This window comes from Odontesthes bonariensis, chromosome 16, assembly GCF_027942865.1.
Source record: "Odontesthes bonariensis isolate fOdoBon6 chromosome 16, fOdoBon6.hap1, whole genome shotgun sequence".
NCBI classification, from domain to species: domain Eukaryota; kingdom Metazoa; phylum Chordata; class Actinopteri; order Atheriniformes; family Atherinopsidae; genus Odontesthes; species Odontesthes bonariensis.
Genome location: NC_134521.1, coordinates 2329464 through 2583440, shown reverse-complemented (window position 1 = coordinate 2583440; position 253977 = coordinate 2329464). Strand labels below are relative to the sequence as shown.

The 253977-nt window shown below is 39.2% G+C and overlaps 4 protein-coding genes across 4 annotated transcripts; 2 read left to right on the top strand and 2 right to left on the bottom strand.

The window, feature by feature from the left end:
* Positions 1 to 18992: 18992 nt before the first annotated feature.
* On the top strand, positions 18993 to 24076 carry ponzr2 (plac8 onzin related protein 2). The gene is made up of 4 exons (XM_075487307.1): positions 18993 to 19091; positions 19674 to 19787; positions 21934 to 22091; positions 23665 to 24076. The coding sequence occupies exons 2-4, from the start codon at positions 19682 to 19684 to the stop codon at positions 23785 to 23787; spliced, it is 387 nt and encodes a 128-aa protein (XP_075343422.1). The 5' UTR covers positions 18993 to 19091; positions 19674 to 19681; the 3' UTR covers positions 23788 to 24076.
* Positions 24077 to 125882: 101806 nt separating this feature from the next.
* Positions 125883 to 129260, top strand: LOC142401622 (heart- and neural crest derivatives-expressed protein 1-like). Its single transcript, XM_075487091.1, has 2 exons — positions 125883 to 126706; positions 127632 to 129260. Exons 1-2 carry the CDS (start codon positions 126227 to 126229, stop codon positions 127725 to 127727), a joined length of 576 nt encoding a protein of 191 aa, XP_075343206.1. The 5' UTR covers positions 125883 to 126226; the 3' UTR covers positions 127728 to 129260.
* Positions 129261 to 134421: 5161 nt separating this feature from the next.
* On the bottom strand, positions 134422 to 159096 carry sap30l (sap30-like). The gene is made up of 4 exons (XM_075487306.1): positions 158346 to 159096; positions 146543 to 146665; positions 146189 to 146287; positions 134422 to 136219 (listed from the first exon to the last, which is right to left on the bottom strand). Exons 1-4 carry the CDS (start codon positions 158529 to 158531, stop codon positions 136091 to 136093), a joined length of 537 nt encoding a protein of 178 aa, XP_075343421.1. The 5' UTR covers positions 158532 to 159096; the 3' UTR covers positions 134422 to 136090.
* Positions 159097 to 177267: 18171 nt separating this feature from the next.
* On the bottom strand, positions 177268 to 248044 carry galnt10 (UDP-N-acetyl-alpha-D-galactosamine:polypeptide N-acetylgalactosaminyltransferase 10 (GalNAc-T10)). The gene is made up of 12 exons (XM_075487305.1): positions 247739 to 248044; positions 218119 to 218212; positions 215941 to 216079; positions 210631 to 210797; positions 197943 to 198128; positions 195224 to 195407; positions 193647 to 193764; positions 192802 to 192909; positions 191199 to 191420; positions 190802 to 190918; positions 189359 to 189508; positions 177268 to 186881 (listed from the first exon to the last, which is right to left on the bottom strand). The coding sequence occupies exons 1-12, from the start codon at positions 247895 to 247897 to the stop codon at positions 186717 to 186719; spliced, it is 1809 nt and encodes a 602-aa protein (XP_075343420.1). The 5' UTR covers positions 247898 to 248044; the 3' UTR covers positions 177268 to 186716.
* Between the last annotated feature and the right edge of the window lie 5933 nt (positions 248045 to 253977).

Genomic DNA, 253977 nt, shown 5'->3' with positions numbered 1-253977 from the left:
TATCTGTATTTTTAATGTTACTGTTCATGTCCTAAAGATTACAAATTGATTATGGTTGAAGTTTCATATTCAAACAAGTTGCATGCCATGAATTTGCGCAATTCAACAATTTTCTAGCCTGAGTCGAATAATGTGACCCGTGAGGGTTCCTTGTTATAATTTTTGTGATCCAACTGAACTCTGCTTTGTCAATTCAAAATGAGCACCAACAAGTTGTGTATCATCTTGTATAAAATGTGGCTGTTGTGCTGTCTTCTGTGTTAAGATGGCAAAACCAGGTATAAACTAGGGTTTTTATTTGAACAATGCAGATTGGTCAGTGTTACTTTTAAGACTTGTTAATGCTTGGCGTAGAAATGCAAAATGGGCAATTGCCGGAAGGTAAGTTGAGTCCAGCTGGAGAACATAAATATGTTACTTTTAGGCAGATTAAGAGATACTGTAACCAGAAATATTTTGTTATTCAAACTGTTATAACTGCAACAGTACATTAACAGACTGACAGGCTTTTTATTTAGAGGCAAATTGAAGAGCTTTGATTAAACGTGGGAGGAAATAACATTTAAACACGCAACCATGCAATGCAGATGAACAAAGAGTAACTACAGCAATGTTTTTGGCCAATAAACCCGAAGTATTTCCTATGCAGTTGTAACAAAAACCTCTGACTACAACCTTTTGTGGAGACTGAGCTCATTCAGTCTTACACCAATGTCTGTCTTGATGGTGAGCGATTTTACACGACGGGTATTAAACGTTTGTAAAGAAGTTTGATCTTTTTGGGTGTCACCTGCTGCGATGGAAGATGCTTTCTTTTATTTTTTTGAACCTCTGAGTAAGCTGTTCTTTGGCAAAGTGAAGAACGGTGTGACATAAGAGGTCTTTAGCAGCTTAATTATGGGATGTTCTGGGTTAGCTGAGCATTAAGACCATCACTGGATACAGACTGAAGAATATAATATATATTATATATGGTAAATGTACCAAAAATTTACTGAATACAGAAGGAATTTCCATTTTTCATATACTGGAAAATATCTGCAAAGATATATATGTAAGTATGTCATGAAATATATATTCATAACAATACATATTCAGCTGCACTGAAAAAAATAACTCATAAGATTTACTTAAAAAGCCTTTGTAAGTATTTGCACTCAGATGATTTAAGTAATATTTAATGCTGCAATGTCAATTAAATTTTACTTACCATAAAACACAGTTTTGAAGATATTAAGTAACATTTACTTAATTACATCTAAGTTTTCATTTATATTTATTTAAACAAATGAAGTAAAGTCTACTTGTTTTTCATAGGCAGGAACATCATTTTACTCAAAATGTTAAGTAAATGTTATATATCTGTAGTATTTGCTGTTATGAAGTAACTTAGTAGATTTTAACGATACACTTTCAGAGTAAAGTTTATGTAGTATTTCTAGCTTTATGTACATATAACTATTAAACATTTAAATTGTATGAGGAAACCTAAGTAAAACTTACTTAGAAATTATGACAGTTACTCTAATAGAGTTTACTTCACTTTTTGCAGTGTGGTTGGTATTAAAAAGAGGTCCAGTCAGTCATACCTGATGGTTACTTTGAAGTACTGACTCAATGTGTCGCCATAAAAATGAGTGAACCTGACTTTAATCTCACTGACTAAACTTGGACATCTTTCTCAGTCTATTTTCTACTTGTGCCACCCTACAAATAACAAATAATAATTTAAAAAATGATAATGAGTGGTAGGAAACCTGCATGCTTTGTTCTGCCAATTCATGACAAAGTCATCAAGTAACTTGTAAGGTGTAGAATATAGAAACGTTAGGCCAGCCTCTCTGCTTTTTAATAATATCACTGATCCAAACATGCATTCTTAAATGTATGAATTAAAAACTGAACTTAAACTGGTGTCAGATCTGTGCAATAAATAGTTGATGTTAGTGCACCTACACACAATACTCACAAAAGATTTTCATAGGAGACATAGTTGTGTTTTGTTACTGTATTTTAAATATAATGTATTTTATATATTATATATTATTTAAATTTATATTATATATTATAAATTTAATATATTTAAATATTTAATATTATTATATGTATTTTATGTATATTATATATATATATATATATATATATATAATATATATATATATAATGCTGTTCTTATTTTGATGATGCTGAAATGATAGGTTTCCTATCTAATATTTTGACTTTCATTATCCCATTTAGAAAAGAAAAAAGGAAACAAGTCAGCTTGACATGCTGCACCAGAAATGAATTTGCTCATTGTACCTATCACTGCCTCAAATGTTAAATGAAAATGTTATAGAAATCAGTAATTAGGGACCGAGCAGTGAAACTGCAAGGACTCTTTCTTTCTTATTCTTTGCAAAAGGTGCTCGCAAACTCTTGAAATTTTGTGAGCGCCACTTGCCAGTTGACGACATGAAAGAATCTAAACTTTATATTTTTGGGAGTTGCTCATTGACTCTGTAGCGCCCCCTACGATGCTTAAGAAGGTGCCACAGCGTGCCAAAAGGTGCTACAGGGTGCCAAAAGGTGCTACAGGGTGCCAAAAGGTGCTACAGGGTGCCAAAAGGTGCCACAGGGTGCCAAAAGGTGCCGCAGGGTGCCACAGGCTGCCACAGGGTGCCACAGGGTGCCAAAAGGTGCCGCAGGGTGCCGCAGGGTGCCGCAGGGTGCCAAAAGGTGCTACAGGGTGCCAAAAGGTGCTACAGGGTGCCAAAAGGTGCCACAGGGTGCCAAAAGGTGCTACAGGGTGCCAAAAGGTGCCACAGGGTGCCAAAAGGTGCTACAGGGTGCCAAAAGGTGCCACAGGGTGCCAAAAGGTGCCGCAGGGTGCCACAGGCTGCCACAGGGTGCCACAGGGTGCCACAGGGTGCCAAAAGGTGCCGCAGGGTGCCGCAGGGTGCCAAAAGGTGCTACAGGGTGCCAAAAGGTGCCACAGGGTGCCAAAAGGTGCCTCAGGGTGCCAAAAGGTGCCACAGGGTGCCAAAAGGTGCCGCAGGGTGCCACAGGCTGCCACAGGGTGCCACAGGGTGCCAAAAGGTGCTACAGGGTGCCAAAAGGTGCCGCAGGGTGCCAAAAGGTGCCACAGGGTGCCAAAAGGTGCCGCAGGGTGCCACAGGCTGCCACAGGGTGCCACAGGGTGCCAAAAGGTGCTACAGGGTGCCAAAAGGTGCCGCAGGGTGCCAAAAGGTGCCACAGGGTGCCAAAAGGTGCCGCAGGGTGCCACAGGCTGCCACAGGGTGCCACAGGGTGCCAAAAGGTGCCGCAGGGTGCTACAGGGTGCCAAAAGGTGCTACAGGGTGCCAAAAGGTGCTACAGGGTGCCAAAAGGTGCCACAGGGTGCCAAAAGGTGCCGCAGGGTGCCACAGGCTGCCACAGGGTGCCACAGGGTGCCAAAAGGTGCCGCAGGGTGCCGCAGGGTGCCAAAAGGTGCCACAGGCTGCCACAGGGTGCCACAGGGTGCCACAGGGTGCCACAGGGTGCCACAAGGTGCCAAAAGGTGCCTCAGGGTGCCAAAAGGTGCCACAGGCTGCCACAGGGTGCCACAGGGTGCCAAAAGGTGCCACAGGGTGCCACAGGGTGCCACAGGGTGCCAAAAGGTGCCACAGGGTCCCACAGGGTGCCAAAGAGAAAAGCCTGCTACCACTGTTTGTTGACGCTGATCATCCACAGACGGATTGTCATTATCGAAGTATCGTTATTAGCTTTAGCCTTGTACTCAGTACTTTTACATGATGGTATTGTATGTCAACTTCCTCTTCTGGATGGAGTCAACAAGAGACCACAGTGATGGGTTTCTCCGTTTCAAACACTTCCCTGTTACACATCAGATGTAGCTGGACAGGTTGCTCTCCACACCAACAAAGCTCAAAATAACTTTTTTTCCAACCACATGATGGAAGACTCTAAAGAAAATCTAAACAAAGTAACCGAGAGGACACAGGGAATCGTTTCCTTCTTTGGGTGAGACTTTGTCTTTTGCAGAATTGTCTTCAGATCTTCTCGTGGCCTTCGTGGAGTTTTTGTATTCGCTGAGTTGCTTTGCCTCTCAGCTATTTGTTTTCCTGCTCATTGAATCTTTGGTCTGTGGGTTCACCAATGTAAAATCTATTTTTCCTAATGAAACAGTTGAAAATTAAGTCCAAAATCATTAGATCACTGTAGAGGCTCTGACCCTTAGACGATACAGGACTAAAGCAAAGGCACTTCTGTTGGCAGCTGGCATGGGGTGCCCGTGGGTAAATGTGTCATTTAATCTGGATTTGTCTTCATTTACCTGAATCTGTAAGGAATAGGGTTGCAAAGGGGCGGAAAGTTTCCGGTAAATTTCCATGGGAAGTTAAGCTTGGGAATTTTGGATATATTCCATATTGGAAACTTTCCATGGGAATGATGGGAATTATGGGAACTAATGGGAATATATTATATCCAAGCATAAATATGAACAGAAGTCATAAGAAAACATCCATACAAAATGTTTTCAACAGATATTTCAACAGATTTATTTGTAAATAGAGTAGAACACGTTCTAATTACTTGTTTCATGGATGAACAAAAACAGGAGTGTTGGGTTCAATATTACCCATCCCCTAACCCCCCCCATCCAAAAATCTCCACAAAGTCCCATTAAACATGCAAATCTTCCTTCAAGCAATCCTCTGCATTTTTGCTCAGTCAAATGGGAATTGATAAGATTTTTACGATTCCAATTCCATTTTCGATTCTGCTTAACGATTCGGTTCTTTGTCGGTTCCCTTATCGATTCTCATTTGGAGAAAAAGGACAACAAACCGGTCGATTAGCATCAACTTTCTTTAGTTTAGAAGTAACACGAGAAGCTGGAGGTAGAGGTGAACTGGGGGTAGCACCACCAGCCTCTGGCTCTGAGCCAGTCAGGCTCTGTCTCTCATGATTTCATCTAAATGTAATGCCTGAGAAGGCATTCATTTAACCTTAACCGTTACTAACAGCAGCTTTTACAATGAGGCAAATGGTGCTAACATGATAGGCAGTGTTTGTTAGTTAGTTACCTGCAGTGTTAGCCGAGGACATGCTAACGTTGCTAACGTTGCTGGGTTGAGATTCACCAACGTTAGTCCGGAGCAGATCGAAAACGCGACATTCATTCATAGTTATTGCATGTTGGTAGTATTTCCTCCCTTTGGTGAAATATTCACTTTGCAAGTTGCCCTGTTGTCGTCTTTTTTAGGGATGTGTAACCAAACTTTCGAGCGTTTGTACCGCTTGGGCGCCATGTTTACTGTTGGCTGCTGGCTGCGCTGGACTCGCCACGCAACGTTGCGTGGTGACGTCATTCGCGCCCACTGGAATCGATAAGGGAATCGTTTGCAAAATTGCCAAACGATTATTGAAACACTGGGAACCGGTTCTCAATAAGAACCGGTTTTCGATTCCCATCTCTAGTCAATAGACTCTTCCTGGGCCTCATCAACATCCAACTCAGTGTCACTTTCCAGCCTGGTTGAGGACGGCTCTGTGTCCGGCTCAAAGAGCCTTTAGGTTTGCGCGAATGCCAACCAGCTTTTCCACTCTCACATTTGTGAGCCTGTTGCCAACCTTTGTGTGGGCGTTGCCAAACGGTGACCAGTTGCGCTCGGAGGCGGCTGATGATGGCGGCTACAGGTGCAAGGGCCTCAGATTCAAGTCAGGATTATGCTAAAATATACTTTCCTAAACTATATTTAAGTTCCCTAGAAGAGCCAACCTTCAATTTTGAAAATTCCCAGTTTATTCCCATAAATTCCCTTAAATTCCCATGGAAAGTTTCCGTCTTTGAAAATTCAGAGAATTTTGCAACCCTAAGGAAGTGGGGGCCTTTGTGGGCACATTCAGGATATAGCTTTGAATTATTTAATGGGGAAACACTAAAAATGTTCCATGGCACCCAGTTTGTTCCTTTATAGATAATGAAATAATTTTCATAAAGACAAGTTGTTGTGAGGAATGATTCTCTTAAAAGTGCTGTTCCTAAATGCATCCAGTCATGGGCGTCGCACCCGTGGGGGTGTTTCGACACGCCCACTTTTACAGCAAGATGATTCCCCCCCCCCACATTTTCCAAAGGTAAACCCGTTTGCCCACCCTGATAGTGCACCAACATACAAAATGGAGCGCACCTCATCCCCCTTACGCTGCACGAAAAGGCATTGGTCAAACTGAGCGGACATTCACCCAATCACAGACTGTTGTCCGCGACCCGGCCGCCGGCCCGCGAAATGTGATATTACGTCAGAGACAAACTATATTGTGAGACTTCTGTTACTCACCGATGGCTGGCAGTGAATAAAATTGACAAGAGAATAGAGAGAAGAAGGAGGCAGAGATGCCAAAAAGGAAGAGGCAGCAGAAAATTGACATCTTTTGCAAGTCAAGTTGTCATGTACCGGTAAGTGAATGCAGAGGAATCCGGCTCTACGACCCCTAAAATCAACACCATCTCTCTGTCGGTGGCCAAATGACCAAATAAAGTTTTCACAAATCATAAAATGTGTTTTAAAGACTCTGTACCCTCTTTAGAATAATTCCATCCAGATTTGAGCAGTGTAGCTATTGTAGTTTCCATACAGGACCTAGTTTAGGGCGATCAAAATTCAGTAAAATGGCCCTGTTCTGCATTTTTACAAATCAGAGAAAGGTTTTACAAATCCCAAACAAGGTTTTAATGAATCTGTAGCCTTTTTAGAATAATTCCATCCAGATTTGAACAGTGTAGCTATTGTAGTTTCCATACAGGACCTAGTTTAGGGCGATCAAAATGCAAAAAATGCAGTAGAATGGCCCTTTATGCCCATCCGAATCGGATGCCAGCTTCAGTGTCGTGTCTATGGGCTTGATGTGGTGCTCATGTGCCCCCCCTGGAACACCCCCACATTTAAAATTACTGCTCCAGCCCTGGATCCAGTCATATAAGCACTTATATGAAACTACAGTATGAAACTGAGTAACAGATCAGGTTGTGATGCTTATTTTTACATTGGTCATAAAAACTCACATGTGAAGAAATGCTGGCTGTGAGACAGAAACTCTCCGTCATTTAGGTCCAATACAGAGGTACACATTTTCAGCAGAATTCTGGTCAATGGACTCATAATATTCCTCACAGGATTTTACTCGAGAAGTGAAAAGAAGCAGCTTCAAAGTTTTATTATAGAATGGACACATAATTACGGTTTACTATTACATTATAGTAGACCAACAGAACCATCATGTATCATTATCACTGATCCATGTCAAATATATTGTTCCTCTGAAAAAAGATTTGCATGGCAGGAAGCAGATATTTGAATGTTTAAAGAAAGATGTTTGCTTATTGATCTGCCACAATATGCCAGCCTCTATGCATATATACCTCCTTTCTAGAGCAAAGTATGCAACAAACTGGCAAGAAATAGTAGTGTGTATGCTTCCAAGCGAATGACTGATTAAATGAAGTCATGTTATCTCCAAGATGTCAAAAACAAGCTGAGGTGAAAGTCTCTGTGAAAACATGAACTCAGTTTTTGGGCTTATAAAGTTGTCGAACCTAAATCTGATTAGCTGAAGCACACCCAGATCAGTTTGATTTATGATTTATGTTACAAAGTTGTTGATACGAAAAAGGCGTTATGGGGCCAGCTGACTCGAAATAGAAATTAAAGTGGCCAAAATTCTTTCAAGTCTTTGGTAAGAACTTATTTCAAACGCCAACATGTATGTTTTGTTATGTGAAATGTATGTAACTGTTAACAAAGTGAGATGACAGAATATTTCATCGACTTCTTTTTAAACCAGTTGACCAGTAGAAATGAACTCTTTCAATAAAAGAATAACAAAAATAAAAAAAAATTGTGGAGCAGTTTTTGTCATTGATGCAATATATTTCCATACACATAAAGATATATAGATATATCGCCATATATGGTCCATGCATATATGGTGATATATTTAAAATAAATGCCCTAATTTCCCATATATGGAAATATATGATTTGATATATATAAATTGAATATATTTTCCTCTCATAAGGGCCAGTGTGCCTCCTGGATTAAAAAAATATGGGACATCTACCAGATGGAGCAAATTACATCCTCATTAAGACTTTAGAAACCTATTTTTATTAAACAATGGAAACCTGTTATAGCTCTGCTAATACAATAAGTGTACAGCATAAGACTTCTGCTTAGGTACTAAATACATTCACACCACCAGTCATTTGATACCTAGAGGGGATCTTTTCTTTTCTTTTTCCTCTCTTTCCTCCCTTCTTCTTTCTCTCCTTCCTTTAAAAAAATCATTTATTTTTTCTACTTGTATTATTTCTTTGTCTTTCCCTTTCAAATCATCACTACTACAGAGTCAGGACTAAACAAGCTGAGGCTGCGTTTCACTTTTATGCCCCTAACATCTGGAACAGCCTTCCAGAAGATGTGAGACAGGCCTCAACTCTGACAGTGTTTAAATCCAGGCTGAAAACAGTTCTGTTTAGCTGTGCATATGACACCTGAAAGTATTTTATCTGCACTCTTTGCTTTTTAATTAGTTAATTATTGATAATTTTTAATGGGTTTTTAAATTTGTATTTTTTTAATTTTTTAATTATTATTATTTTTTTTATTCTTATTTTTTTAATTTTTAAATTTCTAATGATTTCCTTCTTGTGATTTTATGTAGCTTTGAATTGCCTTGTGTATGAATTGTGCTCTATAAATAAAATTGCCCTGCCAACTATTAAAATGATCATTATTATTTTTTCTTCTAAATTATGTTCAGTTATTTATCTTGATTTAATTTTCACTTCATATCTGTGTAATTGGTCCTATGTTTTATTAGTTTTCATTTATTGAACTACTATATTTAACTGATTTTGCTGAGATGACGTGCAGCTGTAAACATGTACATGAAGGGAAATTTGACTCGTCATGTTACCATTGTGGAAAAAATGAATAAAAATTAAGTTGTAAAAAAAAAACAAGGGTCAGTGTGCATGTGGCATACATGGAACCTCATTCCTATCATTTAAGGAGCACCCTTAAAGTTTTGAAAGTCTTTTATCAATCAGAGCTACATCTCAGCTATTACTGGAAGTAACGGCGCCTTCATCCTTTTAGGTCGTGTGCACGTAATGTGACGGCCAGGTGACCAGACACCCGCCACACCTGTGTGATGAGCCTGTCTTTTAGCTGAGAACGCCTCGTCGCCATTTGCTTCGTCTGCATGTTTTTCAGAGGCCGTCTTTTTGTCCTCTGCTCTGTTCCTGTTCACAACCACGAATCGTGCGGTCCTGGGGTGAGACAGGTGACCTGCAGAGTGGTCATAAAATGAACGCTGGCATTTTGTTGTCGTCTTCCCTTCTTTCAGCCATCCCCCGCGGAGAAGCCGAGCCGCCGTGAGGACAGAATCCGTGTGTCTGTGCTGCTTCTCCATGTGGTCCGGCCTCATTGTACCCCGGCCAGGAGGGGCGTTTTCTGGCTTACTGCCCTCCATCCTCCCGCTGTACATCCGCCTCTGCTGGGTGTGAAAGCACTGCAGATCACAATAAAACAAAAAACAACAACAAAGTTTTACATTTCAGTTGCTGATAAGTTGCAATGAGAGATGTTTTGATATATGATCCGTATGTCAAAAAACGAACCAAACGTCCTGACTCATTTATCCCGATAAAGTCATTTAAATGTTTTTATAATTCACGGGTCAAAAATGACCCATAAGACAATCTTTGTACCCTAGTGGTGTACAGCCCACATGGAAACATAAACAAAAATAAAGTGTGACTTTTTCTAATGATGGGGTCCCTTTAGGAAAAGTCATAACATTTCCAGTTGGAAAAAGATAGTTTAAGGTATTTTTTCTACAGCTAAACATGGTAGTGGCTCACTTTAACAACAGGAGGGTTAAAGCTGCATTGACTATAATACACAGTGACTTCATAACATCTGCACTTTCCTCAGCTAATTGAAGCATTTTAATGCCTTTGAATTGATATGTTTCTGTCTAAGAAAGTTTTTTTTAAAAACTGCTGTTAGCTGTGTTGGCTAACTTCCTCATGAATGATGGATTTTAACCCCTTATTGTTGCATATATGCTACAAACCGTTCCAACCAGCTGAGATAGCATCTTTATTCCCCCAATGCCGGTTAGTCCATATTCACTACGGACCTAGGAACCTTTATATAAATAAATATGTTTAAAAAAAAGGGTGAATAAAAAAACATTGTTTTTTCACTGTTATATTACTGTGTTGTTGTTATCTTATTATTGACCATTATGCCTGGTGTTGCAAATAAGCAACATACCAAAATTTCTATTTATTTTTTGTGCAAAAGTGAAATTAATAATCTCAGCATTATTTACCATCTACTTAAAGGCTAAAAGACACACAAAACATTTTTATATATACAGCTATATAAATTCAGGCGTTTAAGGGGTTAAACAGCAGAAACAAGTTCACTGTTTTTTTTCCCTTTCAATATAATTAATTCAGAAGTAATTACTTCACATTTATATAATAGCAATAATAAACCTTTATTATGTAAAAGAAAACTGAGAAAACAAGAAAACTGTTGGTCCAACTGACAGTTGGTTTGTGGTAAAAAAAAAAAAGTGTAATCCTGAAAACTGGTGATTGTCTTTTTGTATTGTGTAACAAAAAATACATGATAAAATATGTATTGAATTGAGTTGAATAGATAAATAACAGGTGGTTTCATCATACAGAATAGATTTTGGATTTAAAACTCAATTAAGTTGCTTTATTTTGGGGCTTTGGTTGGGCGGGGCATTTAAACACAGTGTTAAGGGTTAAAGATGGCTGCTGCTGCATCAGTGTTTTCTTTAATCATTCAGCAGGGGGAGGCAGAGCTGCGGTTACAGTGCTTCCACAGCAATGACAGAAAGTTTGCTTTACTAGACAGCAGAAAACATCAAAAAAGCGGTGAGGGGGGTTCTAAAACATTGCAGACGACTCAGAAAAGAGGCTTAATGTTGAAAATACCGCAGTTCCCCTTTAAGATTCAGTAAGAACTCGAGCTTCTTAAGTAAAATTAAACATTTTATTAACGTAATACATGAATTATGGGGGAAGAGTAAGTTTTACTTAGGTTTCCTCATACAATTTAAATGTTTAATAGTTGTATGTACATAAAGCTAGAAATACTACATAAACTTTACTCTGAAAGTGTATCGTTAAAATCTACTGAGTTACTTCATAACAGCAAATACTACAGATATATCAAATTTACTTAAAATTTAGAGTAAAATGATGTTCCTACCTATGAAAAACAAGTAGACTTTACTTAATTTGTTTAAATAAATATAACTCAAAACTTAGATGTAATTAAGTAAATGTTACTTAATATCTTCAAAACTGTTATGTTTTATGGTGAGTAAAATTTACTTGATATTGCAGCATTAAATATTACTTAAATCATCTGAGTGCAAATACTTACAAAGGCTTTTTAAGTAAATCTTATGAGTTGTTTTTTTCAGTGTATATCTACATATTTTCTACACACTTTAAACAATAAAACAAATTGTTAACTATAACAATAACTAGCCGTAAACTGTGGCTGCAGACTGAGAACGTACCAGGTTCCACGTGCAGATCCTCTCTTTGTTTGCCGCTCTTCCTCTGCTCAGCACTCACGGCTTCACTTCATATTTATGCCTTTTCAGTCTCCCCCTCTACCTCACCCCTCCCTCCTCTTTTTAACTCAAACTCTCACCATCTCTTTACGTGCTTCTCACATGTTCTGCATTTCATACGCTGACTATATCAGCTGTGTTGTGTTGCCATAGTAACAACTTGTCACTAACTCATTTTGGTCAAATCTTCCTTAAAACTCTGAAAGCAAATTGAGCAATCTTGTACAACCATGTGGAGGAAATACTTCAATTTAGTCTCTTTTCTAAACTAATACTTAACCCCCCCCCCCCCCCCCCAAGAAAAAAATAGCCTGTCTTAGGAATGAGTAACAGATGTTTTTCTTTCTTTCTTTTTTCTCCCTAAGCAGATGGCTGTATGACTGCGTTTGTAAGCCAAAGTCCTTCCCAGTCTTAGCACAACTAGATAATAAAGTACAAAAGAAGAATATTGAATAGCTTCCTCTAAAGGGAAAGTGTAGGCCAAAGTTTTGGTGTCAGCTGTACCACATGTGAACGTTAGAAAGAACTACCCCATGATCAGTTTACACTTTTTGCCTTTTTAGTGCACACAAGATGCAAAAAGAACTAGCTGCAGTCTTTTTTTGCATAAGCAAACTTGTCTTTATTGTATATCAGAAAGTACATGTGCAAAGTACATATTCTTGTTTTCAGAACTTCATTGGCTGTGTCAGTTCTAATTTACAGCAGTTCAGCGTATACATGGCAAAGGGTGGTTGACTTTTGTAGCCAGTGGGCATGACATGGAATGACATTTTAAATCCAAAATCTATTTTGTGTGATGAAACCACCTGTTATTTATCTATTCAACTCAATTCAATACATTTTTTATCATGTACTTTTTGTTACACAATACAAAAAGACAATCAGCAGTTTTCAGGATTACACTTTTTTTTTTTTTTTACCACAAAGCAACTGTCAGCTGGACCAACAGTTTTCTTGTTTTCTCAGTTTTCTTTTACATAATAAAGGTTAATTATTGCTATTAGTGATGTAGCTCTGATTGATAAAAGACTTTCAAAACTGCCTGTACAAGGGTGCTCCTTAAATTATAGGAACGAGGTTCCATGTATGCCAAAAATATGTTCACATGCACACTGACCCTTATGAAAGGAAAATATATTCAAATTGTATCAAATCATATATTTCCATTTATGGGAAATTAGGGCATATATTTTAAATATATCGCCATATATGCATGGACCATATATGGCGATATATATCTATATATCTTTATGTGTATGGAAATATATTGCATCAATGACCAAAACTGCTCCACAATTTTGCATGTTATTCTTTTATTGAAAGTGTTCATTTCTCAAGTCAACTGGTTTAAAAAGAAATCGATTAAATATTCTGTCATCTCACTTTGTTAACAGTTACATACATTTCACATAACAAAACATTTATAAGTTGGCGTTTGAAATAAGTTTTTACCAAAGACTTGAAAGAATTTTGGCCACTTTAATTTCTATTTCGAGTCAGCTGGCCCCATAATGCCTTTTTCGGATCGACAACTTTTTAACACAAATCATAAATCAAACTGATCTGGGTGTGCTTCAGTTAACTGTAAACCCTAGTTATCCTTTATTCACATCTGAGCCAAATGAATGAGATAAAACTCTACTGTAGCAGCAGAAGCGTCTTATAAATCAATAATCTATACTTCTTGCATCCACCACCTTTTGTGAAACACAATTCTATTTAAAAACAACCTAACGTATGTTAATTAGCTGTAACATTTCATACCTTTGTAACGTGTGCACAGTGTGGTGTTGGATCGTCTTGTTGAAAAATGTTTGGGCATCCGTGGAAAAGTTGTGACCTTGAAGGCAGAATATAATGATCTAATTTTAATTCATGATTTTTCACAACTTTTTCTGATTTTGGGTCACCAAATAATTGTGCAATCTTCCTCTGTACTCATTTGAGTTGCTGCTGAACTCATTGACTGGTGACACACTTTTCAGATTTCAGATAGCCAGCAGCAGTTCATGTTGACGGGGGGGTTGGACTGTAACCTCTGAAGGTCTGCAGGGTTCCAGTTCCACTTTTCTGTCGGCTCTGATGAAATATTTGCTGCAGAGTTCATCGAGTTTATCTGCTGGAGATGCAGCAAGAGAACTGTTGGACATCTGGCATGTGTGTGTGTGTGTGTGTGTGTGTGTGATGAGGGAACTCATGCAATGCATTAAAAAGGTTCATGCCATCACTGTCTCCATTAACAATTTAACATAAGAGTTGGAACACTTGCATTGATGACATCTCAAACTGTGGAAATTGCGAGCTTTGATATCTTTTCATTGCTTTCTCACAGCTTTTAATTTCCAGATCCACAACAACACTGGAAAAAATGCCCCTCCAAAAATAAGTAAAAAAACAACAAATAAAAGACGTTTTTGCTTGAAATAAGCAAAAAAATCTGCCAATGGAACTAGTGAAAATCAAGATTTCTTGAAATAAAATGTGATATTTGGGACTTTTGAGATAAAAGTGATCTTGAAATTAGCTTAAAAACCTCTTCAAATGAAAAAAAAAAGCTTGTTTCATGTGAAATTTAACTCAAAACAATTTGTTTTCAAGACTTTTTCATTTAACAAGATATTCCAGATGTATTGTATTAAAACAAGTCCCTATATCTGGCTGAAATGGTGCTTGTTCGGCAGTTGTGTCTTATATTAAGTGTAATGAGATACTCAATGAGACAAATAAACTTGGTAAGATTTAGATTTTTTCCAGTGAAGCTGCTTTGAGGAGACCATACACTGGAAAAAATCAAAGTTTTACCAAGTATATATGTCTCACTTCTAGTCAAATTATCTCATTACACTTAATATCAGACACAACTGCCTAACAAGCACCATTTCAGCCAGATATAGGGACTTGTTTGAAGATCTGGAATATCTTGTTAAATGAAAAAGTCTTGAAAACAAATTGTTTTGAGTCGGATTTCATATAAAAACAAGCTTTTTTAAAGCTAATTTCAAGATTACTTTTATCTCAAAAGTCCCAAATATCACATTTTATTTCAAGAAATCTTGACAAGCCGATTTTCACTAGTTCCATTGGCAGATTTTTTTGCTTATTTCAAGCAAAAACATCTTTTATTTGTTGTTTTTTTACTTATTTTTGGAGGGGTATTTTTTCCAGTGTATTTGTTGAGTTTTACCGCAGCATTTCAAGATGATGAAGTTGTGTTCAAAAGAATTCTAAGAGTGCACAAACTTTTGAAAAAAGACTCATCTGCACTTTCTTACTCGGAGGCTAGGGGTTGTATTTATTGTCTTTCTAAAATAGAATCATACGCGATACGTAATCTGTCAGGGCGTGCCCTGGAGCTTCAGATCAAACTGTATGTATCCAGTAAATTAGTCAACAATGCTTGCTTCATATTCTTTGTAGGGTGGAATGATCTAAGTAATCTTCATTAAAATTCATTAAAATGGAGTGTTTTCCCTCCACCATGCAGCTGTGCATATGACACCTGAAAGTATTTTATCTGCACTCTTCACTTTTAAATGAATTAATTAATGATTATTTTTAATGTTTTTTATTTATTTAATTTTTTAAAAATATTTATTATAATTTTTAAAAATGTTATTTTATTTATTCATTTAATTTTATTTTTTAATGATTTGATTTCCTTCTTGTGATTTTATGTAGCTGTGAAGCACTTTGACTTGCCTTGTGTACGAATTGTGCTCTATAAATAAAATTGCCTTGCCTTTTCCAGCTTTAACGCATTCTTTTTAGAAAATTATTTCAAGCTTCATGAAGTGGAACTTTTATTTGATCAATGATCTAATCAGGTGAACACACACTTGCTGGCTGAGAGTTACACTTTTCATTAAGTGGAACGCAGCAGTCTGATAAATGACTAAATGTGGTTGGCAGCTCTTGTGTGAGAAAATGTCAGGGAGGAGCAAAGAATATGAAAAATGAATCCTAATCAGTCAGAATAAGGCGATTTTTTTTTGTAGTTTTCAGCCCCTTAACGCCTATGCAGTCATTATAACCACTTCCATAATACTGAGAAGGTCCTTTTCATGGTGTCGAAAAACAGCTCCAACCAGTCAGTCGCAGAGGGTGTCCTGCAGCGTCTTAAATGGGATGTTAGCAATGGATCCTTTGAGCCCTGTGAGTGGTGGGGTGGGGTCTTTGTGGAGCCAAGATTATATCTCATTTTGTTGAGAGGACCTTAAGGCTCTTAACGCCTATTGTTGCATATATGCTACAAACCGTTTGACTCTATCAACCAGCTGAGATAGCATCTTTATTCCCCCAATGCCGGTTAGTCCATATTCACTACGGACCTAGGAACCTTTATATAAATAAATATGTAAAAAAAAAAAGGGTGAATAAAAAACATGGTTTTTTCACTGTTATATTACTGTGTTGTTGTTATCTTATTATTGACCATTATGCCTGGTGTTGCAAATAAGCAACATACTATTGATTTTTTGTGCAAAAGTGAAATTAATAATCTCAAAAAAATAAATAAAAATACTGTAGATTTGTACATAGCGAATGTTTATTCACTATTTTTAATTTTTTTATATTTATTTCATTCTATTTGCTTGTTTTTACTACTTTAATTGTTTTAATATATTTACTGTATGCTATCTATCTATCTATCTATCTATCTATCTATCTATCTATCTATCTATCTATCTATCTGTCTATCTATCTATCTATCTATCTATCTATCTATCTATCTATCTATCTGTCTATCTATCTATCTATCTATCTATCTATCTATCTATCTATCCATCCATCCATCCATCCACCTATCTGTCTATCTATCTATCTATCTATCTATCTATCTATCTGTCTGTCTGTCTGTCTGTCTGTCTGTCTGTCTGTCTGTCTGTCTGTCTGTCTGTCTGTCTGTCCGTCCGTCCGTCCGTCCGTCCGTCCGTCCGTCCGTCCGTCCGTCCGTCCGTCCGTCCGTCCGTCCATCCATCCATCCATCCATCCATCCATCCATCTATCTATCTATCTATTATTTACTATCTACTTAAAGGCTAAAACACACACAAAACATTTTTTTATATACAGCTATATAAATTCAGGCGTTAAGGGGTTAATATGTTGTGCTTCCAGACGTTGCACATACATTAAAGTCCAAAGAACCCTAACCCAGTTTTTAAATTGAGGTCAGCTATTTGAAATAGTTTGACCAAATCACGTGATCACTGGACTCTGAAAGCGAGTGCTCACATGTTTACCAGAAGCAACGCTTCGCTTTTCTCTGGATTAAAGTGCACAGCTGGAGAGTGAGTCATGAAAGGCTCAATCTGGGTCAGTCTGCCTGGTTCCTGCTGGCTCATACTGAGGCCAGCTGTGCAGGTCAAAGGTAGTGGGAAAGCTCCGTAGCGCAGGCTTTATCAGCAGAAGCCACATTAAGTGCTGACAGTACTGTAACAGCACCCCTCACTATTTCTACGTCTCCTGCCAATTTGCAGGATAGAGTTGGCAGCAGTCTTACATTTTTCAACAGTAGCCCAACAACTGTAAAAATGAAGTTTGCGGCTGAACATGTTGGTCTGATCGACCCCCCCCCCCCCTGCTTTCAGTCACGTTAAAGGATAACTGCGGTATTTTCCACATTAAGCCTCTTTTCTGAGTCGTCTGCAATGTTTTAGAACCCCCCTCACCGCTTTTTTGATGTTTACTGCTGTCTCCGGTATTTGCCTAATTTTGATTCTTCTCAACCTGCTTCAGAACGGCAAGTCATGTGCATGTCCAAAAAGGTCCGTAAAAGCACCATAAACGTCCGTTTTCAAAATCATCAACTCACCGGAGTGGTTACTGGTGTGCACTGGTAATCCATATCAAATTTCGTGTCGAAAAGTTGCTTCTGTCGTGTTTTATTTGACATTTTGTCCTGGATGTTCGTTGATATTACTCCGCCACCGCTAAGAAAATAGTGCGAGCATGAACGAGCTGCCAAATAAAACAAAATAAATAAATAAAAGCGTGTGACGCTCTGCCACTAGGCCACGCCCCCTGAACTCGGCTTCAGGTGACACGGGTCACCCTGACACGCCAAGCGTTCACATTGCTCGACGCGGGTCAAAGTGGCAATTTGGACCCGCTAAGGTAGCGGGTCGCAGTGTGAAAGGGGCTGCTGATTGTCTTATGGGTCATTTTTGACCCGTGAATTATAAAAACATTTAAACAGCAGAAAAAAGTTCACCGTTTTTTTTCCCTTTCAATATAATTAATTCAGAAGTAATTACTTCACATTTATATAACAGCAATAATAAACCTTTATTATGTAAAAGAAAACTGAGAAAACAAGAAAACTGTTGGTCCAACTGACAGTTGGTTTGTGGTAAAAAAAAAAAAAAAAAGTGTAATCCTGAAAACTGCTGATTGTCTTTTTGTATTGTGTAACAAAAAATACATGATAAAAATGTATTGAATTGAGTTGAATAGATAAATAACAGGTGGTTTCATCATACAAAATAGATTTTGGAGTTAAAATTCAATTAAGTTGCTTTATTTTGGGGCTTTGGTAGGGCGGGGCATTTTTTACCCGTAGGACAAAGGGAGTAAACACAATGTTAAGACCGCACAAAGGGTTATATAATGATTTATAATGATTTAAAATTCACCACAGAGTGTACTGCTTTATTTAGCTGCTTTAAAGCTTTATTCTTCGATATTCACTCCCTTTCTCGTTCACACTCCAGCGTATTTACCTTCCTCAGACCATGCCGTATTGTCAGGCCCCGACCAGAAATCATCTTTCTAAAAGTACCAGGCAACAATCTTCACAACTGAAATGGTCATATATGTATTAGTTGTTCATACCCTTAAATATGACTCGTAATTCTGTCCTGTAAAATACTGTCCCTACAAGGAAAAATATCTCATATGAGCACGTCCACATTAGAGCTGACATCACTGACAAGTTTATCAATTAGTGATGGGAAGTTCGGCTCCCAAACGACTCCTTATTTAGGATCTTTTGTAGCCTATATTTTACCTTAACTTTGCAAAAAAAAGGGGGGCGGTAACAATGAACTAAAGGGCAGATAGATGTCAGTTCTAACTCATTCTAGTTAAAACACAAACTCCCCTGGTAAGTATAGCATTCAAACTACACTTTGGATGCTACAGTTTACATCACATGAAAGCAGATACACTTCATTTTTTGTCATGCCTGTGTTGTCTTGTGGTCGCACCCTCGGTTTTGATCTGCTGACAGTAAGAATGAAAAGCTCTTTGTTGGAAACAAAGGACATACCGGTTCAACCTGTGTTGAACCGGTATGTCCACGTTGTTTCCCTCAAGTGATGTGCTGGCAGCTATAAAATGACTGAAGGAGTGATTTTCCAGTGCTGAAAGAGGATCAACACGGACGTCTCTTCCCGTCAAACACAAAGGTGAGGCACCTGTATTTGTTCATTAAGATTTTTTTTGTTGTGTTTAGCTAGATAAGATGAGTGTAAGGAGGACATTAATACATAAATCATTGTACAAGATAAATACATACACTGGAAATATCCTTTTCACAGAGGAAACAACACGTAAAGATGAAGATTTTGTTGATTCTCAACATTTTGTTTTGTTTATTTCCGTCAAACCTAAAAATTTTAAGAAATATATTCACACAGTATATATTCATATGTATATAATCACAAATACACAATTACAAATGCGTGTTTGAGATGATTGAAAAGGCATTAGTTTCTGTTGCCCACACTTTTTATATTGAATACTCTTTATATTGATTATCGGGTGTCGATTAAATAAAGAATAAACATAAAAAACGGGGTGAAAACAAGCCTATTTACAACATTTTACAATTCTATATTCTCTAAAGGCGGGCATCTCTAATCAGTTAATGTACTTGATAGATTCCCTGAAATGCTTTTATCATTTTCTCTAAACTTTTTCCAGTTTTGTTTATAAAGTTATAGATGAGGCTTTGGGTTTGATTTAAGATCGTACTGCTCTTCCTTTAGAGTTCATCATGACTACTAAAATGGTAGTCACTCAGCCCCAGCCCGTGATGGAAGCTCGAGACTCTGACGAGTGGGGATCTGGGATCTGTGACTGCTTTGAAGATATCCCGCAGTGTGAGTGTTTGAGCTTCTGTCATATTACATCCATGTACTGTTGATGATGTACTGTTCAGTGTGTTATAAAGTATTTATCCACTTCCTTTGAAAGAGGCAATTTATAATCCCAACCAGAGAAAGGTTAAACCCCTCTCAGAGTAAATCCCTGTTTATTCAGTTTTTATTTAATCTAATTTAATATAAATGATATTAAAGATTAGAAATACTTGGCTTGGTAGAGTACAGAGGATTAGTTTTCCCTTAACCTGAATTTAGCCTGAAACTTTATCTTGACAGTTCTGGAATTTTTTCCGGGAAAGACTTGACTTGTGGAAGGAAACAACTCTTACCATGATTTCCTCATAGCTTTCTATCTTAAAGGTGCCATGGCTTGAAAATAAATGGAGGCTTTTATATATTTTTATAGGCTTTAGTGGTCCCCTAATACTGTATCTGAGTTTTTTTTCCCCCAAAATTCTGCCTTGGTGCAGAATTACAGCCAGTCCCAAAAACGAGCTTTCCTTAGGACCCTCAGAATGAGCCGTTTAGGGTCTGCAGCTTTAAATGCAAATTAGGAGGAGAAAGGCAGGGCAAAGCGGAGGGTGGGGGTGTGGTACCATGCGTAAATGTTTTGTGAATCGCTTTGTCACGGCAGCCCTATGCCGTAAAACTAGCGAAACCTGTTGAAATGAGCTTACTTTGACAATATGACGAACTAGTTAGTGAACAACTCTCCTAACACAGTCAAACATCAAGCAAGTGCTACACAAGACACAGCAAAAAAGGCGTGCGTGAAGGGCAAAGCAGGAGTGAGGATTTAGACATTCTCATCTGATTGCTCTGGTTTGCAAAGATGCACGTAGCGCTAGCGCTGGAACCATGAATGGATCATTATCCTGATGAAACGCACTGAATTTGCGGATTCATTGTTCTTCAGGAAGCTTGAAGTCGGGGGTTTTGGTCTAAAATGAGCGAGCTAACCATCTCATGGGCATGCAAACACCTCCCACAGCCCAGTTGATGCTATTAGCTGCATAGCTAACGATACAGACACTTGCTTGTGGTAACAAGCTATGTAGCTATACTGCACATACAGGAAAGCAACACAATTATAGAGCGTTAAATTACTTACTTGTCCGAGGTCTGTAGTTGGGCCAAAGAGAGTTGGTACTGATCCAGGGTTCATTTTCAGACGTCCGGCAAGGCCAGCTCGGTATTGGCCCAAGTTCTGGAAACATTCATCGGTGAAATGTTTGGCGCACACACACACAAATCTCTTCAGTTCTGTCGTCACTTTCCCAGAAAAAACTAAATCTGTCCACTGGCTCTTTAGAGGTTCTGATGCAGGAGCTCTAAACAGATTTTTTACATCCATGTACAGAGCAATGAGCTGGCCAAAGAGCTGTGGGGGGGGGAAGGCAGTTTGGGCATAGCCATATATGGGCTCTGGGAGGATACAACCTCCACGTCATAAGAGGCGGCTTTTAGTGATGGGAAGTTCGGCTCTTTCGACTCCCGATCGGCTCTTTATTTAGGATCTTTTGTAGCCTATATTTTACCTTTGAAATCCTGGTTTATGTGTTGAAAACCCTTTTGCTTTCAGTGTTTTTATGAGAGACCTTATAATTGCCTAATTCTTTGCATTTATTCTGTGACAAAACCACTTTTACATTTGTTTATTTCAATTAAACTTTTTTATTGGACAAATGAACCAAAAAATTTCAAACAAATCCACAGAACAGAACCAAAACCAGAACCAAACGCCTTAATTGTCACGTGAATACCGCATGCTGGTCGCCATGCTGGCCAATCATAACAAAGCTCTGTGTAACCAGAGCTGGGACTGAGCACTGAAAGTGAAAACGAGGCAGCAAATGGAAAAAAACTTGGAGTCGGCTCTCACTTGATGCGAGCCGGCTCTTCTGATTCACTACAAAGAGCCGGCTCTCAGAGCCGATGCGCATGACCCATCACTAGCAACAATTTTTTCAAGGAAAGACTTGACTTGTAGAAGGAAACAACTCTTTCCATGATTTCCTCATAGCTTTCTATCTTAAAGCAACATAGACTGTGGGAATTTACAGCAGTGTATCTCTGTATCTGTATAGCTCTACTTCTTCTTGTCCCGTCTCTAATTTTTTGTCTGTGTTTGTTCTTGCTGAAGGCTGCTTTGCCTTCTGGTGCTGTCCCTGCTTTGCCTGTTTCACTTCCAGAGACTACGGCGAGCCTCTTTGTCTCCCCTTGCTGGAAATCTTTAGCGGCTTGATCCCAGCCATCACCATGTCCATGAGGGTCTCCATGCGACAGCGCTATGGCATCAGAGTAAGACTTCAAAGACTCCTTATCTTAATCTAAATAAATCATTAATTCACCTGAAAATGTTGTTTTGACAAGATCCACTGTCAGTTGCCAAAAACCCAGATAATATATATGTGTGTAAAATATACACTATACTGCCAAAAGTATTCGCTCATCTGCCTTTACACGCATATGAATTTAAGTGACATCCCATTCTTAATCCATAGGGTTTAACCCTCCTGTTGTCCTGCGGGTCCAAAGTGAGCCACTACCATGTTTAGCTGCAGAAAAAACACCTTAAACTATCTTTTTCCAACTGGAAATGTTCTGACTTTTCCTAAAGGGACCCCATCATTAGAAAAAGTCACACTTTATTTTTGTTTATGTCTCCATGTGGGCTGCACACCACTAGGGTACAAAGATTGTCTTATGGGTCATTTTTGACCCGTGAATTATAAAAACATTTAAACACCAGAAAAAAGTTCACTGTTTTTTTCCCCTTTCAATATAATTAATTCAGAAGTAATTACTTCACATTTATATAATAGCAATAATAAACCTTTATTATGTAAAAGAAAACTGAGAAAACAAGAAAACTGTTGGTCCAACTGACAGTTGGTTTGTGGTAAAAAAAAAAAAAAAGTGTAATCCTGAAAACTGGTGATTGTCTTTTTGTATTGTGTAACAAAAAATACATGATAAAAAATGTATTGAATTGAGTTGAATAGATAAATAACAGGTGGTTTCATCATACAAAATAGATTTTGGATTTAAAATTCAATTAAGGCTGCGGCTACACGAAAACGTTTTTCACTGTAAACGATACTTTTTCTTATCGTTTCGCTGTCGCGGCCACACGGAGCCGGCGTTCCCACTACCCCAAAACGATAGTTTTTGAGAACGGGTTCCAGAGTGGGAAAGTTTGAAAACGGCCTCGTTTCGTTTCCATTGTTACAGCTAAAACGTTTTTGCGTCAGTCAAACGTTGACGCTGTGAGCCAATTTTAACACTTCTCTATTGTCTCACAGCGTGGCGTGACACAGCGGCGTGCGTACTGCATCGTTTCATCGTTTTCATCCGTTTTTGTCTGGACCTGAGTCTTTACAGCAGCGCGTTGCCGTGTGGTCGCAAGAATTTTCGTACCCGTTTTAAAAAAAAACCTCGTTTCGTTTTCGTGTAGCCGTAGCCTAAGTTGCTTTTGACCCCCAAGACAACAGGGGGTTAATAGCAAGGAAATTTCCCATTCTTTCACAAATGTTTGTAGAAGCAGTCTGAGGTGCTTAAATTTATACCTCTGTTGCCACGGAAGTGATTGGAACACCTGAATTTAATTATTCGGATGGGTGAGTGAATACTTTTGGCAATATAGTGTATGTCGATGAACGACAACAACGCCCAAACCTCACATTCAGATCATTAAAAGTAGCATGTTGAATCACTTTAAACCCAAAAATGTTAAAATAGAAAAACTGACTAATAAAAGAGTATTGTTGAAACCTCTTTCCAACAATGATTTAGCAGTTTTTTTTAGCAATTCATATATTGCTTTTAGCCAACTGTTAACTGTTAACCTGACATTTCACATTTTCCTCCGTAGGGCTCTATGTGTATGGACTGTGTGTACTCAACCTTCTGTGCAGGTTGCACTTGGTGTCAAATGTCCAGAGAGATTAAGAGAAGAAAGATCGCAATCGTCATGGTCAGTGCCAAAAACACATGACCTCAATCTGAACAGCAGTCTGGAACCCCATCTGGAACCCCATTACTGAGTGGATCTATCTATCTATCTATCTATCTATCTATCTATCTATCTATCTATCTATCTATCTATCTATCTATCTATCCAAGTTTGTCTTCTGTGAGATATTTCATGTAGAGACAATACAGTAATTCAAGTAAAAATGCAATGTTGATCTTTTCTTTTTAAGTATTTGTACAGACACTCTTAAGAGAAACTTCATCGGCAAACAATTGAAAATCAATAAATATGAATGTAATGTACAAACCAATTATGTATAAGTTTGTGTGTTTGAGTATAAAATGTCAAATATTTCAAATGCTGAGGCTGAAAAATCAGAATTCTATCTGAATTGGTGCCAGTAACATGGTTTTAAAAGTTGCAATAATTCTTCCTTTGACCACTTTGTGTTTTTGTATTAAGGAGACCAGCTACTGTGGCTTGGAAAGTGAAATATTTTAAAATTTTGCTTGATAAAAAATTTTAACTGCTCATCTGGGGCCTCATGTAGAAAGACTTGTGTGGATTTCCTACTGAAACATGGCGTACGCTCAAAGCCAAACGCCCTCCAACGCTGTCCTCCGGCATAAGCAGCAAATGTAAGAGGAGTGGTCCGACATTAAGGTGGAGGTGAAGAAGAAGTGGTCCCACATTAAGGTGGAGGGGAAGAAGAAGTGGTCCCACATTAAGGTGGAGGGGAAGAAGAAGTGGTCCCACATTAAGGTGGAGGGGAAGAAGAAGTGGTCCCACATTAAGGTGGAGGGGAAGAAGAAGTGGTCCCACATTAAGGTGGAGGGGAAGAAGAAGTGGTCCCACATTAAGGTGGAGGGGAAGAAGAAGTGGTCCCACATTAAGGTGGAGGTGAAGAAGAAGTGGTCCCACATTAAGGTGGATGTGAAGAAGAAGTGGTCCCACACTAAGGTGGAGGTGAAGAAGAAGTGGTCCCACATTAAGGTGGAGGGGAAGAAGAAGTGGTCCCACATTAAGGTGGAGGTGAAGAAGAAGTGGTCCCACATTAAGGTGGAGGGGAAGAAGAAGTGGTCCCACATTAAGGTGGAGGTGAAGAAGAAGTGGTCCCACATTAAGGTGGAGGTGAAGAAGAAGTGGTCCCACATTATCAAATCAAATCAAATTTATTTATATAGCACATTTCATGTACAAACAATTCAAAGTGCTTTACATAAAATAAAAGCATTGCAGCAGGGAGTGGAAGAAGCATTAAAATACATAAAAGAATATAAAGAGAAACAAATAAAATCATTTAAATGAATTTAAAAACAAGCAACAGTCTAGATAAGTTAAAAGATACCATGCAGATTTCATGCATAGAATAGAATATAATAGAATAGAATATAAAAATACTTTATTCATCCCCCAATGGGGGAAATTCAAATTAGTCAAGTAGCTAAATTTTTTTTTAAATATTTACAAAGATTGTATTAACAACAATAAAACAACAATAATAATAACAATTCTAGTAAAAAAATACTACAACGAACTAATAATAATAATAAATGACGAAATAAACAAATAAATAAAAATCAATCAATCATTTTGAGAAGAACTCAGCAGTCCCTGTTAAAAAGCCTCATGGCTGTGGGAACAAAGGACCTCCTGAAGCTCTCAGTCCTGCAGCTGCTCCTCTGTCCTGCAGCATGCTGTGGAGGGGATGTTTATTATTCTCCATCACAGAATCTAACTTCCTCCTCATCCGTTTCTCCACCACAGCACAGAGAGGGTCCAGCCTTCTGCCTACAACAGAACCAGCCAGTTTCACCAGTTTGTCCAGGCGCCTACAGCTTCTGTCTGTAGTGCAACTCCCCCAGCAGACAGCAGCATAGAACAGTGCACTCTCAGTGATCGTGTGATAAAACATGCACATCATATCACTGCAGACACTGGAGGACCTGAGCCGTCTCAGGAAGAAGAGACGCTCTGGCCCCTCCTGTACACTGCGTCCATGTTGGCAGACCACTCCAGTTTATTATCCAAATTATTAAGGCAGACATCCCAAGTTCCAAAAACTCATTTCAGGGAGATGCTTATCGATATTAATTTACGCTTAATTTAATTTGCCTATTTATCAACATATTAAATTGGGGATTTTTCAAAAGGCTTAGACAGGCTGGATATAGATAGTTAGATATAGGCTTACAATTTAGTAACTAAATGTGTATTGATACTTCAAATAAGTCTTTGATACGTTTTGCTTTATTTTATAACAGCATTTAACCAAAAGAAATAAAATGCAGATGGCACGTTCAACTTAGCCTACCTCCACATGTCTTTTGCAGTTTCTCAGTCGCTTTGGTACAATTCTCGAATCATCCTCGCCATTTGCAAAATAGTACGCCATTTCTCAAAACTATTTGGACAAATAGCAAAACACCATGGATGACCTGCAAAAGCCACTCTCTTGCTCAAAATCCTTAATTCATCTCTCAAAACTAAATATCTGTCAATGAACATGTCAGTGCCATCAGAATGTCAAGTCCTAAGACAGTCAAATTGCTTAGTCATGTTGTCAATATAACAGTGTACTCTGGAGGGATGTTCTGATGTAAACTATGGCTTAGTTTTGATGAAAATTATTGTAATTTACACCTTAGTGTATGTGTGAGATTGATTACAAGACACAAGATTCACAATTAACCTTTTACTGTTTGTAATTTGTACAAAAAAGAAAAGACAGCACTGCATAGCACAAAGAAAAAGTAGAAATGTGAACCTACAATCTAGTAAGGGAAAACTGTACATACAGTGCTGTAGGAATTACAGTGCAGACAGTCTTCCTAGACCTGTTGACGTTCCTGTCTGTTGGGCCACATATTCTCATCCATGTCACATTGAATATTATCTCTTGCGATGCAGCGTGGAAAGAATCTTCTTGAGTGTCTTATCCAGCCTCTGCAGGCATCTGCTGTGATGTCCTCACACGCCGCATCCATGGCAGCCAGAAGGGTAATTTGTGTATGTGGCTGGCGATCATACACTTTCCAACGCCACGCAGAGAAAAACTCTTCAATGGGGTTAAGGAATGGGGAGTAGGGTGGGAGGAACTCCATCAGCATCCTATTGTGAGCTGCAAACCATTGCCTGACGATGTTTGAGCGATGGAAGCTGACATTGTCACAAATTACCACATGCTTTGGCAAGTCATCTCCAATCTGACCTCTCATGTTCAGGGATGAGATCCCTGTAAAGAGCGTCTAAAAAGGTGACTAGACGCTCTGTGTTATATGGACCAATAAGGGGAATATGCGTTAGCACACCATTTTCTGAGATGGCAGCACCCATTGTTATGTTCCCGCCCCGTTGGCCTGGCACATCAACTGTCGTTCTGTGCCCGATGATATTTCGCCCCCGCCTTCTGCGTTTTGTGAGGTTGAAGCCAGCCTCATCCATGTAGATGAAGCTGTGCGGTGGCTCGCTTGCTTCCAGTTCCATTATACGCTATATCCAGAATACACAAAATTAGTTTTATGAGTTACATGCATTTTCATTTTGATAAGGTTACATCAAATGTATACAGCACATATTGCATCTTCTTTTCTACAGCCATAGCAAATGTGTAAAGGTCACACTTACTGTACTGTATATCACTATGCAATGTTGTACTGTTTACTGTGAAGTACGGCTACTGAATGCTCATACAGGTTTTACCTGTACATAATGGTAGCGCAGCTCCTTCACTCTTTCAAAGGGAACAGTGTACAGCTGTTTCATATGCATTTGGTGTCTTTTCAGTACCCTGTCAATTGTTGAGATGCTGACTGGATGTTTGCAAAGATGTTGTTGTCCTCTATGATGGCACTCTGTATCTCCCTAAGTCTTATGGCATTGTTCTCTATAACCATGGTGCAAATGGCCTCCTGATCAGGTGTGAAAAGGGGCCCTCTGCCACCCCTATGAAGTTGTCTTGCAGTCCTATGTGGAAACAATATAGCAATGCAAAACACAAAATTGAGTAAGATAAAATGTCACTGTATGAAGTATACTTACTTATATTGTAATGTGGAATACTGTTACATTGTATGAAGCATTACAGAACAGTGCCTGTTGTTGGATTACATACTGTACCTGTTCTCGACGAAAAGTCTGAACGATTGAGGACACAGTTGTTCTGCCAACATTTGGCTGCACCCTTCGACCAGCCTCTGCCATTGTAAGCCCATGATTGAGAACATGGTCCACAAGGGCGGCTCTGATCTCATCTGGAACGCGAATATGTCCTCGGCCTCTTCTGCCTCTTCCTCTGTTCTGCCTCCCAACTCCTCCGCCACGCAACCTCACTCCTCTTCCTCTTCCTCTTCCTCTTGGTTGTTGGCCCCGTCTAATTCCTTCCATTGTCAGACATTGAAACATTGTGTTGTGCTCCAGCTATATATATATATATATTTGTCAGTTGATTGGTCGTTAGAGAAAGTCAACATTCACCTGGGAGCAATTTACCAATTCAGGACAGATTTTGAACAAAAGTCTAATGGAAATGTATAGAAATATGCTTGACATATTATGACAACTTGTTCAACCATTTTGCATGTAAAGACCTATACGATGAACTAATGCCTTAATGTTGTGGGGGGTGAGACTATTCAACAGAGACCTGTACAATACATTTTGATCAACATGACAGAAGCAATTGATAATGTAGGAAACAGCAGAGAATTGTACATAATCATGTGCATGGATGTGCCAAAGCATTGGCAACTTGCTGAAAGAAATGAGAAACTGCTTGTTTGATGTGCACAAGTGACACAATGATGTGACAATTGAACACGTAGTTTTGAGAATTGCAACTCTGATCTGAGAATTGTCCAAAAGCGACTGAGAAAAACTGTAATAATAATAATATAATATGACCAGCAGAGGGCGACACTGTCTCGTCTATAAGCTTCATGGTTTAGGTCATTGTAGGTCACACAAGATCAGACTGATGCCTCTCAGTGTCCTGTCATGTCTCACATTATGAGTCCATTATCTAGGAATGCAACATTAAAACCACCAACAAACCAACAACATGATGTAGGTTAGTGCAGAGAACCCTTAATCTGTTTTACTTTTATCAGCAATGAGGGTGTGAAATACAGGGAGAGAGTTCTCACTTTTGTAGCTTCTTTCATCACTCTTTTTTTTTCTTAATAATATACATGAGGTTTCCAGGAATTAATTATTTTGAAGTTTTGATCACTCTTGTGTTCCCTTTAATTTTCGGGAAAACGCCAGAATAAAGCAAATAATGTGAACGGTGCCATTTAATATGGCAAATTTGTAAAAAAAATTCAGGTAAACGTCATTTCTAAAAGATTTTCCAACAATATTTTAATCTTATATTAAAATATTGTTGGAAAATCTTATATATATATATTTATATTAATAAATGCCAAATTGAAACCAAGATAAACCCACAATAACTTTTGAAAATATAATTTCTCAGAATAAAGGAGAATAAAAGAAGAAGATAAAGAATGAAAATGTATCTACTGAAATGAATATATCCTTTCTTAATCAACAAATCAAATTTATATGGCGCTACATTATGGCGACTGTATGCAGTTTGAAGACAAAAGGACTAATGCGCACTGAAAACAGCCGAATAAAGAAAATGGAAAATGCTTCAGGAAAAAAGCAATACATCTTTTTTTCCCTCATCATTGTATATGAACAGAAAATTATACAGCTCGTTTGACAATCCCAACAAATATATTCAACACTGCACAACAATTTCCATTGCTGCACTTTCTTTTGTCAGACCTCTGCATCATGATAGAAAAACCTGCATGAAATTTAAGAAAAAAAAAATTAAATATGTAAATCCATGGCAAAAGATTCAATCATAAACCATAATTTGGTCTTAATAAGAGAAAAATAAATGACATAGCTCACAGTGTTGACCTAATAAATCTAGCCAATTGCAATGTCGTGAGTAATGATGGATTTTCTTTTTTCTGGCCTGACTTTTAGTGAGTTATTTTTTCTTCTTCTTTTATTTCATACTTTACCGTTAAAGCCAACAAAAGTTTCTATTATTCCATTTAGTTTTTTTGTTTAAGCCAAATGCTAAATGGGATTGCATGTATCCTGAAGTCGTTAACACTGAAGCTCCAGACAGTCTTTTTGTCTCTTTAAACATTTTTGTGGCTTTTCAATTAGACTTAAAGCCTGCCCACATACCTTCAAGGGAAGCTGCTTCTTGTCAAAAATGGAAAGGAGCTCTCCGTCACGTTGCCTCTCCTGCACCAAAACCAGCAGGCGGACAGAGTCTGAGAATAACTGGTACAAACAGCGGCGGCTTTTGCAGCCAAAGAGCCAGATATATAAAGACAGATAAATCATAACGGAGCTAAAGGGAAGTGAATGCTGTTTTTTGATTGATCAGTTTGCCATTTCGGCATTTATTTAGCATCTCAACCAGTGATTTTATCCCTTTTGACTTCATTCAATAAACTAAAAGATTCCTTCAGCTTTATTCACACAAATCAGCAAATCGCAGGGTTGTGGTGAGATTTTGGATTTGTACTGCTTTGATTTCACAATTGGAACTCAGAACCACAGACACCCAGTGGGGCTTTGAGTTTGCCGCGATGTTTATTGCAACAAATGCTAAAAATCCACTCAATTAAAGAAACAAATTAGCTTTCAGCATATAAAAGATGCTATCTTTTATTTGACTTAATCTTGCAAAAAAAAAGAGAAAGATTTAGCATTCTGGGTAATGGGAAATGCCAGTAAAATGCCAAAGTTTGGACTATGTCATTTTTGAAAAAGTAGAAAAAATTAGATATTTAAGTAGAAGAAACTTGAGCAAATTTTACAGTAAATGGCAAACACTTATGGACTTTTTTGCGACAATATAACCCCCCCTCCCCCTTCTTTCTTCTTTTTTTTTCTATTATTTATGTAATTCATCTGTTATGTTTATGCGGACAGTTTAATCATCTTGTCATAAATCCTTTTTCATTGTATAGTCTATTTGGCCTTTTTTTTTTTTTTTCTGCAATCGTTTGTTCTTAAATCATAAAAATATAATCTAAATCTAAGGGTGTATACAGACATGTTTAATGACCACAACATTGTATACCGCTATATGTAAGTGCCTCTGTTACTCTGTATACACATCAATAAAAAATATTAAACAAAAAAAAAGCCAAAGTTTTAACCCCTTAACGCCTGAATTTATATAGCTGTATATATAAAAAATGTTTTAGCCTTTAAGTAGATGGTAAATAATGCTGAGATTATTAATTTCACTTTTGCACAAAAAATAAATAGAAATTTTGGTATGTTGCTTATTTGCAACACCAGGCATAATGCTCAATAATAAGATAACAACAACACAGTAATATAACAGTGAAAAAACAATGTTTTTTTATTCACCCTTTTTTTTTTTTTTACATATTTATTTATATAAAGGTTCCTAGGTCCGTAGTGAATATGGACTAACCGGCATTGGGGGAATAAAGATGCTATCTCAGCTGGTTGATTGAGTCCAACGGTTTGTAGCATATATGCGACAATAGGCGTTAAAGGGTTAAATTGCTCTCAAATGCAACCTTAGAAGACTAGACACTTATCAATCAATCATTGATGTTCAACACTATGCCTCGCATAGAAAGTTCAGGATACGCTCACTTTGATGGTGTTTAGAAATTAATTTACCTCGACTTCACATCTGTAATGTGGGGTCACCTGTTACATTTAATATAGGCGGTATAGAAGGTTTAACCCAACGCTAAACTGCTATTGTGCCATTTTCAAACTGCCAGTGGAGATTAAACTTTCACCAAATGGAGACATTTTTAAATCCAGGTTAAATACATTTCTTCAGACAAAAAATGTTGAGCTACTTGACTAATTTGAATTTCCCCCATTAGGGGATGAATAAAGTATTTTTCTAGTCTATTCAATTCTATGCATGAAATCTGCACGATATCTTTAAACTTATCTGGACTGTTGCTTGTTTTTAAATTCATTTAAATAATTTTATTTGTTTCTCTTTATATTCTTTTATGTATTTTTAATGCTTCTTACACTCCCTGCTGCAATGCTTTTATCTTATGTGAACCACTTTGAATTGTTTGTACATGAAATGTGCTATATAAATAAATTTGATTTGATTTGATTTTGATTTTGTCAAATTTTGTTAAATATTTTGTCAAATTACTTTCAATAAACTTCCCCACTTTTTTTTTTACCTCACTTTGTGTTTCAGCGAAAGCAAATCCTCCTCCACTGCTGGCAAACTTGGCTCTGGTGTTCACTGTAAATTGCTCAGTGGGTTCTTTTTAATGGGATTATAATGACAGTTATGGTTTTCAAGAATTGATGTTTGTGACTTTTATGAGGTGTGAGCTAAGGGGCGGGTCCAGGCGGCTCATAAAGGCTGCAGGAATGTTAATTGGTCAAGGCCACTGCTGCCCTCTTTGTTCTGCTCTCTCATACTGGGCTTCTGTTGTGCCTGTTAAAGGCAAAATAACTGATTTAAAATCTGTGACTTTCACTCCACACCACCTCCATGTCCTACTGCACACACACAAATATACAACTAATCCCACCTCCAACTCCCCCTCATTCATCCCATCTCATTCTTTCCTCTGTGTTTTCCCTTCCCACTCCTGAGGAAAATGGAGCCCTTTGCCGTTCTCATTTCCTCCACGTTGCTTAATCAGGTGGTTAGCAGTCCCCTTCCTGCTGGGTTTGATCCAGTGTTGGGGGAGTAATTTTATCACAGTCCTTTTTTTTTCCTTCTTCTGAGGCCACACGGACAGCTGCAGTTCAGACAAAACAGAATTTCTGTCAGACTCTCAGACGCTTTCTTATTTAAAAAGGTTGAATAAATGAGACAAATTCTAACAAAACTGAGGACAAAAATGTCCATTATTTTTGCCATGCATGGTTTCTAGCCTTAGAAAGCTTATTTTTTTATTTTACTTTGTGAGACCTGGACTTATTTTCATGTTTCATTGTCGTCTCTTATTCAGATCCAGTGTTGGGAGTAACGGCGTTTAAATATATTTTCCAGTAACAGAGTAATCTAATTAATTACTTTTCCCATCGTTACAACGCCGTTATCGTTACTGAGAATATAAAGTGGCGCGTTACTACACTTTGGTTGTAGGCTTTGGGCTACACATCAGCTGCCTGGAGAGAGCAGGGGTGGGGATGATGACACCGTTACAAATGCGATGATGATTGGCTGTGTGGGCGGATGCCCTGCTCACACTGTCTCACTGCACGCGCTGACGACTAAACACACACGAGACAGTGACAATGGCGACGAGCCAGGGAAGTTCAAAGGTAGCGTTCTCTAATTCGAAGTACTGGCACTACTTCTCACTCGTGGAGATAAAAGGCAACAATGTGTATGTAACATGCACGCTATGCCCAGGGAAAAAAACTTTATCCACGTCTGCCTCAAGTAACTCAAATCTAATGAAGCACCTCACATCAACCCATGTGAATATGAAGCACTTGTTGCTTCTGCAGCTAGCTAACCCAACCCCAAGCCCAAATGCAGCTAGCTAACCCAACCCCAAGCCCAAAGGCAGCTACCTAACCCAACCCCAAGCCCAAATGCAGCTAGCTAACCCAACCCCAAGCCCAAAGGCAGCTACCTAACCCAACCCCAAGCCCAAAGGCAGCTAGCTAACCCAACCCCAACCCCAAAGGCAGCTAGCTTACCCAACCCCAAGCCCAAAGGCAGCTAGCTAACCCAACCCCAAGCCCAAAGGCAGCTGCTAACCCAACCCCAAAGGCAGCTAGCTAACCCAACCCGAAGCCCAAAGGCAGCTAGCTAACCCAACCCCAAGCCCAAAGGCAGCTGCTAACCCAACCCCAAAGGCAGCTAGCTAACCCAACCCCAGGCCCAAAGGCAGCTAGCTAACCCAACCCCAAGCCCAAATGCAGCTAACTAACCCAACCCCAGGCCCAAATGCAGCTAGCTAACCCAACCCCAAGCCCAAATGCAGCTAGCTAACCCAACCCCAAGCCCAAATGCAGCTAGCTAACCCAACCCCAAGCCCAAAGGCAGCTAGCTAACCCAACCCCAAGCCCAAAGGCAGCTAGCTAACCCAACCCCAAGCCCAAAGGCAGCTGCTAACCCAACCCCAAAGGCAGCTAGCTAACCCAACCCCAGGCCCAAAGGCAGCTAGCTAACCCAACCCCAAGCCCAAAGGCAGCTAGCTAACCCAACCCCAAGCCCAAAGGCAGCTAGCTAACCCAACCCCAGGCCCAAATGCAGCTAGCGTGACCCCCAGCGAAAGAGGTGGAGCCACTCGAAAACAAACAACACTCCATTTTATATTCAATATTTATGTTTTTATTTCTATGCATCATATGGCAGGCTGCAATCTATTGAGTTCAAATAAATACCGAATATTCTAAATTACTGTATATAGTGTTTTTATTCTTCAATCAGTTAATATAAACATATTTGATATTAAAGATGTTATAGAACGTAACAGCGTTAAAGTGACCCGCCCTACCAAAGCCCCAAAATAAAGCAACTTAATTGAATTTTAAATCCAAAATCTATTTTGTATGATGAAACCACCTGTTATTTATCTATTCAACTCAATTCAATACATTTTTTTTATCAGGTATCTTTTGTTACACAATACAAAAAGACAATAACCAGTTTTCAGGATTACACTTTTTTTTTTACCACAAACCAACTGTCAGTTGGACCAACAGTTTTCTTGTTTTCTCAGTTTTCTTTTACATAATAAAGGTTTATTATTGCTATTATATAAATGTGAAGTAATTACTTCTGAATTAATCATATTGAAAGGGAAAAAAAAACAGTGAACTTTTTTCTGCTGTTTAAATGTTTTTATAATTCACGGGTCAAAAATGACCCATAAGACAATCTTTGTACCCTAGTGGTGTACAGCCCACATGGAAACATAAACAAAAATAAAGTGTGACTTTTTCTAATGATGGGGTCCCTTTAGGAAAAGTCATAACATTTCAAGTTGGAAAAAGATAGTTTAAGGTATTTTTTCTACAGCTAAACATGGTGGTGGCTCACTTTAACAACAGGAGGGTTAAAGGTCACAAGATGTCGCAGTCACTATGAAATGTGAATATTGGTTGTTACCCAAGCAGCCTATGGGGGTTACACAGTCTTGTTGTTATCTGTCTCTTTGGTTAAAAACAAAAAGGTGGAAAAACGATAAGCCTCGGCTCTACTTAATTAATGAACGCCGTGTGGGCGGGGCCTGTGATGAACGCCAGGGGTCACGAGATGGATTTGAACCTGGACGAGCTGAAATCTGCCCGAAGCTGCCCGTGTGTCATCCTGTCTGTTCCGAGGTTTCCACCATGACGGATAGAGACGCAGTCTATCTGCCAGTCTTTCCATAATTTCCTGGGGAAGTGTTCCTTTTAAAAGACAAGCTTGGAGTTGCCGGGGAGTGAGCTGATAAGGGCTCAGGTTAAGATGAGGCGGGAGGGGGGGAGGTGTACTTTGACGTGCTATCAGACGATGGGCCTCTGAGCAAACAAACAGCCCTGACCTCTGAAAACAACTGCAGCAGCAGGGAGCAGCTGATAGGGAGAGACGGATAGGTAGAGGTTGGTAATGTGTGTGTGTGTGTGTGTGTGTGTGTGTTAAATGAGTTGGGAACAGGGGCCAAAGGTGCTCGCAGGGCAGGAATTATCTGAATGTCTCCATGTCTTTTAAAATGTGTGAGTAAATTTATGTGTCAGTGGTAGTTTTCTTTCTTGGTTGAGTTGCTATCTTTAGACCCTAAAATGATCTGCAGATGTCGTGTTGCGTTACATCTACACGATTTTGCATTAAAACTAGTATTTTTTTACATTTACAATCAAATTAGTCGCCTAATATCATTAAGTAATGATGAAAAGAGTTATCTCAATGATTATAGTGTTGGTTAAAATTAAGAGTGGGACTGTTTTCTTGTAGATAGATAGATAGATTCAAGGTTCAAGATGTATTGTCATTTGTACAGAGAGACACTGGGTCATACTGTACATTGAAATTCTTGGTGACGAGGCGTCGCCAAAAGCATTAAATAAATTGAGATGGGTGAATGAAAACCAAGGAAGAAGATAAAGTAGAAAAATTGTGCATAAAACAAAAAAATAAAAATAGATAGATAGATAAATACTTTATTCATCCCAATTTGGGAAATTATTGTGTTGCAACAGCATACAGAAAAACAAGCAAATAGAATGAAAATAGAGAATAAACATCAGCTATAAACAAATCCACAGTGTGAAGAGTAGTACTCGTGCATCTCATAACCTCAGTCTATCCGTGACTCGTGCTTTATTTCCATAGCTCACTGTTGTGCAGGTTATTGCAATTCACAAGACTTTACATGGTTAAGAGTTAAAGAGTTTAAAAGAAAATGATAAAGTAATTTTATCCTGTGCCTAGAAAGCATTTGAAAAGCAGTAACATCCGCTTCTGATAGCTTCCAAGCTATAAACCTACACATCCAGCAGAGAATTTCCTAAAAAAAAACAAAAACTAGGGTTAGAAAACAAACATGGTTGGGGCAACAAAACATGCTTTTTCCAACATTTTTTTATTTTTTAATCTTCACATTCAGTTATTCTCGCATCCACAAGAGGTTGCACATAAGTCAAAACGTAATTACTGATCGTATCTGCCTACATAACGGACAGGATGTGGATAGGTTTTGGGAGGATGAATCAAACATATTGTCATAGCAAATGTGATCAGATGCCTGTCACAGAGTGTGGCTTTCAGAGAACTTATAAGGAGGCAGAAATTTAACAAGAGCTTTCAGTTTACTGTGATTTAAATAGAAAGAGGGGCCACCTGCTGGTACAACCCTGAACAATAATTCTTTAAAGACAACATATCGCACAGATTCTGCCATATAGGCAAGGCAAGTTTATCTGTGCGGCACAATTCAACTACAGGGCGATTCAAAGTGCTTTACAGAGACATTAAAACAGTAGAAATAAAAAGCATGATTTAAATTTTAAACAAAAAAGAAAGAAATAAGAACAATAGATAGATTCAGGAGTTAAAATGTGATTAAGTTTTGAAACTCAAGCTTCAGATTTGGAGCTTAAACACACATTGTTTCAGCTGATCTGAGGCTTTCTGGGAGTTTGCTCCAGACATGTGGAGCATAGAAGCTGAATGCAGCTCCTCCATGTCTGGTTCTGACTCTGGGAACTGATAAAAGACCGGATCCAGATGAGCTGAGGGGTCTGGAAGGTTCATACTGGGTCAGGAGGTCCCTGATGCATTCTGGTCCTGGACCATTCAGAGCTTTATAGACCAGCATCAGAACTTTGAGGTCTATCCTCTGATGGACAGGCAGCCGGTGTAAAGACCTCAGAGCTGGACTGATGGGGTCCACTTCTTTGGTCTCAGTGAGGACTCGAGCAGCAGAGTTCTGACTGAGCTGCAGTTTTTAGGTAGACCCGTAAAGATGCTGTTACAGTAACCAAGCCTACTGAAGATGAATGTATAGACTAGTTCATTTAACCTCGATATATTGTTAAGGTGATAGTAGGCTGACTTTGTTACTGTCCTAATGTGTTTTTCCAATTTTAGGTCTGAGTCCATCACTACACCCAGATTTCTGGCCTGGTTGGTGGTTTCTAGGTGTAGAGATTGAAGTTCTGTGGTGATCTGTAATCGTTTCTCTTTGGTTCCAAAGACAATTACCTCAGTTTTGTTTTTGTTTAGTTGGAGAAAGTTGTGGCACATCCAGTCATTAATCTCCTCAATGCATTTACCAAGAGCCTGTACAGGGCCTCGGTCTCCTGGTGACATTGTAATATATACCTGCGTGTCATCTGCATAGCTGTGGTAGTTTATTTTGTTGTTTCTTATAACGGAGTGTCTATTTGCACCCCTGGTACAAATAGCCTTGGCCACACAGCTGAGCTATTCACACCTCGTGACGTAACACCAAAATAAAAGCTGCTGGCTTGCACAAAAAAACATGGCGGACATCCGTTTTTTCATCATCAGAAAGTGAAGAATACTGCTTGGTTTCGGCACTAATATCTGTTCCAATTAAAAACTAGATGGAAACTTTGTGTTTTATGTTCATAATCGATGTTCAGTGAACACATTACAACCGTCAGTTTGTGAGTTTTTAGAAATTTCGCGATCATGACGTTCAGCCATATTAACTATAAAGTTACCTGCACACCGCAGATATGTTATAGGATCAACTAGCGTAGTGGTAAGCGATTTGGGTAAAGATGCAGGAGTCCCGGGTTCGATTCTTGCCCGATGCGTTTTGGCAGTGAGAAGTGATAGTGCGCATACCAACGTCTCTGCAGAGAAGGCGCGCAATTTGAAAAACAATTCAGTTCTCAAACGGAAGTTTTGATTGTAACAATTAGCTAGTGCACCAGGGTGTAAATAGCACACTTTGCTATAAATAGCATACATTATTCTGAATGTCTATTAGCACCCCTGGTACAATAGCCTTAAGGCTGATTCTTACTCGGCGCGACCTCACTCATACTAGCTGGTCGCAAATGGCGCAAACGGTCACGTGTCCCAAAATTCCGCCACGCCCCCCGTCGCAAGCTAGAAAATCCTCGCGCGGCGCAAGGGCGCGCACACAACTTTTTTTCTGACTTCACGCGCGCTCAACCGGAAACAGCTGACCAAGAAAAAGAAAAAATGAACACTGCAGAGACCGCGGTGACCGAGAGGGTGCGCCTCTACAAACATCTGTACGGCACGTCTATGAAGTCACACTGGGACAACGTTTGACAAAGTTCGTCTTGTTGCAAAGGACGAACATTCCACCTTCTCTTCTGTTTTTGCCACAGCCGCTTAGCTCTGAGATACATATACAGTTCTACACCCAGAGTAAATTCATTCCGCATCAGATGTGCCAGCCTCTGCTGACGTGACACCACAGGTGGCATTGTGTATGCTTTCTTCGTGTGCTTTTCAGCTTGTTTCCTCAACAGTGACGCCCGCTGGTCTGGAGAGAACTGCAAATGTGACGCATTCTCGGCGCAAACTGCGCTTATGAGCTGAAGGAACTGTGAAGGGGCTGGCGCTTTCGATGACGTCATTAATGGTTCTCGAGCCAGAACAGTTGCGCGTTTGCGCCGAGTATGAATCAGCCTTTACACTATTCACACCACAGATCTATAAAGAAGGTTCTTTATAGATCTGTGATTCCTCACACCCCGTGAATTACCACCAAAAAAACCTTGCTCGTGACCACAAAGGCCATTGCGGACATTCGTTTTTTCTTCATCCGAAAGCGAAGAATTCTGATGGCACTAATATCTTTTTAACTTGAAATATAGATGTCTTTCTTAACTGTTAGCTGAGGACATCTCTGGCCTAATGGATGTAATCGTCATACGACGTAATCGTCATACGGGAGACAGTGGTTCAACTAGCTATCATTTCATGCTAAATCACCTCTCCCATTTTTTGTTAAGCTTAAAGTTATGATTGTTAGCTATATAACCAAAGCAACCATGAAACAAAACTTAACATGACAGATTGGTTGAGGAATTGAAATCTTTCTCATCATGACAAGGCGCAGTTCTGAGTAGAAAGCTTCTACATGGTCATGTAAAAAATGTCTTATAATAAGTAGATCATAGCTCTGTAAATGAGAATGAAAGAGGCATTTCCATTGCAGATTTTGCATTAAAATTGAATTATGTGATCAATATGCCAGTGTAAATGCACAGGGGTGTAAATAGCATTTTGTACCAGAGGGGGTATTACAGTAATGGAACACATCGCCATGTGCACCGGGGTACGAATTGCATTCACTTCTATTTGCACCAGGGAACAATCAGCATACAGTGCTGATTGTACCAGGGGTGCAAATAGCCTTACCCTTTTAATAATCTGTGCCAGTGGGAGCATATAGATTATATGTTTCTGATTTAATAATCGTAGTAACAATTGATAGATTGGCAATTAATCATTTAGTAGTTTTCCAATCCCTACCTTTTAAAGGCAGTTTCCACAGTTTTTTTCATACTCTGGATGGATGGAAATCTTCTTTTCAGCACTTGGAAAAAGTGAAATTCGAGCGACTTCCACCCACATTCTAAATGTTTACGCCAATAACAAATGAAATTTTTTCTTCTGGTTGTTGACAGTATTTTTAGATTTATGCAGATTGATTTCATAAAATAGCAAATGATCAACACACCAAAACCTCTTTCTTGCAGCCTGATGTAATGAAATACCGTATTTTTAACACACTAAGTCATGTTGTGCCTAATAACTAAAAATTGTAGGTGTTTTTGTTTGTTTACTCGGAGGCGCAGTGACAGAATGACAACGTCCCCTGTACTCTATCTGGGCATGAAACATTTGGTGAATCATTTTTATTATGTAAAAAGCAAGGAAAATTAATAAATGTATAAATAACATGTAAAAGTGTGTCCAAAGTGGCATGTTATTTAGGCAAGGCATCTTTATTTATATAGCGCATTTCGTACCACAGGCAACTCGATGTGCATTTAGACCAGCATACTACATACTACATACTACATACTTGCAAACTGCATACTTCCATTCTGCAAACGGCATACTCATCGATCAGACAGTATGCAGAGCGTTTACCCACAATGCATTTCGCTCCTGCCCGAGCCGAAATCAGCCGGCCTGAAGCTGATTTCCGTTAAGCTCTAAACTCTGTAAACTTTAGCAACATTTGAAACATTTTCAGGTGAGAAAGTAGTCGTTTAGATCCCCAACGTGTTGAAAACCTGACAATACCGGCTATTTACAATTTTGTTCCCACGAATTCAGCGCTACTAAAGCTAGCCGCAGTGAGCAACGCACTTCCGGTTATTTTCACAAAATAAAATGCCCGTTGCCTTTTATCATACGGAAAGCCATTACCATACAATTGGTGCTTTTGTTTTGAAAACAGGAAGTGAACCTACCCTCGTTGTAGCTAGCTTGAAACTGCCGTTTTGACAGGAAATGACGATCGGCGACGTCACGTTACGTTGCATCTTGGGTAGTTTGAGTATGAGTAGTAACCTCATGATGAATACCCAACATTTCAGAGAATCTAGAATGCATCCGGGAACTTCTCGCTTACTCAAACTCACTTACTAACTCAAAAAGTTAGTAGGAGTAGTAGGAGAAGTATGCGGTTTCGAACACAGCCAAGGTCTTAACCAGTTCAGTTGATTGAATGGAACAAGTCAGCTGTGCTGCTGCAGGGTTAGAACAAAAACCTGCAGCAGCACCGGCCCTTTCACGCATCAGTTTGAGACCCCTGATTTAGACACTCATTTATGGGGTTTAGATATCCAAACTCTTCATTATGAAAACAAGTATAATTGTCAGCACAGATTTCTCAAGAACTACCATCCATCCATCCATTTTTTTTTATACCCGCTGAATCCGTCGGTCGGGTTGCGGGGGGGCTGGAGCCTATCCCAGCGGTCATCGGGCGAGAGTTTTTCAAGAACTTTAAACGCGGAATTATCAAATGTTAAGATTTATGTTCAACTTAGATTGATTTAATTTGCATATTCGAACATTACATTTTTGGAAACCTGCAATTTGAAAAATAATTGTGTATTATTATAATATAAGCACACAACTCGGAAAGTTTCATGGTGATGTCTACAAGTTTAGAATTTTATCTTGCTTGCCTCAAGTATCTTAGAAATTAACCATAAAAATAAAGGAAATGTGAGAGAGAATGCATTTCTTTTCTTTTTTTTTTTACATTTCTTACACTGATGAACATGATATCTTTTTGATAGGTTTTGATATGTCATAAAATATTTCAAACCAGTCAAGTGGTCACACATGCAACAACAGAACAGGTTATTACCTCCCTCCCAAATAAGTCACAGCCTTAACAGAAACGTAAAGCATCTTTTTTATTTTCTGATACATTTCTAATTATGACCAAGGCAGGTCTGAGTAACTAAACCTGTGAGATTAAGTTAAAGCAGGATAATCTATTTTGATACAAGAAACTAACTGTTCAGAGCTGGGATGCATATGTAACGACCTCCAGTAACCTGCAGTAAGTTTTTCTAACTGATTGTTCTTGGATTCTTCTCTGATCACTCAGACAGAAAACAACATTGTGTTCAAAACATACTTAGAGAATAGGAAGTACTTTGTGTCAATAGGTAACTTTACATCCGAGCACACAAGAGTCACATGTGGAGTTCCCCAAGGTTCCATCCTGGGACCTCTTCTGTTTAACATCTACATGCTCCCACTGGCACAGATTATTAAAAATAAAATATAAAAAATAAAAAAATAAACTACCATTGCTATGCAGATGACACGCAGATATATATTACAATGTCACCAGGAGGCCGAGGCCCTGTACAGGCTCTTGGTAAATGCATTGAGGAGATTAATGACTGGATGTGCCACAACTTTCTCCAGCTAAACAAAAACAAAACTGAGGTAATTGTCTTTGGAGCCAAAGAGAAATGATTACAGGTCCCCACAGAACTTCAATCTCTACACCTAGAAACCACCAACCAGGCCAGAAATCTGGGTGTAGTGATGGACTCAGACCTAAATTTGGAAAAACACATTAAGGCAGTAACAAAGTCAGCCTACTATCACCTTAAGAATATATCAAGGTTAAAGGATCTGATGTGTCAGCAGGACCTGGAAAAACTGGTCTATACATTCATCTTCAGTCGGCTTGATTACTGTAACAGCATCTTTACAGGTCTACCTAAAAACTGCAGCTCAGTCAGAACTCTGCTGCTCGAGTCCTCACTGAGACCAAAGAAGTGGAGCACATCAGTCCAGCTCTGAGGGCTTTACACCGGCTGCCTGTCCATCAGAGGATAGACCTTAAAGTTCTGATGCTGCTCCATAAAGCTCTGAATGGTCCAGGACCAGAATGCATCAGTGACCTCCTGACCCAGTATGAACCTTCCAGACCCCTCAGCTCATCTGGATCCGGTCTTCTATCAGTTCCCAGAGTCAGAACCAGACATGGAGGAGCTGCATTCAGCTTCTATGCTCCACATGTCTGGAACAAACTCCCAGAAAGCCTCAGATCAGCTGAAACACTCAGTGTGTGTAAGACACACCTATTTTCAGCTGCGTTTGAATAAAGCTCCAAACTTAATCACATTTTAACTTCTGATTTTATCTGATTTTATCTATTGTTCTTATTTCTTTCTCTTTTGTTTAAAATTTAAATCATGCTTTTTATTTCTACTGTTTTAATGTCTCTGTAAAGCACTTTGAATCGCCCTGTAGTTGAATTGTGCTGTACAGATAAACTTGCCTTGCCTTAAAATATATAAAAACTAACAACAAACATAGATGAAAATGTGCTGTTTAAAGTGGTATTGAGAAGAATGGCAGTTTAGAAACAGACTTCAAATTCTTGCACAGGTGACAATCATTTTTCAAGGAATTTTAGAAGTAGTCAATTAAAGATAGGAGAACCATACTGTCGGCACATACCTTCTGCATGACATCTTATCATGCCTGGATTGAAATTGATTCATCCCATTAATGGCCTGTTCGTGTGTGCATTTATGCATTTGTCTGTGACACATCTGGACAAATGAGAAAAGAGAGAACCGGGGGGCGTAGCAGCAGAGGGGAGTTCAGTGGAGAGAGGGGAGGGTCAGCTAAATCTTTGATTACTGAACCCTGTCATTCAAATAGCAGGACACGGCTTCACAAGACTTAAGACCACAAAACATACCACTGCAACACAGTTAATACTGATCACAGTTTTTATCAAATTTCTTCTTATGTACCTTTGTGTTTTTTGTGAAGAAATCATGGTAGTGTTGTTCAGTCTTAAAAAAAAAGAAAAAAAGCCAAACGGTTTGTTCTCTAGTTTTTCATTATCTGACCTATCCAGCAAAAAGTTAATATAACTTAAATTTCCTGATTTTTGTACAAATTCAATTCAATTCAAAGACCTCTTTGTTACTTATCATTGAGATTATTTATTATCTTTAATCTGTCATTTTATAATATAATATAATATAAAATATAATATAACATAAACTGACATTTATATTTAATCTGGGCCTCTGAGTGGTTGAAAGTGGTTGCAAACCTGAATCTTGCAGTGATGGAACATCTGCATTATTCATCAGATTTAGTTGGAGTTTAATGGAGCCTCAGTGGGCTTTTTATGTGTCTTCTTTGTCCACTAGCAGGCAGTAGTGGGAGGTAAACTAATGCCAGGCTCTGCTAAAGAGGATCTGTACTGTTATTAGCCTTGATATATGGCTCCTGCAAACAGCCTTTTTTCCAGATCCATAACTCTTGTGTTGATATCCACTATCCTCTGTTGTTTTGGACAAAAGCATTTAGCCTTAGAGACAAAAGTATTGTTTTTTAAATTGAAATTTTCACACATTTTTCTCGAGCTGTACATGTATTGAATAATATTATGAACAATGACGAGAACGTAGATCCATATTTAACAGAGCGATCACTCTTAGTGAAGAACAAAATGTTTTTTTTCATTACTTTACTGAGTTTTGATTGTTTAGACTCCTTCATTGCTTCATAATCAATAATTTGACAATAAACGCAAATCAATTTTCCACAAATTGGGTTTATAATAAAACCCAAAACAAGCATTTTAACATCTAGGGAGATGACTTTAGTCATGTGAGTATGATATCCTTAGTGTTCTCCACTGTTTGTGGACATCTTTAGATTAATGTCTGTTAGGGTAACAGTGGCAGTCACAAAGAATTTAAACTGTCCAGAGCTGCAAGGGTGACTAAACTAACGTTGTTCTGTCTGATAGCGCCAAAAATTTACAAAAATAAAAATATTCCTTTTAGCATTACACAAGTGAGCACTTTGGTATATTATTATTATTATTTTTTTTTAATTTTGATTCTTGCAAATTTTGTTTGAACCTATTTTAACATCTTTAAATCCAAACAAATAAACCCTTCTTAACAAAAATAGATAAAACATATTCACATCATTGATCAATATTTGTATTTTAGAACCTAATTCATTCATCATAAAGAAATTAAGTCCCAAGTCCAGGACTTTTAGTCCTTTTGATTTCAAAACAAGTCTGTCTGCATTTCAGCAAATGTAATGTAACATTTGAATTTTACAAAATTTAGACATTTTGAGTTTTCTGGTTATGTTAATAGAATAAAGTTGCAGTGCTTTGAAAGAATTGTGCAACTACTGTAGCTTGTTGTATGTTATTGAATTTCAGTCTTCACACTTAGGAAGAAAGTTCTTTCAAGTCAAGTGACAAAGAAACGAGAGGTATGTGTGTTAATATTAAGGCTGTGTTTCATAACTAGAGTCTGACTCAAGGCCAGGTTGGATCCATATGAAGTTGCACAATGCCTACGCTAATTATATAAGAACTTTTTCAAACTGCATACTGAGCATTTATTGAGGCTGAACAGTAAAATCTTTGATCCAGATTTAAAACTTACATGAAAAATATGTAAAAATGATCGTACAAATCCACCTTTTCATGTAACCCTGCTCTGCTAACAAACAGACAAACAAACCAAATTAATATTCCTGGGTGTAAATATTCAAGCAGAAGAAAAATGTTTATAAATCTCTCACAATGTAACAAGTGCAACAAGAATATGATGCATAAATATGTGTGTGTTTGACTTAATCTCTGCTTAAACTATCTTTTTCCAACTTGAAATGTTATGACTTTTCCTAAAGGGACCCCATCATTAGAAAAAGTCACACTTTATTTTTGTTTATGTTTCCATGTGGGCTGTACACCACTAGGGTACAAAGATTGTCTTATGGGTCATTTTTGACCCGTGAATTATAAAAACATTTAAACAGCAGAAAAAAGTTCACTGTTTTTTTCCCTTTCAATATAATTAATTCAGAAGTAATTACTTCACATTTATATAATAGCAATAATAAACCTTTATTATGTTAAAGAAAACTGAGAAAACAAGAAAACTGTTGGTCCAACTGACAGTTGGTTTGTGGTAAAAAAAAAAAGTGTAATCCTGAAAACTGGTGATTGTCTTTTTGTATTGTGTAACAAAAAATAAATGATAAAAAATGTATTGAATTGAGTTGAATAGATAAATAACAGGTGGTTTCATCATACAAAATAGATTTTGGAGTTAAAATTCAATTAAGTTCCTTTATTTTGGGGCTTTGGTAGGGCGGCTCATTTTTGACCCGTAGGATAAAGGAGAGTAAACACAATGTTAACAAAGGGTTAATAACTTGGTTAATAACTAATATTAAGTGTTAATTTCTATATTTATACACCATAAGCTAGATTTCTATATTTTTATATTTATATTTATTGTTGTTGCATGCTGATTTTATCTTATCTTTTATTATATTTGGACATCCAGTGCGGGCAACAAAGCAAAGAATTTCATTGTACAGGGAAACACGTTTCTAACTGCACATATGATAATAAACCTTTGAATCTTGAATCTTAATAACTTGACATATAAGGACCCTGATAGACAAATCAGAAATTCAGAATCCCTGCTGTATTTTTTTCAGTGAAAAGCACATGGAACATTCACATGTGCAGCCCAGGTATAGAGTATAAACAGCGCTCAATCACTGCTGTTTAAGGAAATGGTTTGTTGTTGTTCCCTCTTAATTTGAAATGTGTCACTTCCTGGTGGATGAAAAAAAATCAAAAAAGCAAACTTACAATGGTTCCAGGAGAACTTCTCCCTGCTGCGTCGGTGCTGTTTTTAAACATGTTGGATATTTTTCTGCAGCGCAGTCCTCCAATGATCCACAACTTAGGGCCCAAAACCCCACTGGCCCCCACCTCCACCCTCACCTCCACCTCCAACCCCCAAACCTAGACTCTTTGTCACCGTGGTGATTGCTAGACTAAACAGCATGCAATATTCACCAGATCCCCATCCCGCTGGATCATTAAAAACATTAAGACGATACAAAAGGAAACAAAACTCGTGACCCCGCCCCACCCATGTGTCGCCCTGGCCTCCTAACACTCTCTATTTTAAGTGCGCGATTACATGGATGTGCAATTACACACACACACACACACACACACACACTCGTGCACACACACACCCACACACAGACAGACTGAAGCCTATATTCTTAACATTCTTTGGCCAGTAAACAAATGGACCGGACAGATGCATCACCCCTGACAGACAGACAGATTCTGCAGGGCTGGGAATGTTTACACGGTCCCGTCGCCCTCTGAGGCCTCATCTAGAGCTGGGATGGACTCAAAGCGTCGAAAAGAGAAAAAACACAAAGACACAATGTTCATCCAAGTCACACAGCTGAACTGATATTGCATCTGATAACACAAGGAAGGAACTGCGAAATCTAAAATCTGCTTTACGCCGAGTTCAGCGTTTCGTTAGCAAAAAGAGAAGCAAATGTTCAATCAACGAGTCCCATTCATAAACCGACTGAACGAACAGAACAACCCATGTTTATCACTCTTTGTACAAAAGGACCCTGAATGTCTGATGCAATATCATATTTACCAAACAGGTTTTTTTCTAAATAAAACTTGAAAGATTTTTTTTGTTAAGTATTTTATCTGCACTCTTCACTTTTAAATTAATTAATTAATGATTATTGTTATGTTTTTTTTTATTTCTAATTATTATTATTATTTCTTGTTATTATTCATATTATTATTGTTTTATTTATTATTATTATTGTTTTATTTATTTTATTTTTTTAATGATTTTATTGCCTTCTTGTGATTTTATGTAGCTGTGAAGCACTTTGAATTGCCTTGTGTACTAATTGTGCTCTATAAATAAAATTGCCTTGCCTTGCCTTAATGCTAAATGGACTGTACTTGTATAGCGCTTTTCCAGTCTAACTGACCACCAAGCTACATTCACCCATTCCCACACACTCCAGAATTACCCTTCAAAAGGATGTAACAACTGCAGTATATTTCATTGGTATTTTTTAATCTGCTTGAAACGATTCATGATCATCAGCTCATCCTTTTATCCAGACACAAACTTACAGTAGTGGCTTCAAATCACTGGACTAGAAAATGAGGGCTGTCAGTTGATGTAAAATATCGAAATTGTCCACAAGTAACTCACAATTACTTGTGGAATAATACAATCTTTCCATATATATTTTAAATGTACCTTAAAAAGGATATTATTTAATACTCTTATCAACATAGGAGCAGAAAATTATGCTTGCTTAATGAAGTGAAGTGAAGTGAAATTTATTTATATCGCACTTTTCAGCAACAAGGCGATCCAAAGTGCTTTACAACACAAAAACATACAGAACATCAATCAGGTCATTTTAGCTAATAGTAAGATTGGTATAACTATAACAGAGCAAAAGTAAATTTAGCTAATAGTAAGATTGGTATAACTATAACAGAGCAAAAGTAAATTTAGCTAATAGTAAGATTGGTATAACTATAACTTAGCAAAAGTAAATTTAGCTAATAGTAGGATTGGTATAACTATAACAGAGCAAAAGTAAAGTTAGCTAATAGTAAGACTGGTATAACTATAACATAGCAAAAGTAAATTTAGCTAATAGTAAGATTGGTATAACTATAACAGAGCAAAAGTAAATTTAGCTAACAGTAAGATTGGTATAACTATAACAGAGCAAAAGTAAATTTAGCTAACAGTAGGACTGGTATAACTATAACTTAGCAAAAGTAAATTTAGCTAATAGTAGGATTGGTATAACTATAACAGAGCAAAAGTAAAGTTAGCTAATAGTAAGATTGGTATAACTACAACGGAGCAAAAGTAAATTTAGCTAATAGTAAGATTGGTATAACTATAACACAGCAAAAGTAAATTTAGCTAATAGTAAGATTGGTATAACTATTACAGAGCAAAAGTAAATTTAGCTGATAGTAAGATTGGTATAGCTATAACAGAGCAAAAGTAAATTTAGCTAATAGTAAGATTGGTATAACTATAACAGAGCAAAAGTAAATTTAGCTAATAGTAGGATTGGTATAACTATAACAGAGCCAAAGTAAATTTAGCTAATAGTAAGATTGGTATCACTATAACAGAGCAAAAGTAAATTTAGCTAACAGTAGGATTGGTATAACTATAACTTAGCGAAAGTAAATTTAGCTAATAGTAGGATTGGTATAACTATAACAGAGCAAAAGTAAAGTTAGCTAACAGTAAGATAGGTATAACTATAACAGAGCAAAAGTAAATTTAGCTAATAGTAGGATTGGTATAACTATAACGGAGCAAAAGTAAATTTAGCTAATAGTAGGATTGGTATAACTATAACAGAGCAAAAGTAAATTTAGCTAACAGTAAGATTGGTATAACTGTAACAGAGCAAAAGTAAAGTTAGCTAATAGTAAGATTGGTATAACTATAACAGAACAAAAGTAAATTTAGCTAATAGTAAGATTGGTATAGCTATAACAGAGCAAAAGTAAATTTAGCTAACAGTAAGATTGGTATTACTATAACGGAGCAAAAGTAAATTTAGCTAATAGTAGGATTGGTATAACTATAACGGAGCAAAAGTAAATTTAGCTAATAGTAAGATTGGTATAACTATAACAGAGCAAAAGTAAATTTAGCTAACAGTAAGATAGGTATAACTATAACAGAGCAAAAGTAAATTTAGCTAATAGTAGGATTGGTATAACTATAACGGAGCAAAAGTAAATTTAGCTAATAGTAGGATTGGTATAACTATAACAGAGCAAAAGTAAATTTAGCTAACAGTAAGATTGGTATAACTGTAACAGAGCAAAAGTAAAGTTAGCTAATAGTAAGATTGGTATAACTATAACAGAGCAAAAGTAAATTTAGCTAATAGTAAGATTGGTATAACTATAACAGAGCATAAGTAAATTGAGCTAATAGTAGGATTGGTATAACTATAACAGAGCAAAAGTAAATTGAGCTAATAGTAGGATTGGTATAACTATAACAGAGCAAAAGTAAATTTAGCTAATAGTAAGATTGGTATAACTATAACAGAGCAAAAGTAAAGTTAGCTAACAGTAAGATTGGTATAACTATAACAGAGCAAAAGTAAAGTTAGCTAACAGTAAGATTGGTATAACTATAACGGAGCAAAAGTAAATTTAGCTAACAGTAAGATTGGTATAACTATAACAGAGCAAAAGTAAAGTTAGCTAACAGTAAGATTGGTGTAACTATAACAGAGCAAAAGTAAATTGAGCTAATAGTAGGATTGGTATAACTATAACAGAGCAAAAGTAAATTTAGCTAATAGTAGGATTGGTATAACCACAGCCATTATAACAAACAGCCTTGCCACTCTCTATTAAGCCCCATTGTACCGGCTTTTTGGCTGCAGTTCCACCAGAATTCCACTGGGGGCATCGGTGGAGACCAGAATGAATGGGGCCCAATGGAGCTAGATGCTACAAATGGTCAGTTTCACCTAAGTCTCCTCAAGAGCGCTCAGATTTAAATGTAGTTTCTGAGAGCTCAACATGGGTTTCAAGTAAAAAATCTACTGAACGAGTACATATATCCCTTTGATTTCTTCTAGGTTGGCTTCTTGTTGTCCACCACGCGCTAGCATTGTGCTAATGACAGCGCTCGACCAGAATTACGACCAGAGGCACCGCTTGACGGCTGGCTCCATACCAAGCGACAACAGAATTAAGATGGACTTTTTCCGCTTATGTTACCACAGCCTAAGAATCTGTGATGTTACCACAGATTCTCTCTTACTACAGCTCTTCCTTGAAAACGCTGCTGCCTTTGAGACCAACAACAAGCAGGATTGTTGCCGTAAAGCGGCATCTCCGGTCGTAAGCTATGTATGACGTCATATACACTTCAAATCCTTTTTTTAAGCAAATGAGTGGCTCTAAAAATCTAAAACTCAGCCAGGGGTATTTTCTAAACATCTTCTTTCGAAAACAACATTCGAATTACTAGAGAAAAAATTCTATCTTGAGATAAGGGCACGAAAGGGCGTATAGCTCCATTCATTCTGGTCTCCAAAATTGAGCGCCCCACGTGGAAAAAGGGTGGAACTGCAACCAAAATCGCCTCGTTGGAAACCGGAAATGCACCGTGAGTGGCGTATCTGTACTATTATAGAATCTGTGGTATAACTATAACAGAGCAAAAGTAAATTTAGCTAATAGTAGGATTGGTATAACTATAACAGGTAATTTGAGTACACTAACAAAAGCTAACAAACATGGATAAACTTTCCTCTAAGAGGAAGCATTTAAAAAGCCGTTTGATGGTCTATAAATTAATTGGAACTTGGATAAAAAAACTTTCATCTGAGAGGAAATATTAAGGTTTATACAGTGGTAATAGGTCTTAATAGACTATTTCAATAATGCGAATATATATATTTATTCCTGCATCAATTTAAAACAAATTGTCCTGACAAATACTGTTCAGAACATTCTTACATTAATGTATCCATCGATTTGTTCAGGCGTCTCATTGTAAACTGCTCAGCGTGTGCCTTTGGTGAGGGAGAGTGAGGATCTCTGTACCAGCGGTGTGTTTAGCTAGCAAGTGACATTAAAGATTTGACGTACTTGCTACTATGGAGCAGGCCAGAGGTCAGATTCATGGAATGTAAAAAAACAAAAACAAATTAGAGGCATTACAACTCATTTTCATCTTGAAATAACCTTCAAAGTTAATTTCTGAATCGGTAATCCTTTTCACACTGTCTGTTGTTGAGCGTTTGTTTTCTATGTGTAACTAGGTAGGATGGGGGTCAAAGTTGATGCACCAATGATGCGCCTCTGAGCTGGAAGTGGTCACAGAGCTGAATTGGTGTGTCTGGGCCTTGCAGGATATGATACTGCTGTCACTCAGCTGAATGTGTGCTGCAAGTTTCCTGATGTAGTGTGATATGAATGGTGGTATGAATTATGAAAGGGGCAACAGTGGTGCCTTAACCCTGTTGTCTTGCGGGTCAAAAGTGACCCACTACCATGTTTAGCTGTAGAAAAATACCTTAACCTTGTAGCACCCACAGTTGCACATATGCAACAAGCTTTTTGTTTATTTACATTATTTATTTACATTATATTTTTATTTATATTTTTATTTACATTACATTATTTGATTTTTTAAATTTACATACATTATTTACATTCATGTGTAATATATATTTTTTACATTACATTTTTATTTACATTATATATTTTTTACATTACATTTTTATTTACATTATATATTTTTTACATTACATTTTTATTTACATTCCATTTTTTGCATTTTATATGTGCTTCACTTTTTCACAACAAAGATCTGTGAAATCTGTTTGGTTTGTTGTTGAATGGAAAGTTTATGATGGTTGCGTTCCGCACTTTGTATTAAGAATGTTCAATAAAGGTTTGTTATATACATTTTATTGTGGCAGCAGCAGTTACTGGTGAACTTTCACTTTACCTTTTTTGCCAAACGATCTGCAGAGAATGACTTGGTTTTGTGAACAAAATTAATCAGGAAAGCCCACAGATGCAAATATGCAACACTGCCTAAAATCATCAAAAATAGCCCAATTCCAAAAATTCCAAAAATATTGGTTTATTCCCACCCAAAAAGATGCAAGAAGAGCCAAAATGATGGGAAATTGAACTGGAAAATGAACTGGGCCCTACCATGTAGAACTGGTAGTTCTACATGAACTACATGATCTACATGTTTCTCTATTTTAATTTTTATTCTATTTCTATTGTATTTCTATTGTATTTATTCTCTTTGCTTGTTAAATGTACGCTGCTGCTGCAACACAATAATTTCCCTAATTGGGATGAATAAAGTACTTATCTATCTATCTATCTATCTATCTATCTATCTATCTATCTATCTATCTATCTATCTATCTATCTATCTATCTATCTATCTATCTATCTATCAACTGGATCAAGAACAGTTATTATAATAAAATGGCCTCGTCAAGTTAAAACTATGGTTTGACTTAGCTGTATATGGAAACATACTGAGTGAAGACCAAACCTTTTCACTTTCCAAAACAAGACAAAACTCAAATTAAATGGTTTTTTGGGGGGGTTTGTTGTTTTTTTTGCAGTAGGAAGGTAGTGAGACATTTCAGCGTTTTGTGGTGGACTTGGTGGGCCACTTCAAAATGCTTCAAAACGGATAGTTTTGATCCCCCTCTCTGAATGAGATAAGATAAAATAACCCTTAACTGACTGCCACTGGAAAAAAAACAACATATGGACTCTTGTATCCTAAAAGAACTTTCTTTCCCTTTTTCTTTGCCACACGTTAAAAAAAAAGTGGAAGAAAAAAAATCTATCGTGAGACATAAATGAAAGATTTCAGGAACTGAGTTGACCCTAAGCCAAAAAAACTTTTCTTTGTTCTTTGGGCTGCGTTTTTTTAAATGAGTCATGTGACTGAATGAGAAACAGCCAGCAGACATGTTGGAGTCCCAATGGCCCGGATACGAATGAGCTGACTGCATTCTACCTAGACTCCACATCAGTCAAAAAGATATACGCCACTTCCTCCATGCACACATGCTCAGAAAAAAGCCCCCCATCCCCATCTCCATCAGTCAAGTCCTGCGGCCGATGAACTTCCATCGTCTCCAAGGTTGATAACAAGCCTCTTAAGCTTGGCGGCTAATCAAGCTCAAAGGAGGGAGAGAAGGAGAGATAGTGGAGGAGAACAAGAAGTCTGCCTGTGGACACAGAGATGTCTCTCTCCCTCTCTTTCCTCTTCATTTTCAATTTTCCCTTATCTTCCTCCCTCCACAGGGGGAGGTGGAGGGAGGTCTAATAGCTTATGAGAAGGGGGAGGGTGGGGGGCCTCCTGACTCTGCCCAGTCTTTCTACATACCAGTCATTCACTTTAACTAGTGGGAGAAAAAAACAGAAATGTCTACATTAATCATCCAGGGTCACACAGCTTCCATGTTTCCACAAATTACAGAGACAGAGCGCCAAGAAAAAGACAGAAAAATGAAAAAAAAACCGATGACAATGTGTCTCAGACAGCAGCCTCCTCTTTCATGTCTGTTCCATCAGACAAACAACATGAAACTGAAATAAACAGAAACGACTGGACACTACTGCAGCTGAAACTCTCTCTACAGACTTCCTTGATCCGGTGGCATAAAATGCCACTTGGCATGAAAATATAAGTTTAGATTTTGACAGTCTTGAGTTTTATTTCATATCATTTTCTTTTTCAAAGTTTAAGCTGTTTAGAAATATATATCATGGTCTGTTCTGCAAATGCAAAACGTACAGATCTGGATCTTAAGATGGTTGAAAAAGATATTTGAGAATTATCTGTTCTATTTCTGATGTGGTTCTACGGAAGAATATTAGGGCCAGGCATAAGAAAAAATATTTATATTTTTCCTGTCGAGAATAAAGTCCACATGTTGAGATTAAAGTCGAATTTTCGAAAGAAAAGTCAACTCCTCTGGTGCATCATCTAATTACTTTATTGTCGACATTTCGACTTTATTCTCGACAGGCAAAATATTATTATTTTTTCTTATGCCTGGTCCTAATACTCTTCCGTAGGTTTCTAATGGTTTGATACCACAGTTGTTTTTTTTGGTTTCACTTGAAATTTCCTGTTCTTTCACACGTCTGTATTTTCTGACCTATCACTTCTGTATTTTTTTAACATTCCCCCTATCCAAGTGCCCATGATTCTGAAATTCTGAAAAATAACTGAAGTCTCTACCCCATTCCTATGGCCGTTAAAAGAAACCAACAAAGTTATCTAAAACTGCTAAAGCTAGCTAAGTAAACTAGTAGAGAATGAATGCTGCTGCTGAAGGGATATGTTTGGGGTGAGGAAATCATCATAAATATACTTGTTTTTAAGACTGGCATGGTATTTTCAGTTGATTACCATTACAATATCCATATTACCATTATTTTCCCATTTCTAATCACTAAAATCAGTGTTACTTAACACAGATAATGATGAGTAGCTTCGAAGTCTGTTGGTAACTGTTGGTAACTGTTGGTGTCTGTTGGTAGACGTCGGTTGGTTGTTTCAAAGTCATTCAAATTACTAAGATCATGTGCGTGTGTGTAAGTGTGCCATGATGCTAAAATATCCAGTATGTCTTACGGAGTTTTGAAAATAGGCTAAAATTCTATTGAGGTTCTGAGCCTGTTGATCGCCAACTAGGCCTAGCAGTGAAATCATCCCAGATCCAATGATTTTGGTTGGATTTTCCCTTTGGCCCTTTTCAGTAACGAAGTACAATGCTGTACTTGGCAGGTCTAGACTTACCTGATCTGGGATCATGCAGCTTTACTTTTTTCACCACAAAAAAAGTCTTCACTTGAGGAAACTCATTTAAGTGCATTCAATAAGTTAAGAGGAAAACAAGAGCCGACAAAAAGAAGATCCACTGTGCTGCTTTGACTCCTGGAATACAAAAATATTCTACTGTGTAGTTCAAAAGGTTGTCGTTGACAAAAAACATTTATGGGCAGCATTATTCTCTATGTAATAACCACACCTTTTAGTGGGATTAGTTCTTTTAGCTTTTCTTTATAAAACCATTACAATCAGGAGAGCTTAATGCACTGTAACTAAAATAAATAATTAACTTAAAAGAAAAGAAAACGGAAAAAAAGCATCTAAATGGAAATACAATTGGCTTATATTTAATGTAATAGCAACAACATATCCCAACAATTTGGGACTGTGGCAACATTAGGCTGGAAAAGGATTTACATTAATTTTATTCATTCATTAATTTCTTTATCTATTTATTGATTTACTTACATTTTAGACAGCGTCCCAACTTTTTTTGGAATTGTGGTTGTAAGCACAGATAATTAATCACTCATTCACAGACCATCTATTCTGACAATTCCACCTCGCAGTTTGATATTCAATTATTCATATAATTGCAAATATCTTTAGAGATATCTTAATCATGTGAATTAAGACGTGAAATCAAATTAATTTTAAGCTTGAACTAATTTACCCACAACGCTGACGAGGAGCAAACTTTTAAAAGTCACAAAGTATTGGAAACAAGTGTGTTCAACTCCAGTCCATCATGTTTTTGGTAACAATGTTTCCTTAACGTGCATAGAAACAAAAAAAAACAATAAACAAAAAAAAAACACCATGGATCGTGAAAGAACAGCATGTGTTTACTTACGCTGCAGTAGAATGAGCTATTACAGCCAAAGCAAAGTATTGGAAAAACTCAATTTGACCAGATATTTAGCACTTAATGACAGGAAACAATGTTCCTACTTGGCAATTTTACACTTTGCAATTGAAACCTAATGCCAGTGTGGTGAAGCTGGGTGGACATGTAGCATGCTTTGACTTAATGCAAACTGGACTCTAAAACGTTTTTTATGATTTTTTTCTTCAAATTTTGCACTGGTTTTTTCTTCTCTGACCTTAATTAAGTCAATTAATAGATTTCAGAGCAGCTGTAGCTCACAAGAAGAGCAGTTGTTTGCCAATTGGAAGGTCAGCAGTTCAACTCCTGGCTTCCTCAGATCACGTGTCGATATGTCCTGGGGCAACAGTCCCAAGTTGCCTCCATTGGAGTGTAAAGGCAAAAAAAAAGCCTGTAACATTGTATAGATAGATGTACAGTGTATGTGTGAATATAGCTTGTGATGTAAATACGCATTGAGTGGTCAATTTGGCAAGAAATGTGCTATACAAGTATAGCACATTTAGGGTTACAGCATCTTCTGATTCGGACACTCTTGTCTGACAACAGCGTTTGAATCGATCACATTCGTGTTATTAAGAACACACCAACTAATTTCTTGAATCCTTTGTTTGAGCTATTGGTTCCTGATACAATCGTTTTAATTTAAGGCAGATTTATGGTTGCAAAGGTTCTATCCATTGGTGCTCTCCCCACACAGTGTGATGGATTGTCTGAAACCAGTGCCGAGGCTTTGAGGATGAACTGGTATGCTCTCCTTAAAAAGTCAACAGCACATTTATCCTCCACTTAATTAATCTTAACTCTGAATTTAAAAAAAAAAAAAAAAACTGCCCAGTATACCCAACTGAAACTAAAGACCACTCTCCATTTTCCTCACATACATGACAAGACAAGGCAACAAGGTTTAGCCAAGAGTCCACTGTTAATGTGAAAACGTGCCTGTTATTTAGGTCAAATATGTAAAGAACCTGACACTATCTCTGTCACTCGGTCATTTCTTTCCCACAAATCTCTCACCTAATCTCTTTTCCATGCTGTGATACCTCCTCCTTCTCTGTCCAGGCCTTGTCATCTTTCTGTCTCACATCACCTCCTCTGACGTCATCCTTGTCAGGCTTTTCAAGCCTCTCTTCTCTTCTCTTGCTTTCCCAGTAATCATTTTTTCCTACAACCAGGAAAAAGAAGTGATGAAGTAGAAATCAGAAGGCAACCGGAACAACAGTAATGACTGCACATGTCTGAGCACAGTCACCTAGGCTTGTTTCAGCAGGCTGGAAGTGTTTGGTTCCAACAAGCCTGATTCACTCAAGGTTTTGAGAAAACCATTTTTTGTTTTCTGGCTCAAATCTTTTTATTGAGAAAAAGAAACAAGAGTAGTGACAATGACTTATCGGTAAGGTTACATAAGATTTATCTTTTTTTTTTTTTCTTTTTTTTTAAACACACAGAACACCCCCCACCCACCCACCCACCCCGACTGGACCAAAATAATAATAAGAATGATAAGAAGGTTTTAGTAACGGGTAACTATAAATAGATACACCTGCATAAAATTAAGACACAAATAAATTAACAGGATTTCAATGAGGAATAGCATGACTACAGAGCTCTGCATGAGATGAAGATTACTGATGTATGACAGAAGAGGTTCCCAGACTGAGCCTCTTATTGCAAATTTAATCTTCTCCAAATGTAAAAATAACACAACATCTTTTAGCCATTGTGCTGCAGTGGGTGGGATATTTGATTTCCAATTAAGTAATATTAGTCTTCACGCAAGCAAAGAAACAAATGCTGTGATGTTGAGTTGCTTCTTAGTCAAGCTAATTTCCTCATTTGGTACACCGAATAATGCAATCATTGCACAAGGTTGTAAAGCAACTCCAAGGACATTAGACAGTACATCAAATATGGCCGACCAGTACCCAGATAGCTTATGGCAAGACCAAAACATATGTGTCAGATCTGCCACACCAGCATGACATCTGATACAACTGCTATCGACATTTGGATAAAAGGAGAATATTTTTGCTCTTTTCCAATGTAGGCGATGTACCACCTTAAACTTAATCAGACTCAGTCTTGCACAGGAGGTGCTAGTATTCACTCTATTCAAAACTGCAGTCCAAAGCTTTTCTGAGATTTCAGTTCCAAGTTCCTTCTCCCAGCCAGATCTGATCCTGTCCATCTTGGCATTGTCCATTGACATGATCTTTGTGTACGAAAGTGCTGTAAAACCCTTCAGCCAAAAGGGAACTTCCAAAATCTCATCTGCAAGTGACCTACTGGGAAGGTTAGGAAACTGTGGGCTATGGCTCTTAGCAAAGTGACAGGTTTGAAAGTAGCTAAATAGGTCCTTAGGATCAGTCTCTCTAAGTCTGGTTTAGACACTATTCCTTTGATTCTGGCAAGGTTTTTTAGATGGGAAAAAGCTGCTGATGTTACAGATTTAATGTGGCTGTTAAAGTTCAGGTCTGAGTCCAATATTACCCCGAGATTTCTAACTTGATAATTAGGTTTTAGAGAGAGAGTCTCAAGGTGACTGATAACACTTTCTCTTTGTTTCTGTGGGCCACAGACAATGATTTCAGTTTTGTCTGAGTTTAGCTGGAGGAAATTGTTTTGCATCCACACACTGATCTGTTCCATGCAGCGACACAGTGTATCTACAGGCCCGTGTTCTCCTGCCGTCAGTGACACGTAGATCTGAGAGTCATCTGCATAGTGGTGGTAGGACACATTATAGCTGCGTATTAGCTGGCTTAGAGGAAGCATGTACAGATTGAACAATACGGGTCCCAGGATTGACCCCTGGGGAACCCCACAGGTCATAGCCATTTGGTCTGAGACACAGTTACCAATTTCAACAAAATATTTCCTGTCCTCCAGATAGGACTTGAAGCAGTTTAAAGCACGACCAGAGATTCCCACCCAGTCTTCTAACCTCTGTAATAAGGTTGCATGGTCAACTATGTCAAAGGCAGCACTGAACCAAACTACAAAACCAAACTCCAAAAAGTCCCCTAGAATCAGTTTGTGTGGTCTTAACATTGTGTTTACTCCCCTTGTCCTACGGGTCAAAAATGACCCGCCCTACCAAAGCCCCAAAATAAAGCAACTTAATTGAATTTTAAATCCAAAATCTATTTTGTATGATGAAACCACCTGTTATTAATCTATTCAACTCAATTCAATACATATTTTATCATGTATTTTTTGTTACACAATACAAAAAGACAATCACCAGTTTTCAGGATTACACTTTTTTTTTTTTTTTTACCACAAACCAACTGTCAGTTGGACCAACAGTTTTCTTGTTTTCTCAGTTTTCTTTTACATAATAAAGGTTTATTATTGCTATTATATAAATGTGAAGTAATTACTTCTGAATTAATTATATTGAAAGGGAAAAAAAACAGTGAACTTTTTTCTGCTGTTTAAATGTTTTTATAATTCACGGGTCAAAAATGACCCATAAGACAATCTTTGTACCCTAGTGGTGTACAGCCCACATGGAAACATGAACAAAAATAAAGTGTGACTTTTTCTAATGATGGGGTCCCTTTAGGAAAAGTCATAACATTTCAAGTTGGAAAAAGATAGTTTAAGGTATTTTTTCTACAGCTAAACATGGTAACGGGTCACTTTTGACCTGCAAGACAACAGGAGGGTTAAAGCAAAATAAGAGTTGAAGAGTCTTGGTGCAAGAAAGTGGCCTGGCATCAGAAGAGGGGAAATAGAAGTGAAGTGCACTGTTAAGAGTGTGTGTTGAAAAGAGAAACGCACACAGTCCTCTACCTCTCTATCAGCCCCCCCTAACCCACCACCATGGTTCCCTTATGTCACTCCTGCAGTGCAGATAAGGCTGAACAGGGCCGTCACTGTTCTCACGCACACACACAACCTGGAACTGATTCAGCAGGAGGAATGTATGGATTATTCTATCAGTCCATCAATTACAGTTCTATTATGCTTTTGATTGGAGCGTAATCAGATCTCTGTTTAAAAATATGGGCGCAGTTGCCCTCAAGATGCACTTAGAGAGGACTGTAGTTTGATTGTTCAAACCACCAGTGACCACATGAGCTGCAAGCAGTAAATATTATGAGACCCCAGTTTATGCCAACATGCAGTAACAAGTGGTCATTTCTTTAAAAAATATATATATTGTATGAAATTAACTATTAACTGATTATATTTTATACAATATTTATTTTCATTTCATTTATTTTTTGTCTCATGGAATTGACGTTCATGTGTTTTAGAATTTTATTTTAGACAACTTTGTTGTTGCTTGGTTTGGGTTCAAATCAAATCAAATCAAATTTATTTATATAGCACATTTCATGTACAAACAATTCAAAGTGCTTCACATAAAATAAAAGCATCGCAGCAGGGAGTGGAAGAAGCATTAAAATACATAAAAGAATATAAAGAGAAACAAATAAAATCATTTAAATGAATAACAGTCCAGATAAGTTCAAAGATAGCGTGCAGATTTCATGCAGAGACACATGAGAACAGAAATGTTTTTAACCTGGATTTAAAAATGCCTACATTTGGTGAAAGTTTAATCTCCACTGGCAGTTTAACACCTTTTCCAGCAAAGGTCGTTCAAGGTTATGTACCACATATTGTGTTTGGACAGAAATAGACGATCATTTGGGGATGTTTTGGGATTTAAATCTCTTTTTTCAATATTTCACCAGAGACTTTCCCAAGAGTTCAAAGCATACTCCTAGAGAAAAATTATTATGAGTTATATTAAGAGTTATTCTGCCATGGTTTACTAGTTATGAGCTTCTTTTTTTTTTCTAGATATTTTAAATGTACATTTACTTTGTCTTTCCTTACAAGTTTTATTTCCAGAAAAATTGAGAAATGTTTTAAGATACGATTTTTTTTTTATCAATTTGATCCCTTATTTAACAAGGACAAATTACAAAGAACAGATTTTAAGTATTTTCATTTAACAACATCATTATATTTAGAAAATACAAACAAATTTGATACTTGATGCAAAAAAAACAAAAGTTGTGAGAGAGCCAAAGGAAGACAGAAATGTATAATATACAAACAAACAACATTCTGAAAGATTTTATAATCAGCAGATTAATTGGTCAAAAGTGAGGAGTGGGTTTAAATGGATGAGTCATGGCTCACCACTTTGTGACAAACCCAAGGCTCGAGAAGGCTCGTGGAAACTAGATATAGACATACAAGCGATGAACAGAACCACAGAGAACAACCGAGAAGACAGCAATGACAAGGACCTGACGATAAACACTGAAAACCAAGGAGGGATGGCTGATCAGTAGGGATGGGAATTGATGAGATTTTTACGATTCCAATTCCATTTTCGATTCTGCTTAACGATTCGGTTCTTTGTCGGTTCCCTTATCGATTCTCATTTGGAGAAAAAGGACAACAAACCGCTCGATTAGCATCAACTTTGTTTAGTTTAGAAGTAACACGAGTCATGACCTCACAAACCCAACAACGGTGAGGTCCACATTGGTCTATCCTGGCCTGGGTAATTTAACTCTTCCTGCTCTGGTGAAAGGAGAAGCTGGAGGTAGAGGTGAACTGGGGGTAGTACCACCAGCCTCTGGCTCTGAGCCAGTCAGGCTCTGTCTCTCATGATTTCATCTAAATGTAATGCCTGAGAAGGCATTCATTTAACCTTAACTGTTACTAACAGCAGTTTTTACAATGAGGCAAATGGTGCTAACATGATAGGCAGTGTTTGTTAGTTACCTGCAGTGTTAGCCGAGGACATGCTAACCTTGCTAACATTGCTGGGTTCAGATTCACCGACGTTAGTCCGGAGCAGATCGAAAACGCGACATTCATTCATAGTTATTGCATGTTGGTAGTATTTCCTCCCTTTGGTGAAATATTCACTTTGCAAGTTACCCTGTTGTCGTCTTTTTTAGGGATGTGTAACCAAACTTTCGAGCGTTTGTACCGCTTGGGCGCCATGCTTACTGTTGGCTGCTGGCTGCGCCGGACTCACCACGCAACGTTGCGTGGTGACGTCATTCGCGCCCAGTGGAATCGATACGGGAATCGTTTGCAAAATCGCCAAACGATTCCAAGGAATTGAAACACTGGGAACCGGTTCTCAACAAGAACCGGTTCTCGATTCCCATCCCTAAGCGTGAGAGAGAGTAACAGTGAGGATCTGGCAAAGAGTGAAGGAAACCGGGAGTTTGAATGGAGGAGGGTGATTGGTGAATGAGTGCAGTATGGAGTATTCGAACACGGTGAAGGGACTGGAGCTGATGATTTTATTGAAGAGAGACCGAGGAAAACAAGTGAGGAAGTGACGGAACCTAAACAGGAAACGGAATGGAAAAACAATATCAAAACAACACGGATCATGACAGAGGAACTTAACTTTAAGATTAGGCTGAAAACTTTCCTTTTTATAAAGTTTATAGTTAGGGATGGCTCAGTTTTTTAAAAATTAATTTAATTAATTACTTTTAAATTAATTAATTGACGATTATTTTTAATGGGTTTTTTATTTTTTATTTCTTTTTAATGATTTTATTGCCTTCTTGTGATTTTATGTAGCTGTAAAGCACTTTGAATTACCTTGTGTACGAATTGTGCTCTATAAATAAACTTGCCTTGCCTCAGTTGACTCTGAAACATCCCAAAATTAAGCTGCTATAGTTCTAGACTGCTGGATGGCCTCCTATGATACTCCATTTCTCACTTTTCTCTCTTTTTTCCCCCTTTTTATTTCCTCATATGACATTATGGAAATTTTGCATTATTGTTATCATTAACTTGTGTTTTTCTTTCTTAGCAGCTATCCTTTGAATGGTGTTTGTTTTCCCCTCTTTTCTGTCTTCTCAAACCCCAGATGGTGAAGGCAGATGGCCGCCCTTCCTGGTTCTGGTTCTATCGGAGGCTTTTTCCCTGTTAAATGGGAGTCGTTTCCCTCCAAAGCCTCAGGCACGCTCTGGACTGGAGATTGGACCAAATATAATTTTCGGTGCAATCTGTTGGTTTCATTACCTCAGAAATTTTTTTTTTAATTGACTTTGTATGTATGAATTGGACTCATTTTTAATTTAACCCCTTAACGCCTGAATTTATATAGCTGTATATAAAAAAATGTTTTGTGTGTGTTTCAGCCTTTAAGTAGATGGTAAATAATGCTGAGATTATTCATTTCACTTTTGCACAAAAAATAAATAGAAATTTTGGTATGTTGCAAATTTTGCGACAACAGGCATAATGGTCAATAATAAGATAACAACAACACAGTAATATAACAGTGAAAAAACAATGTTTTTTTATTCACCCTTTTTTTTTACATATTTATTTATATAAAGGTTCCTAGGTCCGTAGTGAATATGGACTAACCGGCATTGGGGGAATAAAGATGCTATCTCAGCTGGTTGATTGAGTTAAACGGTTTGTAGCATATATGCCACAATAGGCGTTTAGGGGTTTTTAATTGGATGTGATGGGATTATGATTACAATGAATTTGACTCTAATTGGCTTGAATTGGACTGTGTTATTGAAGTGCCTTGAGGTGACATTTGTTGTGATTTGGTGCTATATATGAATAATTGAATAATTGATTTGAACAGACACAGATTCTTATTGCAAAACACTTAGTATCCTTTATTAATAAATTATTAAAAAGTGTAATTCAAAGAAACGGGTAACGTAAATCAATGGTAACCATGACTTTATTACACCCTTTTAAATTTTGTTAGACAATAGACAAAGTAGCCTATATATTAAAGTTTTTGCTGCATTTTAGAAACTTTTGATTAAAGTATATTCAGGTAACCCTTAAAGCTCTTAGCTAGCCATGGATGTTTTTGCACAAGTGATACGCAGGTTCAGGCTTAACTCAAAAATAATTCCTGAGAAATTCTCAAGCTTCAGAAAGCAGTTTGTCAGATGATATTTATGCTTCAACATCAGAACAACGCAGAGCCTTGTTATAGAGCCATCCTACTCCAACATAAAAACAAAGTGCAAAAAACACATGTTTTGGTAACTCCTGTTTTTAATAGTATTTTTTTTTTACGTCCATTCCAATGGACGCCACGACAAAATGGGCGTAAAATGTCATAAAAAGGAAAATAATGCTGAGTTTTTCCACATAGTAACCAATCAGGTATGACCTAAACATCTGGAACTGGATGTTTGCATGGTTTTGAGTCTGTGCACAGTTTTGAACGTGCACATGAACTTGATGGTGTATCACAGAGTGGGCGGGGAACAGCAGTGAGGTCATCACCAGGAAAACCTGCAGCCTGCAAGAAGATACAGAAAAGATGCAATCTGACATATGATCACAATAGATGTGTGACTGTAGATAAGATTACCTGAAAAATCTGTTTTCCCTTCAGTAAACTGTATGAAAATGAAAAACTTCCAGGTATGTTCTTTCTTTACATACTGACACTAAACATGTGAGTGTTAGCTGAACCCGCCCAACTTAATCATATGAATTAATGATATGATATATATTCAAAATAACTTCAAATATTATCACTTGTAACTTACACTTATACTGAGAGCAAATTTATTTGGCCAGCATGAACATAAATTGATATTTTTGATTGAAAATGGACACTTCCTCTTCCCTCTCTGCTCGTCTTCTCTGATGTCCGTCACTCTCTCAGAGCTCAAAGTCATGAAATGATTGTGATTGGATAATCAGGATCCAGTCAGTAACATGCACTGCTGGCATCATTAAATTATTTATAGTATTTATTGGTTTAGAGACAGAAATATGTCGTGTCCATTCCAACGCAGGGTCTGAAGGGGTAAACACATATTTTCAGTTTCACTTTGAGTTGGTAGTGACTGCCATAGATATGTATAGAATGGCTAGATGTCTCGTCCGCGTTGCTGGGCAACGGAGTGGAACGTCCGCAGATGGCCGCCATCTTACCACAGGCAGCCGCCATCTTACCACAGGCAGCCGCCATCTTACCACAGGCAGCTCTCTCGTTGTGTTGATGGTGACACGTTCAAACATTTAAGATATAACTTGCTTAATTCTCAAACATTTAGGTTATTATAAACATCAAAGTAGTAAGCTAATTATCACACTACAGACGAAGTCCATATTTATTTTTTTAACTAAAAACAGAAATATTTCACGTTTATTTGCCCCATGACTCAACTTTATTTATCCCTTGGGATGACTCCCTCAGGGAAATTCAAGTCCCCGGTAGCTCCAAACACACACATAGGATCCCTATAAATCTAAAATACAGTATAATATAGAATAATTAATATAACATATAATTAAAATATAATTAATATAGAATAATCTAAAGCAAAGTGTAAAAAAGAATATAGGCTATACAAGATATACAAAGTAAAGAGAGTTAAATAAAATAAGTTATAGCACTATGGTTGAGTTATTGCCCATTTTGCACTACACTTGTGTTAATTACACATTGTATGCACATAGTCTGACCATAAATAGATAAGATGTTGCACAGTAGTGACGTGAATTATTGCACAGATGACCGAATAAATAAAATATGGCACAGGGTCTTTTAGTATGTAAAACAGTGTAAAATGGTGGAGATTTCTGCGAGATGAGAGTAATAGCGTCAGAGCAGATCACTTACCGTAACTATGGTTACCTCAGGTTTGACTGTGTCCCGGACATCTCACCCTGTGGTAAGATGGCCGACTTCTGCTGACGTTCTAAACTCAGACGTAACACATCTAGCCATTCTATACACATCTATGGTGACTGTCTTTATTATCAGAAGCACAGAGTCACAGGAGAGAACAGCAGATACTCTTTTTTGGAGCCTTTCTAATGAATCTGCCATTAGAAATGCCTGAAAATTCATCGGACTTTTCCAGATAACCCCAACTGAAGCAGGTTTCGTCCTGGCCTGTGTATGGTGGTTACACTGGAAAAAAATCAAAGTCTTACTAAGTATATTTGTCTCGTTTCTAGTCCAAATATTTCATTACACTTAATATAAGACACAACTGCCTAACAAGTACTATTTCAGCCAGATATAGGGACTTGTTTTAATGCAATACATCTGGAATATCTTGTTAAATGAAAAAGTCTTGAAAACAAATTGTTTTGAGTCATATTTCACATGAAACAAGCTTTTTTTGACATTTGAAGAGGTTTTTAAGCTAATTTAAAGATCACTTTTATCTCAAAAGTCCCAAATATCACATTTTATTTCAAGAAATCTTGACAAGCCGATTTTCACTAGTTCCATTGGCAGATTTTTTTGCTTATTTCAAGCAAAAACGTCTTTTATTTGTTGTTTTTTTACTTATTTTTGGAGGGGCATTTTTTCCAGTGTAGCACCGTGACCTCAGAAAAAAATTGGGATGAGAGAAATTAGGCATGGAAAACCAAGAAAGTATGTAAAAAAAAAAGGGACGAGAGCAATAAAACGGATAAAAAGAGAGAGCGAGGACTCTCAGAGGATGCACATAAAAGGGTGAAGGTTCAGGACACTCCTCACTCATTTATTTAGTTTCCATCCTTAAACATAAACTGATAATAAGTCACCCGGCGGAGGCTTTTGGATCTGCTTCCAGCCGTGTTACAGTAAAGGATTATGGGTCATTAAAAAGAGGAACTGGATCAAAACAATGTGCTGCGATGAAAAATGGAGACGCTTGCCAAAGAACAGTGTAGCAGTCAAAGCGAAACTCGGTGTACTTCCGTGAGCAGCTTTCCAGAATCAGTCTTGGACGCTCCAACGGCCGGCCGAACCGTCGTATGTTACCCATGATTCCTTGGGTGCCATCACCAGTTTCTTGCGTTGTAAACGTCAGCGGTGGAGGGGTCGGGGGGCAGGGTGTTAAATCCTCCAGACATTGAACCCTGCAAGAGAAACATTTTTCTTTTCAGCTTCACCTTGTGCTGAAAAGTAAATGTTTACGCGAGCGACGATAAACACTCTTAAATTATCTTCACATGCCCTGAGCGCACACCTTATGGAGTTAAGGACAAATTCTGAGAAATTAAAGTTGTCCCTTGCTGTATCTGCGGATATTTAAGAGCTGAGGTGTGTGTGTGTGTTTAATTTAAACTAAGAACATAGTTTTCAAAGCAAATTCAGTTTAAGGTCATAACTGGCAGCGTCCCAAACTGCCGTTCCTGTTTCTTTTTCTGATTGTGTCAAGATATCAGCGGGAGTCCACTCATCTTTCAGCCTGTGTACTATGCATCCTTAATCCTGGCAGCAACAGTTACAGCTGTGGAAAATGGGGGAAAAAAAGAAGCACACTTGTGGGAAATGTTATCTGTCTGATGCATAATGGAAACAAATGCCTTAGCTTGGGATGTAAACAGGGATTAGGGTTATTATTTAACAGTATATTCCCTTTGACTTCACCAAACCCAAACAAATCATTAATGTAATCACAGTTTTCCAGTAGGCCGAAGCTGTGTGGCCGGGAGGTTACACGCCACAGTCAGAGATGAAGCACCATTGTGCAGATTAAGAATCTTATTTTGGTCACACAAGTTTCCACAAACAGGAGGTCTGATCTGATGGTTATATTAAGGTAAACATTTTCATAATTGGGGTAAAGCTTGTTGGATGTTTTTTTTTTTCTTTATAAAGCATGCAGAGTTACATCTAGGGAAATGAAAGATTGGTACCTATCAGAATGACAAACCAGTGACTGGCATCATTACAGTTTCCAGCTACAATTGTACCTACGGATTCAGTTTCAAAAAGTAGTTTGAAAAGGTCATTTTGATCTCAAGACATGGAGGACAGAGATGATACAGTAACTGTAATGCTTAATATTTTCTAGTTACATATTCATCATTATAAGTGTGGTGGTTAATCCCAGCTTGGGCTTTTCTGTATGCGTGGGTTCTCTGCAGGTATGTTAGGACAAGCAACCAGTCCATGTTGTACATCATATTTGTATTAATACAAACCATCTGGTCAAAAGTGAGCCACTACCATGTTTAGCTGTAGAAAAAATAGCTTAAACTATCTTTTTCCAACTTGAAATGTTCTGACTTTTCCTAAAGGGACCCCATCATTAGAAAAAGTCAAACTTTATGTTTGTTTATGTTTCCATGTGGGCTGTACACCACTAGGGTACAAAGATTGTCTTATGGGTCATTTTTGACCCGTGAATTATAAAAACATTTAAACACCAGAAAAAAGTTCACAGTTTTTTTCCTTTCAATATCAATAATTCAGAAGTAATTACTTCACATTTATATAATAGCAATAATAAACCTTTATTATGTAAAAGAAAACTGAGAAAACAAGAAAACTGTTGGTCCAACTGACAGTTGGTTTGTGGTAAAAAAAAAAAGTGTAATCCTGAAAACTGGTGATTGTCTTTTTGTATTGTGTAACAAAAAATACATGATAACAAATGTATTGAATTGAGTTGAATAGATAAATAACAGGTGGTTTCATCATACAAAATAGATTTTGGATTTAAAATTCAATTAAGTTGCTTTATTTTGGGGCTTTGGTAGGGCGGGTCACTTTTGACCCGTAGGACAAGGAGAGTAAACACAATGTTAAGACCACACAAAGGGTTTACTAAACAACTTCAACACAGACACTATCCAATGCTCGGATGAGTATTTGATACAGGTTTCATCAACAGACATCTTATTATGTCACATGACAGAAAATTAAACCAAACCAGCTGCTTATGAGTTACGATTATGTTCATCTCAGTTTTGTTATAATTCTAATATCATAATCTTTTGCATTCCTTAAAGATCACCATCTTCCCTCTTGAAACAATCACCTATGCCAAATCAAATCTACACAACTGGCTCTTTGTAATACATCCATCCATTTTCTATAGCCGCTGAATCTGTCGGTCGGGTCGCGGGGGGGCTGGAGCCTATCCCAGCGGTCAATGGGCGAGAGGCGGGTACACCCAGGACAGGCCGCCAGTCCATCACAGGGCGCTCTTTGTAATACTTTAGTCAAATTAAAACTGTGTGTAAAGAGTAAAAGAGCAACATTTTTGGAAGTTGTAACTAAGTCAAGTCTGTTCTTTTCAGGTGACGAAACACCAGAAAACATTTCTTTATGTATTGGTCAGTGGGTTAGAAGAAAAGTGTGCCAATCTTTTATAAGATGTTTAACATAATGTGTGTTTTAAGGTTAAATCTATTTGTTCATCTTTAACCCATATCTAAACCTTGTAGCACCCAAGCATATGAATAATCATTGAAAAAAATCATTTTGGCTCTTCTTGCCTCTTTTTGGGTGGGAATAAACCAATATTTTTGGAATTGGGCTATTTTTGATCATTTTAGGCAATGTTGCATATTTGCATCTGTGGGCTTTCCTGATTAATTTTGTTCACAAAACCAAGTCATTCTCCGCAGATCGTTTGGCAAAAAAGGTAAAGTGAAAGTTCACCAGTAACTGCTGCTACCACAATAAAATGTATATAATAAACCTTTATTGAACATTCTTAATACAAAGTGCGGAACGCAACCATCATAAACTTCCCATTCAACAACAAATCAAACAGATTTCACAGATCTTTGCTGTGAAAAAGTGAAGCACATATAAAATGCAAAAAATGTAATGTAAATAAAAATCTAATGTAAATAAAAACGTACACATTAATTTAAATAATGTAATGTAAATAAATAAATGTAATAATGTAATGTAAATAAAAAATATAATGTAAATAAATAAAAAGCTTGTTGCATGTGTGCAACTGTGGGTGCTACAAGGATACATTATTAAAAAACTTTTAAAACTTTAGTTTTTTTTTTTTTTCAAACCTAGCTGTGGAGCCGTTCCCTCTGATTGTCTTCACTTTGCAAATAGCACAAACGAGGAAACATTAATAATGCGTTTGGCAGTCCTGTTTAATGGGAAGTACAGGGCACAGCCATGCCTCCCCCCCCATGCCCCCCCACCTCCCAGCTCTCCCTTAGTATCTCTGAGCTCCCAGGAAGCTGCTGGGCTTGGCTGGAGCCAGAGTTCTGCCCCATCCATCATCCTTATCAGGGAGAGTCTGGCTGTACTGAGGAGAGGAGAAGAAAACCGAGGAGTAAAAGAAAAGTGGAGAAGATGGAGATCAGGTTTGGGTTTTAAAATAAAAAGTCTGGATTCTTTTTACTGAATTAAATAAAAAAGGCAAAAATAAGTGAAAGGATGATGTCACGCCCCAACTTATCACAGCCTTCATGGTGCATACGAGTTGGTGGAGGTTGGGTGGTGATAAGCCCCGATACATACGACAATAGGCCCCATCCAGCCACATCAAAGAGCTCATTTAGATTTGGGATTTTGGGTAGGTTCAGGGGTCTATATAAGCATGACTGGGAGGGGGTGCAGTTACAGTTGCTCATCAAAGCCTCAGCAGCAGCAGCAGTCTGTCTGTCCCTGCAACCAGACCAGTTCAGAACATCTTTTACAGCTCCATTTCAAATAAACAAAACACAGCAAGCAATGCAAAGACAGAGCAGAGGAATGTCCAAACCCGCTGCTTTCGTCCTGATAAAGAGTTTATGGTGGGAGCAGATGGAGCTGCTAGTTACTGCCACGGAGAAAGAGCCATAACTGTCAGCATGTCCTCAGATGTTCTGGGGAGCATTACACAGACTGGGGACACTTTCACTACCGAAGCACTGGCTGAAGATGCTTTGGCTACATTTAACGTCCACTGGACCATAACTGAGATAAACCAGGTTACACATTTAGTGCTATCTTAGTTTTCTTTTACATGTGACCAAAAGTGTCAAGTGCAATTACAAACGCATGCAACCAACACGTTATTATCATTCTTTTATTTATAAAACAGTGCAGAAAAAAAGGTTTATGTGGTTGTTTTTTTAGAATTTTGTATAACCACTGATTCTGTTGATCATATCTATTAGTGCTTACATACACTTTTAATGTTGAATGTTTTTATGGCTGGATGTGTGTCAGGGGCGTGGCTACGGGTGGGCTGGGGGGGACTGGGGGGGGGAGGAACAAGTCCTGCCCCCCTGAGAAATGCCCTGCCCATCCAAAGAAAACTGGCCAGAAAAAAGGCCACGATTTATTATTTTTATCTCTGTTTGTGTCTTGTATTGATAGAATAAATGCAGGTGGTGATTTTAAAAAAGCATATATCTGCAAAGTTTATAGCTTTATTTATTTATTTTTTTGTTATCGTGTTTTCCCCCCCTCCGTAACCTTAACCCCTTGCTGCTGAAAAAAAAAGGTGATTTTCACATTTTCGGATGTTTTTGTTGTATATAATGATCTGAAATGTAGACTTAATTCAATTCAATTCAATTCAATTCAAAATACTTTATTTATCCCAGAGGGAAATTAAATGTTGATGTAGCTCAATTAAATCAAAGAGTTATTATAGATGCTGATGGCTGTGGGCAGGAAAGATTTCCTGTAGCGGTCCGTTTTGCATCCAAACTGAAGAAGCCTTTGACTGAAGAGACTCTGTTTTCTGATAACAGTCTCATGGAGAGGATGTTCAGGGTTGTCCATAATTCTCTTGATTTTATGCAAAATCCTTCTTTGCATTATTGTCTCCAGAGGTTCCACAGTCGTCCCCAGAACAGAACCAGCCTTCCTTATCAGGGTGTTGAGTCTTTTTAGGTCCCTGGTTCTGATGCTGCTGCCCCAACAGATGACGCAAGAGGAAATGACGCTCTCAACAACAGACTTGTAGAAGATCTGCAACATCTTGTTGCAAACCTTGAAGGACCTTAGCTTCCTCAAGAAGTACAGTCTGCTCTGTCCTTTCTTGTAGATGGCTTCACTGTTGTGTCTCCAGTCCAGTCTGTTGTCCACATGAACACCAAGGTATTTATATTCCTCAACCACCTCCACTTCTTCTCCCATGATGGAAACAGGGTTTGATCTGACCCTGTTTCTCCTGAAATCTACAATCATCTCCTTTGTTTTGTTAACATTCAAGATGAGATGATTGTTCCCACACCATGCCACAAAGCGGTCCACCAGCTCTCTGTACTCAGCTTCTTGTCCATCTCTGATACACCCGACAACTGCAGAGTCATCTGAATATTTCTGTAGATGACAGGAGTCTGACTTGTACTGGAAGTCTGAAGTGTACAGAGTGAAAAGGAATGGTGAGAGTACAGTCCCCTGTGGTGCTCCTGTGCTGCTGATCACCTGGTTAGACACACAATTCTTCAGTCTGACAAACTGTGGTCTGTTTGTCAGGTAGTCATTAATCCAGGTGATTGTTGAGGCCTCCACCTGAGTCTTCTGGAGTTTCAGACTAAGCAGATCAGGCTGGATTGTGTTAAATGCACTGGAGAAATCAAAGAACATGATCCTCACAGTGCTGCCTGCTTTATCCAGATGACAGTGGGTTTGTTGAAGCAGGTGTATGATATTTAGTATTTAATTTAATTAATGAAGGTAATAAAAAGCTGGAGTTGGCTGGATGTCTTGCCCCAAGTATCTACTTGAATTTAAACCCTCAATGGAGAATTCCACACTGTTAACAAAATTGACGGTCATGATTTATGCTAGTGTAACCATATTTAGGCCCGAGCAGCTAAGCACTGCAAAGGCCTATTGTATCTGCAGGATTTTCTTATCCGCACGGAAACGCAAATGGGGGGGCCTAAACGTATTCGAAAACTCACCAAACTTTACCCAAAATTGTCCCCCGCGTGAAACTGCATGATTTTAAGGGAGTCGAAAGTGGGCGTCGCCAAACTGCTCTACAGCGCCACCTAACGTGAGATAGCCCGAACCGTACATCGTAGAGATCTGAAACTCGGTATGTATGTAGATCAACTCAAATCAAGAACAAAAGTCTCTTGGAGGTATGCATTAAAACGTACAAGGAGGCGGCCATTTTGGGTCAAAGGGCAAATTTTGGCCATTTTTCATATTTACACACCTCGTAGAAAAATTTTCACGCCCTAGGGATTTTGAGCTACGGACTTCATCTTTGGTCGGTATGCAGTTAAGGGATGGGGGAACAAAAGTTATCAGAAATCTTGAGTTTTTGAGCATGTTTAGGGGGCTTGGCCAAGCGGCGAACTTGGCGTACTCGCCAGTGTAAACGAAACGCTATAACTTTCACGTAAAAAGTTAAATCTGCACCAAACTTGGTATGAGTCATCCATGTTGGATGCATGTCAATCCTATGTGGTCATATGCTGACGTCATCTAAGCCCCGCCCCCTTAGAACAGGAAGTCCCTTTTTTACTTGGAAAGCTCCATCTCTGGCCCCCTTCACCTAATCAACATGATCTTGTGTCAGAATACAGATAACAAGTTGGTCTCACTTGCTTTAAAGCACCAACAGTTTTCAGTTGAAGGCGTGGCTATGGCGGCTTGGCGAAGTCAGACATCACGCCGTTACCATACGTTTGGCTCTAAATTCTACAGTTTTGAGCCGAGATGCACCAAACTCACTGGGATCGATCCTAATCCGCCCCCCAACAGGTGTGCGGTCCAATATTTGATGGGCGTGGCCTAATGCCTCCACAGCGCCCCCTAGAAACTCTAAAAACATCAGCCCCAAGCCATGCTTTCACCGACAATCATGAAACTCAGCACACCTGTGCGTCTTGTCAGGACCTACAAAATAGTGTGGGCGTGGCAGAATGGCACATTCCAATCCCTCGCCGTTTGCATACGTTCAGCTCTAAATCTCACATGCATCATCCGATTTGCAGCAAACTAGGTAAGAATGACATTTGTTCACATCTAAAGAGCCCAATAGGATTATATTGGAGTGTGACTCCAGTGCGCCCCCTATATCAAGTAAACAGCTATATCTCCCTGAGACATCATCCGATCTGCACCATATTTTTTGTGCATCATAACGGAGCAGCGCTTGACACGTTGGCGTAGGTACATTTCTGCCGTCACTAAAAGCCCCGCCCCCACAAAACAGGAAGTGACGTTAACTCCCGTCTGGAAGGTGAGATATCGCTCCAACTTTGAACACGTGCCACTGGTGTCGTACTGTCGTGGACTGAAGGCGATTTCGGAGATTCGTCGCGCGCTCCGCCTGGTGGACGGGTGCGGGAGACGCGTGCCGGCGTGCCGGCGGTCGCGAGGCCGGAGCTGCGCTTGGCTGCGAGGGCCGATATCACTGCTTGCAGTTTTAATTCATTATTATTATTTTAATTATTATTATTATCATGCTTGAAGTTGTAGTCGTGGTTTTCCACCGATTTTTTTTCAGGTATTATATTCTGCCCCCCCAGTTGAGCTAACTGCCCCCCCACACACGCCATTCTGCTCACACCTCTGTGTATGGACGAGCTACGGGGCAACTGAACTTCCAGAAGGGGATAAATAAAGTTATCCATCTCCAAACAAATTTTTTTCAGATTATCAAATTTCTTTCTACGACTAGATAACATAATTGTATTATTTATGGGCTGTTTGTGAACTTTTTTATTTATTGGTCAAGAATCTCAAGTTCTTTTATCTCAAGTTTACATAAATTTCCCATTAGTCACAGTTTTGCTGATTTATGTAAATCAATATCAGTGCTGCAGACTCACATAACAGCTTAGTGTCAGGTCGGGCTCTTCTTGTCTTTTCCTGAGTCCTCTAAAATTGCTCCTATTATCATTCCTTAACCCCGTCATTTTTTCCAAATTAGATGTAGGAAAAGACAATATTTTTGACTGTTCTTCCAAATCCAAGATATAACAGATCCAAGTTTGTATGGATTATCATTTGAAACAGTAAAACGAGTGAAAAAAATATTGGAGACTTACTGAAAACAGAGTAGATGCCATACATTTTAGGACGACGTATGCTAAATTTGAATCAGACTTTCTATCAGCAAAGCAACATGAAAAATCGGATTTTTGGTATTCTCAATGGAGATTTACACTTAAATCTCAGTGGTGACGTGCAGAAATATGGTTCACTAAAACATAATCCTGGCATTTGTTACAGAAAAACATGCTGTAAAACTCAAAATGCTTACATACAATAGGTCATTTGTATAAAGATGAACAGTTTTATAGACTGACCACTGTTCATGCATGATAATATCATCACACTCTAACAAACTGATGAAGGATAATCACCAGTAGAATTGTGGATGTATATCTACAGTAGTGAAACCATTTTGGGTTAATGTTGTTAGTATGGTAGTGAGTATTTAATTCCTCTCACTCTCTGAGTCTTAGGGGACAAAATAACAAATACAAATACAACAATGTGCATCTTCTGTTATTATAGAAGACGTAAAATAATCAGCCACTGAATTTATCTGAACTAGTTAAAAACTTTCTGCTTTATTTGCAAATCATTAACCTTGGTACATGTATGTATGTGTGTGTAAGTATATATATATATATATATATATATATATATATATATATACGTACAGGGGTTAGACAATGAAACTGAAACACCTGTCATTTTACTGTGGGAGGTTTCACGGCTGAATTGGACCAGCCTGGTGGCCAATCTTCATTAATTGCACATTGCACCAGTAAGAGCAGAGTGTGAAGGTTCAGTTAGCACGGTAAGAGCACAGTTTTGCTCAAAATATTGCAATGCACACAACATTATGGGTGACATACCAGAGTTCAAAAGAGGACAAATTGTTGGTGCACGTCTTGCTGGCGCATCTGTGACCAAGACAGCAAGTCTTTGTGATGTATCAAGAGCCACGGTATCCATGGTAACGTCAGCACACCACCCAGACTGTTGCATGCCCAGAGTGAAGCACGGGGGGGGGGGATCAGTGATGGTTTGGGCTGCCATATCATGGCGTTCCCTCGGCCCAATACTTGTGCTAGATGGGCGCGTCACTGCCAAGGACCACCGAACCATTCTGGAGGACCATGTGCATCCAATGGTTCAAACATTGTATCCTGAAGGCGGTGCCGTGTGTCAGGATGACAATGCACCGATACACACAGCCAGACTGGTGAAAGATTGGTCTGATGAACATGAAAGTGAAGTTGAACATCTCCCATGGCCTGCACAGTCACCAGATTAAATATTATTGAGCCACTTTGGGGTGTTTTGGAGCAGCGAGTCAGGAAACGTTTCCCTCCACCAGCATCACGTAGTGACCTGGCCACTATCCTGCAAGAAGAACGGCTTAAAATCGCTCTGACCACTGTGCAGGACTTTTATATGTCATTCCCAAGACGAACTGACGCTGTATTGGCCGCAGAAGGAGGCCCTACACCATACTGATAAATAATTGTGGTCTAAAACCAGGTGTTTCAGTTTCATTGTCTCACCCCTGTATATATATATATTCCAATCACTTCCATGGCCACAGACGTCTAAATTCAAGCACCTAGTCATGCAGACTTAAACTTTTGAATACACATGTCCAACTGTTCAATGTTTCAGTACTTTTTACACAAGTTGCTGTTCTGTCCATCCATTTTCTATACCCGCTGAATCCGTCGGTTGGGTCACGGGGGGGCTGGAGCCTATCGGTAGGCGTCCACTATTCCGGCACGTCAAGCCGTATCCAACGCATTCAATTCATTTTCAATTAAATCCGGCCGATCGTTGTCGCCGTGCTCGCAAAGCATGCTGCTGGGATTCCGGCACGGCGAGCGGCGGACCTGCGGCACGTCAAAAAGTTGGGTTCGGCCGGACTTTATGCAAATTTGCCACGGCAGACGGAGTGCGTTATCCAATGACAGTAGATCATGTGTTCTCCTGTGTCGCAGCAGCAGCACAGCAGCTCTCCTCGCTCGCAGATCCGGATCCATGGTACAATATGAAATAATGTTCCATTGCTGACGATTTATACACATTAATTTCCCTCCAAAACTCAAATTTTTAGAGGGAGAAACTTCGGTTGGTTAAAATCACAAGTTATTTACTTTCCCCCGGAGCCATACACGCCCCACACTCCCACTGTAGTAGCAACACGGCGACAACTAGGCATCCAATCCGGCGAGTTACGTTGACGTGCCGGAATAGTGGACGCCTAGCCTATCCCAGCGGTCATTGGGCGAGAGGCGGGTACACCCTGGACAGGCCGCCAGTCCATCACAGGGCCACACAGAGACAAACGAGACAAACAACCATACACGCTCACACTCACTCCTAAGGACAATTTTACAGACACCAGTTAACCTAACATGCATGTTTTTGGACAGTGAGAGGAAGCCGGAGTACCCGGAGAGAACATGCAAACTCCACTCAGAAAGGCCCCAGCCGGGACTTAAGATTCTAGCATGGTTGCCGCGTCTGCGAGCGCGAGCGGTGTTGATGACGTCACGAGTTCGTGCCCGCTATATATAGTGGCGCAAGTCGATGCGCCAGTAGTTGCAATCTTCTCCGTCACAGAGGTGGCGCTGCTACGGGAAGGTTAGCGCTACTCTACAACCACGAAATGGGAGAAGAAAACAATGAAGAGCCGGAACACTGCCATTAATGATGCTGCTGCAGTATTCGGACCATTTCAATTTTTTAATTCAGTTAAAAGAGGTGAAGCTCTGAAGCCCCCGGCATCACCACTCAGCATTTGTTTCTTTGCTTGCGCGAAGACTAATATTATTCAATTGGAAATCAAATATCCCACCCACTGCAGCACAATGGCTAAAAGATGTTTTGTTATTTTTACATTTGGAGAAGATTAAATTTGCAATAAGAGGCTCAGTCTGGGAACCTCTTCTGTCATACTTTAGTAATCTTCAAGAACTTCCAACACACTGACAGACTAAGCTGGAAGATGTCAGTAGTCTTTGGAGTCTTGTGGCTTGAGCCCGCACTACAGCACACTTGGCCCGGCATGCAGAGCTCTGTCCCTTGTAATCTTTTTGGGGGTCTTATGGAGTTATTGTCCCTAATATAGTTGAAGCATATTCATTTTTGTTTGTATTTTGTAGTCCATATTTGTTTTGTAAGCCAAAATGTTCTTTTTCTTTTTACCTATTTTCTTTTCTCTTGAAATATTTTTTGTAGCAGTTTAGTCAGTTTGGAAGTAAACAACTAATACTTATAGTGATTTGAATCTTATTACTAAAAAGATTCAAATTTTTACAATCTTTAGCTGACAGACAAGCAAATTGGGGACCTATGGCAAATGGTTAACCAAAGCAGACAAAAAATATCCTTAAGGTAAAGCAGAAAAACTGCATTTGATGTTTTTGTTTTTTTCTCAAAGCAGACACCATGAACCCCTCCTCACAATGCCAGAGGGAATCACAAACACATTTATCTTGATGATCACAAAAAACAAGAGCAATCCATCTCGGTGAAGATGAATGGGCTTCTCCAGAGCTGGAAACATAATAAAAGTGGCTCTCTAATGGTATATAGTTGTATTAAGGCCTGCTTATAAGAGCCATGAGGCCATTGTCAGAGCAGCAGGGAAATACAGCATCATTACAGCTCAGTACGGCCGTGGATCAACCTCTGATAACATTAAAGCAAAGCTTCCTTTGTGTGGCGGCGGTCTGCTCTCCACCACTGTAACTGGTTTTGGCGTGAGCCAGACTAGCAGCAGCTTTGAAGCTGCAGCACTTTGCAGCAGCAGAGGCTCAGCTGATGTGGCTGAGCCGGGCAGCTGACAGGATGAGTGTGTGCTGTTTGAAGTGGAGGTGCTGCTCTCTGCATGATGCAATTAAAGATCGGTTCAGAACATGTGAGGATTTATGCCTTTCAGACCCAATGTGACACACGCCCTGCTTTCACCTTTCAGGCTTGTTGCAACGTGTTGCAATCATTATATTCAAGACACATGAACAATGATTGTAAAAAAAATTATTTTTGTTTGTATTTCAGTTGAAGCCTTAAATATGACTAAAATCTTGATTGAAACCAGAAAACAAATTTATTGGGTAGATGGTAAATTGAGCACTCAGCTCATCTTACACTGGAAAAAATCTAAATCTTACCAAGTATATTTGTCTAATTGAGTATTTTATTACACTTAATATAAGACATAATTGCCTAACAAGTACTATTTCAGCCAGATATAGAGACTTGTCTTGAAAACATCATGTTTTGAGTCATATTTCACATGAAACAAGCTTTTTTTTTAATTTGAAGAGGTTTTTAAGCTAATTTTAAGATCACTTTTAACTCAAAAGTCCTAAATATCACATTTTATTTCAAGAAATCTTGACAAGCCGATTTTCACTTGTTCCATTGGCAGATTTTTTTGATTATTTCAAGCAAAAACGTCTTTTATTTGTTGTTTTTTTACTTACTTTTGGAGGGGCATTTTTTCCAGTGTATCCTTTATAAACAAGAAAAAAAAGGGTTCAAATTAAAGTAAACAACTTGCCATATTTGGCATGTGAGCATAAGTGTTAGAATTAAGTCCTAAATTACTTTCACACACTTTGCTCTACAGAAATGGCCAAAAATCATTCCCTAATATGTTCTACAATAAAGCGTCATTAAAATGTAATTTCCAGATTGTGAATTCAAGTTAAAGCACTTGATCAAATTTACTACAAAGTTCTAAAAAACACATCGTGAAACGTGATGATTTCTCTTTTTTAATTCTAAAAATGCGCAAATGTAAAGGGAACATAAACAGCAAAATATAGGAATATTTACAAGAGTGTAACAAATTCTGTTAGTTGAATTTTTCAAGACTTGATTTACTTTTCCAGTTCCACTTCTATATGGGTTTGTTCTGCGGAAATCGTCAACATTATCTATGAAAGCTTACATGCTAACGGTAGTGTGCAGTGTGCAGAGAAAGAAAATCTCTTTGTTAGTCCCATATTAAATTTGACTCCCATTGAGCGAAAACACCTTGACTCAACCATGACTAAGGAGCTACAGTGTGCCTGTGTAAACTGAGAGCACACCAGTTCAAATCAAACTGAACCATATATTTTAGCTGAATGTTTCGTGTTAAACTATTCGTATGGGTCATTTAGATGTAATGGGCATCAGTATTTATTTTAGAGACAGCTAAAGAGCCTCTAGAAGTTGTAGAGAAGACTTTAGCAAGTGGAATGACCTTGACGTCATCAACTGGGTAAAGGAAATATCCACAACTTTACCTATGGAGAAGATAACTTACATTATAAAAAGGGAAAATATCACTATTTCAAAACATTTGGGGTCCTTTTATAGAATATATGGAGAGAGTAGATTTAAGTAATGTGGGTAACGAAGACGAAGAGGCGTAGTTGTTGGTAGTCCTTTCTGTGATCTATTTTCTTTTGATATTTGATTTTTGTTTTATTCTGTATGGATGGTACATCTGAATCTGTATTTTTTAACCATATAGGTACAAAAGCGAAATAATATGGACTTATTCTTGACAAGATAGAGAAACGTTTATTGTTCTGGTTGTTGTTGTTGTTTCTTTTCTTTTTGTTTTTTGTTTTTGTTTTTTTATACTTGTACTAAGTGTTGCTCTATATTATCTCATAAATATCTGACTTGCAAGGAAGGACAATTTGAATGTTGGACAATAACTTTGCCCCTGATGTCTCCTTGGATATGAGAGCGCTCTTATTTCTGAATATATGTGTGTTTTGGAAACATGTTGAAAACTCAATAAAGATAATGTTGGGAAAAAAAGGGTGTTTCAGTAATGTGTTGTGTTATTGAAGGAACCTATGTTGGTCTCACATCGCACAAAAGCCTGTGGTTGAAAGCGCAGCATTTAGCTGCTCTGTCCTTTTTTCTTCTTATAATGTCTTTGTGGCTTCTTGAATGAGATACTTCGGATGATATCAGCTTATATGAGTCGGATTTCCCTCCTGCCACTCGAAAGGTCGGTATTATATAGGAGCCTGTTATGACCTGTTGTGAGGGGTATAAATAAATGACTTATGACCAATTTATTTGGAAGAATTGTTGTTTTAACCCTTTGTGTGGTCTTAACATTGTGTTTACTCTCCTTTGTCCTACGGGTCAAATACCCGCCCTACCAAAGCCCCAAAATAAAGCAACTTAAAGTGATACTCCGGAGTAGATTCAACCCAGGGTCATTTGAACCGTGATATCCAGCCACGTAGCCCACCCGCAGTTTTTTCGATATTGGCTGAACATCAGCTGAGTTACTGAGTTACAAGGGTTAATGGATCCTGGTCCGTATCTCCAAAATTACCACACTAAAATCACATGCCATGACACCAAACTTCTACAGTAGTACAAATATGGTCTGTACTCACAAAGCGATGCATTTGGAAGTTTGTACATAGTCCAGGAGTTTATTATTATCAACACAAGCCTGATAGCTTCTCTGCTGCTAAAGCTGCGTCGACGTCACTTCCTTGATCTGGGAGCTTCAAAGTAAGATGAGGGTTGATCTACTACTGTAGACAACAAAGTATATGCTATATTCTACATGATTTTTTTATGAATTTTTATGTTGTAGAGTTGTGAATTTATTTTAATAATGGAGAAATTGAGCAGCCTTGCTTTGTTGTCTACAGTAGTAGATCAACCCTCATCTTACTTTGAAGCTCCCAGATCAAGGAAGTGACGTCGATGCAGCTTTAGCAGCAGAGAAGCTATCAGGCTTGTGTTGATAATAATAAACTCCTGGACTATTTTCAAACTTCCAAATGCATCGTTTGGTGAGTACAGACCATATTTGTACTACTGTAGAAGTTTGGTGTCATGGCATGTGATTTTAGTGTGGTAATTTTGGAGATACTGCCAGGATCCATTAACCCTTGTACGAAGCTATTCGGGATAACTCAGTAACTCAGCTGATGTTCAGCCAATATCGAAAAAACTGCGGGTGGGCTACTTGGCTGGATGTCACGGTTCAAATGACCCCAGGTTGAATCTACTCCGGAGTATCACTTTAATTGAATTTTAAATCCAAAATCTATTTTGTATGATGAAACCACCTGTTATTTATCTATTCAACTCAATTCAATACATTTTTTATCATGTATTTTTTGTTACACAATACAAAAAGACAATCACCAGTTTTCAGGATTACACTTTTTTTTTTTTTTTGGTCAGTTGGACCAACAGTTTTCTTGTTTTCTCAGTTTTCTTTTACATAATAAAGGTTTATTATTGCTATTATATAAATGTGAAGTAATTACTTCTGAATTAATTATATTGAAAGAGAAAAAAAACAGTGAACTTTTTTCTGCTGTTTAAATGTTTTTATAATTCACGGGTCAAAAATGATCCATAAGACAATCTTTGTACCCTAGTGGTGTACAGCCCACATGGAAACATTAACAAACATAAAGTTTGACTTTTTCTAATGATGGGGTCCCTTTAGGAAAAGTCATAACATTTCAAGTTGGAAAAAGATAGTTTAAGGTATTTTTTCTACAGCTAAACATGGTGGTGGGTCACTTTTGACCCGCAAGACAACAGGAGGGTTAAGATAGATAAGTCCTGTCCGCCAACAGTCGAAAGGAGTCTCTGAGTTCCTGCAACTTCCGCTTCTTCTAACTTCTTCAGACTTTAACTACATCCTCCCATATCAAGTCAAATAGTTCTGATGGAGCCGAGCCAATGCAGATAAGAAGAGCCAGGCTCACCCCTGAGGAGAGATTGAGGCGAATCAAAGCAAATAAATACATTTATTGCAGCCAAAAGGATCACTTCTGCCTGTTGTGGGCAAAAGATTGTGCCCATCAGTAAAAGCAGGTATACCAGTGGACGGTTCCATCTTGGAAGTAGACGTTTCAGACTCTGGAGTGAGGCAACGAAGGTAAACTTCTTCCGTACACCTTCTACTCTCGACAGCTAACCCCTACTTAAATTATTATTTGAAGGACGAAGGCTGGCAGGTTGAAAGGTTCTGAATTATATTATGAATTCCACCACACACAGATTTCCTTGTCTAAGATTTAAAAGTTTTTTAGTTGCATTACCTTCACGAAGAGGGTGATTAATCCTCTGAAACTCCTCCAGAAAGGCTGTGAACGAGTAAGATTCAATGGAGTTAGATTTAAAAGAACGCTTGAGCACAGGCCAGAGCTTTGCCTTTCATTAGATAGGATAGGATATTTGGAGGAATCATTAGGAAAGGAACGACGGCTCGAGAACGCTGGAGTAAGAAACCACCCCAACTACCTATCTCACCAGAAAAAGGTTCTATTTAAATTACATGACCTATTTAAGAATGGGTAGCAACAAGACACATTGTGTTGAAAGTGCAAACTTTAAACTATATACCAGTTTTGTTTTGATATCATAAATTAGATTCATGATAAATAATTTGGGCCATGCTTTTTCCTGAATATTGTTATCATGTTTAATGTGTGTTTGGTGCAAGAAGAAAGGGTACGAATGGGCTATTCTAAGGAAAGTGCTTGCTAAAAAATCTAACTTTTTCCTACTCGGATTTCAGGTTTTTTGTGTGACTTTAGGTTCAATGTGTTGATACACTATGTCAAAATGAAAAAAAATAGCTGTAAATTCACATGTGAGGTTGTGCTGAAAACAGTGTGTCAAACAAACAGTGTTAATTTCGTCAACCAGGACGATGACGAAGATATTCGCCCCTTTTTCCCGTGACGATGACGAGACGATGGCGCACAAAATTGCTTCCAGAAAATAAAAATATGACGAGAATAAAAAATGATTTTCGTTAACGAGACTAAGACGAGACGAAATTTACAAGCCATGGACGAATGGACATTAAAAAATGTAATTGTTTATAATTAATTTGTAATTTGTAACTGTTAATATAAGTGTTTCTTGAACTTCATAGAAGATTACGCGCTGTTGCCCTGTTTGTCCCTGCACGGCGCCTGTCCCACAGTGCCTCGCGCGGCTCAATCAGAAGTAGTTCAGTGAGTCGAGTTCAGTTGAGTTTAGGCCCTTCCCATATCATGTAACGTAGCCGGTAGCTAGCTATAACGTAGCGGGTAGCTAGCTATAACGTAGCCGGTAGCTAGATATAACGTAGCCGGTAGCTAGCTATAACGTAGCCGGTAGCTAACTATAACGTAGCCGGTAGCTAGCTATAACGTAGCCGGTAGCTAACTATAACGTAGCCGGTAGCTAGCTATAACGTAGCCGGTAGCTAGCTATAACGTAGCCGGTAGCTAACTATAACGTAGCCGGTAGCTAGCTATAACGTAGCCGGTAGCTAACTATAACGTAGCCGGTAGCTAGCTATAACGTAGCCGGTAGCTAGCTATAACATAGCCGGTAGCTAGCTATAACTTAACCGTAGCTTGTTCAACTTTGCAGTCCAGTCATGGCGTCGGGCTCAGATACCGGTGTACGGTTTGTTGGAGCTGGGCGACAAAAAACGCCTGGACGTATGGAGCCATTTCCTTTACAACGCAAAGGACAACAAAACAACCTGCAGAGAAGGTTTATTCTGTACAGTGTGATATATGTTAAAAAGAGAAGCAGTGTGTGGAGAAGTTCTATTATGTACAGTGTTGACTAAAATGACTAAAATATGACTAAGACTAAAATTGATTTTCGACATTGTGACTAAGACTAAGATTAAATTAAAAAAAAGCTGACGAAATTAACACTGCAAACAAAGCAAGTTAAACAGCTTTTATGGTGAAATTTAAAGGTAAAAATTAAAAGTAGTGAAAAATGGCCCGTTATAACCTTGACCCCTGAGGGTTAAGCAAGAAGACAATGAGAGGGACACTGAGATCATGTTCTTCCACTGCTGCTTCAACATCATATCCATGTTTAAGTTTTTGTAGGAAACGTTTAACAAAAACGACGAATGTTTCCAGAACTTATTCAGAGTCAGCATCAGTGCAAAGGACAATGACCTCTGTGTCCCCACAGGGAGCTTTGGGTTTCATTTTCAAAAGGAAATTAGTGCAAGTGTGAATGATCATTTTTTATTTGATTACTATTCTGTGTGAGTCTGGTCCTTATTAGAAACACAAACCATAGGATCCAATGAGTACAGGAAACGTTCATGATCCTCCTCAAATATGATCCGGCACAGATTATATTCTGGTCAGGGCTTGGTAATACTGTATATATACTTGAAGACAAAAATAATCCAGACATGATCAGCACTTGGAAGTATAATAATAGTGCATGTCTGCCATCCAGAGCACAGCGGTCCTGCGTGCTCAGTGCCGCTCATTGTTCTCATGAAGGGCAAAGCTCAGAGGTCTCTGACAGATACGCACATGTAATTGGAAGCGTCTGGCACTGCGTGTCAGGCTACGGCCTCAGTGCTTCTGTCTACACGTACAGCAAGATGCCGACCTGTACACACACTTAAAGTCGAGTCACAGTATATCATGACCCAATGTCACGGGTTTGCTTTTACACTGATCTATTGGCTGTGGGAGACTGTGGGAGAAGGAAGGCTCATCACGTTTGGTCGTGTTGCAGTAAAAGACAGAGAAACCAAAAAAATGTGGAACCAAACAAAAACATGGTGGTGTGTGAGGTTTCAGATTTTACAATTTTTATATAGAACTTTAACCAATATGAACAGAATAAGATGGATTTTTCTGTCTCTCTCTTTTCTTTTTTTCTTACAAAACAACAAATATGCTCTTTGGCCCGCCAGAGCTGGAGTCCATCTGCAGGACAAGCAGCTCACTGGAGAGACATCTGGCAGCATCAAATAACCTGGCCAGCCTGCGGATATGAAACACAGACAGAAGCTAGCCGGTTAGCAGCACCTAAACTTTCAATCACAAGATTTGGTTATGATTACGGACAAAGGCAAGGCAAGTTTATTTATAGAGCACAATGAGTACACAAGACAATTCAAAGTGCTTTACAGCTACATAAAATCACAAGAAGGCAATAAAATCATTAAAAAGAAAAAAAAAGAAATAAATAATAATTAAAAAAATAAAAATAATAATAATAATAATAAAAATGTTTAAAAAAATGTAAAAACCCATTAAAAATAATCATTAATTAATTAATTTAAAAGTGAAGAGTGCAGATAAAATAATTTCAGTTGTCATATGCACAGCTAAATCAGAATCAGAATCAGAAAAAAACTTTATTTATCCCCGAAGGGCAATTAGAAGGGCGAAGAGCGGTCCATTAAAAGAAGAACAAGAAAATGGAATCATAAAGAAAATAAAACACAGAAGGGGGTGACAAAAAAAAAAGTAAAAAAAATAAAATATATATATATATATATATGTATATATATATATATATATATATATATATAATGAAATAAAATAAAATAAAATATTTAGCAAATAAATAAAATAAGGCGTCGATTATATTAAAATGACAATGTAATTAAAGTGACAATAAAACTGTTTTCAGCCTGGATTTAAACATTGTCAGAGTTGAGGCCTGTCTCACATCTTCTGGAAGACTGTTCCAGATTTTAGGAGCATAAAACTGAAACGCAGCCTCAGCTTGTTTAGTCCTGACTCTGGGCCCCAGCAGGAGACCCCTCCCTGAGGCAGGAGACCCCTCCCTGGGGCTCTCAGAGCCCGAGGTGGTTCATATGGCTCTAACATGTCAGAGATGTACTTTGACCATGAAGAGACTTGTACACGAGCAGAGCTGTTTTAAAGTCTATTCTCTGAGCGACAGGAAGCCAGTGCAGAGACCTGAGCATTATCAAACCAAACTGCTTGATAATGCATTGAACATCAATAATATCACGATTGAAGTCAGGAATTGACTGGTGAAAACCGATAGAAAACAGTACTGATTTTCAGGTGGAAATAGAAAGCAAATGACAACATTCTGTTGAAATATTTGATGATTTTGCATTTATTATGATTGATTTCTCCGGCACTGGGACAACTGCAGTTTCTGTGTTGAACAGAATTTGGTCCCGTAGAGCATGCCCCTCCAAAAATAAGTAAAAAAACAACAAACAAAAGACGTTTTTTTGCTTGAAATAAGCAAAAAAAAAAATCTGCCAATGGAACTAGTGAAAATCGGCTTGTCAAGATTTCTTGAAATAAAATGTGATATTTAGGACTTTTGAGTTAAAAGTGTTCTTGAAATTAGCCTAAAAACCTCTTCAAATGTAAAAAAAAAAAAAGCTTGTTTCATGTGATTTGTGACTCAAAACAATTTGTTTTCAAGACTTTTTCACATAACAAGATATTCCAGATGTATTGTATTAAAACAAGTCCCTATATCTGGCTGAAATAGTATTTGTTAAGCAATTATGTCTTATATAAAGTGTAATGAGTTACTCAATGAGACAAATATACTTGGTAAGATTTAGATTTTTTCCAGTGTAGTTGCAAAATATGGAGGAAGACCTCAAATTTATATTAGATTTTCAAGACAACAAAGTAAAGAGATTAAAAGTATTTTTCATTCAGGTGGATAAGAAGGTCTCTAATGTCAATGCTGAAAAAACAGACCCAGTTTCACCATGAAATTTGTTTCAGTGGAGACAAAGTTAGGTCCCGTACACATGAATGTATTTTGAACTTTTTGGTAAATGCCTCGCAGGGTTTAGATTTTCACTGACTCAACACTGGCCAAAATAGCACTGGTGCTAACCTTGCTAACGGTACTTTTTACATTCTTGCACATTAATGTTAGAGTAACAATCAGACTATAATGAGGAAAAGAAGCATCGAGAAATTTTTCTTTAGCATGAAAAACAGAAAGTAACAGTCCAGAGACACAGAATTCAACACCAACCTCACTGTTTTTGGACCTCAGTCAAACCTCGAGTTGGTGGAACAACTTCTGCAACAAGGTCGTTTTCACTAAAGAGCAGCAAGAAAACAACAAGTTTCACCTGTGGATTGAAAGGCAGAAAACTTCATGAAATTATCTGTCAATCCTTTCTAAAAAAAAACAAGAAGAAGAAGAAGCTGTATGTGCACTGTGTCTGTGCGTTTTTATGTTAACAGTTTTTTTATGTAAACGGTTCTGTACGGGCATAATCTTAGACAGTATACACAAACTGTAATGTATAAAACAATGTCTGACATCAACACTGGAAAAAAATCAAAGTCTTACCAAGTATATTTGTCTCATTTCTAGTTAAAATATCTCATTACACTTAATATCAGACACAACTGCCTAACAAGCTCTATTTCAGCCAGATATAGGGACTTGTTTTAATACAATACATCTGGAATATCTTGTTAAGTGAAAAAGTCTTGAAAACAAATTGTTTTGAGTCACATATCATATGAAACAAGCTTTTTTTTCATATGAAGAGGTTTTTAAGCTAATTTCAAGATCACTTTTAACTCAAAAGTCCTAAATATCACATTTTATTATAGACAAGCCGATTTTCACTAGTTCCATTGGCAGATTTTTTTTTGCTTATTTCAAGCAGCATTGAATATTACTTAAATCATTTGAGTGCAAATACTTACAAAGGGTTTTTTAAGTAAATCTTATGAGTTGTTTTTTTCAGTGCAAAATTAATTTATCCAGGCTACCACCTTAGTTATCTCCGGGGGAAATCATCCAGGACAGAAGCAGTTCTCGCCTTGAGTTGCTGAGCCACACATTTCATAAGAGACAGTCTTATTTTGCTTTGATACAGATATAGAATTACTCTTTGGCTGAAATCCCAAGCATCAGTTTGGATTGTAGTAGCATAAGGTCGCTGATAGGGAAGCAGGACCAAGCAACATATGACACAAGCGAAATGAACCATAAATCCCATCCAGAGCTCAGTGAAAATGAGAAACAATGAGTGGCTGGAGTGAATGGCCAGATGTGTAGCCGTGCTGCTGAGGAGCAAGACAGATTTATGGCCTCTTCTATAATGAGGTAACATCCTTTTCACTCATAAGACTTTTAAGAACTATTTCATTGGCTCCCACATGCAAGAAAAAGCAATTTCGTTGTAGGTGATATAAAGATGCAATGGGGAAAGATGAGAGAGAGAACTTAAACATGAAAGTAAAATTCAGCCTCGTCCTCATGACATCACTGAAGCAACCGGAGCAAAAAAAGTTGTGGGAGTGAAAGGGAGGATGAGAAACCAGAGTAACAGCAACATAAACAGTGTGAAAATGATTAATAATTTTTGGTTGTGAATGGAATTATTTGCAGTTCTTATCTCTGAAACTGGTGGGAAAATACTAAATTTCAGAGTTGTTAGGAAACGCACATGTGTAAAAACCTTGTAAAGATACTCAAGTAAAGTATTTGTTTTAATAAAGGGTTCACACTAAGTTACCCTTCTAAAATTAATTTACTGCACAGTGTGAGATTAGCTTCTGGAGTCAGTGGCCAGTGTGTCATTACTTCTGGTGTTGTGAGCGGATAAAAAAAACCTGAAACGTTGTTGGATTGTAACTTATTGTGTTTGGCCTGTTCATGAAATGAAAGTCTAAACATGATTGGTCGGCACAATTCAAATGGACACCAGCGACAGTTTACAGTTAAGTGCAAATCAGCAATCTTCCAAACACCATGAGTAGGGATGGGAATCGAAAACCGGTTCTTGTTGAGAACCGGTTCCCAGTGTTTCAATTCCTTGGAATCGTTTGGCGATTTTGCAAACGATTCCCTTATCGATTCCAGTGGGCGCGAATGACGTCACCACGCAACGTTGCGTGGCGAGTCCAGTGCAGCCAGCAGTCAACAGTAAACATGGCGCCCAAGCGGTACAAACGCTCGAAAGTTTGGTTACACATCCCTAAAAAAGACGACAACAGGGCAACTTGCAAAGTGAATATTTCACCAAAGGGAGGAAATACTACCAACATGCAATAACTATGAATGAATGGCTGTGTTAAAAACCGCATACTTCTCCTACTCCTACTAACTTTAACTTATTTTAAGTTCCCGGATGCATACTAGATTCGCCGAAATGTTGGGTATGCATCATGAGGTTACTACTCATACTCAAACTACCCAAGATGCAACGTAACGTGACGTCGCCGGTCGTCATTTCCTGTCAAAACGGCAGTTTCAAGCTAGCTACAACGAGGGTAGGGTCACTTCCTGTTTTCAAAACAAAAGCACCAATTGTATGGTAATGGCTTTCCCTATGATAAAAGACAACGGGTATTTTATTTTGTGAAAATAACCGGAAGTGCGTTGCTCACTGCGGCTAGCTTTAGTAGCGCCGAATTTGTGGGAACAAAATTGTAAACAGCCGGTATTTTGTCAGGTTTTCAACACGTTGGGGATCTAAACGACTACTTTCTCACCTGAAAATGTTTCAAATGTTGCTAAAGTTGACAGAGTTTAGAGCTTAAGAGAAATCAGCTTCAGGCCGGCTGATTTCGACTCGGGCAGGAGCCAAATGCATTGTGGGTAAACGCTCTGCATACTGTCTGATCGATCAGTATGTAGTATGAAGTATGTAGTAGGCGGTTTCGAACACAGCCAATGTCGCGTTGGTGAATCTGAACCCAGCAGCAGCAGCAACGTTAGCAACGTTAGCATGTCCTCGGCTAACACTGCAGGTAACTAACTAACTAACAAACACTGCCTATCATGTTAGCACCATTAGCCTGATTGTAAAAGCTGCTGTTAGTAACGGTTAAGGTTAAATGAATGCCTTCTCAGGCATTACATTTAGATGAAATCATGAGAGACAGAGCCTGACTGGCTCAGAGCCAGAGGCTGGTGGTACTACCCCCAGTTCACCTCTACCTCCAGCTTCTCCTTTCACCAGAGCAGGAAGAGTTAAATTACCCAGGCCAGGATAGACCAATGTGGACCTCACCGTTGTTGGGTTTGTGAGGTCATGACTCGTGTTACTTCTAAACTAAACAAAGTTGATGCTAATCGACCGGTTTGTTGTCCTTTTTCTCCAAATGAGAATCGATAAGGGAACCGACAAACAACCGAATCGTTAAGCAGAATCGAAAATGGAATTGGAATCGTAAAAATCTTATCAATTCCATCCCTACAACCATGAGTACACATCTTGAAGTCGCTATTGATAGAATTAGTTCATAATCATTATTTGTGTGATATTTTGTTTAAATTGGTGGCTAATCCAGGGATCACCCTGGATATAATGTCTATGGTCGTACCTCGGGTCGCCAACCGTCCCTTGAAAAACGGAATCGTCCCGTATTTAGAAACAACAGCACCTTTCCCGTATTGAGCTGAAAACGGACGCATTAATAATTATTATTTATTATTAATAATAATAATAAATAATAATTAGCAATCCCGTATAACTGTGAGAGTCTAAAAATAGTGAGTATCATGCCAATTGAAATGAATAACAGGGCTTTATATGAAAATGTACGGTAAACTTTTTCCCAGGCCCTGTCCTGCTCTGTGACCAATGAACTGACAGCATATTCACACCAGAGAATACGCTCATCCCATTGGTCGAGGAGTTACTGAGAGGATAGCGGAAGACAACAAAGCAGCACACATGGCCTTTATGCAGATGCCGACACTACTTTAAGCAGTGGGAGACTCCAATACTTGAGTCAAAGTATTGATACTCATGGTCAAATCTTACTCAACTACAAGTAAAAGTCGCTCAAAATTTTACTCAAGTTAAAGTACTGAAGAACTTACTTTTAAAAGTACAAACTACATTTTCTAATATCAGAACATTGCTGTATTGTTTTCTGAATGCTTTTACAGAACCATGTAACTCTGAAACCCATTAATGATGAACTGACATGTAGACTTTTTGCACCACTCTGCTACAAAATAACAACAACACGGCAGCTCTGAGCTAACAGTGCAATAGTACTTTTACTCAAACAGGGGGAAAACATTTTTTCATTCATTCGTCTTAAAGTGATAGTTCGGAGTAGATTCACCCTGGGGTCATTTGAACCGTGATATCCAGCCAAGTAGCCCACCCGAAGTTTTTCCGATATTGGCTGAACATCAGCTGAGTTACCCCGAATAGCTTTAATTAGCTTAGCGCTAATGGACCCTGGCAGTATCTCCAAAATTACCACACTAAAATCACATGCCATGACACCAAACTTCTACAGTAGTACAAATATGGTCTGTACTCACAAAGCGATGCATTTGGAAGTTTGAAAATAGTCCAGGAGTTTATTATTATCAACACAAGCCTGATAGCTTCTCTGCAGCTAAAGCTGCGTCGACGTCACTTCCTTGATCTGGGATGAGCCCGTAAAAGTCCTCATTTTGTCAAAAAGTATCCATTTTGTCAATGCACATGTATATTTTATGAATAAGACCGATGCTTTCACTTACAAATGAAAAATGAATGTATGAATGTAAGCTTCTCTTTTTTCTTCCAGTCACGCTCCGACAGCTACACGGAGCTGTTTCCTCTCTAAGCTGTGACATTATGTGAACAAACTCCTGCTCTCAGTATCAACTCTTATCAAACCAAAGCCCCCACTTTAAAAAAAAAAATACCCAGGGGTGATTAGGGCTCCACGACAGGTTTGGTTGTATAAAAAAGGGCCTCAACTTGTTTTTGCTGAGGAGGTGGGCAGCCATTTATGAGCTGCTAACATGAATGAAACAAGGGTATAAAAAGGTAACAGAGGATTTGTGTGCCTGCACTTGAGGTCTTTGGTCTGAAACACTCGTGCAGATTGTGTTTGGGTCCTTCTGCTCGTTATAGATCCTCTCCTTCCTTTCAATAGCAGAAAAGAACCCTGCAAGGATGAGAAAACGCACCAGCAGTTTCATGAATGGGCACAGGACCACCCTTTAAATAAATCTGGGAGGGTAAAAAAACAAGGTGGGCAAGTCCTGTTGATCCAAACCATGTCTGAGAGCGACAAAAGCTAAAATTGAATTTCCGTGCAAGTGATGTAATCCTTTGGCCCGGGTCACACCGAGATGTTATTATCTTAATTTGGGGTTCATTAATCGCCGGTAGAACTGGCTGATGACAAGGTTTCCACCTTGTCCCAGCTGCACGGAGCTGCCAGCTGATTTAGGACGGCTCCCTGCCTCGGTATGTAAACCATTTGCAGCAGGAATGTATAAGCAAGCCATAAAAATAGGATTTGGCCTGAGACATACAAGACAGATCGCGCTGTAAAACAACACACCCCATCTCCACCGCAGCCTTTAGGGGGGTTGCCAACTTGTTTTGGGGATGTGGCGGGGTGCTTATTGGTTGGATTTCAAGCAAAGTGAAGCTCACAGGTTTAGAGTTTGGGCCTCAAGTGACATGCTGAAGATATGAGGAGGAAAAGGGGGGGGATGTTTAAAACTGAGAATGAATTATAAGCCCCAGAATGTTGTAATCCTCCTCACAAATAAACGATACATAATGTACGACTCTCACGAGAGGGCTTACAGGGAGAAGAAGCTTTCACATACATGCAGGCCTTCACATCAGCGCACACATACACGCAAAGTGTTTCAAAAAAAGAGACCAGAGAAGAGGTACGAGTGGTGAATCTGAGCCAGTACCTGTTTATTATAAGATCAAGGCATAATCCGGAGTGACATAAGGCACAGCAGCTTCTGGGGAGATATTGACAGCATGATATTTGATAGCAGTTCTGCTTACTGCTTATTACATCCATCAGCTTTAATCGTGTTTAAAACGCAAATAAGTGAAACCAAAGGAGGAACAATGTATAAACTGAAAACAAAAATGAAGAGAGTTTCAACACTGCAGAAGTACAGAAGAGTATTAGGGCCAGGCATAAGAAAAAATATTTATATTTTGCCTGTCGAGATTAAAGTCGACATGTCGAGAATAAACGAGATTAAGACATTTCAACTTTATTCTCGACATGTCGACTTTATTCTCAACAGGCAAAATATAAATATTTTTTCTTATGCCTGGCCCTAATACTCTTCCGTAGTAGAAGAACCTCAGTAATCTGCCTCCCTTTGACCCTCAAACATCAGCCAATGACTGGAAAACAATGCAATTTGTGCTCCAATTGATCTCAAATTCAGGGAGTTGTGCACAGGTCCCATTTGTACGGAAGAATATTAGGGCCAGATATGAGAAAAAATATTTATATTTTGCCTGTCGAGAATAAAGTCGACATGTCAAGAATAAAGTCGAAATGTCGAAAATAAAGTTTTCGACTTTATTATCGACATGTTGACTTTAATCTTGACAGGCGAAATGTTATTATTTTTTCTTATGCCTGGCCCTAATACTCTTCCGTACATTTGTGTCTGCAGGAGAATGTTTAAAAAGCAGTGACTTACATCCTAAACAATCTTTGGCCTATGTTTTTTTACATTTAAGGAGTAAAAACTTTGCCCGTCATAGATTTCTTCAGCAGTTTTCTTTATAAATCAGATTACGCAGGTATGTATTGGTAATTGCAAACGTGATGAATAAGTTCCTGTGATATTACTGTGGAGTCAAAGAGGAGATTAAATCAAATGATCCACTTAATTATTGTGGCTGAACAACATCCACAACCTTTTGTTGGAAAGGATTTCCTCACAGGGATAGAGCAACACTTTCATGTAATTTCCGGCATATATTTTAATCTGATGACTGTTAACTATATAAATCTTAATTTCCGGGCAACATCCTATCCACATAAGAAATTAAAAACACAAGATCTTAACATCTTCTTAGTTTAACTGCCAGATATGTCATTAATCTGCTTTATCTGGATAGAAAAAGACTGTTTTAATAGATAGATTATATCATATTATTTATTCAAGTTAATTTGATTCCCTTTTAGAAGAAAAGAGTTAAATAACTGGCCTACATTTTTACGGTTAAATTTCTGTAATTTATTTTTCATATCATATTGCTATATTTTGGATTACTCTGTACGATAGTGGTATAACATAAACAATTTATCTTACACAATGTTACTTTATTTACGTGTGAAAGCTAATTAAAACATGTATATATAAAATAGTAAGACATTGAAAACCGTTAAAGATTTAACTGCAACTTAGTTATTATTAAATTAAGACACTGATGTAAATCCACCATAAATTATTAAGAACTATTCTTGAAAGACAGTTTTCAGCTCTCAGATGTATAATTACATGTACATCAAAATAGTAATAATTCAATTAGAGTACAAAAAAACGTTTAAAAGCCCTGTGCTTGAATTTATTTGCTCGTTTTGTAGCACTAGGAAGGGAAAGAAAGTGCCTTAACTCAGTAAAACAGTTCAAAAACAAAGCAACAAAACGGCTGAACTGGATAACCTGACAGGGTCAAAGGTCGAGTTTAGATTTTAAAGTGCAGCAGGCTGATGCACAGTACAGGTTTGCATACATGAAAACTGGATCATTCATCATATTGTTGAACTTCTTGTTGACATAGTTCAAGATTTAAATTTAAGTCTTTCTAACAACATCAGAGATCCCAGACTCTGCACAGTATATATCTTTCTTATCTTTATTAAGAGCAAACAATAAAGAAACTGTTATAATTCATTTGAATAAGTTAGTTCTGTTGTCGACTTGTATTTTTTAACTTATTTTATAATAATAATATTTAGTCTCCATTCATTCACTGACATCCTTTTAAGGCGAGACACGGCGGGCAAAAACAGTGATTTTTCATGCAGTGGTCAATTTTTAGATTTTGGGCCAGTCTACTCCTTCAATATGTGTTATTTCAAAACATAAATTAAAATGTTTATTTCATCACATTTTGTTTAATTGCAGCAGAACGTTTCGCCCAAATTTACCAAAATGAATTCCCCTATTTAAATCTTTAAATGCCGTTTTCTCAAAATCAGTTTTTTGTATTTTTTCAGTATCAATATCTCAGCCTATGGAGCACCTACTAACACCAAACTTTCCAGTTATACACTTAGCAGTATTGTGAAGATATTAATTGAAGGATTTGTTGATAAATCATTCCTGGCCTGATTTATGTGACATTATATAAAAAAAATGGCGAAAATTGATGTTTTTTTAGGCTATGGGCAGTATATTTTGATTTCCTAGGAAATGAAAGCAGATATCCTGAAATCCCTCTGTAATTTACTTTACGTTTTGTGTGTAAACAAAATGAAAAAAGAATTTTGCACCTGGCTTTATCATATGTTCAGATCTATCTTCTGGAAATATATGCAAATGTGCGCATATTTAATGAGACAATGCCTCATTTGCATAATTAAACATACACATTTCTAAAACTTGTAATACACTTTCTTTTCATACTTGTATAAGTAATCAACTGAGGAAGTTTCATGGTGATATCTATTATTTTAAAATATTACCCTATTCACCTGTAGTGTCTCGCCTTAATATACACATCCGCCTCAGAGTCACTGCATTTCACTGCCAGCTTGACTCAAAGCTCTGTTGGTGCTGAAAGGTACCACAGCCCTATTATATTAATTATTTTAAACTATTAATTATATTCAAAACCATGTCAAACTAACAACTTCTCACATGTTGTGTATTTGGATGGTTTAAGGCACGATTTAATTTCAAGATGTGACCTAAAGTCTAAAGTCACATCAGGTTCATGGAAGAAATGCACGTCAAAGTTTGGTTAGAAACGGGCCTGAGACATCGCATGCTGTTCATGCATTTCAGGACAATAAGATTAGATTTCAGGGACGTTATTAATGTTCAACCAGAGAAAAATGATTTCATTTTCTTTCCTTTCTCTGAGATGAACTTCTTCCACTGAAGTCTTGAGGTTTGCTCATTTCTGAAGATTCTGATCTGAAAGATTGTTTAAAAAGAAAAGAGAGGTACGAACAAAGAATGATTTTCTCTAGGATGATTGAACATCTGCAAATAAATCTTTATCAAAAAAATTCTTATCAAAACTTTTGTGGCAGTCACTTTAATTCTAGTTTGAAGAGGATTGGGGAAACTCTGTCTTAAACCACTTTCTGAAATCCCTTCCTTAGATAACAATGACTTCAAGCCAGAAAATCATTGGGAACTCTGTGTTTGTCGTCCTTTTCCCCCTGTAATGTATAATGCTATTTCTTGTCCTTCTCCTAATTTGTAGACGCTAATAATGACCTGTGGTCAAACTACAATCTAAGTTTGGATATTTTTTGTTTGTCTGTTAAATTGAGAAAAGTTTAGGTCTATTGTTTTCTTATTTTCTTCATTGTTTGCAATATGATTTGTTATTTTGTGCTGTAATGTACGAGGTGACTTTGTGAATCCCCCACTGGTGTTTGTCTGTGTTAGAGACAAAGCTCCTCGTGATTCCTGGAGTGTTCTCCTGACACTGGAGTGACTAAAGAGAATTTGAAAAAAATGATACTGAAAGGATCTGTCATCCATTAAATGGTTTTTCATATACTCTGTCTCAGAGTAAAATCTGAAATAGGCATGAAACAAAAGCTACATTTGTGCTCATGGAAAACGAATTGTGCATTTTTTTTTCTTCTCACGTGACTTTCAAATTAATGTACCTCAGCGGGTGATTTATTTTCGTGTCTAAACCATTTTTTGTGTTTTATTGATGCCAAAAACAGGTGATTGAAATTGTGAGAGTCTATTTGAAGCATGCAAACAGGTCATTCAGAAAGGATTGCATAACAACAGAAGTGATTGAAACTAAGTGAGTACGATGGAATTTTTGTAAAAATCTTAAAGTGAAATGAACAAAGTTTTTCTTACAGTATAATCTACTGAATGCAATCAATTCAGTTTATTTTCAGAGAGCATATCTAGGGGTAACAGAGACAAAAGTGGTCAATTTGATCATCTGCTTAGGTTTGTTTCATGTATATATATATATATTTATATATATATATATAAAAATTCATGTATAGATTTATATATATATATATGTACATATGGTTTTATGTCTGAATGTAACCATGTAGTTTTAGATGCCTAAACGTGAGCAAACGAAGAGTAAAGCTCATGTAAATAGCAGGTAAAAATAAAAATGTAAGATTTGAAACAAACCTGAGCCTGTGGTCAGATTGTTCACTCGCTCATCCACACCATCGTCAGAGCTGTCTCAGTTACACTAGATATGCTCTCTGAAAATAAACTGAATTGATTGCTTTCAGTTGATTGTACTGTAAGAAAAATTAAGTTAACTTCTGTCACTGTGCCATCGTTTGTGAATGACCTTGCAAAAAGCAAACATCTGTAGTTGAAATGATAGTGTAGGGTTCTTTGAATAAATCAATGTTCATCTCTCGTTTAAGAGTATTAGAATTGGACGTTACAGATAAATTCAATTCAACTTTTTTTCACATGTCACAAAATCCCAACAAATGTCACCTCAGGGTACTTCAAAGATACAGTCCAATTCAAGCCGATTGAAATCCAATGAAATGAAATACAATCATAAGCCAATCAATTCCAATTCAATAAATGCCAAATTAGTTTGATTCATACAAAGCATTGTGAATTTTCCAATTATAAAAGATATTCACAAATATGCCATTGAATTAGTATGAAAGGGATTAATTTGGTTTACATACAAATTTAATTAACTTAATTAGTTTTTAACTGCGATTAAATGCGATTTGGATGGGGAACATGTTTTGGACACCATGTTTATCCAGTGGTCTTAATTGAATAATTTTTTTCTACTGCTGTAAACTTTTACTCAGTAATAATTTACCTTAACATCTGTTTTTTTTTTTTTTTTTTAATCCATTTTCAATTTTTAAAACAAATATCTGGATGCTTAAATTTTTCTAACATGCATCCCTAAACATAAAGAGTCAAAAAATCAAAATGTTCAGTTGGACCAAGCAAACAAATGTCTGTATTTAAACATTTGCTGCAAAAAGTATAAAGAATATGAAGGACATAATGGTCTTCCCTATTAAAATACACAAATGAACTTCATTAGAAGGAGTTCAGAGCTGAAGTTTTTCTGTGTGGTGAGTTTAAATGTCCCATCATGAAGCAACAGACAGAGATCAGGTCAATCCGTGCAGACGTTCTTTCTCTTTCTTTCTTTTTCCAATTTAAACTGATCCGTCATCATGTTGGTGGCTTTAACCCTCCTGTTGTCTTGCAGGTCAAAAGTGAGCCACTACCATGTTTAGCTGTAGAAAAAATACCTTAAACTATCTTTTTCCAACTTGAAATGTTATGACTTTTCCTAAAGGGACCCCATCATTAGAAAAAGTCACACTTTATTTTTGTTTATGTTTCCATGTGGGCTGTACACCACTAGGGTACAAAGATTGTCTTATGGGTCATTTTTGACCCGTGAATTATAAAAACATTTAAACACCAGAAAAAAGTTCACTGTTTTTTTCCCTTTAAATATCAATAATTCAGAAGTAATTACTTCACATTTATATAATAGCAATAATAAACCTTTATTATGGAAAAGAAAACTGAGAAAACAAGTAAACTGTTGGTCCAACTGACAGTTGGTTTGTGGTAAAAAAAAAAAAAAAAAGTGTAATCCTGAAAACTGGTGATTGTCTTTTTGTATTGTGTAACAAAAAATACATGATAAAAAATGTATTGAATTGAGTTGAATAGATAAATAACAGGTGGTTTCATCACACAAAATAGATTTTGGATTTAAAATTAAATTAAGTTGCTTTATTTTGGGGCTTTGGTAGGGCGGCTCATTTAGGAGTAAACACAATGTTAAGACCGCCCAATGCTAATGATAAAACTCCTCAGAAGTCAAAATGGTAGCTTCAACCAAACACTGACGTCACTCATCTGGGAGTCACGGACAGAAAGACGGCGGACGCCACAATTGAACAAAAAAACTCTTTGCCTTAATGAACTGCTCCCTCTCTTCCCAGCAGCGTTCATAATTTTTTGTCTCTGCTATTTAGATTGAGAATAACCGCTTCTATAATTCGTTCAACTCGGTGGCAGGCAGCACAAATGCCCTCTCATGCAAATGAGGTAAATGTGTACACCGAATTACAGGTTGTCATTCCGCATAACACAAAGGCGAGCCAGACGATGCACAGAGGCAATCACGCAGACAGGCCAGCATGGTCCAAAATAAGAAGAGAGCTGAATGAAATTCTGCACACAGCAAAGATGATTTCTTACTCTCTGCGGCTGCTGTTTTGATTGGATTACAGCGCAGATCTGTTTTGCAGGGGATAGATCAAAATGCTGTTATCACTGCAGAAAACCGATGAGGATTTGGGGAGCAGGACTCGCCTCCCACAATGATTTGAGTAACAGTAATATACATTCAGAATCTCACCCCGGTGTTCAATGACTGCTCTTATTTCTATTCTTCCCGTGTTGTTGTGTACATGGAGTCTAATGCAAGGCAGAGGTCATATGTTAGGAGCCCTGCCATAAAATAAAGCCCAAGGGGCAAAGGGGGAAGGAGAAGAAAGCCGACAGAGTAGCAGAAGGAGGAGGGGTGGCGGCGGCAGAAGAGGCGTCTGTTTTTCTTCAGGAGCGAAGCTACAGAGCGAAGTCGACATGGAAAAGCCGGGGAATGGGAAAATGGTGCAGAGAGTGGCGGAATTGCGCCTCAATCCAGGCTTTCAAAAACCCTGTGTGCAAGTTTGGCCAGACTGAAGCCCATTAGATTCCCTCCTGCCGGCTCAGTTCATCAGGCTCGCACCGTGAGAGCATCAGTGCAACAGGTTTAGCTAAAAGTTAAATGCTCTGCTAGCTCTTCACTCCAATTCTTACATCTGAGTTCTTCTAGTTTGTTGGTTTTTATCATATTTTGTCTTTATGCACTAAAGATCTCACAGGAAGCAAAGTCGTGCCCTGTGAGCGCAGACACATGAAAACAAAAGGCCCTCACATTGTTGTAATGTCTCCCCCAGAGTGAAAAAGACGTAAAACGACCAACCAAACAATCAGCCTTTGTAGTTTGTGTCTATAGCTGTGTTTGGGTCATCATTTAGTTTCTCTTTGTTTCTCTTTTTTTTGGTTTTGATACATATTTTTTCTTCCTTCTCTTTGGAGTTGTTAGCATTTAATGTTGGCCGTACTGCATGTCCTTGTAGCCATCCTACCTCTGTGTGTGTCTTTGTGTTTCCACAGTAGACTCATACCTGCTCAGGATCAAATCAAAATCAAATCAAATTTATTTATATAGCACATTTCATGTACAAACAGTTCAAAGTGCTTTACATAAAATAAAAGCATTGCAGCAGGGAGTGGAAGAAGCATTAAAAATACATAAAAGAATATAAAGAGAAACAAATAAAATCATTTAAATGAATTTAAAAACAAGCAACAGTCCAGATAAGTTCAAAGATATCGTGCAGATTTCATGCATAGACACATGAGAACAGAAATGTTTTTAACCTGGATTTAAAAATGTCTCCATTTGGTGAAAGTTTAATCTCCACTGGCAGTTTGTTCCACTTGTTAGCAGCATAACAGCTAAATGCTGCTTCTCCATGTTTAGTCTGGACTCTGGACTGGACCAGCTGACCTGAGTCCTTGGATCTAAGAGCTCTGCTGGGTTTTATAGGATGGGAGATTTAGTTGGTTTCATGATGAACTGGGTTTTAATTGGCTTAATTTGGACTGAATCTCTGAAGTTCCTTAAGATGACATGTTGTTGTGATTTGATGCTAAATAAATAAACAGATGTGAATAGAATTAAGTTAAATTTTCAATATTCTCTCATTTTACCTATTTAACATTTCTTTGTAGCTATTGGCATTTCATCTGGTCATTGTACATCTCCTTGTAAGGTCATTTTTAGGTCATATTGGCTCTTGTTTAACATCTCTTTGAGGTCATTTACTGTCACATTTTTGGTCATTAAGTATTACATTTAGGTACTTATGTGTTAAATTTAGTTTGTTTTTAACCTTTTCATATTAGTAAACAGTTTTGGTTTGATGTCAGCATGGTCTTGGGGGTGTTTCGGGGGAAAGAGTGTGTTCACTGGCACCAACCAGGCTTAGCCCAGATTGACCCCGAGCCTCTCATCGCTCTTTTCCCACAGGAGGACTGATCTGGGCAGCCACAAAGCACTCATGGTCAGATTTACGTGCCAGCCGCAGAATTCTCAGGTAATTTATGTCCTCTGTGTAATTTAAAGTAGTAATGATTACATTTAACCAGTGTTTTCTCTGTATTGTTTTCATTGCAAAACATACTGCACAGATTGAATATCAAACCTGGACAAAAATCCTGTATTCTTGAAGCAGCAAAAATGTTCTGTTAGGAATTAATAGAATTAATAACTGGCAGAAGCATGGTTACACCTACACCAATCCATTTTATTTCAGTTTATTTATATAGCGCCAAATGACAACAAATGTCATCTCAAGGCACTCAGAGTCCAATTCATTGTAATCATTATCTTAGCAAATCCAATTCCTTTAATTAAAAATAAGTCCATTTCCTACATACAAAGTCAATTCAGAAACAATTTCCTAGCAAAGGAAATGCACCGAAATCCCACGTCCTGAGCGTGCATGAGGCGACTGTGGAGAGAAACGACTTCCTGTTAACAGGGAGGAACATCTGGCAGAACCAGAACCAGGAAGGGTGGCCATCCGCCTCCACCAGCTGGGGTTTGAGAGGACAGAAAAGAGGGGACAACAAACACTGTAACACCATTCAAAGGATACCTGCTGAGAAAGAGAAACACAAGTTAATGACCACAATAATGTAAAATGTGCATAATGTCACATGAGGAAATAAAAGGGGGAAAAATGAGAGCAAAGTGAGGAAAGGTACTTTATCAAAAAGGAAAGCTTTAAGCCTAGTCTTAAAGTAAGAGAGGGCGTCTGCTTCCCGGACATATTCTGGCAGCTGGTTCCACAGAGAGGGGCCTGATAACTGAAGGCTCAGCCTCCCAAACTGGCAGCTGGTTCTGCATTTTTACAAATCAGAGAAAGGTTTCACAAATCCCAAACAAGGTTTTAATGAATCTATAGCCTCTTTAAAATAATTCCATCCAGATTTGAGCAGTCTAACTATTGTTTCCATACAGGACCTAGTTTAGGGCAATTAAAATGCAAAAAAATGCAGTGAAATGGCCCTTTATGCCCATCCATTTAATTCGCGAATCGGATGCCAGCTTCAGTGTCGTGTCTGTGGGCTTGATGTGGCGCTCATGTGCCCCCCCTGTAACACCCCCACATTTAAAATCACTGCTCCACAGCATAGACATACACTATATTGCCAAAAAATATTCACTCACCTATCCAAATAATTAAATTCAGGTGTTCCAATCACTTCCATGGCAACAGGTGTATAAATTCAAGCAACAATTTCTATATGTAGACAATAAACTGAGTGCTTCATTTGATTGCAGCAATACGTCAACACATCTGCCATACCGGCAAGACGGGCTGTTTAAGATTATCAAATCTGTTATTGGTTGTATTTTTAATTTATTTTTATTTAATGTAATGTAATTTTTTTAAAGCCAGTTTTGTTTATATATTTAAGAGTTTATGGTTAAAAAGTCTCAATAACTTGAGATGCTCAACAGAAGGTTAATCAATGTTTCAAGTAAGTGAAATGCATGTTATTTGGCACTTTAAAGGGATTGTTCGCCTCTTTTGACATGAAGCTGTATGACATCCCATATCAGCAGCATCATTTCTGAACATCTTCTTACCCCCTGCTGCGTCCTGTGAGCAGAGTTCCAGCCTCGTTTTGGTGTTGATGAAGGTAGTCCGGCTGGTTTGCTGGGGTCTCGAAAATAAAGCGTTTTGATTCTCAAAACAATATGCGTTCAAAAGAGTAATACATTTGCATCACAAAATCGTTCTCCAGGAAAAAGTCAGACCTCACAATCGCTTGGTGCCATTTTTGCCTCCCTTCATATCATTAGCCCCTTTCACACTGAGGAAGAACCCGCTTTTAATTCGCGAATTTAGCGTGTCCGCTGTTCCTTTCACACTGACGATCTGGGCTGCCGCGTCAACTCGACTCGCCTTTCGACCCACGTCGGACCCTAGTCTTTTTGCCGAGCCGAGTTTGGTGTGAAAGCAATTGACGCGGGATGGACGTGGGCGTGGCGTGAGGAGTTTAAAAGACCGAATGGACAGCTGATTCAGAACAACAGCGACAGGTGAGGACAAGTTTCATTTCAAGTTCTACTCTGCAAGTTCGAGACATTTTGCAAGATGGCCAACTGGGGAGACAAGGAGGTATTCTCCGCATATGTCCTTCGGCGGCATCCCACGTTGTGACCATCCACACCCCGTAAAATAACATCTCCGTGAACTGCATATACACTTGCGTGACCGAACAAACAGCCGGCAACAAAAACAAGTCCTCAAGGTGTCCCGCCATCGTTGGTTTGAAACATTTGATGCAGACAGGTGTATTTAGGCCTACCTCCGACGCATGGGTTGTGCCTACGTCATTGTACACGCCCAGCATTTTATGTGTTTTGTGTGACGCTCTGCCACTAGGCAACGCCCCCTGAACTCGGCTTCAGGCGACACGGGTCACCAACACGCCAAGCGTTCAGATTGCTCGACGCGGGATGAAGTGGCAATTTGGACACGCGATGGTAGCGGGTCTCAGTGTGAAAACAGCTATAGCGCACAGCCACCTAGCGATAGCCGCACCTGTTACGGTGTTTGCTCTCGGTCTGCACTTCGGTCTACACAACCCGTAGGGATACGAAGGAACACCTGTTCCTCTTCTGTCTTCATCAAGACACAGTGTTAAGGAGCTGCAGGAGCAACCAGCCTTTGCCAGATTGTCTCACTTCACTGGTGGTAACTAGGCTGACTCCTGTGTTCCATAGTGTAATGACCCGTTCCAACACAGAATGGACCCAGAAAGACACAACCCAAGGAGAAGGTAGAACAGTCTTTATTTTAAGGAACAAACTCAGGGAGTAACTGCTCAGCCCAGGGAAACCTTGTCCACTGTGCAAAGCTAGGGTGGAGCCTGAGAACAGGTGAGGTGAAGCAGGGCACAAACAGCTAAATCCTCTTGGCGACGGGAGGAGTGAGACAGTCCAGAAGCCGACTTCCTAAATCCAGAATCCAGAATCCAAAATCCAGGTTTCCAATCCGTAATGCAAGATCCTAAAAGACCGGGTCAAAAAACAGTCCAGGTCAAAAACAAGCAGGCCGGAGAATTATGCTGAGAAACACTGCAGACAATCTGGCAGGGAACTGGAGAGAAACTGAAAGCTATATAGGCTGCAGACCAGGTGCAAACAGTCAGGAGATCAGGCAGAAGATACATGATGCAATCAGAGTCAGTTGGGAAAACAGATTACGGCTCAAACCATGACACATTGGCTGTGTTCGAAACCGCCTACTACATACTACCTACTACATACTACCTACTACATACTCATTCGATCAGACAGTATGCGGAGCGTTTACCCACAATGCATTTGGCTCCTGCCCGAGCCGAAATCAGCCGGCCTGAAGCTGATTTCCCTTAAGCTCTAAACTCTGTAAACTTTAGCAACATTTGAAACATTTTCAGGTGAGAAAGTAGTCGTTTAGATCCCCAACGTGTTGAAAACCTGACAAAATACCGGCTGTTTACCATTTTGTTCCCACGAATTCGGCGCTACTAAAGCTAGCCGCAGTGAGCAACGCACTTCCTGTTATTTTCACAAAATAAAATACCCGTTGCCTTTTATCATAGGGAAAGCCATTACCATACAATTGGTGCTTTTGTTTTGAAAACAGGAAGTGAACTTACCCTCGTTGTAGCTAGCTTGAAACTGCCGTTTTGACAGGAAATGACGATCGGCGACGTCACGTTACGTTGCATCTTGGGTAGTTTGAGTATGAGTAGTAACCTCATGATGCATACCCAACATTTAGGAGAATCTAGTATGCATCCGGGAACTTAAAAAAAGTTAAAGTTAGTATGAGTAGTAGGAGAAGTAGGCAGTTTTGAACACAGCTACAGAGAGTTATCTTTGAGTACTTATCTCACTTTCCTGTCCTACTCGGTGCCTTTACATTTTCAGGCATTCATTTCTTTACAATATGAAAGAAATTAATGCCTTTCAAACTGTAAATAAATGTGATAAAAACACATGACAGGAACATAGGAGATGAAATTGAGATCTGGAAGACCAAGAAAACTTTTGATGAGAAAAATAGTTAGGCTTACTGGGAATGCAAATAAATAAATAAACAGGTGTTTTGCAACCACAGGTGAAAAAATACGACTTTTATGGGTGAGTCATGAAATGAAAACAATCTTCAAATTTAAATTCAGCACTTTTAAAATAAACCATTACATTAACCTGATGCTTTATAGAAAAAAAGGTAATTGACTGGTTAGGTTCAAATAATCTTCTCTGTGGCAGTAAACTATAGTATTTGGATAGGAAAAAATGGTTGCATATTATCATTAAATAATCAGAATGACCATTAGTGACTTTATAACACATGTAACATGTTGCATTACAATTCTTATTATCTGTTGCATCTATTTTTCTTTTTCAAAAGTCTAAAGAAAACGTTGGAGCTCCCAAAAGTGATGTATGTAGAAATGAGGTGCAAGTGTTGAAATGCAGAAAAACCTATGACAAGTGGTATTAATTATAATGATAATTCTAAATAATGGCCCGCCTCTAAGAAGCTGTCATAGTAAAGAAGGTCTCTGCCTCTATTTGAGGTATACATGGAGTACACCTATGTGCAGGAACCTGGAAAACTTTATTTTATCATTTTCAGTGACAGACAGAGATGGCATCCATCCATCCATTTTCTATACCTGCTGAATCTGTCGGTCGGTTCGTGGGGGGGCTGGAGCCTATCCCAGCAGTCAATAAATAAAATAAATAAATAAAAATTTGCTTTTGCAGTTTTATTTTAGATCTTAAAGAATAAATCAAAATTGATATATCAGAATTTTAAAAAATGGGCAACAAAAAATAAACTAAACAAAATTGGCGTAATCCATAATGGACTACATCTACAGTAGAGGCTTTGTAGAGACTTTGTCATAACCCTAACATTCTCAATCTTTCTGAAACTGTGTTTTTCCCCATCTTGTATGGGGAAAACAGGAAACAGTTTTCCTTGATTCCTGTTTTATTTTTATTGAGCTTGTTTAACACCAGCTCCTCAGTTGCTGATTGACTCACCTGCCACTTATTCTGTCATTAGTTTCCCTTGTAAATAGACTCCTGGTTTTCTGTTGTCCTTGTCGGATCTCTCCGTGTATCATGCTCCAACTTCATTGTTTCCTGTGTGTTTTTCAGTTTGTATTTTCCCAGTGTTCTGTTCTTTTGAGAAAATTAAAACTCCAAGTACATCAGCCAGCTGCACTTCGGCCGGCTATTCCGCAGTTTTGAAACAGTGAAAGAAGATTTGTTGTTATACCTTTTGTAAAACAGGTCATCTTTTTCCACAACTATTCACAGTAAATGGAAACCTCTTACTAATTACTTTCAAATATAATTTCTTGTATGGCAGACACCTCTAGGTGTTGGTGTTTTCCCAAAATGATGTCAGAATCTGTACAGTACATACATTTATCTTTTATAAGACCAAGTTGATAAAACAGTTGTGAGACCAGCTGCCTATAGCACATGTTGGATGAAGCAGGACTGCAGTGCAGAGTAATATACTTTGACACAAACTTAAAGATTTGTCCCGTATTTTTTTTTTTTTTATGAGATTTAGAAAAACTTATTCGCCTATACAAGTTAAGCTGTGTAGACACTTTCCACTTTTTTACCTGAAAGATGACCGACTTCAAAGAATCACTGAGATCTGAGGCTGTGGTTCCACACAGGTGGTCTCCTATCGCACTGAGTGAGGTTCCTTTAAGGCTATTATTGCATAAGGCTATCGTTTTGTGACCACAAAATGCCTGAAGTAAATTCTGACATTGTAAGAAACTCAGGAAAATGAATGTAGCATGAAATGGCCTGCTGATCTGACAAAGCTGTATAAGAACAGAACAAACCCAAACTCCAAATAACAGTTTCAATTTAAATGTCTGTCAAATCAGCTGTGTCAGTTGTTGTGCCTTGTTTGGATGACGTGTCCTATTGCTGTTACCCTGCCTGCAGCAAGTGAGGCGTTACCATGTCTACCAGTGATGGCGCGTTACTGTAATCCGATTACTTTTTTCAAAACAAGTAACAATTGCAAAAACAGTAATTACATTACTCTTAATTACTCTTAGACATTACTCTTAGTGGCGAATTTGGAGGTAGGCATAAAAATCTTTGGATGAGAGGCCAAATTTAGTTTGAAGTTGGGTTATTACATCATCGTGTTATTACTGTCAAATAAATCAGCTATTATTTTGATACCTTTTTTGTGCCAGTTTCCAAATACTGCTTCATTAATAATAATATTATTAATGAAAGACCCCCATTCCTGCGACCCGTCCAACCGGCCGCCCAACAGGGAGGGGGGGATGTCACTCTTGCCTGCATTCAAAACTTGAGAGCCCTGTAGCCTACGACATAATGGTTATTACGCTTATTATTTAAATCTATATGATGGAATATGCAGAAAGAATAGAATTAGGCTGAAAGGTCTATTACTTTATAGCGTACTCACTCAGGTTGTGCATCATGTTTTTGAAAAGTAACTATGTAAAGTAATCAGTAAAGTAACTGGATTACTTTCTTAGATAGGTAATCAGTAACTAATTACTATTTCCAAGTAACTTGACCAACACTGCAGTCTACACACATCACACATGACATTGTTCCCATGTTAAATAGAGACATGTCACACAGTGTGTCTTACAATAGGTTTTAAGATCGTGAAAGCCGACCTCAATATCCATTTTTAGACCAAATGTTGTGCAACATACATACAGCTATGAGCTCTAAGCAGCTCCGTAAGGTTGATTCAGAGTTCTTTATGTAAAACCATAATGTACCATGCACATAGAGGAATTACTTTCTGAAACATTTTTGTCTTAAACTAACAAATGTGCTATTTTTCCCTACTTCCCTTCATTAAGTCTGCTTCCGTCCATTTGTGAAGTGAATTTGAAGCAATCTTTTGAAATGTCATGTGTCAAGTAGAACACATAATAAATACATTTTCATAAACTGATAAGGAACAAATAAACAACTGTAAGTTGTGTTGGGTCATTAGAAGGTGATCATAATAAGCATAGCTATAATATAATAGAAGTTTTCAGGAATTATTTTGTACTGGGTACATTTTGGTTATTCTTTCATGTCACCAAGCAGCTGATTTACTCTTTTTTTTTTTAGGTTATGTTTTTTAAAGAAGGAGCCTAAAATAAATAAATAGAAAATGTATGTATGTATGAATATATAACAAAAGTCCAGTCACCACCTCGCCCTGAGACGGCATCTCACACCTGATACTGTAAAGGTCATTCCATCAGCCAACAACAGGCTATGCTTTTGATAAGCATCCAATCAGAGCTCACGCTGCCGTGATAAGCGACCAATCTGAGTGTGAGAGCTTGTTAGTGCATTCCACGGGCTGATCTGACACTATCATAAGGCCTGATGCCAGCTGGGACACAGAGCTGAGAAGCTATTTTAGGGTCATTACAGTTGGGAAAGAGTTTCAACACAGCCGAGAGAAATAACCCTCAAAACCACGATGAGCTACTGTAACCCTTACTTTCCTTTTGCTCAAATCTAAACATTATGCGTTGACAGTGAAAATACATGGAAAGCTTTATATATTAGCACTTTATGCAGATCTATGTTCAACAGTTTCCATAAACAATTATTTTTCTCAGAGTTTGTGAGTCTGGTTGTGGTTGAAGTTAAAACTTCTGCCGGATTTGGCGTAAACAAAACAAAGCAATTTTTGACAAGAAACTTTGGCCCCATCCACACGTAGCCGGGTATCTGCTAAAACGAATATATTTTTCTACGTTTGGACCCTTCATCCACATGAAAACGCATCATAAACGAATATTTTTAAAAACTCCGGGCAAAGTGAAGACTTTTGAAAACTCCGTTCATGCATTTGCGTGTAGACAGAGATAACCAGAGTTTTGCGTTTTCGAACATCACAATATGCGCCAAAACAACAACAAATCTGCTCTGACGTCAAACGTGCGACCTTTGTTTACTGAAGAAGCATGGATGCCTTGAGAACTGTGGTGGTTATTATTGTGCAGGCGCTGTTTACTGCCTTGATTTTACACGCCCAAGTCGTACTCCCAGAGGAATGGCGTGACAATTTCCGCATGTCCCGGTCCTCACTGCTGTCGCTGTCGGAATTATTACGTCCTCATATCGAGGGGCAGTCCACTGTCATGCGATCACCTGTCAGTGTGCTCAAAAAAGTTGCGTGCACACTTTATTATTTAGCTGACGAGGGCAGATTACGCAAAACAGCAAATGCATTTGGGTTGTCAAGACAGGTGGTCTCAAACATTGTCAGTGATTGAAAAAGCAGATGTTCGGTTATGTGTGGAAGGTTTTTTTTTCGAAAACGAGGTAATGTGGATACAAATTATTTTATAAACGGATGGGGGGGAAATATTCGGTTTTAAAAATACTCGGCTACGTGTGTACATAGCCAAAATCTGCAGTTAGTGAGTTTATTAGAGTTTTTTTTTTTTTTTAGATTGACAACTGCTGCTCTTGCCATACTGGGATTGATCTAAATGAAATCAATAGAAACTAGAAAGCTGCAAGCAGCTGTATGCGGGGCCGAGTGTGCGCACGTTGGGGCATGCGCTGGACGTCGTAGTCGCGCAGCTCTGCCCACACGCACGATACCCTCTGCGTACGTACGAGCACATAATAACCCCAATGCGGAGGGGTTTTTGAACATTTCTAGGGGGCGCCACTGAGCCATTTAGCTCCGCCCACACACGATACCCTTTACATATGTACGAGGTCGTCAGGGTGGACGTGTGTGCCAAGTTTCATGACTTTGCGATGACGATAAGGCTTTCAAACCACAAACGCCATCACACGATTTTCACCGCCTGGCCACGCCCACACCGTTCAGAGATTGAAAAAGTTTCTCCATGATTTTCCCCCCCCATGTCTTAAGAGTAACCTGGCCAAGTTTGAAGCTTGTAGCATTAAATATGTAGGAGGAGTTCGATCAAATGCAAGGTGTGAGAACAAAAAGACGTTTCCAACCACCAGCAGGTGGCGCTATAGGTGGATGTCACTATGATAATATGTACGTGTTCAGGCTGGGTCCAGCATTCACCGTATGAAGTTTGGGACAGATTGGATAATGTATGTGGGAGTTATAAGCGACTTCATTTTTTGTGGCGAGTGATGGCCTTTAAGTTTTGAAAAAGTTTCCCCATGATTTTTTCCCCCCATGTCTTAAGAGTAACCTGGCCAAGTTTGAAGTCTGTAGCATAAAATCTGTAGGACGAGTTCGATCTTATGCAAGGCGTGGAATCGGTCAAAAATGGCACGAAAACGCACTTTCCATCCAAAATGGCCGCCTTCCTGTGGACGTGGGACCATGGCGGCATGAGACTCTTTTGTGCGTCTGGGCATGATGAATGAGTGTACCGAATTTTGTCGTCCCACATGAAACTAACCCCAATGCGGGGACCATTTTTAAGCATCGTAGGGGGCGCTACAGAGTCAATGAGCGACTCCCAAAAATATAAAGTTTAGATTCTTTCATGTCGTCGACTGGCAGGTGGTGCTCGCAAAATTTAAAGCGTTTTCGAGCATCTTTTGTAAAGAATAGGAAAGTATAATCCTTACAGATACATTAGGGTCCTTGCAGTTTAATGCTGGCATTCAAAATGACCTTTTGAACAACTGCAGAAAGATGTTTCTTTCTATTTTTCTTTATATTCTCCTACTACTTTATGGGAATTTATGGAGTTTATCTTTAAGTGCCATTTCATGAAAGTGGACGAAAAGTCAGTGAACACTAGCCTGGGAATTCCCATGCTGCTTTGCGTCCGATTTCATTCACACTGCAAAGTCAGCCTGGAAACCACCGCCCTTATTTTTGCCTGAGTTAGGGAACCAATCACAGAACGGGGGGGGGGGGGCGGGGGGCAGCAAGACGATGACGACGTCTATGCGCGACACCGAAGCTTGTAGAGTGTTAATCCAACATGGCAGCGGACACAACATTACCGTTCAATGCAGCCTTAGAAAGTGTTTTAAGTAGCTTAGAGCGCAAGTTTACTTTAAAAAAAAGAGCAACGTTTGGCGTTGAAAGATTTCTTCCTCGTCGAATTTCTGTCGCTCTACATACGTCATCTGGTATAAGTGATACAATTGGCTATGAATCGCGCGCAAAGCAGCATGGGAAGAACCAGACGCCATTTGATAGACATTCGTAGCGCCCAATAAACGGCTCTAGGCATTCGTAAACCACGCCTCAAATACGAGAAAATGCACACCTAGTTCCCAGACCACCATCTCATCCAGATGTGGACGCGTCAGCCAGGCTAAATGAACACCTCAAAAGTTCAAAACCACCAAAAACCAACCCTGCATGTTAAAGCTGATACAGCTTGCTCCTGCCCAAATCTAATATGTGAGAATATTTGTTTATACGGGGTCATATTTGAACCATATTTTTTCTCACACTACTGCCCAAAACCATTGTGTTTTAAACCATTTTGTTCAGAAAAAGCTCGCCTCTGCTCTCCACCTTCAGAATGTAACATTTGATAAACACACCTCCTCACAGCAGCGCCGACATTTTTAACCTGGGTGGCCTCAGCGGGGGAAATGAAGCTCTCGCCCTGATGTTTAACTCCTAACGTCACCTCTCCCCAAAGCTCCTTCCAGGTAGAAACTAATGGGCGACTCCACATCTGTGGCCCATTCACCGTTTTAATGAGCTAGAGAGCGAGGCGGAGAGAGCCGAGTATGAATGGACAAGCATGGACTTTAACTAGCTGCCTCTGCCATTTAGAGCCTGTGGGGCAATTATGCTAGCAAGAACAATGACCTCAACACAACTACAGAGTGTTGATATACACAATGTTCTTCACACGGCTTCATGGGATACATTTTTTTATTTACATTTTATGATAGAGGAGTAAAAACGACTAAAGTTTGTCTTGAAATTAGACGAAAACTTCAAAAACGCAACTTGATAGATGAGAAATACAACCTACGATAAGCTCTAAGTGTTCAGAAAGGGGTGAGTTACCTGAATGCACAAAATGAGTGAAAATTATTTTCAGAAAAGATTTTTTGTCATTAAGATTATTAAGGCGAGACACTACAGGTGAATAGGGTAATATTTTAAGATAATAGATATCACCATGAAACTTCCTCAGTTGATTACTTATACAAGTATGAAAAAAAAATGTATTACAAGTTTTAGAAAAGTGTATGTTTAAGTATGCAAATTAGGCATTATCTCATTAAATATGCGCACATTTGCATATATTTCCGGAAGATAGATCTGAACATATGATAAAGCCAGGTGCAAAATTCTCTTTTCATTTTGTTTACACACAAAGTGAAAAGAAAATTACAGAGGGATTTCAGGATATCTGCTTTCAGTTCCTAGGAAATCAAAATATACTGTCCATAGCCTAAAAAACATCAATTTTCGCCATATTTTTTTATTATAATGTCACATAAATCAGGCCAGGAATGATTTATCAACAAATCCTTCTATAAATATCTTCAGAATACTGCTAAGTGTATAACTGGAAAGTTTGGTGTTAGTAGGTGCTCCATAGGCTGAGATATTGATACTGGAAAAATACAAAAAACTGATTTTGAGAAAACGGCATTTAAAGATTTAAATAGGGGAATTCATTTTGGTCAATTTGGGCGAAACGTACTGCCGCTATTAAACAAAATGTGATGAAATAAACATTTTAATTTATGTTTTGAAATAACACATATTGAAGGAGTAGACTGGCCCAAAATCTAAAAATTGACCACTGCATGAAAAATCACTGTTTTTGCCCGCCGTGTCTCGCCTTAAAGAAGAGGGGAGTGTATATGATCTAAAAAATAAAAGCCTTCAGAACAAAGTCACATTCATGACATAGTGCTCTTTCTTTCTGGTTCTAGCTATGTGTGCCCTTTCAATCTGTTCACTCGAGTGTTTCAGCAAACGTTTGGATCCATGAACCATCTCCACCTCAGGATTTCTCAGGGTCAATCCTTTTGCTGATGTTTTGACTGTCAGCCTTAGGGAAACCCTCTGGGGTCGTCTGACACAGAGCAGCCTCGCTGTTAAATGTGCTGCTGTGAAATCATTAGAGCCCGACCTGATGGTGGTCCATGAGCCGAGAGCTTAGGACCAAACCTGCATTAACCCTCCTGTTGTCAAAAGTGAGCCACTACCATGTTTAGCTGTAGAAAAAATGTAAAACTTTACCTGTTGAAGATTGAGATTAACTGTTTGCTTAGGATAAAGTTACATGTTAGTGTTCTCCAAACTTTATGCTAGTTTGCCAACAGGCCAACAGGGCATGAACTAGTTCTAGATTAATATTTACAGCTCACATAGCTGGATCACATGGCAAATTACCGCAAGTATTTGCTTCACTAGCAAAATAAAGTCCATGTTCCACTGGTCCCACTTAATCAAAAACCCACTTCCATCTTGTTTTTTAATATAATGGAACAGTTTTTAACCCTCCTGTTGTCTTGCGGGTCTAAAGTGAGCCACTACCATGTTTAGCTGTAGAAAAAATACCTTAAACTATCTTTTTCCAACTTGAAATGTTATGACTTTTCCTAAAGGGACCCCATCATTAGAAAAAGTCAAACTTTATTTTTGTTTATGTTTCCATGTGGGCTGTACACCACTAGGGTACAAAGATTGTCTTATGGGTCATTTTTGACCCGTGAATTATAAAAACATTTAAACAGCAGAAAAAAGTTCACTGTTTTTTTCCCTTTCAATATAATTAATTCAGAAGTAATTACTTCACATTTATATAACAGCAATAATAAACCTTTATTATGTAAAAGAAAACTGAGAAAACAAGAAAACTGTTGGTCCAACTGACAGTTGGTTTGTGGTAAAAAAAAAAAAGTGTAATCCTGAAAACTGGTGATTGTCTTTTTGTATTGTGTAACAAAAAATACATGATAAAAAATGTATTGAATTGAGTTGAATAGATAAATAACAGGTGGTTTCATCATACAAAATAGATTTTGGATTTAAAATTCAATTAAGTTGCTTTATTTTGGGGCTTTGGTAGGGCGGGTCATTTCTGACCCGTAGGACAAAGGGAGTAAACACAATGTTAAGATGTTAAGGGTTACAGAATTAGGAAAACTTAAATTGGTCTTAAAAAAATTGTTCAATTTACTTGATCAAATAAAGAAGTATCACAGAAAGGGTTGGTGTTGGACATCGTGTCGGTTTTTGTCCCTTCCACTCATCAGCGTCACCTTTCTGCACCACATTCCAGCCATCCTGCTCTTATCTTTATTGGCTGAAGACGGGCAGAATTACCGCAGTTAGAGGACAGTTTCTAAGGCTTCGAGTCGCAAATGACCAGACAACAGACACGCATGGAGACGGCAATCACTTATCAATAGAGATGACAGAAGAGAATAAAATGCATGAGACCAGGAGAGAGCAGCTTCAGACATGTGGAGAACTTTCTTCCCTGATAATGAAACAGGCCTGAGACTGGTAAAAGTAAATAATCTGGTCAGGATTCCCAAAATGACAAACAGTAAAATATCATGGCTTTAACCCCTTAACGCCTATTGTCGCATATATGCTACAAACTGTTTGACTCATTCAACGAGCTGAGATAGCATCTTTATTCCCCCAATGCTGGTTAGTCCATATTCACTACGGACCTAGGAACCTTTATATAAATAAATATGTAAAAAAAAAAGGGTGAATAAAAAAACATTGTTTTTTCACTGTTATATTACTGTGTTGTTGTTATCTTATTATTGACCATTATGCCTGGTGTTGCAAATAAGCAACATACCAAAATTTCTATTTATTTTTTGTGCAAAAGTGAAATTAATAATCTCAGCATTATTTACCATCTACTTAAAGGCTAAAACATTTTTTTATATACAGCTATATAAATTCAGGCGTTAAGGGGTTAACTTTAGTTTGTTGCAACATGAGAGGAGTCAGCTGAAAGAATAGTTTGTAAGTTTGTACTGCAACATTAAACCTGCTATCTAAGAGATGTTCTGTTGCAGGAAACAGAGCAGGGTGACTTTTTCAATTCATTTCAAATTCATCGAACCACCATCTTCCACCAAAATAACTCGACAAACACACCTGTTCATGGTAAATCAAACAAATCACAGACGTGAGTGTTTTACAGAGTTGTGTAAGCAGTACAGTCAGTTAAATATCATAAATAACTTGAGCAGCAAGATCGTATTTCAGAAAAAAAACAGCTGTACCAAAGTTTCATTCACATCAGGAGAGGGATTCCAGCAGGGATGTTATCTCATCTCTTTCACTGACCAGATAGATGGAATATAATCTGTACAGATTCATAGAGTTTTATAGGAAAGGCCGGATTTGAATGATTAAACACACACAGTTAAAACTTGTAGAAAAGAAGACGTGCAATAGATGACAAGTTGAAGTGAGCCGAGGGGAAACGGCTGTTAATGAGGTTTTGTTTAACAAGACAGAAAAGGAGGGCTTAGTTCATGTGAAGTATTCCTGACAGTAAATTTGAAATGGTCTGTTCACCCAAACTACATTAAACACAAGATATTAAAACAATATCTATTTAAAAGGGTCAGTAGTTTATACAATCAGGTCTTATCCAAGAAAAATAAGTTATCGCCAACTTGTCAACAGTGTGTTTTCATTTGGGATAAAACACTTCCGATGTGCACTATTCTATTAATGTGAAACTTTAGCAAGTGTCATTGTTTTTTTTTTGTCTTAATTAGTTAAAACATATAAAGATGGAAGCAAATATATTTTCATTCATTTTCATGAATAATTTCAACAAACTAAACCTTTATACTTGATTTAAAATCGATTGAAAAGATGTGGGTTTTACTGAACATTTTTATAATGTCAGATGAGCTCTGACCTCAAGCAGCCTTGCATTTGTGCGAGGAATTTATCAATTTCACAAAAATTGCACACTGTCCCATTCCAGCCACACACAGTTTCTGGAGTTTCCTCTCCCATCAGCCACTGGACCTCTGACCAACTCCTTTACTGCCATGCTATGACCCACTGTGCCCACATTTCCCAGAATAAGAAGAAGCCGCCATGATTAATTGCACTGTGAGTGACTGTGAGTTTAATTAGCTTTGTATGTCAGCATCGATGTACACCAGAGGTGGAGATATATATATTTATATATATATATGTATATATTTATACATATATATATATATATATATGTATACACTGAAGTCTATTATGGTAACAGTCATAATGTCTACCTTGTATTTTTTAAGATTCAGTAAGAACTAGAGCTTCTTAAGTAAAATTAAACATTTTATTAACGTAATACATGAATTATGAGGGAAGAGTAAGTTTTACTCAGGTTTCCTCATACAATTTAAATGTTTAATAGTTGTATGTACATAAACCTAGAAATACTACATAAACTTTACTCTGAAAGTGTATCGTTAAAATCTACTGAGTTACTTCATAACAGCAAATACTACAGATATATAACATTTACTTAAAATTTTGAGTAAAATGATGTTCCTGCCTATGAAAAACAAGTAGACTTTACTTCATTTGTTTAAATAAATATAACTTAGAACTTAGATGTAATTAAGTAAATGTTACTTAATATTTTCAAAACTGTTGTGTTTTATGGTGAGTAAAATTTACTTGATATTGCAGCATTAAATATTACTGAAATCATTTGAGTGCAAATACTTACAAAGAGTTTTTTAAGTAAATCTTATGAGTTGTTTTTTTTTCAGTGTGTATACATGGTGAGACCCTTAGAAAGATAAACACTTTGGGCTGTGCATGCTCTGCCTGGCTAAGCTAGCACGGTTTTGAATCAGAGGAGAATATTTGTTTGGAAATGTAGAGTTTAGGCTAAGCACTCTGAAGAGGAGGGAAGCAGTGTCTATTGAAAAATCTGCAGGATGACACAAACAATCATGAGGAGAATTCATAACAGGGCCAATATGGCTCCTTATGACCTATTTTGGATGCTTCCCTGGCAAAGCATGCAGCAGGAAAAGAAATTATTGGAGCCTGGTGGGACTGAAAGCAAAGTATGAAGAGACTATTACTGCTGCCCGGGTCTTTCAGCACCACCAGTGATAGCTAGTAAAAAAAAAAAGGAAGAGATCAACAACAGGGAAGGCTCTGGTTAAAGTGTTTGAGGGAAAGTGATGCACTGAGGAAGAATGGGGGGAGAAGAGGAAGAAGTGAGGGAGAAAGTGATATAGAGAAATGAGGAGAAATGAGTAAGAGGGGGTGGATGTATAAGCAGTGTTGTATTTCATCTCTGTGTAGTGGACGTCTTAATCAACAGTGTCAGGTTTTCTTTCTGGAGGCTGTATGGTGTTTTTCATGCTGACAGCGGAGGTAACATGCAAACAGGACGCAGAGGAGGAAGCGTCTTCATTCTGATGTAAAAATGTGCACATGTGTCATTCAGTTATATATCAAAATGTGCACATGTGTCATTCAGTTATATATAAAAATGTGCACATGTGTCATTCAGTTATATATCAAAATGTGCACATGTGTCATTCAGTTATATATCTAAATATGCATATGTGTCATTCAGTTATATATCAAAATGTGCACATGTGTCATTCAGTTATATATCAAAATGTGCACATGTGTCATTCAGTTATATATCAAAATGTGCACATGTGTCATTCAGTTATATATCAAAATTTGCACATGTGTCATTCAGTTATATATCAAAATGTGCACATGTGTCATTCAGTTATATATCAAAATATGCACATGTGTCATTCAGTTATATATCAAAATGTGCACATGTGTCATTCAGTTATATATCAAAATGTGCACATGTGTCATTCAGTTATATATCAAAATGTGCACATGTGTCATTCAGTTATATATCAAAATGTGCACATGTGTCATTCAGTTATATATCTAAATATGCATATGTGTCATTCAGTTATATATCAAAATGTGCACATGTGTCATTCAGTTATATATCAAAATGTGCACATGTGTCATTCAGTTATATATCAAAATGTGCACGTGTCATTCAGTTATATATCAAAATATGCATATATGTCATTCATTTATATAAAAAAATGTGCACATGTGTCATTCAGTTATATATCAAAATGTGCACATGTGTCATTCAGTTATATATCAAAATGTGCACATGTGTCATTCAGTTATATAACAAAATGTGCACATGTGTCATTCAGTTATATATAAATTTGCACATGTGTCATTCAGTTATATATCAAAATATGCATATATGTCATTCATTTATATAAAAAATGTGCACATGTGTCATTCAGCTATATTTCAAAATGTGCACGTGTCATTCAGTTATTTATCAAAATGTGCACATGTGTCATTCAGCTATATTTCAAAATGTGGACGTGTCATTCAGTTATTTATCAAAATGTGCACATGTGTCATTCAGTTATATATCAAAATGTGCACATGTGTCATTCAGTTATATATAAAAATGTGCACATGTGTCATTCAGTTATATATCAAAATATAAATTTATTGCATTCATTTATATATAAAAATGTGCACGTGTCATTCAGCTATATTTCAAAATGTGCACGTGTCATTCAGTTATATATCAAAATGTGCACATGTGTCATTCAGTTATATATCAAAATGTGCACATGTGTCATTCAGTTATATATCAAAATGTACACGTGTCATTCAGTTATATATCAAAATGTGCATTTGTGTCATTCAGTTATATATCAAAATATGCACATGTGTCATTCAGTTATATATCAAAATGTACACGTGTCATTCAGTTATATATCAAAATGTGCATTTGTGTCATTCAGTTATATATCAAAATGTGCACATGTGTCATTCAGTTATATATCAAAATGTGCACATGTGTCATTCAGTTATATATCAAAATGTGCATATGTGTCATTCAGTTATATATCAAAATGTGCACATGTGTCATTCAGTTATATATCAAAATATGCACATGTGTCATTCAGTTATATATCAAAATGTACACGTGTCATTCAGTTATATATCAAAATGTGCACATGTGTCATTCAGTTATATATCAAAATGTGCACATGTGTCATTCAGTTATATATCAAAATGTGCATATGTGTCATTCAGTTATATATCAAAATGTGCACATGTGTCATTCAGTTAAATATCAAAATGTACACGTGTCATTCAGTTATATATCAAAATTTGAACATGTGTCATTCAGTTATATATAAAACTGTGCACGTGTCATTCAGTTATATATCAAAATGTGCACGTCATTCAGTTATATATCAAAATGTTTATATATGTCATTCAGTTATATATCAAAATGTACATGTGTCATTCAGTTATATATCAAAATGTGCATTTGTGTCATTCAGTTATATATCAAAATATGCACATGTGTCATTCAGTTATATATCAAAATGTACACGTGTCATTCAGTTATATATCAAAATGTGCATTTGTGTCATTCAGTTAAATATCAAAATGTGCACATGTGTCATTCAGTTATATATCAAAATGTACACGTGTCATTCAGTTATATATCAAAATGTGCATTTGTGTCATTCAGTTAAATATCAAAATGTGCACATGTGTCATTCAGTTATATATCAAAATGTGCACATGTGTCATTCAGTTATATATCAAAATGTGCATTTGTGTCATTCAGTTATATATCAAAATGTGCATTTGTGTCATTCAGTTATATATCAAAATGTGCATTTGTGTCATTCAGTTAAATATCAAAATGTGCATTTGTGTCATTCAGTTAAATATCAAAATGTGCACATGTGTCATTCAGTTATATATCAAAATGTACACGTGTCATTCAGTTATATATCAAAATGTGCATTTGTGTCATTCAGTTAAATATCAAAATGTGCACATGTGTCATTCAGTTATATATCAAAATGTGCACATGTGTCATTCAGTTATATATCAAAATGTGCACATGTGTCATTCAGTTATATATCAAAATGTGCATTTGTGTCATTCAGTTATATATCAAAATGTGCATTTGTGTCATTCAGTTATATATCAAAATGTGCATTTGTGTCATTCAGTTAAATATCAAAATGTGCATATGTGTCATTCAGTTATATATCAAAATATGCATATATGTAATTCAGTTATGTATCAAAATGTACACGTGTCATTCAGTTATATATCAAAATGTGCATTTGTGTCATTCAGTTATATATCAAAATATGCACATGTGTCATTCAGTTATATATCAAAATGTACACGTGTCATTCAGTTATATATCAAAATGTGCACATGTGTCATTCAGTTATATATCAAAATGTGCACATGTGTCATTCAGTTATATATCAAAATGTGCACATGTCATTCAGTTATATATCAAAATGTTTATATATGTCATTCAGTTTTATATCAAAATGTACATGTGTCATTCAGTTATATATCAAAATGTGCATTTGTGTCATTCAGTTATATATCAAAATGTGCATTTGTGTCATTCAGTTATATATCAAAATATGCACATGTGTCATTCAGTTATATATCAAAATGTGCATTTGTGTCATTCAGTTATATATCAAAATATGCACATGTGTCATTCAGTTATATATCAAAATGTGCACATGTGTCATTCAATTATATATCAAAATGTGCACATGTGTCATTCAGTTATATATTAAAATATGCACATGTGTCATTCAGTTATATATCAAAATATGCACATGTGTCATTCAGTTATATATCAAAATGTGCACATGTGTCATTCAGTTATACATCAAAATGTGCACATGTGTCATTCAGTTATATATCAAAATGTGCACATGTCATTCAGTTATATATCAAAATGTTTATATATGTCATTCAGTTTTATATCAAAATGTACATGTGTCATTCAGTTATATATCAAAATGTGCATTTGTGTCATTCAGTTATATATCAAAATATGCACATGTGTCATTCAGTTATATATCAAAATGTGCATTTGTGTCATTCAGTTATATATCAAAATGTGCACATGTGTCATTCAGTTATATATCAAAATGTGCATATATTGCATTCAGTTATGTATCAAAATGTGCACATGTGTCATTCAGTTATATATCAAAATGTGCATTTGTGTCATTCAGTTATATATCAAAATATGCACATGTGTTATTCAGTTATATATAAAAAGGTGCATATGTGTCATTCAGTTATATATCAAAATGTGCACATGTGTCATTCAGTTATATATCAAAATGTGCACGTGTCATTCAGTTAGATATGCACGTGTCATTCAGCTATATTTCAAAATGTGCACGTGTCATTCAGTTATATATCAAAATGTGCACGTGTCATTCAGTTATATATGCACGTGTCATTCAGCTATATTTCAAAATGTGCACGTGTCATTCAGTTATATATCAAAATGTGCACGTGTCATTCAGTTATATATGCACGTGTCATTCAGCTATATTTCAAAATGTGCACGTGTCATTCAGTTATATATCAAAATGTGCACGTGTCATTCAGTTATATATCAAAATGTGCACGTGTCATTCAGTTATATATCAAAATGTGCACATGTGTCATTCAATTATTTATAAAACTGTGCACGTGTCATTCAGTTATATATCAAAATGTGCACGTGTCATTCAGTTATATATCAATATGTGCACATGTGTCATTCAGTTATATATCAAAATATGCATGTGTCATTCAGTTATATATCAAAATGTGCACATGTGTCATTCAGTTATATATCAAAATGTGCACATGTGTCATTCAGTTATATATTAAAATATGCACATGTGTCATTCAGTTATATATCAAAATGTGCACGTGTCATTCAGTTATATATCAAAATATGCACGTGTCATTCAGTTATATATCAAAATGTGCACGTGTCATTCAGTTATATGTCAAAATGTGCACATGTTTCATTCAGTTATATATCAAAATATGCACATGTGTTATTCAGTTATATATCAAAATGTGCACATGTGTCATTCAGTTATATATTAAAATATGCACACGTGTCATTCAGTTATATATCAAAATGTGCACGTGTCATTCAGTTATATATCAAAATGTACACATGTGTTATTCAGTTATATATCAAAATGTGCACATGTGTCATTCAGTTATATATCAAAATGTACACATGTGTTATTCAGTTATATATCAAAATATGCACATGTGTCATTCAGTTATATATCAAAATGTGCACGTGTTATTCAGTTATATATCAAAATGTGCACATGTGTCATTCAGTTATATATTAAAATATGCACATGTGTCATTCAGTTATATATTAAAATATGCACATGTGTCATTCAGTTATATATTAAAATATGCACATGTGTCATTCAGTTATATATCAAAATATGCACATGTGTCATTCAGTTATATATAAAACTGTGCACGTGTCATTCAGTTATATATCAAAATATGCACATGTGTCATTCAGTTATATATCAAAATGTACACGTGTCATTCAGTTATATATCCAAATGTACACATGTGTCATTCAGTTATATATCAAAATGTACACGTGTCATTCAGTTATATATCAAAATGTGCACGTGTCATTCAGTTATATATCCAAATGTACACGTGTCATTCAGTTATATATCAAAATGTGCACATGTGTCATTCAGTTATATATAAAACTGTGCACGTGTCATTCAGTTATACATCAAAATGTGCATTTGTGTACTGTGAGATAACATTGTGGAGACATGCGAGATGCACGAATTTTTTTTTTAAATTATTATTTGTGCAGCTGGTATTTTTACAACTCATCTCATTAAATCTAAAATCTGAAAACAACTTACAATTATGTACATTTTAATTCTGGATACTTTGATAATGTACTTTTAACGGTCGAGTCACACAGTGACATCACTATCAACCTGTAGGAACTATTTGTAGAGTTAGTTTTTGTTTTATGGTTCTAGTTGTAAATTTAATTATCTAATTATGAGTAACTTTATTTGATTAATGTCAGTGCTTACTTTAGATTAGATTTTTTGCTAATATTCTTTGTTAGCTATTTGTTTAGAATATTTAGCTATTGTATTTTGTTTTATTGTTTGGAAATAAATAATCAGAAAAACGCAAGAATTCATTTTTTGGACATTCATCTTCTTTTGCCTGCGTTAAACCACACCCCCCATGGTGCATCAGTGGTCTTTTGATTTGGTTTGGTTTAAGTTTAATTTGTTTTTTTATGGGAAAATGGCCACTACACAACCTATTCTGTGAGCACAATAACGCGGCATACACAAACACAATGAAGACTGATCGATTCAGTTCAAATAAATGTATTAAAACGTACAAATTCTGCAGTCTACATCCTTTAGATCCTCAACAAAAACTCCACATTTAATTACATATCCGCTCTAACTTATCTATATCTTGTTTATTCTGCCTTTTTAATTTAATCATTTTGCACTTTTTTAATGACCTTTTTGGATATTTAATGTTTTTCAACATGTTTTTGTCTCGTTCTCTATCTATCGTTATATGTTTCTTTCTTTTCTTTCTTTTCACTCTTTTTTAAAAAGCTTTTATTGTTACTATGATGGCACTAAGCAGACTATTGTGGTAAGAAAGTGAAAGATTAGGTGATTTTAAAAATGGCCCACGACTCGGTCATATGTCTCACTACTAAATTTGGTTATGTTGTCAGGTCGCGTAAAAGTAGAAAAAGGAACCAACCTTAGGATGTTAAAATTGAGAGTAAAATTCCCCGTGCAGACTTCTGCACTTTGGTGTGAAATACGGGACACGAAGTTGTGACGGATGATTATTTATTGTAACACTGGTGGAAGGTAAAAATATGCTGCAAACTGCGGTGCTGTAAACAGTGAGTGGTCCAGGAGAGCTTTTATGGAATACATGCACTCCTGCTGCGGGGTGACACCGCCTGATTTATGGCTGTATTTAGATAAGACACCACCGTAAATGGTTTCTAAATAGCGTCAAGGTCGTGTAATGTAATGGGATAATGTTTTGTAGACGATGGCGATAAGATGATGTGTTTAGTGTGTGAGGAGTTGTGGGGGAACTGAAGCGGAGATGAAGCCGCTGCAGGCCTCTGCTGTGGCCGCGGGACTGAGCCGGCTCATCAGCCGGGTCATTTACGCTCCTCAGAGCGGAATATATAATCATATACAGGCTTATTAACCCTGATAATAAGGTTTCAATTCAGCTATTTCACCCACAGAACGGCCATTATACGTGCAGTGGCCATTTGTCCATAAAAAAAAAAAATTAAACTTAAACCAAACCAAAAGACCACTGATGCACCATGGGGGATGTGGTTTAATGCAGGCAAAAGAAGATGAATGTCCAAAAAATGAATTCTTGCGTTTTTCTGATTATTTATTTCCAAACAATAAAACAAACAAAAGAACAAAGAAAACCTGCTGCTCTCTCCTTTTTCCCTGGTAAAAAAACAATGGCCCACCCAGGTGCATGCTGGGACTCCAGGTGCCCAGTGTGACCCAATTAGCAAAAAAATTCTAAACAAATAACTAACAAAGAATATTAGCAAAAAAAAAAAAATAATAATAATCTAATCTAAATAAAGCTCTGAAATTAATCAAATAAAATTACTCATAATTAGCTAAATTAAATGTACAACTAGAACCAAAAAAACAGAAACTAACTCTACAAATAGCTACAATACGTGAAAGAAAACGTGCAGAGTTGAATGGTGAAACATACAGAAATGATATGTAATATGTAATTATGTAATAGTGAGTTATATGTAAGTAACAACGTGCAAAATTAGGATTAAGCGCGTGTGTGCGATGCTGAACCGAAACAAAAGATCAATCATCAAAAAAAAAAAAATCAGTTATACCCACAACAGCACCGAGACGTGGAAAATGGCATGTTTTTCAAATCTAAAGGACCATAAATAAGACCCTAAGTTATTATGAATGGCAACAGTCTTAAATCCACTCTGAGATACTTTCGCTGAAAACTTGTTATTATTTTAAATACATGTGCGCACTTCCAAAATTAAAAAAGTTAATGTTTTAATTTAAAACCTCCGCTGCATCCATTAATGTCCCACCCGTCCAGAGTTAGCAACTGAATAGATGTTTTGGGGTTTTTTTCTACCAACAGGACCTAGTGAGACGGATTTATCATTTCTGTCAGGATGGCACGAACAGGTCGGTGCGTAAAATCTACCCAAAAGGGAAATAATTCCAGTCTGATAAAAAAAAACCCCACAAAAATAAAACTCTTTCTTCTCAAATGATTATGCAGATCTATGAACTTCCAGCACTCAGCATCACAGAGTTTAAACTATATTTACTCCTTGCGTAGTGTGGATATTATGGCGCTACGGCGCATGTTGTCACAATCCTCTCCGGACTCCCCTCCCATTGTGGGCGCCCTCCTCCATTGGCTGCCTCCTCTCCACGCTGACATCCAAATCATATAAACCTGGGGCCTTACACCTTCACCAGGGTCAAATTTCTTGGGCAAAGCAGTACAGCCTCTTCAGGAAAAGATCCCAACAGCCAAACACAAGTGGAGTCCAGCGCAGCGCCGAGCTTTCTTCCCCGGGATTATAACCTTTCTGACGGCCTAAAGTCGCTTTCATCGCGCCGACCATGTGAAAACCAGCGGTTCGTTTGGTTTGACTTTTGAATAAATCCAAGGGACTTCGTATTTCCGTGGTGAATGCCTTCTGTCGGCTCCGGATCCCCGAGCAGAGATCGTTTTGGGGGCAGCAGAAGAAGAGATTGACCGAGAGAAAGCGCGACCACCCGGCTCAGGATGAACCTCATCGGGGGCTACCAGCATCACCACCACCTGATGCACGAGCCTTTCCCGTTCGTGCAGCGGTGTCACCAGGACGCGCCCTACTTCCAGAGCTGGGTCGTGAACCACGGCGAGGTGCCCCCGGATTTCCAGATCCAGTCGCCCTACCCGGCCGCGGAGCTGGGGGCCCCCGGAGGGACGCACGACGCTCGGCTGGAGGGGCTCCAGGCGGGGATGGGGAAAAGGAGAGCGTCGGGGCCGAAAAAGGAGCGCCGGAGGACGGAGAGCATCAACACGGCTTTCGCGGAGCTCAGGGAGTGCATCCCCAACGTGCCGGCCGACACCAAACTGTCCAAAATCAAGACTTTGCGCCTGGCCACCAGTTACATCGCATATCTGATGGACGTGCTGGCCAAAGACTCCGGGGAAACGGAGGGCTTTAAGGCCGAAATTAAGAAATTTGAAAACCGGGATTTGAAAAGGAAACGGGAGCTGGTGAGTTTGCTGTTGGAGCCTGAAGCTTTATATAAAATATAATATCATAAAATGATTCTAAAATGTTTTTCTGCGGCCTTACAGAGTCAGGGTGGAAATATCTGAAGGCGTCTTAATGCTTCAGGGGGGCTTGAATGGTTGAATTAATCAGACAAAAATTCAAACTATCAAAATGATCATTTATGGACATAATATTATTTTCACGTTTATCGCCCCAGCTTCCCGATCCTTTCGGAATTAGATACAACAGAAACGTTTTAGTTATTCCAGCAGATCCACAGACTGCGCGGCCCACTGTAGGCCTGTTTATGAGCAACTATAACAAGCTTATAGCGTTCATCACGGAACCCACAGGGCTGCAATCGTAGTGTCTTTATAGTGTTTATCAACCTTTTTCAGTCAAAATAACCATTTTAACGCACAGCAAAACTGTTTTCCCCATACCTATCCTTATTTACTGATTGATTATTAGATTATAGGCTACTAGTAACGTCCTAATGAGATGTTATCCTTACATATATCTATATAAAAGCAAAGGTCCAGAGTTATTTGATATGCATTCATTAGTTTTCTACATCCAACACAGAGACAAACAACACGCTCACTATCCTAAACCATGTTTAAGACAAACAAGGACATGTTCCGCGTGCACATCAGGTTTTAAACTGTTTTATTCACTATGTTATAGTTGCAACCATTTTTAGACAATATATCTTGAAAATGACTTCCTTTCTATTTATAGTTTGTGGAAAAGGGTCCAAGTGCAGCAGAGGACATAATTACGCAAAACAGCTCTGCGCATATCAGAGATTATGAGTTATTAGAGGCGCTGAAGTGGTGCAAGAAAGTGAGCTTAAGTGAACAAACTTAGACGGAAGTCTCTGATGTGATGTCTCTGGTGTTTTTGGCACCCCTCTTCCCACAGAGCGACGGCCTGCAGGAGTCCTTAGGAGCGGAGAAAAAGGTGAAGGGTCGGACCGGGTGGCCGCAGCAGGTCTGGGCTCTGGAGCTCAACCAGTGACTCCCCCTGCTCAGAAACTCTGGAGTCAAAGATGATTTAAAAACAAACACAAACACGCGAAATAATAAAATATTTAAAAAATAAAATAAAAATAAAAAATGTCTGAGGCTGAACACCCCACTGTGCGCGCGCATAGTGGCGTGCGCAAAAAGACGGGATTAAGGACACCGTGGACAGGTGAAGGAGCCCCGACATGGACACTGATATTCCTCTTAATACACAAACCTGACTGTAGCTGTTATATATTTGTGGTATTTTTCTGCTTTTTTCTGTTTCCATTCCGGCAGCACTGTAAAGCAGATGTTGCCATGGCGAAAAAAAAACATCTGTCTCCCGAAAAAACGTGTTTATCTGGCCCCGCGTGGTATTGTTTTCCACCTCTGAGCAAAGGCTTTATGGGATTTATTACCATTATTTCAGTCAGTAAGTAGAATGCTGCGGCATCATTTTTATCATCTCAAAACTGTATTTCCCTGAGGTTGATTGGTATGACTTTTTTTTTGTCCAATTAGAAACATGTTAAAACGCTCAGCTAACTTCCTCGAGTTGCCACCGTGTAAGTTTGCATATATATATATATATATATATATATATATATATAATACATATATGTAACTATATATATATAGTTATCTAGGCTATATGTTACTATATATATATATATATATATATATATATATATATATATATATATACATACATATATAAATATATATAGCCTATATATAGTTACATAGATGTATTATATATATATATATATATGCAACTTACACGTGGCAACTCGATATATATATATATATATATAGAGAGAGAGATGTATATATATCTAGATACATATACATATGTCTATATACACATATATATATATATATATATATATATATAGACAGAGAGAGAGAGAGACATATGTATATAAATATATATACATATATCTATATATATATATATACATACACACATATATATATATATATATATGTATATATAGACAGTCATGTCAATCTGGACGTAGCGTTTTCTTTATCGTAAAAATAATTGAAATGTTTAATTAGTCATTTTCTCAGTTGTAACTTGAAAACATAGTAATTTAAAGTCTGGTATCTGAGTTTAGATTTAAGCCTGCAGGCTTATTTATTATGTCTTGTTTTGTGATACAATATTAAATAAAGTAAATATACATCGTGGCCAAATAAGAAAAACATATTTTTTAAAAGGAGACACGTTTATTACTCTGAATTTGTCTTATTAGACGTTCCCCTTTATGGCGCAACTCAAAGCGTTTCGCAACGAAGTTTTTCAACTCTACAGACTGTTTTTGAAGTTTCTTTTTTTGAAGATTATTGCATTTTCTGAATCTACCTCAACACTTTAAATGTCACTGTCCGCTGGGAGAAGAGTGAGACGCCGAATGTTGAGTTAACGCAACTTTCACTCCGACGCAAAGAAGGAGAGGAAAGGGTTTGTGTTGATGGAAATGTGTATTAGATGTGAAGTTCTATATGATTTCGTAAATAAATTAATTATTTTAAGAAACGTGAGTTGTGGTGGTTTTTGGCTAAATAAATAATTTGAGATGATCACTGTCCGGTGAACGTTTTCTCACTTCTGAGGATTATTTTATGTTTGCGCGTTTTGAAGGGAGCCACAGTTAACCTCATTTAAAACCTAGTTTCATTAGTCTAAGGAATCACTTAAATCGATGACACTTAATTCATATTTTCAAACAATTTAATGGCAGTGATGATGAACATTTTAATTGATATCGATTATTTCTTAAAACTTTACAGAAATTAAATTTTGTTTTCTAATAATTTCTTCAGTTCTTCTTTTCTATTTTTTTTGTAAATTTTCTTTATAATCCAGTAAAATTAAGTTAGTGTCCCTCTATTTATCCATTAATACAATTTGAAAGATATTCTCTATTAAAACTAATTTCCCGTTTGATCCTGCATACCATTTTATTAAAGTAATGAACTTCTTTAAAATGGAAATAACCATCATATTCTCAGTGAATACACTCAGTGGTTTATGTTTATGTTTCTATTTTAATTACAAATGATAAAAGCTGCTCCCACCCTACAGAAAATAAGGTCAAACACACACATCACAGTCCCGGTTCCCTTCATTGTGGGACCAACAGTGACACCTGGTGGACACTGGCTGCTACTACAACAAAAATACTGAGGAAACTTCAATCTTTACAAAGAACTACACTACATTACCAAAAAGTATTGGCTCATCTGCCTTCACACGCATATGAATTTGAGTAAAATCCCTTTCTGAATCCAGAGGGTTTAATATGATGTTGGCCCACCCTTTGCAGTTATAACAGCTTCAACTCTTCGGGTTGAGATCAGGACTCTGTGCAGGTTCTTCCACACCAAACTGGCTCATCCAGGTCTTTATGGACCATGTCATGTTGGAACAGGAAGGGGCCATCCCCAAACTGTTTCCCCAAACTGTTTCCCCCAAACTGTTTCCCCAAACTGTTTCCCCCAAACTGTTTCCCCAAACTGTTTCCCCCAAACTGTTTCCCCCAAACTGTTTCCCCAAACTGTTTCCCCCAAACTGTTTCCCCAAACTGTTTCCCCCAAACTGTTTCCCCAAACTGTTTCCCCGAACTGTTTCCCCAAACTGTTTCCCCCAAACTGTTTCCCCCAAACTGTTTCCCCAAACTGTTTCCCCAAACTGTTTCCCCCAAACTGTTTCCCCCAAACTGTTTCCCCAAACTGTTTCCCCCAAACTGTTTCCCCAAACTGTTTCCCCGAACTGTTTCCCCAAACTGTTTCCCCCAAACTGTTTCCCCAAACTGTTTCCCCAAACTGTTTCCCCCAAACTGTTTCCCCCAAACTGTTTCCCCCCAAACTGTTTCCCCAAACTGTTTCCCCCAAACTGTTTCCCCAAACTGTTTCCCCCAAACTGTTTCCCCAAACTGTTTCCCCGAACTGTTTCCCCAAACTGTTTCCCCCAAACTGTTTCCCCAAACTGTTTCCCCAAACTGTTTCCCCCCAAACTGTTTCCCCAAACTGTTTCCCCCAAACTGTTTCCCCAAACTGTTTCCCCCCAAACTGTTTCCCCAAACTGTTTCCCCCAAACTGTTTCCCCAAACTGTTTCCCCCAAACTGTTTCCCCAAACTGTTTCCCCGAACTGTTTCCCCAAACTGTTTCCCCAAACTGTTTCCCCAAACTGTTTCCCCAAACTGTTTCTCCAAACTGTTCCCCCAAACTGTTTCCCCCAAACTGTTTCCCCAAACTGTTTCCCCCAAACTGTTTCCCCCAAACTGTTTCCACAAACAGTTTCCTCAAAGTTTGGAGCATGAAATTGTCCAAAATCTCTTGGTATGATGAAGCATTCAGCGTTCCTTTCACTGGAACTAAGCAGCCAAGCCCAGCTCCTGAAAAACAACCCCACACCTTAAAGGGACAGTTCGCCTTTTTTGACATGAAGCTGTGTAACATCCCATATCAGCAGCATCATTTCTGAACATCTTCTTACCCCCTGCTGCGTCCTGTGAGCAGAGTTCCAGCCTCGTTTTGGTGCTGATGAAGGTAGTCCGGCTAGTTGGCTGGGGTTTAAAAAATAAAGCGTCTTGCTTCTCAAAACAATATGCGTTCAACAGAGTAATACATTTGCATCACAAAATGGTTTATTTTCTCTCCCTTCTCGCCTGCTGTGCAGACCGAGCAGTAAACACCGTAACAGGCGCGGCTGTCGGCAGCAGGCAGTGATACGAAGGGAGAGAAAATAGGGCCAAGCGATTGTGAGCTCTGACTTTTTCCTGGAGAACCATTTTGTGATGCAAATGTATTACTCTGTTGAACGCATATTGTTTTGAGAAGCAAGACGCTTTATTTTTTAAACCCCAGCCAACACCAACAAATCCTCTTTTTATTAACCAAAACGCACTAAAATTTCCTGATCTTGTTAAATTGAACACTGCCATAGTGATGTACAAGGCGTATAATCACAGGCTCCCATCACCAGTCCAGGAGCTCTGTGAGCAGCGAGAGAGTCGGTATAAACTCAGAGGAACAGGTTTAATCAAAAAGATTAAAACTAGAACGAACAAAAAAAGGTTTTGTATTTCTATTCAAGGTGTTAGTGTGTGGAATAAGCTAAATGAGAACTTAAAAAGTTCGAAAACAGTAGAAAATTTAAAAAAAAGGTATAAATCATTAATTGAAAATAATAAAACTATAGTATGATTGATGGACATTGTGTAGCTTTAAATCTTCTGTCATGTTCAGATGTTTTCTGTAAAGTTGTAAAATATCGGCTGCAGTTGTGTTTGCTCGTCTTGTTTTCTTGGAATCATTTATAACGTGTGTAATAGGGCTAAGCACAATAGGTTTCTTTTTACTTCAGCCTAGACCCTTTTTGGTCATTACATAATCAAAGAAATCGATTGATGTTTATATTTTGTTATGTATTATAATGAACAAATAAAAAATGACCTTACTTACTTACTTACTTACTTACTAGCCGGACTACCTTCATCAGCACCAAAACGAGGCTGGAACTCTGCTCACAGGACGCAGCAGGGGGTAAGAAGATGTTCAGAAATGATGCTGCTGATATGGGATGTTACACAGCTTCATGTCAGAAGAGGCGAACTGTCCCTTTAAGCCCCCCTCCACCAAACTTTACACTTGGCACAATGCAGTCAGAAAAGCACCGTTCTCCCATCGCCAAACCCAGACTCATCCATCAGATGACCAGATGGAGAACGAGTCCAGCGGCGGCGTGCTTTACACCGCTGCATCCGACGCTTTGCATTGCACTTGGCGATGTGTGGCTTGGATGCAGTTGCCATGGAAACCCATTCCATGAAGCTCTCTGTTCCTGAGCTAATCTGAAGGCCACATGAAGGTTGGAGGTCTGTAGCGATTGACTGAAGAAAGTTGGCGACCTCAGCGCACCATCACTATCTAGTTGCCGTCATTCCCGATCGCTTCCACTTTATTAGAACACCGCTGACAGCTGACGGTGGGATATTTAGCAGCGAGGACATTTTTATGACTGGACTTGTTGCACAGGTGGTATCCTATCATTGTACCACACTGGAATTCACTGAGCTCCTGAGAGCGACTCATTCTTTCACAGATGTTTGTGCTTGACTTTATACACCTGTGGCCATGGAAGTATAGCCTGGCGACGCCATCCTACGTACTTCCGCCCAAAGATTTTGGCTCTGCACATAGTCTGGCCAAATCCCCCTACCTCGGTTCGCTCAGTGTTTTGCCAATCAGCAAACAGTTGCGAGTGGTGATGCAGAACTCACGCGCGGAGTCCATTGTAGTCCATATAATTGTAGTTCAACCGCAGCGGAAATAAACATGGCGACGGAAGAACGCTAGAAGCTATCCATGAAGTTGTCTCAACTCTGGAGAGCATTACACAATTAAAACAAGAGCAAGAGGAATGCCTCGTCAATTTTGTTAGTGGCAAGGATGTCGTAGCTCTCCTTCCAACTGGCTTTGGGAAAAGTTTGATTTATCAAATGGTACCGGTAGAATGAAAGCGGATGTGGGAAGCGTGATTCGCGAGCTAGAGCCTCGCGAGAGTAAGCATGAACCTCGGCGCATAACCAACGTCATTTCTAAACATTATGATTGGTTAAGGGAACTCTGTTACTCCAATGAATTTAAGTTGCTGGGTAAGGTCCCGCCCTCCATGGAAACGGATTCCTCTTGGGTTTTCCCAGACTGTTTGACAGAGTCAACAGTCGGCTTTCGCCCAGGCTAATGGAAGTGATTGGAACACCTGAATTTAATTATTTGGATGGGTGGGAGAATACTTCTGGCAATATAATGCATCTTTATAAATAATAGCAAATACAATTAACCCCTTAAACGCCTGAATTTATATAGCTGTATATAAAAAAATGTTTTAGCCTTTAAGTAGATGGTAAATAATGCTGAGATTATTAATTTCACTTTTGCACAAAAAATAAATAGAAATTTGGGTATGTTGCTTATTTGCAACACCAGGCATAATGCTCAATAATAAGATAACAACAACACAGTAATATAACAGTGAAAAAACAATGTTTTTTTATTCACCCTTTTGTTTTTACATATTTATTTATATAAAGGTTCCTAGGTCCATAGTGAATATGGACTAACCGGCATTGGGGGAATAAAGATGCTATCTCAGCTGGTTGGTTGAGTCAAACGGTTTGTAGCATATATGCAACAATAGGCGTTAAGGGGTTAAATTTGTTGGAGCAGTTCGATCTTAAGCAAGGTGTGGAATCGGGCAAAAATGGCACCAAAACGTACCTTCCATCCAAAATGGCCGCCTTCCTGTGGATGTGGGACCATGGCGGCAAGAGACTTTTTTGTGCGTCTGGGCATGATGAATGAGTGTTCCGAATTTCGTCGTCCCACGTGAAACTAACCCCAATGCGGGGACCATTTTTAAGCATCGTAGGGGCGCTACAGAGCCAATGAGCGGCTCCCAAAAATATAAAGTTTAGATTCTTTCATGTCGTCGACTGGCAGGTGGCGCTCGCAAAATTTAAAGAGTTTTCGAGCATCTTTTGCAAAGAACAAGAAAGTATAATCCTTACAGATACATTAGGGTCCTTGCAGTTTCACCGCTCGGTCCCTAAATAGCACGAGTTTGAATGGTATTTCCATGTTAAGACATACTGTGTAAAACTACCCAAACAATGTGTAACACAGAAAAGACTTGTTACTGATGTCTGTACAATACATTTATTAATATTAAGAGCAGTAACGCAGCCATATTTATATATATTTTCTTTTTTTTCCTAATACAGCAGGTTAATGAGGCATGACCTATGTTAATAAAGATGGGTGTCATCTACATGACACTAACAAAACCTACAAGCAAGATTAAAAAGTGACAGACTTAAAAAAAAAAAAAATGAAAATAAAAATCAGAAATCTTAAACTGTGAGTTAAATCAATGAAGTCACCACGATTGAAACAGCTGGAGGAGGGTTGTGCTGATAGAAGAAGTACAATGTGTGGATACTTGAGCAGTGCATTACTATAAAGGTAAATGTGTACAATGGCAGGAGTGTGTGATTTGAAAAGGAAAATATAAAAAGTCAAATCAATTTTCTGTTCTTGCCCGCAAACTGTTTTCGCTTTTAATTTTTTTGGTTAAAAATTATTTGTTTTTTCAATTTTCCAAATGAATCCTGTTGGATCACTATAACACCCAGCAGGATTAATTTAATTGGGGAAGAAATATGTGAATATGTGTCACTTCAAGCAATTTTTGTTGCAACTGTGAGTGAAAAGTGCCTGCATGTAAGCAGGGAATCGATAAGTAACACACATCCAGGTTTGGAACTCCTGAAACTGGAGATTTTTGCCTGCTGTGAACAGTGTTTGTCAATAAAAAAAAGCCAATTATCAACTTTCACTTCCTGTGGAAGAAAACATGAAGCCGAATGAAGTTTAAATCTGCAAACGTTATACAACTTGTAGAATTAAGGCTTTACTAAAGAGAAAAGAACAAAATGAATGAAGCTGTGAATAAAAAAAGAATAAAAAAAGAAAGAAAAACGAGTAAAATATTGACCAACAAAAAGGAAGAGTGGCTTTCGGTTAGAAGGAGGTGACTTAAAGATCAGATCTAAGTGCATTTTTTTTAGAACATTATTAATAATTATCGACATTTTGAAGATCTGAACTGAAAATGAATCTGATCTTATAGATTCCAGTGAAGACATTTTCCAACAATTTATTCATTTATATGGAAAAGAAAAAAAAAGAAAAGAAAAGACAGAATCCGGCCTATAGCCTTACTCACTTCCAACTCACCTTCCTGTTTGGAACAATATGTCTTCCCACTGAATGTGTTAACAGTCAAATCAGCAAAAAAAAGAAAAAAAAAAAGCCCCAAAATGACTAAAACGTGTTTTTGCTTTTCATCTTTTTAGGCAGATATATTGTACATTTCTTTTAGCCAAGTAACTTGCGATCAGATGCTGTGTTTTTTTTGTACATATACAGATCCGGTAGGGCAGTCTTTATAGAACTGTTTTTTTTTTGTGAAGGGGAACAGTTCAGAGAATGATGAGTAAAGGAGTTTCAACCACTGTGACAACATGAGAATGCATTTATGAGCAGGCAAAATGAGCCAAAGCGAACTCATCCCACCTTCACTTCTTTTCCACGGCTGTTTATCGTCCTCAGAGGACAGTAAAGGTTCCTGTCGGGGTCCTACAGGGGGAGCGGGGAGGAGACCAAGCTGTGGAGGTGGAGCGGGTTTTGGTTGCTGCTGCTGCTGCTGCTGCTATAAGTTACGTCCAGGTTTCATGTATAGTTGCCACTGTTTGTCACTGTGGTTGTAGCTGCTGCTGTGGTGATTGTTGTGGGAGCATTCAGTCCAGTGGCTTTCCTCCGTCCCCTTTCTGGTCCAAGCGGCTCTTGCTGCTCTTCACCATGTAAATAAAGTAGGTCAGCGTTTCCTTCTCATTCACAGTAATGTTCCTGAAGTGACGACTCACTGTCTGAGAAAGACAAAAAGGACAAAAGGAAACCTGTAAGTCACTCATGTAAATCAATATTGCACTGTTAAAACAGCTGAGAAAACACTTTGTAATGTTCACGTTAAACAGGGTATTTTCATTGATAGACTCAGATCTGACTTTCAGCAGCCACATCAAAGCTGTCCCCAAGGCAGCTTTTTACCACCTCAGAAACATCAACAGAATTAAAGGTTTCCAGGAGAAACTCATCCATGCATTCATCTCCAGCAGACTCCATCACTGTAACTTTTAACTGGACTTCCCACAAAGAGCATTAACCATCTGCAGCTCATCCAGAACGCTGCTGCTGGAGTTTTAACCCGGACTAAGGTGCTGTTTACACATACCCGGGTATTTTGATAAACGCATATTTTCTAACCTTCGTTTGCAAAAATAACTAGGTGCACACAGCCCCGGTTTTTAAAAAAAACACGTCTACATTGATCCGCATAAATACGCTATCAGGAACTGTTAAATTACGCCAAGCCTAACGGTGGCAGTGTTAGAACAATGAGAATTCCACACAAGCCAATCAGAAGCCTAATAGAGAACATTTCTGCTAGGGAAAGGAGTGAGAATCGTGACATCCTGAAATTTTCCCTCCATTCCTCCGGGATAACAAGGCCATTTTCAAAATTTTCCCACCACATAGCAGTCCGTCCGGGTCGAACCCAGAATCGCCGCCGCTGGCGGTGGTATGGCCGGGCTCTGTCTGCCAAAAGAAGCTCCGCCATTGCTGCCCTCCGAGCCCTAATGCGTCTTTGTTGGTCAATACACTGTATGACTTTAATTTTCAAAAGCACACAAGCGAGTATAGCTCTTAAAAACAGAAATGCTGCTATTACTTGTACCTCCATGCTTGCCAGATAAACAATGGACGTCGGTCTTTTACCGCGGATATTGCCCAAAACTCTGTTTTTGTCTCTTTCATCCAGTTTATACACAAACACTAAACAGAGTTTTTAAAAAATCTCCACTTTTGCCGGAGTTTTTTTTATGCCTCGTTTTCAGAGGCATAAAAAACTTTATACACAACTTTATACACATTTATACACAAAACTCTGTTTGTGTATAAACGAAAGGCACAAACGAAGGGAAAGGTCTTCGTTTATCAAAATACCCGGGTATGTATAAACAGCACCTAAGAGATCTGAACACATCACAGCAGCTTTAAAATCTTTACTCTGGCTTCCAGTCAGTCACAGAATAGATTGTAAAAGCATGCTGATGGTTTACAAATCCCAGAACGATTTAGTCCCAGAATCCATCTGTGAGGTGTTTACTTCCTCCAGACACTGACACAGTACGTCTGCTGGGCTGCAGTCGCCATGGTGACAGAGACACATAAAGTTGTGTATCGTCTCCATAAACTGTGATAATTGATGTTAAAGTTCTGCAATATCTGACTCAAAGGGAGCATATACAAGTTAAACAGAAGAGGTCCAAGAATTGACCCCTGAGGGACTCCACAAGGCATGGCCACTCGCTCAGATTCATAGATGGATGGATGGTTTAGGCCCAAAACACATCTGTGATCTATTCAGAGAATATAAAGCCAGCAGAGCTCTGAGATCCAAGGACTCAGGTCAGCTGGTCCAGTCCAGAGTCCAGACCAAACATGGAGAAGCAGCATTTAGCTGTTATGCTGCCAACAAGTGGAACAAACTGCCAGTGGAGATTAAACTTTCACCAAATGTAGACATTTTTAAATCCAGGTTAAAAACATTTCTGTTCTCATGTGTCTATGCATGAAATCTGCACGATATCTTTGAACTTATCTAGACTGTTGCTTGTTTTTAAATACATTTAAATGATTTTTTTGTTTCTCTTTATATTCTTTTATGTATTTTTAATGCTTCTTCCACTCCCTGCTGCAATGCTTTTATTTTATGTAAAGCATAAAACTGAACTGTTTGTACATGAAATGTGCTACACAAATAAATTTGATTTGATTGTCGGCCTATCATGGAATTTCCTCCATTGGCGGATGAATTAAGTATTTTTCTATTCTAAGCTACCAGATTCAGAACATCTTTTCAAAGGAGGTGGTATGCGATACAAAAGAACACTAGAAATCACCGTTTTGCTTACAGCACATGGAGGATGGAACTCCCACTGTAACTCATCTGCAATTAGGGATGGGAATCGAAAACCGTTTTTTGTTGAAAACCAGTTCCCAGTGTTTCAATTCCTTGGAATCATTTGGCGATTTTGCAAACGATTCCCTTATCGATTCCAGTGGGCGCGAATGACGTCACCACGCAACGTTGCGTGGCGAGTCCGGCGCAGCCAGCAGTCAACAGTAAACATGGCGCCCAAGCAGTACAAACGCTCGAAAGTTTGGTTACACATCCCTAAAAAAGACGACAACAGGGCAACTTGCAAAGTGAATATTTCACCAAAGGGAGGAAATACTACCAACATGCAATAACTATGAATGAATGTCGCGTTTTCGATCTGCTCCGGACTAACGTTGGTGAATCTGAACCCAGCAACGTTAGCAACGTTAGCATGTCCTCGGCTAACACTGCAGGTAACTAACTAACAAACGCTGCCTATCATGTTAGCACCATTTGCCTCATTGTAAAAGCTGCTGTTAGTAACGGTTAAGGTTAAATGAATGCCTTCTCAGGCATTACATTTAGATGAAATCATGAGAGACAGAGCCTGACTGGCTCAGAGCCAGAGGCTGGTGGTACTACCCCCAGTTCACCTCTACCTCCAGCTTCTCCTTTCACCAGAGCAGGAAGAGTTAAATTACCCAGGCCATGATAGACCAATGTGGACCTCACCGTTGTTGGGTTTGTGAGGTCATGACTCCTGTTACTTCTAAACTAAACAAAGTTGATGCTAATCGACCGGTTTGTTGTCCTTTTTCTCCAAATGAGAATCGATAAGGGAACCGACAAAGAACCGAATCGTTAAGCAGAATCGAAAATGGAATTGTAAAAATCTTATCAATTCCCATCCCTACCAGCAATGTTGTCAAATGTGCAAGTTTACAACTCAAAAACACAGCTGAAACCCTGTTGAAAAGAGGTTCAAGTAAGACCACAAGAAAGATATTCTCTCAAAAATTGGAAACCTTTCAGCCTTAAAAAAAACACACCTGGTTGGCCTGCTCTTAAGACAGGAAAACAACACGAGTAAGGCGAAAACAAACATCCTCTGTGCAGCCATGCTTCCCCCGTGAAGGGCTGGAGTCAGGACAGCTGCAGCTGGTTGCAGGGCTGTTGACTGGTGCTTTATTAATGATGTGGGAGGCTTCGTAATGGGAGGGTCTGAACCCGACCAAAGGCCTGGGGAAACATCCAACTCACAGCCCAGTTTCACTTCATTTGTTCCCACTGTTGGCTGGGTTAGCCGAGTCTGACCCTGCATCCCGGTAATTTGCCAAATCAGCAGGTGGACCTCATGCAGCTGTCTCACTCCTCAGCCTTACAATCTCCCCACGACCAATTACTGTGAATTAGGACCAACCACACAATGTATATCACAGTAATAAAAAGGAACATGGAGCTGTGGGCCAGGAAAAACTCATGAAAGCTGCTCAGTGACTATCAGCATTATCAGCATAACCGTCTCAAACTTTACCTGTTGAAGATTGAGATTAACCGTTTGCTTAGGATAAAGTTACATGTTAGTGTTCTCCAAACTTTATGCTAGTTTGCCAACAGGCCAACAGGGCATGAACCTTTTTCTAGATTAATATTTACAGCTCACATAGCTGGATCACTTATTACTGCAAGTATTTGCTTCACTAGCAAAATAAAGTCCATGTTTCACTGGTCCCACTTCAAAAACCCACTCCCATCTTGCTTTTTAATATAATGGAACAGTTCTTATCCCTCCTGTTGTCTTGCAGGTCAAAAGTGAGCCACTACCATGTTTAGCTGTAGAAAAAATACCTTAAACTATCTTTTTCCAACTTGAAATGTTATGACTTTTCCTAAAGGGACCCCATCATTATAAAAAGTCACACTTTATTTTTGTTTATGTTCCATGTGGGCTGTACACCACTAGGGTACAAAGATTGTCTTATGGGTCATTTTTGACCCGTGAATTATAAAAACATTTAAACACCAAAAAAAAGTTCACTGTTTTTTTCCCTTTCAATATAATTAATTCAGAAGTAATTACTTCACATTTATATAATAGCAATAATAAACCTTTATTATGTAAAAGAAAACTGGGAAAACAAGAAAACTGTTGGTCCAACTGACAGTTGGTTTGTGGTCATAAAAAAAAAAAAAAAAAAAGTGTAACCTTGAAAACTGGTGATTGTCTTTTTGTATTGTGTAACAAAAAATACATGATAAAAAATGTATTGAATTGAGTTGAATAGATAAATAACAGGTGGTTTCATCATACAAAATAGATTTTGGATTTAAAATTCAATTAAGTTGCTTTATTTTGGGGCTTTGGTGGGGCGGCTCATTTTTGACCCGTAGGACAAGGGGAGTAAACACAATGTTAAGACCACACAAAGGGTTAAATAGATTTCAGTTCCATGTTACTCCGCAGTGGTTAACCAGTCCTTCAAAAGTAGGCACAATCTAGTTATTTTAGTAAATTGTGTTAATCCTGATATCTTTATCAAACACAGGTAGCAGCACAGAGTGTAATGCCAACAGTTCATGCTGTGCTATGTTGAATAGCTTTGACGCATTTGCGATAAGATATATTTTATCACTTCCCGTCACCTTGTTTGTGTTCTGTGGAATTTCTAGCTCCGTACTTGTTCTATCCCAACACTCACTCCCACATATCTTTGGTTTTTATTGTGCATTTGGTTTTCTAGCTTAGCATGGCTACCAGCTCACTCCATCTCCTGCCTTCTCTTGTTCCGTGTGTCAGATGTTTAGTTGCTCCTCTCCGTCCTTTAACGATAACGGTGCATGTAACAAATGTAGGCGTTCTGTAGTTTTGGAGGCGAGGTTATCTGAATTGAAATCTCAGCTCTTCAACATTGAAAACCACCCGATAGCGAGCCAGGTCCCTTTAGTCCAGAGATACTCATTGTGCGGCTCCTCAAGCTTCAATTGGTGGCTCGCACTCGCATAGTAGCTTATAATATGGTAACAATAACAATACATTGTTTCATATAACATACAGCGAATACTGCACAGTATTAAGTATTTTTAATAAGTTTGCGTTTTTGTAGTATTAGGTATTTTTATTAAGTATTAATTAAGGCTTAATGGTGTTTCCTAAAGGGGGCACACTGTTCAACCTGGCAACGCAGCCCGCTTAAACCACAGAGCACGCTAGCTCCTTTAGCCAGCGCGAGATGCAGGCACAATGGATCGGTTTTTAATTAAAAAAGGGCAAAAAAACAGCACAAAAACCATGCTCATCCTGAATGTCTCAACAAGAACCGGTTTTCGATTCCCATCCCTAATAATTTATGAACATCTTCTTACCCCCTGCTGCGTCCTGTGAGCAGAGTTCCAGCCTCGTTTTGGTGTTGATGAAGGTAGTCCGGCTAGTTGGCTGGGGTTTAAAAAATTAAGCGTTTTGCTTCTTAAAACAAAATGCGTTCAACAGAGTAATACATTTGCATCACAAAATGGTTCTCCAGGAAAAAGTCAGACCTCACAATCGCTTGGCCCTATTTTCTCTCCCTTTAAAGATCTCATTGTTAGATATTTTCCCAACAAAGCACTTTGCTCTCAGACTGCAGGTTAACTTGAGCTTCCCAGAGTTTCTAAGAGTAGAACGGGAGGCAGAGCCTTCAGTTATCAGGCACCTCTCTTATGGAACCAGCTGCCAGTAAATGTCCGGGGAGCAGACACCATCTCTTACTTTAAAATTAGGCTTAAAACTTTCCTTTTTGATAAAGCTTATAGTTAGGGATGTCTCAGGTGACCCTGAAACATCCCATAGCTAAGCTGCTATAGGCCCAGCCTGCCGGAGGACCTCTTATGTCCCACCTTTCCTCACTTTCAATTTGGCAGAAAAACAGGATAAATGTTTAATAAATAGGTCAATGCAAATTTTGTTCTAACTACAAGCTAAGCCATAAAAACAGAACATGGCATGATGATTTCGATTGAAAAGTAACAAACAACATATACAAAGTGGTATCATTTCACCTCCACATTGGGGCATTTTCCATCAAACAGATTCCAGAGCTTGGAACCATTTCTTTCTGTTAACCAACAAAGCTCTGGTTCGAGCCCAAAACTGATGGTACCCTAAAACAAATTCTTTGCTGGTCCAGAACTGCTATATTATTTGTTTGTTAAACACAAACACCAGAGAATTCCCAGAGAAAGTGCAGATAGTTTGCTCCAGGCTTGCAGCATATGGGTCAGCAAAAAAAGGACAAACTCACCAATCCCAACGCTTTCATTTGCACAATGAAAGCAAATTCTCTGAAATATTTGTTACCACATATGTACATTATTTTGCCAGCTGACATTCTGAAGATTTCATTAGGGGCCGGGTGAGAAATGTCAACACGTCCAGACATTTGCAGTCTCAAATATCACTGCTCTGGAACATCTGTATAACATTTCAGGGAGTCCATTGCTTGTGTGAAAACGGCTTAACCCGATTTAACCTGGCTGCAGGAACATATTCCAGGCTCCAGCAGCTCTACATGACTAATACACTCGATGAGCAAACATAGACTGTAAACAGTGTTAAGAGTACAGAAGGGAATGCAGTGCTTTTCAACATTTGTGTAAGATTTTCAACTGTTGCTGTCAGTTTGTAAAGAGTTCCCCTGTTACCTATCAATACTAGGGCTGGGTATCTTGGCCAATTACCTAAATCGATTCGATTTCGATTCATAATGTCCTGAATCGATTAATCACGATTCAATTCAATTCAATTTGCTCTTAAATAATGAAAATGGCTCAACTGTTTTACAAAATACTAATGTATTTTATTTTATCTATTATTTTCACCATAAACAACAGGTTTTAAGTGCAAACTTGTGAACTCGACAGTTTAAACTTGAGCTGTAAACACAACTGTCTCAAAAGTGCAACTTTAAAATTATAAAGGAATTGCAAGTGAAAGTGTACTTGAACTACAACATTCCATCACTGCAAATTGCATTAAGGCATTGTTTCTTAAAGGGACATTATGTAATTTCTTCCCTCATCTAGTGGTGCAATTTTATTTTGCAAAGTCGAATTAATTTGCTCTCTAGCACCTCGCGTTTTCAAATGTGCGTTGCAACTTCTTGAACTACGGCAGGCGGTATGTGTCAAGATTCAAGAAGCTATGGCTTCAGACTCAAGGTCCATACAAACAAAAAGACATCAAGACACACAGTACAAAGGATTACATAACACACATACAACAACACTATAAATACAGATGGCAGATAACATGTCAGATAACACAAGTTGACATAGCCTTTGGTGTGCAAACAATGCCATTAGTCATATTCCGGGAGTTACCGGAAGTGACGTCGACGCAGCGGTAGCGTTAGCAGCAGTGTGTAGTTGCTATCTGGAAAGTGTTCTTTTAAATAAACTCCCGGTAAACTTACAAACTTTCTAATGCCTCGTTTTGTGAGTTAAGAGCCTATGTGTACTACGGCAAAAGTTTGGTAACAATCAATGCATTATTAGTGGGATCATTTACGAGATAAAATCTATTTACCATTAGCGCCAGTAATAAGCCATTCGGCGGACGTGATGTCAAAATGACGTCATTTCCGCTTGCAGGCCTGGCGTTGGGGAAAACGCGATTCGAAGTGCTTTATGTCCCTCTCGGCACTTCGTCGTTTTTCATAGACCGGAAGGACATGGCGGCCTCCATAGAGCTTACCTGCTCTATGTAGATACAGACAAGTTATTCTTCACTCAGGAGGATAAGTGAGATTTTTGACAGAGATAATTTTACACCAATGAGGACTAATTTATGAATGAACATGTTGATTTGAGCTTATAAATGACTTAATATATTACATAGTGTCCCTTTAATGTGCAAAAATGATAATAATAATAATGGTAACAAAACTAAAAGTAAACTTAAACAATCTAAAGTCAAGTCCTGTTATTGTGACTTTTTTCTCACTTGGTAATTGTGAGATTCTTGTGCAGGAAAAGGAGCTCATTGACCTGATCTGGGGTTAGGCAGCTCCTTTTTGCAGCTGAAAACACCCTCTGCGACTCAATACTGGTCCCTGGGACACAAAGGTATGGCTTCGCCAGGCGAGCCAACAGTGGATACGCACTCATCAGTCACATGTTCACGTTGCACCATAACGTAGTTGTGGATCGAGCACACGAACGAGCCGCTTGAAGCCTTCGTTTTCCACTAACGAGTACGGACGTAAATCTTTGGCCTCTGTTATCTTTATGGCCCGCGGAGAATCGGCTGGTAATGTTAGCGACTCCCTCAGTTTCTTTAGTTTTGCCCCGGACGGCTTGTTGGCGGAAGCTAATGTTAGCGTAGTGTGATACCTTGTCAAGTGGTTTCTGAGGTTTGGAGTATTTCGACAATAAGTGAGCTCCGCTTGGCAGATGTTGGGAACCACTTTGGTTTTATCCAGCTCTTTGTCCTTTTGTTGTTTTTAATCCGAAAAGGTTCCAGACCTCAGACTTAAGTTGGGTCGGCTTGCTGAGCGGAGTTTTACCTGCGTCGGCCATCTTGCAAGCTTGTGCGCTTGAATGAAAAGCGGACGTTAACGCGCCACTGTTGCATCACGCACGAGACCACTGGGGTTAACTTCATGAAAGAAAGAATAAATAAATAAATAAATAGATCTCATGCCCTACAAATCGATTTTGCAAAATTTAAAATGAAATCGATTGAAGCGATTTTTTTTACCCAGCCCTAATGCTGGTGCAGAATCTCTGCTCAACATCAATACGCTGTTTTATGAATTGAAACAGTTTTGTTTGGAACCTCACCACTGACTCAAGGAAAATAAACAACTGATTAGATGTTTTTCTTAGTGCAATTATATTTTCTGAGGTGCTAATTAGTAGCTAGTTTTTATGTTGTATGCCTACAGCTGTGCTGCAGAGCGCTATTTCACAACATTTATATCATAATAAATGTTCAGATTCAACTCAGATGACAGCTGATGATTTCCATTTGTCTCTGTTCGTGCTGTGCTCTACTGTAGCTCATTTTGTGTTTTATTGCAAAAACACTTTCTCCTTTGAGTTAAAGAAAGGCTTTTTTTATCTTCTTATTTATTTTATAGGAGTTTTATCTCCTTGTTTTGTCATTATAATTCAAATATAACCTGATGGTGTGCACATACTGTTTTGATATACTGTTGTGTCTCAGGCATAACATTAAATGAAAACAAAAGTACTCAGCAGCTTTAATGTAGTTTAGGACCACTCTGTGGTCGAGGGCCATCGGGCTCAATGCGGGGGTCAAATAGCTTTTTTATTTGGAGTCAAATATTTTTTCATTTACATTTTCAGATCAAAATTGGAAAACATTTGCTCAGTAATCTCTAGATTGGGTAAACCTTAAAACAAATGAAAGAAAAATTGCAGAAAGAGCTACAGGAAAAATATAACTTGGCTGTCAGCCACACACCCTAATCATTACTGAATATCATGTCACCAGCTCAGTTACGGTCTTTAAGTTCATAGTTTTGTTGGCTATGCTCTTTTGTTTCATGTGATGTGTAAATGTAATTATTTATGCCTCTGTATTGTTGTAACCGTTACTGGTCTGAGCTGCTACCCAAGCTGTCTCGACCAGGACACTCTTAAATCTTTTTTAAATCTTTTAAAGCTTTGATCTCGAGAGTTTGATTCTCCCGTTTAAATAAAGGTTTAATAACAACAAAATAATCAAGATTTCACGAGTGGAAGAGATGTTTAAAGTGACATAATGACATGGCTTTGTATCCCTCTGTTGAGAATCAATCAGTTCTTTGAGGGTCCTAAAACTGGCACTAGTATCCATCGCCAAAGTCTGTTGAAAAAGAGGCAATAACTTTGATCATTTCTGCGTTGTTACCTCTGCCAATTGGGCCTTGTTGAGGCCAGGCCTGGTTTGCAGCTTGTAGTGTCGCTTGTAGCGTCTCAGTGTGTTCACCTGTAGCTGAAAAAGGTCCACCTGAAAACACCAACAGGGGCAGGGAGGATTAGCAATACTTCTTTTTGTTGTTTTTTCAGTTTCAAAACAGTAAATCGAAAACAGAATAAGTTGGTTTCAGCTTAATAATAATAACACAAAGCAGGCCCCAAAATTAATTGGAAATTAACAAAGAAATACGACTTCATAACCACTGTGAAGTCATGTAGTTCAGCCACGTTGTTCATGCTGACTGACATCATGGCTGAGTAACCGAGTAACTTTTTCTTCTCATACCTCGGGCACCTCCACATCGTGATCTGGAGATTCCCCGCCGTCGTCACTGGTCTTTCTCTTTCTCTTGTTGCGAACACTCTGGATGAAATTCTTGTGGAAATCGCAGATGTAGAGATGCCGCACCTGCACAGATAATAGCGTACGTTACAAAGAAATCTAGTGCTGGAACAAAAATCTCTTTACAAGGGACTGTTCGCGTCTTTTGACATGAAGCTGTGTAACATCCCATATCAGCAACATCATTTCTGAACATCTTCTTACCCCCTGCTGCGTCCTGTGAGCAGAGTTCCAGCCTCGTTTTGGTGTTGATGAAGGTAGTCCGGCTAGTTGGCTGGGGTTTAAAAAATAAAGCGTCTTGCTTCTCAAAACAATATGCGTTCAACAGAGTAATATATTTGCATCACAAAATGGTTCTCCAGGAAAAAGTCAGACCTCACAATCTCTTGGCCCTATTTTCTCTCCCTTCGTATCACTGCCTGCTGTGCAGACCGAGCAGCAAACACCGTAACAGGCGCGGCTGTCGTCAGGCGGCAGCAGGCAGTGATACGAAGGGAGAGAAAATAGGGCCAAGCGATGTGAGGTCTGACTTTTCCCTGGAGAAACATTTTGTGATGCAAATGTATTACTCTTCTGAACGCATATTGTTCTGAGAAGCAAAACGCTTTATTTTTTAAACCCCAGCCAACTAGCCGGACTACCTTCATCAGCACCAAAACGAGGCTGGAACTCTGCTCACAGGACGCAGCAGGGGGTAAGAAGATGTTCATAAATGATGTTGCTGATATGGGATGTTACACAGCTTCATGTTAAAAAAGAGGCGAACTATCCCTTTAATGTTCTCACTGGATGGTGTGAGGATCAATATTTATTGATGGACTAAGCTGGCTGTTACTTAAAAATCTACACTGAAACCGGGGGGGGACCAGGAGGAGGAGTCTGTGGTGGCCGGGGGGGCTGCTGGCCCAGAGGAGTTGGGGGATGGATGCATGTGCTGTGCGAAGTGTGTGTGGGTGTGTGTTTATTTTTTTTTTTAATCAGTTTTTTTTCTTTTTTTGTTTCTTAGCTGATCTATGGGGTGACTGGGTGTGGGTCTTGCTGTCCTCTGGCCTGCTTGTGCTGTTCCTGATGGGGGTGTAGCAGCTGGTTGTCTGATTTTTCATTGTTTTCTATGATTGTCTCTTCATGTTTATGTTCCTTTTTTTCCTCTCTCTCTCTCTCTCTCTCTCTCTCTCTCTCTCTCTCTCTCTCTCTCTCGGCACTATCACATCATGTCAAGTATTGTAACATAAATAAATAAATAAATAAATAAGGAGTTGATGGGCATCAAGGGGAGCTTTACATTCATAAAGCTTCCCTTGGCATAGCAAATGTGTTTGCAATTCTGCTGCCATAATGCTGGACAGGACAAGGGAAAAACAAAAACAAAACATAAATATATAATATACACAAAACCAACACCTTAGCCTAATATCTTAACACAAGCTACCATACAGGATCTGTCTAAAAAGCTTGTAAGAGTTTATAACCAATAAAGTCATTACTCAAAACAGGAAGCATGTGATCAAATATTGTACACACAAGGCCACGATGATGGAAGGCAGAGTGGCTTACTACAGCAATAATGCAGAAATGGGACATTCTTGCATTAATCATTAATAACTGCTGTTGGCTGGGAATGCCCGAGGCGGAGTTGAGGGCTGTTGGTACCTGTTCTTCCAAATCATTCTGCTTTGTGTCGTCTTCTTTGTCAGGCGATTCCACACAGATTAAATGTGGCTGTTCCACAACTCTGCCCAAAAGATGCTTTGTTTGTGGAGAAAAAGAAATCAAAATACATAGAGGAATATGCACCATATACATAACACTGATTATATAAAGACAATAAACTTTGACCAAAAAGGTTTCAAATTGGGTGATTGTATTTTTCAAATACGATTGCTTACTGAGACGGCTGTCCTTCCATCCATCCATTTTCCAAACCTGCTTAAACGAATTCGGGGTCTTTGGTGAGATGGATGTATTTTTTTCAAATCGTTTCTACAAACGGATATTGCAACAAATGCAGTGGCACTTGTCAGAATAACTTTAGCTGAATGACTCACTGTTTTGAATCATTTGCTTGAGCAACTTTCACATCAACATGGTTCTTATGTTGTTGTTTTGTTTGTTTTTGGGATGATAAATAAAAGATATTTAAACAAGTTATTTTACATCAGGGATGGGCAACTTCCATGATGAAGAGGGCCAACATTTTTTCAGCACTATCATTGGAGGGCCACATGACCACGCATAATTGGACATGAAAGACGCTACAAATGATTCTCAATAAGAACACATTTTATATGAATTCATATCTGTTTTCCATTGGTTTTCCTTTGAATTCGGTGAAGAGGTACTCTTCTTCCCGTTTTGGATGAAAAATGCGATTTTCTCGGTCAAGTTTTCTCTTTTTGCCACTGCTAGTGGCCATGGCTCCTTGACTTTCCTATTCGCTGTTGGGGAAAGCGGCCCGGGCCCCGCTATTGTTTGCGTATGGTGTGCCCTCTATCGGTCAACCGTATAATTAAATTATTTTTTAAATTATTATTGATCTAGTTGCGGGCCGTACTGAGTGAGGACGAGGGCCGTGTGCGGCCCCCGGGCCGCCAGTTGCCCATCCCTGTTTTACATGCTGTACATACAGTACCTAGCTTTGTTTTGTTAATATGCAATACATAAGACTTTTACTGTAGTAAATCGAGTTTTGGTTGCATATTCCTCAACAACGCTCCCATCGATTGAATAACAAAACTAACTTCTATATAGAAGGCTTTTGGGCCTCTGGGCTGCGGATAGTTGTCTGGTTAAAAGTAAAAAGTCTATTCTCTCTGTAGAAAAACAGGAATCTGCTGGCAATTATTATGCAACTAAGCCACTGCAGTAAATAACTCAAGTGTACAGTGAGTGGTGCAAAAAAACATGAAAGAAAACATTGCAAGTTACACTACAAAATAAATACTGGTTTATAGTGCCATACTTCATACTCTGTCTCGAATTGGTTTTTACAAAAATACACTCCATAATATCTAGATCCGGCGCGAGCAGGACGCTGATCCAGTAGCTCCGCACGTGTAGTATAGTTTCAGCATTTAAAGTGTGTTTTTGGGTTTTTTTGCACTTGCTGTGTAGTACTTTATATATATTTTATGGATATGTCTTCTTATCGGCAACACAGCAGCGGACAGCTTTTTTATTCAGAAGCTGCTTGCACTCCAAACAACGGGACGAGCCGGCATTGTTCACCCCACACGTGAGGAGACGAGGTGGAAATACAAGCCCTTGGTTCCTTCGTTCATCATGGGAAATGTTAAAGGAGCCATGGCATGAAATTTTCACTTTTTAAGGTAGTTTAACATTAATATGAGTTCCCTTAGCCTGCCTGCGGTCCCCCAGTGGCTAAAAATGACGATAGACCTAAACCATGCACTGGAAGGTATTCTCCGCCTTTGGTAATGTGACCATGCAGATGGCCTGATCGGGAAAGCTGCCTCATATGACGTCGAGGTTATTTCCCCCCAGAGCCAATAAACTGCCTTTCCCCGCCCACAGCTCTTTGGCCAGCTCATTGCTAGTTGCCGAACGTCTGAAAATGAACCCTGGATCAGTACCAACTCTCTTTGGCCCAACTACAGACCTCGGACAAGTAAGTAATTTAACGCTCTATAATTGTGTTGCTTTCCTGTATCTACAGTATAGTTACATAGCTTGTTACCACAAGAAAGTGTCTGTATCGTTAGCTATGCAGCTAATAGCATCAACTGGGCTGTTGGAGGTGTTTGCATGCCCATGAGATGGTTAGCTCGCTCATTTTAGACCAAAACCCCCGACTTCAAGCTTCCTGAAGAACAATGAATCCGCAAATTCAGTGCGTTTCATCAGGATAATGATTCATTCATGGTTCCAGAGTCAAAACGGTCAGTCTGTCTGTGTCGTTAGCTCTGCAGCTAATAGCTCAGTCACTGTTGCTAATGTAACGGTAAATAGCATGAGGTATGCGAGTGGACACCTCATTTACTGTAACGCCAGTGTTGTGTACTTATTTGTTGTTTTGATAGCCGTCCTGCTGTTGGTGTTATGGCGCGCACAATATCTGCCTTTCCCCTGATTGAAATGACTAGCGCTACGTGCATCTTTGCCAACCAGAGCCATCTTTGCCCCGCCTTTCTCCTCCTAATTTGCATTTAAAGCTGCAGACCCTAAACAGCTCATTCTGAGGATCCTAAGGAAAGCTCATTTTTGGGACTGGCTGTAATTCTGCACCAAGGCAGAATTTGGGGGGAAAAAACCTCAGATACAGTATTAGGGGACCACTAAAGCCTATAAAAATATATAAAAGCCTCCATTTATTTTCATGCCATGGCACCTTTAACTGTCTGACAAACAAGACGGACGAGCTGGCTGACCTCGTGAGGACATTCAGAGAGAACAGTTTACTGCGTTTCTCTGAAACTTGGCTCACCCAGAACACACCAGATGCTAATGTGGATGTACCTGGATTCACCACGGTGAAAGCGGACAGGGACAGAAGCAGCGGCAAACGCAAAGGTGGGGGTCTTGCACTGTTTATTTATACTGAGCCTTCATCTGGGGAGGGTCCCCGAGCTCTGGGAGACTTCAGCTATGTACACAAGTAGCCGGGTATTTTTAAAACCGAATATATCCCCCCCTCCGTTTATAAAATAATTTGTATCCACATTACCTCGTTTTCAAAAAAAAAAAAAAAAAAAAACCTTCCACACATAACCAAACATCTGCGTTTTCACCTGTCTTGACAACCCAAATGCATTTGCTGTTTTGCGTAATCTGCCCTCGTCAGCTAAATAATAAAGTGTGCACGCAGCTTTTTTGAGCACACTGACAGGTGGACTGCCCCTCGATATGAGGACGTAATAATTCCGACAGCGACAGCAGTGAGGACTGGGACATGCGGAAATTGTCACGCCATACCTCTGGGAGTACGACTTGGGCGTGTAAAATCAAGGCAGTAAACAGCGCCTGCACAATAATAACCACCACAGTTCTCAAGGCATCCATGCTTCTTCAGTAAACAAAGGTCGCACGTTTGACTTTAAAGCAGATTTGTTGTTGTTTTGGCGCATATTGTGATGTTCTAAAACGCAAAACTCCGGTTATCTCTGTCTACACGCAAATGCATAAACGGAGTTTTCAAAAGTCTTCACTTTGCCTGGAGTTTTTAAAAACATTCGTTTATAATGCGTTTTCATGTGGATGACGGGTCCAAACGTAGAAAAATATATTTGTTTTAGCAGATACCCGGCTACGTGTGGATGGGGCCTTCATGTCTCATCCCTGTTCCAAAGACGAAACATCTCGGGGAGCCGGGAGACTTCAGACCAGTGGCACTAACGTCACACATCATGAAGACCTTCGAACGGCTGCTGCTCCACCTCCTCAGACCCCGGGTCCACCTCGCACAGGAACCACTGCAGTTTGGATACCAGCAGAAGGTGGGCGTGGAGGATGCCATCCTCTATCTGCTACACAGGGCTTACTCTCATCTGGAAAAGGAGAGCGGTGCTGTGAGAATCATGTTTTTTGATTTCTCCAGCGCCTCCTGCTGAGAGACGAGCTGACAGAAGCCGCTTTCGGACAGAGCCGTTCTAAGAACTGTCCTTCCCCAGGGGAAATGTTTCAGTTTGCATTCCCACATGAGTCGGACCTGATAGGGACTGATGCGACGCAGCCGTCTGCGACAGCAACGTGTTACTTTAGCGCCACATTCAACAACAAAACAGAACAGAACAAAACCCGGTAAAAGTAAGGAGAGAAGAAAAAACACCACCATGAAGCTAACATGGAGAGCGGGGAGGCCACCGTGTTCATGGTCTGCATGATGGTGATATTAATCATGGACGATAACATCAGGCGTCTAACATGGAGGCTGGCAGAGCTCACAGAGAGAGTCAGGAGACGCAGGATGGAGCGCAGGCCATACTTCTTGGTTTCATGAAGGAAGGAGAGCAGAGCGCCGCAGACAAAGGAGACCACGTGGAGGTTTAACTCATTAATTAAACAGCTCCGGCCCATGGTCAGACCACTTCTGGACCCCCTCCAGTTCGCATACCAGCCCCGACTAGGAGTTGAGGACGCCATCATCTACCTGCTCAACCGTGTCTACGCTCACCTGGACAAGCCAGCGAGCTTGGTGGATTTGAGAAGGAGTAAGGCCCCAGTGACCCCTGTCTCCATCTGTGGGGTCAACGTGGACATGGTGGAGGACTATAAATACCTAGGGGTGCACTTGGACCATAAACTGGACTAAAAACACAAACGCCCTCTACAGGAAGGGCCAGAGCCGTCTCTATTTTCTGAGGCGGCTTAGGTCCTTCAACATCTGTCGGACAATGCTGCGGATGTTCAATGAGTCTGTGGTGGCCAGTGCCATCCTCTACGCTGTTGCATGCTGGGGCAGCAGACTGAAGGTGAAGGACGCCAACAGACTGAGGAAACTCATCCCCAAAGCCAGCCACGTTGTCGGAGAGGAGCTGGACTCTCTGACAGCAGTGTCAGATGGAAGGATGCTGTCCAGGATAAAATCCATGCTGGACAATCCTGCACATCCTCTTCACAATGTGTTGGGCAGCCACAGAAGCACCTTCAGCCAGAGACTGATTGCACCACGCTGCACCACAGAGCGCCACAGGAAGTCATTCCTGCCTGTGGCCATCAAACTGTATAATTCCAGTCTCTGACATTACTTCACCATGTGCAATAACAATAATAATTACCTACTGAGTAGCATTGTAAATACTGTTTATTGTTTTTTTGTACATATCGATATTTTTTTCCCTATCTTATTCTAATTAATCTTTCTTTTTCCTGTAATAAGAGCACTGCAACAAAAGTATTTCCCGCAAGGGATTAATAAAGTTATTCTGATTCTGATTAATAGGGATGGGAATCGAGAACCGGTTCTTGTTGAGAACCGGTTCCCAGTGTTTCAATTCCTTGGAATCGTTTGGCGATTTTTGCAAACGATTCCCTTATCGATTCCAGTGGGCACGAATGACGTCACCACGCAACGTTGCGTGGCGAGTCCAGCGCAGCCAGCAGCCAACAGTAAACATGGCGCCCAAGCGGTACAAACGCTCTGAAGTTTGATTACACATCCCTAAAAAAGACAACAACAGGGCAACTTGCAAAGTGAATATTTCATCAAAGGGAGGAAATACTACCAACATGCAATAACTATGAATGAATGTCGCGTTTTCGATCTGCTTCGGACTAACGTTGGTGAATCTGAACCCAGCAACGTTAGCAACATTAGCATGTCCTCGGCTAACACTGCAGGTCACTAACTAACAAACACTGCCTATCATGTTAGCACCATTTGCCTGATTGTAAAAGCTGCTGTTAGTAACGGTTAAGGTTAAATGAAAGCCTTCTCAGGCATTACATTTAGATGAAATCATGAGAGACAGAGCCTGACTGGCTCAGAGCCAGAGGCTGGTGGTACTACCCCCAGTTCACCTCTACCTCCAGCTTCTCCTTTCACCAGAGCAGGAAGAGTTAAATTACCCAGGCCAGGATAGACCAATGTGGACCTCACCGTTGTTGGGTTTGTGAGGTCATGACTCGTGTTACTTCTAAACTAAACAAAGTTGATGCTAATCGACCGGTTTGTTGTCCTTTTTCTCCAAATGAGAATCGATAAGGGAACCGATAAAGAACCGAATCTAACTATCTATATCCAGCCTGTCTGACGGTGCATTCAGACCGGACACTAGTGCTGGGTGGTATGACCAAAAATACATATCACGGTATTTTTTTCACGGTATCACGGTTTCAATGTTATTTTTTTTCATGCATAATTAGGTGTTCACAGCATTTTCTACAGATTGAGAACAGAATTAAAAATTAAAATAAAAATTCTTCAAAATAATTCCTTCGTTAATAATTGGTCACACAGAACTTTATTGTATTAATATTCACATCTTCATTGTAAACAAATGAATAACATAGCTAATTACACTGGTGGGACTGTTCAGCTGTTTCAGACTGATACCTCCGGTTCAGGCTGCTCCTCATCCTCAACACGTCTCTTTTTCAATCGCGGAAAATATTTTTCAATACTCATCTGGATTGAAGCAGCAAACATTCAGTGTAAGAGTTTAAAAAAACTACTTTATTTGATTCACAGCTGCTAGTGTTTTGACCTCGACAACCCAACTACATTTTTTTTTTTAACGGCAAACTTGCGACTAGTTAACTTTATAAAGAAGGCGTAATCGCTTGTTTGCTATGGGTCGCGTCGGGACGGGACAACATTGTATTAAAAATATAAAATATTTTTATAGGACTTTGGGAGCTAATCTAACGCGGCGCTGAAGCTAGCAAGCTTCCACGCTTCCAGGGATGATCTCGCTGATGGAGACACACGCGGTGTGCATGGAGGGGAGGGGCTGTGTGTGTGTGTGTGAGTGTGTGTGGGCTATGTGAGAGAGACGCATGACTGACAGAGACGGAGGGAGAGCAGGGAAAGGAAATGCAGCTTAACAATACCAGTATTTTTTAAATATCGTTAAAAATAGACAGTAAACATGCCTGTTTAGAAGCGCAACACTGAAAAGGGTCCCGTCTCAAACAATGTCGCGCGACGCAGCGTTCCCCCCCCCGTTGTGTAATCAAATATATCAGTATGGCGGTATATTAAAAATTCACATCATAAAGAAATTATAAACCGGTATTCGGGGTGAACCGGTATACCGCCGGACGCGGTGCGAATTTTCGCCTCGCGTTACTCGCACGAGTAAACAACGAGCGAATTTTCGGTCAAGGGGCTATCCATTTTATTCTCCCATCAACCATGGCTGATATAAGTACCATCGCGTCCTTGTACCTGCTGTGGCAGTCCGAGATTCGTCGGGAACGCACACGCCGTCGTGTCTGGGTCAGTGACATCATCCGGAGGCGCACTCAGCTCGGATAATTTCACCGCCTTCTCCAGGAGTTGCGTCTGGATGACGGCCGCTTCCAGCCGTATTTCAGGCTCACCGGGACCCAGTTTGATGACCTGCTCGGGAGGATCGGTGCCGTGATCTCTCGGCAGGACACCAACTACAGGCGCTCCATTTCATCTGCGGAGCGCCTGTCCATCTGTCTCCAGTGAGTGGCGGATAAATCAATAGCTTGGTTTCTCGTGACGTAACAGTGCTGCATCGCCAATGCGCGAAATTCAGATGGATGTCAGGAAGTGAAGTCTGCCCATAGAACTGCTGTGTAAAAAAAATAAATAATCAAGATGCCCGTATTTTGTGCTGTTTACGGCTGCTCCAACCGTTCTACCCGTGAAAAAGAAATAAGTTTTTTTAGAATACCAAAGGTTGTCGTACACTAAGGTGAGAAATGTAAAAAGCTAACAGAACAACGCCGTAAAAAATGGATTTCAAACCTACGTCTGCAGTCGGGAGGAGCAGAGGTATGTTAGCTAACTGCTAATTTTGTTTTTGTGGCTGTGTTTATATAGCATTGGGGTGTTGTTAAATACTCATTTACTTAGTAATGATTATTAAGTTTCAAGTAGTCTAATATGGGCCTCATTGTGACTTTTTAGGCGTCCCTAGCGCTTTGGGTGACGTTGAGTCGGTAGACTGGGCTCCGACGGTCAAGCTCGGTTATGAAACCACTAAGCCGAAATCCGAGGCATCTCTTCAACGAGAGCAAAGGATGAAGCTCAAGGAGGACCAACAAACACGGTCGGCATGTGCAGTGGCTATGGCCTTCACTTGTTGTTTTGTGTAGTATGATGTTTGAAGGACCAGATAGTTGGTTATGTCCACAGCCTCGATGGTCGGCAAATCCTTATATTCTCCAGAAAATTCACTCATCTTCATGAGGTACGGGTCCCGCCCAACATATTTACTCACTAATTGTTTGTATCGTATTCTAAAAACTGGCTCTAAATCTCTACAATACGGACTCTCTGGAACGGTTTCCTCCATAGACGTAGTCGCCATATTTACTTCCTGACAACCATCTGAAAACCGCGCCCCCTTACGACCACGTGAAACCAAGCTATTAAAAAGATCCCAGGACGCATGACGTCACTGTCGTCCAGAATATCAACACTGATAGGCTGTCGTGACGCGAATATTTTCGCCAAAGTTGGATTTTCTGAACTCGCGCGAATTCGCGTCTTATCATTCGCCGCCTCAAAACCGTCATTTGCGCCGCCGGCTCGAATTCGCGTCTCCAAGGACTCAGGTCAGCTGGTCCAGCCCAGAGTCCAGACTAAACATGGAGAAGCAGCATTTAGCTGTTATGCTGCCAACAAGTGGAACAAACTGCTAGTGGAGATTAAACTTTCACCAAATGGAGACATTTTTAAATCCAGGTTAAAGACATTTCTGTTCTCATGTGTCTATGCATGAAATCTACACGATATCTTTGAACTTATCTGGATTGTTGCTTGTTTTTAAATTCATTTAAATTATCTTATTTGTTTCTCTTTATATTCTTTTATGTATTTTTAATGCTTCTTCCACTCCCTGCTGCAATGCTTTTATTTTATGTAAAGCACTTTGAATTGTTTGTGCATGAAATGTGCTATACAAATAAATTTGATTGGCATTGACTTTGTATGTAATCACATCACGCGAAAAATTCACACCGCGTCCGGTCTGTAAACCTTGAAAAAAAAATCCCCAATGTTGATAAATAGGCAAAATTAGAGATTAAAGACCCCCACCAGAAGGGGGGGGGGGGGGGGGGGGGTTCGATAAGCATCTCCCTGAAATGAGTTTTTGGAACTTGGGACGTCTGCTTATATCTTGTCTTTTCACTTTATTAAGATCAGATTCTGCAGGTAAAATTGCAATAATAAGGTGACTTGACTTGCCCAAGAAAAAAATAATGACTTGAGACCATGGGTGTCGCACCTGTGGGGGATGGGGGTGTTTCGACACCCCCACTTTTAAAGCAAGATTATTTCACCCCCCCCCCCCACATTTTCCAAAAGTAAACCCGTTTGCCCCATGGATGTGTTATATTAACGGTTTGCCCACCCTCGTAATACACCAACTTATGTTGGTGTTTTAAATTGTTTTAAAGTGCGTTTTAAAACCAATGTGTTTTAAAGACTCTGTACCCTCTTTAGAATAATTCTATCCAGATTTGAGCAGTCTAACTATTGTAGTTTCCATACAGGACCTAGTTTAGGGCGATCAAAAGGCAAAAATGCAGTGAAATGGCCCTTTATGCCCATCCATTTAATTCGCGAATCGGATGCCAACTTCAGCGTCGTGTCTATGGGCTTGATGTGGCACTCATGTGCCCCCCCCGGAACACACCCACATTTAAAAAAAAAAATAAAAAATAAATCACTGCTCCACCCCTGCTTGAGACTTGCACATGTGTGACATCTCTGGTCATTTTTGACCCGTAGGACAAGGGGAGTAAACACAATGTTAAGCAACACGGTGAACTTCGCTGGCAACAGCCATTTTAAGAAGAGCAGCGGGGGCGTGTTGGAGAAAAACTGTTGCAATGAGGGAGAGAGCTGTGAGCTGAGCTTAAAGGCAGCCCACGAACTTAGCACAGCTAAAGTTTTAGCCCGGCATTTAGCCTACTACCGGGAAAGCAGCTGAGGAAACAGAACCATGAGTGACAACATGAAGGGTTAGGCTTTTGTTGACCAACGCAGCTAGCTAAGTAGCATTAGCTTGACAGCTGAGAACTCCAAACAGTTTCTGACAATCGACTTTTAGGCAAAAAGCTTTCAAAACGAAACAACCAATGGTCTTACGCTCTTGTCGATGTCCAGTTTCAGTTTCTTCTGCGATATGCTCTTCTGGATCCTCTTGCTGAAGGAGGCGTTTCCAGCCGAGCGGCCGCAGCGCTCCCCGTCCTCTATCAGACAGCAGCTCTGCCCGTAAAACGGCGGAGCCGGCGGTCCGTCGTGGCTGTCCTCCTCTGTGCTGAATCCATTCATCGTGCGAAGCTAAAATAACGGCGAAACAATAACAAGGTGCCAAAAGAAGGGTGCCGGATGCAGATCCAGTCTGTCTTGTCCACACACGCTGTTCCTTTTGTGGAAGACGGACCCGGCAAACGTTAGCGTCGGCTAGCTAGTTAGCTAGCTAGCTAACGTGGCTAAAATGGCTAGTTTCGGGACCTGTCCGACCTTGCTCTCTGTTGTTGACAGGTAACTAAGCCGAAAACACGACGCCTTCAATAGAAAGATATTCATACAGACCTCTGTCAGATTCACACCGCATAAAAGATGCGGATAACGTTGGTTAGCGGTAGCGCTAGCAGGGCAGCGATGTGTATGAGTTGACGCCGGAATTCCTTCGGTGAGATCCCCGCAGTTTCTCCTGCTAAACAACCTGCTACTGTTTTCGTGAACGACGTCAACCTCATTTGTCTTGCTTTACAAAAAAAAAAGGCAAGAGCATGTGATGCAACTTTTTGAAGGAAATCACGCAATTAACAGTTCGCATCCGTAACCGCGGCGGTACTCTTTTCGGAACAACTCTTACAAAAAATGGTCACACGCTCAGTCCGGGTGACGGAAGTTTCTGTCCTGGATTGTGATTGGCCAATTTCACACGAAGGCGGGATCTATACCCAAGCTCTGCAATACCATTGGCTGCAAGAAACTTCAGTTCGTGAGGTTGCTTCCGGATTCAGTTAGCGTCATTTGTGACGGAAGTTTCTGTCCTGGATTGTGATTGGCCAATTTCACACGAAGGCGGATCTATACCCAAACTCTGCAATGCCATTGGCTGCAAGAAACTTCAGTTCGTAGGAAAACATCGGTCAGGGAAATGTGAGTGTGGGGAAGATGAGACAATTGAACATGTTATTTTATATTGTATGAATTATCAGGTCAGAGAAATTATTTAATAAGAAATCTTAGTAGGATGAAAATGAAATTGGATATAGTAGATTTATTGCAAAAAGAATCAGGAAACAGAGGATATCAGGTTATTTTTTATTATTTAAAACAGTGTAGGTTGTATGATAGAATTTAGTATATATAAAGCATATAAATGAGTGTAGGGGCCTATATAAGTAGGGACTATGTAAAAGTGTAGGCATATGTAGATATAAGGGTGTATATGTGGATATGGGTGTATATATATATATAAGTATATATAAATATAGGTATATATAATTGTCATGTGATCCACACTCCTTACCAGTTGGTGGCGGTAATGCTTCTTTAAGTTGTTTGCCGACCGCCAATAAAAAAATGAAATAGAGAGAGAGAACTTCAGTTCCTGAGGTTTGCTTCCTGATTCACTTGGCGTCATATGTGGGTTTTCTTATTATTATATTTTTTTTACAATGAATAATAGTTAAAGGTGGCGTTGTATTGTCAAAACATATTTCAACTTTGCGTACGCAGTCGTCATAATGTATTAACTGGTGCCAGTTTTAACCTGATGAATATATATATATATATATATATATATATATATATATATATATATATATATATATATATTATATATATATATATATATATCTATATTTATATATATATATATATATATATATATATATATATATATATATATATATATATTATTTAAACCATTCTGTCGTCTAAAAGGGACAATTATGGCCGGGAAATCCACACTGACCCAGGGTCTAATGCCGCAGAGCGAAGTTGGGCTGCACTAGAATTATGTCACTTTAAACAATCCATGTCTCGATAGAACTTCTAGTTTACCGCCTGAGAGTCCCCTACATTTACTGGGAGTTTCTGCAAGCTGCATAACCAGCGTTCAGGGTTTAAAAGTGAATGGACAAAGATTTTGTTGCAACTGTTGTGCAATTCCCTGTTCAACCGCGCCAGGGAGACAATAGCTTACAAATTAATCATCTTAATAAAAAGATGTATCCATGATTCTTAACCATTCGTACGGTTTTACACAAAATTCTGCCGTCTTACACATGAGTCTGAGAAACTGTTCGGGTTAGGAATTTTTTTTTTTTTTGTGAGTATGAATCTAAAAGTCTTGTGAATACAACTCTAATTTCTACGACTACGAATTCTCCACCGTGAGCACGAATTCAAGTTTTCAAGTTGGGGGTACGACAAGAAAAGTGTTGAAATGACATCACACAGCTCAAAGAGGAAAGTAATCGAACCCCGATTGCTCCAACCGTGCATGCGCCAAAGCCAAAGATGGCTGACTGGAGATAATATAATACATCCATGTATTATACATCCATTATACATAGTACACCAGAGATATAGAGTAAGTACAGTATTACTATACTTATTATAGCTGCTGTCAGGAATCTTTGGCTTTGGCGCATGCGCGGTTGCAGCAATCGGGGTTCGATTACTTTCCCCTGTGAGCTATGTGACGTCATTTCAACAATAATCATAACTCCCCGAATATTTACCGGATTTTCACACGTTTTAGTTTGTTACAAACGGCAGAGATTCAGTTATGATACAGGACGCTGTCACACATTAAAAATACGTGCTTTCATTCTGAATCACTTTGTATTATGCTCTTTAACAAAGACATATGGTAGGCTATGGCATATTGTTAAATTAATTTAAATTTAAATTTCTTCCCCTACCCGAACCAGGGTTTGTATCCCCACCCCGCTGTGACTGGTGTGCAGTTGGTGAGAGGCTGGGGTAGCTTGTGGCTGTAAAAGATGGTTGTTGTGGTGTAAGGAGCAGTGATGGCTGGCATTAGGGGAGTGACTCTGGGACGCCAGTGATCAATCTCTAGCCTCCTGGAGGTGTCGTGGGCCCAACTAGACGAAACACTGATGAAAGGAGGTTCCCACCTGATGACCCCAATGACATGTTGGTCAGCACTGCTCACTGGTCGATATAATAGGGAGTGTAGGGAATTATTCACTGAGTCTGGTCCATTTTTTTTTCCTTTAGCACAAGTTTCTCGTGTTTACCTTGAATGAATATATTTTAATAAAGAAATGTTTGATTGTTCATTTGAATGTATTTCGCTGTCTCTCTCTCTCTCACACACACACGGCCATGGGCGTCGGACCCGTGGGGGATGGGGGTGTTTCGACACCCCCACTTTTACAGCAAAATGATTTGACTTTTTTGAATTTTCAATGCCCAAATAAAGTTTTAACAAATCATAAAATGTGTTTTAAAGTCTCTGTACCCTCTTTAGAATAATTCCATCCAGATTTGAGCAGTGTAACTGTTGTAGTTTCCATACAGGACCTAGTTTAGGGCGATCAAAATGCAAAAAAATGCAGTGAAATGGCCCTGTTCTGCATTTTTACATATCAGAAAAGGTTTCACAAATCCCAAACAAGGTTTTAATGCATGTATAGCCTTTTTAAAATAATTCCATTAAGATAAGAAGATGCCAAGCCATTAGTGGCGTTAAAAACAAACAACAGGAGTTTAAAATCGATAAATGACTAAATAAACAAATAAACAAATAAATAAAAAAATCAATCAATCAATTTAAGAAGAACTCAGCAGTCACTGTTAAAAAGCCTTATGGCTATGGGGAACAAAGGACTAGCAACAGCGGGCTGTCAAAACATCATTCAGCGTAGCATTCTCAACATAATTTTACCGCACCTCCATCCCATTCACTTTGGGTCCGTGAGGTGATGGCGTTTCTTAAGGCGAGACATTACAGGTGAATAGGGTAATATTTTAAAATAATAGATATCACCATGAAACTTCCTCAGTTGATTACTTATACAAGTATGAAAAAAAATGTATTACAAGTTTTAGAAATGTGTATGTTTAACTATGCAAATGATGCATTATCTCATTAAATATGCGCACATTTGCATATATTTCCGGAAGATAGATCTGAACATATGATAAAGCCAGGTGCAAAATTCTTTTTTCATTTGGTTTACACACAAAATGAAAAGAAAATTACAGAGGGATTTCAGGATATCTGCTTTCATCTCCTAGGAAATCAAAATATACTGCCCATAGCCTAAAAAACATCAATTTTCGCCATATTTTTTTTATTATAATGTCACATAAATCAGGCCAGGAATGATTTATCAACAAATCCTTCTATAAATATCTTCAGAATACTGCTAAGTGTATAACTGGAAAGTTTTGTGTTAGTAGGTGCTCCATAGGCTGAGATATTGATACTGGAAAAATACAAAAAAATGATTTTGAGAAAACGGCATTTAAAGATTTAAATAGGGGAATTCATTTTGGTAAATTTGGGTGAAACGAACTGCCGCGATTAAACAAAATGTGAAGAAATAAACATTTAAATTTATGTTTTCAACGTTTTCTTTATAGCAGTTTGAAAGAACACATATCGAAGGAGTAGACTGGCCCAAAATCTCAAAATTAACCACTGCATGAAAACTTTTTGCCTGCCGTGTCTCGCCTTAAGCTAGAAAAAATCTGATGCACAATTCAGGGCTCTATAAAAAGGTTAAAAAAAGCTTGGTACAACTTTTTAGAATATTTTACAAGTGAATTTGATGCAGGATTCTCTTCTCTCCTTGTCTTTTTTTTTTTTTGGCATGCATCTGTACATGGGTTGACTATTTAGAATGTAACATTGTATATGAAGTATATAGGCAATTTTACGTGACAAACCCTGGGCGGCGCCGTTACCCTCCATAAATGCACTTCATTTCTGCCGGAAGTAGTTTGCGCAGCGTTTGCCAATGTAAATAGATGATGCTAGCTTTGACAGCCCACTCGCAGATTGTATAGCTTATAATGTCCTTACAATGGGAGCAGAGTTTAAATACGTTAACTGGAGATGGAGTTACTATCCCCCACCCGAATTCGGTGCAGGACTGGGAGGATAACGTGACGACGTGGCCCAACATAACATACAAAACTGAGCACCTAGAAATAGAAGTACCCTACGACCAAGGCTTTGTTCAGGAGCATATCACAAGGCTGCGTACATTTTACTTTTCCCACATGCTCCCGAAAATCGTTGATGATTTTGTTGAGGGAAGGTTACAGTTCTGCAGTAAATATCTCAGCATTTTAAAACCAAAATAAACTGCCCTATGTAGGTGCCCAAGGGTGCCAACAGATGTCTGTTGTTTACATAATGTAATATAATGTTGAATATATTGTTGTACAAAATTGAAAATAAAGGTTGATGTAATTTCATTTCATGATTGCACTGAACTACGATCATGAGTGCCCTATCTTCCTTAGAGTGTTACAATTTCTTTTAACACAGTTCATTCATAGTAAACTCATCCTTTACATTAATAACACTGGATTAATTAATTGTTTTGAGGAATTGAAACAAATGGCTTCAACTAGAAAGATCATTTATTTAATCCTAACAGGTGGTATTTACAGAATTATGTTGTAGACTCCCAGCGTTCTAAACCATTTTTTGGACGTTTTTTGTACAGTCACAGCATATTATGTGATAGGGCCACTGAAACATGTTATGGCTTGTTTGAAAGATGAGACTTTAAACTCTTTGTGGGTCAAAACTGCGTGTCTCTAGGTGCCGCCATTAGCGAGCTATCCTTAGCTAAACCAAGGCGGGTATCCACCAAAATCAACAACAAACTGAGATATCGGGGCTTTTGTGAAACGTGCGCTCTTTCAGCCTGTCGCACTTTAGATACTTACATATCCGGGTCAGAGGATTGGACAAAATGCGGAAATGCACAACAATCAATGCAGCGTTATCAAAATTGTTCTTGAGTTGATGCAAAGCCATTGGCGTAATGATCAAAATGTCCAGATGATGACACCAGTTTTTGACTGCCATCTATGTCAGTTCTGTTCATCACATAATTACAAAAATCACACAGAATGTGCATTAGAATGTATAGATTCAGAATCCATAAAAAAACGTAAAAATGTATTTTTACCATGTGGGAGCCAACGCATGGTGTAGTGGCTAAATGTCCGTTTTGAATTCTTGACCATTTATTTCTTGAGATTCATGCAAATAACCACTCAGTCAGACGGAATGAACGAGTCTACTCGTGTTAAAGTTTGAACGACGGTAGAAAACAGTGTGTTCGCCCCGTCTTTACTGAAGATCTCAAACATAACAAACACACAGGAGTTTTTTATATTCAACAGATGCGCGAGCTCCAAAACGTCATTGCTCAGCGTCAGTTCCTAATGGATATACATTCTAGACATTCTAAGTATTAAACTGAATGCAGATTATACTAAGGGCAAATTATATAGTAATGCAGATATAATGCCAACATAAATATGCTGTAATATACAAATACTAAATATACCCAAAGGATAATAACTAAATATGAACATAAATTATTGAATAGAAAATGGCACCAACACATGGGCAGTAAAAACGGAGTTTTACGTGACTTGGGAGTCAAGTGAAATACAAAACGACCCCACACAATTACATCACTATAATAATAATAATGTACAATAGTAACTGTTAAACATATACTATACTCACAGGGCAAGCTTCTAAACCTCATGAGGCATTCTGATCAGTGGACTTCTCAGGTTAACTCGGCCAGCACAGATGGTCAACATGTTGTCCGGTTTACGTGCCATGATGGGAACGGTCTGGGATAAAATCTTATAGATCTTCAGTCTCTGGGTTGCTCTTTCCACACGTATGCGGACATTTGTCAAAGCACTCTCTATCTAACCACTCGTTCAAGTGCTTTCTTGAGTTTGTACAGCCGACTACTACACATGTCGTTCCCGAACCACTTTTCCTCTTAAGGTTTTCCATCCTTTTTCTCACTGCGTCGATATCGGAGCTAGCTAGCAAAACAAACCGGAGCCCGCCAGAACGGAAGTGGAAAGCATCGACGGGAGGAGAGTAGAGCGGAAACGGGTCAAAAACTTGCCTATATGTACGTATATTATATACAACGCACACTGGAGATGGGATCCATGTATGGGCATTCATGCAATTGTGTCTATTTTCTCTCTTTGTTTCAACTATTTTGTTTTGTTTTTTCTCACTACAGTTTTTTGACTCAATAATACTCAATAAAAAAGAATTTGAAGTAAAATTAAGGGCCCAGCCACAAATAAACATGAAAGCTATCAGAGTTAGCGGGTTGCGTGGGGAAATGTGATTAACGTTTGTGAAAAGTGTGTTTTATACCATCAGCCAGAGAGGCCATTAAGGGGATTTTTCTTTCAGAAAAAAAGAAAATGAGGCTATTAGAATGCAATAGGAAGCCCACATCTGAACCAAAGTTATTTAGAGGTGAAAGGCTGGAATGAGCAGCGGCTTCATCCACCTGATGCTCACTTCCTCAAATAGATTACACAGAAGGCCTCTCTCTTTAAAGAAGAAAAAAACAAACTGACTGTTTGGTCAAAATAAGTTGAGCGGTGACATCTTACAGATTTGGAAATTTCTCTTGGTTATAATTATAATTATTATTTTTAAAGATATAAATTCCACTGTATATAGTTTTCAAACTTCTCTTTAATGGACAGGTTCTGTCAGTTTGGCTTGCTATCATCATTAAAAGAATGTGTGCCAGTTTCTGCATAAATATATGAAGCCAGTTTTTTTTCTACTCCTGTTTATTGATCCTCCCTCTTCTTCAATCCCAGTTGATGTTGAAAAAGGGCTGGCACATAATCAGTGGTGACCAATACCTACAAAGATTGTGACTGACTGAATCAAGGGTCTCTGAACAGAGAATACTGTACTTAATTTAGAGCGCCTATACGTAAAATTATTATCAGTTAAGGCCGTTTCATGAACAGATGTGTGTGCTACTCGCCATTTCTTCCTAAGTTTAAAGGGTAAAATGTCTGATGCTGATTCAAAGTATGGCAACCCACTTGAGTTGGGCCATCCTCATCTGTGGAAATCTATCAGAAAAACCTGAAACCTTTCTCCCCACACGAGGAGTCTGCTAGCCTTTGTTCTCTTTATTTCTTTATTTGTTTATTCCTTTTTAATACATTTGTATCATTAGAGGGCTTTTATTTGGTATTGAGCAACCTATTCCTCAGACAGCCATTTTAAACCAGGCATACATCTGGGCACCTTTTTTTGCTGTGACTTGAACTGTTTAACCTTGTAGCACCCACAGTTGCAGATATGCAACAAGCTTTTTATTTATTTACATTATATTTTTATTTATATTTTTATTTACTTTACATTATTTGATCTTTTTAAATGTACATACATTATTTACATTCATGTGTAATATTTTTTTACATTACATTTGTCACATCAATCATTTTCTCGGCTCAGTGAATTACACTCTGCTTTGCGGTGGTCTGTTCTAGTTGGTTCTGCTCTCGTTTGGTGTGGTCTGCTTTGTCCACCTTTCACAGCGCTAATGGGAGGTCAGAGGTCCGTTTCACGTAGCAGGTTTAGTGAAAACTCTGAGTAGGTTAACCCTGAAATGAGGGAAACCCTGAGTTTTCCGTTTCACAAAGGGAGGTAACTCAACCCAGAGAAAGAGGGGTAACTCTAGCCTGTTTCACAAAGAGAGGTAACTTAACCTCACGGTCAGTTACCGTAGTAACAGACTCTCTGAACCTAACCTGGTCGGGACCAGGTTTTATTCAAGAAACCTCGAGTTTCTTTCTGTCTCCGCCCTCTTTCAGCCACACACGCCATTTGATTTCCTCATTCAGTCATTCAGCAGAGCGAGTTCTTCTACTTCTATAAGTCCATTAGGCACAGCAGGAGGCGACTGTTTCCACCAACATGTCCTTTTGACAACGATCCCGTGGATGAAGGTGCAGCATTATTGCGCAGAGAAATAAATATTCGTCGGAGATGGTTATCAGACCGCGCATAGATTTTTGCATTTACAGATAATTATCTTTTTGAGCGGCACCATCAGAATGTGTTGGGACAAAAGAAAAAAAAGACATAAAAGACAAATAAATATTTGTATGAATAGGCTTAAAAAAGACATATATAGGCCTATTATATTTTATAAAGGCACTCGTGTCTTGGGGGTGGATTCCCTCAGCCACTGGCCCTCTGTTAGAGGTGGTGGTGCTGGGCAGCACCCGTTTTACGGGCATCTGCCTTCTTTCTGTTGGCTCAGTAGAAGTCTGTGTTAGTTTAAATAGGCTTAATTATTTAACAGAACATGATATAGATGAGAAGACATTTATGTGTGAAAACAGCATTATGTTGGGAATAAAATAACTGCACAGTCAAATAGCCACTTAATATTTATTTTACAGTGTAAAACATGATCAAAATGAGGTACCTCCATGCCGAGGTCTCACCTGTTTGAACAATGTTTTTATATTTCATCTTAAACTGCTGCCAAGAGCGCTTCTCCCCTGCGGGATTGCACCTAAATTAAATAAATGAATGGGTTACCATTCAAGCAGTTTCCCTGTAATATTATTGTGATTGCAAAGGACTACATTTAAACTTACACTTTTGCTGCTGCAGCGGTGTTGCACTTCTTTCTAAAAACGTATTGAAACTCGCCGTATGAGCGCATTAAGATTTCCAATTCGAGGTTGGTGAAAAACGTAGCCCCTCCTCTTCCCCGTTGCCATGGTGACTCGTCGAATCGGGGCTCCATTGATGCTGGCTTTTTAAAGTTGTGGCGCACACGCTAAACTCAAGGTGAACCTACTCAGAGTTGATTAACCTCACTCAAATCAGCGTTTCTGGAACCGAAAACTCAGAGTTTTCTATCTCAGAGTAGATCAACTCAGAGATCAGGAATAGACTCAGAGTTGGTTGAACCTGCTACGTGAAACGGACCCCAGGTCTCCAAATTGTATTATTATGATTATTTTTTTGCATTTTTTTTATTAGCCTCATGTGCACATTTTTTATTTACATTACATTTTTATTTACATTACGTTTTTATTTACGTTACATTTTTTGCATTTTATATGTGCTTCACTTTTTCACAACAAAGATCTGTGAAATCTGTTTGATTTGTTGTTGAATGGAAAGTTTATGATGGTTGCGTTCCGCACTTTGTATTAAGAATGTTCAATAAAGGTTTATTATATACATTTTATTGTGGTAGCAGCAGTTACTGGTGAACTTTCACTTTACCTTTTTTGCCAAACGATCTGCAGAGAATGACTTGGTTTTGTGAACAAAATGAATCAGGAAAGCCCACAGATGCAAATATGCAACATTGCCTAAAATGATCAAAAATTGCCCAATTCCAAAAATATTGGTTTATTCCCACCCAAAAAGATGCAAGAAGAGCCAAAATGATTTTTTTCAATGATTATTCATATGCTTGGGTGCTACAAGTCTAAGCACCTCATCTGTGTGTAGTGTGAGACGTGTTCTTGGTGCCATGTTTAAGTAGCTCTGTGGATATTTGGTGTTTTGGGTCCTAAATGCATCATTCTGAAATCTAAGATTGGCAGCCTGAAGAGTTACTGGGTCTATTGTTGCTAGACTGTCTACATTGCTCTGATACTATTTTTATTCTATCGTATCCGAAATCGTTGTTAATAAAAATTGTAATTTATTGATAGACGCATATCTCTGTCGTCCTGTTTATTCTGGACACTTACCTGCAGTATAGTGGCTTAGGAGGGTTGAACACATGTACACCAACACCCTTAGACACTTTCCCTCACTACATAATTGGTGTGCAGCAACAAAAAGCAGATTCTGTGAAAAATAATGCAAAATATATCATTAAAAAATGCATATTATCCAAAATCTGTTGGTATGCTGAAGAATTGAGAGGTCCTTTCACTGGAACTAAGGGGCCAAGCCACAGTTAACCTCATATAAAACCTAGTTTCATTAGTCTAAGGAATCACTTAAACCGATGACACTTAATTCATATTTTCAAACAATTTAATGGCAGTGATGATGAACATTTTAATTGATATCGATTATTTCTTAAAACTTTACAGAAATTAAATTTTGTTGTCTGTTTCAATCCGATGATGATAATCATTTCTGACTTCAGTTCTTCTTTTCTATTTTTTTTTGTAAATTTTCTTTATAATCCAGTAAAATTAAGTTAGTGTCCCTAATTCTATTTATCCATTAATACAATTTTAAAGATATTCTCTATTAAAACTAATTTCCCGTTTGATCCTGCATACCATTTTATTAAAGTAATGAACTTCTTTAAAATGGAAATAACCATCATATTCTCAGTGAATACACTCAGTGGTTTATGTTTATGTCTCTATTTTAATTACAAACGATAAAAGCTGCTCCCACCCTTACAGAAAATAAGGTCAAACACACACATCACAGTCCTGGTTCCCTTCATTGTGGGACCAACAGTGACACCTGGTGGACACTGGCTGCTACTACAGCAAAAATACTGAGGAAACTTCAATCTTTACAAAGAACTGCACTACATTACCAAAAAGTATTGGCTCATCTGCCTTCACACGCATATGAATTTGAGTAAAATCCCTTTCTGAATCCAGAGGGTTTAATATGAGGTCAGCCCACCCTTTGCAGCTATAACAGCTTCAACTCTTCTGGGCAAGCTTTCCACAAGCTTTAGGAGTTTTTGACCATTCTTCTAGAAGCACATTTGTGGGGTCAGACACTGATGTTGGACAGAAGGCCTGGCTCACAGTCTCTGCTCTGATTCATCCCAAAGGTGTTCTATCGGCATCGAGAGGAGTCAGATGAGGTGGCTCGGGCATCTAGTGAGAATGCCTCCTGGACGCCTCCCTGGTGAGGTGTTCCGGGCCCGTCCCACTGAGAGGAGGCCCCGGGGAAGACCCAGGACACGTTGGAGAGACTATGTCTCTCGGCTGGCCTGGGAACGCCTCGGGGTCCCCCCAGAAGAGCTGGAGGAAGTGGCCGGGGACAGGGACGTCTGGGTTTCTCTGCTCAAGCTGCTGCCCCCGCGACCCGATCCCCGGACCAGCGGAAGATGATGGATGGATGGATGGATGGATGGATGGATGGATGGATGGATGGGTGTTCTATCGGGTTGAGATCAGGACTCTGTGCAGGTTGTTCCACACCAAACTGGCTCATCCAGGTCTTTATGGACCATGTCATGTTGGAACAGGAAGGGGCCATCCCCAAACTGTTTCCCCAAACTGTTTCCCCCAAACTGTTTCCCCAAACTGTTTCCCCCAAAGTGTTTCCCCCCAAAGTGTTTCCCCAAACTGTTTCCCCCAAACTGTTTCCCCCAAACTGTTCCCCCAAACTGTTTCCCCAAACTGTTTCCCCAAACTGTTTCCCCCAAACTGTTTCCCCCAAACAGTTTCCCCAAACTGTTTCCCCCAAACTGTTTCCCCCAAACAGTTTCCCCCAAACTGTTTCCCCAAACTGTTTCCCCCAAACTGTTTCCCCAAACTGTTTCCCCAAACTGTTTCCCCCAAACTGTTTCCCCAAACTGTTTCCCCAAACTGTTTCCCCCAAACTGTTTCCCCAAACTGTTTCCCCCAAACTGTTTCCCCAAACTGTTTCCCCAAACTGTTTCCCCCAAACTGTTTCCCCCAAACTGTTTCCCCAAACTGTTTCCCCAAACTGTTTCCCCCCAAACTGTTTCCCCCCAAACTGTTTCCCCAAACTGTTTCCCCAAACTGTTTCCCCCCAAACTGTTTCCCCAAACTGTTTCCCACAAACTGTTTCCCCCCAAACTGTTCCCCCAAACTGTTTCCACAAACTGTTTCCACAAACTGTTTCCCCCCAAACTGTTTCCCCAAACTGTTTCCCCCCAAACTGTTTCCCCCAAACTGTTTCCCCAAACTGTTTTCCCCCAAACTGTTCCCCCAAACTGTTTCCCCCAAACTGTTTCCCCCAAACTGTTTCCCCCAAACTGTTTCCCCTCAAACTGTTTCCCCCAAACTGTTTCCCCCAAACTGTTTCCCCTCAAACTGTTTCCCCCAAACTGTTTCCCCCCAAACTGTTTCCCCCAAACTGTTTCCCCCAAACTGTTTCCCCTCAAACTGTTTCCCCCCAAACTGTTTCCCCCAAACTGTTTCCCCAAACTGTTTCCCCCAAACTGTTTCCCCAAACTGTTTCCCCCAAACTGTTTCCCCAAACTGTTTCCCCCAAACTGTTTCCCCAAACCGTTTCCCCCAAACCGTTTCCACAAACTGTTTCCCCCAAACTGTTTCCCCCAAATTGTTTCCCCCAAACTGTTTCCACAAACTGTTTCCCCCAAACTGTTTCCCCCAAATTGTTTCCCCCAAACTGTTTCCCCCAAACTGTTTCCCACAAACTGTTTCCCCAAACTGTTTCCCACAAACTGTTTCCCCCAAACTGTTTCCCCCAAATTGTTTCCCCCAAACTGTTTCCACAAACTGTTTCCCCCCAAACTGTTTCCACAAACTGTTTCCCCAAACTGTTTCCCCCCAAACTGTTTCCCCCCAAACTGTTCCCCCAAACTGTTTCCCCCCAAACTGTTTCCACAAACTGTTTCCCCAAACTGTTTCCCCAAACTGTTTCCCACAAACTGTTTCCCACAAACTGTTTCCCCAAACTGTTTCCCCCCAAACTGTTTCCCCCCAAACTGTTTCCCCCAAACTGTTTCCCCAAACTGTTTCCACAAACTGTTTCCCCAAACTGTTTCCCACAAACTGTTTCCCACAAACTGTTTCCCCAAACTGTTTCCCCCCAAACTGTTTCCCCCCAAACTGTTTCCCCAAACTGTTTCCCCACAAACTGTTTCCCCCAAACTGTTTCCCCCAAATTGTTTCCACAAACTGTTTCCCCCCAAACTGTTTCCACAAACTGTTTCCCCAAACTGTTTCCCCCCAAACTGTTTCCCCAAACTGTTTCCCCCCAAACTGTTTCCACAAACTGTTTCCCCAAACTGTTCCCCCAAACTGTTTCCCCCAAACTGTTTCCCCAAACTGTTTCCCCCCAACTGTTTCCCCAAACTGTTTCCCCAAACTGTTTCCCCAAACCGTTTCCCCCAAACTGTTTCCCCAAACTGTTTCCCCAAACTGTTTCCCCAAACTGTTTCCCCAAACTGTTTCCCCAAACTGTTTCCCCAAACTGTTTCCCCCAAACTGTTTCCCCCAAACTGTTTCCCCAAACTGTTTCCCCAAACAGTTTCCCCCAAACTGTTTCCCCAAACTGTTTCCCCAAACTGTTTCCCCAAACTGTTTCCCCCACACTGTTTCCCCAAACTGTTTCCCCCAAACTGTTTCCCCAAACTGTTTCCCCCCAACTGTTTCCACAAACTGTTTCCCCAAACTGTTTCCCCCCAACTGTTTCCACAAACTGTTTCCACAAACTGTTTCCCCAAACTGTTTCCCCAAACTGTTTCCCCCAAACTGTTTCCCCAAACTGTTTCCCCCAAACTGTTTCCCCAAACTGTTTCCCCCCAACTGTTTCCACAAACTGTTTCCCCCAAACTGTTTCCCCCAAACTGTTTCCCCCAAACTGTTTCCCCAAACTGTTTCCCCCAAACTGTTTCCCCAAACTGTTTCCCCAAACTGTTTCCCCAAACTGTTTCCCCCAAACTGTTTCCACAAACTGTTTCCCCAAACTGTTTCCACAAACTGTTTCCCCAAACTGTTTCCCCAAACTGTTTCCCCAAACTGTTTCCCCAAACTGTTTCCCCCAAACTGTTTCCACAAACTGTTTCCCCAAACTGTTTCCCCAAACTGTTTCCCCCAAACTGTTTCCCCAAACTGTTTCCCCAAACTGTTTCCCCAAACTGTTTCCCCCAAACTGTTTCCACAAACTGTTTCCCCAAACTGTTTCCACAAACTGTTTCCCCAAACTGTTTCCACAAACTGTTTCCCCCAAACTGTTTCCCCCAAACTGTTTCCCCCAAACTGTTTCCCCAAACTGTTTCCCCCAAACTGTTTCCACAAACTGTTTCCCCAAACCGTTTCCCCAAACCGTTTCCCCAAACTGTTTCCCCAAACTGTTTCCCCCACAAACTGTTTCCCCCAAACTGTTTCCCCCAAACTGTTTCCCCCAAACTGTTTCCCCAAACTGTTTCCCCAAACTGTTCCCCCAAACTGTTTCCCCAAACTGTTTCCCCCAAACTGTTTCCCCCAAACTGTTTCCCCCACAAACTGTTTCCCCCAAACTGTTTCCCCCACAAACTGTTTCCCCCAAACTGTTTCCCCCACAAACTGTTTCCCCCAAACTGTTTCCCCCAAACTGTTTCCCCCACAAACTGTTTCCCACAAACTGTTTCCCCCAAACTGTTTCCAAAAACTGTTTCCCCAAACTGTTCCCCCAAACTGTTTCCCCAAACTGTTTCCCCCAAACTGTTTCCCCCAAACTGTTTCCCCAAACTGTTTCCCCCAAACTGTTTCCCCCAAACTGTTTCCCCCACAAACTGTTTCCCCCAAACTGTTTCCCCCACAAACTGTTTCCCCCAAACTGTTTCCCCCAAACTGTTTCCCCCAAACTGTTTCCAAAAACTGTTTCCCCAAACTGTTTCCCCAAACCGTTTCCCCAAACTGTTTCCCCAAACTGTTTCCCCCAAACTGTTTCCCCCAAACTGTTTCCCCCAAACTGTTTCCAAAAACTGTTTCCCCAAACTGTTTCCCCAAACCGTTTCCCCAAACTGTTTCCCCAAACTGTTTCCCCCAAACTGTTTCCCCCACAAACTGTTTCCCCCAAACTGTTTCCCACAAACTGTTTCCCCCAAACTGTTTCCCCCACAAACTGTTTCCCCCAAACTGTTTCCCCCACAAACTGTTTCCCCCAAACTGTTTCCCCCACAAACTGTTTCCCCCAAACTGTTTCCCCCAAACTGTTTCCCCCACAAACTGTTTCCCCCAAACTGTTTCCCCCAAACTGTTTCCCCCACAAACTGTTTCCCCCACAAACTGTTTCCCCCAAACTGTTTCCCCCAAACTGTTTCCCCCACAAACTGTTTCCCACAAACTGTTTCCCCCAAACTGTTTCCCCAAACTGTTTCCAAAAACTGTTTCCCCAAACTGTTTCCCCCAAACTGTTCCCCCAAACTGTTCCCCCAAACTGTTTCCCCCAAACTGTTTCCCCCAAACTGTTTCCAAAAACTGTTTCCCCAAACTGTTTCCCCAAACCGTTTCCCCAAACTGTTTCCCCAAACTGTTTCCCCCAAACTGTTTCCCCCAAACTGTTTCCCCCAAACTGTTTCCAAAAACTGTTTCCCCAAACTGTTTCCCCAAACCGTTTCCCCAAACTGTTTCCCCAAACTGTTCCCCCAAACTGTTTCCCCAAACTGTTTCCAAAAACTGTTCCCCCAAACTGTTTCCCCCAAACTGTTTCCCCCAAACTGTTTCCAAAAACTGTTTCCCCAAACCGTTTCCCCAAACCGTTTCCCCAAACTGTTTCCCCAAACTGTTTCCCCCACAAACTGTTTCCCACAAACTGTTTCCCCCAAACTGTTTCCCCAAACTGTTTCCAAAAACTGTTTCCCCCAAACTGTTTCCCCCAAACTGTTTCCCCAAACTGTTTCCAAAAACTGTTTCCCCCAAACTGTTTCCCCCAAACTGTTTCCCCAAACTGTTTCCAAAAACTGTTTCCCCCAAACTGTTTCCCCAAACTGTTTCCCCCACAAACTGTTTCCCACAAACTGTTTCCCCCAAACTGTTTCCCCAAACTGTTTCCAAAAACTGTTTCCCCCAAACTGTTTCCCCCAAACCGTTTCCCCAAACTGTTTCCCCAAACTGTTTCCCCCACAAACTGTTTCCCACAAACTGTTTCCCCCAAACTGTTTCCCCAAACTGTTTCCAAAAACTGTTTCCCCCAAACTGTTTCCCCCAAACTGTTTCCCCCAAACTGTTCCCCCAAACCGTTTCCCCAAACCGTTTCCCCAAACTGTTTCCCCAAACTGTTCCCCCAAACCGTTTCCCCAAACCGTTTCCCCAAACTGTTCCCCCAAACTGTTTCCCCCAAACTGTTTCCCCCAAACTGTTTCCAAAAACTGTTTCCCCAAACCGTTTCCCCAAACCGTTTCCCCAAACCGTTTCCCCAAACTGTTCCCCCAAACTGTTTCCCCCAAACTGTTTCCCCCAAACTGTTTCCCCAAACTGTTTCCCCAAACTGTTCCCCCAAACTGTTTCCCCAAACTGTTTCCCCCAAACTGTTTCCCCCAAACTGTTTCCCCCACAAACTGTTTCCCCCAAACTGTTTCCCCCACAAACTGTTTCCCCCAAACTGTTTCCCCCACAAACTGTTTCCCCCAAACTGTTTCCCCCAAACTGTTTCCCCCACAAACTGTTTCCCACAAACTGTTTCCCCCAAACTGTTTCCCCAAACTGTTTCCAAAAACTGTTTCCCCAAACTGTTTCCCCCAAACTGTTCCCCCAAACTGTTCCCCCAAACTGTTTCCCCCAAACTGTTTCCCCCAAACTGTTTCCAAAAACTGTTTCCCCAAACTGTTCCCCCAAACCGTTTCCCCAAACCGTTTCCCCAAACTGTTTCCCCAAACTGTTTCCCCAAACTGTTTCCCCCAAACTGTTTCCCCAAACTGTTTCCACAAAGCTGGGAGCATGAAATTGTCCAAAATCTCTTGGTATGCTTAAGCGTTCAGAGTTCCTTTCACTGGGACTAAGGGGCCAAGCCCAGCTCCTGGAAAACAACCCCACACCATGATCCCCCCTCCACCAAACTTTACATTTGGCACAATGCAGTCAGAAAAGTACCGTTCCCCTGGCAACCGCCAAACCCAGACTCGTCCATCAGATTCCCAGATGGAGAAGCGTGATTCTTCCGTCCAGAGAACGCGTCTCCACTGCTCTGGAGTCCAGCGGCGGCGTTCTTTACACCGCTGCATCCGACGCTTTGCATTTCACTTGGTGATGTGTGGCTTGGATGCAGCTCTCTACGCACTACGATCTTGAGCTAATCTAACGGCCACATGAAGTTTGGACGTCTCTAGCGATTGACAAGTTGGCGACCTCTGTACGCCTCAGCATCCGCTGACCCCACTCTGTCATTTTATTGGACCTAACACTTCGTAGCTGAGTTGCTGTCGTTCCCAATCACTTCCACTTTGTTATGATACCACTGACAGTTGACTAGGTGCCTGAATTTATACACCTGTGGCCACTGAAGTGATTGGAACACCCGAATTTGATTATTTGGATGGGTGAGTGAATACTTTTGGCAATATAATGTATCTTGGCTGCTAAGACTTAGTGAAGCACAGAAAATTTGATTGTATGCTGCTTCATATTACAGACAGACAATGCATCACAACAAATTGCAAGAGGAAATCAGGAGTTTTCAGATTGTCTGGGCTTTCAAAGGATTTTTGAGAAAGCATTTAAAATTTGGATTTTATTAATGGTTTAGTTCATTTACCAAACTACATTTGAATCCCTGGAAAAAGGGGTTTTCTGTTCTCTCCGGGTACTCAGGTTTCCTCCCTCTGTTCAATAACACAACAAATAAAAGACGTTTTTGCTTGAAATAAGCAAAAAAATCTGCCAATGGAACTAGTGAAAATCGGCTTGTCAAGATTTCCTGAAATAAGATGTGATATTTAGGACTTTTGAGTTAAAAGTGATCTTGAAATTAGCTTAAAAACCTCTTTAAATGAAAAAAAAGCTTGTTTCATGTGAAATATGACTTAAAACAAGATGTTTTCAAGACTTTTTCACTTAACAAGATATTCCAGATGTATTGTCTTCAAACAAGTCCCTATATCTGGCTGAAATGGTGCTTGTTAGGCAGTTGTGTCTCATATTAAGTGTAATGAGATACTCAATGAGACAAATATACTTGGTAAGATTTAGATTTTTTCCAGTGCAGTCATGTTAGTGACGTTTCTAAATTTCATAGCCTCAGTGATGTAATGGCGACCCGTGAATGATACTCCTGTCCAACATGTTCATCAAGTGTTCTTTTCTCTTAAACCACAGACAGTTTTTCCTTAAAATATAGAAACAATTTTATTTTACAAGTCCAGAAAAAATATGATACATTTCCAGTTTAATTATACAGTTGGTTAAATACCCCCAATACACTTACAGCTGCAATGTCAGTAGAAAAAAATATTGGATATTTTTTCAGATACAAAAATTTACAATCTATACATGGGACTTCACACACATATACCATATTGTGTAAACACAGAGGCTTTTGACATAATAATCCTTTGAACTTCCTCCATGCTGTTCTGAACACAACATTATGGAAGTCTTTGTTAAAGATGTATTTTGATATGGAAGTAAAATGAATGGCATCATATTTACCCTCTCTTAGACAATATTGAGTGAATCAGAGAATATTTGTTTCATACTCAACACAACGGAAAAAAATTCAAATGGATTAAATCCAAATTGTCACCATAGAGATTTAAGTTCGATTTCATGTGATGAAAATATACTTTGCACGAGCAGTGCAGGCGTACAACACACTTTGGTGAAAACAAAACACACACACACACACACACACACACAAAAAAGAATTTAAAAAAAGAAAAGAAAAATTCAGAAGCTTCTTCTATTTCAAAGAATAAAACGATTTTAGCTCAAATTGTTAGATAAACGACTGCTTAAAAGAAAGACTGAACACAGTAGTTGCACCAAGAGTGATAAACACTGATGTTTTCCCATCCGTCTCACACAATTGTTCATCATGTCATTATCAGCTTTTACTGGTGTGACTGACTGAAACCAACAAGGCCGTTCATTGAAGAGGTCGATTTGTCTGGGAATCAGAATTGCCCAACAGCAGGTGGTATTACAAAATACCCCTCAGCTAGCTCGTACTTAAAGCAGCAGGGATTTATATTTGAGAAGAAGTCCACAATGTTGTTTCAGTCCAATATTTACTCTCCGTCTAGCTAGCCAACACCTAAAAGGAATATAAAGCTGTTAATTGTTCCACTTTCTACACCAGCTGTCCTTGCCTGCCTGCTGTTTGTTCAGTGGATTTACCAACAGGGTATTTAAACTGTTACAGTAGGAACGGACCATCTAATTATATACCTTTCTGTTATACAAAAATATCACCTCTACATTATAACCAAATCATTTCCAAGTTCAACACTTGAGTATTTCATCTTGTAAACAAAGACTTCTTCAGTAATGTTGAATTTAAAGTAGTAGTACACACGTATGCAACAAACCAAACTAAACTAATAAATGCACTTGGGATCACAGACACAAGGACATCTACTGAAGTCTATCCAAACTACTTGGTCATAAAATTAAAATCAGACCTTTCTTTTTCCTGGACTTGTGGGCTGTGCTGGTCTACATGTCTGCATATTTGCTCAAAGTGAGCATAGAAAAAGGTTTTGCTCAACAGAAGAGTTGGATGTGTCTTCAAAAGTAATGAGCTTGGTTTAGTTTGTGAGCACAGACACTGTAAAGCTGTGAGAGTGTAGCCTGGAGGTGCACTGGAAAAAATTATAAGTAATTATAAGTAAAATAAGTAAAAATATATATATTTTTTTTAATCAGAACTATAATATTTCAAAACAAATGGGAAAAAGTAACAGCTTAGTATTTACTGTTATGTGGTGGTACAGTCAGACCGTCTCAATCATAGACGCACTGGAAAAAATGCCCCTCCAAAAATAAGTTAAAAAAACAACAAATAAAAGACGTTTTTGCTTGAAATAAGCAAAATAAATCTGCCAATGGAACTAGTGAAAATCGGCTTGTCAAGATTTGTTGAAATAAAATGTGATATTTAGGACTTTTGAGATAAAAGTGATCTTGAAATTAGCTTAAAAACCTCTTCAAATGAAAAAAAAGCTTGTTTCATATGAAATGTGACTCAAAACAAGATGTTTTCAAGACTTTTTCATTTAACAAGATATTCCAGATTAATTGCATTAAAACAAGTCCCTATATCTGGCTGAAATGGTGCTTGTTAGGCAGTTGTGTCTTATATCAAGTGTAATGAGATACTCAATGAGACAAATATACTTGGTAAGATTTAGATTTTTTCCAGTGTGGGAGTGGGAGTATATGGGGCTACAGGAGCGCTAAGGTTGTTGGGAGGAATACATTTATATGTGATGAGATTGTAGCATACTGCTTGATAAGATGCCTCTCCAAGGTAAGGTGAGGTGTTTACGAGACTCTGTAAACCAGGCAGTGTATCCAGGTGTACCTTATCTAAGTTTCTGAAAGGAAATTCAAAATATTTTACATGCACAACACATCACCAAGACACTGCTGGGCATGTGAACATCCTGATGTGCCTACAGAAAGCTAGGCAGGATCTTACCTTGGTTCCACATTGAGGAAGATAAAACCGACTTACAAAGCTGTGAAACAATACAAACACAGTGTCAGTAATAAGAAGTGCACTCAGTGAGTTCCTGGTGTTTCTACCATAAACTGTTACACTTTTCAGTCTTACATACAAAGAAATATTCAACTGTTGAACATAAAGGTAATGCAGTTATTGTCATGTAATATATCAAAGGCATCATTCTCATTTACAACACAAAAGTGCACCAATGTCTGCTGTTTACAGCAAGTTAAAAGAGGCTAAACTACATTTTCATAGCCTGTTTGGTCTTGGAAAGTGGAGTACAGCCTTTCCTATGAAATTTATTTGTTTATCTGTAAAGAATTGATGTAAAATTGTTTTTTACCAAGGTGAAGGACTGGTTGAAACATTGTTAAAATGTTTAAAAACAAAATAACACTTCGTACTTGAACTTGTGACTCCTTTCAATCCCCAAATGCTGCTTTGTGTATCAACCTCTCAGATAACATATATACCAAACACAATGTTAGGCCTTCACATTGACAACACAGGACCAGTCCATGTTGCGCTGCTGATCCAAACAGGACATCGTCTTAAAAAGTCTGTCAGCATGAACACGAGTCAAAAACGAGAAGCCAAGCAGGAATCCCATCTGGGTTCCTAAAAGAGCTCGGATGCCTGTTCGGGTTTGATCTTCAGGGTCATGAGGTTGTAACCAAGGTTTGAATCAACCGTCCCCTCAAAAAATCTGAATGAATGAGCTGTCTACACTGGAAAAAATGCCCCTCCAAAAATAAGTAAAAAAAACAGCAAATAAAAGACGTTTTTGCTTGAAATAAGCAAAAAAATCTGCCAGTGGAACTAGTGAAAATCGGCTTGTCAAGATTTCTTAAAATAAAATGTGATATTTAGGACTTTTGAGTTAAAAGTGATCTCGAAATTAGCTTAAAAACCTCTTCAAATGAAAAAAAAAAGCTTGTTTCATATGAAATCCGACTCAAAACAATTCATTTTCAAGACTTTTTCACTTAACAAGATATTCCAGATGTATTGTATTAAAACAACTGTATGCTCTGATGTTGGAAGAGCAATGTCAGGATTTCCATACAGACCAACACAAATGAATGTTGATTTAAAAGTGCTCAAAACAAATAAAGTGAGAGACTACTAAGAGGTCCTTCGACATCAATTCACAATTTAAAGACATGATATTTCTTTAGATTAGTACATAATAACTTGATTGCCTAAATTATCTGAAGCATAAACGAATTCAATGGTTATTTTCTAGGGATGCCCCGATCCGATCACGTGGTTTCTGACTCGTTCGGTATTGGACGTTTCATCCCGATCAGCGATCGGATATGTAGCCTGTCTATATATGCATCTATCTATTCTCATTCTTTTTTTTCTTTTTTTATCAGAACTATAATATTTCAAAAGAAATGGGAATAAGTAACAGCTTAGTATGTCCTGTTATGTGGTGGTACAGAGTCAGACGGTGTAGGTACCAGATCGGCACGGGTTCCGTCGTCGTCTGATTACGTCACACAATATGGCCGCTCGCTTGAATGGGAGTACATTTTCATTGGCTGTAGTAGCCATAGTAACCGTAACTAGGCGCTGTGCGTCGGAGAGTTTTTTTCTCGTTCTTTCGGTGATCAGCAGCAGCTATGGAGAGCTTTTACGAAGAAATTAAATATTTCCTACTAAATAGTGCGTACCACACCTTGACCACCACCAGCCCCAAAGCTTTAAGATGTAGTTTGTTTTGTTTAATCATTTTGGCCTTTGCTTCACTGAAGAGAAGCTTCCTTTTTTTAGTTTTGTGTGCTGAGCAGCAATAACCTCTTTGACTATATGCGTGTGGACTCCTGCATATAAATGTGCATAAAACTTGTAAAAATAGTTCTGTTGGATATGTGTGTATATACATACAGTCTACGTAAATAAGACAAATACACACACTGAAAAATTAGCTTAAAGAAATGGCATCTATCCATCTGTCTGTCTGTCGGGAAAGTCGAACGCAACGAAGTTTGTCTGAGCAATCTCAATTATTATTATTTTTTTTAATATTAAAGATTTTTAACAAAATGTAAAGAAACATGTGGCGTGTTTACACAAAGGTAAATCGGGTTGTACATGTTCAAGGCACACATAAGGTTATAAGATAAAAGAAAAAACGAGCCAATCACAGCTGTCCGACGTACAGCCAATCACAATGTACTCCCATTCAAGCGGACCGCTACATTGTGTGACGTGCTCAGCAGACCACGGCCCCCGAGCCGATCTGGTACCTACACCGGTCTCAACCATAGACATAACATACATAGACGCCTCATAGACTGACGCTGCCTATTGGAGCTGACATATCAGCGCGGCGGCCATCTTGGATGGGTCTCCAATGCCTCCACATTGCATTTATTTCAGCTGAGGAAGGTGTTTATCCCAAACTACAAGCTACAAACTACACCGTTGATTATTTCTGTCTGAGCAATTTATGGTCCAACTAGAACTAGTCATTGTGGAGGTTTGGCTGTAAGAGATGGAGGTCTGTATCAGGGTTTCTTCATATATTGCTTCAGCCCTAGCATTGTGGTATACATCATGTCTAGAAAGCTTTCTATTTGAATGCAAAAGGGTATCCAACATGACAAAAAAAAAAAAAAAACAGAGCAGAAGAAAATGCCCTGAATAAGGTCTGTGAGAAGCGTTTTCATTCCGTTTACTTCTGACTGTAACTGGATCAAACAATTTGTGATCAAACTGGCACAAATTGTACATGGTTTTACTTCACAAAAATCTGATTAGGGAACGGGTGCAACACACAGATGACAATATCCCAGAACAAAGTGTAAAACATGAAAAATAACAACAACAAAAATATTCGCTGGAACACAAAAAAATCAGAACAAAAATTTGAAGGAACATTTAATTAAAAACAGAAAGAGACATGATAAACAACAGCAATTCCTTTTCCTAACAAGTGGACATAAAACAACCCAGCATCATGTCATGATTACGATACAGGAAAGGTCCTTTAGGGCTACAACTAACCGTTAAAGGCCGGAGCTACTATGGTGAGGGGAAAAAGTCCCTTTAGCTCTAGTCACAGCATGTGTGTTCACTTCGAAGGTTGCATAAAAGAGTCAAAGCCAGCAGTGCATTCAGTGTCCAACACCGCGAGTCAGTTCAGCTTCAATTCTGCGTTTTGATTGTTTCAAAGTTTATGCAAGTTTTTCTCTGCCATCAGAATTTCTAATATGGAATCTTTACAGCATCAAAATCAGACTTTGAATTTGAAAAACCAACAGTGTAAAAAAAAATAAATAAAAAATTCTAAAAACAAAAATCAGTGGAAAAAAATAATTTAAAAAAATTCAATGGAAAAAGAACCAGACTCAACATCCGGGTAAACAGGGAGAAGCAATCGATCCCTGTCTCAATTCATCAGATCAGCTCAATAGATATTAGTAATATATATTACTCAATTTTACTAACACAAATGGCAAATAAAGTAAACTCACTCACCTGTTGGTGGGCGTGGCTGATCTGTCCAATGGAGCGTAACTTGATTGGCTGCCGTTGGATCAATTTTTGTTTTTAGAATTTGATTTTTTTTTTTACACTGTTGGTATTTCAAATTCAAAGTCTGATTTTGATGCTGTAAAAAATTCAATATTAGAAATTCGTATTCAAACTCACACAGAAAAACTTCCATAAAAGTTACTGAAACATCTTCTGAGTGAACTGCCCCTTTAGTTGGCGTGGACACATTTGACCACAAACACACAAGTTTATGTCCTCCTTTCGCAAAAAGGCACTTACATTTCATTCAAGTTTATCACTCTTTAAGTGCTTTATGCATTTTTAACCTCAAAATTCGTCTTAATACCAAAGCTACGTTGGTGAGTTTATCCGGTCCGTCCCCTGTTCGTCTCGCCTGCTGCCGACCCCGCAGGCTAAAGTGTTGAGTCAGCGCGTCTGCTGGCCAATGAATCATCGGGTTTGTCAGTCTAAGCAGTCAGCCCAGCGGGCATCTGTTCGTGGGGCCGCCTGCCGCTTTGCAACATGATGGGATCATAGCTCGGTTGACCATGACGAGGTCGTTCTGGTGAGCGACTGGGAGTCAGAAGGCTGCTCAGTTTGCCCCCAGATAAAAAACGTGTATCAGCATATCACCATCACAGCCAGCAGGAGTCAGACGGTACAAATCCTGGCGTTAGACGGCACCGGCCTCTGAGGAATGTAGGACGAACATTGCACAAAATCTGAGAATGTCTGATCAATAAATACGGTAAGAAGGGCAAAGAATACGGAGAAAAATGGCGGTCTCTTCTCTTTACTTCCTTTGTCAAAAGAGGGACGGAACAGAGGGCAGAATAGGGTTTAAAGGAGAATCCAATACCCGGGGGATTTTTAGAGTGATTCTGGCTGGCTTCACCGGGTGTCAGGACAACTTTGACTCAGCACGAGCCCCCCTCTCTCACCCTTCTGGGCAGCTGTCAGAGCCGGCAACTCATGAGGGCAACAGAGAGAGAATGGAGAGGGGGGGGGGGGCAAAGGTGCAGTCACACCGGCAGATGGATACAGACATACACTGAACAGATGTGGAGGGGTGAGATGAAACAGTTAAGAAAGAAAAACATACTAAAAGGAACGAGGAGTTATGTCAGATAACCACTCAAAAGCAAAAAACAGAAAGTGAGACAGACCCACTGCCACAGCACAACTATGACAGAACAAAAACAGGAGGTTAGACGATGAAACTGAAACATCTTAGTGTAGGAGGTTTCACGGCTGAACTGGACCAGCCTGGTGGCCAATCTTCATTAATTGCACATTGCACCAGTAAGAGCAGCGTGTGAAGGTTCAGTTAGCAGGGTGAGAGCAGAGTGTGAAGGTTCAGTTAGCAGGGTAAGAGCACAGTTTAGCTCAAAATATTGCAATGCACACAACATTATGGGTAGGGATGGGAAATCGAGAACTGGGAATGCTGAGTTCTTCTCAAATTGATTGATTGATTTTTATTTGTTTATTTTGTCATTTATTATTATTTTGTTAGTAGTAGTATCATTATTGTTGTTTTATTGTTGTTAATACAATCATTGTAAATATTTAAAAAAATGTTGAGCTACTTGACGAATTTGAATTTCCCCATTGGGGGATGAATAAAGTATTTTTCTATTCTATTCTATTGTGTGACGTAATCAGACGACGACGGAACCCGAGCCGATCTGGTACCTACACCGGTCAACATTTGGTCAAAATTATTTGCATTTCAACATCAACAAGCTCCAACTCCAACAACAGTCTCTCTCTCTCGGTCGCCATCGTTCGCTGTGAGGAGTGGAACGGAGCCGGAAGGTGAACCATCAATCAACCACTTTCACCATAGACGTCGTGAGATTAGGTTAGGGATGGGAATCAAAAACCGGTTCTTGTTGAGAACCGGTTCCCAGTGTTTCAATTCCTTGGAATCGTTTGGCGATTTTGCAAACGATTCCCTTATCGATTCCAGTGAGCGCGAATGTCACCACGCAACGTTGCGTGGCGAGTCCAGCGCAGCCAGCAGCCAACAGTAAACATGGCGCCCAAGCGGTACAAACGCTCGAAAGTTTGGTTACACATCCCTAAAAAAGACGACAACAGGGCAACTTGCAAAGTGAATATTTCACCAAAGGGAGGAAATGCTACCAACATGCAATAACTATGAATGAATGATTAACGCCGGTGAATCTGAACCCAGCAACGTTAGCATGTCCTCGGCTAACACTGCAGGTAACTAACTAACTAACAAACACTGCCTATCATGTTAGCGCCATTTGCCTCATTGTAAAAGCTGCTGTTAGTAACGGTTAAGGTTAAATGAATGCCTTCTCAGGCATTACATTTAGATGAAATCATGAGAGACAGAGCCTGACTGGCTCAGAGCCAGAGGCTGGTGGTACTACCCCCAGTTCACCTCTACCTCCAGCTTCTCCTTTCACCAGAGCAGGGAAGAGTTAAATTACCCAGGCCAGGATAGACCAATGTGGACCTCACCGTTGTTGGGTTTGTAAGGTCATGACTCGTGTTACTTCTAAACTAAACAAAGTTGATGCTAATCGACCGGTTTGTTGTCCTTTTTCTCCAAATGAGAATCGATAAGGGAACCGATAAAGAACCGAATCGTTAAGCAGAATCGAAAATGGAATTGGAATCGTAAAAATCTCATCAATTCCCATCCCTAGTGACATACCAGAGTTCAAAAGAGGACAAATTGTTGGTGCACGTCTTGCTGGCGCATCTGTGACCAAGACAGCAAGTCTTTGTGATGTATCAAGAGCCACGGTATCCATGGTAACGTCAGCATACCACCCAGACTGTTGCATGCCCAGAGTGAAGCACGGGGGGGGATCAGTGATGTTTGGGCTGCCATATCATGGCGTTCCCTCGGCCCAATACTTGTGCTAGATGGGCGCGTCACTGCCAAGGACCACCGAACCATTCTGGAGGACCGTGTGCATCCGATGGTTCAAACATTGTATCCTGAAGGCGGTGCCGTGTATCAGGATGACAATGCACCGATACACACAGCAAGACTGGTGAAAGATTGGTTTGATGAACATGAAAGTGAAGTTGAACATCTCCCATGGCCTGCACAGTCACCAGATCTAAATATTATTGAGCCACTTTGGGGTGTTTTGGAGGAGCGAGTCAGGAAACGTTTCCCTCCACCAGCATCACGTAGTGACCTGGCCACTATCCTGCAAGAAGAACGGCTTAAAATCCCTCTGACCACTGGGCAGGACTTGTATATGTCATTCCCAAGACGAACTGACGCTGTATTGGCCGCAGAAGGAGGCCCTACACCATACTGATAAATAATTGTGGTCTAAAACCAGGTGTTTCAGTTTCATTGTCTAACCCCTGTACACATCAAACTAAGTCAGTTTTAAAGACAAACCGATCAGTCACAGATTGACCCTGAACTCTGTCTTTTCTTCAGCCGATGCGTTCAACCGTATTCCCCAACACATCCCATCCAGCTTGGCTAAGCACACAAAAAGAAACATCTGCCATCACCCGGTTAACAGGGAACACCCCCATCAGCAGCAGCTGCGTGGCGGCACCGATCCTCTCTGGGACATTGCGGGGCATCAGTTCGTGCCGCGGTTAAAGTTCTCCAGCACGGTGGTGTTGGTTCTCTCAAACTGCCACTGCTGGCTGGGGGCAGAGGGGTCGCATGTGTTCATGAAGACTCGACGCTCGTTTGGGTTGTTGTCGATGCAGCTGTTACTGACCGGGTGATAGAGACTTTTGTCCTGGAGGATGATAAGAAATAGAAACAGACAGATCAAAGGAAATACATAATAGGCAATTTTATTTATAGAGCACAATTCGTACACAAGGTAATTCAAAGTGCTTTACAGCTACATAAAATCACAAGAAGGCAATAAAATCATTAAAAAAAAATAATAATAAAAAAAATAGAAAATAAAAACATTAAAAATAATCATTAATTAATTAATTTAAAAGTGAAGAGTGCAGATAAAATACTTTCAGGTGTCATATGCACGGCTAAACAGAACTGTTTTCAGCCTGGATTTAAACATGGTCAGAGTTGAGGCCTGTCTCACATGCTGCATTGTCAGTACTTACTTTGTTAGTTTCCATTATTTGCTAGATTTTTCTGAAATAAAACATTATTTTGCCTGTTATGCACAAGAGTGTTGGCTAGTTTCTACTTTAACATTTTTTCTCCTGTAAATTAGCTCCATTTGAAGTATTCTAACCACCACCAACCACCATCATGTCCTCTTGCATTATTCAAGAGGAAGTTTGGTTTTTCTGAGGGACTACTTCCTTTTATATTTGCTGCTTACAACTACAAACACTTGTTTGTGTCCACAGTAAACCCCAAAAACGTCGTAAAAATTCAATGTGGCTCCTGCGTGATAAGCTATGCCAAAACTGCCCCCCCCAGCTCTTTGGCCAGCTCATTGCTCATTGCCGAACGTCTGAAAATGAACCCTGGATCAGTACCAACTCTCTTTGGCCCAACTACAGACCTCAGACAAGTAAGTAATTTAACGCTCTATAATTGTGTTGCTTTCCTGTATGTGCAGTATAGTTACATAGCTTGTTACCACAAGAAAGTGTCTGTATCGTTAGCTATGCAGCTAATAGCATCAACTAGGCTGTGGGAGGTGTTTGCATGCCCATGAGATGGTTAGCTCGCTCATTTTAGACCAAAACCCCCGACTTCAAGCTTCCTGAAGAACAATGAATCCGCAAATTCAGTGCGTTTCATCAGGATAATGATTCATTCATGGTTCCAGAGTCAAAACGGTCAGTCTGTCTTTGTCGTTAGCTCTGCAGCTAATAGCTCGGTCACTGTCGCTAATGTAACGGTAAATAGCATGAGGTATGCGAGTGGACACCTCATTTACTGTAACGCGAGTGTTGTGTACTTATTTGTTGTTTTGATAGCCGTCCTGCTGTTGGTGTTATGGCGCGCACGATATCTGCCTTTCCCTGATTGAAATGACTAGCGCTAGTTCCATGACAAAGAATAGAGATGCTTTTGAAAATGACCTACTGAAGATCTTTATTAGTGCATATAAAAACAACTCTGGGAATAAAGTGATATCTAGACTTTATAAGGGACTCCAGGGTATCAAAACAGTAGATAGCACATATATTAAACAAAAATGGGAAAAGGAGAGTAATATGTGCATCCCAGGGGAAGCCTGGACTAAATATTGTGAATTTCAATGGAGGATTTCAAGCTCACCTTTCTGGAGAACATTTGGCTGGAAGACTCTTAGTAGATATTTTATTACTCCTGCTCAATCATTTCACTATTCAGGTTCCTCCAGCTGCTGGAGGAATTGTGGTTCTCAGGATGCTAATCACTTTCATGTGTTTTGGGAATGTCCAAAGGTACACTCTTTCTGGCGTAAGATTCATTCCGAACTAGAAATCATATTTGGAACAAAAATAACTTTCAACTGGAACAACCTTTTTTTTGGACTAAAAAATTTCAACAAACACAAACATTACAACGAAGAAACTGTTTGGAATGCAGCTGCTAGGAAAGCAATTACAAGGAAATGGCTTAAACCAGATACAACATCTATTAGGGAATGGTATGATATTGTAAATTAAATCTATCAAATGGAGAGAATTACTTTCTCTGTGTGGCTCCAGGACTGGAAATTTGAGGAAATTTGGAAGAAATGGAAAATGTATATTCTCCCGAGATGCCCAACCTATGTTTAACAAGAAAGAAGCATATTAACATCTTGCTTGTATGTTTTAGTGTGTTTGTTTGTTTTTTTCCCTTTGTGGTTTTATTTTTATATATCACCTCATGTTCTGTTCTAATTATAAAAAAAAATGGATGTAAGGATGTAACCTGTGATGTAACGATCCTAAATAAAGACAAAATAAAAATAAAAAAATGAAATGACTAGCGCTACGTGCACTTTTGCAAACCAGAGCCATCTTTGCCCTGCCTTTCTCCTCCTAATTTGCATTTAAAGCTGCAGACACTAAACGGCTCATTCTGCAGATCCTAAGGAAAGCTCATTTTTGGGACCGGCTGTAATTCTGCACCAAGGCAGAATTTTTTGGGGAAAAAACTCAGATACAGTATAAGGGGACCACTAAAGCCTATAAGAATAAATAAAAGCCTCCATTTATTTTCATGCCACGGCACCTTTAAAGAACGGAGAAGAAAATGTTGTAAAAAGAGAGGCTGACACGCAGGGATCTTGAGGCTGTGAGCCTGGTGTACCTTTCTGTAGAGCCACAGCTGGTTGCCCCTCATGCCGTGACAATCATACAGTGTGACGGGGCTGTTGTGGGAAATGGCATCGAAACAAACTTTTTTAGTGTGCATGGGGTCGCCCACCCTGATGTCCTCTCTCCAGCCGAAGGTGAATACCTGCGAGGAGCGAAATCATATCTGTAGAGTTACACGAATTCTCACGTTCAAATTTGGAAACTCCAGTCAGTGCATTAAAAAAAGGAAAAAAAAAAGAATATAAAAAGAGATGAATAAATAACACACACACACAAGCATACATACATGCGATTATTGTATCGATCTCTTAAAAAAAAATTTAAAAGTCATTATCCTGGCAGTTAACACTGCCAGGATAATGACTTGTATTTGTATTTGTATTTTATAATGACCATGTATTTGTCCCGCGAGATAATACATGATTTGCTCCATGCTTCCAACAGTGGAGAACTTAAAAATTCAGGTAGAGTTTTTGAATCCCTGTGTGCCTTCTCTGAGAGCAATGGGGATATGGGCACTCGGGTCTGATTGGTCACCTGACCAGCCACCACACACTGCTACAATGCAGTATAAATTTTGATGGAGCATTTCATTTGTCAGAACTGCATAACTGGGACACAAAAACAACCAGTGATTTGATGGCAAAAAGAAAGAAAAACTAGAAAGCTGCAAGCAGCTGTATGCGGGACGGAGATGTGCGTACGTGGGGCATGCGCTGTACATCGTAGTCGCGCAGCTCCGCCCACACGCACGATACCCTTTACATACGTACGAGGTCTTCAGGGTGGACGTGTGTGCCGAGTTTCATGATGATGATAAGACTTTCTAATCACAAACGCCATCACACGGTTTTCACCGCCTGGCCACGCCCACACCGTTCAGAGTTTGGAAAAGTTTCTCCATGAATCTTTCCCCCCATGTCTTAAGAGTAACCTGACCAAGTTTGAAGTCTGTAGCATGAAATCTGTAGGACAAGTTCGATCATATGCAAGGTGTGGAATCGGTCAAAAATGGCATGAAAACGCACTTTCCATCCAAAATGGCCGCCTTCCTGTGGACGTGGGACCATGGCGGCAAGAGACTTTTTTGTGCGTCTGGGCATGATGAATGAGTGTACCTAATTTTGTCATCCCACGCGAAAGTAATCCTATTGCGGGGACCATTTTTAAGCATCGCTAGAGAGTCAATGAGCGACTCCCAAAAATATAAAGTTTAGATTCTTTCATGTCGTCGACTGGCAGGTGGCGCTCGCAAAATGTCATGAGTTTTCGAGCACCTTTTGCAAAGAATAGGAAAGAATAATAAGAAACAGTACAGATACAAGAGGGTCCTTGCAGTTTCACTGCTCGGTCCCTAATAATACATTTGTTCTTTTTAAATTAGTCCTGAAGAGCTTGAAGGACATTAATAATTCTCGGAGTTGTTGTTGCTCACCTGTCCATGACTCCAGCTCATTTCTCCCCGACTCTTCACGCAGCTCTCCAGGCGGATAGGACTACCAGACACAAAGTGTTTGCTCTCCATACACATGCCACTACCCACATTGCGGATCTGCAATACAGAAATGAAAAGAACACTTGAGATGTTTAGAAAACAGAAAGCAAACAGAAAAGATAATTAAAGCGAGAGTCTTCAATGGTGATCCCAATCACAGAGGATATTCTGAACAAAAATTGTGAAGTTAGATGTAACCTGAGGTACATTGTTAGTTTGGTTTATTTCAAGTAAAAATGGGCCAAACTTTGATTCTGGTTGAAAACATGCCTTTTGTAGCTAAAACTTGGTTTTTGGTAATTAATGCCTTCACTAAAGAGACAAAGGGGCACTGTACCTCTCCCCATGCAGCGGCGGGGGGCTCCACGGGTGGGTAGTGTTTGGGTAGATCCCAGGCTACTTCGTTCATGAACCACTTGAAGTTCTTACAGTTGAGCTGGCTTCGTAGCTCCTTCTGCATCGTCATGTCTCCAGCTGAGAGGTGGCGGTACTCGGGCCGACGCTGGTAGATGTATTCTGCATACTCATCCATCCATACCTCTGCAACGCGTTTTAGGTTCTGAAATCACAATGGGATTCTATTTTACTTCCCTCTTTTATATCGCATCCTACAAATCTGAGTTACTTGCATTTTCAGAGAAAAACTAAATTCAATCAAATTCAATTTGCGTTTTATTTATATAGCACCAAAAAAACAACTGTAATCTTAAGGCGAGACACGGCAGGCAAAAACAGTGATTTTTCATGCAGTGGTTAATTTTTTGATTTTGATTTTCTTTCAACCTGCTATAAAGAAAACGTTGAACACATAAATCAAAATGTTTATTTCATCACATTTTGTTTACTCGCGGCAGTGCGTTTTGCCCAAATTTACCAAAATTAATTGAGTTGGATAGATAAATAACAGGTGGTTTCATCATACAAAATAGATTTTGGATTTAAAATTCAATTAAGTTGCTTTATTTTGGGGCTTTGGTAGGGCGGCTCATTTTTGACCCGTAGGACAAGGGGAGTAAACACAATGTTAAGACCGCACAAAGGGTTAAAATCAATCAAGAGTCCTCACATATTGTTTATTTACTTTTTTATTTATTTTCTATTGTTAAGCGCTGGCAGTGGCAGATCTAGGATATTTCTGAGTAAGGGGCCATTAAGGGGCCACAGTGTTCATAGAGGGGGCAAGTATTTGTCCAACACCCTTGCACACAATTCCCTGTTTTGGTAAGGTACTATATATATCACCAGTCACACCATGTTCAAACACGTAATTAAAAAAAAAAACTCCTAACCAATTTTACATGTATTTTTACTGTCCATAGACAAAATGCTCTCAAACACACACAGCATGTGAGAAAATCCAGCATTTTATTTAATTTTTTAAAACCTTTTTACTTTTTGACAAATACTGTCAGTTCAAAACATCTCTCTCACAAACATACACAAAGTTGCATGTGGGTGACTACTGTAAATATCACTCTAAAACAGCATTATTCTTCGTTTTTTGTGACGGGAACTGAACCGGACAAAAGACAGATGAGTTACAGGACAGGGGCCCGTCAGGGGGCCAATCAGATTTCAGCTGGGGCCAATGCCCCTGTGGCCCCGCCCCTAGAACTGCCCCTGAGCGCAGGCAAATATGTTTAGGTAGTTGTGTTTGTGAGTTTGTCATGGGGATACAGAGGAAAGTAAACCAATCATGAATTAAAAACGAAGTGGAATAAGCTGATGCTTCTTCCTTTTCCAACATGTTAATATTGTTTCAGTTGTTTTCGATTATTTTTAATTGTTTTCTTTTGTTCTTTTTTTTCTTCTCTTTTTGTATTATTTTCACGTGTTTGAAATAAAAGCATTCATTCATTCATTCATTCATTCATTCATTCATTCATAACACACCTTCACACTGGGCACATTATTATGCTATTAAATGGTCTGAGACTCACCCTGGCCAAGCTGACACCCCCCGGGACTTTGTAAGGGACATACTTCCTGTAGATATGTCCCACCCTTGAGCAGGGGATGTCCTCCATCCGACCCCCACACATCCACACCTACGAAAACACAAGCAGAGCGACAAGTGAGGAGTCATCATATCAGACTATAAATCACAAACACAGAGCCTGGAGAAACATGACACAAACGATGCAATGAAGAACTAACCAGGGTCAAAATGTCATGAAAAGATAAAACAGGGAGATCAGGAGTGTTCATAAGGACGAACCATAATGGATGAAGTCAAAATAATCACACTGGAAAAAATCTAAATCTTACCAAGTATATTTGTCTCATTGAGTATCTCATTACACTTAATATCAGACACAACTGCCTAACAAGCACCATTTCAGCCAGATATAGGGACTTGTTTTAATGCAATACATCTTGAATATCTTTTTAAGTGAAAAAGTCTTCAAAACAAATTGTTTTGAGTCATATTTCACATGAAACAAGCTTTTTTTTTTTACATTTGAAGAGGTTTTTAAGCTAATTTCAAGATCACTTTTAACTCAAAAGTCCTAAATATCACATCTTATTTCAAGAAATCTTGATTTTCACTTGTTCCATTGGCAGATTTTTTTACTTATGTCAAGCAAAATCGTCTTGTATTTGTTTTTGTTTTTTTAAATTTTCGGAGGGGCATTTTTTCCAATGTACAACTAAAACATGCAAGTCAGTGCTCTCACAGAGGCCAATGTTACACTATGGATCATATATAACACTAAACTGCGGCTTTCTGTGAGGTGAATTTGTGGCTTTATTTATTATTATTAAAAAAAAAAAATCTTTGTACCTTGAATGAGATCTCGTATTGTTCTCCTCCCCAGATCTCCAGACCTGTGTCATATCCCCCCAGTTCCCAGAACCACTTTCTGTCCACAGCAAACAGTCCTCCCGCCATCACTGGTGACCTGGAAGAAACAAACAATACACAGGGCAGAACACCTTTTTAAGGCAGCCTTACCAAGAGTAAAATTGTGATGCTTTTAAAACTGTGACAAAAGAAAGGTCATGTCTGAAATAATTCTACCAGCCACTAATTTCTATCCAACATACACTTAGAGTATTGCTTTATTTTACAGTTGCAGACTAACTGAGCGCTCAGGTACTTCTGAATCATGCTGTGTCATCACTGACCACTTTAGGGTTGGATTAAGTGGGTATAGAAAATGGATGGACCTGCATTACTTTGTATGAAACTCATACTATTTGTTGTGTAACATGCTATATGTACTCTTCATACACTTTTTTTTTGTTTTAATTGCAAAGTCTAACATTTCACTTTCATCTTAAAATTTCCCTGTGCCATTCCACATTATTACACATAACTTAATTTCTGGACATCTATGGTTTGATTTCTTTGTATGCATGGATTACTTGGGTTGTTACCGACATCTGGTGAAAATTTCATGTCAATGGCACCTCTAGAAATATATTTATGGAGAAAAATGGTGCCGTGTTCAATACTTATTTCACCCGCTGTATAACCCTTCTGATGCTGTGGATAAAAGGCTAAAAAGGAACAGGAAGGATTCATTTTCAGATTTAGCAGCTTAATGTGGGTGTTAGTAGGGGTGTGCAAAATAATCGTCATGACGATGCATCGCGATTCTAATTTTCGCGATCTACTGCATCGATTCTTGACACCAAGTAGGCCTACCGATTTTTAAAAAAAAAATTTTGGGGGCTTTTTATGCCTTTAATGATAGGACACATGCAATTGATGCATTTCGCTGCAAGGGATGTTTGCAATATTATTATTTTTTTTAATAGTTTTATAAAGCCTATGCACTTTTTTTTGTCCGTACTGATCATCCCTATTTTGTCATTTTAAGTTTTATAAATCCTATGCACTTTTTGTGATGAGTGTGTCCAGTAATATTTGTTTTAATGGCAATACCTCCAAAAGTTGTTTCAATAAATACAGTTATGAATTGATTTGCTTTGAGTTATGTATCAATTGAAGACACTATCCAGATCATACACAGCCAGTCAGCCACTGGTAATGGCTGTATTTTTTTTTAAAGTATGTTCAGTGACAATATCGCAATGCATCGCGATGCATCGCAATAATTCAAGTATCGTGATGCATCGTGATAGTATCGCATCGTGGCATGTGAATCGTGATTCGAATCGAATCGTGAATTCTTTGCCAATACCCACCCCTAGGTGTTAGTAAGGGCCCTATGTCACATGCAGGTGTAAATGTGTGTCTGAGCAAAGCAGTGCTGATGAAAGACCTTAAGTCACGAGTAAGTCCTGCTAACACACCCAGGTGGCAGGTTTGGACTCCCACTTGCCCCACAGATGTATGCACTTATGACACAATCAGATATTTAGGACAAATGTTCCTTCCAAACCTCTACTCACTCAAAAGGTTCACTGGGGTCATCCTTCTGCAGCTCTGCAGGGATGGGGATCCGTTTGTAGTACATTTCCCAGTCAAACGCCCCTCGCATGGCATCACCTGCCTGCGTTTCGTAGCCAAAGTTGTCGTGGTCAATAACATCGATCATTGGACACACAATGGTCTTTCTGTTCTGGGCAATTCGGTCTGAGAGACATAGATGGAGGTAGACATGGTAGAAAGTTAAAACAACAATGCCTATTTGACACTCTTTTCAAAGACTGCAGATGTCTGGGACCTGTTCAAATAAGGCACATAAATATTTCAAATGAAAGTGAAAATAAGTTTAAAAAAAGTACATGTCAGTTTTATTTGAAAGTCTGAAAATGTACCTTTCTCATTGGATTTAATACCTCATGAAAAATATAATTCAAACAAGTCTCAATACAACACAAGCATAAATATTTAGTAAGTTCTAGCCCCTCCCAGAGTAAAATGAACGATGAAGCTGGGTATGCTATTAGGCAGGAACTGAAAATTAATTAACATGGTTCTGTACAGCATGTAAATGTTCTCAGACAGATCTTTGGGCAATTGAAAGGCACACAAACTGTCTTGGAGCTTTGTGAAATTTATGAAACAATGTTGGTGCTGAATTAGGGAAAAGGCCTGATGTTCAGATTGTAACAAATGGAAGACATTAGAGATAAGCTTGTTTGGTGGTACAAGAGGTTAAGAAGATAGCCAAGCCAGCTGTGGTCAACGAGCAAAATGGATGACAGATGAGGTGCATATTGAGACCCATTTCAAAGAGATGACAACACCAAATCTAAATGTTCAAACAATAATCTGCATCTTCACTGAAAAATGATAGTGGGAATGCATTATCTATCTACTCATCATTTCCTGAGTTAGAAAATGCAGTGTACCTATTTTTCAAGCTCTTTAGCACCTATTGTTTCATTGAGCTTGAAACAGTGTCATTGAACTTTTGCTAAACTGCTACAGTAAGGATGTTAGAACAGGGATCGATGGTAAGGGTGTGTTCACACTTTTAGTTTTGCTTTCTGGTCCAGACCAAGGCAGAAGTTTAATTATGGATGGCTTTACACCTCACACTGGAAACCAAAAAATGACTTAGAAAAAACACTCGGATAAGGTCACACCCTGACTAGGCTTCTCTGACTTTATTTTTTGTTAACAGAACAATGCTATGTATCGGGATAAAAAATCTAGTTTGATTTAAGTAGGCTAATTTGGTGTAATTTTTTTGACAGTGCCAGAAGTTCCAGTATTGGAAACACTAAGAAAGTATAACGTCTAAGAAAGCCCTTCGTAAAAACTAGAACTGCTTTTTAGTCATCATTGATAGAAGAGAATAAGAACAATCCCAGGTTTCTCTTCAGCGCTGTAGCCAGTCTGACGTAGAGTCTGAGCTCTGTTGAGCCAGTTATTCCTTTAACTCTCAGCAGTGATGATTTCCTGAGCTTCTTTACCAGTAAAATTATTTCTATTTAAGAGAAGATTGATGGAGTCCTTCCCACTATTATCAGTGATGTATCATCAAGTACAGCAGCTTTAGAAGTATCTTTAGAACCTGATTTGTATTTAGACGGCTTCTGCCCAGTTGATCTCTCTGAACTAACAACAGCAATAGTCTCTTCTAAACCATCAACTTGTGTTTTAGACCCAATCCCAACCAGACTGTTCAAGGAGGTTTTCCCATTAATTGACACTTCCATATTGGATTTGATCAATCTGTCTTTGTTGACAGGATATGTACCTCAGCCTTTTAAGGTTGCTGTAATTAAACCTTTACTTAAAAAACTTACTCTTGATTCAGAAGTGTTAGCTAATTATCGACCTATATCCAATCTCCCTTTTATGTCTAAAGTTCTTTAAAAAATAGTTGCAGCTCAGCTTTGTGATCATTTCCACAGAAATAATCTGTTTGAAGAGTTTCAGTCAGGATTCAGAGTGCATCATAGCACAGAAACTGCACTGCTGAAAGTTACCAATGATCTCCTCTTAGCCTCTGATAGCGGACTTGTGTCTGTGCTTGTCCTGTTGGATCTCAGTGCTGCATTTGATACGGTCGATCACAGTATCTTATTACACAGACTTGAACATGTTATTGGGATTAAAGGAACTGCATTAGGCTGGTTTAAGTCATATTTATAGTCATATTTAGGTCGTGCGAATGCGACCTTCGGTAATTAGCACGGAATATGTCGTCATATCCTTTTAAAGAGAGAAACAATTAGGTGTGTCTGTTTGCAAACATGGAGGTTCTGGATGAAGCGCTCCTTGCAAGCACGCATGGTCGGCGCCATGTCTGTTTACAGATGGGGTTTACGGAAGTGAAATGAAGACGTGCATAGCATCCAGGATGTGACGTTTGTGCGTAACCAACAACTCCTCCCATGTTAGATGAATATTACAGGGATTTCTTGTCCCGTCCGAATTGGTCATTTCTTCTCCCTGGCGTCGTCTGGTTAACCAACATTACCATACGTCCCCCCATTGAACTAGTCCCGTCCGAATAGGGCTGAAGACTCATTTGGAAGCAGACTTATCTCTCAGTCCACATCAAAGTTTGCATGACAGCTTTCACATGTTCTCAAATGATCCGCACTAACAGAGCCATGGCACCAGAGCTGGTTTAAACTTAACTAAACCCGTCAATGGTGAACACACCTCAAGATTTATCAGAGGGTTGTGATGCTCAGGACTCTCCCTCACCCAGCAATGGAGGTAGCCAGTTGATGTTGGCTTCACAATGAGAGTCCAGGAATGTGATGACTTCTCCCTTAGCGGCATTGGCTCCAAGCAGGCGAGTCCTTATCAGACCTTCCCTCTTCTTGTTCCTCAGAATGCGAACCTTTGGCAACCGGACCATATACTCCTCTAGCACCACCTTCAGGTGTTCTGAAAAGAGAACGGGCGAGGTAGCAGAGTTAAAAGGATGAAATAATCAGATTATTGGGGGCCTAGCAGCGAAGCTGCAGGAACCCATTGTGTTAGTAGCTTTTCCTATTATTCTTCTACTTTCTTCTGCAATTGAAGTCTATGGCAGCCCCATGAACGCTATGGTAAAAATTTGTGAAATTTGGCACACGTAATCAGCCAAGTGCCAAAGTCAAAGTCAAGAATTTCCATGCCGTGCTTTCTAATTCATGGCGTGCACATGTCATGCAAGATTGAAACAATAGCATTTATTGTCTTCACGGTAAAAGGGGTGGTGTGTAAAGAGTAACTGTAACATATTGTATATTAAAAAATTTTTTTTAAAATAAAGCAGGTCGGTCTATACGGGCTCCGTACAAGCCATCAAAGCCCAAGAATGTACAAGTGTTGTTATGTTACCAAAACATCAAATACTCATTAAAAGTGAATAGATATCTTAAAAATATATATATATATATTCTGATATATTTGGACAGGGAATGAAACAAATACATATATAAAACATAAACATGTACATAGTGCAATGTAAAACATATAGGAGAAGAAAATTATTGTCCAAGAACATTACACAACAGATTTACAAAGCTTATTTAAGTCTCGGTTTGAGTATGAATATGGCGAACAAATCTTTTTCCAGCAACAGTAACACAATAAATCTCAACACAGCGGGAGACATCAGGTGAGTCTCATTTGCTAAAACAGCTGGAACGCAAAAGCTGAAAAAAATTAAAAATAAGAGGAAATCCAAAAAACTATCAATCAATCAAAGAAAGCATACATGCACAATTTCTCAATATTTCATCACAACTCTAAAATGGAGTCCATAAATCTTTTTGCTCAAATATTAAGTGTTGTGAATAAGTTAAATTTGCAACTGCATTTAGGGACAATATGTATTTTTTGTCTGTCTACTGTCACAATAAAAGGCCAATATAAAAATATCATTCAATCCATCCAGCCACATAGCAACAGATCTCCATCAGCTGCTTTTCATTCTCTGTTTCAATCTTTGACATCTTGTGGAAATCTGCTTGCATTTAATGTCATCTTGATTGGAGAAGGATCCCATATGGTACAAACTATATGGTACATCCGATAAGGATGGTTCCACGCACAATGTTGTCCACCATGAGTAAAAACAGCTACATTTGACAGGCTTGATGCTAATATTTTTGTCGCAACCTGACAGATAAGACTCATCTGCCTTTTTTTGATCTTGGAATACAAACTACTTAACTGCATCCAAAGCAGATGTCTACATTAACTCAGAGAAAAGCATTCCATCTCTATCATACAGTAAAAAAATATGTTCAAATGTCCCAGATGATACAGTTATATTTTCCTAACTTAATACTCCAATGAAAAGGTTAGGTTGGTCATATATATCCCAAAAGCTATCAACAAGACATGCAAGTATACTTTCTTGCCAACACTTTATCAGTAATACTGAAATTATTTTAAAATTGGGTGATAAAGAATACACCTTCAAGTATGCATTGTTAACTGTATAGTAGTAGTAATAAAGACTTGTTATGTGAGTAGGAGTTGCACAACAAAGTTTCTATATTTCACACATGCAGACACATGGCAAACATTGTGTTGCAGCCTGTAATAATATCAAGTTATGCTTGCTCAATCATTAGACCCTGCAGTGGGTGTCAGCCAGTGCTGTCTTAAACCTACCTCTTCCTTTGCAGACCACATCATTTCCTAACTCTTGCTGAATGTACCTTTAAGCTGACTTCAAAACTCCACTGTTAGCCTCTCCCAGCCTCATTTCTTGATGCGTCTTGCCCAAGGTCACTTGGACCCGTGGATTCACCGGGTGATGAAACCATCAAATTTCTGCTTGGAGGACAGCCACTCAGAGCCATGGCTGCTTTTACGGTTACGTGATATAATTTTATAACAGCTCTCAATTTAGTTCGTGTATGCCGTGAATTAGTATTTTAGGAAAATTTTACTGGAGTCAGATGAGGTTATGAGAAACAGCCTTGAGAAACAAGAAAGAAGTGAACAACGATTAACATCTAATCGGTTTATTGCCGAGATGATAATATACACTCAGCTGCATTTCCTTTTTACACTTTTAATATTGATCTAGTTAAACCCCACCAAAGAATCAACAACTTAACATGGTGAAGGATGGAGTACCTCCATCACAGGCGTTAAATTGTGTATGGACGCTATGGACGTGTCCATACCAATATTTGGATACATTTAACCCCTTAACGCCTATTGTCGCATATATGGTACAAACCTTTTGACTCAACCAGCCAGCTGAGATAGCATCTTTATTCCCCCAATGCCGGTTAGTCCATATTCACTACGGACTTAGGAACCTTTATAAAAAATAAATATGTCAAAAAAAAAAACAAGGGTGAATAAAAAAACATTGTTTTTTCACTGTTATATTACTGTGTTGTTATTATCTTATTATTGACCATTATGCCTGGTGTTGCAAATAAGCAACATACCAAATTACATACCAAACATACCAAATTGACTCCAAATTGACCAGGATGCCTGTCGTCGCAAATTTGCAACATACCAAAATTTCTATTTATTTTTTGTGCAAAAGTGAAATTAATAATCTCAGCATTATTTACCATCTACTTAAAGGCTAAAACACACACAATTTTTTTTTTTTTTATATACAGCTATATAAATTCAGGTGTCCATACCAATTTTTAATGGGAAATTGCACAGCGTTTGGGAAAGAAAGGGTTCATTTTCCCCTTCCGCAGTTCCTTCTCTCAAAGACGGCGTGTCAGTGGTGGGGACAGCCTCGCTATCTGTGATTGGCTCACCTTCTGTAGCGCTATGCCTGGCTTGTTGTTGCTAGGTTGGTTGCTAAGCTGACAAGGTGACCGGTCTTTTGTTCACTGGCTCGGAGTCATCATGTAATGAAAATCAATTTTCAATCTTGCCATTATGGTTTACATTAAAAAAAAAAAAATCAGAGGGCTGTGAATCAGATGGGATTTGCCATTATTCACCCCAGAATTGGTTAAAATGCAGGTAATTGCATCTAAGAAATACAAAATTTTTGGGGGGAGGACCCCCAGACCCCGCACACAAATGAGATGTCCCTCAACCTTAGGTGGTGGTGGAGTGGCAAATTATGTCCCCACCAATGTCAACACCATAATGACGCCCTCCATGATACTGTGAGCTGTGTTGATAAGGGCGTTGGCCCCTAGTACTGCCTCTTAAGGTAGACTGGTCAGGCAGAGGGGTAAGGCGTGGGGCCTGGGTGACAACGATATAAAGTTCACTGGAAAAAATCTAAATCTTACCAAGTATATTTGTCTCATTTCTAGTCAAAATATCTCATTGCACTTAATATAAAACACAACTGCCTAACAAGCACCATTTCAGCCAGATATAGGGACTTGTTTTAATACAATACATCTGGAATATCTTGTTAAGTGAAAAAGTCTTGAAAACAAATTGATTTGAGTCATATCTCATATGAAAAGAGCATTTTTCTTTCCATTTGAAGAGGTTTTTAAGCTAAATTCAAGATCACTTTTATCCCAAAAGTCCCAAATATCACATTTTATTTTAAGAAATCTTGACAAGTCGATTTTCACTAGTTCCACTGGCAGATTTTTTTGCTTATTTCAAGCAAAAACGTCTTTTATTTGTTGTTTTTTAACTTATTTTTGGAGGGGCATTTTTTTCTAGTGTGGGGCTCACCTCCACACACAGCATTGGCTGTGGAACCAAACTCATGGGGAGGGCTGGACTCTCCAGACTCTGAAGATGCCCAGAGAGAGAGGCACTGGGATATACAGATGAGCTGGATAAAAAGTGTAAATCATATGTAAGATGTTGGTTAAATATTTAGCACCAGTACAGCAGAGTTGCTTTTTTCAAGCCTCAACTTGTTTACAGAGAAGATTCAGTGCTGCTTACGCCACATCTACTGTTCATCATACTGACAAAAAAACAACACCAGTTTATCCTGTAATTTAGTAACCAAACTTTTAAGTGCTCTTTAAGGTGAAGCAGGCTTAGTGATTAACTGTTTAATGTCCTGCTTGTCTGATCTACTCTGATCCAAGTTCATCATACTGAACAATGATACCTTAGTATATTTATGATGTTAACATTCTTGAATGTAGTTGCAAAACTTTAAATTAAACTTAATGTTCATCAGTAAAATTCCAACAATAAGACCAACAAATTGTGTAATCTTTCCACAAATGTATTTCTTTCTTTATTTTTTCAACGCATATATTTAAACCTGAAAAATAAAAACCTTTAATGTCATTATTTGCAGAGGAGAGACAGGCCTCACATTAATAAAATATCACATCAGCCAGTCTTTCTTCCTTGATAGCAAGTTCTTACAAATGGCTCACTCCTCCTACACAACCAGTAACTGGATTCTGAATATCAGAGGATGGGGTGGAGGAGAGGCAATAGTCTTTCTGACCTTTACGGTACACATGACCTGTGGGGTTCCTCAGGGGTCAATCCTGGGACCCGTATTGTTCAATCTGTACATGCTTCCACTAGGCCAGCTAATACGCCGCTATAATGTGTCCTACCACAACTATGCAGATGACACTCAGATCTACGTGTCACTGACGGCAGGAGAACACGGGCCTGTAGATACACTGTGTCGCTGCTTTGAACAGATCAGTGTGTGGATGCAAAACTATTTTCTCCAGCTAAACTCAGACAAAACTGAAATCATTGTCTGTGGCCCACAGAAACACAGAGAAAGTGTTATCAGTCACCTTGAGACTCTCTCTCTAAAACCTAACTATCAAGTTAGAAATCTCGGGGTAATATTGGACTCAGACCTGAACTTTAACAGCCACATTAAATCAATAACATAAGCAGCTTTTTACCATCTAAAAACATTGGCAGAATCAAAGGAATAGTGTCTAAAGCAGACTTAGAAAGACTGATCCATGCGTTTGTCTCATGGCACTTCAATAATATAGTCCAATTCAAGCCAATTAGAGTTCAGTTCATTGTAATCATAATCCAATCAAATCCAATTAATTAAATCAAAAATGAATCCAATTAATTCGTACAGAGCCAATTCAAAAACAATTTTGTAGCCAAGCGACTCCCCAAAATATAAAGTTTAGATTCTTTCATGCCGTCGACTGGCAGGTGGCGCTCGCAAAAGTTCAAGAGTTTTCGAGCACCTTTTGCAAAGAATAAGAAGACTTTACAGATACAATAGGGTCCTTGCAGTTTCACTGCTCGGTCCCTAATTAATTTATTTCTGAGGACAATTTTAACCTCTGTGGTTAATTTGCTTTGGCTGTGGGTTTACTGTACCACAAGTCTTTGGTCATTTATAGCACTAAGACACTAGGTCCCTTGTTGAGTCACATTTACAACATGTATCAGTGGATGTAAGGGTGGGAGAAGTATTTCTTCAGTACTGAACAGTCTCTGTCTGTTTTAGTAGCATCACATGATGGAGCATTTATCTGCTCGCCTACATGGTCAGACATACAGATGACAGATGGCCAGCAGAGACATCCACGAAGAAAGTATTCTATTAGCTGAACTAACCTTGAAAGTACCGGGAGTTTGGGCCAAAGTGAGCCAACTCTCCCCTGCAGAGAGAGTGAGAGCTAAACATCCTCCCTGCGGAAATTCAATTACAGCCTGATGAAGAATGAGCTGACCTCCGTGCACCACCACCAGCCCGCCTCCCTCCCTCCTCTCACCCAGATTAAGCTCATTATTTACTGTAGCTGGGCTGGTTAGTCCTACCTGGTTTCACTGGAGGCGTAACTGTGCACATATGGAAGTTTTTCTGTGCCATCAGAGTGTAAATACGAATTTGTAATATTGAATTTTTACAGCATCAAAATCAGACTTTGAATTTGAAAAACCAACCGTGTAAAATAATAATAAAAATAAATAAAAAATAAATCAGTGTAAAAAAATTCAGTGAAAAAAATTCAACTTTTTTCCATTGAATTTTTTTTTTTAGATTTTTTTTTTTCAAAGTCTGATTTTGATGCTGTAAAAATTCAAATAGAAATCCGTATTCAAACTCTGATGGCACAGAAAAACTTCCATATGCATCTGTGTTAAATGACTTCACCCTGTTTATGTTTTACTGCATTCCTCTCACATATTGTTTATTTGAGTCTATCATATTCTGTCTCTACTATCTTTAGTCTTTTGTCCTCACTAAGAACCTTGCTTAATAACAGCAAATCTTACTTGTTATTCTACTCACTATTTGTCATGTCTTTGTCATGTTTTATGTTTGAAATTGATGTCTAATCTTTAGTTTTGCCATGTCTTCACCTTTTTCCTCAGTTCCCTCTGGCCTGCTCATCGGTTCCACTCCCTTCACCTGTGTTTCATTATCATCAGCTGCCCTCACTCACCAATCACCCTCCAAAGTATTTAGTCTCCCAGTTTGTTCATGTTCATTGTCCGATCCTCACCGTCACTCATGCCAAGTCAAGCCAAGCTGAGGAGGAAAGCAAGTTAGCCCCGCCCACTAGCCCCAATCTAGAGATTACTGAGCAAATGTTTTCCAATTTTGATCTGAAAATGTAAATGAAAAAATATTTGACTCCAAATAAAAAAGCTATTTGACCCCCGCATTGAGCCCGATGGCCCTCGACCACAGAGTGGTCCTAAACTACATTAAAGCTGCTGTGTACTTTTGTTTTCATTTAATGTTATGCCTTAGACACAACAGTATATCAAAACAGTATGTGCACACCATCAGGTTATATTTGAAGTACGATTATAATGACAAAACAGGGAGATAAAACTCCTATAAAATAAATAAATAAGATAAAAAAAAGCCTTTCTTTAACTCAAAGGAGAAAGTGTTTTTGCAATAAAACACAAAATGAGCTACAGTAGAGCACAGCACGAACAGAGACAAATGGAAATCATCAGCTGTCATCTGAGTTGAATCTGAACATGTATTATGATATGAATGTTGTGAAATAGCGCTCTGCAGCACAGCTGTAGGCATACAACATAAAAACTAGCTACTAATTAGCACTTCAGAAAATATAATTGCACTAAGAAAAACATCTAATCAGTTGTTTATTTTCCTTGAGTCAGTGGTGAGGTACCAAACAAAACTGTTTCAATTCATAAAACAGCGTATTGATGTTGAGCAGAGATTCTGCACCAGCATTAGGGCTGGGAAAAAAAAAAAATCGATTCAATCGATTTCATTTTAAATTTTGCAAAATCGATTTGTAGGGCATGAGATCTATTTATTTATTTATTTATTTTTTCTTTCATGAAGTTAACCCCAGTGGTCTCGTGCGTGATGCAACAGCGGCGCGTTACTCGGTAGTGGAAAACGAAGGCTTCAGGCGGCTCGTTCGTGTGCTCGATCCACAACTACGTTATGGTGCACCGTGAACTTGTGACTGATGAGTGCGTATCCACTGTTGGCTCGCCTGGCGAAGCCATACCTTTGTGTTCCAGGGACCAGTATTGAGTCGCAGAGGGTGTTTTCAGCTGCAAAAAGGAGCTGCCTAACCCCAGATCAGGTCAATGAGCTCCTTTTCCTGCACAAGAATCTCACAATTACCAAGTGAGAAAAAAGTCACAATAACAGGACTTGACTTTAGATCTTTTAAAGGGATAATCCGGAGTAAAATGCACTTTAGATCAATTTACGGGATGTTGGGAGTACATACGTTGAGTTGACATCAAAATCATGTCATTCAGATGCGTTTTGAGAATTGCGATTTGACCGTTTTCAGCCAAAAGTCGTTAGCCTGGAAGTGATGAGGGCATATCGTATCGCCGCTACAAAACGCTATTTTTATACCTCTTCTACAGCTCCAAACAACATAACACTTACGTGGTAGTGAGTAGAGGGTCCCTAAAGCCAAACCGAAGTGTCCCGAGGACCGTGGTGAAGTTGGTTTGATATTGGTTTGAAAAAAAAGACACCTTATTTCCTTATTGTGAATATCTGTCGAATATCCAATATCAAACCAACTTCACCACGGTCTGTAGCGGCAGCTGCAGCAGACTGAAAGGTACTGGCTTGATTAAATTCATTCTGGACTCTCTCTCCGACCACATGAAGACCTCGGGACACTTCGGTTTGGCTTTAGGGACCCTCTACTCACTACCACGTAAGTGTTATGTTGTTTGGAGCTGTAGAAGAGGTATAAAAATAGCGTTTTGTAGCGGTGACACGATATGCCCCTCTGACTTCCAGGCTAACGACTTTTGGCTAAAAACGGTCAAATCGAAATTCTCAAAACGTATCCGAATGACATGATTTTGATGTCAACTCAACGTATGTACTCCCAACATCCCGTAAATTGATCTAAAGTGCATTTTACTCCGGATTATCCCTTTAAGTTTACTTTTAGTTTTGTTACCATTATTATTATTATCATCATTTTTGCACATTAAGAAACAATGCCTTAATGCAATTTGCAGTGATGGAATGTTGTAGTTCAAGTACACTTTCACTTGCAATTCCTTTATAATTTTAAAGTTGCACTTTTGAGACAGTTGTGTTTACAGCTGAAGTTTAAACTGTCCAATTCACAAGTTTGCACTTAAAACCTGTTGTTTATGGTGAAAATAATAGATCAAATAAAATACATTAGTATTCTGTAAAACAGTTGAGCCATTTTCATTATTTAAGAGCAGATTGAATTGAATCGAATTGAATCGTGATTAATCGATTCAGGACATTATGAATCGAATCGATTTAGGAAATTGGCCACGATACCCAGCCCTAATCATCATGACGAGAAGGGACATAGTTTGATCTAATGTAAGCGTATATATAACCCTGTAATATCCGGTGTAACTTTAGAAGAAAAAGCACATCTCACAGCAGCAATTCCGTCCTGTTAAAAAAAAAAAAAAAATCCAATAAAAACACTCTCGAACCCCATCCTTCTTCTCCCTGATACAACTTCAGTGCATTATTTAATATCTAAGGACTTGAAAAAGATGACAGGAAATTATACGTCTCACAGTGGCCATGAACCAGGGCTTTATGATGAACACCACTCAGGTCCTGCAGATAACATTACACTTGTCCCTCGATTTATTATGCAAGGGTTCAAAGCTGCAGCTTAACTCCAGAGTTCAAACTGATTAATAAGCTGCCTGCATGAGAAACCAGTCCACACAAGAACCTGTATGGTTCAGCTGCTAACCTCGCAATCACAAGCAGGGTCACAAAGCGCCCTCATCACTGTCATTTGCCCCGACGTTACTGAGGTGATGACAATATGATTTTTTTGAAGCTGTAGCTGCTGGAGGCTCTGCGCTGAAAGCTAAACCACTTTTTTATAGGAAAAAAAATCCGACCGATTCAATTTTAACACAGATTAAATGAAGTGGATGGTACTCTTTTTCAATCAAAATGAGCACTACTTTTGCAAATATGTAAAACTGTTATGTTGTTACATAATTAGAAGGAAATTGAAAAAAGGTTTAAAAAAAAAAAAAAGGCTTGTTTTCTATTTTCTGAAACTTTACTATTAAGTTTGTCATGAAATCCTTAGCCTATTTGATAACTGATAAAATAAAAATAAGAGCTTTTTTACCAACTTAAACTGTTAAACTGGGAATTAGTGCAGAAGCCACTATAAGCCTTCCGACAGTCAGTTTGCTTCTCCATGGGCCACAGAGCCACATACAGGGGTTAGACAATGAAACTGAAACACCTGGTTTTAGACCACAATCATTTATCAGTATGGTGTAGGGCCTCCTTTTGCGGCCAATACAGCGTCAGTTCGTCTTGGGAATGACATATACAAGTCCTGCCCAGTGGTCAGAGGGATTTTAAGCCGTTCTTCTTGCAGGATAGTGGCCAGGTCACTACGTGATGCTGGTGGAGGGAAACGTTTCCTGACTCGCTCCTCCAAAACACCCCAAAGTGGCTCAATAATATTTAGATCTGGTGACTGTGCAGGCCGTGGGAGATGTTCAACTTCACTTTCATGTTCATCAGACCAATCTTTCACCAGTCTGGCTGTGTGTATCGGTGCATTGCCATCCTGATGCACGGCACCGCCTTCAGGACACAATGTTTGAACCATCGGATGCACACAGTCCTCCAGAATGGTTCGGTAGTCCTTGGCAGTGACGCGCCCATCTAGCACAAGTATTGGGCCGAGGGAACGCCATGATATGGCAGCCCAAACCATCACTGATCCCCCCCCGTGCTTCACTCTGGGCATGCAACAGTCTGGGTGGTGTGCTGACGTTACCATGGATACCGTGGCTCTTGATACATCACAAAGACTTGCTGTCTTGGTCACAGATGCGCCAGCAAGACGTGCACCAACAATTTGTCCTCTTTTGAACTCTGGTATGTCACCCATAATGTTGTGTGCATTGCAGTATTTTGAGCAAAACTGTGCTCTTAAGCTGGGCATACACTGTGCGATTTTTGGCCCAATGTCGACAAGATTTTCACTCGTGCGACTATTTTGGAGATCGGGCCGAGTTTTGGCTCAATCGTGCGTCTCGCATCGTGTAGTATACACGGGGTAACGACAAACGATTAAGCCCTCCCGACCACCTCCCGATCGATCGGATGAAAATCAAACTTGTTTGAAATCCTGGTCGCCCCTCGTGAGGCTCTCGCACAGTTGAAGCAGATGCACGAGCCGATTTAGCTCATCCTGTCACACTACGCATGCGCGAACATAGGTACGGAAGAGAAAATTGTCAACAGAAGAAGAAGAAGACAACAGAACAGCATGGCAGCGACCGAGTCCGACGTGTCGTGTAGTGTGAGCAGCCAGATCGCATCAAACCATCGGGTCGTACAGTGTGAGAACAGGAATCGTGAGCTGTGACGTTTTGTCCCTTGCGATTCACTCGTACAGTATGAGCAGCAGCTGAATACCGCGATTGAAAAAAAAAAACAATCGCACAGTGTATGCCCAGCTTTACCCTGCTAACTGAACCTTCACACTCTGCTCTCACCCTGCTAACTGAACCTTCACACTCTGCTCTTACCCTGCTAACTGAACCTTCACACTCTGCTCTTACCCTGCTAACTGAACCTTCACACTCTGCTCTTACCCTGCTAACTGAACCTTCACACTCTGCTCTTACCCTGCTAACTGAACCTTCACACTCTGCTCTTACCCTGCTAACTGAACCTTCACACTCTGCTCTCACCCTGCTAACTGAACCTTCACACTCTGCTCTCACCCTGCTAACTGAACCTTCACACTCTGCTCTCACCCTGCTAACTGAACCTTCACACTCTGCTCTCACCCTGCTAACTGAACCTTCACACTCTGCTCTCACCCTGCTAACTGAACCTTCACACTCTGCTCTTACCCTGCTAACTGAACCTTCACACTCTGCTCTCACCCTGCTAACTGAACCTTCACACTCTGCTCTTACCCTGCTAACTGAACCTTCACACTCTGCTCTCACCCTGCTAACTGAACCTTCACACTCTGCTCTTACCCTGCTAACTGAACCTTCACACTCTGCTCTTACCCTGCTAACTGAACCTTCACACTCTGCTCTTACCCTGCTAACTGAACCTTCACACTCTGCTCTTACCCTGCTAACTGAACCTTCACACTCTGCTCTTACCCTGCTAACTGAACCTTCACACTCTGCTCTTACTGGTGCAATGTGCAATTAATGAAGATTGGCCACCAGGCTGGTCCAATTTAGCCGTGAAAGCTCCCACAGTAAGATTACAGGTGTTTCAGTTTCATTGTCTAACCCATGTATGTGTGTGTTTGAATAGGTTTATGTCATTCCAAGTTTTTTTATGAAACAGAGCACATTTGAGTCTCTGCAAAAGGTGGCTGGTACTTTTATTTCAGAGCAGCTCATTATTTGACATGGTGCTTTCTGTGTGCAAACAGTTGTTTGTTTGTGAGGGAGAAAAAAATTTAACAGCCCACTTAAAGCTCAAATTGTCATGAACATGGGGTTTGGTGCCATGTTTTTAGTTTTGTGTTTTAGTTTCTCATGCTTTGGTGTTTAGTCTTTAGTTTTCTAGTCCATGTTTAGGTAAGTTGTGCCATTTGCTTTTCCCTCACTTCCCATGCCAGGTCATTAGTTTCATTCACGTCACCTGCACTCATTTTCATCAGCTGCACTCCCACAGTACTTAGGTTTCCCGTTTGATTTCAGTCATTGTGAGATCCTTGCACCATGCACATGCACCTTCATGCCACGTCTTTCCGAGTTAAATATTTATCCCTGCCATGCTTAGTTGTTTGTTTAGCTCATAGTCCTGTTAATGTTTTCTGATTCCACAGTTTAGGTTTCTTTGTTATCCGGCTCAGCCGCGCCTTTTGTTTAATATTTGTTTTTGTGAATAGATCCCAGTTTGCTTTCATCCTCTGAGTCTGCATATGTGTCCTACCCCCCCCCATCAGAACACAAATACTAGCAGCCAATCCCACAAACTGCAGCTGTGCTAATAAAAGTGTGAGAACTGACACAGGTGTCTTTTCTGTGTCCTTCATACCTTTGTCACTGAAGTCGTCGACTAGGAGGATCTCTGCGATGAGCTCTTCCGGAGAGCGGTTGAGTACGCTGTGAACAGTCCTAAGCAGCGACGACCAGCCCTCATTATGGAACGGGATGATGATGCTGGTGTTAGGCAGCTTCTCCGCATATAGCTTCTGTTTACAGCTGCACAAACACATGACACCAATAACAAATGAGAGAATTGAGAAGGCGAGGTCTTGGTCAACTTTATCTTTACAGCATGTCATAATAAGATAAAAGGTGGGTTATGTAACAATCTCATATCATTAAATGAGCAAAAGGGTGATGCCTATGTCACATTAAGAATGATTCTCATGGCACTACCCATATTGGAGCACCAATTCATTATGTGAGGAAAATAGTGAAGGAAGTGTCTAGGGCTGTCGCGGTGAGGGAATTCCCACCGCGGTGACTCATAGCCGCCCAACAGCGCGGTATGCGGTGATATCGCATTTTTGTTCATTAGGCTACTTTCCACGACACGCAATGTTAGATGAAAATCGAGCGCATAATCCGTCTTTTTTTCGCAGCGATTCTGACATTTCACTGCTTTGCCTGTCATTTACTCGCTCACAGACCAACATAGCGGAGATCAAGCAGCGCATACCCCAGTTCTGCAACATTGTCGCAGACCTGCGCACGTTTCGTTTAGCAATGACGGAGAAAAACGAAGCAGATCAGCGCAGCAGTTGAGCTCACGTGTCCGGGATACAGTTTTTTTAAACAGACTGCCCGCCGTCCAACCAACCCAAGCTGAACTTTAACTGTTTCCACAAAGTTGTTAGAGCTTATTTCTGGCAAGGCACATTTTTTAAATGTTTTTTTTTTTTTTTAAATAGGCCTATAGACCAACAGCAAATGTGCATACCAAGCTGTGGTTCTGTGGAAGCTAGTTTATTGTTCATATATTAGACGGTCACATTTACAACGTTAAACATGGATAATAAGGGAAGATTCAAAGCCATAAAGTGTCCGGACTAGGCAGAGGAGTAAAGCCGAGATAAAGGTAGGTGTAGGAGCCAAAATGCACATTTGAGTTTTTTCTTACATCTCCCTTTTTTGTGTTGTGCAAGCCCATTCCTGTCTCCCTCTTGAGGCCAAAGGGGCCATCCACCTTTCCTATATCAACAGGTGATGTTACCTGAGAAGGCGTGGCCGGAGCAGGAAGTGATGGTCTTTGACCTAACAACCAAGCAAAACCCAAGCAAATGAATCTTTAGTTTATCTTATTGATCCGGCTTCATATGGACATTATATATCTTCTAAGTTTTGTATCATCTGTTATTTTCATTAAACCCCTCAATATTTTCAGACAACCTTTTCTTCTGGATATTATTTTCAACTTGGATGTTTGAGTCAGCCTCTCCAGCTCGGCCACCAGTGGCTATCAATAGGACAAAGAAATAGCCACTACAGTAGGCCACTGCATTTTATTTTAACTTCTATTGCTGCGACACTGAGTAGGGATATTCTTGTAATATCAGCTGCTGAGGGAGAATGAGACCACAACGAGTGGCATGCAGACGTGTGTGCGTGTGCACACAAGATGATGACAAAAACGCGGCACCTCGCTGTGTTAATGTGTTTCTCCTGCCTTGCGGGGAATATACAATGTATCATTATTACTGTGCTGGCTTTAAAAAAGTATCAGTTCTGTCAGTCGCTTTGTATCTACTGTGCAGTCTTAAAAACTCTTTTAGTTTCTCGAGTTGTTCTGCGCGTGCAAGGGGGCGTGCGGTGGGCGGTGGCCTGGACACGCACCGCGGAGGTCCTCTCAGCACCGCGGTGATTGCATTTTGCGGTTATCGCGACAGCCCTAGAAGTGTCAGATGAGGCAGTAAAGTCCAGTCAGTGGATTTGGATTAGAAGAAGCAATAGCAGCTGGGGGCCCAGCAGGGGGAGCACTTAGGGTAAACAGACTTTTGAAAAAGCAAAATCTGTTTTTTCCCAATGATATTTAAGTGGAGGGTGCGGCCCATGTGAGCCTTTTGAAACCAGACGGCCATTTTGGGTGAGTTGGCTTTTGAATGAGTTGTATGGCTTTGTTTTTGCTGGTATTTTTAGTGATTGTAGGACTGTTTAGATGAGTTTGTCTGCTGAATCTGATAGTGTGTCTGCTAGTGTGTCTGGTCCTGCCTCCACCTCTGGCACCCTCTATATTTTCATTACCCCCTACCTGAACTAGGGTTTGAATCCCATTCCTACTAATCTTTACCTCTTCTATTTCTCCCCCTACCCGAACCAGGGTTTGCATCCCCACCCCGCTGTGACTGGTGTGCAGTTGGTGAGAGGCTGGGGTAGCTTGTGGCTGTAAAAGATGGTTGTTGTGGTGTGAGGGGCAGTGTTGGCTGGCATTAGGGGGGTGACTCTGGGACGCTAGTGGTCATTGTCTAGCCTCCTGGAGGTGTCGTGGGCCCAACTAGACGAAACACTGATGAAAGGAGGTTCCCACCTGATGACCCCAATGACATGTTGGTCAGCACTGCTCACTGATCTATATTATAGGGAATTATTCACCGAGTCTGGTCCATTTTTTATTATTATTATTTTTTTCTTTAGCACAAGTTTCTTGTGTTTACCTTGAATGTAAACAGAATACATCATAGGACATGAAGATTAGCAGGGGGTGGAAGCATGAAAGAAGCATGAAATCAGCATTGTTGTGAATTCTTTGAATTAAGGTGGTTCTCAAGATCTTTGTTGTGCAAGTCTTTTTTTTGTGAGCAGCATGGTAATATATGTGTCCCTAATCATTGCCTCAAGTGCCTTTTTTGTTTTTTGTGTGATCATAAATAAATTGTTGTCAAATTCAAAATCTATGTATCATTCTAAAAATCCATATCTTGTCATTTCACAGATGGTGACGGACACACAATTGAAATGCTGAATTTAAGGCTTCAAAACAGCTGTTCACAAAGCAGTGATTGACTTTTCCCCCTTCGCATATGCAGTCTCTTCTAATTGTATACATGTACCTAGGGATGTCCCGATCAGGTTTTTTTTGCCCCCGAGTCCGAGCCATTTTATTTTGAGTATCTGCCGATACGGAGTCCCGATCCGATACTTCTACAGTACATTTAAAAAAATGTAGAACGGCGAAGAAACAGATCCAGGATGCCCCCGAATTTTTTCATTTTATTCACTTATTTTATCATTTAACACTTATAAACAGAGCACTTCTGTGAGGCAGCTTTAACAAAAAAAGTAATCAAGTAATAAACAAATTCTTCACATTGTAGTTTAGTGCAACAATGTCTAGCAGCAGCTCAACCTGAAATACCTGCAGGCATGTAAACAAATAAGCAAATAAAAGTGGTACAGTGTTATAAAGTAAGGACAGTAATGTGCTTTAACTGCACTCCTAATTCTTACTCTCCTCCTCTGCAGGCTGTTCCCGTTCTCATCAGGGATGTTAGCCATGTCCTTACCACCTCTTTAAATCCCAATTTTGCATATCTCACAGTTTGCAATGGCAACCTTTTTGTCCTCCACTTTAATATGTTGTAATGAAGCATAGCACCTGCTGCCTTGTCATTCAGTCCTCTCCTCTTTTCTTTCTCTCTAACATGCTCCCTGAGAGATCAGGTCAGGGATCTGCAGAGACAGTAATTATCTCAGAGGCTCTAAAGCCTGTCTGGCTGATTCCGTGTCTGTCCATCATGTCATCCGGATAGTGAGTGAGAGTGAGATGAATGAATAAAAGCTGTGAGAAGACTTGGGCCTGCTGGGAACTGAGGTGGCACACAGTTGTCACTTTGACCAATCAAACAGATACAGCATATGCCCTCCAACATCCAGCACCTGGGTCCAAAAAAAAACTACCCTGGTAACTATCTCCTGTGAAGACTTGAACATTATAGCCCATCTGCCAAGAGAGGCTTGATCAAATCAGGATGAGATGACTAAAATTAAAAATCAAATTTTCAAAATCATCCTGAAACAATATTAAAACAAATCTCAGTGTCTAACCTAGTCTAATCTGAGGACCTTTGCCAATTTTCCCAAGTCAAAGGTTTTCAAAGACTGTCAGGAAGAGGAGGCATAGCCCTAAAGTCAAGCCCGTGGTTCACCATCGACCTGTCCACGCTTCAAACAGATTTTCCCCACTCAGCGACATACCCGCTGAAGAAAACCCGTAAAGTTGTTATTTTTGTGCCTTGATGCCATTCTCATGACTCAACACTCAACACTTCCTGGCACAGGAGAGAGGAAACATAGCCTTATATGGTATAAATTTGGGCGTGGAGTATGCAAATCTACTATCCTCGTGCACTTAAATACGCACGGGTGGCATTCATCATTTACGCAGGTTGTTTACAGACTTTTTCCAAAAATAAAAATATGAAAATGTTCTTGCATGAGGCCCATTGTTTCTATGTCTAATTCTTAAATTTCCCATGTTAGTGCTGCACTCCAGCTGACCCCCCGTTGTATCCAACAGTTAACTTTATTTTTGAGGGGAATAACAACTATCTGTAATGAAGAACTGAGTGTAAAGGCTTTCAATCCAGCTAAAAACCTCAACAGGTGATTGCCCATCTATGAAATAACCTGCCACAGTCTGGCTGGAATGAAAACCTTGGCCCAGTTTCAGATGTCTTTGTCTTTTTACCAATTCCTAGACTGTGATGGCAGATTGAGATGAAAATCACCACTGGAAAAATAAAAATTTAAATATATTTTCTGTTAAATATATATATATAGAGCCATGTAAAGTTTTCGGGAAAATCTCATGTGGACAAGAGTCATCCTTAAAAACTAACAAGCTTAGCAAGACTGGTAATACTACTTTATCTTTGTTGAGGATAATTTATAGGCAATTTATTGTTTATTATCAAATGTAAAGAAAAAACTAAGTAGAGCTGTGCTGAGGTTTCATGCTTTTATGATCACCATCTCAATCCCTAGCAGTTTTAGTAAATCCCAATTGGTTAAAATTGTCATACAAAAGTGAGGGTTTAAAAACAGGAGCAACAAGCCTTATTCTTCCAAAAGTCCAACATTTCTTAGCATGCAGGTTTTGCCTTCCTGAAGGCAACAAAAACGCATGGCCTTCTAGTATTAATCACTCATTAAAATTCATATTTTGGTTCCATCCCCTTTCTTTTCCCTTCACTCTCCTTCTTTCTTTCATTCCCCCTTTCAATTAATATGTTAATGAAAAAAAACTAGGATGAGAACACTGGCTCTGTGGACTGCGGCTTTGCTGATTCATGTCCATCTGAGTACAGAAACTTGTTACTTCTTGTTATCTTCTGCACATCATATGCACACACACTCAACTCACTTTGAATGGCGGATGTCAGGAACGGAGCGGTTTAGGGAGATCCTGTCGCTGACATAGATGTTGAAGCCATTCTCCCTGTAGGCTTGGTCCACCCTGTCAGCATCTGTCAGTGGAAACGGCTTTCCCTGCTCACCATTACCTGCATGAAACACAGATTACACTGTCAGGAAAAGTACACCACCTCAGTGCATCAATTAGGTGTCATTGTATAGCCACTACTGATGCAGAGCAGTTATCTCAACCTTTCAAAACAGTCTGACAGTCCACCTAACAGCCTGGTAATAGCGTGCTTAGAGGTTTGGGAGCGTCTTCACAAAGCAAAAAATCTAATAAAGAGGTTTTTTGCTCAAAGGCTGAACAAAGAACACAGACTTTCAGATCTTGGGCGATCGCTGCTAATGCAGTGTGGGCGGGCTGCATGGTGGTGTGGTGGTTAGCACCATCGCCTCACAGCAAAAGGGTTCCAGGTTTGATTCCTGACTGGGGCGAGTTTGCATGTTCTACCCGTATATGCAGGGGTTCTCTCGGAGGACTCCGGCCTCCTCCCACCCCCCAAAAACATGCCTGTTAGGAGCCCACGGAGAAGGGGAAACAAACCAGGGTTGGGGATGCTCTTAACCCATTTAGGGCTAAAACGCCTGGAAAAGAATGCCTGTAAAACCTATGGGCGATTTCAGAAAGACCCCCTAAAACCTGAAGTTTATTTTGTTTATTTAAAAGTTTCTTAAGTTATATTGTTTCTGGAAATTCAGCAATTGTATCAACGCCTACTAAATGATTGATTTCTCAGCCTCTGTAGCAGATAGAAACAAAATTCAAAATGTATTTGAGAGCTTACACCTGTGGCTTTCTTTGGAAATTGAGTTTATTTACATACACCTTCACGGAAATAGAAAATGTAAAAACTAAAGTGCAGGAACAGCACTATTGTCAATTAGAAAATGGTAATAAAATAAAATTTAATTTTATATTTAAATTATTTATTTATCTATTTATTTTATCGCCAGTAATCTCTTCGTACTGGCAGCACAAGGAGCCCATACACATTCCAATAAACGTTTTCATCTCCGGCACAGTTACGTGTGACCACCTTGCCATCTTTGCTCGAGCTGGAGTCTGAAGTACCTGCTCACTGTATTTATTCGTCTTGGAAACGAGATGCGCCCAAAGCTCCTCAGTAAAAATATGATTAAATGCCTGCAACGGTGTGGCATCTGCAGGTAAACCGACTTTTACCCCTGGTGTGCGGTTGAAATCTCTTCCACTCACATTCAAACCCTTCAAAATCATCCTCAAACATATGTGCTCGCCATAAATCTCGATAAATTGGGTCAGCACGTTCATCAGCATCATCAAAGCCAAGAAACTCCTCACAATCGCTACCGTCTGAAATGTCTTCCCACTGAAAGTCCTCCATGCTTGTTCGATGTAACTTAACTTCAAAACAATGACACGAGGAACATGACGACACTCTCACGTGTCTATTATAATGCATTTCATTGGCGCAGAGGTCAATAATTGGTGCAAAACAACCTTATACATGAAAAAAGACGTGTACGCTTTCCCGGCCTCAATGGGTTAAAGGAGCCATGGCATGAAATTTTCACTTTTTAAGGTTGTTTAACATTAATATGAGTTCCCCTAGCCTGCCTGCGGTCCCCCAGTGGCTAAAAATGACGATAGACCTAAAAAATGAAATCGGGCAAAAATGGCACGAAAACGCACCTTCCATCCAAAATGGCCGCCTTCCTGTGAACGTGGGACCATGGCGACATGAGACATTTTTGTGCGTCTGGGCATGATGAATGAGTGTACCGAATGTCGTCGTCCTACGTGAAACTAATCCTATTAAGGGGACCATTTTTAAGCATCGTAGGGGGCGCTACAGAGTCAATGAGCGACTCCCAAAATCATAAATCTCTTAAATCTTGAGTTGAACTACAATGGAATCCCCATATGGCATCCTCTCAAGGATCCTACCCAGAGAGGTGAGGTACAGTCAGAACCGTTCCTCCTGCGACTTGAAGCCATAGTGAGGTGACCTTCCCGCTCAGTGGGGAGAACTCCAACACTGAGGCGCTCTCCAGGACTTGTGGCATGGGGAATCAAGTATGCACATACTGGGGAATGGAATAATGTATGCATAGGTGGAAGCAACATGAGGAGAAGTGGACTTGCCAGTTTGAGAAGAGTCTCTTCTGATTGCTTCATAGTCGTGCCAGTCTTTCCTTCGCACCCCACGGTGGGTGTCCTTACCCATGCGGTTCACCCCCTGTGAAGAATCATAAGAGAGATTTTTATGAAAAGCTGACAACAAAGAACTGAAAGAAAGTTCAACAAAATATAACTGTGTTCCAGGCATAAGGATTCAGACTTTTCCATGAATCTTCATATTTTGCAATTCGTTATGTGCTCTGACTAAAGGACTGCAAGCTTAGATATTCAGACATATGAGCATTTAGATAAATTCATCAGCTGATAGCACGTATGTTACATTCCGATTATGTATGCCTTTCAGTGGCAAAACATTTTTTAAAGATCAATACAAAACAGTGAAACTGGCAACAGAAAGGCAAAAACATCTTGGCTCAGAGTGGAAGTACACTACCTGCCACTACCTACTGTATACTTCTGCAAGTTTGCTTCATGGTATTGAATATGATATGTAAAATATAAAATATATAATATTTAAAATATATGAAATATATGATATGACATACATGGGTTAGACAATGAAACTGAAACACCTGTCGTTTTAGTGTGGGAGGTTTCACGGCTGAATTGGACCAGCCTGGTGGCCAATCTTCATTAATTGCACATTGCACCAGTAAGAGCAGAGTGTGAAGGTTCAGTTAGCAGCGTAAGAGCACAGTTTAGCTCAAAATACTGCAATGCACACAACATTATGGGTGACATACCAGAGTTGAAAAGAGGACAAATTGTTGGTGCACGTCTTGCTGGCGCATCTGTGACCAAGACAGCAAGTCTTTGTGATGTATCAAGAGCCACGGTATCCATGGTAACGTCAGAATACCACCCAGACTGTTGCATGCCCAGAGTGAAGCATGGGGGGGGATCAGTGATGGTTTGGGCTGCCATATCATGGCGTTCCCTCGGCCCAATACTTGTGCTAGATGGGCGCGTCACTGCCAAGGACTACCGAACCATTCTGCAGGACCATGTGCATCCAATGGTTCAAACATTGTATCCTGAAGGCGGTGGTGTGCATCAGGATGACAATGCACCGATACACACAGCCAGACTGGTGAAAGATTGGTTTGATGAACATGAAAGTGAAGTTGAACATCTCCCATGGCCTGCACAGTCACCAGATCTAAATATTATTGAGCCACTTTGGGGTGTTTTGGAGGAGCGAGTCAGGAAACGTTTCCCTCCACCAGCATCACGTAGTGACCTGGCCACTATCCTGCAAGAAGAATGGCTTAAAATCCCTCTGACCACTGTGCAGGACTTGTATATGTCATTCCCAAGGCGAACTGACGCTGTATTGGCCGCAACAGGAGGCCCTACACCATACTGATCAATAATTGTGGTCTAAAACCAGGTGTTTCAGTTTCATTGTCTAACCCCTGTATATATATCATATATTTGTTTGTCTCGTTTGTCTCTGTGTGGCCCTGTGATGGACTGGCAGCCTGTCCAGGTTGTACCCCGCTTCTCGCCCAATGATCGCTGGGATAGGCTCCAGCCCCCCCGTGACCCGACCGACGGATTAAGCGGGTATAGAAAATGGATGGATGGATGGATGGATATAATATATTTTGGTACCCTGACAGTTTTGGTCTCTGAATTTTCATGGTGTATGTTCTAGCTTAACTATCAACAGTATCCAAAAAAATTCAACATAAAACTTATTCTGACCCATTCGCTAACTGCTTGCACCAAACACCATGACAAACTGTAGACAATGAAAGATAGGATATGATAAAAAAAACATTTATCGACCTCACTTCTAACTTGAAAATAAAATAATTAAAGCTTCAACACAGGGAAAGAACTGAAAACTAACCATCTTTTATGTCTATTCTTAGTGACAAGCACTCTACTTTGTTTTTTTAGAATTTTTATCATTTGTGACCCGCTCTGGCGAAATGAGTCGGAAGTCGCAACGTTCTATTTTGAGGTACGGGCAGATAATGTGAAAAAACAATGGATTAAAAAAAAAATTTTTTTTTAGCTAATTTCAAAGAATAGACATTAAAAAACAATCTCCCAAAGTTGTTTAGTCCATATAATTGAGGAAAGGCATGTAAATGACAATTCAAGTTGACTTGCAAGTTGTATTAAATGCGTTAAAATTGAACAGGTTGAACAAATTCATCGACTCCTCTCCCGTTAACGTCTACCGTTCCTATTACCTCTGAGGATTTCCCTTTACCTCTGAAACGTCTCTATCTCTGCTCGCTTCATAAAACCAATGAAAATGCTTAAAAATGTACACACACAGTGACACAAAGGCCCACAATAGGCGGGAAGTCACGTTTCGAGTGACTGGTGCACGCGATTGGTCCAGCCATCACTCTGTCAAACTAGCTATCTGTGTTGGTGTAGCCTAAACTGATCGTAGAAAGTCTCTCAATATTCGTCATTGTCAAAAAAGTCATCGTCTTATTACAATATTAGTATCGTGTAGTACTGTAGTACAGTGTAGTGTGTTGATCTGTGTTTTTGTTTTAAAATGTCATTCGCTAAAGAAAGTAGAGTCGCGAAAGCTTTAAACTCCCGTGGCGTCCAATTTTAGCTCTGCTGCTGGACAGCAAGACTTGCTAGCGCTAGTTACTGATTTTTTTTACTGACGTGATATCTTCTGAAGAAGATAATGACAGCGATGTCGAAGACTCGGATATGGAAAAGGAGCAAGAATTCGCCACTCATGTGGAAGATGACGATGAAGTCATTGAGCAACCTGTGACTGATATTAATGAGGTGACGAGGGCTATGTCGAGCTGTGAAGCAGTGTGTGTGGGAACAAAAATAAATATTTTCTAATCATTTGGGCTTCAGTCTGGTTTAATACCATTCCATATATGTACAAATAACTTTGGTAAAATTAAGCTTTAAGATAAAGAGTTTATCCCCTTAAATTCACAGGATTTTGAAAGCTATCAACAAAAAAACGGGCTAAAAACATTAAACGCGATTTTCTCAGGTTTTCAATCGTAAAAAAAGGGTGGAAGATCATAAATCAAATGGCCATATTTTGAAAACCATCCAACGTATGACTTTGACTATGGTATCATTTTAAAGCTTATTTCCATTCCTTTCTTTTGATACCAAAATCTCAATTTTGACATTTGGGTCACTGTGACTCATTTTGCTGGATCAGGTCACATTTATAAAAACAAAACGGGGACAATATCCAGGAAACATGAATGTTTTCCTGTAACCTCTTTTCTGTGCTTCATTCTATCCAGATCTAGAAAAAACACAAAAAAAATCTAATTCCATAATTTTTCTATCATTTTCAAAACAATGTAGGAACCATGCATGTGTTAAAGTCTGTAAAATTGACTGCAGCTCACTTTGTTCCCAAACACATAACAGTCTAACCAAAACCTGCTGAGCTTAAGCCACAACCTGGAAAATCTCAACATGAATGAAACTCAGTAGGAGTGGTCAGAATAAGGTGAAAAGACACACGATTTTTTAAATTAAGGCCTCTGTGTGCTACTCCGCCGCTATCCGCAAATCCGACTCTGTGGTCACGCAGAGGCTATTAAACCTTTCGAAGTTCTCCGTCGGGATGTGGGATACGCAAGGCAGTTCACCTCCCGATCAGTAGGCGGCGCTACGCTAGACGACCTAATCTAGGGATGGGAATTGATAAGATTTTTACGATTCCAATTCCATTTTCGATTCTGCTTAACGATTCGGTTCTTTGTCGGTTCCCTTATCGATTCTCATTTGGAGAAAAAGGACAACAAACCGGTCGATTAGCATCAACTTTGTTTAGTTTAGAAGTAACACGAGTCATGACCTTACAAACCCAACAACGGTGAGGTCCACATTGGTCTATCATGGCCTGGGTAATTTAACTCTTCCTGCTCTGGTGAAAGGAGAAGCTGGAGGTAGAGGTGAACTGGGGGTAGTACCACCAGCCTCTGGCTCTGAGCCAGTCAGGCTCTGTCTCTCATGATTTCATCTAAATGTAATGCCTGAGAAGGCATTCATTTAACCTTAACCGTTACTAACAGCAGCTTTTACAATCAGGCAAATGGTGCTAACATGATAGGCAGTGTTTGTTAGTTAGTTAGTTACCTGCAGTGTTAGCCGAGGACATGCTAACGTTGCTAACGTTGCTGGGTTCAGATTCACCGACGTTACTCAATTAGAAACCGGTTTTTGATTCCCATCCCTAACCTAATCTCACGACGTCTATGGTGAAAGTGGTTGATTGATTGTTCACCTTCCGCCTCCGTTCCACTCCTCACAGCGAACGATGGCGACCGAGAGAGAGAGACTGTTGTTGGAGTTGGAGCTTGTTGATGTTGAAATGCAAACAATTTTGACCAAATGTTGACCGGTGTAGGTACCAGATCGGCTCGGGTGCCGTCGTCGTCTGATTACGTCACACAATAGAATAGAATAGAAAAATACTTTATTCATCCCCCAATGGGGGAAATTCAAATTCAACATTTTTTTAAATATTTACAATGATTGTATTAACAACAATAAAACAATAATAATAATACTACTACAAACTAAATAATAATAAATGACTAAATGACAAAATAAACAAATAAATAAAAATCAATCAATCAATTTGAGAAGAACTCAGCAGTCCCTGTTATAAAGCCTCATGGCTGTGGGAACAAAGGACCTCCTGAAGCTCTCAGTCCTGCAGCTGCTCCTCTGTCCTGCAGGATGCTGTGGATGTTTATTATTCTCCATCACAGAATCTAACTTCCTCCTCATCCGTTTCTCCACCACAGCACCGAGAGGGTCCAGCCTTCTGCCTACAGCAGAACCAGTCTTTTTCACCAGTTTGTCCAGGCGCCTACAGTTTGTGTCTGTAGTGCAACTCCCCCAGCAGACAGCAGCATAGAACAAAGCACTCTCAATGATAGTGTGATAAAACATGCACATCATATCACTGCAGACACTGAAGGACCTGAGCCGTCTCAGGAAAAAGAGACGGCTCTGGCCCCTCCTGTACACTGCGTCCATGTTGGCAGACCACTCCAGTTTATTACCCAGCACCACCCCCAGGTATCTGCAGGTCTGAACAGTCTCTATCTCCCCTCCATCAATGCAGACTGACTGGTATGGGGTTTTAGATCTCAATATGGCTGTCCGCTTGAATTGTGATTGGCTGTAGTAGCCATAGTAACCGTAACTAGGCGCTGTGCGTCGGAGAGTTTTTTTCTCGTTCTTTCGGTGATCAGCAGCAGCTATGGAGAGCTTTTACGAAGAAATTAAATATTTCCTACAAAATAGTGTGTACCACACCTTGACCACCACCAGCCCCAAACCTTTAAGATGTAGTTTGTTTTGTTTAATCATTTTGGCCTTTGCTTCACTCTGAAGAGAAGCTTCCTTTTTTTAGTTTTGTGTGCTGAGCAGCAATAACCTCTGACTATATGCGTGTGGACTCCTGCATATAAATGTGCATAAAACTAGTAAAAATTGTTTTGTTGGATATGTGTGTATATACATACAGTCTAGGTAAATAAGACAAATACACACACTGAAAAATTAGCTTAAAGAAATGGCATCTATCCATCTGTCTGTCTGTCGGGAAAGTCGAACGCAACAAAGTTTGTCTGAACTTTTTTTTTATTTATTCTTTTTTTATTAAAGATTTTTAACAAAATGTGCAGAAACAATTGGCATGTATACACAAAGGTAAATCGGGTTGTACATGTTCAAGGCACACATAAGGTTATAAGATGATAGAAAAAAAACTAGCCAATCACAGCTGTCCGACGTACAGCCAATCACAATATACTCCCATTCAAGCGTGCAGCCATGTTGTGTGACGTGGGAGTAAACTCTTTCAAAAATGGCGGTTGTTGTTTTTCTGAGAGGGAGGAGCTAAACCGGAAAAGTGATTCAGGAAATTAGGTTGTTAGCCGACCAATCACAACCCTCTATCCATAGTTAGGAATTTTTCGGGAGGGTTTCCGACGACGGTGAGGCGTCTCTGTGGCGTTTCCCGGACGACTATAAATCAGGCTCCATGTTTTCTTTTCCTTGAGCCTCAGTAAGAATCTGTTTCAGCAATGCCATTTCTCCAGAGCTTCAGCTCTCGCTATCTAACACCACTCTGTCTAGAGTTTATCCAGAGAAGGCGTACTTTTCCATTTCATGCTTCACAAGCCTGTGAGGAGAATACCAATGCTTCGACACACAACCCTGCAGAGGGTTTCTGTACACCACCACACACACACACACACACACACACACACACACACACACACACACACACACACACAGACACACACACACACACACACACACACACACAGACAGATCAACTGTAGCTCAGCACAAAGACAGACGCTGTTACTTCCTGTTTGGTCATTCTACCCGCTGAGTGACGATCAAAGACTGCTTCATCAATTACAGGATCACAACACAATGTAGAAATAATTAGCTCGACGGGAGGAGGTAATTAGTGAAACAGTTTAAATACAAATGGCATCACTTGACTGCATGAAATACCATGAATTATTAATCCAACTGGATCCTGGTTTAGAAGAATATGATACTGAATAACAGAGTAATGTACAATGCAGCCAGAGACACTTTCAGGGCCTCAGACTGCGACTGTTTAAGAGACAACACGACCAAATCATAACTACGGGAACCAGTTAAAATATTTAAATAAACAAATAACTTTAAAAAATAAGTCCAGACCACAACAGTATAACTATTTAATCAACTTTGTCTCCTAAGGTTTTCGTCGATAAAATATGAGAGTTATCAATAATAGGGGTGGGCGAAAAAAATCGATTCATGTACATATCGCGATTTTTTTATGGGATGATTTTAAAAATTTTTCTCCCCTGAATCGATTATATTACGTCATATCCGTAACCACTCAAAACTTCATCAATTCATTACATTAAGTTACGTTAAAACTAGCCCACATTTGTGCTGTGTGGACAATTAATTTCATTTTGTAACTGTAAACTTTAAAAAATGCTGTACATGTTAGGTACCGTTTTTTGTTTCAGTTGAAATAAATGTCATCGTGCATTGTTTATGGGAACGACATTCATTCTCTCGTGTATGATTTAACTTGTTTGTTTTTTAAGGAGGAAGAAAATTGTAATTACACTGGAAAAAAAATCAAAGTCTTACCAAATATATTTGTCTCATTTCTTGTCAAAATATCTCATTACACTTATAATATAAGACACAATGCCTAACAAGCACCATTTCAGCCAGATATAGGGACTTGTTTGAAGACAATACATCTGGAATATCTTGTTAAGTGAAAAAGTCTTGAAAACAAATTGTTTCGAGTCACATATTATATGAAACAAGCTTTTTTTTACATTTGAAGAGGTTTTTAAGCTAATTTCAAGATTACTTTTAACTCAAAAGTCCTAAATATCACATCTTATTTCAAGAAATCTTGACAAACCGATTTTCACTAGTTCCATTGGCAGATTTTTTTGCTTATTTCAAGCAAAAACGTCTTTTATTTGTTGTTTTTTTACTTATTTTTGGAGGGGCGTTTTTTCCAATGTGCTGATTATATCGAATCGCAATTATCAAGAATCGTGATACAAATCGAATCGTGACCAAAGCATATTGTCTAATAAATAAGGTGGAAATACTACTTTTACAAACGTGGCACCTCTAACAGTCATATGATAAAACATGTATTAACTTTAAAGGCTGAAGCAACCTTGTTTAAGGTGCTAAAGAGTTTAGGTTTTAGGTGTTATTTTTAACCATCTCTCCATGATATCACGCACACAACTGTCTAGGTCAACCAGACACTTAAAAAAACCTGCTGCTTGTATGATCAATGACTACTATTTCTCTGATTGATTAGAGAAATGGTAGGAGTTCAGAATAAAAATCCATTAAATTCTACCCCTTCTTCCCTTCTTTACCCCTCTCTTCTAGTCACCTCTTCTACAAGCAGACACCCTAAATGTGTCACACAAGAATCTGACAAGCAGCAGGAATCCATCTGTGCAAATTCATATTAAAGAGAAGCAAGACTGTGCCACCCCATTTCCTCCTGATTAAAATTTCAGTGCACGTCACTGAGATATTCCTCTGGGGCTTTTTTCACTGCTCAATGAGACCTTGAAATACACAGAAAGAAGAAAACTTTTCAGCTTATGTGTGCACGTTTAGTTTTGTGGAAGCAGAATGTGTGTGGGTGCTGAAATAAATTATAGAAATTGAGACTGAGGACAAAAGGGCAAAGTATGAAAAATATAAAATCATCTTGAGGAACAGATGGGGGATGCAATCAAATGTATGTAAAGAAATTAACATAAGACGAATCCTAAACAAGGAGCTTTAGCACGATGTGCCGACAAAGTCAGATCTCACAATCGCTTGGTCCTATTTTCTCTCCCTTCATATCAATGCGTTCAGCCACCTAGCGATAGCCACACCTGTTACACTGTTTGCTGCTCAGGCTGTACTTCGGTCTGCACGTTCTACACAGCAGGCAGCAACAAAACAAAAGCAAAGGAAACAAAATGAAACTAAACAAAAGAAAGGAAAGACGAGGAAAGGAAAGGAAACAAAAGGAAAGGAGACAAAAGGAAACGAAAGGAAAGGAAAGGAGAGGTCTGACTATTTCCTGGAGAACCATTTTGTGATGCAAATGTATTACTCTGTTGAACGCATATTGTTCTGAGAAGCAAAACGCTTTATTTTTTAAACCCCAGCCAACTAGCCGGACTACCTTCATCAACACCAAAACGAGGCTGGAACTCTGCTCACAGGACGCAGCAGGGGGTAAGAAGATGTTCAGAAATGATGTTGCTGATATGGGATGTCGTACAGCTTCATGTCAAAAGAGGCGAACTGTCCCTTTAACAGTTAATTTGCGAGATGTTCAATTTCAAGGAGTACAAATTTACTTTTTTTTTCTGATGAAGAACTTCCAATTCTCTTTTACAAATCTAGAAAGAGACATCATGCCATATTATAATTTGCTTAGATTTAAAGGCTCTTGATTTATTTTTTTTTTATTGCATTTCAAACAGTTTAGTGCAGGTGAGTGAAATCTCCATGCAGTTTAATGAGTGAGAAGTGCTAAAAAGAAACAACAGTTTTGAGAGGCGAGTTAATTTATTAATATTTTGAAGTTCCAGAAAACCTGAAGGTTTTAGAAGGCTCTTTTAAACAAGGCCAGTGTCATAATGGTTAATACAAGACAATGCTTTGAATGCATCTAGAGCACTATGCGTATCATTGTACAATTATGTTAAGAAAAAAGTATGCATCTATCAATTCAAACATTTTTTCATATCAGGGCATTAAAGAAAACGGTCTTACCAGGTCTTAAAATGAGGTAAATTGCATCCTAGGATGGAAAACAAATCACTAGTGATGGGAATAGAAAACCGGTTCTTGTTGAGAACCGGTTCCCAGTTTTTCAATTCCTTGGAATCGTTTGGCGATTTTTGCAAACGATTCCCTTATCGATTCCAGTGGGCGCGAATGACGTCACCACGCAACGCTGCGTGGCGAGTCCAGCGCAGCCAGCAGCCAACAGTAAACATGGCGCCCAAGCGGTACAAACGCTCGAAAGTTTGGTTACACATCCCTAAAAAAGACGACAACAGGGCAGCTTGCAAAGTGAATATTTCACCAAAGGGACGAAATACTACCAACATGCAATAACTATGAATGAATGATTGACGTTGGTGAATCTGAACCCGGCAACGTTAGCAACGTTAGCATGTCCTCGGCTAACACTGCAGGTAACTAACTAACTAACAAACACTGCCTATCATGTTAGCTCCATTTGCCTGATTGTAAAAGCTGCTGTTAGTAACGGTTAAGGTTAAATGAATGCCTTCTCAGGCATTACATTTAGATGAAATCATGAGAGACAGAGCCTGACTGGCTCAGAGCCAGAGGCTGGTGGTACTACCCCCAGTTCACCTCTACCTCCAGCTTCTCCTTTCACCAGAGCAGGAAGAGTTCAATTACCCAGGCCAGGATAGACCAATGTGGACCTCACCGTTGTTGGGTTTGTGAGGTCATGACTCGTGTTACTTCTAAACTAAACAAAGTTGATGCTAATCGACCGGTTTGTTGTCCTTTTTCTCCAAATGAGACTCGATAAGGGAACCGACAAAGAACCGAATCGTTAAGCAGAATCGAAAATGGAATTGGAATTGTAAAAATCTTATCAATTCCCATCCCTACAAATCGCACAATGTCATTACTTTTTAACAAACACTGAAATAAACTGCAGACGTAGTGTGTGAAAAAGTCAGTCCACCCCATGACTCAATAGCTCATAGAGCCAACATAGCACCAATAACTTATTCTGCTCTGTTAATATTTAAGGCGGAGCACAAACTGATGGGACAATGAGGAGGTGACAACACAAGTAACATAGGATGTGTCGCCTCCACCCAACATTCTCCTATGAACTGACAGCAAAGACGCGACTCAAAAGTGACACACCTAAATAAATAATGCACATTCCGCTGAAAGAAAGAAAGAAATAAAGCAGAGAGCTGAAAAGACGAGGATGTAACTCCTGTCAGCACAAGCATGAGCCCTCATTAAATTTAATATAGCCTTTTAGTTGTCAGTCACTGTTTGTATATATATTCATAAAAGACAGACTGAGAGTGTCAGATCACAAATGTACATGCATGTTTACATAAGACATGGAGTCACGTACTTGTCAACTAATTTCCCTAAAAAGACATGTCAGGGAGAAACTGTCTGGTTATATACAGTGAGGAACCTTGGAGTTATTTTTGACCAGAATTTATCATTTGACGCTCATATAAAACAGGTTTCTAGGACTGCCTTATTTCACCTTCGTAATATTGTTAAAATCAGGAACATCTTGTCTCAGAGTGATGCAGAAAAACTAGTCCATGCATTTTTCACTTAAAGATTGGACTACTGTAATTCTTTATTATTGGGCTGTCCCACATATTCTCTGAAAAGCCTTCAGCTGATCCAAAATGCTGCAGCCAGAGTTCTGATGAGAACTAACAGGAGAGATCATATTTCTCCAGTTTTAGCTTCTCTTCATTGGCTCCCTGTTAGATTCAGAATAGAATTTAAGATTCTTCTCCTCACATATAAAGCTCTTAATGACCGAGCTCCATCATATCTTAAAGATCTCATTGTAAGATATTTTCCTAACAGAGCACTTCGCTCTCAGGCTGCAGGTTTACTTGTGGTTCTTCCTGTTAAAAAGGGAGTCGTTCCTCTACATAGTCACCTCATACAGGAGATTGGACCAAAGAGAAGTTTCAGTGCAATCTGTTGGTTTCATTAGCTAGGATTTATTTATTTATTTATTTAAATTTCTCCCTGAAGCGCTCAGGTCCAAAGATAACGACTTGAGTTTTGTCTGAATTTAGCAGCAGACAGTTCTGAGTCATCCAGGTCTTTATGTCTTTAAGACATGCTTGTAGTCTGACCAACCTATTGGGTTCATCTGGTTTTATAGATAAGTACAGCTGAGTATCATCAGCATAGCAATGGAACTTTATGCCATGCTGTCTAATAATGTTACCTAATGGAAGCATGTATAAAGCGAAAAAGGGTTTTTAAACCCCCCCCTCTTAGACTTTTAATTATATGTCTTTTATATTTTATGTCCTTTTTACTTGCAGCAACACTAATTGCCCTATGGGGACACAAATAAAACTGAATCTGAATCTGAATAGAGGGAGAGAACTGTTAGCCACACTGGAAAAAATCTAAATCTTACCAAGTATAATTGTCTCATTGAGTATCTCATTACACTTAATATGAGACACAACTGCCTAACAAGCACCATTTCAGCCAGATATAGGGACTTGTTTTAATACAATTCATCTTGAATATCTTGTTAAGTGAAAAAGTCTTGAAAACATCTTGTTTTGACTCATATTTCACATGAAACAAGCTTTTTTTTTTATTTAAAAGAGGTTTTTAAGCTAATTTCAAGATCACTTTTAACTCAAAAGTCCCAAATATCACATTTTATATCAAGGAATCTTGACAAGCCGATTTTCACTAGTTCCATTGGCAGATTTTTTTGCTTATTTCAAGCAAAAACGTCTTGTATTTGTTTTATGTTTTTTACTTATTTTTGGAGGGGCATTTTTTCCAGTGCATGTTAAGCTAGAGAACCCGACACACGCTAAAATGTGAAAATAAAGATTAAAGATCTGTGGGAGTGAGTGGTAGAACAGAACAAGTATGCATTTGAGTTAGCTATGCAAAATATAGGGAGAAATAAAGTGATTATTAGTAATCCAAGAGGAGTAAGAAAATCTGCAGTACACAAACAAGGTAACAGGAAGTGATGCAATACGTCCTACCGCAAAGCAAAGCGTGCCCGTGTTCATCTCAAGGTAATCATTGAAGTGCCTTGAGATGACATTTATTGGGATTTGGTGCTACATAAATAAACTCAACTGAATTGAACATATTTACAAACTGATCAAATGATTGATTGATTTTTATTTATTTGTTTATTTTGCCATTTAGTCATTTATTATGATTTAGTTTGTAGTAGTATTATTATTGTTGTTTCATTGTTGTTAATTCAATCATTGTAAATATTTAAAAAAATGTTAGCTACTTCACGAATTTAAATTTTCCCCATTGGTGGATAAATAAAGTATTTTTCTATTCTATTTCTAAACTAACAAATAAATACAAATGTCCTTGCTTGTTCTTACTTGTAAACAGCGTTACACCAAAGAAGGTGCATATAATTCTGATGTACAATTCCACATGCAGATGAAAACACGATTTCCATTCATTTCAGCCTTCAGTTGACCTAAATACAAAACAGCCTCACGCAAGAGAATCAACATCTCTTGGATAATATGAGGAAAATGGAATAGGACAACCAGTGCTGAGTCATGAAGACATGTGCAGCACTGAATGTGAACACCAACTGACTTAGGACATCATGGTGGCAGTGAAATAGCAGTTATTGGTCCACCTATCGAGGTGGATTTGCAGATTATGGCACGTCTTTCTAAAACGCTGGCTGCCTAACCTCATTTCCATGCTGCTGCGGTCCTCGACTAATCTTGCCAACAGCAGATTATGTTTGCTGTTTGGTCAGAGAGTGGGAGTGATTCTGTGGCTTTGGGTTTAGACCCTCAGCAGCTGCTGTTGGACGTTACACAATAACAGCACTGACAGGGGCAACAGACCCTCATTAAAGCTGCTGTTTCTTTTAAACTCCATCCATCCATCCATCATCTTCCGCTTCTTCGGGGATCGGGTCGCAGGGGCAGCAGCTTCAGCAGAGAAACCCAGACGTCCTTTTAAACTCTCTCAGTTAAATATCTCACAGGTCTTGCATGTTTAATGACTCACTGGCCAGCATCAATTTTGCAAAAGAAGGGGAAATAAAATAAAATTTGTGTGCTCTTGCACACACTTGTTATATGATTATAAAGGTTGATTCATTAAGATAAAGCATAGATGGGGCTGTAGACGAAGACGGGACAATGATACGCTAAAAGAGTACCAGTCAAACCGTTAGGGGTGGGACGATATGCTTTGGTCACGATTCTAAGGTGCAGATTCGATTTGTATCACGGTTCAAAGGTGCAGATAATTGCGATTCTATATAATCGGTAATTTCAATTTTCTTCCTCCTTAAAAAAACAAACAAGTTGAATTGTACACTTCTAGAATGATGTGCATTGTTTATGGGAACAACATTCAGTCTGTGTCAGTCCAACAGCCCACATTTATTTCAACGGAGACAAAAAGAGGTCCTTAATGTCCACGCAGCACAAATGTGGGCTAGTTTTAACATAATGTAATGAATTGATGAAGTTTTTCCTCCAAACGAGAGCCAACGTTGTTTTTTTTTTCTTCCTGTTTTTTCAGTTCAGAGGCAGATCCACCTCAACCCAGAGAGACACAATTATCTGTCTTTTGCGTTTAACCTCACCATCTGCTACTACACCTCCCCCTCTTTGTCTCCTCAAACACTTTACAGGCAAGTCAGTAAGCCACTGCTATCCTATCCCATCACACAGAAACATACATTCAAGTTACCTGCGCTTTCTAAACAGTACACGCCAGTACTACACAGCCTGAGGTTACAGAGTCAATGAGTTAACACTGAGGTTTCACCGCCAGCCAACAGGTTAGGTAGCAAGAATCCCTGTGATGAAGAAGGCAACAACTGAGGCAATCCTACACAGTTATGATTTGTTTTCAGAAAAAAAGGCCTTAAAGGGACACTGTGTAATATATTAAGTCATTTATTAGCTCAAATCAACATGTTCATTCATAAATTAGTCCTCATTGGTGTAAAATTATCTCTGTCAAAAATCTCACTTATCCTCCTGAGTGAAGAATAACTTGTCTGTATCTACATAGAGCGGGCAAGCTCTATGGAGGCTGCCATGTCCTTCCGGTCTATGAAAAACGTCGAAGTGCCGAGAGGGACATAAAGCACTTCGAATCGCGTTTTCCCCAACGCCAGGCCTGCCGAATGGCTTATTACTGGCGCTAACGGTAAATAGATTTTATCTGGTAAATGATCCCACTAATAATGCATTGATCGTTACCAAACTTCTGCCGTAGTACACATAGGCTCTTAACTCACAAAACGAGGAATTAGAGAGTTTGTAAGTTTACCGGGAGTTTATTTAAAAGAACACTTTCCAGATAGCAACTACACACTGCTGCTAACGCTACCGCTGCTAACGCTACTGCTGCTAACACAACCGCTGCTAACGCTACCGCTGCGTCGACGTCACTCCCGGTAACTCCCGGAATATGACTAATTGCATTGTTTGCACACCAAAGGAGATGTTATGTTATCTGACATGTTATCTGCCATCTGTATTTATAGTGTTATTGTATGTGTGTTATGTAATCCTTTGTACTGTGTGTCTTGATGTCTTTTTGTTTGTATGGACCTTGAGTCTGAAGCTAAAGCTTCTTGAATCTTGACACATACCGCCTGCCGTAGTTCAAGAAGTTGCAACGCACATTTGAAAACGCGAGGTGCTAGAGAGCAAATTAATTCGACTTTGCAAAATAAAATTGCACCACTAGATAGGGGAAGACATTACAAAGTGTCCCTTTAAGTGTGGTGATGAAGTGGAAGTGCAGAGAAAATCTGTAATAAAGAATAAATAGTAAAAATGTTTTAAATAAATCACAAAAACCTTTGATACCACCTGAAGGATAGCAACTGGCATGAGTACATTACTAGTGTTGCTTAATATTTCTCTTCAGAAAAAGAGTTGGAAACTGCACTGGAAAAAATGCCCCTCCAAAAATAAGTAAAAAAACAACAAATAAAAGACGTTTTTTGCTTGAAATGAGCAAAAAAATCTGCCAATGGAACTACTGAAAATCGGCTTGTCAAGATTTCTTGAAATAAGATGTGATATTTGGGACTTTTGAGTTAAAAGTGATCTTGAAATTAGCTTAAAAACCTCTTCAAATGAAAAAAAAAAGCTTGTTTCATGTGAAATCTGACTTAAAACAAGATGTTTTCAAGACTTTTTCACTTAACAAGATATTCCAGATGTACTGTATTAAAACAAGTCCCTATATCTGGCTGAAATGGTGCTTGTTAGGCAGTTGTGTCTTATATTAAGTGTAATGAGATACTCAATGAGACAAATATACTTGGTAAGTCTTAGATTTTTTCCAGTGTGAAAAGCCAGTTGGGAATTTTTACTGTGAATCTCTTCAAATTCTCGGCCCACTCCCTCTATGTAACAGCTCCACAGTTATTTGCAGATGAACTTAAAGATCTCTGGTTAGAGAATGAAACCCAGGAAGCAATGATACACAGTCTTTAGTCCTAATCCACAGTTTTGCTGCAACGAGCGATACCAAGCAGATGAGTGGACAGAGGTCATGACAGATGGCTGTCTCTCTGCCTTGTGCAGGATGCAAAATTCTTGACACCATACAAAATAAATACAGAAAATACATAAATATAAAATGCCTATACGAGTCTCACCCCTTGCAGGATGTTTGTTTGCAGAAAAAGCCCTTGCCATACCTAAACCAGTCTATACTGTATCAAATGTTTTAGGAGGATTTCTGAGACTTTTTGATTGTGGTATTGTGTAGTAGTACCACAATAGGTAGTATGGCATTTATCTTAATTCATTTCATCACAACGCAAATATATTTTAAGAAATGAAAAATAAATATTGGGTAAAATAATGAGAAAAAGCTAGAACAAATCATCACATCCCGTAATGAAGAATCTTAAAAATAACAAGGCTCTTTAACAGTGACTGCTGAGTTTTTCTCAAATTGATTGATTTTTTTTTAATTTATTTGTTTATTATTATTATTATTATTAGTTAGTAGTAGTATTTTTTACTATAATTGGTATTATTATTGTTGTTGTTAATACAATCATTGTAAATATTTAAAAAAATGTTGAGCTACTTGACTAATTTGAATTTCCCCCATTGGAGGATGAATAAAGTATTTTTCTTTTCTATTCTATGAGCATCACAGAGGGAGCTATTGCTAGAACTAAGACAATGTGAACGACAGAGCATACATCACACACATCCACCAAACATTATACAACAGTGATTACCCAATGTCGTTTAGGATGAAGTGTGTTGATGAACAGTGTGATGAATGTTTAATAGGCTTCAGTGGTAACTTGAAGCTGTGATCTCAGCTCTTTTACAAACCCTTCAAAGAAAACTGTCATTCGCTGCTTATTGTCATTACTAAAGTAGAAGAAGTGAAATATCAAATGCTGAGCCACAATGCTTCCAGCTCAAAGAGCAACTTCTTCCATTCTTTGAGCTAATGTGGATGTACCTTGGTCCTTGAATCTAATGAAAAAGAGCTTTCTGCCCTTCAGGCCATTGTATGATCAATTTACAGTGATGCCCTGATGTAGCATCATTGAGTTTTGTGATTATTTCCTATTGCAAAACAATTCTGCAATATTACACGTCAGTTTTTCAGACCGCCAGAAGGGATGCATTTCTCCAAAGTATCTTCACCAAATTCACCAATGACTGTGTCCAACTTTGTGTCCAACAAAACAGAACACACTTTATTAGCATTTTAAAGATTATTTCTTAAATCATAATACTAATAAGCAATTACAAAAATTAATTAAAAGGGACATTATTTTTTAAATCAAAGCTTAAGACCTTTTTAGACTGGCGTTCGAACTCTCATTAGGGCCACTGTGCATCCATTCTATCTGCTCTTTTTTAACACATTGACTCCCAAGTCACGTAAAACTACGTTTTTACTGCCCATGCGTTGGCTCCCAAATGGTAAAAATACGTTTTTACGTTTTTTTTATGGAGTCTGAATCTATACATTCTTAGAATCCCTCCACCTACTTGGTGGTTTTATGAACATGTAAACTCCTTTGACACAAGGACATGACGCAAATCCTCTGACCCGGATATGTAAGTATCTAAAGTGCGACAGGCTGAAAGAGCGCACGTTTCACAAAAGCCCCGATATCTCAGTTTGTTGTTGATTTTAGCTAAGGATAGCTCGCTAATGGCGGCACCTAGAGACACGCAGTTTTGACCCACAAAGAGTTTAAAGTCTCAGCTTTCAAACGAGCCATAACATGTTTCAGTGGCCCTATCACATAATATGCTGTGACTGTACAAAAAACGTCAAAAAATGGTATAGAACGCTGGGATTCTACGACATAATTCCGTAAACATCGCCGGTATTCAATGTGTTAATTATCTTAATTTTATACAAATTTTATTCAATTCATTTTATTGCACTTGTGGAAGGCTTTTAATGCCCTGCAGCACTTTTAGCACTTTTACCATTTCTGAATCGTGTTTTATGTTTTGTTTTATGTATTGTTGTTTTTATCCTGTTGTAAAGCACTTTGAGTACCAGTTGGCTATTGTAAAGGGCTTTATAAATAAAGTTTGATTGATTGATTGACATTATAAGAATATTTTTTCTGTGCTTGATAAGATATATTTGGGTTTCTGATGTGACTCAACTCAACCTTACATAACTCTGTTACTTTGTTTGGAACCATCTCCAACTGAAAATATTCCATTCAGAAAGCCATTAAGATTTACAGCCTAATGTCATTTCAGACACACTAGATCAAAAGCGAAATTGTCCAGGTTCCATTCAATACAATTGCAATTAGACATGGTCAAACTCTGTTGAATTATAATCAAATTATGTCCAATTCAGCCCAGTTTATTCAACTTGTATTCATAAAATGCAAATTCATTAAAAGTTGCAAGGTTTAAGAACACATGGATCAAATCTTAACTTTGATTCAATCCCATGACATGAGAATGTTTTCATACAGTAATAATATTATATATTATAATATTTTTTTTAATATTCTTATTATTATTATTATAATATAATATAATATAATATAATATATAATATATAATACAAGCTGAGGTATTTAGTGATGTCCAAATTGCATGGTGGAGCAACACTATACCACTGATCTCAAAAGGACAACCCCCTGCAAAATAAAGTGGTTGAATGGATTCAAGTGGGTCACTTTGCCCCCTTAACTTTCTGCTATCAAGAGAGGTCCTGTGGTAATTTGACCAAAGCAATGCCAGATTGAGACCTTGTGAAATTGTGCCAGCTTGTAAAAAAGGTCAGAATATGTCTCCTTTGAATTATCAACACACTCAAATATAAAAATAAATGAATAGGAGAAGCTGCTTTGGGGATTGGTTAGTTAATCAAAGTCTTCACAATCCATCTATTATTTTTGTCAAATCAAGCTGTACTATGAAATCTTCCAGCGAGGAAACATAGATAGATAGATAGATAGATAGATAGATAGATAGATAGATAGATAGATAGATAGATAGATAGATAGATAGATAGATAGATAGATAGATAGATAGATAGATAGATAGATAGATAGATAGATCGATCATCCCAATTTGGGAAATTATTGTGTTGCTGCAGCGTACATTTAACAAGCAAATAGAAAAAGAATAAAAAATAGAATAAAAATAGAGAATTACACATTAACTATATACAAATCTACAGTATGAAGAGTAGGGTAAATAATAATAGTAATAATAATAATGAACATCAGTAAACTAAATAAAGATGGATTCGTACATTTAACAATAAAGGTAAAAATAAATTTAACTGAGCAGACTGAACCAATAAGAAATATAGGGTATATGGATGAAATATAGGGTATATGGATAATTAACATTATATTGTACTGTTATCATATGACATATCATATGACAATAGTTTTCCACCATCATCTGCTTCATGTTTTTTGAACTAGCAACAAGAAAGGTGTTCAACTACCCTTCCCTTGCCCTATCTATTGGTTTTCCCTTAATAAGCAGAACTTAAAGCCTCATGTTGCTACTGGGTTTGGCTTCATTCGGCGTGGTGGGAGGCAGGGTTTCACAGACAGATGTGGCTTACATAATGATTAGAAAATCTGTAATCTCAGTGGCCCTAATCCTGCAAGCGTCCCTGCAGATGCCTCGTTTTGCTGCACCAAGCTCTGCTTTGTTGTGCCAAGTAAGAGAGCCCGAGGCATGCCACTGGTTCCCACCACTGGTGAGGATGAGTAAATCAATGTGTCCAGCAGGGAGAGCTTTCATAGCTCCACAGGAAAGCAATTACCAATATGTATCAGAAAGGGGACAATCAGCCCATCAGATCATAGCTTTGGGTTCAACAGACAACAGTCCATTATAAGGGCATGATGTGAAACAAAGAAGGGAGAGGCACCGCTTTGTAAACGGTTATTGTCACTGGGTCATAATACAATAACAAGCCATACATCTACTAATTTGTTTTAGCCTGCCGCACACATCAGAGTAGGGTACAAAGACTCAATATTAGACGCAATATTAGTTTAAAGGAGCCATGGCATGAAATTTTCACTTTTTAAGGTAGTTTAACATTAATATGAGTTCCCCTAGCCTGCCTGCGGCCCCCCAGTGGCTAAAAATGACGATAGACCTAAACCATGCACTGGAAAGTATTCTCCGCCTTTGGTAATGTGACCATGCAGATGGCCTGATCGGGAAAGCCGCCTCATATGACGTCGAGGTTGTTTCCCCCCAGAGCCCATATATGGCTATGCCCAAACTGCCTTTCCCCGCCCACAGCTCTTTGGCCAGCTCATTGCTCATTGCCGAACGTCTGAAAATGAACCCTGGATCAGTACCAACTCTCTTTGGCCCAACTACAGACCTCGGACAAGTAAGTAATTTAACGCTCTATAAATGTGTTCCTTTCCTGTATGTGCAGTATAGCTACATAGCTTGTTACCACAAGAAAGTGTCTGTATCGTTAGCTATGCAGCTAATAGCATCAATTGGGCTGTGGGAGGTGTTTGCCTGCCCATGAGATGGTTAGCTCGCTCATTTTAGACCAAAACCCCCGACTTCAAGCTTCCTGAAGAACAATGAATCCGCAAATTCAGTGCGTTTCATCAGGATAATGATTCATTCATGGTTCCAGAGTCAAAACGGTCAGTCTGTCTGTGTCGTTAGCTCTGCAGCTAATAGCTCAGTCACTGTCGCTAATGTAACGGTAAATAGCATGAGGTATGCGAGTGGACACCTCATTTACTGTAACGCCAGTGTTGTGTACTTATTTGAAGTTGCCCAATGATTTTTAACCTGGCCAAATTTGAAGTCTGTAGCATTAAATCTGTAAGACTAGTTTGATCATATGCAAGGCGTGGAATCGGTCAAAAATGGACGCATTTTCAATCCAAAATGGCCGCCTTCCTGAGAATGTGGGACCATGGCGGCATGAGACTTTTTTGTGCGTCTGGGCATGATGAATGAGTGTACCGAATTTTGTTGTTTTAGTGAAACTAACCCCAATGCAGGGACACTTAACATTGTGTTTACTCTCCTTGTCTTATGGGTCAAAAATGAGCCGCCCTACCAAAGCCCCAAAATAAAGCAACTTAATTAAATTTTAAATCCAAAACCTATTTTGTATGATGAAACCACCTGTTATTTATCTATTCAACTCAACTCAATACATTTTTTATCATGTATTTTTTGTTCTTGTTTGACTTTTCCTAAAGGGTCCCTTTAGGAAAAGTCATAAAATTTCAAGTTGGAAAAAGATAGTTTAAGGTATTTTTTCTACAGCTAAACATGGTAGTGGCTCACTTTAGACCCGCAAGACAACAGGAAGGTTAAAATAAAATTAAAAGTGGCCCGTATAACCTGCATGGCTGTAATTAAAAGCCTGACTCCTCTGTATCCTCAGGTTGTCTGCTGCACCTGTCCCTCATTTGGCTGCTTGCACTGATCTGGGGCAAAAAAAAAATCCTCGACAGGCATACAGAGCAGCTTCTGCACGCGCTCAGTTTGTGCTGCAGCCAAAATGGAGGAAATGCTCTGAACAAACACCTCTTTTACCCACTCGATCTGTCTTTTTCTCATGAGATGTTTAATGACCTCCCTTCCTCAAAACAGCTCTGAGTGATAACTCAACTCAAACTTTATTTATAGAGCACATTTTAAAAAAACAACCGAGGTTGACCAAAAGGATAAAAGCTGCATTAAAAGGTAAAAGTGACTCAGATAATGCTACCGTTCCAAGCACATAAAATCTATAGATACTAAAACACAGTGCAATAAAAAAGAATAAAAATAAGTTCAAATAAAATACATTAAAATAAATAATATAAAGATAAACAAAATCACAAAAAGTCAGACCTCACATCGCTTGGCGCTATTTTTGCCTCCCTTGATATCAATGCGTCAAATGTAAACTGTGCAGACCGAGCAGTCCCCTGCTTTCCTTGTCTTGCCTTCCCTTCCCTTCCTTTGCTTTTCTTTTGTTTACCTGCTCTGCAGACCGAGCAGCAAACACCGTAACAGGCGCGGCAGGCGGCAGCGGGCAGTGATACGAAGGGAGAGAAAATAGGGCCAAGAGATTGTGAGGTCTGGCTTTTTCCTGGAGAACCATTTTGTGATGCAAATGTATTACTCACAATCTCTTGGCCCTATTTTCTCTCCCTTCGTATCACTGCCTGCTGCCGCCTGCCGACAGCCGCGCCTGTTACAGTGTTTGCTGCTCAGAAGCAGGGGAGTGCTCGGTCTGCACAGCAGGCAGCAACAAAAGAAAAGCAAAGGAAACAAAATGAAACTAAACGAAAGGAAGAGAAGGAAAGACAAGACAAGGAAAGAAACCAAAAGGAAAGGAGAGACAAGGAAAGCAAAGGAAACAAAAGGAAACAAAACAAAAGGAAACAAAACAAAGGGAAGGAAAGACAAGGAAAGGAAAGGAAACAAAAGACTAGGAAAAGAAGGGAAAGGAAACGGAAAGGACTGACTTTTTCCTGGAGAACCATTTTGTGATGCAAATGTATTACTCTGTTGAACGCATATTGTTCTGAGAAGCAAAACGCTTTATTTTTTAAACCCCAGCCAACTAGCCGGACTACCTTCATCAACACCAAAACGAGGCTGGAACTCTGCTCACAGGACGCAGCAGGGGGTAAGAAGATGTTCATAAATGATGCTGCTGATATGGGATGTTACACAGCTTCATGTCAAAAGAGGCGAACTGTCCCTTTAAAGAGGCGAACTATCCCTTTAAACTGTTAATGTATGTCTTCCTCACACAAATCGGAAAGCATTAAAATAAAAAAATAAAAAGGGAAAGGTTACACAGGCTGCATAATTCTGTAGGCGTGAGTCTGTCTAGCACCAGCAGGGCTGTGAAGCAATCTCAGCAAAAACAACAGACCCTCAGGGAGTGCTATGGGAGAACTTAATGGGAATGGTTTCCCAATGATAACAGGGATGACAGCGATGAATCTCTCACAGGGTGTGTGGCTAAGCACATCAGCTTTACCCACACAGCATGTCTGCTGCTTCCCCAACAAAGCTTTGGATCAATGCAAACATCAAAGTGATCTGTGGTAAGACCGCTTTCATTACAAGCAGCAGCATGGGGAGCAGTGGCTCGCACAACTCCCTCAAGAAGGTCTCCTCTGTCTTCTACAGCCAAGATGTCCGCTTCTGGGCAGCAAAGTGTCATTTAACATGTCATGTGATCAAGGTGTTGAAGGCTGGTTTTCAGCATTTCAAACTCCCTGAATGACTGCCAGCATCCCCTGAACCAAATGCAAAGCAAACTTTAGCAAATGCGTATCAGACTTCTTTGGTGGTCTAGAGCAGAGATACTCATTGAGCGGCTCCTCAAGCTCTAACTGGCGGCTCGCACTCTCATAGTAGCTTATAACAATAAGGTAACAATAACAATACATTTTTTCAAATAACATACAGCGAATACTGCACAGTATTAAGTATTTTATTAAGTATTATTTAAGGCTTAATGGGGTTTTCTAAAGGGGTAACTGTTAAACCTGGCAACGCAGCCCGCTTAAACCGCAGAGCGCGCTAGCTCCTTTAGCCAGCGCGAGATGCAGGCACAATGGATCGGTTTTTAATTAAAAAAGGGAAAAAACCAGCACAAACACCATGCTCATCCTGAATGTCTCACTATGATTACAACAACAAACTACAAATACAACATGAAGAAAGTCGAGCACATGCACGCCAGCTTCCACTCATCCCAGCATTAAAGGAGAACTGCGGTATTTTCAACATTAAGCCTCTTTTCTGAGTCGTCTGCAGTGTTTTAGAACCCCCCTCACCGCTGTTTTGATGTTTACTGCTGTCTCCGGTATTTGCCCAATTTTGATTCTTCTCAACCTGCTTCAGAACGGCAAGTCATGTGCATGTCCAAAAAGGTCCGTAAAAGCACCATAAACGTCCGTTTTCAAAATCATCAACTCACCGGAGTGGTTACTGGTGTGCACTGGTAATCCATATCAAATTTCGTGGCGAAAAGTTGCTTCTGTCGTGTTTTATTTGGCAGCTCGTTCATGCTCGCACTATTTTCTTAGCGGTGGCGGAGTAATATCAACGAACATCCAGTACAAAATGTCAAATAAAACACGACAGAAGCAACTTTTCGCAACCAAATTTGATCTGGATTACCAGTGCACACCAGTAACCACTCCGGTGAGCTGATGATTTTGAAAACGCACGTTTATGGTGCTTTTACGGACCTTTTTGGACATGCACATGACCTGCCGTTCTGAAGCAGGTTGAGAAGAATCAAAATTAGGCAAATACCGGAGACAGCAGTAAACATCAAAAAAGCGGTGAGGGGGGTTCTAAAACACTGCAGACGACTCAGAAAAGAGGCTTAATGTGGAAAATACCGCAGTTATCCTTTAAGGTAAATGTGGTCTGAATGGAAAATGTATTGGCTGTGTTGTTTCTTTTTCTGTGGGATGTTTTATATGTAGAAATGCATATCTGCAAAAGGGGACTTTAGTATGTTGTGGTAAAAGTGGCTCTAACCTTGATTTTGCTGCCAATGTGGCTCTTGTGAAATAAATAGTGAGTATCAGTGCTGTAGCTCATGCACATAATTTTAAGTAAAACCTAGAAGGTTAAATTTCTAACATTTCGAAAATTATCCTCCATTTCTTAAACCTCGTTATTCCATATTTAACTTGGAATATCAAAATATTTACCAGCCAGTTGTACTGCATAAAATATTACTACAACTTGAGTGATTCTAAATGTCTTTTGTTTTTGGTTGTTCGATTAGGAATTTAAGTAACTTGTTTTAACTCTGGCTGTTGTTCAGATTCATAATGTAGGACAAACTGTTATAAACAATGGAAAAACATTCACACTCTTTTATTAATTCTATGATTTCCCTTTGGAGATATATATATATATAAAAAAATAATTTAATTTTTTTTTTAATTTATTTTAATTAAAAAAATTTAAAAAATACCATGTATGTATTATTTTTTTTTAAATATATATATATATATATATATATATATATATATACATATATATATATACATGGTATTTTTTTTAATTTACATTTCATTTGTAATGATTTCTCAAATTTTTCATATGAAGTCCTTGAAAAACTAAAATGTAATAAAAGATATGTAAGAAATAGGGATGCACAGATATATTGGCTCAATATCGGTATCGACTGATACTCAGCTTGTTGACTGTGGTCTATCAGCAAAAAAGATAACATAAACCAATGGCAGTAAACCATTTTTATCTGGTGTTGCATTGACTTTAACCCAAAACTGACTTTACTTTTAATGTTTGGCCAATCAAGTAATTAAATGCCTTTGCGCAGGTAACAGGATTTTGCAACTGTTTTTTTCACACTAATTATTCTCATATGTGAAAAGTTATAGTAAAAGTTGATTAACACATTTGTACGAAAGAGTATGTGCTTCGTCAGAGATATTTTCATGAGGGACTGAAATGCTGACTGTTCAGTTATCTTTATAATGCATATTTCATTGTTTCACTGATAACAAAAGAAGAAAAAAAATGTTTAAAACAATTAATATCAGCTATTGACCAAGGTACATTTTTTTCAACATCGATATTGCCCCACAATTTCACAATCGGTGTAACTTGAGTATGAAAGAATCAACAAAAATGTTGACAAAATACTTGAAAAACCTCAGACAATATTAAGTGTTTAAATTAACCTCCTGGGTGGGGAAAGTAGGGAATCCAATATATTTACTAATTAAACCATAAACTATTACGAAACATAATTGTTTACAGGGCTTTTATTCCCGATGTATTTTCCTTGAAAAGAAACATGCTACAAGCACTTAATTTAAAGTCCCACTCCAGCAGTTATGAAACACCCTTCTGTTTTCAAACTAGCCGTTTTCTTGTATTTCATTTAATGAGTTCCCAGCAGCTCATGCAGAAAGCTCCACCCAGTAAGATGTCAGGAGTGGTTCATTCAATCTTTTACATCGAGCAACTGGCCTGTGTGACTTCACCTTTCTGAGACTGCAGGTAGTGCTCAGCAGATTCAAAGCAGAAATCCTCTTAGCCACAGAATGTGTGCCTGATTTTCCTTGTGATTTTTTTTGTAACACATAAAAAGCATCTTACAGACATGTTAACAACAAATTAACATTCTCATACCACTCACTCAAGTCGATCAATTTGCTGAATTTAAAGGGGGAGTGCGGTATTTTCAACATTAAGCCTCTTTTCTGAGTCGTCTGCAATGTTTTAGAACCCCCCTCACCGCTTTTTTGATGTTTACTGCTGTCTCCGGTATTTGCCTAATTTTGATTCTTCTCAACCTGCTTCAGAACGGCAAGTCATGTGCATGTCCAAAAAGATCCGTAAAAGCACCATAAACGTCCGTTTTTAAAATCATCAACTCACCGGAGTGGTTACTGGTGTGCACTGGTAATCCATATCAAATTTTGTGGCGAAAAGTTGCTTCTGTCGTGTTTTATTTGACATTTTGTACTGGATGTTCGTTGATATTACTCCGCCACCGCTAAGAAAATAGTGCGAGCATGAACGAGCTGCCAAATAAAACACGACAGAAGCAACTTTTCGCAACCAAATGTGATATGGATTACCAGTGCACACCAGTAACCACTCCGGTGAGTTGATGATTTTGAAAACGGACGTTTATGGTGCTTTTACGGACCTTTTTGGACATGCACATGACTTGCCATTCTGAAGCAGGTTGAGAAGAATCAAAATTAGGCAAATACCGGAGACAGCAGTAAACATCAAAAAAGCGGTGAGGGGGGTTCTAAAACACTGCAGACGACTCAGAAAAGAGGCTTAATGTTGAAAATACCGGAGTTCTTTAAGAAAACACCACACCCACCCAAAACTTACAATTATGCACATACACAACCAATGAATGCTTCCATTCAGCACATTGTGCCTCATTGTGAGAATGCTTTAAGGCATTCTTACTATTAAGTTCCTGTTTCTCTTTATTGTTATTATTCCGCCAGTTTTCGGCACCTAACTACTCCTGCATACGTTCAGCTCTTTCTACAGTTTTGGTATGAAAACGTTCAGCTCTTTCGGCAGATTCCTACTATCATTTTTGGTGTTTTTAACTTTTACACTTTTTCAGATATTCAACTTTTATTCAAATTTTCCCGTCATTCAAATGAATAGAAACTGCTTTCAGCTCTTCCAAATCATCTCCCTCTTTCCAACCTAACTACTTCTGCATGCTTTCAGCTGGAGACACCATTCAAACTTTAAATCTTGAAATGTCGAATTTATTCTCGACAGGCAAAATATTATTATTTTTTCTTATGCCTGGCCGTAATACTCTTCCGTAGAAAGCCTGCTAATGAGGTGTCCCTTATTTATTTTTCAGATGCCCCTTTCACACTGCGACCTGCTACCTTAGCGGGTCCAAATTGCACCTTCGAGCAATGTGAACGCTTGGCGTGTTGGTGACCCGTGTCGCCTGAAGCCGAGTTCAGGGGGCGTGGCCTAGTGGCAGAGCGTCACACGAAACACATAAAATGCTGGGCGTGTACAATGACGTAGGCACAAGCCATGCGTCGGCGGTAGGGTTAAATACAGAGTGGCTTCCTCCCCAGATGGCGTGGCACATGTCAAAATATGGCCAGTCCAATCGCCTTCTGCCACTCCTGCTGTTGTGGTCATTAAAGGGATACAAGGTAGTTTAGCGGCAGTATAGCGATCTCTATTGGTCAAACTGAAATTCTACACTGTCGTAAAAATGCCCACCTGTACACATCCACTAACTAACCATCGTGGCGAATGCTGCCGTTGTGTTATTTAGTCAGTGCAGTTAGGTCATCTGATTCACAAGTGTAGACTGCCCACGTAAGATACTATAATCAGAGATTTTCTGAAGAGAGAACTCAAGATAATATGCTATAATCCTGTTGCTGGAGGAAGTGGCCGGGGACAGGGACGTCTGGGTTTCTCTGCTCAGGCTGCTGTCCCCGCGACCCGATCCCCGGACAAGCGGAAGATGATGGATGTATGGATGGACTGTTGCTGATCTTGAATGGGATTCTTCCCTCATCATGGTGTATTCGTGGAGTGATTCCTTTGTATTAGCAGACACTTACAAAAGTTACATCTTAGACAGATGCGGGCAGGCACTACCAACACACGCCGCAATAAACGCAGACTAGCTCTACACTATTCCGATTACAATCACAAATTAATCAATTTTCATTTGTACATAACAATTCTTGTTCGGATCAAAACGCTATTCTTATTCTAATCAGGTCAGTCCGTGTATTTCTGAAGCTAGGCTACGTCTCGAACTCAGGAGGAATTAGAGCACCATCATCACCTGACTCTTCACGATCTAAAACGCAGATCACTATGGTAGATGAACAAGATCACGCTTGGAGAAATTTCACAAAGATGGGAAGTGCCAACATCGAACGTTTCATATTCAGTCTGTGAAAGGCAGAATATGAAACGCTTGGTGTTGGCTCTTCAACGCAAGCGAACACATAGCTACAACTACAGCTAGCATACAGGACCTAGCTAAGTGCCGTAAACACAAACGACTCTTCTCACGCATCACGACACTTCAGAAGCGGGTCGCTCCTGCCGAAGTTACATATGGGATTTTCAGCATACAGACCCCTGTTGGGAGCGAGACCGGCTTCATTCGCTTACCATTGACTTGTTTAACCTTTGGTAAACTCCTGAAGGCTATAATTTTAGGTGAAAATGCTACCTAGTGCCCCTTTAACAGCATGGAACTTTTTCCTCATGGCTTTTCATTTGTTGGTCACCTGCGTCTTGCTGCGTGGGAAACCGCGCTCTCCCATCTTTCTCGCCAGCCCTTCCAGCAGAGGTCCATCTTTCACCGTCCCGAAATGTGGCGGTAAATAACGTCCTCTGCTCGGAGGCTGAGGAGCTCGCGGACCTCCTTGTCTCCCCAGTTGGCCATATTAAAAAATGTCTGGAAGTTGATGTAAAACAGAGTGAAACTTGTCCTCACCTGTCGCTGTTGTTCTGAATCAGCTGTCCATTCTGTCTTTTAAACTCCTCACGTCACGTCACGCCCACGTCCGACCCGCGTCGATTGTGTTCACACCAAACTCGGCAAAAAGACTAGGGTCCGACGCGGGTCGAAAGGCGAGTCGAGTTGACGCGGCAGCCCGGGTCGGCAGTGTGAAAGGAACAGCGGACACGCTAAATTCGCGGATTAAACGCGGGTTATTCCTCAGTGTGAAAGGGGCTAGAGGGTTGGCAACCCTACTTGTAACGTGAATGTAGCAGCTCCTGATTCTTCAGACATTGTAACAACTTCCTGGATTCGGTGTTATTGTAACTTTTGTGATGCCTAGCTCCGGGTTAGCTCTAAAACACTACTCAAAGCAAAGCTAATACGGCTCCAAAATGTATAAATGTACTAGTTCGCCTCAATTTAGTGAGAAATAATGTGCCTCTGTGAGCACTGGGGGCTGGGCCCCCCTAAAGACCAGATCCTAAAATCGCCCATGCTTCAGACATTGTAACAACTTCCTGGATTCGGTGTTATTGTAACTTTTGTGATGCCTAGCTCCGGGTTAGCTCCTGTTCCTCCTTGCAGACACAGTCTCCGTGTCATACACCCAGTATAGAAATGTAGCATGTGTAAATGTGGCATAAACACGGAAGTAGCACAGGCATTACGTTTTCATAAAGCACCAGCATTTCAAGTATTTCTGACTGACATTACAAGAGGCTACATTGTAGCTTCTATGATTGACATTACCGGAGGCTACACTGTAGCTTCCACCCTGAGCTGCCCTTACCTGTAGGGGGGGAAAGCCGCCCGGAGCGTCCTCTGTGTCGGCAGAGTTGTCGAACACTCGGTCTCTGTACAAAGACCACAGCCCGACATTAGGCAGAAACAGCAGAGCAGCTATGAGCAGCCCTGCAAACTGCAGCAGCCTCTTCTCCTTCCGTCTCATTTCTTCTTTAGAAAAAGCGTCTGAAGCGGCGGTGATATCAGTCCCGAAAGCCTGCCTTCCCCCGGCGGACACAACTTTCACTTCGGCTGTGGAGACAGACAGACACCGCGGCTGTGATTGTTGGTGGCTGCGGAGTCCGCCGCTAGGGGGAATAAACCAGTCCAGCCAGCACGGGGGTAGGTGGAGAGATCCAGACAATTAAAAAAAAAAAATGTATATTAAATTTGAATTCAAAGTTTGAAAAAAGAATAAAATTGAAAATGTATTTTTCCACTGCGTAATCACAACCATTAAAGCGATGCAAACTAGGTGACCACCATGGTGCATTTAAATGTACCTGGGAAAAAAGGCATTTTTTAGGATGGCTACCATAGTCATTATTAAAATCACCTACTTTCAGTTGTTTGTATCATTTAATTAGATAGTGTCTCATCATTTCTGACTTAGTATCTCATAATTCTGACTTAGTATCTCATAATTTCGATTTAGTATCTCATAATACAATGTCACTTTATTTTTTTTATTGTCACTTTGATTACATTGTCATTTTAATATAATCGACGCCTTAGTTTATTCATTTGCTAAATATTTTATTTTATTCTATTTCATTTTTTATTTATTTTATTTTTATTTTTCATTATTTATTTTTTGTCTGTGTTTTATTTTCTTTATGATTCCATTTTCTTGTTCTTCTTTTAATGGACCGCTCTTCTCCCTTCTAATTGCCCTTCGGGGATAAATAAAGTTTTTTCTGATTCTGATAGTTATGAGATAGTATCTCATAATTTCGATTTATCTCATAATTTCGACTTAGTATCTCATAATTTCGACTTAGTGTCTCATAATTTTGACTTAGTGTCTCATAATTTCGATTTAGTATCTCATAATTCTGACTTAGTGTCTCATAATTTCGATTAAGTATCTCATAATTTTGACTTAAATTCAATATAAACACAAGAAACTTGTGCTAAAGAAAATTCAAAAATAAATAAATAAAGGACCAGACTCAGTGAATAATTCCCTACACTCTCTATAATATAGATCAGTGAGCAGTGCTGACCAACATGTCATTGGGGTCATCAGGTGGGAACCTCCTTTCATCAGTGTTTCGTCTAGTTGGGCCCACGACACCTCCAGGAGGCTAGAGAGTAACCCCCCTAATGCCAGCCATCACTGCTCCTCACACCACAACAACCATCTTTTACAGCCACAAGCTACCTCAGCCTCTCACCAACTGCACACCAGTCACAGCGGGGTGGGGATGCAAACCCTGGTTCGGGTAGGGGGTAATGAAAGTATAGAGGGTGCCAGAGGTGGAGGCAGGACAAGACACACCAGCAGACACTAATGATGGCAAAACGAGGCTTCATGAACCAATGAGGCTTTCCAGCCCAAAGGTTCACCAAAAGGTTCATTTCCCGAAGCCTCATTGAAACGGTTTCTCTAGTGACACCTGCTGTGCAAAAGGAATATATGACAGACTAAATTAACCCTGAGTTAGAGCATCCTGCAATATAAAATAAACAATTGTTGTCACTGTGTCTCAATGAAAATAAATGTGTGAAAACTGCATATATGGAAGTATTATTGAGTGCTATGGTGTTGATCACTCAAATGAAATATATCAATGATGTACACTGACTACAGTGCTTAGGAACTGGGAGTATGAAAGTGCTTATGGGACCGGGAGTCAGGAATAAACTGCAACCGAGCAGTATGGGCAACAAGACAAATATAAGTTATTAGTTTTTATTTAAAAAAATGTGTGTAAATAACGTTGCGGTTTAATATGCCCAGAAGAAAAAAAGAGCGACAACAACTACCGATAACTATGTTCTTCTCTCGAAAAAACACACCTGCACCGCGGGCTTTAGAAGAAAAAAAACGCTGAGTCAGGATGCAGCAGCTCAGTCAGAAGAGCAGTGAAATACACCTGAGTCACTATTTGTCCCACTGTACTTTGTATTTTTTTTCATAATCATTTTTCATTTTCTCCCGTTCTAATCCAATGACTCGGGTCGCGGTGCTGATCTCCGCAATTTGAAGCCTTCAGTTCGTATTGATGATTCAAATTATTATTTTACAGTATAGTTATTTGTAAAAAAAAAAAGATAAAGCTTACTACTTCGCGGATTTCGCCTATCACGGGTTCTTTTTGGAACGTAACCCCCGCGAAAAACGAGGGTTCACTGTATATCATATATAGCTATTCTAACCTAATTACGATATATTCTAATGCAGTATAATAATAATAATAATAATAATAGATGATATGACTGATATAATAACTGAACTTAACCACTAACTCTGATACAACCAACGCACACTCTACCGCTCACCAATACCAAACGCCAACTCAAAACCCTCGAAGTGCCGCAAGGTTCAAACCCTTTTTATGCGATAGTGACGCTCAAAATGAATCAGTGACGTGTACTCTGAATCCGAGGCCTCGTTTGTCATCAGTCACGTGATTTTATAGAAACGATACAAGCCTCGAAGCAACGCTTCATCTGGCTCGCCCCTTTTTGCTCGACACATGCTCCGAGGCCTCGCTTCAAACGGCACATCACTAGCAGACACACTAGCAGATTCAACAGACAAACTCACCTAAACAGTCCTATAATCACTAAAAATGCCAGCAAAAACAAAGCCATACAACTCACTCCAAGCCACCCAAAATGCCCGCCTGGTTTCAAAAGGATCACATGTCCCAAACCCTCCACTTAAATAGCTTGAACTTCTTCTTTGCTTTTTCAAAAGTCTGTTTACCCTAAGTGCTCCCCCTGCTGGGCCCCCAGCTGCTATTGCTTCTTCTAACCCAAATCCACTGACTGGACTTTACTGCCTCATCTCACACTTCCTTCACTATTTTCCTCACACTCTGTCCACTTACACCCAGCTCCCTCAACAATGAGACAACAGACTTTGCAACAAATCCTCTACATCCTACTTCCACTGGACAGATTCTAACCTTCCATCCTCGCTGCTCTGCTTCTGCCCCCAACTCCACATATCTAAGCTTTTTCCTTTCATATGCTTCTGATACTAATTCCTCCCAAGGAACAGTCAGCTCTATGAAATAGACTCTCATTCTACTCCTAGACCACAAGACTATATCAGGCCTTAGATTTGTAGAGGCTATCTCCTGGGGAACAACAAGCTTATTTCCTAAATCTAGCCGCATCTCCCAATCACAAGCATCCTCCAAGCTGCCGTGCTTCCTTATCGTCTTATTAACTTTCTCCCCCTCTTGAACAAACTGAATTGCCACTCTCTTCACCTTAGACCCTCCTAAGTTTACCTGCCTTCGTTTATCTTCAATACCTGCAGCTAAACTTCTTAATACTTGGTCATGTCGCCATGTATACCGGCCTTGTGACAGACTAACCTTACAACCTGACAAAATATGCCTTAGCGTTGCAGTACCTGAACATAACGAGCATAACGGGTCTCCATTTACCCAGAGTTTTAGGTTCTGGGGAGTTGGCAATACATCATATGTTGCCCCTATCAAAAATCTAATACTCCTTTCCTCCATACTCCACAGCTCTTTCCAGATAAGATTTTTCTTCTCTACACCTTCCCAATTCAACCACCGTCCCTGCTTAGCCTGAGCCACTGCCTTTGCACCCCTTAACATTTCCTCCTGTCTACGAATCTGCTCAACAACTAGCTTTCTCTTCTCCTCTGGACCTGCTCTACTCCACACTGGTTTGCCTGGGCCAAGCCCCAAGCCTCCCCGGCCTATTTGCACATTGCCCTCAATCTCTGCATGTCTAAGGGTTGCTTCTGCCTCCTGAGCTGCCGTTCTTGGTTTCCACTTCCTCCCCTTGTTTGGGTTTGGAACCACCTTACTAACTACCACATCTCTACTCCCAGCTAACAGGAGCTCTGTCCTAACTTTAGTACATTTAAACTCCTCTACCAGACTAGATACTGGGAGCTGGAGTATGCCTTTCCCATACAGTGCCACAGTACTTAAGCATCTAAGAACACCTAGCCACTTCCTAATGTAAAAACTAACTAATCTTTCCATTTTTTCTACAACAGATAATGGAATCTCATACACAGACAGTGGCCACATCAACCTAGGAAACAATCCAAACTGCAGACACCACAGCTTCAACTTTCCTGGAAGCTCCGATTTATCTATTCTATCCAGTCCCTCAGCAACATCTAACCGAAACTGCACTGCCTGCTCTCCATCATTCATGTCTGCCTGGTACCACCTGCCTAAACTCTTTACTGCCTTTTCCCTAATTATTGGAATGCTTTCTTCATCTATTACAAACTTTCTATCACTTAATTTCCCTCTACTTATTGAGATACTTCTAGACTTAGTAGGTTTGATTTTCCCACTTTAAATTTTTATTAAGTCTCTCAAGTATTCTCTTCACACATGGCACTGTTGTAGTCACTAACGTCATATCATCCATGTAGGCCCTAATTGGTGTAAGACGCATGCCATCCTGACGTCTATCTGCACCTACAAACCACTTGGAACCGCTAATAATTATCTCCATCGCCATTGTAAATGCTAATGGAGAAATTGTACACCCTGCCATAATGCCTATTTCTAGCCTCTGCCAAGCTGTTGTGAAACCTGCTGTACTTAGGCACAGTCTAATATCCTGAAAAAATGCTCTTACTAAGTTAACAACTACTACAGGCACTCTAAAATACTCAAATGCTTTCCAAATAAGGCTATGTGGCACTGAACCAAATGCATTTGCTAGATCAATAAATATAAGATGCAGGTCTTTTTTCTCAATCTTGGCTATCTGAATCTGATGCCAAATCATGCTAGTGTGCTCTAAACACTCTGTGAAACCTGGTATTCCTGCCAGTAATATCTATTAAGCTATTCTTTTCTAAATAACTAGCTAATCTCTGTGCAACTAAACTAAAGAAAATCTTCCCCTCTACATTTAGGAGAGAGATCATCCGGAACTGACTCAGGTCCGAGGACTCTTTCTCCTTTGGAATAAGAACGCCTCCTGCCCTATGCCATGCTCTAGGAATGACCTGTTTCTCCCAAACTATTCTTAATTGCCTCCACAAAAACTTTAGGACATCAGGTGCACTTTTATAAACCCGGTAGGGGACTCCATTTGGCCCTGGGGCCGACGAAGCCTTTGCACGCCTGACTACCTCCTCAACCTCCTTCCACCTAGGTGGTCTAACATCCATCTTATGAGCTGTCTCTCCTAACGGTGGCATGTCAGGTGGAAGGCCTACTACTCTACGATGCTCAAGATCTGAATATGTATTTCTTAGATACTCTTCCACCTCTGACTTTGTTGCCTTAAGCTGCCCTCCCTTTTCCTGGTTAAACAATCCTTTAACAAACTTAAACGAGTCCCTGTAAAATTCAGTCCTTACATAATCTTTCTTCTTTCTCTTTTTCCTAAGACATTCAGCCCTTCTAAGTATTGCTAGTCTGCCTCTCAATTCTTCCTGCAAAACATTAATTCCCTCCCTCTCTTCTTCTGTAGCTTTTTTCCGCTGCTTTCTTAAATTTCTTCTTTCCTTTACCAATTTCTCTCTTTTTGCCGTCTAGACTTACCTAAATGTACTCTTTCAACCCTCTTTCTATCTTGCACCCCAACTCTCTCTGCACCATAGGAATAAATTATATCTCCTATCTTCTCTAGCCTATTGCTTGCATTTCCTCATGACCTACCCAGTATTATTGACAAATCTTTATTGACTGCCTCCCATTCTTTGTAACTATTTGCCCTAGGCCACTGAACTCTAGCTTTCTGCTCCATATCTCTCTCTGTAACTGGCCTGTTCACCTCAGTATCAGCTGCATCCCTTCTTAGAATCTCCTCCTCCCCCTCCGTAGCTGTGTTATTGATATCCTTCGGACTGTGGTTTTCTACCTGCCGCTGGACTTCATCCGACTTACTCGATTGACTTCTTAAAAAGTACTGATCGATGCGGCCACACTGACCTTCCTTTACCACACACCTCTTTCTTCCCTGATGCATTTTAAGGCCTCTAACTGATGTTACTGTCTGCTAGCCACAAGGACAAACCTGAAGCTTACTTCCCTCTAGTCTACCACTTTTATTTTG

Coding starts and splice junctions, on each gene's coding strand:
- ponzr2 (XM_075487307.1), top strand. CDS start 19,682: ATGACTACTAAAATGGTAGTCACTCAGCCCCAGCCCGTGATGGAAGCT. Junction 19,788..21,933: donor CTTTGAAGATATCCCGCAGT/GTGAGTGTTTGA, acceptor TTCTTGCTGAAG/GCTGCTTTGCCTTCTGGTGC. Junction 22,092..23,664: donor GACAGCGCTATGGCATCAGA/GTAAGACTTCAA, acceptor TTTCCTCCGTAG/GGCTCTATGTGTATGGACTG.
- LOC142401622 (XM_075487091.1), top strand. CDS start 126,227: ATGAACCTCATCGGGGGCTACCAGCATCACCACCACCTGATGCACGAG. Junction 126,707..127,631: donor TGAAAAGGAAACGGGAGCTG/GTGAGTTTGCTG, acceptor CTCTTCCCACAG/AGCGACGGCCTGCAGGAGTC.
- sap30l (XM_075487306.1), bottom strand. CDS start 158,531: ATGAATGGATTCAGCACAGAGGAGGACAGCCACGACGGACCGCCGGCT. Junction 146,288..146,542: donor ACGATGTGGAGGTGCCCGAG/GTATGAGAAGAA, acceptor TGGTGTTTTCAG/GTGGACCTTTTTCAGCTACA. Junction 136,220..146,188: donor ACAAGGCCCAATTGGCAGAG/GTAACAACGCAG, acceptor TGTCTTTCTCAG/ACAGTGAGTCGTCACTTCAG.
- galnt10 (XM_075487305.1), bottom strand. CDS start 247,897: ATGAGACGGAAGGAGAAGAGGCTGCTGCAGTTTGCAGGGCTGCTCATA. Junction 216,080..218,118: donor AAGAGACTCTTCTCAAACTG/GCAAGTCCACTT, acceptor TGTTTCATGCAG/GTAATGGTGAGCAGGGAAAG. Junction 192,910..193,646: donor AATACGAGATCTCATTCAAG/GTACAAAGATTT, acceptor GTGTTTTCGTAG/GTGTGGATGTGTGGGGGTCG.